Source organism: Amphiprion ocellaris, chromosome 20, assembly GCF_022539595.1.
Source record: "Amphiprion ocellaris isolate individual 3 ecotype Okinawa chromosome 20, ASM2253959v1, whole genome shotgun sequence".
Classification (NCBI taxonomy): domain Eukaryota; kingdom Metazoa; phylum Chordata; class Actinopteri; family Pomacentridae; genus Amphiprion; species Amphiprion ocellaris.
Window position 1 is genome coordinate 14078728 of NC_072785.1, and position 245906 is coordinate 14324633.

At 40.8% G+C, this 245906-nt stretch overlaps 8 protein-coding genes and 2 long non-coding RNA genes across 24 annotated transcripts; 6 read left to right on the forward strand and 4 right to left on the reverse strand.

The window, feature by feature from the left end:
- The first annotated feature begins 20677 nt into the window (after positions 1 to 20677).
- LOC129347753 (uncharacterized) lies at positions 20678 to 22041 on the forward strand. Its single transcript, XR_008600001.1, has 2 exons — positions 20678 to 21417; positions 21500 to 22041. It is a non-coding gene; the product is annotated as an uncharacterized LOC129347753 (long non-coding RNA).
- Positions 22042 to 25597: 3556 nt separating this feature from the next.
- On the forward strand, positions 25598 to 28111 carry id2a (inhibitor of DNA binding 2a). Its single transcript, XM_023266264.3, has 3 exons — positions 25598 to 26070; positions 26414 to 26474; positions 27395 to 28111. Exons 1-2 carry the CDS (start codon positions 25717 to 25719, stop codon positions 26468 to 26470), a joined length of 411 nt encoding a protein of 136 aa, XP_023122032.1. The 5' UTR covers positions 25598 to 25716; the 3' UTR covers positions 26471 to 26474; positions 27395 to 28111.
- A 1434-nt stretch (positions 28112 to 29545) lies between these two features.
- Positions 29546 to 73907, reverse strand: kidins220a (kinase D-interacting substrate 220a). 6 transcript variants are annotated; one of them, XM_055005765.1, is made up of 32 exons: positions 73750 to 73907; positions 69987 to 70145; positions 68560 to 68658; positions 67747 to 67845; positions 66264 to 66362; positions 65856 to 65954; positions 65501 to 65599; positions 64114 to 64311; positions 63864 to 63962; positions 63410 to 63508; positions 62898 to 62996; positions 62570 to 62747; positions 62261 to 62425; positions 61926 to 62105; positions 61122 to 61287; positions 60739 to 60890; positions 59069 to 59169; positions 58527 to 58712; positions 58191 to 58331; positions 56988 to 57225; positions 56731 to 56822; positions 53702 to 53846; positions 53213 to 53375; positions 40635 to 40813; positions 38384 to 38595; positions 37862 to 37975; positions 35247 to 35279; positions 33923 to 34039; positions 33595 to 33693; positions 32580 to 32801; positions 31562 to 31783; positions 29546 to 31150 (listed from the first exon to the last, which is right to left on the reverse strand). In XM_055005765.1, exons 2-32 carry the CDS (start codon positions 70116 to 70118, stop codon positions 30239 to 30241), a joined length of 5139 nt encoding a protein of 1712 aa, XP_054861740.1. In that variant the 5' UTR covers positions 70119 to 70145; positions 73750 to 73907; the 3' UTR covers positions 29546 to 30238. The 6 variants fall into 6 exon arrangements, with proteins under 6 accessions (XP_054861740.1, XP_023122027.2, XP_035802332.2 ...); XM_023266259.3 differs by lacking the exon at positions 35247 to 35279 and adding an exon at positions 37171 to 37230; XM_035946439.2 differs by lacking the exons at positions 35247 to 35279; positions 73750 to 73907 and adding exons at positions 37171 to 37230; positions 72085 to 72224.
- Positions 73908 to 75582: 1675 nt separating this feature from the next.
- Positions 75583 to 121190, reverse strand: mboat2a (membrane bound O-acyltransferase domain containing 2a). The gene is made up of 13 exons (XM_023266269.3): positions 120917 to 121190; positions 98582 to 98727; positions 93676 to 93753; positions 88207 to 88302; positions 87014 to 87069; positions 84741 to 84795; positions 82507 to 82693; positions 81598 to 81790; positions 80754 to 80857; positions 80599 to 80663; positions 80233 to 80365; positions 79289 to 79440; positions 75583 to 78044 (listed from the first exon to the last, which is right to left on the reverse strand). The coding sequence occupies exons 1-13, from the start codon at positions 120998 to 121000 to the stop codon at positions 77864 to 77866; spliced, it is 1530 nt and encodes a 509-aa protein (XP_023122037.1). The 5' UTR covers positions 121001 to 121190; the 3' UTR covers positions 75583 to 77863.
- Positions 121191 to 124536: 3346 nt separating this feature from the next.
- On the forward strand, positions 124537 to 208812 carry asap2a (ArfGAP with SH3 domain, ankyrin repeat and PH domain 2a). Of its 7 annotated transcripts, none has more exons than XR_008600000.1 (30): positions 141084 to 141655; positions 159887 to 159959; positions 169648 to 169793; positions 170645 to 170719; positions 179323 to 179372; positions 179781 to 179807; positions 183017 to 183146; positions 183652 to 183737; positions 183834 to 183909; positions 184011 to 184097; positions 186279 to 186382; positions 187260 to 187329; positions 187784 to 187871; positions 190292 to 190340; positions 190697 to 190863; positions 192641 to 192774; positions 193362 to 193456; positions 194926 to 195115; positions 195251 to 195336; positions 195736 to 195851; positions 197514 to 197581; positions 197701 to 197808; positions 200117 to 200345; positions 201387 to 201539; positions 202100 to 202205; positions 202616 to 202674; positions 202809 to 202888; positions 204018 to 204131; positions 204770 to 204832; positions 206837 to 208812. XR_008600000.1 is itself a non-coding variant. In XM_055005757.1 (29 exons), the coding sequence occupies exons 1-29, from the start codon at positions 124566 to 124568 to the stop codon at positions 206909 to 206911; spliced, it is 2970 nt and encodes a 989-aa protein (XP_054861732.1). In that variant the 5' UTR covers positions 124537 to 124565; the 3' UTR covers positions 206912 to 208812. The 7 variants fall into 7 exon arrangements, 5 of the variants coding, with proteins under 5 accessions (XP_054861732.1, XP_035802327.1, XP_054861733.1 ...); XR_008599999.1 differs by having other exon boundaries at positions 141085 to 141655; positions 204012 to 204131; XM_055005757.1 differs by lacking the exons at positions 141084 to 141655; positions 204770 to 204832 and adding an exon at positions 124537 to 124688 and having other exon boundaries at positions 204012 to 204131.
- Positions 208581 to 213159, reverse strand: itgb1bp1 (integrin beta 1 binding protein 1). Of its 3 annotated transcripts, none has more exons than XM_055005760.1 (7): positions 213135 to 213159; positions 211550 to 211664; positions 211389 to 211467; positions 211170 to 211300; positions 210939 to 211031; positions 210434 to 210583; positions 208581 to 210270 (listed from the first exon to the last, which is right to left on the reverse strand). In XM_055005760.1, the coding sequence occupies exons 2-7, from the start codon at positions 211619 to 211621 to the stop codon at positions 210199 to 210201; spliced, it is 597 nt and encodes a 198-aa protein (XP_054861735.1). In that variant the 5' UTR covers positions 211622 to 211664; positions 213135 to 213159; the 3' UTR covers positions 208581 to 210198. The 3 variants fall into 3 exon arrangements, with proteins under 3 accessions (XP_054861735.1, XP_023122010.1, XP_035802329.1); XM_023266242.3 differs by lacking the exon at positions 213135 to 213159 and adding an exon at positions 212944 to 213075; XM_035946436.2 differs by lacking the exon at positions 213135 to 213159 and adding an exon at positions 212933 to 213004.
- A 161-nt stretch (positions 213160 to 213320) lies between these two features.
- On the forward strand, positions 213321 to 221239 carry LOC111565927 (cleavage and polyadenylation specificity factor subunit 3). The gene is made up of 18 exons (XM_023266241.3): positions 213321 to 213507; positions 213616 to 213679; positions 214005 to 214102; positions 214242 to 214370; positions 214445 to 214622; positions 214734 to 214823; positions 214929 to 215079; positions 215247 to 215422; positions 215516 to 215674; positions 216368 to 216514; positions 216648 to 216800; positions 216920 to 217028; positions 217214 to 217312; positions 218598 to 218692; positions 219080 to 219167; positions 219346 to 219412; positions 219561 to 219657; positions 219754 to 221239. Exons 1-18 carry the CDS (start codon positions 213437 to 213439, stop codon positions 219853 to 219855), a joined length of 2073 nt encoding a protein of 690 aa, XP_023122009.1. The 5' UTR covers positions 213321 to 213436; the 3' UTR covers positions 219856 to 221239.
- On the reverse strand, positions 220492 to 222383 carry LOC111565938 (dnaJ homolog subfamily C member 30, mitochondrial-like). The gene has a single exon (XM_023266265.3). The coding sequence runs from the start codon at positions 222360 to 222362 to the stop codon at positions 221376 to 221378; it is 987 nt and encodes a 328-aa protein (XP_023122033.2). The 5' UTR covers positions 222363 to 222383; the 3' UTR covers positions 220492 to 221375.
- A 1193-nt stretch (positions 222384 to 223576) lies between these two features.
- si:dkey-13p1.4 (transmembrane protein 151B) lies at positions 223577 to 230143 on the forward strand. Of its 2 annotated transcripts, none has more exons than XM_055005519.1 (2): positions 223577 to 224281; positions 226802 to 230143. In XM_055005519.1, exons 1-2 carry the CDS (start codon positions 224168 to 224170, stop codon positions 228404 to 228406), a joined length of 1719 nt encoding a protein of 572 aa, XP_054861494.1. In that variant the 5' UTR covers positions 223577 to 224167; the 3' UTR covers positions 228407 to 230143. The 2 variants fall into 2 exon arrangements, with proteins under 2 accessions (XP_054861494.1, XP_054861493.1); XM_055005518.1 differs by having other exon boundaries at positions 223581 to 224281; positions 226799 to 230143.
- A 6359-nt stretch (positions 230144 to 236502) lies between these two features.
- Positions 236503 to 243146, forward strand: LOC129347711 (uncharacterized). The gene is made up of 3 exons (XR_008599939.1): positions 236503 to 236634; positions 239677 to 239825; positions 241077 to 243146. It is a non-coding gene; the product is annotated as an uncharacterized LOC129347711 (long non-coding RNA).
- The last annotated feature ends 2760 nt before the right edge of the window (positions 243147 to 245906 follow it).

A 245906-nucleotide genomic window follows, 5' to 3' on the forward strand; every position in this document is an offset into this window, starting at 1 on the left:
TCATCTCTGTGAAGCTGCAGTATCCAGAAAATGACTGTGACATAAGAAAAGAACTCAAGAAATCAGTGCGAAACCACAGCTGCATCTTTGAGCGGGATGAGTAAACTGTCACAAAGTCTAGGGACAAAACAGACAAACAAGGTCTCACACCTGCTTAAACTGACGCATCTGGACTAAAATCTGGCAGGCGATAGTGTGCAAATCAGTGTGTATGACATGTGTATAGATGTACTGTTCATTTTGTGGCCAAAAATATATGTAAACAGTGTAGTGTGGGCTAGGATCATTAGGAGAAAAATAAAGTCTCATAATATTTCAAACAACCAAGTGCTTCCAGTTTTGCAGCAACAATCTGATGAAGGTCATTTCTGATTTATCCCATAACAATATCCGCTTGAGCAAATAAGATCATAACCGGGAGCAGATACCAAGCAACCAGTTGGAGACTCAAAAATCCCGCCACTCGGCAGCCATCTTGGTAACACCTTCAGGCAGTTATTTTGGGCTAAAAAGACCCAGCTCCTATCTACATGAAGCTTAAATAGTCACTGGGACACAAAAACTGCATGTATAGATTCATCAGTCAAATCTGATTTTGAAAATTGGTGATTTCAATCGAAATAAAATTTTTCCAAACGCAGCTTGTCTTCTATTCTGCCATATATGTGGACAATTTTACAACACCATGCTTGCATCAGTGAAGCAACATGATTGTTTGGATTAATTCTGGATTGGCTGTTATAAAGCAGACAATTGGCTTTTCGAGGTGTGGAGTGGGGCACGTGTCATATAACTGCCATCTTTAGCATTGCGGAACTCTATTCAGGATCTTTTAAGAGGTGATTCTCTAACTTATGATGTCTCTGACTCCAGAAAGTAACTGGTAAAGACCGAGAAATACAATAATTTTTAACCATGGGTTTCTGTTTGAATTGCACAAGTATGTTAGTGAGCTTTAGAGGTGCAGCTGGGTGTTACGTTTGGATAGAACCAGTTTACCTGTGACTCACTGTTTGAAACATTTATGCTAAACTATACTAACCAGCTGCTGGAGTTAGCTTCAGACAAGAGACCGATATCAATCTCCTCATGCAAGAAAGTGAGTAAATGTTTTCCCAACAGTCTAACTAATCCTTTAACTGTAAGGAACCTTTGGATTGAATTGGCAGCCCTCTGAGCATATCCCTATAACCAGGTCCCAAAATTTGGTGGGAAACCTTCCCAGAAGAGTGGAGGCCAGTAGCCACATATTAATACCCAGGTTTTTGGAGCAAGATGTTAAAGCGCACATATGAGTACAATTTTTTGGGTGTTGACATGTTTTCTCAAGAGTATTATTTTGGCCATGTAGGCTAACTTATGTGGGTTAGAAAGTTTGCGTGCAGACTGATGACTGCCTGACTAAAGCAGGTATGTTGTCTAGTTCTGAACAGGTACAAAATCAGATTCTTTTCTCAAATTCATTGAGAAAACCACCATATAGGGTACAATGTATTCCTTGGGCTTTAAAGTATTCCATTGTGGAGGTTCAAGCCCAGTTTTGTCCGTTTAGTTTCATCAAGAGAGCCATCATCAAAATAATGACTACCAAAATAATAATTTTAGGAAACAGCATCAGGAAATTATGCAATGTTTGTGAATTACCCTCATCTGACATGTGTATCGTCAGATAAAAAAAAAACTGCCTGTAGTGTTTTAAGAATATATGACCCTTCAGATACCTGTCAAGATTCACAACAGCATTTCAACCCATGTTCTTGTGTCAGCAAGCTTCGGTGCTTGTCTTGCCTTGGGCACTTTCCAGCATGGCGTAGCATTTTATCCCAGCCTCACAAGGTCTGATAAGGGAGAAGACATGGTGCATTAGTGTAGCATCTTAGCCACCAATGCTAGTAATTCTTGCTTTGATATGAGTGAACCTGAGGAAGAGGACAGAAATATCTTAGCCGGCCATGCCAGTTAAACAGGCCTTGATATCGCACTGGACGTATGTGGGAGATAGAGGATGAGCAGAGAGAGTCTTCTCCTCATCTCTGGGCAACAGGATTAGAATGTTTACCCACTAATGTCTTTAGCTACGCCGAAGCGGGAAACACACACAAATACGCACACACTCTGATACACATAATGTAGATGCTGTACATGCAAACACAGATGAAAGAACAGACATGTGTTGTGTATGCATGATTTCACATATATACACAAATACACACACTCGTATGGATCCAGTACATTCAGCTGGCCTGGCCTTGTTTTGTGTATTTGTGGGTGCTGAGGTCTGCACCCATCTGCTCCTGTGTGTGTGTAATCTGCCTCAGACAGGCTACAGCGCTTAGAGGGGCCAGACTGCAAACACTGCGCTGGGATGAGACACCTGCCACAGGGCTAAGACCAGAGCCCTGACGCACAAACACACACACACACACACACACACACACACACACACACACACACACACACACAGATGGAGAGGCCACGGTTACCAGGGACAAAGCTGCCCACAGTCCCTCAATTACTGCCCAGGCAGTGTAACACTCAGGTGTTTTGGTGCCGTTTAAAACCCTATTTTATTACTGAGAAGCATGTATTTCCTGCAGTGTGTGGATTTTGTGTCTCTGTGTTGCAACCATCAGTCCTAATTGGTTGGTATTAATCGGAGGCACATTTGACAGTTCCATAACTACAGTGTTCCTAATGCTCCTGGTGAGGAGGGAAAAATCACTACTTATCCTCGTCTTGAAGTCTAGCTTTGAGCATCTGCTGTCAGAGTGTCACGTCTGAATTTAGCAAATGCCCAGGCACGAGGTGGCTGCGTTCTAAACGCCCAATGCTCAAAGGAGTGTCTGTCGTGCCGCGGCTCGGCGTGCCAAATCAGAGCTGGCTAGGAGCTCCCTATAGGCGAACAGATGGCCATTACTATCATTTATAACTTATTAGGGCCTATAATCCTACCTGCGTCAAACACGCCCCAACGCTTAGGCCTGGCTCTCTTTTTTTCTGCTTTTTTTCCCTCTCATTTAAAACATTTCTATGTGCCAGAAAAGTCCTTGTCATGAATTTCTCAGTCTTTTCTATCTCTTTCTGCATTTTTAATCAGGGCTGACACATATGTGCAGGAATAATATGATATAGGGTTATCTTTCCTTTAAATCAACAGTCAACAGATTGCCCCATGATGGTGCAGAGCTGGAAACGGATAGTACTGAATGTAAATGCAGGCACAACATGTGGTGAGTGGTAATTTTGGCCAACTGTAAAGAAGAATCATGCAGCAATATTTATTTCCATAACACTGCACTGTTTTCAGCTGTACATTGTAATCATTGCGCTGATAAACATCTATTCATTTGAGGTCATATGTTTGGCAGTCTATGTTACAGGCTTTGTTAAAGTCTACAGACACTCAGGAGTACATTTCACATTATTATGGTCTCTAATACAGTGCTGGTGGTGTTTTACACTGATAATTTACATTCGGGTTGATAACTGCATCCTAACAAAGTCCTTCCTCCTGCTTTGTCAGTCTCTCAGTTTGGCTCCTCAGAGGCAATCGTCAGTGATGCCTCACATTCACCACCCAAGCAGGTGTGGGCATTGACGTTTCTACTGTGAACAGGCTGCATCTGTCATGTGGCAAAGAAGAAATAGCTCCAATCAATGTCCCCCTCGGACACACACACACACACACACACACACACACACACACACACACACACACACACACACACACACACACACACACACACACACACAACACACACAGGCTCCACTTGCGCACACCCCAGGCACCGCTGTTCTCCAGCAAACAAGGATCTGTGGAACAATCATTGTAAACCGCCCCGGCCAGCAGCGAGGGCGATCGATAAAAAACCATCACGTATAGAAAGTCAACAAGGGCTGCTGCATCCTCCTTGAACTTCAAAATCGTCGCAACCCGGAAAGGCCAGAGAGATCCCGAAACCTTTGACTCGATGTCACACCTCCCATCTGTCGCCATTTTGCAGCAACTACTTTGTTGCAGCCATTTTGTGTCCCTGCCATTTAGCACTCTATTGAGCTTCAGCTGGGGATGCCAAATGGCGCGTGTGGACCCCCCCCACCACCACCACCACCACCACCACCACACACACACCCATACCCCACCCCATCATTTGTGACCATTTGGATGACAGACAAATAGATGGGCAGACACGCAGGCAGACAGAGAGACAGAAGGAAGGCAGATGACTGGCTTTGATGAGCTTTATGGGGATGTGTGCGGAAAGACAGACAGACAATTGTGTGTCGGCAAACAGACAGACAGATAGACAGACAGAAGGTATACGTACATGTGTGTTTGTGCATGCTGGTGTATGTGTGCGTGAGCGGATGTCAGACCAGGTTGTGTGTTCCTGCAGTGGCAGAGATGAGAGGGAGAGAACAGGAAGCTGCTCTCCTGGAGACAGATGGACTGCCATGCTGTGGACACACACACACACACACACACACACACACACACACACACTCACACGCACTCACACACACTCAGAGTGACACACAACAGTACAGCCAACAAGAGAACATATCAGAGCACGACTGCTGAAAACAGAAAAACACACCAACATGCTAGCCTAAACAGGCATCACGGACGCAGACGACGCGCCTTTGAGATGCAACGGATGAAATATGCAAACTACACAAATTCCCTTCGCAAGAAATCACCACTATGCACCGCTGCATCCGTTGTTTCTTCACTTTGCAGAGAACTTTCTTTGGCTCCATCAAAGACAAAGCTCAGCTAAATGCCTCAAATGCAAGATCCAGAGTGATTGCAGTGAGACGCCCGTTGACAAACATACGTGACGCACTCAAGCTCATAACAGGTGTTAATCCTGCCAGCGTCAGGTATGTGGTGACAACCTTCTCACACCCAACTTGAGAGCTCTGGCGGATCTAGGCTACGCCAGGTTGTCACACAGGATGTGTTGTGTGTACAGACACACACACGCACGCACGCACGCATGCACACATTCTGCTTCTTCTCTTCACTGTTTTTCCGCCTTTCTTTTGAACAGCGACACACAGGAAAAGGAAGGAACAAGAGAGCGAGGGAGCGAAGATGAGAGAGTCTTCACAGACATCGACTCCAGCGGCGACAACAGCAGTATCACACCGTGTGTTTGGGTGTTTCTGCGAGTGTGTGTGTGTGTGTGTGTGTGTGTGAGAGCATCTGTGAATGTGTGTGTGTAACCGGGCGCGTGTGTTAGGTGTGTTTCACGGGATTGCCAACACATCTCCTCGCAGCGAGAGCCCTATAGGAACAGAGACATCTGTGGAGTGAAAGGATGCCAGCTTGCATGGCCGTCTCTGGAGGAAGGGAAGGATGGGAGGAGGAAGAGGAGTAGGAGTAGCAGTAGGAGAGGAGAGGAGAGGAGAGGAGAGGAGAGGAGAGGAGAGGAGAGGAGAGGAGAGGAGAGGAGAGGAGAGGAGAGGAGAGGAGAGGAGAGGAGAGGTAGGAGCTCCAAACCTTGTCAGCTGATAATTAGAGGAGAAATTCTGTCTGGTTTAAACAGAGATGAAATTGTTTAATCTGAACAAGTTGCTCAATTGTGTATTGAGTCGTAAAGTAAAACAAATGAACAAATCAGCCATTCAACTTAAAATCTGTGCCTGCTTAGCCTTATCTTTTATGGAAAAACACTAAGTCAAGCAGAGCTTTAGGTTTTTTTTACATTTTACACAGGGTTTTGTTTCATGTTTGCCATGAAAACAAAAGAAATAACTGTAAGTTAGAACCTTAACTGATAAGTTTCTCTCACTTAAATTGAGCTCATGCCATAGGGTTTTGTGGTGATTCCCTTCAGTATGACAGTGTGGAAAACCTTAAACATAATGGCCATAGCTTAAATGTAAGTACAGGTAATTCCACCCTGTAAGAGCCACCGTTTTATGTGCTCAGAATATAAAAAGCACCTTGGATTAAAAAAAATGTACAAGTGCACTCTGTGAATATCAGCAGATCAGCGAAGAGATATTGGAGACGTCGGCCTTCTTCAACAAAACATCCATAACCCTGCAGCCAGGGACTTCCACCGCAAATGGAGTTGATGACAATACAAGCAAATGTCCTCCTTGTGTGTACAAGCAAGTGCACTCAAGCAGATGTGCACTGCAGACCTTGGGAGTATGAGCCAGGGAACAGGACACAGGTGCACCTGCTCTCTGCTCTCGATGAAAGGTCAGCCAAATTCAGAGAGGGATGCAACCTTCCAGTATTTTTGCGCCAGTGAAAAAAATTGTCAGAACTGAGTGAGTTAGAGTGACACAAAAACTATTAGAATGTATTTATAGCCTGATTATGCACAATAAATATCTATTAAGCTTGATTATTTGCAGAATTAGTGCTACACGCCATTCCCTGTTGCTCATCTTTTTTCTAAATTCATTTTCACTAGTTTTTTTTTGGTTTTTTGCTTCTAAATAGCCATTATTGCCACACGTGGCTCCGTGTTGGTTGCCAAAGTGCATTTCCAGCGATCTGAGCAGGTATACAGGAGAAAACATGTGCAACCGGACCAGTGCCAGAAGAGACAGAAGGTCCGCGATGATGTTTCACTACATAGATTATGCAGATACCGCGGTCAGAATGAGGAACAGACAGCGAGAGGGAAACAGAGAGAGAGAGGGAGAAAGGGAACACGAGAAAACGGGCAGAGAGACGGAGAGCAGGCGACAAACGAACACAGACAGAAAGAGGGGACAGAGATGGGCGCGAACACAGACAAAAAAAAAGCAGGAGTAGGCATGAGAGTGAGAACATGAGAGACGGAGAGAGGGAAGTGAAGCAGGGAGGGGTGTGTGCAGGCTACAGCTGGCAGAGGGATTCCCAGAGCCAACTGCCAGTGTAGTGGAGCTCCTTAACAACTTCACAGGCCTCTCAGAAAGGAGCTTTAAAGTGGCCACATGGCCTGGCCAGCACAGCAGAGCAGAGCAGCAGGCTTTACTTGGGCTCTGCTCACACACACACACACACACACACACACACACACACACACACACATTTGTGCGCAAGCCTTCATACACACACAAGCTCAAACAAGACTCAGCCCGCCAGCTGCTGACAGGGACAAGAGTGTCCAGAGCGATAAATCTGTGAGCGTGTGTGTGTGTGTGTGTGTGTGTGTGTGTGTGTGTGTGTGTGTGTGTGTGTGAGATGGAGGGAGGGAGGGGGGGTTAAGCAAGAAATAGCAAAAGAGCAAAAAGCCTCTTCTATCCTTAGATGCTCCACAGAAGTCATTTTAAGTTGCATTTTGTGCATAAAAATTCTGAAACTAGCCCGATACTCTAATCAAAGCTGCCTCATCAATATTTGCCTTGTTCGCACCTGCAAACCTTTTCATCTCTTAGCGAGCAGCCTCTTTGCACAAAACTGAAAAATACTTTCCTACAACTGCTGTCCTCTTCCTCCTCTGCGCCTGCAGAAGTGAAAACATGTGGTACATGCTGTTCAGCAAAGCAGCTTTGCTTCTCGCTGTTTGATTCCTCCGATAACAGTAAGCATGTGGCTGATCATCAAATGTTCTCAACGAGTTAAGCCTCCTAATTTCACAACCGCTGCCTGATCCTTTAAACGCGTGGTGCGGTAGTAGAAATTGGTTCTTTTATTGCTCCATTCATATGCTCGATTATCATTATCCCTCTTTTGAGCTGAACTTTGACGAAGGGATGGAGGAGACAGGGGAGAAAAGGGGGAGGAGGCCAGTGGATGAGATGCCATCACACACACCCGAAACTGTGTGTGGTGAGACAGATATCTCCCGCTCTTGTTTTCTCTTTCTCAAACCTCCACTAGACGCTTGTCTGTCTGGATCAGCAGAGTATATTTTCCAGGGGTGGTTCAGTGACAAAGGTTTTTTCAGTCAGGATCGCGGTCTTCCCTTTTTTTCCCACCATCACTATGCTAGACCACCACTATACTAATGGTGGGGCATTAGCATTTCAAGGAGCCTCCATTAAGGAGGGCAAGAAAAGCTGCTCTCGGCGGGGGGAAATCCATTTTGTCCCAGGCTCCAACATCTGCTGCAGCCGTCCCAGCCAGAAGGACGCTCGGATAAAGCCGAAGAGCCCTCTGATTTACTGTAATGACAGACAGACAGATAGACAGGCAGAACGGATGACCATATGCGGAAGCGAGGGAGAAAAAGGAAAAGACAAAAACAACTTCTGTCTCACTGTCTGTCATTTTCTGGTGCTTTCCATGTGCATGTGTCGGTGGTGGTGGGGAAGGGGGGGTCATGGGAAAGGCAGGTTGCCAGATTAAGCTCTGCTGGGTAAAAGCCTTTATGCCCAAAGTAGATATTTATATATATAAAAAAACAGTATCTTAGAAAGAGAATATCATGGAAATAGCAGAATGATAAGAGTTTGAGAGAAGTGGTAGGAAGACATCTGTAGCCATAATGAGAGAGGCTCACAGGCTGGTTGTCATCTGGCCCCACATAATGGCTAAAAGATCTGAACCAGGAAGAGAAGACGAGTCAAAGAGAGTGGCAGAGGGACAGAGGAACACAGGGCCTTGATCCCTACCCCATCTGTCCTGCTTCTTGCTACTCCCTCTATCTCCTTCATCCCTTCCTCCCTCTATGGTGGTCTCCTGTTTGCTTTGGTCTAAACCTACTAAGTCTCTCACCATCCTAAAGCCTGAGCAGCACGGAGGTGAGCTGAAACACACTCAGGCCAGCTGGGAGTTGAAGCTTTTATCAGATATACAGATAGAGAGAGAGAAATTTCCAAACTAGACATTCAAGGAAAACATCAGCAGCAGCACGAGGTCAAAGCAGGAGAAGAATGTGTTTTTTTATCTTTACAATAAGTCATGTAATATAATGACACCGTGCCCTTTTAATGATAGAGTGTATTGCAATTACATACTTCTTCTCCCCACCCAAACGGAGCATTTTGTGATGTCATGGCGCCACAGCTCAGATATTTTTGTCCATCTGGATAGAGAGCGCTTGATAATGGCACATTCTCGGAGATGAACAATGCAGCATTAGCAGGAGCCATTTAACAACCTCTGGGTTGCTGTGACATAACACAACACCGCTGTTGATGGATACTGACTGTTGCCACGCACCAAAACAAGAAACTCACTCCAGATGATAAACACTGTATTTTGTTAAAATTTATTTTCATGGCAATTTTATCTGTCTCTGTTTCGTACCATCTTCTAGGAGTCGAGATACAGATACAAGGTGTCTGCTGGAGTTTAAACAGATGGAGGGCCTCTACTGGGAAGGGAGGTTTTTTTTTTTTTTTACAAAAAAAGGGGGGAAAAAAAGGCAAAGCAAAAATGTCTTAACAAGGCATTTATTCTTATATTCAGTCTTAAAATATTTATTGTTCTGTCTGTAAATTAAATATTTAGAGCACTGAACAATACTGTCAGGAGGAGGTAATGGATTCCAAGGCAATTTCCCTTCAAAAAAAGGGGGGTGCAAATATGTTCAAGATATTATATGACCTCAGGAAAATCTTGAACCAATTTGAAATGTATTGGAAACAACTGAAATTATCTGCTAATTAGCTTTTGGAAGATCATTGTCATTTCTTCTGAGGAAAAAAACGATTTTAATATTCTCAAAAGTAGATTTAATGGCGCAATTGAGATATTTTTCACACAGACACACACACACACACACACACACACACACAAAGACTGCCTGGTCAGCCCGAAGAAGAAGCCTGCTAAGGAGAAATAGGGCGATGATGTCATCAAGTGGAGCCGCATCATCGGCTGACCCGGTGATGTCGCCTGCGGTGAGCACCTGGCTGCTTTCACCACAAGAGAGCCATTACATGTCAGAAGGGTGTTTAGAGCACACAGTCATTACACACACACACACACACACACACACACACACACACACACACACACACACACACACATAGAGCCAGCAGCTGGTATGCAACTCCAACTGGACAAAACAATAAAACTTGGAACACCACAGCCCATTGGATGGTACAGAAACCTGGCAAATTTGGAAAAGGCTCTTTCTATCTCTATTTGACTGTCTGTCTGTCTGTCTTCGTGGCAGTCTGTGTCTCTGTCTGCGTGCCTGTCTCCCCTCTTTCTCTCTCACTTTGGTGCCACCCAGCCTTGACACCGCAGCTTTTATGCAACACCAGCCTGACTGATGCCTTTTACTCTGTGTGGTCCAGACGTAAGTCATCCAGGCCACTTGCTCGGCTCTGTTTACTAGTGGGTTACTTCTTACGCACACACACATATCATCTCTTGTTCTGTCTCCACAGGTCTGGTTCTGAGCTCCATCACTCCTAACAATTATCTTTGGTGTTAGCTCACAGATTAGGCACCTCGGAGTCTGGGGCTGTTACAGACGAAGCACATGCTGGCTTAGAGAAGTGTTTACAAGAACTGGGGGGTAAAGTGTGCGTGTGTGTGTGTGTGTGTGTGTGTGTGTGTGTGTGTGTGTGTATTTGAGAGAGAAGCAAAATGTATGAGACGTAAGAGCAGAAGGCTAGCTTATAGTGTGCTACAGTCAGCAACACTTTAAAAGGAAGGCTTGTAGTGCTCTTTCCCACTACCGGATCATGTCCAGTGTCTACACACACACACAAACACACATGCACACATGCACATACACAGTTACACAGAGCCAGATGGACAGCAGTGCTGTGCTAAGGCTTAGTTTAATGACAAAAGGACCCTCAATCTGGACATGGATTTATCACTCACTTTAAAGTCCATCTGCGAGAAGTTTGGACTGAAAACACAACTGCTCAGTCCCTCTGCCTTCCTCAGCTTGTGTTTGAACAACTTAGCAACTCTCTCTCTTTTTCCTCCCTCTCAGACCACACTCGCACACTTTCCCACACCATGAGTCCCGGTATCTCTCCCGCATCTGTAGCAAATCTGAATGATAAATGTCTGAAGACGGGGTGGCTGGGGCGACTTCGCTTCTCAAGGCCGGTGGCGACATCATACAGGCATGCAACCATAGGCCTTTATTTCCTGGGTTTAGTAGTGTCCAGGGGCCTGGCAGCATGTGGGGTTGGGTGAGGGGAAGCTGAGAGGCAGATAGACAAGAAGAGTGACAGCACGGAGATAGACTAGCTACCTATTTATAGCCCGGGCCATCTGCAGAGCTCCCTCTTGTCTTTGGTCATCCTGTTCACAAAGGCTTGGAGGCAGATTCCAGCAGCCCAGCGCCCAGCCGCTCCATTCACTATTCATTCCAGAGCCGGCAGCACCATATGGATCCGGCCCCACTGCTGGGCCCTGGCCGGCCTGTTTCTCCCTCTCTATCTCTCTCTCTTCAGATTGACATGGTAATGAAGCCTGGGCGGCTTGCAAAGCGCTCTCCTTTCTTTTTACCCTCTTTCTCCCTGTGTCTTTCCCCTCTTCTCTCTCAAAGACGCTGGGCTTGAGCATGACCGGACACCCCCCCCACTTCTTCCCTCCTGTTCTCTTCCTATTACTCTCCCTCCTCCTCCTTTTGCAGTACTCTCCTTCTGTCTTTCTTTAGAAACAGCCCAGACACTCTCTTCTCCTCCCCGTACCCACTCTCAGACATTCAAATGATCTCATTTGATTCCCTCGCACCTGTGAAGAGCTAATGTGACCTTAAGTGGCCAAGATGTTCTCTTGCCAGTTTTGCTATACGCACGAACATCTCCATCCGAGACCGATGCTTCGCAGTGATGCATTGAAATGAGTCAAAATGTCATTTTTAAGTCACATGTCAGCGGGAAGACTGGATACTCCCAGAGACCACATCCTCTTTTTTCAGCTCACATCCCCTTTCCAGCTTGACCATCTCACTTCAATGAGGCATGAAAGGCAATAAAGCGGAAATGGAATCAGAGGAGGGGATTCCACACGAGGAAACTGTTAATGATGCTACAAAGCGCAGCCTCTTGAGGGAAGTAAGAGGACTGTGAAACTAAACCCAAACAGAGCTTCTGTCAGCCTCCCTCTGTCCCACTTGGTCTTTAGTCACTGGACGAATAGGGAACTGTGCTTGAAGGGCTTTGTTACAGAAATACCCCCTTAATTATCTGAGTCATTGGTACATTCCCATTTATAAAGCCATTCTGGACAAACTACCATCATATCTGCTGGCTGTCAAAGGTGAACAGTAAAATTATGACTCAAACTGCTGTCAGTTTACACACCAACTTCCTGGTCTAACTTTGACCTGCTGCACTTGTTGTACTTTTAGTGTTCTGATTCATTCACAGTTTGGCTGTGCAGATTATCAGCAACACGACAGGTGTGCTCTCCATCTTTCTCTCTCAGCTTTATCTTCTCATAAAGGAGCAGCTAATCTGGCAAATGTGTTAGCTCGTTTACAACCTGTCTGATCTTTTGACCACTCATGTGTTCCAAGATTTCTGCAATTACTTCGGTTGTTACTGACAGAAGAGCTACAAGAGAGCAACAAAAATAAACGAAAGTTTCGGGGCTATTGTAGGCATACATAATGATAGGTCAGTGAATTCTGCTACAAGGAGAAGTCATGATTTATAAAAAAGTTTTAAAACAATGGGAACTGTAACGCTGGGAGACATTTCTCTTGAACTGGACTTTTACCAACTAATTGCAGAGGGCCATGAAAAATAACGGTGGCTGTGGGTATTTGTTGTGGTAATATTTTTAGAAGATAGATAACGTTAAAAGTACATTAGTAGTTAGAGGTATCATTCCTGCTGTAGTGCGGCAGTCACCTTGGGATCTGTGGAGCCTGAGGCCTAGGCCAGCCTAGTTAACCATGCATGCTGTGCTGGGCCTAACCTAATTAGGTGCCATCCCAATGTCAACACCGCTGCGTTCAGAGCCTGATAAAAGACAAGCCTTGTCTTCCACTACTCACACTGTGAAAGGGCTACAAAGAGTCGGGTTAGAGAGACCCTACCATCTGCAAACTCTGTGTGTGTAGTCGTAGGTGTGTGTGTGCGCGGCCGTGTGTGATGCACGCATGCTGTCGTTTGGCTTTCAACTTTAAAACATTTGGGGGCAAAATGTTGGAAATCAAGCATCCACAGGTTCTGTGAGCAAGTTCCCAAAACTGGCAGGGATTGTCGGAGGTTTAAATCAAATTTTAAGCCATTTCTTTGAAAATGAAAAGTGACACCGCCTGACATAATCACTTACATCTTACGTGCCGCAGCTAATGGCAATGTACTTCATACATACATCTACATGCAGCTGTATGTCTTTGAGCTGTGATTTCATGCCACGTGTGTTTTGTGTATCCACTTCAGTGTGTGTGCACTCTGATTTCATACCATTGCCTTCATTTATGTGTTTTTTTTTTTTTTCAATTTTACCTCACATCCTCAGCATCATTAAAGCATAGAAACATTTTGCGTAGAAATCCCAATTAGGGTCGATCAAATATGGCTGTACGAGCGCGGAGACACACACACACACACACACACACACACACACACACACACACATAAATACACACACAGACACACACACACACACACACTCTGTGTTGCCTTTTTAATGTGTCGTCAAACCATCCACTAATTCCATTTATACAGATAAAACACTCTCACAAATAGATTACCTGCTACATACGATCCTCTCTTTCACTGTGAAATTGTGGCACAGAGCCACATCCTCCCACTGCTTCTTAGTCCATTAAAATACAGATGAGAGCGTTTTACAGCCTGGGCCAACAGCAACGCCTCCCAGCTAATCCACCAACAAACACAAACATCAGATGAATTATCTGTAATGGAGAGGACTCTGTTCTGGCACCGCTGACGGAGAAATGAAACAAAACATGAGTTTATTTTGGTAAATATTTGGATTTCATTTTGATTCTGCTTTTCATGTACGTAATTAGCTGGCAAATATAGATCTGTACAGAAACCCGCGCTTTTTTATCGAGGGTGTTGGTGTCTTTAGGTGTGCTTCCAGCAGTTCTTTTCAGAACTGCTTCATGCGTTTACATTCCGAGAACTAGATATGAAGGGGGAAAGTTTCTTTGCTTTCACCATTTGAAGAGTTTGTCAACTTCAGCTTCTAAAAATGCACTTTAAGAAGAGAAATCCGCTCTCTGAATCCCCCATCCATCCATCTATCCGTGGCCAGCAGCACACTTGACAGTTTCACTGGCTCAGGAGCCAAGCAAACAATGCTGCTCTGACAAGCGAATCTCTCCCGTGTCGGAATCTCATCTACTTAAAGCACTATTTATTCAGCACACATCCTTTTAATGCTGAGTCTTGGCAACGGTGCATGAAATCCAGCACCTTAATTCCATTAGCTTGTTACTCCAATAAGTCCCAATAATCTAAACCTAACTGCAACACATACACAGACCCTGGAAATACACAAGCCATAGCTGCTCCCTCTGGGGCGTTTTTAATAACACTAATAGCCTTTAAAGGTTGATTCATTCTGCTGATATCAAAGTAAATGGCCGCATTAACCTGTTGGCTGGGACTAACTGTGGAGGAGCTCGCTATAGAGAGGAAGTAAAAACTGGTGGCAATATGAAACGCAGCAGGTTTTGGAGGATTTAATATAATTACATTACAAAGACGTAAAGATGCCACAGCTGAAGAAAGTTGTTATTCAAGCGCTTTCTCCCTCCTGCTCGCTGCTTAGTTTCCCACCATCCTGAATGAAGCGCCTTATGCTTGATCATAGTCCACACAGAGGGCTGAAGCTATTGTTGATAAGAGACTGAAGCTTCTCTTCAAATGGGGCTTAGCGAGTGTCATTCAAAGACTCTGCTCTTCATTTCAAAAGTGACTCGGCTTTTGTTAGTCAAATAGTAAAGAGGGTCCTTTAAGACCCAGATGCCCTTGGTCGGAAAGAGCAGATAAACTGGTAGAAGTGAAAGAGGCGGAAAAGAAAGATGAAAAATTTAGAGAAAAGAAGGCAGAGAGAACGTTAACGGCCCAGGAAAGATAATCTAGAGAGGCAAGAGAATGGGAAAGTAATAGGGATATTACGAGCACGGCGAAAGAGAAAGGCATGAGAAAGTGTGAGCTGGTAGGTCTGATCTTACATGAGCCGATGAGATGGGTGACGGGTGAGGAGGGGTGAGAGATAAGAGCCAAAGAGGATTAGGGCCGTGAGAACCTTTGTTGTTGTGATCAGTTAAAAGCACTGGCTCTCGACCATCCACCTGACCACTTCAGCGTGCTTACAGCAGCAAATCTGCATGTGAGGGATGAGAAGACACCTTCAGCAGCTCACCGGAGCAGACAGGCCGATGCAAAGCCATGTCCACACTGATTAGATTTCGAAAGGTTTTGACCTGACAATCTGAAAATAAAAGCACTACTTGCACCGTGAACGAAGAAAAGACCAATACTCACTGGCTGACTACTCACCATACTTTAACCCAGTATATGTTTGCCAGTTTGTTTTCCACATGTCTCGCAAGCTTAAATTACTATGTTCACACCTCATGCTCCATAAGTGATGTACAGTTGTGGGCAGACTACATTATGCATTGCAAAGAAAGGGAGAAAAATCTAATATTCATTCTTTACCAATGCAAATATCTGATTCTTTAGCAGCTGAAAACTTGCTGAACTTGTCTGCTACTGGCTGCAAACCAAAACCCTGACGTTAAAGGTGCTAAAATGCTGAGGTTAGCTGCAGAGCCATTATTGCATGTGTCCCCTTTTACATATATACATATAAATTTATTAACTTTTAATATAGAAATATATTATAGCTTTGAGATCGACAATCTTTATGCTAACAAAGCAAATAAAAGATTTGCCATTTCTCTAACAGAATCATATTGATTGCAGCATTTAAGTGGCTTTAAGACCGCAAACAGACCTTTATGTTTGGCAGTTTTCTGGAGGTAGCTATAATTTGTAATGTGTGTCATTTACAGTCGTCAATTTCCTTTAAAGGATTTCTCTATTTAATAAAACTTTAAAATGCATAATACCAGATTGTTCCCTATATCTGACATGCCAGTATTTTCCAACACATTTATTCCACTCTACATCCCGATATATGCACGGATGTTTCCATGTAGTTTCTCCAGCTGGAGAATTGATAGTTACATTGTAATGCCTACTACATTTCATGTTCACATTCATTTAGGCAAAATAAGAAAGCTATTTCAACTTACATGTAAACCATGACTAATTCATTTTTATCTACATTTTTAGCCTGGCAGGCATCAAATGCATGTCATCGTCCAGTGTGGGCTGATGCTGACTTTCCATTTTAATGCCTTTACTGGCCAATACTGATGATGATGCTTTTATAATCCTGCATCCCTGATAAAAAATCACAGAATATAGTTTAAATATATAGTTGCAAATAATGGGTGATTGGTGAAGATCTCCTCAGGTTCCTTTGACCTATGACCTCAGTATGTTGTGGTATTCTCAATACAATGTGTATCAAACGAATGAAGACAACATTAAGTAACGACAGACAGACACAAGTCTGGACATACTTGGTGAACTACATTTTTCACACTTGCTTTTTAAACAGTAAATAAGGCCTTAGAGACAGTAGAAAGCATGTTGGCAGCAACGTTGTTAGGCTGTTGGCTTAGAAATTAATGGATTTAATTGTTTTTCTACCATTTTAGCATTTTAGTATGGATGGAAGATGATTTTTTAGAGATAAATCTAATTTAAAAAATTAGGTTCAGAAGTGACACGGTCCCATTTATCTTTATAGACATTCCTTTACAGATAACAGAAAACAGACACTATAGTTTTTTCTATCATTTAATCTCATTTAAAAATCTTTTCAGGAGGTAAGAATATATACGTGTGTGTGTGTGTGTTCGTGTGTGTATTTTCTAAGAGCCATATTAGACCTGAATATATGTGTAGCTCAAGGTCTACCGGTGCCAGCCTTTTTCCAAACACCAGACACATAATTTACCTCTGCAGAAATAACATGAGTCTGGGTGGTCAAAGATGGCACCGGACAGAGCAATGAATCAGCCGCTGACCTGTTCTCTGCTTTTACAGAAACAAGTGTGTTTCCTACATTAACTCTCTCTTCCTTCTGTGCTGTATAAATAGATAAAGATTGAGTAAGAGCGAGATCACTGTGGCTAGAGGGAAGTGGGCTCTGCTGCAACAAAGAGATACAGCTGAAGGAAACTGAGATCTTGCTGGAGGGAGAACTCAGTCCGAAATGTTTCTTCTTCTGTTCCTGCTCACTTCAGTGTGAACATGTATTAGGCATAGTAAAGCGTGACCTTAAAACAGTCATGCTACATTAAAAAATGAGTAAGAAGGCAAAAAGTACAATTTGTTCCCTGCAAATGCTGTCCTGATTAAATATTGCCTGACGTATAAACCCTTGTCTGATTAGGTATTTCTCTGAAGTAGAAGGCCTCATGGGTTCACTTAACACGCTTAAGAACAAACAACAAGTTTATATCGTGTCTGGTGGTTTGTTCAAAGCACAAAAAGTCTCTGAAGGGTTTTAACTCGACCAAGGCACGCTGAGAAGTCTATTGAAATGCTAGTTTTTCTTCAGATTCATTTAATTAGTAAATTCATACATTCATTTATTAAACTCATCGTGTCAGGTTCTCAGTCCTCAGGTACAGAGACGATGTTTAGAAGTTCTGAAATGGTCTGGAGATAAAAATGAAGAAAATGAAGGTTCTAAATATGCACTGACATCAAGCTGCATCAACATTCTCACCAGCTGCTGATCCCAGTCGAAGATATGGAAATAAAGAAACAGCTTTGTTCCTGTATTACAGATAGTTATTCTTATTTTAAAAACAATAGCAGGCTTTTATTTCGTTCTGACATAACCCCGTTTGTTTTGCAAGAAGTGGTGCTTGAGTGTTAGAAAGGCTTCCATTGTGCTGTCAAAGGGAAGGCTTTGGGAATCAGAACTGTCCTCTGTCTTTGGGAATTTTACCTGTAGCATCACCTCCAGACAAAAGTCCCTCACAGTGCAGAAATATAGCAGTAAATGTTTTAAGGAGGCTTTAAATGTAACATGCAACCCCTCAAACAAATGCAGTTAGTTAATGATGCACCTTTTGGCTTTGGAAATAATGATAAATTACAGTAGGTATAAGCTAGTTCAGTGAAAATGCAAACAACTGCAGCCCAGACAAACAGAATCAGAAACAGAATTCGATTTTTGTGCCTCATACACTCTGCATCAACAAGCATCCAAAGCATGAAAGGCAGCTGTCAGCTCCTAAACCATGATTAGAAAATCACTGTTTGTGGGAGGAGTTTAAAGGGTCAGGTTTTCTCAGCAGTTTTTGCAATTTTCCCCCATGTTGATGTAAAAGTTGATCATCTGACACAGTCGAAAGCTCCAGATCAGCTGTTAAATGTGCCTTAATATTGCTGGGTCATCTTCTGTTGCGACATACTGCTGATGAAGAAAACCGTATTAAACTTTACGGTAAATGTCTGACAGACAGGATATGCAGGGTTGAAATGCAAGATCAGAGTGACCGTTTCCACACACCGTCTTCAAGACACAAGCACACAACCGTGTTACCACAGAATCCAAGAAGTCGACTACGTGGTATCAGAAGCTAGTTTCAGGTCTCGTATACACTTTCTCAATTCCCCTTGGAATAGAGGAACCTGACAAACTGCACCCTGGGATTGAAACAACCCCAACTTCATGAATTCACTCGCCGAAACCTCTGTTAGAGATGACAAGTGAAGACTCTGTGCGATGACAGTACATTGTTGCTGCACCTGTCACATCCAAACAGTAACTGACCCAGTGGTCATTAACGCCGAATGTTACTGTTGATAATATTTTGCAGCATAACTCTGTGACAGATAAGTCATCCCAGCTCCTAATTTACACTCAGACAGCACCTCACCTCTCTTCTCCCTGCTGCATAAAAAAAAATATGATTTCCACAATCATCTTCTAACAGTATGTTCAACTAGAAACCACACTGTCATACTCCCTGTGTGAAAGTGGAGATATGCAGATATCTGATTATGGGGTACAGGCTGCTAGCTGCAGTGACAGCTGTGCCACAGTGATAGGTGGGCGACACAGCAATGTTAACGTGTGATTGTATGCCAACGGGCAATATTGTCCAAAAGTTAAACTGCAGCCAACTTTTCCACACTGCCAAATGGTTGGTGGTTTTCAGGCTGTCCAAAGGATCTGAGTGGTTCAACTCGAACAAAAAATAAGTGGATTTTTCACAACTTGAGATAGTTGTTTAAGTCGTTTACATTAGAGATGCAGTTTATGCCATAATAGACCTTGTACACTGATTTACCACTGACAGGTGAAGTGTAAATTAATCCTAAATGCAAAATTCTGCTGTGAAACCTCAGGTCCTGGCTTTTATGTGGACATTACTTCGACATGTATCACCCACTTCAGTGGCAACAGCACTCCCTAACATCAGCTGACTTCCTGAGCAGGATAATGTGTCCTGCCACACTGCAAAAACTGCTCAGGAACAGCGCGAGAAACACAACAAAGAGCCCAAAGCCTCCAAATTCCATTCTGACTGACCATGTGAGTCATTGGAACAGTTCCAATCCACGAAGCCTCAACCCTGCAACCCACAGGACCCAGAGTATCTGCTGCCACCATCCAGGTGCCAGACACCACCTACAAAGGTCCTGTGTCCATGTCCTAACAGATCAGAGCTGTTTTGGAAGCACTAGCAGTACCGAAACAGTACTAAGCAGGTGGTTGTAATGTTGTGGCGCATCAGTGCATCTCTGTGGTTCAGCTGTCCATCTCCATCCTCCTCCTCCTTCCTCATCTCCTGCAGCCAGCTGTGCAGGAGCAGTGTGTGTGGGGAAGAGGAGGGCCGGCCTCCAGGGAGGCTTGGAGTGGCCACTCCATGACCAGCCTGGAAGGCACTCGGGCAGCCATGGTTGCCTTTGTCTCTCAGTCCAATCTGGCCACCTCGTCTCTCCCATCCACCCATCTCTCCCAGTGCTTCCTGCCTGCCTGTGCTCCTGCTGCCGCCTCTCACGTTACAGTAGAGCCAGGCCTCGATGGCTGTTGCTCAGAGAGCAGAGAGTCCCATCTGGACCGTGAGGGAGAGTGAAAAGAGGCAGGAGGTGGACAGAGGGAGGAAGATAGCAACGGAGCAGATGTATTTCAGACAAGGCCAAAGGCTGGTTAAATCTGAACTACCTTGATGCAGTAGTTTTTCTGTTAGTGAAGAAGAAAATTTCAAATTCAAGTGTGCATGATGTGCAAAAATAGACTATTGCAGGAATTTGTAACTTCAGTCTTTCAAGTTATGATTGTGAACTGAATGCAGGTCAAACAACTTTTTAGCCAGATTACTGTGATCCTATTGCTGTGAGACAAGTAGTGAAGATTTTTTTTGTAATTTCTTTTTGGCAAATATGCAAAAGAGACAGCTTTTCAAATATGAATATTGCCACATTTGAGATTGCAAACTGGATATCTTTAGGTTTTTGACTGTTGGTTGCATAAAACAATGACCCTGAAGATGCTGTTGCCACATGTACATTTTGATTCCTTACATCAGACACCAAGAGACAGTGATTGAAAAGCTACTTTGCAGGTTGATAGATTGCAAATTCATCCCTGGATGCAGACTCCACTGCAAGCCCTGCAGCATCAGTGTGCATCCACCCTGCATTGTTGGCGCTGGTGTTAATTTAGGGGCTGATCGACCCTCTTGTGCATTTCATCAGCACATGGCCGGTGTTTGGGGGGTGTTTAATAGCAAACCCCGCCCCGCAGGGTCGACGCTGCTACGAGAGTCCCTGCGCCACTGTCTGATGTGTACACTCCTCCACGCGACAGACGCGTGGCAACTCCAGACGAAGAAGAGAACCGGAGCGCGACACTGACGTGGGACGGTGGAAGAGTCAAACGTTATTTGGTTGTTATCACGTTATTTGGCTGTTTGCACGTTGATTGGCTGAGGACGCGGACTGGAAGCGCGGAATTCGGTGTTTTCTGTGGTTTTGAAAAAGTGCGCGATGTGTAGGCTCAAATTTGATAAATAAGAGTGCAAACTAAAACCATCTAGCGACTTAAATCGTGTCAGTTTCCCTCCTAAGCGCGTTAAATTACCTTCCTTGTAGGTATTGCGTCGTTTCACTCGTTATTCTAATCATAATTGCGCACAAAGCTCCATTCTGGAAACGTCGTACGCCCATGGGCACGTTTTGTTTCAGTAACCTCCTCCTGCTGCGTCCGGACTTGAACTGTAGGACACAAACAGTTTCCTTCTTCCTCAATACTTGCATTCGTAATTTGGTCATGAGGAGAAAGTGGGTAAATCGTTTTAAATCAGCCTCATATTTGCTGTGAGAGCGGAGCGCAGCTGCAGGGAGGAGGATCAACAAGTTGTCCGGAGCGCAGACAGAGTGACGCCGCGCCGCAGAGCGCACTGCAGCTCCGCTTTGTTTTCTGAACCTTATCTCCTGAACCCAGACTAATAGGTTGGTGACCGGGGAAAGAAGGGGGTTATACAGAGGCTTTTATTTGTTCGCTGGGCCTGAGGAATGTTTTGCTTTTTTGCAGGGGCAAAAAGAAACTTTGCAGAAACTTCAGGAAAAAAAGGCGTGCAGCTCTGATTGAGCCTTGGATGCGTTGGAAAAGTTTTGCTCTTAAAGTTTTAAGTTTCTTGCTCCTATCTTTGCAAGTCATGACCTCTGGCAGGTCTAGGTCACTCATGAACTTTGAAACTGGGTCATCAAAGTGGCACATCTGGAAATAAGTGGCAAACATGTAGAGAAGATCTTTTCCTCTAATGAAAAGTTTGAATGAACAGTAACTTATAATAAACGTCAGCTGCATGACAGTGAAGGTGAAATACACATAAAGGCAACTTTTTGAATTTAGTTTTGCAGTTTTTACTTATTCCCCTAGTTAATTGCAGTTAATTTCGTCCCATAGATTAAGGACATTAAAGATTTCAGTGGTGAGTTTAAATAAAAACAGTAATAATGTAGAAGGACTCAAAAATAACAGTTATGCATTGACAGAAGTGCAGCAGACTGAAAGTCAACTTTTTAAATTTACTTTTGTACTTTACATTCTTAAAATAAACTCATCAGGGTGAACATATGCCTAAAGCTGTTTGCTTTGTCAGTTTGGGTTAAACACAAATAGATTTTATGGGTGTCTCAGAGCAAAAATAAAGAGATGCTGTAAATTAGATCCAAAACATGAACGATTTAGGCAATAATGAGAGGAAGAAATTGTTGCATTACAGTGGTGGAGGATGTATTCAGCTCCCTTTATCAATAAAAGTAGTAGTAATGCAAAGTGAAATGACTCAAAAGTTTCAATCCTGCATTACAAGTAGAGTTGCAATTTACCTAAAGCCAACTTTTGCATTTAGTTCTGTACTTTTCCCTTACTTTTCTCCCTTAAAAATAAACTCATTTAAAATATGCCTAAAGCTGATTGTTCTCTCAATCTGGGTTAAAGACAAATAGCTTTTAAGGGCATTTCAGAAAAAAGGGGGAGATGCAGCAAATTTGTTCCCATACATGAAAGATTATGGCAGTGATTAAAGGAATAAGTTGCTGGATTTCAGTGGTGTAGGATGTATTCAGCTCTTTTACTCATAAAAAAGTAACATTAATGCAAAGTAGAATAACTCGAAAGTACACATTATCAATTACAGGAGTTTCTTTTTTTAGGAAAGAGAAATAAGGAAAAAGTACAAAACTCAATTGTTGGTTTAGTTAAAAAGTTGGTTGGAACCAAAATTACTGTATCCCTTTTTTTTCGTGCCATGCTTGAAAGCTTATGGCGATAAAGGAAGAAATGACAGGATTTGAGTGGTGGATGATGTATTTAGCCCCTTTACTTAGATACAAGTAGCAGGCGTGCAAAGCAAAACTACTCAGAAGTAACAGTCCTGCATTAAATGTGTACCTTAATTAGGTTTGTAATGTACTTAAAAAAACAAAAATCTTTACTATGCATATGCCTATTATTGATAGTTATTTTATATACAGTTGAGCAGCTTAAATCGTCCTAAATCCACACCATATTTTATAAGATCACCTTGTTTTATATGTTACATCTTAACCTGTGAAGTAACTATAGATGTCAGGTAAACACTATGGAGTTAAAAGCAGGCCTGTTTCCCTCTTATCTGTCCTGCAGAATAAAGTAGCATCAAACTGAAACACTCTAGAGGCAGACCTACCCTGCAATTGTGAGTAAATGTTAGTTACATTCCCTCAGTGGTGAGTTTGAACATTCGTCCCTGAAAGCAGCACCGGCATCAGAGTCCCGCAGAGACCCCAAACCGGTCCCCGGTGTTGTCGAGCCTCCCCGGTTCGGCCCCGCGGGTTGATCAGCTGAGAACCACCTCCGACTGACATCCCCGAAACCCCGTCTCCATGGAAACCGCCTCGGCGGCGCCGCGAGGGCTGGCTCAAGGGCTGCTGTGAATGGGGTGACGTCACGGCGCCGGCGCCAGAGAGTCTGCTCCAAGGAGCAGCGCGAGAGAGAAAGAAGGAGGAGAGGAGAGGAGAGGAGAGGAGAGGAGAGGAGAGGAGAGGAGAGGAGAGGAGAGGAGAGGAGAGGAGAGGAGAGGAGAGGAGAGGAGAGGAGAGGAGAGGGTGAGGCTGCTGCCGCCGCCGCCGCCGCCGCCGCCGCTGCTGCTGCCGGTGGTTCGTTCGGCTTTGCACCGACGTGCTCTTGCGCCAATCCATCACCTGTCTGTCAGACATCAGTCAGGGGCGAAAGGTACACATCTGCAGGAGCGAAAGGAAGAAGGGGAGAAAATGGAAAAATCCTATTGCACCAGATGTGGACACAGACTGCAGGAGCTCCAGATTATATTAGAAATGCATAAAAAAAAACACACACACACACAGGATCGTCAGACAGCTGACGGAGAAGCTGCCCGTGAATACGAACCGCGCGTAAAAACAATGGCACAGATGGTGTTTTGCTGGATTTAAAATAAAAAAAGAAAATCCTGCAAAGCATTTTTCTGATAAATTTTACTGACTAGCATTTCCGGACTCAAAAATCATCATTAATTATTACACGTTAGAGCGATTTTCATTCCCAAAGCCTTGAGCTTTTGACGAGGATCCAGTCTGCCTTGAACTGCTTTCCCTCTTGTCCATTGTAGCTTTAGGATTATTTTGGTTTTGGGGATTTCTTTGTTTCGTCATTTCAGCTGAATTGTCCTGCAAATATCTGAATAAACCAAAAACATTAAAAATCATAATCCCTTCCCCGGTTACGTAAAGTCTCAGATCCTCCCCATTTAAGCCAAAGTTTTGTACCGATCTGCTAATTTTCTCTGTTGAGGAAAAACTCACGTTGATTCATTTTCTTCAGTTTAAACCACAAAGCCAAAAATCAAGCACATCACAGCAGTCTCCAAATGCCCCGGGGGGCAATTACTTAGTGCAGTATCAAACAGCCCCCCGTCACCTCCAGCTGAAGAATGAAGCGTGTAATTCCTACAAACAAATGGCTCATTCAGAAAACATTAAAGTGTCAATTGTAGTTAATCACCTCTTCACGTGTTCAGATATGAAAGGACATTTGTAGGCCAACTCGAAATGCACTTTGACATACAATACACCCAGGTGGCGACCATGCAGGGGCGCGCAAAGTTGCTCTTTTGCGCAAAAATACGCATCTACAACGGAGATGCAGTGCGCACAGTAGACGTTAACTTACTATAAGACAACTGTGATCACAGATTCACTGAAGTTACCATCAACTAACCATTTATTCACCTTCTGATCAGCGCTGTTATGCATCATGTCTACTGCAGTTCAAATGTGAAAATACACTTTATAGTGGTGAATTTGGACAACAATTAATCATAGGAATTCTGCATTTCTGCCACTTCATAAAGTCATAAAGATCTCCAAACTTAAGTCCTGCACAGATGCGTATTTTCTCCCCTCAATTGTGCGTAAAAAGCTAATTTTTTCCTGACCATTTTCTTGGTGGAAGCTGTTTTGATTTGCCACTCAAACATCTTCCTGACCGAGGCTCTCTCAGTTTGCTGTTCAGTCTCAGAAACCGGTCCGGGCTGGTGTGAATTAAGAATCATCAGGCGCGCCTGATATGGTTCCCCATCATCACCGCTCCACACCTTCAAAAAACACATCACCTGAATGTGTTGGATGCTTGGCTGATTAGGGATAGAATGCTCTGCCAGTAACTTTTTTTTCAGAAAGGAACTCTTGCACTGTCCCATGCATGTTATATTTTTTATTCAGAATGCTTCTGACTTTTAAATATACATTCCCAAATACACTGATCTTCATTACAGGATTTTAGAATCAGATTTAAAACGTGCAGGCAAAGGTTCAAACGTGGGTTCACGTCTTGCCATTGTCAACTGACATCCATGGAAACCATTAATTTTCTTGATCAGAAACAGGTAAGGGCTTAATTTTCCAAATTGCCCACCGGAGCTGCTGAAGCGCCCTCTGGGTTCCGCCTCCAACATGCGTTGCCACTGGTAACGCGGCGGGAAAGGGGCGGGATCTGAGCGAGAAGAGCTAATAGGAGGGCCGAGAGGCGTTGAGTGACGTTTAACCTGCTTCCAATGAACGCGTTTGACCCGCCCGTGTCGCATGCCCAGCCTGCTGCCTATATAAAGCAACACTGACAGCTAGGTAATCCAGTCTGATCGCCGATCGTCTGGCAGAAATAGGACTTAAAAGAAGCGAGATATCGACACAAGCGTTAAAAAAACCCTCCTCTCGTCGCTTTAACTTAACACTGACAAAAACAACAAAATGAAAGCAATAAGCCCAGTGCGATCCTTCCGGAAAAGCAACGCGAATCTATCAGAGCACTCCTTGGGAATCTCTCGGAGCAAGACCCCGGTGGATGACCCGCTCAGCCTGCTGTACAACATGAACGACTGCTACTCCAAGCTGAAGGAGCTGGTGCCGAGCATCCCCCAGAACAAGAACGTCAGCAAGATGGAAATCCTGCAGCATGTCATCGACTACATCCTGGACCTGCAGATCGCGCTGGACTCCAGTGTCGCACTAACCAGCCTGCATCACCCTACGCGGCCGGGGCAGACTCCATCCAGGACCCCTCTGACCACCCTCAACACAGATATCAGCATCCTGTCATTACAGGTAATTACACCGTAGCTGAGCGCGCATCCGAGCTGGACAACGATCAGTCTGGTGTGTTTGTGAAACATGTTTAGTGGCTTTTTTTGATTATTATTATTGTTTGTCGTGCGCATAAGCAGTGCGCTTTTTGTAGCCTATGCGTAACTCGCACAAAATGGCTTGTTGGAGAAGGAAAATGGCATGTTTTTCTTCTTCTTCTTCTTCTCTTTCTTCCTTTTGTTCAGAATCAAGATGAGGAAGAGATTCGACCTACATACATAACAGTGTTGCAAACTGCCAGACACCTCGATCGGATGCTGCGTAAAAGAATTAACATTTGGTCTGTTTGTTTGTTTGTTTTCAGTCCCCGGAGTTGCCATCAGAGCTGATGACAGATGACAGCCGGACTCTGCATCGTTAAAGCGGTAAGTAGGCTGTCCTCATGTCTGCTGCTGCATTCTGTCCAGGGCTTTTAGGCTCCGCTACAGCCTGTCTCCCAGTCTGCTGGAGCAGAATGGGCTAGAATTACCATTTACCAATCCATTTGTTCCCTCGCTAATGTCGTCTCAACGTCGCCGTAATGGTCCCAATATGTTTTGTGTGTGTGCATGAGAATGCGCTGCGACACTGGGGCGTCAGTTATGACAAGGGGACGGGCCAGTCAATATCTGGATCACATTTATCTCAAATTTAAAAACAAAACAAAACAAAAAAAGATGGGACTTTACTGTGTCAGGCAAAAAAGATGACCCAGATTATTCTCATCTGTGTCCAAAGATGTTCAGGTGCCAGATTTTTATTATGTTTTTTCTGCAGTGGAGTTTAGGATATTCGCTCCAGGCTGCCTTTGGTTTACTGTATATAAGTAGCAGTCGTCAGGGTTGTATTAGACCCTCTTGTGTCTATAATGAAGAGCATCTGCAACAGGAAAATAATGGCTGTTTGGATTACTGCTACTACGATGTCTGCACATAATTGGTACAAGAAGTGGGTAGGCGCCAGCTGAGCGGCAATTACGCTGATTCTTCCCCAGATTGTAGGCTGAAGTTGTGCGAAAAGTGTGTGTGTGTGTGTGTGTGTGTGTGTGTGTGTGTGTGTGTGTGTGTGTGTGTGTGTGTGTGCGTGTGTGTGCGTGTGTGTGCGTGCGCCTCCTCCTCCTCCTCACACCCCTCCTCCCTCCTTTCCCTCTCTATGTGTGTGTACATCTGGAGCGCAGCGTTTGCTTAGTATTGGGAGTGTTTGGTTAAATGTTAAAAACTGCGGCTTCCTCCCTGGCGCCAGTCTGTCCGGATCTCTGCCCTGTTTGCATTTTCTAAACACGCCTCTCTTTCTCAATCTTTTGCAGGTGTTTGGTCAAGAAGCAAAACACACACACACACATACACACGTACAGGACCTGGGGAGCAGGACTTTCCCCCCTTCTCTCTCTCCAAAACCCCTCCAAGCCTCTGTCCTCCAGGCCTGGATTTTTTTTTTCTTTTTTTGACTTTTCTGACGCTGAAATCAAGAGACTTTTTTTTTTTTTTGCTTATAATGGGACAATCTTATGTGATGTGTTTTCTGTTTGGACACTTCATTATTATTTAACTTAAGACTTTTTTATTATTATTTGTGGGTCCTTTCTGGAAAATGGAAGGCGCGTTATATTCCCGACAGCGGGAGGAAAAACGAGATTATTGTCACAAGGATTATTCCCTCCCCCTGTCCTCTCCTCACGCCCCCCCTTGTCTCTCTCTCTCCTCGTTGAAGTCTTCGCTTTTTTGCGGAGGTGGGAACGTGAATAGAACAGACAACTTTGGTTAGTTACTGTAAAAAGTTTAGTCTTGTCTTGTCAGAATTGTTGGCACATGAAGGACTGGACGTTGTTTAAAGAGGAAAAAAAAACGTTGAAATGAAAGAATGAAACCTTGTGAACTCCCAGTCGGGAGTTTATCTTGTATAGTTGCAGGAATTTGACACTTCTGCAAAAGTGTAATGTTGTACTTAATTATGCTGAAACTTTTTATAAAAGTAATGTAAATTGTACCTTTTTATACAAAATAAATCAAAAACGCAAGCTGAACATGTTTCATTTGGGGGAAGAGCCACTACAGATCTGGGGATGTGTGGTTTTGGGGGGGGATGAATGTGTGAATACATTAAACCGGTGCGTAAAAATCAGTTACCCAGCTGTGCGTCCAGCTGACTCTCTCCTGTTATTATGGAGAACATGTGAGGCACTTCACAACAAATCCCACAACAAAGTGTCCTTATCAGACCTGCAGTATGTGACCTATAATGGTGCAAAACACCGCGTCAACATTTCCCCAAGGCAAACACGACCTGGAGGCGCACGGTTGCATAAAAGCGTATTTAGGGCGCACTGACTGACTGCACTTTTACTTTCTCACATGCTATGTAAAGTAAATAGGATTACATGGTTTAAAGTGGCAGTCTGAGTCATTTAAGCACTGTGCAGAGACTATGTAGCTCTAAATGGTTGGCAACTGTGGAAAGTTGAGGTGAAATTGGATGCGTGATGCGTTACTGATTCTATAATGTTAAATTTACTGCTTGGCAGGAATTGTTTTTGTATTAATTTTGGACATTTTTAAATTTGGGAAAGGCCTGTGCTGCTTTTAGTTGTTAAAGGTTGCCAGTTGCATCTCAAATTTGACAGCGCTGGCGCGTAAAATTTGGCATCATCAGCCACATGAAATTGCCGATGAAAAATGAGCAGTTGATATAAAAGTCAGTCAAAAGATGGAGGGATGTACTTACTGATCCAGGTGCCGAGACACCTGAGGGAGTTCAACATCACCAAGCCCAGCGGAAGTCTTGAAGTGCCACCCGGTCAATCCTGTATAGTCGAGAAGGCATCAAAGGGCTAAAGTGACTGAGGGTAAAAAGGGCAGAGGGGGGTTAATATGGGCCGCTGGGTGTCATAATTAGTATCATGCAGTGAAAAGCCATCACCTCCTTTACAGTGCAGCATGGTTTCTCAAATATTGTCATACCACCAACTAATCTGTGGAGCCACATTTGATTACTTTGCCCCGAGGACCACTTTGCTGGAGCTTTCTTGATCAGCTGTGGGGAAACAAATCACTTTTTACATGATACAACACGCAAAAAAAAATAAAAATAAAAATGAGAATATTACATACGATTGTCAGTTAAGACTGTTACAGTTAAATAAAAAAAGTGCCTTAAAATACTCCTTGAAGGTTTCTATACAGATCCCCGAAACCCACTTTGGGGCTGAAGCTGTTAGTCCTCAGTAGTTTATCATAGTGACAGGCAGAGTCCATACAACGAGCCAGCAGCACGTTCGCATGGAGAGTGCGCCATCTATCGGTTAAAATAAATGCTGCCAGTGACTACCTCCCTTTGCCTGTCACCCTTTTAAACTAAAGGATAAAATACGAAGCTGTTGAAAATGTAAAAACAAACAACACACCTTTGGTTAGCACTGCACAAATAGCAGATTTTCCTGCAAGAAAATGCATCAGACTAATTTTAAGGGTCCACACGGCAAGATATTTATTGATTCACGCTTTCACCAGGTACTTTGGAAAAGACAAACACCGCTTTGGAATCTAGTTCATGCACTTCTTCTATCACACAATCTACCAACACCGTACTGCACCACCGTCTACGTAGATTTCATCTATTTGAAGTGTTTTAACTACAAACAGCACTGCATGATACGCTTTGGAGACACAAGACTTCAGTAACGTTGCTAAGATCTTCCAGTCGTGACTACCTTTTCTCAAACACATTATTATGTAAGGATTTCTTCCTTCACTAAACACACAAATTTCACACAACTGCACCACATCCACATGGGAGATAAATTACACTGACTATCCAAACACGAGATGACTAAAGTTTTTGTAACATAAGAGAAATCGACTCTGATTTGACCTGACTGAAATGTTTTTGGTAACATTAACTTTCAAAGTGTAACTATGAATGTATCACACGTCCTTTATACAGAGGTGATTTTTTTTCTTACCTACCTACTATTTTAATCTTTTAGATGCACTACCCTTAAATTACAGCAACACTTTCAACATTTTCAGAACACTGATAGATACTCTAATTCTTTGGAACACATCACAACATCAGCAGTACAACTGTGCTACCAACAACATCAACAACAACAGCCTACATGACCCTTCTTAGAATAACGAACACATATGGCTTCTCAGAGGACACTCTCCCGCTCGTCTCCCAGACTGATGGTGCGCAGGTTCTGGTTGTGGTGGATGGTGGCAGCCGTGGTGTTGGCAGTACTGCTGCCAGGGGTGATGATGACAGCTGGCGAGATGATGCTGGAGGAGGAGGAGGAGGAGGAGGTGGTGGTGGACTCTGTGCCTGTGATGTTAGCCTGGTGCTGATGGCTGTTGTTGGTGTTAGTGTTGGTGTCGGTAGGGCTGCTGGTGTTGTTATTAAGGGTGGTGTTACTGACGGTGCGGTTGAGGTTGCTGACCCCGCTGGACGGCCACCCCTCATCTGGGCTGCTGGCCATTAGGCTGGCTTCGGACGGAGCCTCGGAGCAGATGGACATGCGGGCCACAGGGGCGTCCTGTAGGCTGCTGGGGAGGAGGCCTCTCTTCTTCACCAACCCCTCCAGCTCCAGTTCAATCAGACTGGGCTTCAGGGCTTCTCTCGCTCTGTCGGTGTCTCCTTCGGCCTCCTCCAGGGAGCGGTCTGAGGAACTGTCACTGGAGCGCATCCCTGAATCGGACGAGTCCTTCTTATCCAAGAGGATTTCGGTGAGGAAGCCAGGCTTGGTCAAAAGCCCAGTGGGCTGGGAGCCTCCTTGGGAAGACAGAGCATCAGCTCTTGCCTCTTTGTGGAGGAGAGGTGTGGTGGTGTCAGCTTCTTCTGGGCCTGAGTCTTCATCATTGGGCAGCTTGTGATAGTATGATCCCGCTGCCTTCTTTCTGCAGCCTGGGGTCCTGGAAGATGAGCTGTGGTCTAGCTTCTCATCCTCTTCACTGATGGGGTCTAGAGGCTGAGCATCGGTCCCTGAGGCAAAATCTGTGGCATCGCTACTCTTGGAGCCTCTCTTGGTGAAGGACTTGCGGCTGTCTTGGTCAGCTCCTTCCTTGGCCTGAGGAGAGGGAAGCGGATTCAATGAGGAGAACATAAAAATATGCAGTATCCTGTGCTGTTTGCCTCTGAGAGGCCTCTCAAGAGGGGATTCCTCTTGCTACCTTTAGTGCCAAGAGAAACAAAGGGTAAAGCCAATAATTAAAAAACGCAAGAAGCAGCAATCTCCACTTTCCTAGCTCAGACTAAGATTCTTGCTGTTACACAGGCCGGAGAAATTCAACTTTTAAACACACAAGTTTTAGAACATACAGATTGACCTCAGAACCGCATCTACACAAGTTAATGACAACAGTTAACCACATGGTTCTTTCCTGTAATCTGACTTTGGGGGTTTATTGGACTGAACTCTTTCTGTCATTACTGATATGACGATAAAAACATGACAGTGTACTTGTGACTGTCCACCCACCCCTTTGTCCTCTGAGCTGGCAGCCTGAAGGAACTGTCCAGGGTGGGGCTGTACGGGCCTCTCTCCCCCACTGCCGGACATCTCCAGCTGGGCCATCTGAGCGATGTACTCCCTGTAGGCATCACGATACTCAGCCTGCTGCTTGTCTGTCAGCTTGCAGATGTCATTAGAGGATTCCTGGGAGTTTAGGCTGGACATGCTTGAAGTGCGGTGATTTGCCACCTGACAAGATGAGAAAAAAGTTGGGATGGTGTGCAAAGATGCTCCTGAGTTTGATGAAAAATATGATTATGTCACCAACTTCATAGTGAGCGTGTTATATAGATGTGAGGTGTTAACCCTGAAGGCAAGACACCTAAATATAAAAATAAATATGGCATTTACTAAAATATTGTGCTATAATTACTTCGCGAACAAGGAAATATTCAGCATATGGCAATTGGATAAAGTGAAACAAGTTAGTGGCAAAGAGTGGAGATGGAGTGGCAGTGAGAGCTGTGCTGTATTTTCAGTGTTGAATTTATATTTGAAACAAATCACAAAGTGAGATCATATAAAATAGCAACAGAGCCAGCTGTCTACGTGTGAGTGTTTGCTCGTGTCTCGGAGATTTTGCAAATAGGGAATAAGGAAGGTGGAAATCATGAACATGGGGCCCCTTGACACCTTTAGGTGTTTTGCCTTGTTTGTGTGTATTTTTAATTCTGCCAAATTCAAGAGCACCATAGGCTTCCTCTGCCGTGCACTTTCCTCACTTAAAACCACATTAATGTGAAACTACTGAGACCACCAGCACACTGTTTTGATGCATGTGGACACACGGCTATTTGACAGTTTGGGGTGTGATCTTTCAGTGGCATTTGCAAGTGTTGCATGTTCACACTTAAGCTTCAAGGAGCAACTTTAATAGTTTTTATCTCTTTTGCACATCTGTATGTGTGAACATGATGGGACTGTTTGTCCGATTACATCAGCTGCTGTGGTATATGTAAACCAAGCTCCTGACAGAAAGACTGACCGGCCAGTGCGAGTTGTTGTTGTTGCGTCTCGGTGGCTCCTCCAGCCCCACTCCACTGAGCTCCTCGAAGCTGAGGTTGAGGCTGAAGGTCGCTGCTTCGTGCTGGGCTCCTCCTGAGCGTCTGGTGGGCTCCCCGTGGTGCACGCTGCTGCCCTGCTCGCTAGCAGCTCGAGATTCATCCTGCAGCATGGCCTGGCTTTCAGCATGCCGTTGTTCCATCACCTTATAAAATACACCACAGTTCAATATATTAGATATACTGATACATTTAGCTTTGGCTGAGGGACACTGTTAACTGTAAACATGTTTTCTCAAAGCACGTGACATACTAAACAAGCATGTAAACAGCACCAACAATAAAAGCATGGGCTTATGAAAGGAGAATTGAGAGCCGGTTCTTAAGTAAAGCTATTCAGCTGTGCCATCCTCCCCGACAATAACCTCCCTTCATCCACATATCAGTCAGCCATCTTGAACCAGATGGATGTGCTGGCTGCATCTTGGCAACACAACACTGGTTTTTACATGGAGCCATAAGGCCGCTGCACTTTCCAGCTGCTTCTATGCGAGCTCTGCATCGGATCTCCGGTAAAACACAACCAATCTGGGGCACTGCTTAGGCATTAGGATCACAGACCGACATTTGATGAAGTGGAGCTGGCTACACGTGTAAGTGATTTCAGCCCCGGTTCAGCTGACTGGACTCCTGGCTGACTGACGAGCGGCCTTCTTGTAATACGGATAATAAAATCTCTATCCCAATATCGTAGTGCAGCACAAGATGGCTTATTACGAGATGCTGTCTTGCTTCGTTGTGGAATAAACCAGAGCCGACGTATATCAACAGAAGGGCACTGGCAAAGCTAAGTGTCTGCAAAGTATCACACAGTGAGGAGAACGTATGCTATTGAGAACAGACTGTACTTCAGGTCTTTACTCTAGAGTAGTGTCTTGTAACAAAACAAAAACTTTCCATTCCAGTCCAGTTCTAAAATGATATATTACACAGTCTCACCATTCCCCTGAAGAGCTGCCAGTCGCCAAAGTTCATCTCCATCTCTTTCTTCAGCTCATCCAGGTTGCAATGAGTAAGCACCCGACCATTTATATTAGCCTGCAATTGACAGAAGAGGGACCAACTGGTTTGTTCACAAATTAATTAAATTCATGAATGTACCAAATAAACACATTCAAGTGTAGAGACAGAGTGGAGAAAGCTGTGAGGACAAAAAAGCCACACAAAGACTATGAAGAGAAAATGTTCATTGACTGTCCAAATAACTGGTAGAGCAAAAATTATTGGTATATTCATTTAAATCATTCTGAAAGTTAAACAGTCATACCTTCTTGATAGTGGAAGTGTACTGAGACAGCATGTTGGGGTCGATTCCATCAATCTGTCTGAGACGCTCACACACTGCATCCGTGTTCAGCGAGCTGAGCAGGACTGCAGGACAGATCTACACAATATCACACATTGACATTTAATTAGAATGTAAACAACATATTCAGTGAGTTTTTCATGAGTAAAGGCTACCAGGGTAAACTCACACACACACTCCGTTAGAGCAACTCATCACTCCTAACACATTGATTAGGGCAAATCGAGCAACAATTCCTGGCAAGGAGACGTGCAGGCCTGTTACTGCGAGGCACACAGAGGTGCAAAACCACAATCCTACACAGTAATTCTCCCTATCAGTCACACAGTGTAAGTGTAAAAGTAAACAAAACTGCCAACCTATCCAAATACACTGTTACCTGCTCTTATTCTTTTCTCTCGGTGTATATATAAGCACATGAAGTGTGTGCACAACACTTGAGGGTTGGAGTCTGCGAGCCGCCGCTGAGCCGAGCCGTGATGACGCGGCCGCCGCAGTCGAGCAGCTACGAGGCTTGATGTGACTAATACCAGTTGCCTGTTGATGCTGTCTAAGGCCTCACAGACAGGCAGCATGCCACACGCTGGCACAAGAACCAAACAAACCTCATCCACCCTCCTTTATCCCATTCCCCTCCCTTTTCTCACTCACCCCTCTCACTCTGGCTCTGCTTGTCTTTGAGACAAGCAAAGTTCTCGTTCCTTCCTTCTTTTTCTCCCTGCCTCCCTTCCTTCCTTCCTCTCACATTCCTTCCCACTCAGCCTCCTGCATTGACCTTCTGCTCTCTTTTCCATCACTCTCTTTCTCTCTCCCTCATCTTTTACTTCTGCTCCACCCGGCTATTAACACTATTAAGACATGGCTTCACACTAAGCCCCCCGGCTTTGTTTCTGGTTTCGAGGGAGAGAAGAGCAGAGCTTAGCCGGACTGTGAGTGGTTGTTAGACAAAAAAATAATCAGCTCTTACAATACAGTACACAAGAGCAGGTGCCAACTTTCTGTAATGGAGGAGATGAAGACCAGCGCTCAGGGAGTTTAACTACTGTTCACATCCACACAACTGAGGTGTTACTAAAGGATGAATCTATGTTAGTGAATCTAACAACTACTGCAGGACCTTAAGTTGTGTTTTGCATTGCATTCAACATAATGTGTCTGAAAAATAACTCTTTCTACAGCATGCTGGGTAGTAATGAACCAATGTGTTAGAGGTGAGGTAGGGATAGGTCGATGGAGAAAAAGGCTGAATGTGGAGATGAAGGTAGCCATGAATTCAAAGGAGTACCTGCTTTAATTTGTAAGGCACCGACTTTAAATGCTTGATAAGGAGACAAAAAAAAAGCAGACAGACAAGTAGTCAGACAAAAATACGCACAGACATTTATAACACCATGAATCCAGAACTGTACCTGTAAAAAAAACCACACACAAGGTGGGGAGGTAGAAGTTTACACAGAAGACAAGACGGACTAGCAGAGAGACAGTAGCACACATGTTGAACTCATCATCAGGGGACAAGAGAGACATTGACAACAGCGCAGACATTTATCTATCTCACAGCAGGGGAAGAGACAGCTCCTCAACAGCAGCAACACAGCCAGCCAACGCCATCAGCCTGGAAAAGAAGAGGCTATTGGAAGTAGAATTATTAGACAAGGAGATTTTGTTTTCACTGGAGTCGGCTGGCTTTTTACTGCCATAATCTTTGCAGACAGAAAGGATTGCGGAGGACACAGAGACAGAGAGAAAGACCCACCGAGAGAATGAGACATCTCTCACTCTGCGCAGAAAAAGCAGAAGTTTCAATTCAGGAAAGGCCTTGAATGCAGCTCCTTGATTCAGACAGCAAGCGCGTCTTCTAAGAAAAGTGAGTGAGGGCATGAATATCTGCGGGTGTGTCTGCTTGTGTGTCTGTGTGTTTGTGTGAACCCTCCCAGTGTGTGTGTGATAAGACTGTAATTACAGCTGGGCTGAGCTCAGGGCAGAAGGATGGGGAAGAGGAAACAGAGCTCTGTGAGGGAGGAAGCGTCTTGGTAAGGAGATAAGCTCTACCAGCACTGGGCTCATTGTCAGTGTATGTGTGCGTGTTGCCAGCCCCAACAGTTGCTCTGATGATAATCCCAGCAGCCAGAGGAATCCATACTCGCACTTACATCAGCGAGGCAATTACACCGGGCTAGGCCTGCTTACATATCCAAAGAGTCTCACACAAATGTACACATACACATTTGCAGATTTGGAGGAATACAGTCGTACGTGAGGACTATACAGACGGATTAAGCATGAACCATAAAGAGGATGAAAATGTGAAAATATATACTGACTAGGTAAGAGAAGGAGGATGATATGAAGAACAAAATAGGTATAAAAATTCAAGACAGTGATGAAGGTATAATGGACAGGATTTTTAAATAATTAAAGATGCAAAAATACAGACAGATCAGAGATTGTAGGAAGGAACATTACACTGTAATCTATATTTAAATCTTTCATAAAGCTCCTCTAAATGCTTGCTGGCAGGGCCCTGATAAGTGGCTTTGTGGAGCAGAAATCTCCTGAGTAGTGTTATCATCAAATTGTTCTAATAGTGGCTGCTTTCTCCTGAAATGTGTGAATATCTGGATGTAGAGGTTCAGTTCTTTTCAGTGCAACTTCATGCTTTCTTGATGTAACAGCACTTTTACATCCATTTTTTTGTATAAGAAAACCAAAGCATCACACATGCTGTCCACTAGATAAACTCAGCAAACTCAGATAAAAGTCAGCAGTTTTTGATTGAGCACGTCGCACATGTGCAGGAATCTTTTGAAGTAAAATTAATTTATAAGAGAATGTGAACTTGTACTGTGCCCACACTAAAATCAACTTCCTTCAACATTTAATGCCTACAACTAAATGCCGCTTTTAATCATTAGTGGGGGGTCGCAGTCACACCGGATGCAGCTGAAGTATTTTAGCATTCTGCCGCAGAAGGTGCAGAAGACCAAGTAATAGGTGATATTTATTCTCTTGGTTTTTGTAAACCACAACAACAAAATAAGCTGCCTGTCAAACATACAGACATGCATTTTAGGGATGCAACATAAAAAATGAGGTTTAGGTATCAGGCCAACAGGCAGATGAGGGACTAGTTGCATATTTGCATTAATGCTGTGTTCCACAGCCATGTATAGATGTGCTAATACGTCTACTGATATTAGTTGGGTTACCATGGTGGAGTCAGAGGGACACGAGGGGAGGCCTTCTCTGGCATCCTCTGCAATAACATCCTAATATGGGTGCAGAATGGAGACAGGGATTGCATAGGGAAAAAAGGTTAATAAAGGTTGGGTTCGTGATCATGCGATTTACGGAATAAGCTTTGACTCCGCTGGGGTCAGGAGCTGGACTGTGGCTGAGCACACAGTTGGTAGAAAATGGGAGATATTAAAACACGGGGAGTTGATGAAATAATGTAAAGTTAAAACATATGCCATCAGAATAAAGACAGCGAGACAGAATGATATTGGAAAATAGGTACATGAGAGAAAAGGAAGTGTTGAAAAAGAAAAGGAGGTCAGAGTTTGTGGTTTGTTAACGCAGCAGACTGACACAATGGACTTGTTAGGTTAACCATTGAGTGGTACAAAAGCCCTACATCCTGAACCTGAGACCTTATATGTTTATTTATATTAATTTATAGAATAAGGCCTCCCTTACAGCTAGGAAGCACTGCTCAAATTAATTTAGATGACAGACAAACCATGAGAGCAATAACGACTACTTAAACTGTCAATCAGTCTAAGCACGCAATGTTGTCGCATAAACTTAATACTACTAACACTAGCATATCTGCTGCTGTAATCACCCTGTGTGAGATGAAAGCAAATGTAATGGACCTAGTGCTTCTTTTTTACTTACAAGTCCATTGGTGTCCTGGGGTTGACCGGATGGTTTAACGGAGGGGCGCGAGGATGAGGGGAGATGGTGGGAGTAATGCCGTGGCAGGTGATACACATGATGGGGGAAATAAGGCTATGAGGGGAGAAGGAAAGAATGTGGGGGAGGCAGATGGGGAGAGGAGAGAAGGGGAGGTAAAACAACATACAAATCATAAAATAATATGAGGGAGCTCATGCACACATAAAACAAAATGTTGTGGGGAAAATGTAATTGCTATATTGTACACACGTTTACCTCCTGAGTGGCTCAATTTTTCAATAACATGCGGAGAACTGAGCAGCTAGAACCAGAAAGATCCTTTCTGGTTGTTTGCGGTTGTAGCCACTGTTACGATAGTGGCTGCAAATTCCAGTTTCATTTCATGTAGTGCAGATACTGACCATAAAATACTTTTTTTTTGATTACCAAGAAGATGGCATTTTCACCTGAGGAGTTGGTAGAGGACTGCTTATCTTTACATAAGTCCCTGTTATATCTCACCCGGTTGTAGAAGGGGTGCTGAGGGCCAGTCATTCCACTGAAGTAGGCACTGTGGGGTTGAGGAGGTAGGGATCCGGCAAAGGAACCTGTTGGGGAGCAGGCAGTTGAGTGCTGGCCGTAACCTGACTGGGGACGGGGCACTGCTTCTTGCAGGGGCATTGTGGGATAAGTCACTCCTCCTATGTGCATCTGTTCCCTGGCCGCACGAACATCTAAGAGAGGGCAGAGTCGAGGGAATAAGAACAACAGAAGAAAAGAGAAGGAAGTGTTTATCTGAGATGCTGATGATCTTGTGCTGGCGATGACTATAAAGACCCTTCAGATCCACCCACGCATCAATAATTTAGCTTTATTTCATCTTCTCTTGGGATTTCAGACAGTTGTGAGTCCAAAGAGAAAAAATCATATCAAACAGCTGATGAATACAAGAGCAAAATTCCTTTTGCTCTCAAAACACTGCAGGGAATACAAGAAGAACATTGTTTCTGAACATGTTCTCCTTATCCAAAATAGATGACAATCAAACAACTAAATACTGAGAAAATGGGCGCAGATGTTACGAATACAACGACCTTCAACTGTGAATTCCATTCTCACTTTGATTTCTATTACTCTGTTTACTCACAAACAGCAGGCGTGCTGATATTCTGTTTTCCAAATTATATGTCAGCCACGTGATGATTCTGGCACATGTAGCCCCTTGCTGTCCCTGACAAATAAATTCACCCATGTAAACAAACAAAGCAGACCATGTGAACTCGTAGACATTATCTCACAAGTACTTTGCCACAATTGTTTTCACATAAATCTATTTGACTTCGAGAGAAGTCGAGCAGGAGCTAAGTAAGGAGCTTTGGTAAAACCTCCCAAATTAAAGTTAAATAAGCCCAAAGACAGAACAGAGTGGCTCTGTGTGGCTGGCAAGAAAGTAAGAACCAGAAACAGAAGCAGGCACCAGAATGTCTCCTGGTTATACAAGTGGCTGCTGAATGACACGCTGAGTGAGACCCAATCCAGCCTGTGAACACAATGGGGGCCTTATGATGTGAGTCAGGCTCATGGGCGGGTATCACTGACAGCACTGCCCACTGGCTGGCCACAGGACACTGGGCACCAAGTACCAACTGGTCACAGAGGGAGTGGAGGGAGCGGGATGACTGGGTAGAAGCATTGGTCACCTTCCGCTCCCTGTGGACACGTGTGAAGGTGAAGACGCCTACACACTTTTGAGCGCACACACACAAATAAACACATGCTCAATGGATACGTACAGCGCGCACACCTACACACTTTTAGGAAAGGAGTGCTGTACTTACAGACTGGACGTCTGCTTGTGGAACTTGGTCAGCTGTGGCCTCCATGACTCAAAGTTGGCTCAATGGAACAGACTTTCTGTGTGTGCGAGTGTGTGTTTTCTGTGGTCTCATAACACTATGATGCAGCAGCTTCACACTAGGCGTCATTGACACTCCTGTATGGGCTGAATGGACGCTGACGCATGGTAGCAAAAGTACAGCGCCACTCTGCTGGCTTACAGTTATACTGATGCACTATTACGTCACCGTAACTACAAACTGTGAAATTTGGTACTGTGCTACAGGCAGATTGGTGACAGCGAGTGAAAATATTGTCCTGATTTCACAGTGCTGTAGTGAAAACCTGCTCGACATTTGATTGTATGGAAATGAGAAGCATGCTGTGGGTTATTGAGAGCCCCGGCAGTGGGCGATTTTAGAGCAAACCCTGCTGCAGTGCTATGCGTAATGTCACTGCCAAATGAGCTGGCACTGAATTCAACAAATCAAATAGAGGATAGTTCTCCATTTCTCCATGCTATTGTATACTGTTGCTGATTTGGTAAATTTTTTGTCACATGATACCATACATACGCCAATAGAGCAAGTTTCTTTTGCTGAGGAAGGCCTTAAAGAGGTGGCTGAAAGCTTCAGAGGAAACAACAGAGTTGGATTAATTACTTTTGTGAAGCTGCTGTTTCAAAGTTCAAGAATAAACTTTTTATGCTCCTCATTCACAGTTCTCAAATCTCTACTATATAAAATACATTTTGACATAGCAGACAGGGCTCTTAAACACCATCCTACAACACCAAATGAGGGAAAATCTTTTTGGAAGAATGTTAATCCCTGCAGCAAAGCCCAGAGACTTGTAGAATCCATGCCAAGGAGCACTTTCAGTTGATTTTTCCTTCAATTTTCCAACTATCTGCAAAATATACTGATCATTTATGGACCTGCTATGATCTCCCTGAGTTTGGGGTCCAGGTTGACGGTGCAGGGCAGAAACATCTCCACGTCTCTGGCAGTAAGAACAGGTGTCCGGGAGGAGAGGAACACCTCGAAGCTACGGATGTCTCCATCGATCTCCAGCAGAGGCTCCACATCTTTAGTGGTGGGGATGTTCTTGGAGATTCTTTAGAGCAGAAAGACAAAAAGAAAGAGTTTTTTTTCAGTACACATTTTGTGAGGACACTTATCAAGTTTACTAATCCAAAATATTAATTGTAAAGATTTGGAGATCAATAATATTTATGTGTCAAATCTTCAGATTCTGTAGAAAACGTACAATGAAAATAAGTCACATTTTGATTGGCATTTACAACTCTTCTGGAAACCCAAAGATAATGCAATATTCTGTGATGCCTTATTGACATATGTCGCAAATATCCCGACACGCCAGTTTACCCTTAATTCTGACTTGTGCATTCAAAGCGGAAAACACAAGGTTTTACATTCGGATGAAAAAAGAAAAGAGGAAATAGCAAGCTGCACTGTTAAGATAGAAAAGATATGCCAACGGTCATCATCATCATGAGAGCAGAGAGATAACTGGATTTAGAGAAGGCAAGATAGTCAAAGGGGGGATGTTTGAGGACAGATAGAGTGAGGGATGTTATCTGTTCTCAGCAGAGGAGGAAACCTGAGAAGATGACAATCAGGGTAATTTAGCAAGCAGCAGACGGAAGCACGTCATGATGCGCTGCGACGGTTCGCATGATGTTTGTTATCGCAGGCCCTAAGTAAACACCATGTTTGGAGATTGTTCCATTACTGTGTGATATCGTTTTTCCTGTTTATACTTCAGAAAAAAACACTATGTATCATATTAATAACATCAGGTTAGAATAATTTCTAGACATTGTGTTTAATTAATGGAATACTGTATTTAACCACCCATCACTCCAAAACTGCACAAACTCTGGAACAAACTAATGCTTTAACCGGTAGTTCAGAGGTAGCAACATGCCTGAAATGATGGAAACGGAGTATGAATACTGAAATGCTTTGAGGTGGGAAATCTAATTTCAGCTACACAAGGTTAAAAAGGTTATCGGTTTAATCAAAGACAGGGTAACATGGGGCAAAGGATACAAGGGATGCAAACACCAACAACCCAGAGCAATCAGCGCATCTCGCTGATCCTATCATTCAGACATGAAAATGTGAAACTTGGAGTGACTTATGACACTGGCCATTCATCACGAGAGTGTGCCGCTCTTATCAGATGAATGAGGAGACTCCAGTGGGGAGCAGACATTTTTCTCATCTCTGCCTCCATTTGTCATTTGAGTCCTTCATCATTTTCTCAGTAGATGCTTTTCTCTCCCTGCATCCTGCTTAACCTTCCCTCCTTCCAGATCAGCCCTAGCTCACCCTCCCCCCGATAAATCATCCAGTCTGTGTACTGGTATGCTCTGCTGCGCATCAGGCTGAAAAAGTTGGGTTTTTCCCTAAGACTGATCTGTTTTCAGGAGTGAACAGAGGCAAGTCTTTCTATGACTTGATTGGGTGATTAGTGCCACTGCTGCAGCACGCTAGCTAAGTCAAGATGAGGTCGGCATCTGGAGCTAGCACAACAAAGCACACTGTTCGCTAATAATCCAAACTATCAGCCAAACTAATCCAGTTAGGATACTGGCTGAAAGGCCCCTGTCAGCCCATTTCAATGAGGGTCTCATACCTTATTGATTGATGGTCATAAACAAGGCATTTAAAGGTGTAGAGCACTAAGTTACAAGTTGTGTAATTTCCATTTTTGGCTTTTAACTGACACTCCTGTACAGACTTCTTACAGTGAGTGAACAGGTAGGGGTCCAGTCTTCTGTTCAAGGACATTTTGACAGGACAGATGGCTGGTGATGGACGCATCTGCTGCTACAGAGCTCGAACCTGTGACCTTGTGGTTACAGGATGTCTCCAACCAAATGTACAAGTCTGGCAAGAAAAGCTGAAAAGGGGATTTCCTACAGAGACATTTTGACATGTTTGGAAGTAACAGTGAGTAACTCAGATGTGAAGGTATCACCGTTTTACCACAGAATTTTACTGGAAAACTGTCTCTTTGCTGGCCAGGTGCTAAACACCCCCAGATTACCTGCAGAGCTCTAGGAGGATCTCTATGAAATGAAATCTAAACCGAAAGCAACATTTTGCATCTCTGTTCAACTCTCATTTATCTTCCTAATTTTTTTATGATCCCCAGGTGGGTCACATCAACATACTGTCCCCATCCAACTGCCAGCACAGACTCACATAGACTGAAAGCAGACAGAATAGGCTGTGAGTGGGGAGGACAGAGAGGCACAGCTGGCTCCAGTGGACAAAGCCCTCTCAGTGTTTCTTCCATTAGAACCTTTAACATGACCCAAAAGGTCGAGGAAGCTCCATGTTGGCACACAGATGAACCCCGCTCATGTGACCTCTGTTGCAGAGGATGAGTGGGATTCTAAAGGCATAGATGTTACCTGCGTGCACAGACAAAAACACACACACACACACACACACAAGCAGCACCAGTGATGGTGACAGCACAAGTGCTGATTCACTGACAAAAACAACTGTGTAATGTCCACCGCAGACACCTGGACGGAGGGGAGAATGGGAAATTCAAAGACACAGATGAGGGGTGGAGTGCATGTTTTGAACGTGTGTGCATGTGTGTGTACAGTGTGTGTTTGTGGATGTTTGGTTCCTTTTCTCATGAACTGTATTAACCCGTATACAGACTAAGAGAAGCCTGTGCTTTTCCCCATTTCCAGCTGGCTTACTGCTGTTTATTTGTGGGTCTGCAGACACAGACCAACAGGAGCCAGTGACTCACACATACGCGCACACAGACACACGCACGCACGCACGCACGCACGCACGCACGCACGCACGCACGCACGCACGCACGCACACACACACACACACGCACACAAGGCACTTCCTTTAGCTATACAAAGAACACCCTCCAAAGACTTTCTAAGGAATTTTGCATCTTTTTATAGAACCAACTACAATAACTGTGATCTGTAAACATAGAAAAATTATAAAGCACATACGATGCCATACACTTGTCATGTTTGGCTACTTCAGACTTGTAATGTATAATTAAAATTTTATAAATTAAAATTTAAAACAGTTTAAGAACTCATTCATTTTCCTTTACTATCAATGGCACTCAAGAAACTAACTACAATTGCGCACATTTTTCTGACCTGTGTTTCTGCTCATGCATGCTGTAGTACACTTCAAACAGCAGGATCTGCAGCAAAGAACAAGTAAAGGACATCTATCACGCCCAGATGGAAAGAAATAGGCAGACAGTGAGAGTCAGAGGTGCATTCCTGAGATCCCCAACTGGCTGGTTGGACATGGCTGCAGCAGAGGCAGGCCAGACTATGAGCACAGAACCCATTTTAACTATAGTCTTGTTAGGCCATTATGAGGAACCACCAATGAATAGATGGTAAAACAGCAAAAATTGTAGTAATATAAGAGAAGGAAGTAAAAGAATAAAAGAGATACTAATGAACTGACAGCTGACATCCCGATAGAGTAATTATGGCCAACGTACTCATGGTGTTTAAGAACAAAAAGTACAATAATAAACTGACACACATCAGTTCAGACTTAGCCCTTCCTATCAGTGATCAATTGCAAAATGACAAGATGGATGTTCGGGCTGAAGTGTTCAGGAAGCCGGTGTGCTACTTTCAAGCAGACGAAGGACTGGTAAGATGAAAGCCGTCAGGCATCTCAGCAGCCGTTCTTGGACAATAGGTCCATTGACAGAACCCAGCTTATAGCTGCAGCAGCACAGGCGGTTAGGTCCAACCACTCTCTGTGTGGCGTGGCCAGTGGGAGCTTTCTGAGCTTATCCAAATGCTAATAGGTCCCAAAGCTGACTGGAGCACAGCCTTTCTTCTCCTCTGAACCTCCCACACACTGCAGCTGATGGGAATGGGCAGAATTCACCACTCTATCACTTCCGTACACTCTTTGGGCAGTGAAAGTATGAATGTGCCACTTGACTTTGCTTTACAGCTGGCCTCTGTGCTTACGGACTGCATTCGCACACACGCCACAAAGAGGTGGTCTCTCTGCCAAACATTTCCATAAAGGGGCCCAAAGACAGAGAGATGCCTGCAGAACAGACAAACGCCTGTGCACATTGTGTCTAAGAAGCTGAAGAGTTTCAGTGTCAGACACTGTGTGACCAGCACAACAGTGTGTGGGTGAAGAAGTTAACCAGGCCCGGGTCCGGCGCATTCCTCTCCTGGTCATAGTCATGTCAAAGCCGCTGGCAATGTTTGCCAAGCGCATGGATGAAAACAGCAAGGCCCTCTCTGGGAAACAGTGGACAAGCATGCTGGCGCGTGGACTTGCAGCATCAATGCTGAGGGAGGTTATTGTTACAGTGGAAGCTGCCAAGGCCTCCACCACCCAAAAGGCAGAGGGAGAGAGCAAAAATATGTTTTCACTTTAGATGACGCCATGTTCTTTGTCTCTTTAAAATCCAGACGCATTTCCTTGATTTAAATCAAATGCTTCAAGTATTATGGACACCCTCAGTCTCTGCTTTCCGCTGTGTCTCTAACTTTCTCTCTTTTTTTGCTTCCTTGTCTTGGCAGTGCCAACTGACAACTTGTGGCAGCGTCTGCTTTCCATATACATTTGTGGCAAAGTTTAGTCCAGTAATTGAAACTCTCTTGTACTAAGCTGGACCTGTGCATCCCAAAGCTAACCACAGAGACAAGCAGGCTAATGGGAAACACACCATGCTGATAAAAACCAAGCAGCTTCGGAACGAGCAGTCTCTCGGTGAGACGGGCTCAGGACTTAGTGGTTCCCTGAAATGTTGATTAAACTCATGTGTAGCGCCAAAATGGAGCCTCCTTGTTTCAGACCCCAAAAACCTTAACTGAACCCTCCACTAAGGCCTCATTCTTGACAAAAAGTAAAACAGTAAACCTCAGCTTGGTGATTTATGCACAAGAGGAGAGTTTGGAGAGTCCTAGGGCCATGGCAGAGTTTGTTCATTGTGACACTAATTGCACCATGAAGTTCATATCAGCACATGTGGTTGTTTGATAGCTGTAACGGCCAGTTCATAGGCCATACGATGCCGAGTTAAGTGGGGTGGACTGCTAAAGTGAAGACAAATGTGCAGCAGTAGATTATACATCTGGAATAAGTCTGTTATGGAACTTGAATGCATACAGTGAGTGATGAATGTGACAAATAAAGCTTGGGATTCTCAGGCTGAACGAGTAAATCCTGTATTTAACTTCACTGAAAAGGATGCATCAGAAATGAGATGAGAGAGGGATGGGAGAATGTCAATGAGCACATGAGCATGGGAAAGAAAGTGAACTAGATGAGAAAGAGCACGGAAAGTGTTGTATAATAGAACAAAAGCCTCCACACTCCAATTTGTGTCTAAGAGAGGAGGAAAAGCCTCACCTGATTATTAAGAACTTCATAAGCTGAAAAATCTGATAACCAAATCCTTGAGCTGGCAGCTCGATGTCATGTCAAATTAAAAACTGCTTTTAAAGTAAATGGGGTAGTAAAGGACACGTGATCCTTCTCAGTTTAGGCTGGATGGGCTAAATCGTAAGTTTGCTTCTCTGGGTTGGCTCACTTGCGGAGTCATTCTTTGCCATTTCTGTGTGGCTTCCACACACACGCACACAGACAGACCCTAAGAGGGCCTGACCTCCATTGACTTTTGAAGGGCCAGGATGTTAACGTCAGTTAAGGGCCGGATGTGTGTACATATGTGTGTAACTATCATGAGTGCCCATGGCTCCCTCGGTGGCTGAGTGGTGAATCTCACTGTCCGCTTAAAGGTCAGCGCCGACCCTCTTACAACCCAGTGCTGCTATTTATAATCAGCCCCCCACCTTCCAGCAGTTGCAGCACAAAGAGACAGAAAATCAGGAGAGGGATCAGAGATACTGCTCAACACTACAGAAATACCAAAGTATCAGACAGATGCCCGCTTCTCAGTTCTCCACCTTTTCTCTTCCATCTCACATCACATTAAATGCTAATCCAACCTTGTCGTCACTGACGGACAACTCTATGACTACAGAGCAGGGGTCAGTAAAGGTGTAGTAGACACGTTCATTGCATTAGAAATGATTATTTGTGCTTTGTCGAAAAGGAGAACAGAGCAGTTCTCTGTTTCAGACCAATTAGTCTAATCCTTCAACCTAGGCTTACAGGCAGAAATGAAAAGAGCTTTGCGGATTTTCTGACAAAGAATGCTGCACAACGTTCTTTCCTTTCTCACGTGGTAGCCTCCACACACATACATAACCAAAAAATCCTCTCGTACAGACACACACACACACCTCCTCTCGTGTCACCTGTACATTCTGGACAAGGCTGCCATGATTTTATTTTTTTATTTTTTTTATATTTTAAGCAGCTCAGCAGGGGTTGAGTGGTGTTGAGCTGGCTGAGACTGATTCATGCCTTAGTCGCCACCAGTAAACACCTGAAGGATGGAGAAATGACAATACAGGCCAAACTGAAACACACACATAATCAAGTGGAATCAGCAGAGGACCGGTTTCACTAATACAAACAGCCACGTGGGACCCAAGAGACATGTGCATGTATCTGTGTGTGTCCACCACCTGGACTATCTATCTCACTTGGAGCAGCAGCATCACCTGAGGCTTAGAACACACTTGAGACATTAACACACCAATGGCAAACTTCTCACACAGTAATCCTGCTGGTATCTGGCCTGATCCTCTACAGTATTCACACACTTTGATTTCTTTACCTTGTTTTACCTCCTGAGACTGAACTCTTTCTTCTCACTCTCTCTTAACACCCTTTCTTATCTTTTTCCACCCCTCTCCCTTTTCCATCTTTATCTAGCACCAACCACAGTTTCTTTTTTGTCTCCGTCTATCTTTATCTGCTCGTCAAGTCAGGTGGTCTGTCAGCACACTGGTGTGCAGGCTCAATGCTGCTGTCCTATCAGTGATGGAGCCAGAACTCTTTAGAGACATAGAGCTCCACGCTAGCCTTTACAAATTCACACGTTTTTAGGCCTCTTGGCAAATGGCAGTGCAATAAGTGCTCGAATTACCAGTTTTACTCTGTATTTCACTGAAATAAATCCTAGTGGGGGATTTAGTACAGGGACAATGGGCTCCCTCAGAGGACAGAGTGAAAGAGAAGAAAAACATTTTGAGCATTTGCTGTGCATCTAGATTATAGAATGTATAACAGATGTGACAGAAATTCACGTGAACAATAGGCACCATGGCAAAAAATAAAGACTTTTCATTTGAGGGCAGAAAAAGTTCAGAAGTGTTCATTATAAGAAAAGAAAAAGATTTCACCATTTTTTTAATGGCCAGATATTTAAGAGCTTATTAAAGGACTCCACATAAAGAGAATCACCCACACGAGCTTTGGAATGGCGCTTTTATCCCTGTACATAATTACAACCAAATTACAATAATTGTGCCAATTAAAGTAATCCTGAATGAAGAGAGTGTCATCTTAATGTTTCAGTCCTTGGGATAAGAGTCTCTCTAATTAAGAGTGAATTGCAGGGCTACATGTTCATTCAGACTGTGATTAGCGAAGAAAAAAAGTTTTGAAGTGTCCAAGAAGTGCCTGGCTCTAGTCACGTCTCTGAAAGAGTGATTGTTTGGCGGATGAACGCAGGGTCAGGCCAGCAAAATGGAGGGGAAGAGAGCAGTTGATTAATGGCATGCCTTGACCTAACGATTGAAAAAATAGAGTGCATCGAGATTTGGAGATTTTTTTCCACATACGAAGACGAGGAAACACAGTGACACTGCATTTCTAAACACTACGATTTTACCTGACAACAATTTCTCTGCTGTGTTCTGCTTCCTGCGCTGTGTGAACGAGTGTGTGCATGTGCACGTTTGTTGAACACAGCCTGCATCTCAGGGTCTGATTAATTACACTGATTCTCAGAGGAGTTGGGGGTGACATATGTTCTTGCACTGGTGTCAGAGCTAGCTGTGTGTGTGTGTGTGTGTGTGAGAGAGAGAGTATGTGTGTGAAAATGTGTGACTTTTTTTTGTACCACATGCTCAATGTGTATGTGATTTGATGTGGTGCATACATAGGTTCAATGGCAAAACCTTGTAGGGACAAATGCTGTTTCTGGTACAAGGTGCATGCATTACTACAATTACTAGGTGTGTGTCTATAGGTGTACTGCATGCACTAGTTTGTGTGTATGTATGTGTGGGTGTGTAATGAACAGAAGATTCAGGTGCAGCGCCAGAAACGCACTCCTGAGTGCAGCGGGGGCATCCTGGCACAGACAGGGCACCAGATGTCAAAGCAGTGCAGGAACCTGCTCAGTGGACCAGTGACACTTTTTTTTTCTAGTGCTGAAAACTGGATCTGGGCGTCCAGGAATAAACTCTCTGAGGGTCTGATTTCTGATTGAACCCACCATCATTCATCATTAAATCCAAATATGTTAAACCGACAACCGAAACTACTTCACTTTCAAACAACTCACTTGTGATGTAAAATGTAAACGTGAGCGTATGTCATTTAACAATCCCTAAAGATGTTTTCACACATTCCAGAGTTTATAATAGCCTGTGATCTTGGATTAACTTGGATTTGTACTTGTTCGTCTTTGTGATGGTATGCTTCTAATTTTGTAGTTAACCAACTTTTTACATAATATATATGTAATAAACAAATTCAAATAGTTTATTTTAGTCCAACCAATATTTCAAATCCAAAGACATTCATTGTTATAGAAGGCAAAAAGGTAATAGACAACAAATCTTTACATTTGAGTGGCGGAACCAATAAGTCTTTGCTGAAACAATGACAAAAGATTTCATATTTTGCACAACTCATCAACGGACTAATTATTTAATTTATACAAGTCTCCAGTATGCAGCTTCAAGTCTACATTATGAAGGTACATACATTTTTTTTTGCTAAAGTACTTTTTAAGTCAACTATATGTTGACTATCAGTTTGTTTGTTGTTGTGCCTCCTTTAGTTATGCCTGTGATTAACTTGCATTCTATTCACCTGGAAGCAATTACTGGTAAAACGTATATCAAATGCAAGATAATATATGTACAATATAGTCATTGTTGTTAATGCTAAACTTGCATAATAACTAAACTGCTGATCATGAAAATTAAGGCAAAATTTGCAAAAGAAGAACCCTGGATGATGCCAACCCTTTACAAAAGAAGTGCATTAGAACGACATCCTGAACCTGTACTTGCTCACTCACATAAAGTTACTCTACAGAACAGCTTCCATTAATTGGCAAAATGGAATGTGATGACTCTAAACAACATCAAGATAATAAACATACAAAGGCCCATTAACAGTCTTTGGAAATGGCAGGGCTGCTATAAAGCAATAACCATGAAGCAGGAGACAGCCAGGTTAGCTACAGTCATTAAATCTCTAATGGCAGCTACAACAAGGGACAACTGAGAAGAGAGAATACTGAGAGGGAAGAAATTATATAACTGAAAATAGTAGTCACAAGGCTGCAGGCTTCGAATTCAATTTGCTAGCGATCAACAAAACACCGCTCGAAAGATGGATTTGGGGTTGTTAATTTGACGGCTACAAGTACGAGAATTGGTCCAAAGCACTTTCTATTTTGTTTTCTCTTCAGTTTCTGTCAGTGTGCTGGGCAGGTCACAGTGCTGGCTCACTGCTCGAGGTGTAATTTGTAGTTTTCCCTGCAGAACTTGTGATACAAACATTTTAGCTATGCTCTGTGTGCATGTGTGTGAGTGTAAGCTTGATTGCTTTGAGCCAAAATCTTCTACAGACAGTGCCATTTTTGCTACACAGTTCTGTCCTGCTGCTACCTTGCATTCGTCTGGCCAGGCCCTGGTTGTACCATTAATGATTGAAATCACTGGAGTTATTAACCGATTAGACATTCTCCAACAGATTAGGAAGGCTGTACAAGCCTGCTCCCGCTATGGGAATTAGCACTACACTTTCCTCTTTACGCCGTGTCCTACAATGACACTTCACAGCCCTTCATGGACGCTTGTTATTGCCAAGCAAGTTGCTAAAAAAAGCTTTTCGCTGTTTTGAAAGCCCGTGTGTTTGTGTGAGATAGGAAGGGAAGGTGGGTGAGTGTTTCTATTTTTTTCTGTCTTCTCTAGGAGTTTAAGGTACATGGCAGAGAGTGGCTGTCACCTTCTTCACTGGAAGGCACTGTGCATTTTTAAATAACATTTCCATGTGATTTAGTAGTGTATAAGATAAACTGGTTTTAACTTAACATGTTAGGTAGAAGATACAATCTAAACTGACAAGATATTTTGGCATAGAAGGAAGATACTTTTTAAGGATCTCACAAAAATATCACAAACTTTTACTTTTGTTTTGCTCTGATAATGATGATGACATGCAAACAAAATATTTCTTGTTCCCACCACAGTTGTACAGTTCATTCATCCTGTGATTTACAATGTATAATGTTTCTAATCTGTGCACTGTGGCGTACTAAGCTGTAGCAAGCTTTACAAAGTTGAGGGGAGAGGAAGAGCATGCTGCCTTGTGACTGAGATGCAGCGCGACAGTTGACCTATAAGGGGCTGACTCACCCCCACATTCACTTCACCACTAATATATTCACTTAGTAACGCTCAGGGGATGTGCAGTTCTGCTATGTAAAAATGGCTGAGCACGACAACTTGTACACATTAACGTGTACTAAAACAAAGAACACACGCGAGATGTGAACCACACTGGTTTTGTACGAAGAGAATTAAATAAAAAGATGCTAAACGAAATTGTCGCCCGGTCAAAGTTAAGCTACCAAAAAAGACGCCGGCACATGAACGGTGCATGTGCATATTCATACAGGCTGCTGATAAGGAGAGCAAAGAGAAGTAGCTAGCTATTTCTCAAGCAGACAGAAAAAAGAACCTGAGGTTCTCAGAGGCCAGTCAAGTGCCTGTCCATCGCTAAGGGAAAAAGACAGAATAACTCATCCAGAACAAAAAAGAGACCTAAAGAGCCTCAGATCATAAGAAAGAGGAAGAAAAGAGCAGAGACAGAAAAAGATACACTGACAGAGGCCTGAGTCTTATCAGTGGAAGATTGGTGCTAGAGATAAGGCCTCTAGGCAAGGCGTCGTGTTTAGCCTGTTTGAGGCTTCCTGTCATCATCATTAAGGCAGCTTCTTCGACGGCCACTGCGGAACAGAGCAGCCATTTGGAAAGACACCCAGTGAAGAGGAAGATAAAGCAAGACAGGACCATTGGTCAAAAACAAGATGATGGCTATATTAAGTCTAATGAGTAGCCTGAGTACGATCCCATGCGGTGGTAAGAGCACTTAAATCCAGGCCTTTCGTTAGATGTAGAAACATACCAGAATTTTACAGCTGTCATATAGTATATATTCCTGCTTTATTTTCTGCAACGTTTTTTCCATAAATTAACAAAAGACACAGATAATACTCATAATATCTAGAATTTCTGATTGAAACGCTTAACAGTTATCACTTTACGCTCTGTCTGCTGCTACTTCCCAAGTAATCCTCCTCTTCAATACAAAACATGGAAGGTAATACCTACCGTCCTTTAAAAATCAAACACCAAAGACTTAGTCTAATGAAGCAGCGGTTTGTGTTGAAGATGGGGGATGGAGGGTTGTCTGCTGAATCTAGCTGGCTGACTAGCTGACAGTAACGGTCTGTGACACTTCCCTGCCGCAGGAGTCGTGGGCGCTAGTGTATTGTGACAGAGTGCAACCTTTAAAGGCCAGCGACTGATGCACAGCAGCACCCAAACCCAGCGACTCAGCCTCTGTCGGTCTCCTCCTGTGGTGAGCACGCCTAAAAGCATTTGTGACCTCACAGGCATGAACACTCATACTGTATATTCACAAGGAGATAACACTTTTTCTTTATTGCTCTCTATTCGAGCTTAAGTTGCCTCTTGTATGTTTTTATGTAAAAGTGTCCCTTTGTGAATCTAAAGAAGTCAAGGCAGCAATTCAGTCATCATTTGCCTCGAATATTATGATCAATTACTAAATCTGTCTGTCAGCTGCCAATTTGTGTTGAAGTCACAGCCTTTGGCTCTAAATGTGCAACGGTAACAGCCCCCATGGAAAACAAAATCCTCTACTGCCACCTGCTGGTTGTAGTTACTTACATCAGTATTTCACAGCAACCAAAAAATTATTCTTTATTGACTCCATCTCTGACATTTTGTTCTGGCTTGTTAATCTTTTCAGGGAAGATTCAGTGTTTTATTAACAGCATCTGAGTCACTTGACTAAATTCCTTTGGCCTGATTTCCATTGGGATAATTCAAATTATGCTAATGTTGTCCTCAGTCTGCCAGTGCTGACCTTAACTTAGACTAAGAAGAATGGTAAAATGTTAAAACAAGAAGGAAAGAAAAGTATGAAAGAGAAATAAAGAAAACATGTAGATGGACTAAAGGAGTCCGTAAAACATATGCACGTAAATAAAAAACAAAACAAGAGATGTTATGATTCATATAGTGTATACCTCTCATAGATTGTCTTGAGAGTGACCTGGTCAGACACGCCATCAGCCTCTTCCAAAAAGAGGATGATCCATGACGTCCTGTAAGGCCACTCCTCTGTCAGATTGATCCACGATGCCAGCCGATCCCAGTTGAAGATGATCTGATTGGCCCGCAACAGGCGACCTGACAGCAATGGGGCAGAGAATAAATAGCCTGTTCTGTTACTTTACCCCTTGTAAAATTTATTAAAATATAATCAAAATGTAGTCTTCATAAAAATGTTTGGTTATTAGGCTCTACGGGCTTACAATTAAATCCCATGAGAGCTCTGTTTTGTATTTGTTCATCCTACATCTGCAGCAATATTTCCTCAATGGCTGACTTACATGAACAAACAAGTTCTCCTAAAAAATTGTTAAATCACCTTTATTGATGTAAAAAACGAAATGGTGTTCTTCTTGTAACAATATGAGAGTAATGGTAGTGGCAAATGCTGGTTTGATCTTCACCTGTGATAGAAACAATGTTGAGCAACCTCCTCATGGTCTGTGGGCTGATGTCACAGAACCAGTCCTCAGTCACCAGCAGCTTGGTGAGGTCGAAGGACATCTGTCTGGTGATGGTCCTCTGCATCTGGCGACGTCGGTATGTGTCCTTAACACACAACGGCTCTTATTAGCGTGAGTTTGGTGAACGTTTTTCAATCTTTTTTTCCCCCAAGCTTAACATATCTCCTACATATCACTTTTTTTCCAACATGTACCTTCAGTCATCTCACACTGAGTGATAAAACGTGATTTCAAGAAGAAAAATCAAGAAAACAAATTTTTCTGTGTAACAACATCAAGAAAACGGGTCGTTTCCAAGGCACACATGAAAAACAACACAGACACAGCACACTTAAGAGCCATATGTTGTACTGAGAAGTTTTAAATCTTTCAAGTTAGCTCTCCGAAGACAAAGCACAAGTGAAACACTGAAGACCCTGACAGAAATCCGATAGAAAGCATTACCACTGTCGCACGCTGTGTATCATGAGACAGGAGAAAAGGCATTTCAGGGTCAACATGTGATCTCAGGCAATGTCATCTTAAGATCCGATGCCTGAACAGAGGAATACATGCAAAAGTGAGGATGAGGCCTCAAGTGTTAATTTTCATGATGTCATATGTACTCTATCCACTGATTTATACGCAATCCAGTTAAACATTTGTGGAGTATTTTTCTCCCATTCAAAATTTAATCTGTTTTAGTATATGAGTACCATCAGTCACAAGGAGTGACTGATGGTCAATGAAAATCAAGCAAAAGTTTGCACCTTAATGGGACATGACTGAGTATAAACAGAGCCTTTCCTTCGATACAATCTATCTTTAAATGGGAAAAACACATACAGTATTAAACGTGTGACTGCAAAGATTAAGAAGAAGAAATCAAAGAGCCACTGTCCAAAGCTGAAAAGTCATGACACACAGGCGAGCTATTGACACAGATCTACCGGAGAACATCTGTGATGATATCAGACAGCTGCCATGGTCATGAGCCAAGGCCAGGCTTTTGGTTGACTTTGAAGTTATAACGCCAGTCTCATGACCTCTTTCTCAGAGATGAAACATATGGCCACCACTCAGTCAGAACTGAAAAGGTCTATCATAAGGACACCTCTGTGTGGCTGACTTTCCAACATGTATTGATTTTTACTGTTTTACTGTTTCACTAGGTAATTTAAGTGATTGATTTCGTACTTAAAAGCACTAGAATGCCTATTTCCAAACAATACTTATGTTTCTCATAATGATGATTAGTTTAATTCAAAATCATGTAAATAAGATGTAGCGATACTTATAATGCCTTTCACTTGAGAAGCCACATGAAAATGGAGAGCCACTAATTCATTTTCCCCTCTTGCCCTCATTTTAATCTCCACTTGTAGAAAAATGGCCCTCCTGCCAAGAGCTAGCTAGCGGCGGAGGGCATATAAAAAGAGAATGCTGCCCCGTAATAAAGGGGCCAACACCAATAATTGAGGGTACTAGATAAACCCGAGGTACAAACAAATGTCAAACAAACAAACAAGACAGGAAAGCGGAAAGGAAGGGGGGTAGTGGGAAGGTCTCGCAGGAGGGAGGAAGGCATCAGCGACAGCAGCAGAGTCACTTAGCCTCCTGCCAGCAGACCTGGTGCCAGTGTTTTGTCACAGGGACCCACTGCTGCTAGGCCTTGTCATTAGGCTGTGGCAACCCAGCAGGAAGGATAAACAGCCATTACATCAATTACACCAGGAACCTTGGCCGCACACCGAGAACCTCTCTTTTCGTCTCTGTGTGTCTCCTTCTGTCCTCTGGCCTCTGCACTGCCTGCCAACACCACGCCTGTACTGAACACCCCCTTCAGGGAGGAAACTGAAAAGCAAGAGCAGTGAGGGTTTCTACTGCTGCATTTCTCACCCAAACACAAATGCCTTCTGTTCAGGTTGTGGTCAGCTAACTGCATTTTCATTTTGTCTGATTAAAGATATCAATCATTATTATTATTAGGAACATCTCTGGATAGGGTGAGTTTTGTATGAGTAAGGGTCAAGAAAAAACTAATAAATTTTACCTCACTTAGTATAAATAACTGTCTTCTTTTTGTTAGTGTTTTAAAACCTTCTCCTCAGTTATGTTTTGTCTTTTTGATTTGTTATTAGGGTCCAAGCACCAAAGGTGCGAAGACACTATTGAAACCCATGGGTTTATTATTGGTCTTGGTATACCTAATTTGGATGTAATACTAACAGATAAATAAAATTATTTTAAGGATGACAGTGTTAACATTCTGGACATAGAAGACAGATGGTTTGAGAGAGGAATGAAAGAAATCACCTATTTTAAACTGGAACTATCACCTTAAAATACAGCCTCCTCTATTTTAAAATAGAGGAGGAGGTCTGTGACAAAAGTTAGCAGGTACTTCACGACTATTAGTCTTGAGATCTCTCGTCGAGACTAACAATCTCGAGGAGAGAGCTCCTCAAGATGAGAATGTTTTACCACTATTATCACCTTGAGTCATCCCTGACCTGGCAGTTTCACAGCAATTTTCACCACCAGGCATGTGAGTCTTGGGTCATTAATGGGTCATTTGCAATGGGATATATGAAGATGACAATATATAGCTCCATCAGGCAGTTAGAGCTGAAGATGAAGTTTCTTGGATGAGCGGTGAAACATCTTTAAGAGCCAATACAGAGTAGTTCAGTCATCTTGTACGGAGGCTCTTAGAGCTTATTATAATGCTACTCCTGGATTTCTGTTTCTATTATTGTCTGTCATCCATGTCATTCTTCAACCTACAACTCATACTGCAACCCAAACCATCTTTGTACTGCCACTTCTTAGGTTTCTCCATTTGTTGATGTGCCATGGCTCTTCCTTGTTTTCCTAATTTACAAAGCTTGGCTGGGGCTAAGAACCCTTGATGCAGGCCCGTAAACCACAAAAACATATGGTACATAATACTGCCTGGAACAAATAAACTTGACTTAAATAGCCGTTACCCTGCGACTAAGGGTGCTCTTGCCGCCCAACTTGACTTGGTCTTGGGCCAGGCTGCCCTGAGATACCCTCCTGTCCATGTCTTCATGCCATCCTGAAGAGAAGAAGAAACACAAAGAGACAAAGAGTCATTAGATTAACTAAGACTTAAACCAGCATAGAAACCTATGAGTTTATAAAACGTCTCATAATGTCTTTGTGCAACCCTTGTTGTATTTTCAGATACTACAATGTGATGTGTATCTGGGTTTTTTTTTACCATCAGCAGGGACTGCCTCTCCATTGGTGGGGGTTGCCATGCAAAGTTTTTTGGCTGTACTGAGTCCTCTGCTGTTGAGGAATACTGGCAGGTGGACAATGTTTCGCATGTAGTCATGTCCATTGATATTGGAGTCTCTCAGCACACTGTTGAGGTTTTGGTTGATAGCTTTGATGATAATATGGGGGTCGCTGGCAAAGATGGAGATGAAAGGACCTTTGGAGAAGAGGACCCTGACCTGGAATGAAAAAGGAAAGGACATTTTTTGTTATTTCATAACGTTTCTCAAACTATAAAAAAAACTGTTGCATATGCACAAGTCTTTGAATTTGATCTTGCCCCAGTTGAGTAATATGAAAAACTGAGTTTTCAGCACAGCAGATCACTCTGTAGAGTGAGTACTGCTGTAATGTAAAAATGAGTAGCTCACAATCCATTCAATCCATGACTTGACAACTCAAGGCGACATTCATCTGTAGTATTTAAACTTAATGGCTCCTGTAAGAGCTGACTGTCCACAGCACATGGTGCTGGGGATTTCCACTTTTCTAACTAAGGAACACTGTGTCATAGGACATTGATTTGTGCGACACGCATTCATGGTTTGTTAACCCCTGACCAGTACCCTCGAGCTCGCCCCACAGGATGATGAACTACTGTCCCTGAAGGCACCTTCACATGATGTCTTCATCTTAAATGCGCAATATTTGATTGGAACAGTACAGAGACTGGGGAGGGGGGGGTTATTTAATTTGGTAATTGATAAAGGTCTAATTTATAAAATAGGTGAGTGCTTTTTGAATCTTTCAACAGAAGATGGTTTCAGAGTGACTGGGAGGTGCTTGAAGAGATGAGAAGATTACATTAGTACACAGGAGGTTGCCATCTTCTCTGGGATTACTTCACCAAATAACATTTGGCTAAAGCAAATTAAATTACAGCAGCTGGGAGGAAGAATCTAAACTTGGAGGTGTGCTGAGGCAGCTGGGAACACCAAGGTGGCTTCACTGCAACAGAGATGTGTGGGCTCTGTGTGCATAGGTGAAAGGCCACAGAGCAGCTGCTCTACATCAGTCTATGGTTATACATTTTCTTGAGTGGCAGATGTCGACAAATTTAATTCTGTCATTAGTTTGCGATCGTTCAAGAGGACTCTGATCTCATCATTTATCTGTCCACACTCAAGTGTATGCAAACACACACCGTGTCTAGCATCTGCAGCACTTTGTCTTGTTCACAAGCGTCCAGCCCATCAATGATAACGGCCATGCGTGTCTGGTTCTGGGTAAAGCCATCAATAGTTTTGGCCATTTTTGACATAAGCTCCACTTCGTGCTTCAGAACCTGATGAGAGACATGAAAAAACATCATGACTCAAAGCAATTTAATTTTCAATGTTTATGTACAAAAGAAAATTGATTTAAATAAAAATTACAACTTCATAAGCCAATGGAATGTCCCATTCGCTATGTCAGTAAGATGTCCGAGGAGTTCCACGTATCCTTGATTGAGCATAATTGAAAAAGTGTATTATTCTACCTTCATAAATCCTTCACTCTTGAGCTGGTGCAAGTTGTTGGCAGCACTGTGCAGGCGTTTCCTCTGGGACTTGAATACAGAGTCAGCCACCTGCCACCAGGTCCTACAGTTGAGCAGTAGGGCCAGACCCACCACACTAGCCATGGCTATCAACACAGCATTTACTGTCAGATTCGCTCGGTCCACCTGAGGAAGAGTAAAAAGAGTAAGACTCATAAAAGTAAAACTAATTAAAAGACCAACACGTGTCTACAGATAGTTAATGAGGCAGGTCTCCCTGTAGCTACTTCTGCCCAAATGAATCCATATCACCCTGTCTTCTGACTGCCCTCTCACTTTAAAATAAAAAGTAAGTGAATATAAATAAAGAATCCATGTTGGACAACTTATCACAAGCAGCTAGAGAATTACAGCTGTCAGTGATTGGACAATGATTGGGAGGATTTTTTCAGTAAAAACTAAAATACCAACAACAGTGTCAGCATTTCCATATACCTATGCATCGAAAAAAACCCACATTTTAAAAAATTGGATCAACCCACCTTAAAGATAGCCAACAGTGCCATACCAGTGATTAGGCAGCCTAGTGTCAATGCAAACAGCACAAACGAGGGAACACAACAAGTTTTCTTCCATTTTTGACCTGAGGTGTTGGAGAAAGACAGACAGTAATATTAAACAGATACACAGAGGGCACAAAGCAAACAATGTCTTGGCGTTACCCCTCCATTCACATATTAATACTATATGAGGAAGGATGTAGTTAGTGATGAAAACATTGGCTTAACAGTTTAGTGTATGTCTTTTTTGTCAGCAGTAGTACTATGGTCTGAACGTCCATGAACATGTCCCCTGGAACTTTACTTTCATGCATCAGTAGAGAACAGTTTAAAATAATCTTAAAATTGAGATTATTCACGTTTGTCTGATCATAGTTATGTGTTCATTTACTGGGATTTTGTGACACTTAAACAAGGCCCAGCTAGCTATGGTAATCAATACACTGTGCACAAGACACTAGTTGAGTCCAAGTTTTGTACCTCTTTGAAGATGGCACCCCACAGAGGTGAAGTGGGAATAAAAATCAATCTGACACTTTGATTCTAACTGACACATCAGAACCCAGTCTTATAATTATATTTCACGGTTCCTTTTTGTTCACAACTGCAATAACAAAGCAGCTTCACACTCAAAAATAACCATATCATTTAGCTGGCAGACTACCAAGTATCAAAATTGAATTTGTGTTTCTACTGGACTCACTGTGAGCTGTGGTCATAAATCTTTGTTCCTTCTCAACTATTTGAAGCATATTAATTTTGTTGGATTATAAGTTGCCACACTATTGTGTTTTTTTTTTGTTACTGATGGTTATTTTTGGGTCATATGAAGCAAGTAAAACCAGTCCACTGCAGGCTATCTCAGCGTTACAGAAATGATACATAACAGTAAGCAGGAGGTTGGAGCAGCAAGACAGAATTAAACGTATTTAGCCAGGAGGGAGACAGATGTGATGGAAAGGATGACCACACACAACCATGGTGGGCCAGAGCCTGCTCCAATAGCGCTGTTTAGCATGACAGTTAACTATCTCATTCTTAGTGTCTTTTTTCCTTTCTTGACCCACCAGTTCAATTTGTGCAGTAGACTTCCAGTGAAAGTCCCTGTTCTCCTTATGACCACTTAAACACTGTGTGCGAGTATTGGTTCGTTGGTGTGTGGTTGGGGCCCACTACACGGTGGGACACCACTGCGGAATACATACAAGTGAAATGCTACAGTTGGAACTGGCTATGCTTACAAGAGCTCCATTATGTTTAGTCCCATTCTTAAACAGCATTTCTAACAATCTAATTCTGCTCACATGACAATTACAGCGAAAGACAATTATAACCACCTCATTTAAGGGCGTGGTTTGCGCCTCAACTAAACAGGGAAACATTTTAAGTAAATCTGACTGCATTGGCAGCCCACACTGCACAAAAGACAGTATATTCACACCATCAGAAGAAACAAGCAGCACATATACTAGTACCACCTAGAAACCTCAACCTAAATAAACCTAAATAAGTTGTGAGAAACTGACAAAAAGTGTGTACATTTAATATCCTTTATCATCTCCATAAAAATTTGTTTCATTTTTTGGGGGATTTTATGTGTTGATTAATGGATCATTACACAACTGACATAAAGCTGAAAACAGTGATGTCACCTTGGACCTCGTCATTCTTGAAAACCCTAAAGAGTCTGGTGGCCAGGAAGCCAAATTCCCTCTCGCAGGCATCTGACAGCGTGGCAATCATTTCAGCCATGGAGGTCTCTCCTCCAACACTGGACAGACGATTATAATCCGTGAACAAGAACCTGTATGATGAGCGAAAGAGAAAAAAAATATTTTGTCCTGTTTAATTAATCATGTCAACAATATCAACAATACTGTTCATATCCCTCATATTAATCCAGTGTTTCAATCATAGTAATTGTGAACATGTATGCACATTTTTTGTTAATACTTTTTGTCTAGATTAAAACACTCTGGAAGAAAACTGTAATGACAAGAGATGGTGTTTTTCTGTGTCTGTATGTTACTGTTACCTGACAGGCAGGGCACGAGTGGTCTGTTCAGGAAGTTCAAGAGGATTGACAAACATCAGTTTGAGCAGCAGCTCCAGGTAACCGACCTGGCGAGCCAGACGGGTGCTGATGACCCATGCCCAGTTCCAGCTTTCCCTCTCACGTCGGCTTCCAAAGTACACCAACACTGCGTGCAGGAAAGGACATGTGTGGTGAATATTGCTGCTCCATATGTTATATTTTTGTTCCTAAACAGTAACAGGCTCACCTCTTAAAAGTAAGAATTTCAAGAAAGGGAAAAAAGTGGATATTAGTTGTACTATGGCTCCCTCTAGTGAGCAATGCAGTTACAAGCGCTTTGGTGTGACATCTTACCAAGCCTATGAGTTACAGAGAACTGCAGGACATTTCTATGACATGTGTACTAATATTTATTTACTACATTTTTTTATTGAAGAATTTCTAATATATCAACTGGTCTATTTAATGACTTTGATGCACCCTACAAACGCTCACAACTGAATAACAAATATGCCAGACGGAAATTAACATGGAAACTTGGTGGGGTCAAAATATTTTTGGATATTTTTACAGGTCAGAAATCCTTGAGAAACCCTGCCCTACATTCTTCTCGACAGCAGGATGGCATACTAACAAAGTTCGAGCTGCATTCAGGCCCTGAGCGTCTGTTTTCTTTAAGAGACCCAAACATGTCCAAAGGGAGGCTGCTGCTCAACTGACCTTTCACTCTCATGTAACTATGGAGCAACTCAAACGAAAGCAGAAACTTTCAATATCCAATTTCTAGTTCGTCTGTCCGCTCACCAAAAAAGATGTAGAGCAGTGCGAGGAGGCTGAGGGAGACGGCGATTGCCAACTTGGGATCAACAGTAAAGCCCAGGACAACGGCCACTGAGCCGCAGAGTAGCAGGGTGAGGAAGACCACCAGCCAGGAGAATTGGAACAACGGCTCTATCTGCTGGCCTGCAAATGTCTTCATCTCATCTGATGAACAAGACAAGAGGAGATACCAGGAGAAGCCAAAACAAGAAAACAGAATAAGACACTGAGGAAATGGCTCTAAACAAAGAGCAAATTTGCACATTTCTGTAATTTTTTCTCTCATAAGATGGTTTTTCTGATGCTGTTGGATTACTCACCCTCCAGTTTTTTCAAAAGGAAAGACTTGCCACTACCCCACTGAGCGTACAGGCCAACACAGATTGGTGGCTGCATGGTGGGCTCACTGAGGATGTCTGCTAAAGCGCTGCTATATAGGTCATAACCCAACATGTCTCCATCTGACTCAGAGGGGGACAAGTGCTCTGAGAGAGAAAGACAGAAAGTTTAAAAGTTAAACAATCGAGAAAAACTTTAAGCCGTTTAACTTATTTCAGTTTCTGAACAATAAATCTCAATCTTAATTTTGTTACACTTCTTTCTAAATAGGATGTAAAAATGGGTCATACTGGCTCCAAATATCTGTGTCAGGATGCTCTTCTGGTGGGTGCAGTCTATGTTGTATGGTGTCTCTCCAGCTTTGTTGGGACGGTACAACAGGCGGCCATCTTTAGGGTTCCTCAGCAGCAGCTCGGCCAACTTTCGACTTCGCCCTCGGATGGCAATGTGGAGGGGCGTGTCTCCTTTCTGAGCAAAGAAAAACACAGAACTGAGGAATTGATGTTTATGGAACAAACTGAAAACACACGCCAAAATAGAATCTCCAGATCACTAAAACTAAACAACATGATAAAAGTATTGTTAGAACCAGCTATTTTAGTGTGTTTTAAACAGTACCTTGTCCATTGCAGACACCTTGGCTCCTTTATCCAGCAATAGTTCCACTATCTCTATGCTTCTCATTTTTGTGGCTTTGATAAGTGGGGTCTCTCCCTCCTAAAACACAAACACACACAGCATCTCAATTTAATTCAAGTTCATTTCATCCTGAAACTTATTCAGAACATATAAGGCTATACACGTAACTCTCAATTTTACAATTGATCAACAATACACAAGTGATAAAAGACACCACTCCCTACACATTTCTGTTTTAAAGAAAGAAAGAAATCCCAAGGTAGGTTGTAATAGGTGAATATTCATACTTTTTTCCCTGTAATTTTACAAATTTTCCAAAACAGACGCAAAACAACATTTCTATTCTGCGTATTGTCATTTATTATACAGTGAACAGAAATATGTCAAGATGAAAACTCAAGAGAAATAAAAAGGCACATTTGTTAGATCAGAAGCAGCAATAAACAAAAAGGCAAACTACATGTGACTCTTCTACACCTGACTACACATACCTTGGTGCAGCTCTCGGTGTCGGGATTACACTGCAGGATGTCTCTCACCATGGTAGCGTTGCCTTTCTCCACTGCCCAGTAGAGGGCAGTCTTTCCATCCTGATGTGGAAAAGACAAGGTAATTACTGGCTTGTTTTATCTTAAAATCAATCGTGTCATAAATGCAGAAAACGTATATGGACCGGTTTGCATAGCCGTAAATACAATGTAGAATTTTGTATTGTCCATGGCAGTTATGTGCAATGTGTAGCATCATGCATGAAGTGTTAAGGTGTGTTAACATAACCATAACATATTCCCATGAATGAAAATGTTCACTTGACCAAGAATCAACCAGGATAAATAAACAGTCTTGAGCAGCAGCGTGATATCTTACATTGTGAACACAAGGAGGCCTCCTGCATGCTTTTAAATATCCATATATTTGCAAAGACAGCAAGAGAGGGACTCCTACCTGGCCCCTGACGTCAATATCAGCGTATTTGTTCAGCAGAGCTCGGACTATCTCCACATGCCCTCCTCTCACTGCTCCAATCAGCATCGTCTCCCCACTCTGAAAGACACGAGGTAACAGAAAAATTTGAAAAAATCAGACAGAGAGACATGAATTGTATTTCATTCGTATTGTATTTCATATCAACCACTTTACAACATCAAGTTGGTGTCAAACAGCAGGCTGATAATATTGTGGTAAAGTGTCTCACCCTGTCTGGAATATTGACATAGGTGCCGGCGTCGAGCAAGTCCTGCACAATCTCGGTGTGTCCCTCCTTGGCAGCAATAGCGAGGGCTGTGTTGCCATCCTTGTCTGTCATGTTAACATTTGGGTTTCTCTTCAGCAGCTCCTTGACAACCTCAGTGTAGCCACCTTTCACTGCCACAATCAGCGCCGTCATTGAATTCTGAAAAAAAATGAACAGAGAAGCACTTAGACATTTTGGAGTCCTTCAAGTCCTAACATTTCTCCAATCTTTTTCTCTACATGAACAGATGTAAAAACAACGTGTCTGTCTCAAATGTTCAAATGATAAATGCTCATTAAACAATAAAGATCATTATTTGCAACTACAAACTGTATCTCTCGCATGCTGTCTGTTTATTTCAGCAGCTTTGGGGACACTGCAGGCTTACGACAATTTATTATTGACATCTCATTAACAGAACCAAATAACTCTAATTTTCCAGACACTCTAATCTCCTGATCATATGTAAATTAACTACTATGCAACATTAACTACTGCAGTTCTATCGGATTATTGATGGTACATATGAAACAAACACATAAGTCAGGTTGTCAGGACAGATGTAACATGACTCAAAGGAGCCCAGATGTGCTGCTTCAAAGCTGTAATCAATTATTTACATGTTGTTTATTGTGTTGGTGCCACTTACCGGCACTCAAAAATGTAATAAAAATAAACAATTTTCTATATTTTTCCAGACTTCACATTTTCAAAGGCTTCTTAAACATCCCACACATATCTAAGAAAAATTTCTTCTCATCATTATTAAGAAAAATGGCATGGCGGAATAATAACCCTTTCATTGTGATTGCGACACGTTTGGCAACATACATACACTTAATTTCAAAAACAACACACAAGCTAAAAAAAAAAAGCTTGTTCTAGTCCTTACTTCATCTATGATTGCAATTTTTTCCTGTCATATACTGAGAAGTATATAATGTATGGAGAAACATACAAAAGTCTTCTTGTGAGGATCATTTTGAATGAGAGCTCCTACACTGCAGTGCTCCTGATATGACTGCATCAATCATATATACATTTTGAATTCAACCTTTACTTCGGGCAAAATCACAATAGAAATAAAGATTACATAAAGATGGTGACACTTGTGGCCTTAAAACTATTAAAATATATCCAAGCTGTTCTCCACTTACATAATGCACTTGAATCTTAATCTCAACTAATGCATGCTATGACAGACAGTCTACATGCGATCAATTTTCAGTATTCTCTGGTATATTTACATAAACTACAACTAATCTTACACTTAATTCCAGCTTTTCCAGCATCATGTCTTCCTATATGAAAGCATGACAGTGTTGGATACCTGTTAAATGCTACTTACTGCTCCTTCCTGGTCCACATCAGCTCCATTGGCCAGGAGGTGCATCACACTCTCATAGTGGCCCTTCCTTGCCGCCCAAATCAAAGGAGTGGTGCCATACTGTGAGGGGAAAGAAGGAAATATGATAGAGTGCATGAGGCGTGTGTGGTAAGAGGTGATTCAGTCAGCTACCCAGGAAGTTATAAATTATGAAGGAAGGATAATAGATAAAGGAAGACATGAGAGAGGCTTAGGGAAATCGAAGGTGAATGCGGACCAAGACGCTTGAATTTTTAACGCCGAACCCTGACCACTAACTACATCTTCTGTGTGATTAAAGCAAGTAAATGATGAACATCTGTCAGTATGTAGTTACCTTGTCTGAGCAGTTGACCTTGGCTCCGTGCTGCAGCAGGAGATGGACAATCTCTGCATGGCCTCGACCTGCCGCCCAGATAATGGGGTAGACGCTGTACTGTTGGGGCAGAGGAGAGCGGTGAAGTCATGCTGACAGTAACTAATGATCAGTGTTCGGCCTGCGGTCATACAAATGCTTTAAGCCATCTCACATGACTCAAACAGCAGTTGATAAGGGAGGCATTGCACAGTGCAGGTGAAGAGAACGGTTGTGTGTTTTTGCTCTGCGTTTCTTTGGATTCAACCAAAGTTTAAAACAACCTAACCAAAATCAAAACATCAGTTATCATTTTCAGTTGGGATTTTAGATGGAAAAGATAAGCACACAAATGTAAGTGATGATAAAATGTGTGTTCACTCTCAGTACCTGTCCAGTGATGTTAGGGTTAGCTCCTTTTTCTAACAGCAGCTGGGCCACATCTGTGCGACCTTTATAGGCTGCCCACATGAGAGCAGTCCAGCCTCCCTGAGTAGAAAACACATACACAATACAGTTGAGTTGTTGGAGATTTAATAGTTTAATAAAATATTGTGAGAGGAGACGATTTGTTCATGTCGAGAAGACAGCTCTACATACAATATATGTTATATTCAGAGTATATAATTATAGTCATTCTATTCATGCTTACAGAACTGTTTAAATCTAGGCAGATTTTGTGGTAGGAAAATGTGCTATTTACAGATGGTGTGACACTCTTTCCAGTGAGTGAACAGTATCACACAGAGTGGCTTTTTATAATCCCACTGTGATGACTGGCTGTTATCTCTCCTGTGCAGCTTAGACACACCCTGAAGAGTAATGAGTCAGTTGGTGTCCTGAGTCACTTGCATAAAGTCACAGCGGCCAAGGATTTAAAATCTACATGTCTCATCCATGCTAAAATAGCTAAAGAAATAAAAAAATGGCAACCTTTTAGAGGTAATATATAATTTCTGTAAATCTTTTACACTACGTCACAATGGTTTACTGCGCTATTACTGTCTTTTAGCATTCTAGCCTAGAAACATACATTGCCTCTTGAGCTATTAAGTCCCAGGTAATAAACACACGTATGTCATCTAAGTCTTATACATATACAGAAAAGCTGCTATAGTTACAGACTGTCTGCCGCGAGCGCATCTGGATGAGTTAAGCAAATAATATCCCAGCCCCATGGCAAGACAACCAGAGCTCAATAAATGGAATTACTACCAGAGAGGAGCCATCACACAGAAAGTAATTTCATTTTCTGTCCATTTACAAGCTAATGGATTATCCTTGTCAACCAGCAGTGGGACAGTTGCATTCAACTGAAATAAAGACACAGTTAATTCTGACCAAGCATTTCAAGTACACACAGTAGATGGGCATAGAATCTTATTCTTTTATGTTGTGTAACCATCACTAGTTTTTACCTATAAATATCAATTTTCAAGTTTTTGGGTTTTAGGAATATATTACTAGGCCCTGTTCTTGCACCACTTTATACCTCAATATTCTTTTTCTTAGTTTCATTTGGTAATATATGGTATAAATTGATTAAAAACTATCAGTAAGTGGAAAGAGTGAGAGGGAGAACAAGAAGCAATTGCTGGCCAGTTAACCAGGAGTACTGAAACATGTTTCACCCAGTAAGCTACCAGGATGTCTCTACCCCAATTTTTTTTTATCTAACTTCCTTTAAAACGTAATTATTTTTTTTACCTAAATAATGCAAACAATATATGAACTTAACAAAACATAATATGAGTACTTAGACTGATTTCGGGTGATTGAAGGTTACACTTAAGTTCTCTATTCATGAAACGCAAAATTAGTTTTACCAGCAGATTGTAAGTGAAGAGAAACATTCCTGTGCGTGTTTTCTCACCATGTCTCTGTGTTCCAGGTTGGCATTGTTCTCCAGCAGTTCCCTCACTACCTCAACGTGTCCCTCCTTAGCTGCTGAGATTAACGCTGTCCAGCAGTCCTGTATACAGAGACAACTAGTTACTGTGAGAATTCCCATCAGACTCCAGACGCAGCTGACAAAGGATCCGTCAGAGCAGGACATGGGACACCAGGAATGGTCGAAGCACCCTACCTACCAGCTGGTCATACCAGGTGCTCATGGGAACACGGTGTCGCATTGACAAACTCAGGTGTCAAAGAGTAGAGTACGAAAAACAAGACTTGGTGACTACAGTATGTACTGCTTTCCCTCTCTTCTTCTGTGACAGTAAGCAGAAGTTAGAGGGTGCTACGTGTAATAGCAGGTTACATGTACGTGAGATGTTGATGAGAGGTGTGTGAGCATGCATGCGTGTGCCTAAGTGGGAGGGCGCTTGCATGCATGAGAGTGTGCGTGTGTGGGGGCTGGCTTCTGAAGACACAGGGTGTTGGCTAGCGAGAGGATCCTGTCATTTAGTCGAAAGCGCAAAGGTAAAAGTTTGTAATAAGCTGTCATTATGGCTCATGATGGCTCATAATGGCTGAGGACTAAGCCCTAGTGTGGTGAGTTCAGCAAGATGGAACATCAAGGCCCCTAGTTCTTTCTTCTTTGTCAGGTGGATGATGTGGTTGGAATGACCGCATTGTTTTTCACCTGTGCTTCGACTACGTGTACACCGCATGTACCCCATGTGCAGGGGTGTACTCATATTAGGAAGTTTGAGATGTTATATGTGTACATTTGCTCGCTTACAACATCATCCAAGTTAACGTTGGCTCCTCTCCTAATTAGCTCTTGTAGGATCTCCAGATTGCCCTGCTCTGCTGCCACCATCAGGGGAGTCTGTCCATTCTGAAACAAGGAGACAGGGGATGGAGTGAAACAGCAAAAATGATTTTTAACACACCAAAAAGCCAATTAATTATACTATTTTCTCTTTAGCCCTCAGATAATTCCCTGGAAAAAAAAATGACAAGCAGTGAAATTATTTCTTGATTCAACTCTAATGCTTTACAGCAGGATAATCTGAAAAGCAACCTCTAAATACCGTATGGCTTCTACTCAGTTTTTCTATTGGTCAGATTAAGGGCTTAAAATCGTGTTGTTTCGTGTTGACAACAAATCTCACGAAAAACCGAAAATAAAATGTGTTTTCAGGCTCCACTATGTCTGTGGCCTATACTTTCAATTTTTTTAAAATGGCAAAAAACAATGATACACAGTACTTTTTAGTAAATGCTACCGAAATGCAACTCTTAAGTAGATAATTAAATTGCTAGGGAGCACTTTCAGTTCAGGATTTAGTGCTTTAAGTGAGTATTTACAGCAGCAGAAGGGTGTATGTGGGAAGAATATGACTATATACACAGACACAGAAAATATTTAAATGTCACACACATCAACAGCATAGCTCAGTTATGCATTTTGAAGTTTATAGGCAACAATGGCAATATAAAGCACAGAGCAATAACCTGAATAAGGCTTCAGCTACATAGAGAATGCTTGTTAGTAGAAGTTCACTGTGGGTTTTGGTCTTTTCCTGGAATTTGCTCACAGCATATCATATCACTGGACTTATCCTTGAATTTGTGCAATAACAAATAACATCTATGCATCATATATCACAATGACAGTGTCTACAATGGCACAAAATTCTGTGTGGGTAGTGTGGAGGTGTTGCATTAGGGGTTTTATTGACTTGAGGTTCCAAATGCTGCCCTAAATTCACTCTTTGCTTCTTTCAGTGTACATTGCAACAGTTTCATCTAAGTACCTATGAAAAATATTCACTCTGCTTAGAAGTATTTGTTTTCTTGTCTTGTCTCGCTTCACTGTTTCTATGGAATAATAGCATAAAAAGCTAAAAAAAAAAAAAAAATCTTTTTAAAGAGAATGTTCATGCTTTACTACTTTACAACACTAAAAAAATCTCTTTTTTGCAGTGATCAACAGTAAAAACAACAAAAAACAAAACTTTACAGTCTAAACAAAGACAAAGACACATGAAACATCCAGTTTAAGTGGATTAAATACCTTTTATGAGTACTGTAAGTCTAAATCTAAAATCCTGTTTCCCGCAAAACCCTTGGTACATGATGTTAAAGAACCTTTAATTACTGCGTGGCCTGCCCTGAATGTCTCTAGCGAACAGGAAGGTTGTCGTGATATGGCCGACTTACATCGCTCCTGCTGTCCACATCCTTGAACTTGTCCAAATGTGCTTTGACGGCAGCCAGATTCTCCTCCTCCACGTAGCTGAACAGACTCTGGACAGCCAGAGAGGTCATCTTTAAGGAGGTGGTGGTATCCATGGCTGTCTGCTAAGCACCTGTACACCACTGTAGAGTGAGAGAACAGCAGATTAGTTTTCACAATAAGCAAAGGACAGCAACAATATCTGTCTGGCCTGTGCAGCTAAATGTACGGCACTACAAAGAGACAAACAGAGACGTTAAAATCATGGCCAGGGAGAGGGTGTGGTGTGTCTTTGAAGTGTTGTCCAAACCCAGCTCACATGCAAAAACTCACCCATACAAGCACAAAACAGACTACATGTTTGTTTAGGAAGTAGTTACAGCAAATCTAGAAACAGGGAGACACCCATACAATCAGAGAATAATTTCTTTCAACTGTGTGTTTGTGAGCATTAAAATATGCATTGTTTACATGTAGCAGCTGTAACTTTATTTTCCAAGCACTAAACACGTCCCCAAATGAAAAAGTTTTCAACCAAATCTGCTTTTGTTTCAAAAGAAACTGTACATTTTTTTCAAAGAATGTGTAAGTATGGTTACAGCAGCACAGTGCAGAGAACATGCTCATTAAACAAGAGCTAACAGGGCTCCTTAAAGTCTATTCAGTTTTGCTCAGTCTGTCTGCTCATGCTGAAAACATGAACTGAAGTTTGTCTACTCAGTATAATGAAGGCATCGCAATAACAGTGCTCTGTTCAAGATAGCAAACCAAGTCATCAAAGACCAATGAAGACAGACAATAGTCTTTAAACTCTGACTCTTTGATGTAACAAAGACTCTGACAATCAGTGCACTCGACTGTGTGCTCCAATTATATCAAGGCCATCCTCCGTTTGAGCTTCCTCCACTGCCTGGAATTGAACATTGTGGAAGTTGGGTTAAAAAAAAAAAGACGATTCTGCTTGAAAGTTCGATAGGTGAAAAAGAGTACACTTTTATATAGAAACTGCTTTGCATTGATGGGAAAATAGCAGTAAGACTCGACTAGGTAATTGTCTGAATTGGGCAAATATATGCACAGGGACCGCTTTGGGGAGATAATCTATAACAGCCCTACGCATTTTAAAGCATTATCTTAAAATGTTCCTCAATTTACTGAGTAATTTCTATCCCTTTTACTTCAACTAGTGCATCAACAGTTCTTTTCCTGCCTTACTACTCTTCTTGCCACTAACTTCTTCCTACATTGATATGTGATCTCCTTGGAATAATAATTTAAAATGTCCAAAGTTGCCTTACACCAAATGTATAATACCACTGGAACCGAAAAAAAAGCCCTCATTTAAGGCTGCTTTTACTGTATGAGGGATTCAGCCGATCAATAAAAAGCTCATTAATGATTCATCAAGTTGGGCTCGTCCATCATAGTCAGGCGCACTTCCTGCCAGAGCAACACAGAATTAATCAGCTGCATTCATTGCTTGCAAGTTGCCTTGGCAGTGGGTTTCACATAATAACTACCAAACGCGCTGCTCAATATTTCACCATAATCCTTCAGACAAGCAGCTCAGGCTCAGGTCAATAAACGCTTAAATGTCACATGCCTGTTGGGGCTGTCAGCACAAAGGCTCAACAGTCCAGCCAAATTCAGAGCAGTCAATCAATGCATAGCTACGGGATCTTCATATTTTTTTTTTTTTTTGCTGGATCTGACCCACTTTATTCAGTCTGGGATCACCTGCCAACTGTTCTTCCATATCAGAGCAGAAGTGAGAAAAAAAAATCCTTTGTTTATAGTGATGGCAACAAGAGCCTGTTGACACACCCTCCCCAGCTCCTTGTCTCTCAACACAATGGGTGGACGATTACACCAGGATCAGAACCAATCAGTTCACATTTTGCTCTCTCTCTCTGTTCAGCTGTGATCAGACACATCCTTGGAACAAAACACATGCCCAGTAAAACCCAGCAGACACAACATAGCAGGAAAAATAGTGAAAGCCATTAAATTGTTAAAGGTGAAAAATATTTTGGCATACAGTCCCAAAAGAACACTAAAAAGTAGAACATAAGAAACACTTACCTTGGTGTAGGGTGAAACTTATATTTGTCAGTTCACCACTAATGTTGTACAAACACTACTACAATCCTTGCTCAGTCGCACAGAGTATCAACAAGCACTGCCGGGCTCACGCTCAGCATCCCCCCTTTTACTAACAGCTGAATATTAGATGAGGGGGCTGGCCTACGCCCAGCTTTTCCCAACACAATAGACACACGCGAGCAGATTTCCATTCATTACATGCATTGGCCTCGCACCAAATGATGTAGATAAAAGGATGATGAGGGCAATTAAGATGTTGGGACAAATTTGTGTGGTTTAATTTTATGAGTAATGCAATAAAGTAACATTTGGTTGATAATAACAGGAGCTGTTACTGGCAGATTATCACTGTAATCACAGTGCTTAAATGATTCAAAATCAGCTCCATACTGACATGAATCAAAATAAACACAATATTTCACAGAGAGTTATTAGAGCAGTGAAAAATACATACACACAAACATTTATACAGATGAGCAAGAAAAGAAATTTGGTGAAAGAAATTAGCAGATGGCCGCCGTGGAGCTGAAACAATCAATCAGTTAATCAATTAGTCCGTCAATTATTTCGCTAATTATTTTTTAAGCAAAAACCTGTGAGGATTCGCTGCTTTACTCTGATTGCAAATTGAACTTGTGTTTTAGAGTGTTAGACAAAACCAGACATTTAAAAATTACCTTGGGCTTTAGGATGACTGGCATTTTTCACAATTTGTCTGACACTTGACAGGGCGAAGCTATTTATTAAAGAAATTAACTGTTAATTGCAGCCCAACGCACTGCTTATTCCACACTTTAGCATTAAAACAAACGTGACATAGAAAAGACACCAAGATCTGCTTTTGAGTCAGTTAGTCCAGTGGTCCAGTGTTTCTGTTTAAACACTAGATATCATTGTAAAAATTCAAATAAAGTCCTGGTCAGTTGTGCTGTTATCCGAACACATTCAAATGAGAGGTACTGAACTGAGCAGGCAACACTAGATAGGATCTCTAAATTTAACCAGTCAGCTCTTTATGGCTTGTCATGTGGGTATGAAACTGCTGAGGATTCAGTTCCCACCTCTACATACCACCTTCAAAAAAACAAGTTTGCTGGCTTGTCTGGAAAACTTTAACAAGCAAAAAATGGAAGTGGCGTATTTTCAGTCGGTGTCTTACACTAGAAGGGGGTCTGAGTTTTACTAAACTTTCTGTTTGGGGTCACAGAAGCTGCTGGAGGAAAACTTAAAAGTCTGCAAAACAAGCAAGGACACAGTATCAATATCACGGCAACTGCCTACAGCTGCAACTTTAAATTCAGTTTTTGTTCAGAGACCACCTGACCCTGTTCCTGCCTATTCAGCGCTGTCAGAAAGTTAAACATCTGTATCACGCACACACACCACATGTCCTCAAATGCGACCAGCAAAGAAAAGTCACAAAAAACTATTTTCCTGTTGTCTGACAAACGGTTTTTGACAGTAAAGTCACAAGCAGAGCTACTTCCCGTGTTTACTACTGTCACTAGGAAGCAACAGCAAAACACAAGCTAGCCAAACTCCCAGCGGCTAACAGGCTAACGCTAGCTCTCTCCAACAGGTCCGTGTACTTTTATCACCTTAAAAGGCAAATAAAGTACAATTCACAACTTAAAGTCAGCTTACCTTAACTGGGCCGCTCTGTAATCGTCTGTATTTTGATTCCGGTGCGGGGGAGGAACTTACAAACGTCGTTTTTTTTTAAGTCATAATGTGTTTGCTTCAGTGTTAAACAGCAGCGTTAACCTGCTCCAGCAGCAGCTACAGTAAAGACACAGTGAAGCTCCTCCTACTATCCCGGTTACAGCGGTTTAACATGTGGTCCCCCACAAGATTAAAAAAACTACACAATCTGACAGGATTACGTTGGACACACAGAACAAAACACTAAAATACTGACAGTTCTAACATACTTCCCTTGACAAGTAATAGGCCATGCTGTGTTTGAACTTTACTTTAGTTAATAGTTAATTTGCAGATTCAGATTTTAAAAACCTTGACTGATAGTTTTTCAATACAGTAAACTGTATAACGATGAATAAAGTTGCTAATAATAACCTTTAGGAGGCTACTTATACCTAATAACAGTCTAATATGAATACATAAGTTATACTATCTATACTATTTATACTACTCATACCACTGTTTATCTTTACCTGTTGATTTAGATGATCTATTTATATTGTTTTCACATCTATATATTAATTTATTAGCGTGTTCATAGCCTCTGCCCATTCTGTTTATGCTGTAACACACTGTATATATGATACTATAATGCACTTTACTGGTGTTTTTGCTTTTCTGGTTAGATATGAAACTGCATTTAGTTGTCTTAGTACTTGCATTTTGTCATTGATACACAAAAATGTACTACTTTACTTATTATTAATAATAATTTACTAATTTACTACTATGTGTTCTATTTATTATAGGTCTTTGGTTATTTATTTATTTATTCATTTATTTATCATAGGTTTCGCTTACAATTTACCACAAATGTTATTTATTCTGTACGCTGCTGGACCTGGGTACAAATTTTGCTCCCTCGTACTTTTGACGTGTCTGAATGACAATAAACAGGACTCAACTGAACTGGATGACAATAAAGTCTAACCTAATCTAATAATTCAGGACTAATTGTTCTGTTTCATCATTAACTTTCCATTTGATACATAGGTAATTTTAGCTGGTCAATAAAACTCATATTGCAGAACTTGCAATGTGACTTGTAATGGGATATTTTAATATAATGGAGATACGCTGACATGAGTGGAGGACCAGAGTACCCTTTCATAACTGATTTTTCCCCTATTTCCTCTTACATTCATTGAACTAGATCCAATAGCTTAATGCCAAAGAAAGGCATAGTTTGTAAGAATATAAGGTGCAAAACTAGGGCAAATCCTGTCAAATTTTCTTGTGCTTTTGGTGTTTTTATGCCTTGATGAGTTTTAGTAGCATTAAATACATGCTGGAATTAAATATATTACTAAAACAATAAAATACACTATAAAATGGCATTCTAATAAATATGATTAAATATCACAAATTACCTAGAGTTTACAGGATATATAATAACATTTAAGTAAATATAGGCCATTTTTGCACAGGACGTTTAGATTTTGATGATGGATGTGTTCTAATCAAATGGATGCACAATACCAGGATCCTGAAACTGAAGCAGCCAAATTGAGTTTAGTCAATAATGACTATACATCTGTAATATTCCTATTGTTACATATGTCCCCGATTGAAAGTCCTATTGGTTTACTTTCAGTGTAAATATCAATATGTATACTGCATTCCTTCTAAAGCAATATACACTGACATAGATCACCAGTAACTTTATACTGTAACTGTAACAGTGCAATGACATTGCAGCATAACAATATATGGATATGGTGTGTTGGCTTATTCCCATTTCTACTCTATAAAGAAAGTATTCATAATCAAACATAGTTTTAGTGTTTAAAAATAATTTCTCTTTATTTTGCCACATAAATCAGAATTTTAATGTACTGTTATACAAATCTTTCAATAAATTTCCTTCTGACACAAAAATAACCATTATGTTACACAGGCGCGCACACGCACACAAACACACACGCAGGCACACATGCATACATACGCACAAAAACAAAATGCGCCATTCATGATTTGGCACTTTGGACATATGGAGCAGTTTGCATTTATCTGCTGGTTTGGGTGGCCATGCAGTGCAATAATCGCTATGTTTGTAGAATGACATCCCTTTTCTTTAGGTGGGCCGCGCTCGCCTACACAGGGCCCAGGCTACAAATATAGTTCACTTGAGATCACATCAACATGTACGGATCACATGAATACTGGTACACACACGCACAGTTATGGCAGGAATATGCAAATGTTAGAAAGTCTTAAAAAGAAATGAAACGAGGTGCGCACTTCAAAGCCCACCTCTGCTGCTTTGTTATTACTTTACATTAACACAAATGCACCAAGTCAACTCAAGTTACTGACAGATTTTTAGAGAGAAAGAGAAAAAAAAAGCGTAACTTCTAAATGTCACGATATTGTCGGCTTGTTGCCAGATTATATCTGCTCTAATGGATACACAAACGTGTCATTTTATTTTTAAAACAGTGAGGTGCCTTTGGGTTGCATCTTCTTTGCCAGTTCCATTTAATGAAGTGAAAACTTTCACAAGGATGCATGTTTGAACATCAGTGTGTTGTAAAGAGTAAATTGGATGATTGAAAGGCCTATGGTGAGCCGTGGACCAAAACAACATAAGGAACCAGTGTCTCTTACACCGTACAGTAAATGCTCCCTGAAACATCCTCTACTCTAATATTAAGTGTACACAATATGAAATAATACCATTTAACCACAACAGCTGGTCTATGTCTTTGAGTTTTGTACAATTTTATTATGTCACATACATAAGTAACTGTGTCAGATTTCCTCACAGACAAATGCAAATTGCAAACTTGGAAAAGTTGTAGCCTGAATATGCCAATATGTGCCTTTATGCACTGTGCTTCAATTGGACTCTTCTACATTCAGTTGGATTTTAATAGTTATGGCTATAAAATTGTAACAATTAAGTCAATGTGGTGATCTGATTAGATTTATGTTGCATTTTTAGGGTTGTACACTAATACTTAAACTGTCGAAATAGTTAACAAGGTTGTAAATAATCCATTATCTTTCCTTAACTCTTAATTTGGACTTCTATTAATGGAACTTGTATTTCAGAAGCAATACATCTGAACACAGAGGAAACCTGTTGTGTGAAAAATATGAGTAGATTAAAAAAAAAAAATCACACCTCTGAACTCTAAAAAAACAGAAAAGAAAAAAGTATTGTAAATCACGAGAGGATAAATAAACTCCCTTTGGAACGCACATTTATCTGATGGATCATGTTTGTCAAAAGAGAAGCAGATATGACAAATACAAAAAGAAACAAAAATCCATTTAGTAACTCATGAGTGCCTTTTCTTCTTTTAAACCGTCCACTGCTGGACACGGACGAGATCTGAATTTCACTTTTGGACTCTTGGTCAATTCATCCCAGAAGACAACAAACAAAACCAAAAAAAAGAATGAATTTCAAATAGTGTTGTCACAAACATCTAAATACAAAACACGCACAATGTGAGTTCTTCTTGAATAAAGATTTTTTTAAAAAGACATAGAAATCAAACAATATTTTGAGGATCCTAAGGCCTGTTTGAAATTGGCAGCTGATGATAAAGGTTATGTTTCTTTTACATGTGTACGTTTTCTGTTTCCACCTAACAGAGGCTTGTATCCAGACAATGACAAAAACCCTCCACATACTGCACTTCTTTTCTCTTTATATAACACAACACCCCAATAGAGTCACTGCATTTAGGTTCCTGCAGCGTGCCATCCAAACTGCTGTTTCACCTGCAGAGTACATAGAGGGTTTAAGGCAGCTTGAAAATCTCCATTTTCACTAATGTAAAGTAACCACTAGCACTCATTAGTTTACACCGTGGCCATTGCTTCATGTTGGTCTCTCATCCACGTCAGAAGTGTGATTGCTGTCATCCTTGCTACTGGAAGTTTTGACAGGATGTTGACTTGTGTTTTTTTCTGTTTGATAGGATTCTCAGAGATATTTGGTTCTTTGTCAGGTAAACAGACTCGACACACTCCAGCTCTCAGTGTTTTCGTAGTTCATCTCAGTGTTTCTGCTGCTGATGGGACTGTGCGTCGCTTATCCCGGGCCTCATGTGGCCTTGTCTTTCTGGTTGCAGTTGTTGTCTGTGCTGTTGTGATCTGTCTCGTTGTCCTGTACGCTGTCCTTCTGGAGGATGTCCTGCTGCTCTTTGGGCTGCCGGCGTCTCGATCTGACAGGTAGGGCCAGAACCACCAGCAGACATAGAAGGTGTAAGCAGAAGTACCAACACCTGCAAAGACACCCAGTACAACAGTAGAAATTATGGGAATAGAGTTTACTAATCGAGGGATTTGAAGGATAAAAGATGAAAATAGGTGCAGAACATCAAAGATTTTTTTGTAATTTTGTATTAATACTAAATAGGCTGCCACAATAACAACAAAACAACCTAGTATACAACAACACAAAATATAACAAGGTGTCGACAGTATAGTATCTCAGTTAATCGTTGACTTCCTTATAATGGGGTCTCTGTACCCTAGGCTACAAAACAAACAGGACTCTTCTGTTTCATTCCATATTAATTGCAGATATGCAGGGTGGAAATGCATTTCAAAACCTGATCCCAGCTCATTTCAGAACTACATTTAGTATTATTAATCACATCAGTTATTTGTTCCATTCTAAGGTCAAAAAAACTCAACAAACTAAGTTTGTAAAAGCCAAAAAATATATTATTTTCCTGTCTCTTTTACCATAGCTGTGCAATCCTTTCACTTAACAAGCCAACAACAGGACCATAGATCAATCTTAAGCTGAATTAAAATATAGTCAGATTTGTTGGCACCTTAGTATCATGGGCCTAGATGCACTACTTTGGGCCTGGCTGAAATAGTTCAACAACTATTAGACAGACTGCGTGAAAATTTGTACAAATATTCACGGTCCTGTTTAATCCTACAGACTATAGTGAACTGATCATTCCTCTTGAGCCACAATGAAGTTGACATTTTTGGGCATTTAACAGAATGCCTTAAAATCTGCCACATGAAATGTCATTGAATTTGATGAAGTGTAATGACTTGGTGATCGCTTCATGTTTCATCTCGCGCCATCATCATTTGGTCAAAATTTGTCCAGTACTTTGGTTTAGGAACGAATCCCTGCAAAGTGAGTCTGTTTTATACTGCCTGTCTAGCAGCCACTTGCTGATGATTGGGTCTTTATTTCATGGCCGCAGCTGATGTTGAGGCGGCCCGTTTTATTTCATCATCAATCCTCTCCATCCTTCGCTCGTTAAGCTGTCTTGTTAGCCGTTACAGCCTGACGGGACCCAGGCGAATAAAAAAGCGTTAATTTCTACACCAAGGGCAGCCGCTTCATTTACATTCCTATTATTACAACAATTCCACATAACAAGTCACTCTACTAATTACCCCACAGTAAAGCCGACACTGTAGTATTCTGTCTTGTACTCCTCAGTGTCAAACCTGCAATACTGCATTAATATTAACACACATCTTAATTAAGTACCTGTAGAATTTGAGCGAGGGTCCCACAGCAAGTAAGACGAATGGCACCACTGTGTAACTAATGGCAACCTGAGTCCACGCCCACGTGATGACATCATAGATGCATTTGTACGAGTCAGACACCAGGAAGTATGGTCTGATGTTGTGTCTTATCTGGAAGAGAAGAAAATGACCTTGAAGTTGAACTTTAAACAAAAACAAGCTGTACACCTTAAATTACAATCCTCTCATTTGACCGTTTAGTAAACTAAAGTTGAACTGAGCTGAGTGACCTGGTTCTAGAAATTACTGCCTGATGCTGCTTGTTATCTGTCCAACTCCCATTTTTGCTGCCTCTTTCTGTCTTTTTCTGCCTCACAACCCTTCAGAGACATCTATCTCCATATCGCAGTGGCCAGTAGTAACTGGGTCAGTGACCTCTGTGTCCTCTTTCAGATAAAGACGAATAAAGTCCTGCAGAAACTCACCTGCACAACAAATTTACGGCAATGGCATTTCACTTAAACAACCCAGTGTGCTATCCAGAGTTATGGTGCATTTCAACTGTACTATCACTCCACTGTCTCTACGTAATATCCTCATGTCTTCTTCTTTTACACAACTAGCGTGAGTAAGTCTGGCTTAGCACAGATTAGTGGTAATGGCATCACACTTAAAATGAAGTAGTGGTACATTACATCATCATTATCCACTTACTCTCCATAAAATGGTTTTGTTGTGTGTTTGTTGGTCTGCTAAGTAGCTGTGGTAAATCTAAAGAGCTCTTACACACTAGCACGGAAGAACAGATGCATTTTGTGCTCATTATGTTATGCATCCTAAGTTCCAAAGACAAGTTTCTCCAAATTTAGAGGTACAATTGTATCTATTTTGACTGAATTTGGACGGATAAAGCTATATTCCAGCTAAAGGTAATGCGTAGACAATATAGATGTTTGTACTCACTGCACGTGCAGCCATGGTCATGGCGATTCCAGTGAGGAAGGTAAGGAAGTAGCCTGGGTAGACCCCGTGCCACATGGCTGACAGCAGGAAGGTGGCAGCAGTGGGGTTAATGGCACAGCGCTCGTAGCACACCCTGAAAAGAAAATCATTCAAAAAGAGTAGAAACAATTGAACAAATGACTCATTACAGACTTCCAGCACCTGGAAAAATATACAAGTTCACTGCACCAAAGATAATTGCTTCAAGTTGTGCTTCTAGTCAAATATTATTAATATCAAAACATTCAGTGTGAAATATGCAGATTCTCTACAGAACTCTCTGAGTCTCTTGAGCAACACCCGGTATTAAAACCTGAATGTTTTTACCTTTTGAGCCAAAGAGCTGTTTGAATATTCCAGTTGTCTAGGAACATCTTGAAACTGGTGGCAAACTGAAAGGGAATCCAGAACAACATACTTTTAGGTGTTAAGTGCAAAGGGCCTTTACGAGTGTAAAATGGATCTCATAACATGATCCACACCTCAATATCCAGAATTCTGAGATTGGATATAAGGTCCCACCGTGGGGAGCCATCTATGTTGTATCCATTGAAGCCAAATCCGGCTGCGTTGTTGATGGCGTCAGCTGCAGGAGAAAGGTACAAATGTTCTTAGAGTACGATAACAACAGCAAGGGGCTCCACATCCTTAGAATAGATGAGTTTGTGAGGTGGTGACAGAAACAGATGGACATACGGCATCACGTGTATTTGTTGTTGGTTAAGAAGTTAGAGCTGCAGTTTTCACTTCAGCACTAGATGGCGCTGTTACATCAAGAGACACTGTTGAATAAGAGGATTTTTTTAGGCTGCAACCACACATAGTGTGCTACAGACTACTTCAAAAATCATCAAATTCGCTGATCCCAGAGCAGCTCAGTGCGTTCATACTACTTAAAGGATCAGTGAGATTGAATAAAACCTCCTCAGTTTAGCATTCACATGAGTTTTTTGTGATTCACTCATTTTCACAGTATTGTATCTTGCTGCCAGTCTATGGTACAGGCATTCAAAATAACATATTTGATCTTGCTGCATTAGATCAAATATGTAATTTTGAAGGGCCATACCATCCAGGGCTTTCTCTTACACTCAACAACAGGTTTGCTTCTCTTCATTTTTAGTGCATGCTACACATTAGAAGACTGATCCACATATCGGAACATCTTATTTAGATATAGAAGGTAAAGTTACTGACATCACAAAGTAATTCATTGATTGTTTTAATTTACAAAAATCTAATAAAAACATATTATTCTTGGACTGCATAATAAGTGACTGTGTGATGATGATGTGTGCTCCACAATTACAGTCACATTGAACTCACCAAGTGTCCAGACAAAGTAGTACTTTGGCCTCAGAGCCAGCATTGCCAGGTAAAGGTAGATGACCTGGTGAAGGAAGGGTGTGGAGTTGACAAAGTCATCGTCGATGGAGTGCTCCACTGGCAGCAGCTTGCACAGCGACAGATAGATGGCCAGTGAGATGGCACATGTACACAGCTTGGAGATGACGTCATTCTGGGCAGAGGAGAGAGGAGGGAGTGTGATACAAAGCAGCAATGCAATTAAAACTCATTAAACTGTGTTATATTCAAAAGGGAACATGAGATACTATACTTTTCCTTTTAAACAAGTAGTTAAGTGGATTTGAAGTTATCTCAAGTCCTTGAGCCTTCTATCCTGTTTTATATTTAGTAACATCTGTGTTTCACTGTGTTCTTTTGTCTTGTGGGATGAACACACTCACTTTTGGAGAGTAATTAAATTATTATTGCATAATGCAGCAAGAATATATATATATATATATATATATATATATATATATATAACCTTGAGATTTAGACATGTGCGTCATTAAATTCTTAATAATGTCTGAGTTTTTGTTTCTGTAAAGAGAACTGAACAAATTATAATTACCATGGACATATTAAAACTGCTCCACTCAGGGCCTTTCAAACATTATCCAACATGCACTTACAAGAGAATGGTGTAGCATTAAGTCAATTTTAGTCCAATTCTGTGAGGGTTTATAGCAATTTTGAAAATAGAAGTCTACTTTAACACAGTGTTTGCAGATTTCGATTCATGTGGTAAAAACTGCAGTATTTGTATTTATCGTAAAGCCTGTCTGTGGGACAAATTTCCTTTTGTACCATACTTATTTCTGCAAAAAGAAACTGAAATGAATGGGCCTCACGACTATACAGAATCATCTCCACAGAGGTGTGATGTACCTTTGATGAGGGTTCACTCTGCTTGTACTTTCCATTCTCCTTGCCGTTGGCGTTCTCCTGGTGCCGTGGCTGGTAGCCCGTCCCCTCAATGAAGGCCATGTAGTCATTGTAGGAGCAGGTGGGCCCTGCCAGGATGCCCATGAAGTTACAGTTGTAGCTCAGGTATTCCAGCAAACTGGGCATCCGACTGAAATATGACAAGGTAGAGACAAGGGCAGATTGTTAGGAAAATAAAGAAGAAAAATGGAAATTAGAAAATGTTCATCAGATCATGTTGCAGTCATTACCCAAGTAGCAGGGAACAGTTTTAACCTAATGTCCAAAAAACAGATAATAATTTCTAACAAAGTGCTTATGAGGCTAAATGTGAGCTAAGGCTTTTAGCTGCAGCATTCATTCAATGTTTGGAGGATGATTATGTTCCATGATAACAAAGCAGAAATGTTCTCAAGCAACATTCTAACAGTGTTTTCCAGATATAATCAAAGCCTCAGATGAAGTTTATAAAATGTTCCTGTAATGTGATGTATTAACAAAGGTGGACCATTTAGCTGCTCTACTTGAGTGGATGCTTTGAGGATAACATTCAATCAACACATTATAGAACGTTCTCCTATCAAACATTCTCACAATGTTACACAATAACAAAGAAGGAATGTTCTAAAACAACATTCACAAAGTGTTTTGCAGATGTTATTGAGGCATAAGATGACAAAATGTTTTATAATAGTTGCCTTTTATGAGGAAACACATCGCAGAACGTTCTATTAAACGCTTCCCCAGTGACAGCGACAAAAATATACTTTCCATGCAACATTCAGAAAACGTTTTTAAGGTGTTATTGAGGCCTCAGATGACAGAACATTCTTTATAAGACTTTCCCGTAATGTGATATATAAACGAAGGGGGAACGTTCTGCCAAGAATGTTCTGAAGATGCTTTAAAAATGTTGCTGAGCGAGCCTATTGTTAAATTCATAAAACATTCCAACAATGTTCCATAACAAACATAAATAATAACAAAAGAAGATTGCTTTCAGTGCCACATTCAGTTTAACCAGTATTAGGGCAAAACCGTCAAACAATCACATCGCCAAACACTGTTTGAACATCCAACTTCTAAGGAGAACATTCTGGGAACAAAAAGAAAACCTTCGACTGAAAACATAACTTTTGCAGAACTATCTCAGAACATTTTTTGGAACAAGAAAATTCCAAATGAAGCATCTGACTGAATAAACCCAGTGACTTGGAGCAGTGGTGCTAAATTCTGCAACCTGTCCACTGAGAAACCAGTACGGTTTATTCTGTTGAGCTGTTCAGGAAAAGACGGAGGACCTTGACTGACCCTCTGCTCTTCCCTGTTGAATTTCCTCTGCAGGATGAAGCAGATCTGTCTGAACACGAGTTCTCGTTGCGACTGCTAATTCCCCTCCTTCCCTGTAGCCATCTCAGAGTTAGCAGCTGACTCACAGTAGCCCAGCAAAGGTTTGTGAAGCGAAGCTTTACGTTTTAGGCCTGGAAATTATGCTGTGGCTGTACTTGAAAGTTTTTGTGATGATTAGATTAAAATTTATGTCTTTTATAATGCTTCCAACTTTGTTTTTGTAGCATTATCCAGTTTGACAAAATGTGGCTGCATGAGTGTATTCATGTGTGCATCTAGGTTAGCTTTATATGTAACGTGTATGTTTTTTTTCCAGTTTCTTTCTTTCCCTTATGAAGCATTTCCTAGCTATGGTTTTGATAATTGCTTTATAAATAAACTTCTTGTTATGTCAGTCCTGTTGTCCCACATCGACCCCCTGTTAATTAACAATGGCAACCCATCTCCCTGAGCAAGTCCTACTTGTACATTTTTGCTGCATCTCAGCTGCATTACCAACAGGAGTGGCTGGGAAGAAAAATCTGCAGTTGTAAAGCAGGATAGATGGAGGGCACGGGCATTCCCGCAATACAAGTCACCTGAGAGTAGTATGAGTGTGGTTTCCAAGATACCGAGTGTCTAAAAACTGCTTGACAGCGCCAGTGAGAGACGGAAAGGGTGGAAGAGGAGGGGGTGCAATGTGGTGATTTCCTATGCAGACTGCAATAAAGCCTTTATTAAAATAAACGGCATCATTTCTCTCAGACTGAGCTCATGAATGCCACTTCAAAACCACATCGGCGTTTTAATTCAGCCTAATTGAGTGAACCCATCATCTGACGCAGTAAAAACATACCTGAGTCACATACCTGACAGCTAGGTATTTCTGACTGGGGGTCAGCTGACTTTCTCGCTTGGTCAAACCTACAGACAGATACAGAGAGACACCTCAGTGGTAACATGGGATAAAAGCTTGACAGCATATAATACACACACACACACACACACACACACACAACACATATTCTGACAAAAATCAAAGTAAAGGTTTGCAGGTATTGCAACCAAAGTTAGCCAGAGTCAGAGGTAACTAGCATTGCAACACACCGGCTCAGAGGCCAGTAAAGATGTGGCCCTTTAATGTAAATGGTATCTACTTCTTTTGGATGAGTTTGCAGAGGACAGTGGGTAAGCGAGAGAGGAAGGGAGGGAAGTTTTGGAAGGAAAGGGCAACGCAACAGTGCAAGCATTCCACTGTGTACACAACCTCACAACAACTCAGAGTTCCGCTGTTCCACTGCTCAGTTGGCTCTTTGTTGTGAAGACCTGTGGCTATGCAACTCATTAGACAACAAGAGCAAACGGGTCATTGTGCAAGGCTATGTTTAGTTAAATTCCGCTGCTCCTCTGGCCTAAACTGAATCTCTGATCCCAAAAGAAAAAAAAAAAAACAGGTGAAGAGAAACTCAGAGGCTGATTCATTGTGCTTTAAACCCTCAAATCCCCTAAACACTTCAGTGTGTTTAAAAGACATTGTATCTTTTTTTTTTCTAATCATGGAAATTACAGATTTTTTTTTGAGCCAGAAATTTTAAAAACAGCAAGACTAATTTCTGACATGCTTATTGTATATTATATATAATATTTCATCCATATCACTTTTTTCTACATGTCAAATTTAAAAATCTGACAAAAAATCAACAGCTTGCACTAACCAGACTCTGTAAAAAAAATAAAATTCTGTCCTTCTTAGGGCAACCGTGTAGCCATCAATGACTCCGCTGCAATTAACAGTCACTTGACAAAAATTCTCAAACTTTTTGGCTGGGCTTGGCTGAACTGCAGGCTGTGTTTACACAAAGCAGATAGGAGACAAGTATGGCAACAAATAAAAGATTTCACTTGTAAAATATGTATAGTATGCAGAGTCACCTTTTATACAGTATTGGTAGCACCTGTGGGCACTTGGAAAGGCTTGCACATGTTGACAATTTTTTTATTTTTTAAAAAATTAATAATCAAAGAAATTCAGCTTCTTTTATAATTTATGGCACTACAACCATTTCATAGTGGATTAGAGGACATTTTTGAGTTTTCTCTACATTTAGCCATGGTTTCTGCTGCTCCATAGATTTGCAGGACTTTATATTGCACTGAAAAATGTAGTAAAAAAAGTGACAAAAGCACAACACTCTCCCCTATATGTACTTTTACATTTTAGCAGCAAAAAACTGTGCAGCTAGTATGTGTGTGAGAATACACAGTAGTCAGGTATCAGGGCTGACAGGTCTATGAGGATGGAGATTACGGTCTTGGATTCTCATTAGACGCACAGTTGCAAGGAGAGACAGTGATCTGAGCAGAATTTAAAACACTATACTACCCTACACTGCACACACCAGTATACAAACTGTCATTACTGAACAAATTATGTTCAGTCTAGAACATCTTGATGGGACTTAAGACTCCAAGTGGGAGCTAAAAAGCTGTAAGTGACTCATCACCCTCTTAATCTCTAAGCCTCTCTGATACTTGATCACACTTGCTTATTTGAACCTTGATGTCAATTCTCCATCTTTATTTAGTCCTCATTATCACACATGGTGTCTCAGTTATAGCAGTGAAATCATTCTGTCTCAAAAAGCTGAGAAACTATCAAATCCAGGTCAAGACAAAGTGGACCTTATGCAAGCCCACGAAAGCTGCTCTGCCTTTAAAGTCAGAAAGCTTGCAGTGACTTCACAGGTTTTTAACAATTCCTGCCTCGATTTGTACGTACTCCAATAAATGTTTGCAGTTTTACAATCAGATTTGAACAGTCTACTATCAGTTCATGGCAAAAGTAAGCCACTAAATTGTTACATAGAGAGAGGGAGGAAGGGAGAGAGTGCACACTTGATCATTGCTCCATTACATAACTATGTTTATGCTCTCTTTCTGGTTCACTAGTCAGTTGTCAGAACTGACTACCGGCTCAGAAACGTGGCCATGTGATCTGTTTTTAAACTCCAAAGAGAACTGAACTGACATTTTCACTTCTGTCACGTCTGCCACTTGTTTTTTTTTAGAGGACGTGCACACACACACACACACACACACACTGAAAACACACAGTCTTTGAAGACACTTTAATTTGTCTTACCATCATGTATTTCAAATGCCAAGCTGGTAATCTTCTGTGTTATAACCATCATGGGCCTAATAAATAGAAAACAGAAAAAAAGTTAGAGCACATTCAGCTAACCCATCATACTGTTTTGACTTTTTCTTAACAAGCTGACATTTTCCAGAAAATATTTTTCTCAGATATGGAACCTTTTTTCAAATGGTTAGTCAAACATTGGTTGCTTTTGCTTATTAAAGGCAGGATGGTAGTATAAAGTAATGTTTTTGATGCTATCTTGAACAAATGGGCTTAGATGCCAGTTTATGTGGTCACAGCAGTAACAGTACCAGCTGCTGTAGTCACATCTTTACAATGGGAAGTTTCTGCTGGGATCATTACTGTATTTTTTAAACTTCCTGTAGCAATTCTTTCTGTTCTTCTTCTCAATTCTGTAGACCCCAAAACAGGGCTATGCTGCTCAGCCCTCTTAATCCTGATTTAATGAAATATTTCTCTGTCAAAGCACAATATGAATATCATTGCGAAGTCTGCTCTCATGTGATTTAGCCTACATTTAAAATAAATACAACTCTTCATTGATGCTTGCATCAGCAAGTTCTAGTTCTTGATTCATTTTACACAAGAAAACTGCTGGTGGCAACATCAAGCTAAGCTACAGTGAGGAACAAGGTGCAGGCTGGAGATGATCTGTTTTATAAATAAATCTGCCTCAAAGTTTTCGAAGGAAATTTTTAGATTACAGCACAGCTGGTCATAAGGGTCACACTGACATTTAGAAAAACATGCGAATTTGACATTTTCAAGAAAAACAGAGGGACAGCAGACATAGCCGAAGGAGTGAAATCTCTGCCCTCACAGAGGCAGTATGGGTTTGCATTGGGTTGCTTAGCAACTAGCCACCCCCACCCTGGTGGGAGTACAGGCTGTCTGCTTGAATTGTCAGACAGTCTGGAGGAGTGGGAACCAACCACAAGGAACTATAGTTCCTATCGACGTCCTCCTGCAGACACAGCTGATCAGTGTGACACGCTCTTGTCTTTGTTTAGCTGCTTAAATCAGATCTAAAATTGACCTGATTCTTGCTGATAATTTCTCCTTTTAGCATTATTTGCACTATATTTCACACACAAAATCAAACAAAGAGAGTCTTCAATTCTGAATTTAAAAAACAAAAAATTGAAGAGCTATGTAGTGTGAGAGTAACTTACCCTGTAAAATCTGCAGAGTACATGCCGTAGTCAAACACGTACACTCGTGTGATCTGACACAATATCAGATATCCGAGTGTCACAATGAAGCAGTACCTGCACACAGAAGAAGACAAAGAAAAAAAATCAGGCAAAAAATTACAACAGTGTTTTAACATCTGAAATATAGAAAAGCCACTGTCAAAAGAGCTGAGACAGAAAAACAGCTATGAAATTTGTGGCGTGGAGCTTTTCGGACAGGGCACCTTGAAACACATGATATAAAGATTTAATTTTAGACTTCTTAGGTGAGAACATAGGCTTCTATTTCTTTGTTTGCATATCTGTGGCAGTGTAAGGTTTTTGTTTTTTTAATGCAGCACAAAAGCCAGTGGCATCAGCAACAGGCCAGAACTACAGAATGGGGTGGGGGTCAAAAATCGAACAAAAGGGCAGAGAAGGCTCCAATAATGTGTCACTGTCAGTGGAGGAAGACAGAGGACAACACGACCTTTTAACAGAAGGCCAAAGACAGAGCAGCACTAAAGCCAGTGGGACAAAGCTGCTGCAGAGTCAGCCCAGGTCAAAGCTAGGCGAAATAGCATCCCTCTGCTCCCAACAATAAGAGAATTGTGCTGCTCTGAGAAGGAACACAGCGCACCATCAAGACCGAGGCTGCGTTGGAGATAAGACACGACGGGACCTCTTGATTCTACTGTACGTGACGCAGCCAAGACATCACCTGATCTCTGCTGCCCGGCATTTATAAAGCGAAATAAAATAACAGCACTCAGAGCTTTCTCTCCAAAAACTCATCCTGAGATTAGACACCGCTATTAATCCCCAAAACTCTCAGAGGAGGCAGCGAGAGCACTGTAAACAGGAGATAATTATTACACAGTCCTTTTATGTGCTCTGAGATGTCTGTGTTTGCATACAACCCACACGTGGCATTTTATCAGAGGGCATAACAGTTTACACAATACTCTTCAGCATCCTGCACATATGGGGGACTACGCAGCTCCTCACGATGGCGTTCATATTCCCAGACTAGCCGTGCAGCACCGGTGCTCATTTCAACGTGCTGCATGGATACATTCAGTAATACAATGTTTTTGGAAAAATGCAGTTCCCTGGAGCTTTCTACACTCGAAATCCTACATAGTATTTAGCTAAAACTGTCCATTCAAATATGTCCAGAATCAATGTAGAACACAAACTTTTGATCTGTCTATAAACACAGTAGCTGTGTTCATTATTAGAGGAACGGTCATTATTTCTTTACATAAAGGGGAATTGCAGTGACATAATTGCACATTTTAGCCCGAATGACCCAAAATCTTCTCAGCGTCTTAATAGTTAAAATTCCTCAGACTTCACATTAATTGCTCTCTTTTTTTTTTTTTTTTTTTTTTTATCTTTTTCACATAGCTGTTTCAAATCTTCTAGTGCATTTGTGATTTAATTTGAAAAAAAAAAAAAAAGCGTCTGTTCAAATGTCACAAGGTCCAACCGCGCTTAATTGGATTCTTGGTGGTACATAAAATACAGAAATAAACTGCAGGCTGATTTACCAGAGCAGTAGCATCTGATGCAACTTAGACCTAAAAGTGGACCAATTTGAGTAATACCATCAATGCCAGGATCTGCTTTCAGCACTGACGCACAACGACCATGGAGTCGCCATATGCGACTATACCAGCCTCATTCACAGATGTCTCCTAGTTTGGGTCGGTCTACAAGAGGGAGTCACAATGAAAATAAACTGACTCACTGGGAATTTTGACTGAAAATAACCGAAGGAGGGGTTCGCAAAGACCTCAGTGATCATGCAGGTTTCCACCAGAATTAATGGAGATCTATTTGACTCCCAGACATACACAGAGTTGTGTGGAAATGAGGCATTAGAGGTTTACTATTGTAGCTAACTTTGGTTGAGAGATCGGATACATCCTGGACACGTTACAAATCCATAGCAGGGCTAGACAATGGCAACCATTCCTACTCATATTTACACCAGTTACAAATCACTAATGAACTGTGAGAGGAAGAAATTTCACTTGGATAAAACACAAGGCAACTATGCAGGTAAGTATAATAAGTTTACTAATACACTAAAGTAAGGCACACAATAAGTGACAAAATCCTACTGCAGATCAATCCATCAATTCAGCAAAAACTCCAGCAACATGGTGCATTTAAAAACAACCTCTGGCAAATGTACTTGCATTATCCAAAGACTGGAACAGATGGCATACAACGCACATACTAGCATTACGCGAAAGAGAGGTTTTTCTCTCATCTCAACCAACACTTTCAATCCTTTGCAACAACCCTATTTCACCAGGATCAGTTCTCCGCTCTGGAAGCACAAAGCTGCAGCTATCAGCGAGGACATGAGCTATATGTGCTGCACCAGCTATATTTGCAGTGCGCCCAACGGGGATCTTGTCTTTACCATCATCTGATTTGTGTTTGTGCAATTCACAGCTCAGAGGGGGGTGTTTCATTTCCACTCAAGGCACCGGCTGGAGCTTGGGACTAAAGCAGGCTGGCCTCCCACTGTGGGACAGCAGCAGACAGGTCAGCGTGCAGACGAGGAGACACACAGGAGCCACAGGTATGGATGCACACTGTAGGTGGAGAGGTGAAAACAGGCTATAAATAAACGTCTCCACAGGACCTAAGGTTGTGAACACGTAGTAAATGCCTCGAGGCGCACCTCTTGCATACACAGATGCATAGGAAATTTCCATCTGTTCAGTATGCAACTGTGAGGGAGTAATTTGCAGATATATCACAATCAGGCTCACAGTCATGCTTTCCCACCAGAACTGACACGAATTCTAATTAAATACCATACTTATGTTAGAAAAGGAATTAAATCCTTAACTTTGGTCCTTCTGACAGCAAAGTGGATTGAACTAGAACAGTTTCAGAAACTGAGATCTCTTTATCTCTTTGAGGCAAATAAAACAAACGATAAATCACAGAAAATAAGCGAAAACTAACTCTTTGAATACACTAATTGCCAAAAAACCAACTTGGCATGTTGTATGTTTTCTTTATCAAAATAGATAATCCTCCAGAACAGAAAATACAGTGAATAAAGTACAGCGATTAGTTAAAGAGAGGAAGTTTGATGCCAGATAGACGTGCATCAAGCCTGATAATAATTCTTATCTGATTTCTTCATCAGTATGATTATTTTGTTACAGTTCTTTTTAGCAGCTGTATCAACTAAAGTCTGTAACAGCCATACACTGTATCTTCATGGTTCTCTGTCTCTCTGCTGAACCAGCAGGCAGTGCTGTGTTCCCACTTGACTTGAGTAGCATCTAAAATGTTCCTGCTCTGCTCACCACGTCCAACAGGTGAGCTGTCAATAAAAAGAGCGAGGGACTGGGAGGGGCATAGGAGTGAATGCTATGAAATATGATGCCTACCCACTGAACAAAGAGCTTCTCGTCGGTCTGCAGCTAGACCTAAGCCGGGTCCACATTCACAGCCATTCCCATTGCTTTTTGCAGCTCCATAAAGCTGTCACACTGCACTCACTTTACCCCAAGGGCGGAGCGTCTGATTGGAAGAACCGAAATAGGGAACACAAGTCCCGCCAAAGTGCACTGACTTTTGGAAGTGGTGGATTGTATGGAGTTTGTTTCCAAAGTTTGCCCAAACCTAACCGGCAATCAACAGCCACATTGAGAAAGGAGCAACATGGAAGTGCTACTGCAGCATTTGATCTGTTCAGTCCACGACTCCACCATCTGTCTGGCGTCTGCTCTAGAACCAGCTGTAGGGCAGCCAGACAAACTGTGTACACATACGCTTGACAGGGATAAATCAGTAATGTTTTTATGTATGGATGCATTAGTTACATTGATTTCTCCCCGCCAACAGAGGACAGGAAAGCAGTAATGAAACTAGAAAGCTCACAGTGACACCATGAGCCTGATCAATCATTACAGACGCTATCACAAAGTTCACAACCAATAGACGAGATTGTGTGATTTAAACAGCTGTCTGTGAAGATAACACATCAATAAGCATGACAGAGAAGAAAAAATATTACTTTAAGACTAAAGAAAATGCAAGTGATTTGAGTTTTATGTGTGTGCCATTGGGGATATATACATTGGAATTGAAAACACTTTCTGTGTGGATCAGATAGTTTCAGCAAGTTTCCAAACAGAAGATTTTATTGGAAGTAAATTTATATATATATATATATATATATATATATATATATATATATATATATATATATATATATATATATATATATATATATATATAATCTTATTTCATATCTCCATTCAGAAGCATTATCTTTTATAAGGATTATGGTGATAAATGCAATAAATTACATATACAAAAAAATTTAATTCAAAGGAAATGACAAGAAATAAGTAGAATGAAAAGAAAATGACAGCTTAATTTCAGAGATTTTCCTAATTACAGAGTCGAAGGACCATGCCATGTTGAAAAATGAGGCAAGGCGGAACTTGTACGTAATTAAATAATCAAAAGACTATCTATGTAACAAAGTTAAGGGTAGTTGTTCAGGGTAGTTTAAAGAGCAAAGGCCATGAGGCAAACACTGGGTGTAAAACCACTGAGGTGGAGTTAAATCCCACCCTGTTGCGGTGATAATACCTCATTTGTTATGCAAAAATCTGAGGCAGTAGGTTCAACGGCCTCAGCAAACATGAACATGTCAGTGCAGTTCTCCTCCTCCCCTGCCCTCCAGCTGTACCTTCATCTGAGAGCTGGGTGAACTTTAACTTTGAATGTAATGAGGGTGTGTTCTATTGGTTTGCCTGACGTGACAGCCGCAGTTTTTGATTTCAGTAAGATGGAGGGGATGTTACTCATGTACCTACGTATAACCAGAGACAGCATACCAGCCTCAAGGACAATAACGCTGTTTTAAGAGTTTTTAAACTTCTAGGAAATATGACCGAAGACACAGCTGGATGTAAAAATGTCACATCCATCTAGTTAACCAAAGCTGTCATTTTCAGTCTGTCACTGAGAGCTGAGTCCTTCCCTTCTGAGAGCAGTTGCTGTTATGATGAATGTTTTCTTAGCATCTATTTAGAGTTCTCTCCCCAGAGGGAACCCAACACACCTGCACTCATAACCTTGAATTCTGGCAAAAATAACATCTAAAGACAATGTGAGAATGGATGTGTGCGTCTGTATGCGTGGTTGTGTTGATGAGCTACGGTCACAGATGGAAGCCTGGGGGCAGAATCACTGTCACCGTGACCCGGCCTTGCATGCCTCAGAAATACAGACAACCAAATGAAGCCACACACCGCAGATGAATAAAAAGTTGACTACCATGAAGCGTCAACACAATCCAACATCTAATCGAACATGGCTGACGGGATTTTGGGTTACTGGATTTATGAAAAGTCTGCCGTCAAACGATGATTCATGTAAGAAAGCTCATAAATATTTAAAAATGAGTTTTGCTCTTACTTGTGCATGTGCTCCAGGCCAGCAAAGACCATCACACTGTAGGACAGACCACTCTGTACCAAGAAATGGAGGGAATACCTGTGAAGAGACACATAAAGGATAAGAAATTCCACTGTTCTTGTAAATGCAGCCATCTTTGTTGTCATAGTTTCAGGGTTTAAAGAGCCCATATTATGTCTTTTACTATTAGAATATATTTACATCCTGTAAAGACACTCTACATGGAAAACAAAGGTTTGTACCTTTTTACATGCTTTTTATATGCTAGAAGACATATAAGTGCAATATTAAGTCAACATCACGGCTGAGCATTTCCACTGCAGTGTACTAAGAGCAATCTCAAAAACACAGAATCATAATTCCAGAGTTTCATATGTAACAAACCTAAGGAACCAATCCTGTCAACTTGCAGGATGGGGCTTTCTGCGTCTATATAACATGTATCAAACATGTACGGCTGAATAATTCCAATATTACTACTTCCCACACAAAGTATTTTTACAGTGTTTGTGCAGAGCTGTAGGTGAGCTGGTGTGCTCGGGCTGCCACATGGAGGTGATATCATAGAATTACATCTAAGTAATTTTAATGCAGTAAAGGATAAATTTCATGGATTGTAAGAGATACATTTTTAGGGGATAAATCACAGTTTCATACAATTTTTCTCACATTCTACACTGCTGCAGCACTTCTTGCTACCATCTCTCTGAAATTTTAGTTCCTGTCTCTTTAAAATCCCCCTCCTGAAATGGTCAGTCTGCTCTGATTGGTTAGCTGGCTCAATGGAAGTGAGGCATCAATGGTGACATACTGCAAGTCCAGATCTATGAGTATAGGAATACACCTCTAACAGAAACAGCGCAGACTGAGGTAGCTGGTAATTCTTCGTTTGAGGGTCCACTAGGTCATGCAAATGTGTTACACTGTGACATCAATAAGTAACGGAGGAAAAACCTGGACCCCAAGTAGGTCATTACAGGCGGGTGAGAAGCATGTGCTCGTGTTTTTCTGGTGAAGGGAATAACTCCCATAACTCCCTTTGCCATAGATTTTGTAAGCTTACACAAAAAAGTGGCATATCACACTAAACGAAAGGGAAAAAGCCAAAAACCATAATATGGACCCTTTAATATTTACTGGAAAATGTTTTCTTTTCTGAGATAAATGTCCTTCCTCATACTAGACTATATCTGTTCTTGGTATTACCATCCACATCCTGCTTTGTCATCCCATACTTTTATTTGTAAGAGAAAATTACAGCATTATGAAACCACAGTCACATTATCAGCCATGTGATTTCCCATCTCCAGTCACAGGGCAAGATAATGACAATCACAATGTTCTTAATTGATTCCTATGCCTTCCAGCTGCAGGATTAGTAATATCGCTCCATCACAATAAATTTGTGTGTGTGTGTTAATCAAACTCGGCCATATAACCACCCCACCTCCTACATACAGGGCACAAACACACGGTTCAACAGCAGCAGAAGCTACAGAATGGGTCTTTGAAGGGCGCTGTGTGCGATCTTACCGACGTCAAACCCTCCAGGAGAGGAAAGATGCCACACTGTGTTAGCAGTGAGTCAACAAAGAGGACAAGGGCATCAAGTGTTGGCAGGAAACATGGGAGCATAAGGGTGGGTGAATGAAATTAACTGTCCAGCAAAGAAGAGTTAAGATTGCTGATGGGAGGAGGGAAAATGTGTTATAAAATTCCTGCACAAAGAGACATTGTAACTTCTAACCCGTTTGCCTGGAACGCATTAAACACACATAAAAATTTGAGTGAACTCTCCAACTGTTTTCTCCATTGACATTCAGAAACAAGCTTGTGTGTCTGGCAGATAGGGGATACATCCTAAAATAAACCACCACTCGGCAGCATCTGGAGGGAAGCTCCTCCAGGACCGACAGCCAGGTGTCCTCTAAGAATAGTGTGTGTGTACAACATTTAAAATCATTATGTGTGTATGCATGTACATAAAAGTGCATGCACAGATGCATTCATGCAGTAGACGAGTTTTTGTGGCCTAAATCAATCTGACAAGTTGATCAAATAATCTCACTTGTTCCTCTGCATTATTAAATAGCATTGTATTGTAAAATCAGAAATTTAAGTGAAAGGAGCACTTTCAATCCTGTAATTCCTGCATAATTCAGACTGTGCACCATAAAATGCTTAACATGGAGTAGTGAGCCTTGTACAATAAACATTATACATTGCCTCTGTAAAATGTATCTACTTAGAGACATTTACGTGGGCTTATGGTCTTTTAATTACTTACTAATTACTGCAGAAAATAAAATGCTTCGGTGGGCTGTCACAGAGGCAAACTTCACATATTGATCGTTTGGCCCATTTGAACAAAAACAGACCGTTGGCCAAAAGGAGAGAACAAAGTCTGACATCATCTTGACTCATTTCGCATTTCTTACACTGTCCTATTTTTTTTTTCCCTTTTCGTCTCGGTGTTTTGCTTTTGTTCCGTTCTGATGCACAGAAATCTTTTACAGTACTTGTTTTGTTGCCCAATATACTCACTCACGGCTCGGCAGAGTCATTGCACATGTGCTGTGTGAGTAATTCACTGTGTCATTTCCTTATTTTCTGTGCATATACAGTACATTCACTGATCTGCCAAGTTGCGGCGATGATGTGGTGACCTGTTCTGCAGAAATTAGCCTCTCATAAGCTTGCTTATCCAATTGGGCTCATGTATGCTGGTATATTCAACAGCTTGTCAGACCACTTTTATATATCTTTATACATGTTAACTGAAGTTTCAGAAAACCGGGGATAAGAAGGAAAAAGAAACATCTGAACCTAAATATTCAGAAATTAGCAACATAAGATTCCATGTCACGTTTTTGAAGATTATCTGAATAAAGTAAAACATATCAGACATATAAAAAAAAACAATGGTGACATCTATTCACATGAAGCCCAACACTAAACTCCTTTTAAACGATGACAGCTTTGCTTAAATTATCAGTGCATGCTTTGGTTTAGCAATATAAGCCACTGTTTGGCGACACTGAGAAGAGGAGAATCCTGGGTCTGATTCACGAATCAACTACACTACCTCTCCTACGTATACACAACAAATGATACTGTCCACTAGCTGAGTCGTGCAACATGAATTGTGTGTTGATGAGGCGAAATAAGGCCGAATCAGCCTCTGCGATGACCAGGTAAGAATTCATCTGGATAGCATTTCCCTAGTAGCCCGGCCGGCTGAATTTCTGGCCAATGTTCCTATGTTTGCTCTTCTATGCACATACACAAACACACAGCGACACTTTGAGAGGCACCGTGCCAGAGGTACAGCGGGTTGTCTATTACAGGGCAATCGCTTTCTAATTGGATATCAGTTACTATCTGATCGACCCATTTGCTTTGGCAAGGATGAAGAGAATGAGGCTGGGGTGAAGAGGGGAAGGGCTGAGAGGGGGAGTGACGGGAGCGAGAGGATGATGGTGGACAGGAAGCAGTCAAGCAAAAAGATGTAGAATGATAACAACAGAGAGAGTGAGACGAATGACAAGCAGCAAACTCAGTGAGGTGTTTCAGGAATAAAAAAGCAAGATAATGAATGAAGAACTCTATAAATATAAATAACTAGTGTTGAAACAGCTCGTGTCACTGAGGTCCTTCAGAGGAAAATCCACCCTTACACTAAAACTGAAACATCTGACAGAAAATTAACTCTCAGCTATTTTGAAAAACACATGGAGGGATCTACTATGGTAACAAGCCAGCATAATAATCTGGGCTCTATGGGGAACACTTTACCACTCCGGCAGATCAAGCTAAGTAACAATATTTCATTTATTATTCAGTTTCTTTGTCTTTAGTCTATTTTTTGTGATCATGTATGTGGCATTTATACAGTGCAGTAACACACCTGTTGTTTAGATCAAAGATTTTTCACTCTTCTTAAAAATAAACCTACACGTAAAAAATATAATTAAAAAACTATGCACGGGCTACCAATACACTACACTTTATCTGCTTGATAAAATATTCAGTTGAACTAATATCGAGTACATCCCTCTGGGGTTTATGAGGAAGCATTCTGGGAAATGCAAGAAAATAAATGAAGTAGAAATGAATGCCGCAGGGATGGACATTTAATTACATCACATCCTGGTATTACATAACATTTCATATGTCTGTTTCAAGTAGTGTGTCCTGATCAAGGATTTTGTAGGACCTGATCCCATTTGAGTCATTTCATATTTACTATTGGAATATACCAAATACCATATTCAGAGATAATTCACAATTCAAGTGTTGTAGATTAGCTGTAGTACCTGCTTGTACTATCAGGTGCATCCTCTTACTGTTCAATAATGAGCATTGTTGAGGGTTATCTAGTAACCATGACAAAGTCTTCTGTGAGGCTTAATGACATCTGGTCAGTGCTCTTATATTATAACACATCAGGATCATTTAAATCATTGCTCCCATATCCCAATGACATGGATAATTGCTGCGTCGCACTTTCTATTTAGCGTGTGCAGTTTTGCTAACAATATCAAGGCATGACCAATAGGAAGTGTGCTGTACATGTCATCAATTAATCACCTATTGATTGACATTACTGCACACATTAAGCAGTTTAAATTTTCAACACGTGACATTGGGCATAAACACAAGTTCAGGCTGAAACCGATGAGTTCCTAATTGCCTTGATCAGCCCTCCTGCTTTGAAACAATCCAGAAGCAAACAGTAATCTATTCATGATATTATCATATTGGGACAGGGCCACAGTTTGCAGGAAAACAAAGTCACAAACATAGTATTGGAGAAAGAAATTGTGAAAAAGGACGGAAGGAGTTGAGGATAAAAGGACAGCAATGACAAGAACAGAACAGTGGAATAAGTAGAGAGGTGACTCACCAGCCAAAACAGAAGAGAGCCAAGTAGAAGCCCAGCAGAGTGGCCACCACATGTCTGATGAAGGGGCTGGTCTTACTGGGGTGGAGGTAGAGCCGAAACCACACAGCCATCAGCAGGGCGAACAACTGAGATGCCACAAAGTTAACCTAGAGAAGTGCAAAAATGAGTAAGAACACTGTCATCTATTAATTTTTTGGGCTTCATTTACATGTGAAGGATTTGTAGTAAATGAGTGAAAGCATGAAACAAAAGGCATGGTCCACAAAGCAATACTAAATTGCTTCTTAAAGTAAAAAATAATGCAAAAGTCACGCATCTTTGAAAAGCAAAATGTATGCGAGCAAGTATTTTTGTGCATACATTCATTTGGGATACCACATTCTGTTTGACATTTCATAGTCACGGTGGGTTAGAGGGCTTAGAGTGGGTGTTCGAGACTGCATTTCATCTCTTAATGTCTCTAAATGGCACTGCAAAGAGGCTTTACTCCTGTCAATAGTGAGATTGACTGAATCAGGAAGAGAACAATGGAAACCTCTCTGACTGGATTTTGTTTTCCCAAGGCTTTCTGACACCGTAATGACAACAGCCTGCCAAACCTTGCACAATAATGCTTGATTGGCGTCGTTTGACATTATTGTATGTAATATACGGTGCTGTGTTTGTGTCGGCATCTGTGCTTTCAACATAAACAGCGATGACTCAAGGATGATGTCTGGTGTGTCTTACTATTAAAGATCTATGTGTCCCGTGCTGCTGGGCTGTTTGTCACTCTCATTGCACTACACACTTGCACACATAAGTAAACAATCTCAGATTTATTCCTCTATTTCCTCTCCAAGTCATCCCTCTCTGCCTTCAGTTTTTCTTTCCAAATGCAAATGCAGGAAACGCACAGCAGACACAAAACTAAATCAATACATCATTAAGTATATAAGTAAAAAAAAAAAGGTAATATGGACGCTCAGCCACTAAGGCCCCTTCGTGTTTGTTTGATGTCACATTAAGTGATGCATGTCTGAAAACACAATGACCTGCCAATGTATATAGGTCATGTTAACAGATCCGTCTGGCCGGTAAGCAGTGAAAAGCTAGAGACACCATGCGCACCATCCATTATCTATGGATCCTGCATGATTAATGAGAGAGAAAGGGAGAGGGACAGATATAGCCCTAAGTAGATAGGCCCTCTCGTCTGGCCGGCTAAGAGATGTAGCCACAAATCATCCGCAACATTAGCTTGAGTGTCTGATTTCAGATGGTATTTGGCAGCAAATATTGAGGCTTTTTGTTTCTCCAAGTACACATGAATACACAAACACACACAACCTCGACAACAGGAGCTGGCCTCTTTTGTTCTTTTATTGTTATGGGTGGTATTGTTAATGGGGAGGAATTCAATTGGGACTGAAATGAATATAATTAACAAATAATCCAGAAGGAGAAGCCGAAACAAAGAGCGGGTCCTGATGTTGCTGTCTGAGCTTAACCCAGATGCAAACAGAAAGCAAACAAAATCAAAGTAAACCATTTGCATTTTTTACCAAGGTGTTCCTGCAGAAAGGATTTCAACTGTATCTGAAAGCCAACTGCAAGTCATCTGTCTGTCAGTTATTGATCTAAGGCAAACAACCCAACCCAGCTATACGGCAATAAAGATAAGTTTTTATCATCACTGTCTGCTTTTTCCATCATTCAGCCATGAATAATACTGCCATCAAGTCTAGTTTCAAACTGAATCATTCCCTGACTGATGTGAGTAACTAACTGCAGTTCTCATATATTCTTGCCAAACTCTAGTGTAGCCAGTCTGGCAAAAACCAGGCCTCAGTTCAACTGCAAATAACACCTCCTCCTTTGAATCTAAAGTGCTAAAAATACAATAAAATGTCCCGGTAATGACAATGAATCACATCTCTTAAGACTCTGCCGTCTCATGCAACTAAGCTGTTTGCTGTTTTTGTTTTTTTAAATAAAAAAACAGCGATTTCCAAAATCCACAGCTTTGGATGTCATTTCACGCTTTGATTACTTCGAGCTGCTCTCTTAGTGAAAAAGCCATTGCTGGTTGGTTGAATGAAAAGCTGACTTGTGAGCTTGTGTGCCTGCCCACAGGATGACTGACTGGCTCATTTGCAAACCAGCAAACAGCCCAAACTCATTGCTGTTACTGAGGCAAAATATCAGCAAGAATCAAAGCAGCTTTTCTGGTGCGTTTATAACACAGCATAGAAATATAATACACAAACGTACCACACATAGCAACAAAGGTATTTTACACAGCGGGTAGTCTACAGCTGTTAAACTGCTTGTAATGACAAACTCCAAGTTGAACTTGGGAAACTATAACATCCGTCTCTGTAATAGCCTGAGAGTAAAAGAGTGTGAAATCAGGCCCTCCCTGGATATCCACCACATTGCTTTGTAAGGAAGGAATTTGATGTAGGAGAGTGGAAGGGCGTGACAGAGGAACTGTATTGTTCAAGGCAGCAGCAAAGCGAAGCTGTTTGCGACTACTTGAGAGCTCTGACTGAACAGCTGATCGTTTATCTTCATACATTTTTCACGTAACATGAAATTGACACTGCAGCAGTGAACTTTTTACACTAGCAGCCACTTCATTATGAAGCATGAATAATTAATATGGAACTTCATAATAACAGCAGATAACTTTATGAAAAACCTGAAGCATTATGACAAAATGTAGGCACATTATTTCATTTTAGGGACTTCTCATAACTGACAAGTGAAAGAAGCAGCGGGACACAATACTGCCAGAACAAACAGATTAGATCAGCATTACTTTAAAATGCTTCTTACCAAACATTAATTATAGCCTGTATTGGATTTTCATAGCCAGTGCCAATACCAATTTTTAAGGAGCAAAAAATTTTTATATTAATGTATTGGGCAATATTTTTTATAAACGTATGTACACATTGAGCACTTTAGAGTTCTATTTAAAAGGGGAAATGAGGGCATTATTCATTTTTAACTTTTCTCGTAATAGATTTCTCAAACTAGTTAGCAGCTTATGATAAAGACACAGCTTGACTCCGCAGCACTGTTTAACTCAGCTGTGATACATACTCTGCTACATGTGCTGCAAGCAGTGGTGAAAGTAGTAAGCAATGCAACTGGAACTGTTGTGGAGGACAAATGGCAAAAAAGCTATCCCAATCATCATTTCTGCATTTGGTTCCTTTTAAAAAAGATAGAACAGTCACATAAGTGCAAAATGAACAACGTATATGCAAATACTGATGGATCACTACAGTATATAACTGCGGGACTTTTTGTAACATAGTCGACAGGTATCATAGTTTTTGCTGTTTTCAGGCCTAAAATCAACATGGCTGCCTATAACTAAACACCACATGGCATTTTTAGAGAAGACTCTTCTAAAATATTATATATACAGCTGAGTAAAATTGAAATATAAAGTAATTTATAAAGATATTGCATTAAACCTGTTGACATGCGATAAAACCACACTTGACTCACACACTACTTTATATTAAATAACTCAGAAAGCCTCGGAGTCTTGGCTGACATCATATGGAGCAGGTCATGTGATTTTAAATTAACACATTGTTTTTGTAACGGGTAACTTAGTTGAAAGTGATTTCTCAGACACAGATACAATTTGTTATTTTCCATGTAAAAGTTGATATATTGCCAAAAAAAGAAATATCTGTCTTGATTATCTCAACTTAATAAAAAGAACACAATCAAAACAGTTTTTGAATAAGCAGTTAACATTTTAGTGATATCCAGTCATTTTTCATTTATGAGTGATTGTTTACATCATAAAAAATTATGAAATTTGTAAAGACATGATCATAATAAACATAAAAAACATTATTTGTTTTACTTTAATTTAAAAAGGAAGGCAAGTTATATACCATGGACTTCAAAAGTCCCTCAATTACATATTGACCCTGATATATCTGGAATAAGACTATATCGCCGCTGAACTATTGTTTGGGCTCGACTCTCAATATTCATACCCAGTCTATGAATATTGATAAGATGATTTAAGGTTGCTTTTCAAACTGTTGTCATCAGCGGTGATCCATGGAACCTGTGATGTCCGACTGAAACGCCCTGCTGCTGTACCTTTATGCAGACTTGTAATTGGAGTGTTGATTAGTGGCTGGTTTATCAAAGATCGCAGTTGCCCTTAAGCTACACTCACTCCCAAACCATCAGCCAGAAAATTCAGGTGATTAATTAAGATCTGCATTTAGGAACATTTCTATTCAATGCAACATAATGTTTGTGCACCATATGTCAGTTAATAGGAATCATTTACCTTGAAAACCAAAGTCACACCGTGCAGTATTTCTCACCACCTTGTGCTATGTGCTCAGCTCAGCAGGAAGCTGGCAGATCATTGTTTATGGAAAGACTACATGAGGGATTCAAATTATTTACAGCCCATCTTTAGCTATTGATGCACAAGATCAGTAAAATCCAAAGCAGGAGCAGTGGAATTAATGCCAGCAGTTGAGAAATAAACTGTCAATGTAAACACAACCATTTTAAAGCAGTTCTTTCACCTGAGCAACACTTACATAATGAGACCACATGCCAGTTGACTTGCTACATTTCACGTACAGATGTGATTTTCACACTGTGAAGTGACAACATAGCATTCTAGCTGTGATTTTGGTCTTGCATAAAAGATGCCTTACACATAAATCCGAAGAACTGTGGGAAATGTAGCAACTATTCTTACCTCCTGAGCAAAGTTACGGTATCACTGAAATGTTAGATAATGCACCGCATGTCAAAAACAATAAGATCAAGGCCAAAGAAACAATATCAGTCTTGATAGTCACAGGATTTGTCGAAAGATGAGGCTAAATGTGTTTTCTCTCAGCCCGTCGCCAGTGTTGGGATAGTTGTTTATTGAATAAACACTTTGCAATAGACAAGCGCCAGTGCCAGGGTACGTTGTTTCTTCATTCATAATACATGGATCTCCTCTTCTATTATTGATTCACTGTGAAGTCAAACTTACCCTGGGGTACAGCCAGCACTCTTATTGTTTCAGAATGTACGGCAGAGGATCTGTGCTGCAGAACGGTTTGAGATTCAAAGGGAGCCACAGAAAGAGGAAAACCGCTATTTTGGATAAATGCACTGCAGCAAACCCACTGAAATATGTTCCTCGGAAGAAAGACTAAATATAGTGGGAAGAAGGCTAACTTGGGGAAGGATTTAAGATCAGAAACACTGAAAGAACTTTAGTTGTGACTGTTGTTTAAATCACAAATTCATGCAATTACTAGCAAACTAGGGTCGATTTTGGAAGCCTGCCATTCTAACCCATTACAAACTCCACCAAAGTTTCTGAGAGTAGGACAGAGACCATTATTCCTTTATTTTTTCTTTCTTCAAACCTGTTTAACAAACCCCTCTGACATAGTATTTACTCGCAGAGCTGATATACAGCTCCAACTCTTTGTCTTCAGTATGCTCCCACTTTATCCCAATACAGGACAATAACGTCTGAGCAGATTAAGCACATATAACTGCAGTTTGTATGGATCAGAGAGACGCTGGGAGAAAGACTGACAACATGCAGATGTTCTGATGGGTAGCAGGCGCCAGTGAGCGATTAGGGACAATAAGCTGTCAGGCAGTTCTTCCTGGCAGCTGTGGCACAGGGCTCAGCTCAGCTCGGCTTTAAGGAGCTACATTATAGACCGACACAGACTGGCAGAGGGAAAGGAGCTGAAGGGGAGGGAGGAAGTCATTGTGAATGCAGTGGAAGACAGAGATAAGGCAGCATCCTGAAGCTCATTATTGAGTGAAATACAGTGTGCATGTCTGTGCCTGTGTACGTGTGAGGGAGAGAAACATAAATGCCCTCAGGGCTGGAGCATTGCGCTACAGTTCACCTCATTCGCACATCACTTTGCCTATTTTTACATTTTCTCTCGATTACCGAAAGAATGCCTTCACCTGCAATCATGATTTGAATACAAAGGCACTTTCCATATAACTTGCCTCCTTCTCCCCATGCTCTTGTTTTAGTCGTACTCATGAGCTAGAGAAGTGTGAAGAAAGAAAGGAGGAATGGCACAGGAATTAATAGACGGATGTCCAGTCATTTTTACACAGGGCAAAGATTTTCCTCTATCCTTTCTATAAGAAAAGAGCAAGAGACGACAGCTATGGCAGTAACTCCGTCAGACTGTCTTTAAGCTCAGTTATGCTTTGAGCTAAATACTAACCGACTGCTATTGTATATTGTTTACCATGTTTATTGCTTTAGATTAATGAGTTACTAACATTTGCAAGGTAGCATAAAACACAAAGTCCAGCTGAGGCTCAAAGGAAGGTCATTACTGTATTATTGTTTGCAGGTATTTGTTAATAACCCAAAGTAAAATTTTAAAATAATGTTAATCAATTTCAACGTTAACAGATCACAAGAGTTATTTGAATTAATCCTGAAGGAACTTGAAATATCTGATTTTAAACTCACAGTAATCCAATACTTTTGAAGATATTTCACTTCAAACTAGGCGGGCCCTAAACTGATTTCAAAAATTGGCATCAGGGCCTATCAACGCGCTTTTTAACTGAATGGTATCGGCATAAATCCAAGCCCAATTCTGTATTTACGTTTGCTGTCATACAGTTGTATGTGGAATTATTTGTATAATGGTCTGAGGCATCATTAATCAATAACTGATTCATTGATAGAACAATTTGAGCACAGCAGACACATGTCTTGTCCTGGTATTATTGTTTTAGTCTACATTCATGTGATATGGGTCACAAAGAGAGCGCTGTTACATATTCTATTGGGATATGGAAACACTCCCTCAGTAAATCCCAGCTTTTTTCAAACACATAAGCAATGTCCATAGGTCCTTAAGGGCCACTGAAGACTTTGTCATGGTGGCCCATTGCTAGCTAAACCCCAACAATGCTCTCTTCCTACCAACACACAACTGTTAGAGGCCCCCGGTGTTGCAACTAGGTACTACAGAAAATTTTACAATATATGAAGTGCATACTAACTTAGGGCATTGTTACTTCAAGTCAAAAATGCCACCCTCATGTAATTCATCCAATAGGTGTTGAAATATTTCAGACTGGACCAAAGGAGTATTACACTTGACTGCCAGAGTGACACTGACGTACATCGAACCATGGTGCTAGTGTGGCTAATAACCAACAAACCGCAGGTGGCATGAATGGCAGTGTTTGTGTGGAAATCTATGTCAGGCCTCTGAAGAAAAATGTAAGGGAGAGAAATTTCATTAGAGTACAACTGACACATTGGTGAGCCAATCGTATCGACCAATATCAGCCTACCACAGATACATTGGTATCGCCGTATATGCTGTCCAATATACGCAGATTGTCTTTTTCTTCATTCGCAGAGCATAATGTAGAAAATACTTACTTGGGGGTAATTTAGTAATGCTGTTATGACATACTTTGTCCAACAGACTGAGATCTGACTCTGCTGTCTACTTTCAGCACTCTGTCACGCCTAAGCAGTGTCAAGCAGTGTCTCCCTGTAACTATCTAACTAGTTTGTAACACGTAAGACTAAAAATAAATCAAAAATACAGCACTGTTTGGGCTGAATGACCTTTCCAGCGACATATTTATTTGCCTGTCAGTGTTTGACTGTGTATGATGACAAGGTGGGAGAAAATGCAGTGCATAAGGTTCCCGTGTGTCACGAGTACAGATAAAGATCTTAATAAAACTGGCTTGTTGAGTCTAACCTGCTCTCTGTAGGTGCCGGACATCTTTCCCATGGGAGAGCTTTTTGCTTGGGTAATGACCTTCACTCCTTCAATGAGCCTAAGTAGCATCTCTGTCGCAAACACACAAACACACAGACACACACACACACACAGGGTAATATCCCCTTTCATAAAGAGTATTTCACTCTCCCCTCCCTGTGCACAGTCCACATTTAGCACCCAGAGACGAAAATAGTTCCTTTCTGCAAAGAGCAGCATGCCTCCCTATCTAAGCCTTACTCACTGTGACTGGTGGGCTCCTGTCTGTGCATGTGTGTGCGTGCACTTGTTTGCGTGTGTCTACACAAAGTGAGAGATAAATTTAGACAGTCATTAGCATAAAACCCTTTTTTCCACGTCATTAAGTCAACCCCCCAACACTCCTCCACTCATACAGCCTCTGTGACGCTCAGCACAGTCTCATTTTATTTCCATCAGCTGTAGCCCACACTGACTCATGCAAAGTCGTGCCGCTGCTGCCAGAGGGATGGCAGGAGAATCAAAGCTTTGAAGTTAAACTCAACTAGTGTCACAGTCTGTAGTCTTACGCAAAAAGTGTCTATGGAGCATATATGCTACGCTACGCATATAGTGGCCTTATCCTCTTTAGAGACTACTATACTGCACAACAGCAGCTGGCAGCAGATCTCGTGTGAAGTGAGAGCTGAAAAGAGCACTGATGTCTAATTCCCAGAGGATTAAAAACAGCTGATGATAAGAGTAAATGGTATAAATGGTGTGGATGAAGCAGTGAAGAGCAGGAAACAAAGAGCTGGTAAATTGTCTATCAGAAAATGTAGGAAAAGTGTAAAATACTACACAAGGACAAACTTCTACTTGCGCCAGTTGTGAGTAAATTTCATCAGATGCATGGACAAAACAATTTTGTGGGAAAAGGCAACTGCAGAATGTAATGCTGCTCCATCCTCTGCTCTTCAGCCTTCTCCTTGTCTGGTGGAAAATGACAGTGGTGAAATGTGTGCCAGTGTTCTCCCACATGCAAACACACATTTGCAAACAAACACATGTGCGTGTACACACACTCCCTGCCAAACAGAGAGACAGGCAATGGCATGACTAGTTTAGTCTTAGCCAAAAAATGTGGCACAAATGGTTATGACGCCTAGAGACAAGCTAACTTTTGTGTATATGTATGTGTGTGTCTCTGTGTGTGTGAGCACTTGGTGCAGCTAGATCATGCTGACAGTATGGGAACAACAGGATTCTTGTTTTTTCCAGCAGTACAACAAAGCCTTGACTTGTTTTGTGCCAGTGGCAGTGCCCCTTTTCCCCACACAAACACACACACAAATCTAAGAAACAAAAGTTTGACACTTTGACAAGTCTTCAACCTAAAGTCAAGTCACAAGGCTGGCAGCTGAGTAAAAAGGCAAATGAAAAGAATGTAATACAGGCCTCAATTTTGCCCACTTTTTTAGATGAACTGTGTTACCAAAGGCTGAATTAGCAGATGTGAGGATGTTGGAAACAATGACAAAGGTGCTGTGTGTGGAAGAACATCCCAAAGGAAGTATGAACTTAGATGTACACACACACACAGAGACACACACAGAGGAGTGTTAGAGCCTGCAGAGTGGCACTATTCTCTCTGAGCTGATCCACAGATCCCAGTCAGGCTCTACGGTCAGGCCGGCTATTAATAGCCAAACAATCAGCCATTCCTCACAAGGCAACCAGCAGTGCTGGGCCAGAACCATGCTTACAATATGTATGTGTCTGTGTGTGTGAGTGTGTGTGTGAGTGTATGTGTAGCGCTTAAACCCAGCCCATGCAAACACTGCATGGCTGCCTTCAGTCAGAAACGTCATCTATGACCTTAGAAGTCATGCTGGTGCACAATGGTAGTGAGGAAGTCTTGTTACCACGGGGAGATGCATTAACCTTGAGTGACCTTGATTTCAAGCACCTAGGCTTATGTGCATATTGTGTGTTACCACGTCAGCGCATAAGTCAGCACAGCAACAAGAGAACAGAATGGAGGAAAGAAGAAATCTTGTATATATAAGTAGGAACGCTCTCTGTAGGAAAAGTCCTGGGTGGGTCTCGCAAACTTGGAGTGCCGAACATTGTCTGCACGCCCATGAGCTCACGCATTTCTTTTTTTACTCTGTACTCTCCTACTGCTCCTTTACATTTCTCTATGAAGTTTGATGATAATGCTTAGTCTGTTTTGATGTGTGCAACTTCTAGCAAACAGCTTCCAGCCAATGTAGTTATAAAAGAGTTTTACTGGCATCATTACAGAGTGAGACGCAGAGACGGACGGGCACAGCAACATTTTTAAGACATGCACAATCTGCAAATGCAAATTACAGCATGCTCCAAAATGCCAACGTACACTGTAACCACACAGATGACCAGAAAATACGAATATGATCATTCATTCTCAATCTTATATATTCAATAAATTAAAGCAGATTTTACAACTACATTTCCCCCAAAGCATTTTTCAACTAAGTCCAAATACAACTAAACTGAGAAATGATCTCAAGCCAAATTGAGATTTTATTGTGCTGTGGGGCTAACCTTTTAACTGAGGATTTCTCCCTGTAAAATTGTTCAAACACTGGTATTAAGTCTTCAGAGATGCTGTTGCTTCCTATCTGAAGAACTCCAAAGTAGATTTTTTTTCCAGCTGGTGTTTTACACACGTGCCAGCTGAGCCGTACATTCAAGGCACTTGTCAACAATAATCTGAACTCAATTAAAAATGATTTTTGGCAGAAGGGATGTTGTGTGACAGGCCATTCTAACGCAGCTAAAAGACAGTGAGTCAGGGTGGAGTGCTGTCTCAAACTTTTGACCGAAGGCTAAAAACACTGGGCGACTGCTTACTCGGCTCACCCCGTTTCATTAACGCTCAGCTGCTGAGAGAGTTACTCATGCAGAACTGCCAGTTATATCTCTGGTTTCTCACCAAAGTTTAATCTATACCTTTGTGTTGTTTGGACGTGGGCCACAGCTGTGCACACAGAATGTATAAAGACATGAGGGCGGGTATGTTGCCATGCGTGACCGGTCTTGCTTCAGTAATGCCTTTTAAGACTATTCAGCATCACACAATGAATTAGCACAACTTGATTTAGTCTCAAAGACATCATATTTCTGTAACTGAAATCAAAGGTCGCCTTCTCTTCCCTGACTCATGCTTGTCTTATTGTGTGTACATTTTTAGCTAATAGTCTGCATGTTTCTGAAATTACATGATGTTACTAGATTGTAAAGGCCTGGTGGAATAAAATGCCGTCTTTGAACTCCTTACATAAGAATGGAAACAATGATCATCATAGAACATTTTGTTTCCTCATGAGTGTACTCCGTTCCTGTTGCTATGAGGGTCCACACCCAGAGGGAAGAGCTCCCTAAAAAAATATGAACCACCATCAGGGTTTTTTATTCGGTTTTAAGGGGGCTCAGGTGCTGTCTGGGTTTCTAGGGGTGGTGGTGGTAGGTGAGGTGGTTTAAGTTATCGTTTTCACATGGATGTCGATCATCCTTATCATATTTGTGAAAGAAAGCTGGCGGTACTTAATGTGCATATGGTGAAAAGTCTATTTATTGTACGAAATAACATGTTTGAGGTTTAATAGGAAGTATATGTGGATTACCTTAACTTAAGCATTTCAGAAGAATAAATATGTCATCGGTGCCAAAATTCATCTAAAGAGTAAAACTGAGAGCTTCTGGAGAGATATCTTGCTTATTTTAGTTACCAAATATTAACCAAACATTAGTATTGCATAGGGATAGACCGATCATCTGCATGGCTGATTATTGTTGCCAATATTTGGCATTTTTCAGATTATCCATATCGGTACATTATTGGCAGATTATTGATAAATTAGATGTGCTACTTCAGGTCAAATGCAGCCAACTCTCCACAAACTGAGCAGGAAACACAAACCGTTGCCACAAACCCAGTGATCGGCTACTCTCACAGTGTCTAAGGCTATGCTAACAGCTAGCGGCAAAATTAGAAGGCAGCCACAGATTAACCTGAAGTCAGAATAATGCTTTAAGATCTGGACCATTGTGGGAGATAAAAGTGATAGAACAGTAAAAAATTCAGAAAATACAGAAGAACAGCAGACATAACTGCAGGGAACAAACTGATCAATCTCAGTCGATCCCACATAAACAGAGGAGAGCATCCTAATATAATCACTCCTCTTTCTATTGTACATATTCAGTTATCTTCACACTTATTAATGAAGATGCCTAGTTATGTATGACAGGTTTTCTGCTATCGCATGATGGTAAAGCATTATATGAAATGTATAATATCGGTTCCAAAATATCAATTGTCTGCCTTTTCCTGATCACCAATAATCGGCACCGGCCCTGAAAACCCATATCGACTGATTCCTAGTATTTATAGTCAAAATTTGATTTATTTTACCAAATAACATGTTTGAGATTTAATAAAAAGCATATAAATTACTTTAACTTGAACATACAGGAAGAAAAATATGTCATTGGTGCCAAAATGTATGTGTAGAATAAAACTGGAAGGATCCTAAGAGTTTCTGGAGGGTTTTCTTGTTTAATTCAGTTACCAAACATTTGTATGAAGTTGGGTTGCGAGTGTGTGATCTTACCAGCATAAAGCCGCAGCCACTGAAGGGCATGGTGATCACGTTACTGTAATTAGCCATACAGTTTCTCGAAAGGCCCAAGTTTCAATGTAAAAGTTATCCAAATGTTGTGCACAGTATTCGCTATGCGAGATAAGGAAAGAAAGTCCATGTTCAACTTTACTATGCTGTTTTTCTGTCTCTTCTCATCCTTACAGAGTTGCTGTAGACAGTAAACTCTAGATAGTAGCTATGAGCCAAGCAGTAAAGACAGTAAACCAGAGCTACCATGCTTAAAAGCTGTGGATCAAGAAAGACAACACTAGTGGTTCATCAAAACTCTCACATCTTGCAGAATTTGAGCATCTGTGACACACCAAGTCACGCAAAGGTTCAGGAAAAGACAGGTTGCTGATAGGCTGGTCATTCCTGTTTACCGCTTACCTTTCTGTTTGACAAAGATGTTCCGCAAACACACTTTGGCACTGCGTCTAAGCTTCTGTATTGTAGAGAAAACCCTGCATCATTAATGAATACTGAGCCCCATGAGATGTATTATAGTACATTCAATTACATCCAGGAGATCTTGACAACTTTGGCAGACAGACCTCAGGCTCGCAAGTAATGACACATGAGAAATTTAACAAATATGCCGCACAGGACACCTGTCTGATTCAGAACCCCCTAATTCTAAAATGTACAAATGTGCCATATCCTTTTGGAAGCCTTATTTCTGCCTTTTGTCACCGAAAAGGTCAGCATTACCGGTGTTGCACAAGGCATTTTGTCTGCTCATTATTTCAGTAGAAGAAGATCAGTGTGAAGAGTCTACCCAGCCACAAGTTAAAGACAGTAAATTTGACTTGTGCTGTCAGTTGTATGCTCAAGTAATTACAACCTTTTAGTAATAGTTGTAGAGTGTGAGTAAGGGGGGCGACTGGCATTGGTTCCAGGAAAGAAACACAATATTTCTAGCTTTGGCAACCACCAGCAAGATTAAAAAAGAAAGCAAACCGTTGCTACGATACAGCACCGTAAATGCAAAAGCTCTCAATGGTGTGCAAAGCGTGAGCAGACAACCTTTCAGTAACAAATGACTTGGCTTTTGTGGCAAGTGTCGCCACACCTACAGCAGAGTGCGCAGGCTCTCGTAAGACGGCAATTCACAAACAAAATCCACTTGAAATCGCAAACCTCACAAATAATTCCGGAGTATTAGAACTAAACACAGCACAAAAGGCAGGTTTTCCTGTAAAGTTACAAAAGACTGTAAAAGCTAGGCTAACGTTACATAAGCATGTTAAGTAACTGACATTTGCTGGCTGGGTGACTGCTCTGAGATTGTTCTACTATGGTAATGCTCAGCTATTCCACTACAGACATCAACTTCCCTGATGGCCACTGGAAGATGTTTCATCCGCAGCCACGTCCCATTTTATGAGTGTAGCATGAAGCACTTGGGAAGCACAGTTTGTTTGTAGGTGCATGTACTCGTACGATAATCATGCACGGTAAGGTTTTGATCTCTCTCATTTCACACCTCACAAGTGAGAGCAAGATTTACGGTCAACCTGAAAAGAAACTGAGACAACCTTGCTCAAGCATTTCTTCATTGTGGTCACTTTCTATTTTAAAAACAGAAGTCGGTGTGCTCACACAGATGATGGAAACTGAATTTTCACTGAATGAAGGAGCACAACAAGACAGCAGAACTTTTTGCAGTTGGATGATTAAATTAAACATTTACAGGAATCAGACCCTTAATTGGCCCTTCCAGCTTTTTTGCTTCCATTACGTTGTAGGATCAGACAGCTATGACCGCGACTTCAACTCCAGTGGTACTAAACAGCGACAAATGGTAGCTACTGGATGTAACTTTGATTCTATAAGCATTTAGGAAATGTGACAGTTTGTTATGTTAAATTATAAGATGAATTTTTTTATTGTTTAGAGCAGAGAAGACTGATTCGTGATGAGGACATCTAGAGGGAAGAAAAAAAATGGAACTGAGGGTCCCTCAGAAATACCAATCCAGGAGTAGTTGTTTAGTTCTGACATGAAAACAGGCCTGAAAGAGGTTCTACAGGGCCAGTTCTCATGGCCAAAACATGCAATGTAATTTGGGCTGCCCTAAAACGGCTCACAGGGTTCCTCAGTGGAAATGGCGGAACTGATACAGATGGATCTCGCAGTTGGAAGCAACAAGGTCCTGGTATATACATAAAGTCCAGATTATTCCCATTTTATGTCTGGGTTGAGTTAATTCTGTTTTTAAATAAGCACTGGATCAAGTATTCACTTCAAGAGCTATAGAATCAGCCACTTTTTTCCATGTTATTCTGTTCTAATTGAGTTTTATTTCCTTTCAATGTATGCAAAGCTGTTCTGTTGTCTTAAACAAAACACTATGATTTTCCTCTTAGTCTGAAAGGTGCTACATAATTAATTTCCTGTTACTTTGCATTTTTTGTAGTCTAACTGAAAGCAACTATTATCACTAAAGCTATAGAGAGAACTCGTGTAAAGCATTAGATGAGTGGCATACCTCTTGAAGCACGGATAGTATAGCTGTCTTTGGCACAGGTGATCAGGTTCAAAGGAATCAATGGCAGAAGGTTCTGAAGAGTGAACACTTTGAATCAATTCCGTGTTTAGCACCTGAACTTTTCAGATGACAGCGCAACTTGCACTTTAAGAATGATCAATATTCGCATTGACTACTTATTGGAGTGTGGAGCCACTTAGAAGTAAGGTGACTGAGCCTTAGTGAATGTGACAATGTCTGTCTGTTCCTGTGAAGGTGAATCCGCTGAATGCCCTCAGTAACTTACCTCAATGGAGTAACAAGTGGCAGAGCAAAGTCACACTAATAAATATTCATGTCTTCTCATTTATATTGGATGCATCTACTTCATCCCATTGGACTCCTGGCCAGGAAACGCTGAATAAACCAGAAATGAACAGCTGCTGCTCATAACCGTAGTGAAATTATAGGCCTCGGCTCCGGACGAAGTCGCTGCTTGCCTGACATGAAACTGAATGCAAAGGCTGAAACATTTCAAACCATCACACGCTTTAGAAACGGATTAACGCCTATCAAAGATGAACACTTCAACTGTGACAGCACCATCAGAACCAGAGGCAAATCTTCTCAGCTGAGGCTTGCTTGTTGGCATTGATTTGCAGTCGACATCAAATATGTCGAGATGCTTGGCCTGTAATTTGAAGCAGCTGAAGTGATTCTCTGAAAATATGTTGTCTGTGTCGACTAGGTGCACGCATTAAACTGGCACTTCAGGCCGGAGAGCGGAGGCTTTTTTAGCAGAGAAACCCAATCCACCCTCACAACACCACACCATTACCGACGGAACTAATAAGCTAGCAAAGCTGACTCATGTGGACGTCCACTTTTGCGGCCACTGTGAGCTCTTCAGATTGAAGAGCGATGACAGCTGCACAGGTTTCCCTGCCTCACTGTGTCTACAGTCAGACACACAACCTATAGCACGTGTGTTTTACAGCCACTGAAACAACAAAACTGGTAACAAGCATCAAAGAGGCAAAGTGCTGCAGTAGATAAAGAAATCAGGTTTTTTTTTCCTTCACTCTAATAACATAACACAGGTCTTGTATGACATTTGATAGCTTTTAGTCTAATGGCTTTGCAATACCACAGCTACATTTCTGGTTAGAGGGAAACATGCCGGACACCCAGGGCAGTCATCACCATGCCTCAAACCTAACAATTAAGGCTGCAGCTAATGATCCTTTTCACTGTCAGTTATTCTGTTGGTTATTTTCTTCATTAACTTATTAGTTGTTCGGTATATAAAATGTCAAAAAGTGGTAAAAAAAAAAATGGCCATCAGTGTTTCCAAAAGGCCAAAATTATGTTTCTAAATGTCATATTTGTCCACATCCCAATGATATTCAGTTTACTGTCACAGAGATGTATAGGAACAAGAAAACATTCAAATTTACACAAGTGAAATGAGAGAATTTTGACTTTTTTTTGGAAAATGCCTTAATCAATTTATTTAGTTGCTGTTCTACTAACAGTAGACAGGGAGAAAATAAGGATATGATAAATACAGAGAGCTGAAGGAGAGCTTCCAAGTCCAATGTGAATGAAACCTCATTCAAACTCCCATTTACGTGTAGAACTATTTAGAACTAAATATCCAAGTTTGAAACAGAGATTTGACAAAAGACGACAGGGACTAAGAGGAGACATTGGAGTAAATGTTTTAATCAGGAGTAATTATAGCTAAAAAAGTTGATTTAAAATAAAGGGGTTTATTAATTTGTGGATAAGTGGACAATGCAAAGTTAGAATGAAGTCTCAGAAACTTAATGGAACAGAAGCTGATGACCATAGACTGTATAATAAGGACTTTAATTTTACAGTCTATGCTGATGACATGATGTTTGCTCTCTAAAAGGCAATAAATCTAGTGAGGAAAAAGATTAGGAAATATTATACAACAATGTTAACAATATTTGCAAAAACAACAACATTTTTCTGGCTTATTTGTCACACTTGCAACAAGCAAGCAAGCTCCATTAAACCCATAATCATCAAGTCTAACCACGTTTATGAAGGACTGCCTGTTTGTTACCATTAATGTGTTGCCTGTTATCAACCACCCGGCACTGTAGCCAAGCCGTCCCATGTTCCCCAGGAGGAATCGCACATGCTTGATTGTGCACCATAATAACGGCAGCAGCCAGTAGTACTGCATGACACAGAGCCGAGGAAAGGGAAATCAATTGGAGGGATAAAACTCCCCAGAGGGCAGCCAATTAAAGGCAAAGGGGAGGTAGGGAAACTCTGACAAGACTCAAGGGCTTAGAAAAGGAAGACCAGCAGTCCCAAGCCTGGGGATTTGGGGACTCAGTCAGTGGCAGGAGACCTCAGCGGGAAACCAACATGAGAGCCTTCAGGCAAAGATCCCCAAAACACTTAAAAAATACACTGACAGAAGCAAATGTTAGTATTACGGCTAATAAGATTAACACTGAGATTGTTTGATAAGGAATCAGAGATGAGAGGAATATAGAAAGTGACATTTCAGCATCCTGATTTCTATCTATGAAGCCTCCAAACTTCAGTAAAAGCCGTTTTAACCCTCCATTTGTTCTATTAGACTGACTTGTGTCACTGATTGCAGGGGATTGTCAGCAGATAAAAGAAGATAGCTGGGAGTCTCCTCACTGTACGAGGCTCGCAGGCCTACAGCACAATCGCCTGGTGGGAAATTCAGCAGCAGCAGCAACAAAGGAAGCCTTGTTATCATGATAACAGACGTGGCCGTTGACTGTGACAAACTGCAATCCAATATGTCGCATAAACAGAAGAGCGATTGTACAGCTGGGCCTGTTGTGACCACAGGACACACAGCAGCACCGAATGCACACTAAAAGACAGCATCTTTACGTCCCACGTTGGCGATACACCGGAATGACTGATGAGCCGCAAAGCCCCGTGTGTTTGCTGCATATTCCTCAACAGAAGCACGAATGTCCTGCTGTTCTCTGATGAAAACTGGAAAAATTACATTTTCGCTGGCTGTGCCATTAAATCATCGGGCACGAGAGAGAGAGGAATGTGTCAGCAATCGGACATCATTTCTTCGCATCCAGAGGCAGAAATGAATTTGTCTAAGAGAGTCAGCGCGCTACACTAACACACCGTCAACAACCATCACCTGACAAGATGCCTCAGCTTTATCTTATATGATGCACGCTGCTGCCGTCCTGCTTTTAAGGTCACTGCTGAGACCAAAAACATTAACTCATCCAGTATCTCCAGTGACGCAAATACTAAATATTTACAATTTCTGAACAGGTCAAAGACATATGCATTGCAAAGACGTGTACACGCATTATAGTGCAGGTGGAAATTTCCACTTTGTTCTCATCCACGAGACCATCGGTTTGATAAAACACATTCACCCTTTAGTTTCAACAAACAGTGGGACCAGCAGGTGCAATAAATACTGTATGCTACAATGCAATACAATGAAGAGCTGCACAAACAAATAGTAAGATGCACCAGGAGTCCAGCTGTTATTGAAACAGCTGCAGCTGTAAAAGGAGCTTCACAGCTGATGCTATAATCTATTGCATTGCAAAAGTCCCTTCTCAGAGGGGAACCATACTTTCAGGGTCATTAAAACAATACAATACTTTAATTTACTTTTTATTTTTTGTTGCTAAGTTGCAGGATGTACATATAAAACCACCACGACCTGATGATCATGTTTCTAAATTCCACACTGGAACTAAATATCGTGCGATGTGACGCCACGGGATGCATTACTGAGGAAAAAACCAAGGCGGACCTGCAAACATTCCACCCAAGAGACTGGACCTGATTCATTGACCCAGATAATGCCAGCTGATCAGCAATTGAGCTCAACTCAATTGTGTAAACAACACGTATAATATCAAAAGCTGCGTCCCAAAGGGAATGAAAAAGAGCAGCACCAACCCAGCATCTGCTTTAAAAAAAAACGAGACATACATACGTGCTGTGTGGTGATCTGAAACTAGAAATTTGTTGCTTCTTGACAGAAATGGTGGCTCTTAATCAGTTTCTGGAGTCCGGTTGATGTGAACATCTGAGGCAAAGTGGGTTTTTTCAGCTTCAGATAAGGGGAGGAGGGTGAAATGCCAAAACTGTCAGGTCAATATCTTCAAGAGTCTCACTTCATACTGGATGTGGCCTTCACTGCTCAACGTTTTAACGGCGAGTGATAAAATCAACCCCGAGGCAGACACAGCCTGGGGTCAGGATGTGTAATTGTGAGCGTATGAAAAAGAAAGAAAGAAAGAAAGAAAAACTGAGTGTCAGTTCAGATTTCACAGCTCCATTCTCTGCTACAGTGTATGATGCATACAGTCCCAATAACATACAGCGAGGTGCCACAGTAATAAGAGCGGCATCTAAATGAGCGCCGATGTCCGCGGGCCACACAGCTCATACTGTATGTGAGCGGCCTGTATTGATTTCTGTGGCACTGACAGCGACCCTGGCAGGCCAGGGCACCCAGCTGGCAGCAGGCTAACAGCCACCCTGTCACAAGGGTTGACACCTGTCCAACAAAGTAGCATGGGCCATGATAGCTCCTGACTGTTTGTACGACGCATTTCTCTCTTGCTCAGCTAGTATTTATTCAAGAGCTAAACAACTAAAGCACAGCCAGGGGCACCCAGCGCCAACAGTCACTAGCAATATTTCAATAAGCAAACACGACTTGGGTGACTCCTCATTGCCACCGAGATAAAGGGTCCTTCAAGTTGTGAAATACGCTGCACAACTACTGTTTTTATGGATAATTACAGGTCAAGCGTCAAACTGATAATCAGATTAGCAATATAGCTGAGAAACTGCAGAGATCCGAAAAGTTCTTAAGTAGTAGCACAGGCGCCAGAAGAGTAAAATCCTGTTTATGCCTTTATATTAGGGCTAGATGACATGGTTCATATTTTTGTGGCAATAAAGTTTTCATTTCAGTCAATATTGATAATTACTGATCATTTTAATATCTGTTTGTAAATGCAGAGAGAGGTTTAATCTTACTGTGAATTCAACCACTTTAGCCTATTGATCAAGGTGCACTGTTTAACACGAATAAATACAGTTACACACAATTAAAAACATGAGAGGATAAAAGAATAACTTCAATTTGATACACATTAAATAAATAAAGCAACGGAGGGTGATCAGGTCGCAAATTCTGCATGTTAAAGTTCTAAGTGAATGGCCACTAGAACCCTGAACCCGCAGTCAAGTCTGTCAGATTTCGAAGGGCAAAGTTTATGTGGAGGTTTGTGGACTGCAAAGTTGTAATGCACCAATAATGATTGTTGGCTGCAAAGGGAGAGCGAAAGAGCCCAATTATCAAGAAATATGACATGATATTTATGAGCCATGAGGTTTGCAGCCAGACTGTACATTTTAGTCACGTGCTTTCATGATCTAATGCTTTTAAGTGAAACTTTTACACACCTTTCTGAACAATTTTCCATTGCTGAAGTGTCATATTGCCATCATTTTATTGTCCAGACCTACTTTATGGTACGACAAAAGGCACCTCACAAACTTCAGGAAGGTTCCCCATCAGGCGTTAACGCAACACGTACGTGTGACTCCTGCCCACTGCAAAACTTTAAGGTCGACTCAAGCTAAATACTGCAGGATACGAGGCAGTAAAATCACAACAGTTGCTCTTAAAGTCACCATGTTGCATTAGGCAGTGGTATGCACAGCAGCTAAATCAAAACACAATGGCTTTCGATCAAATTTTGTCACTAGAACAATCCAAAAAGTTATGTAGGATAAATATTTGCTGTGATGACAGATTACAAAAGGGCATGCTGGGGGTGGCATAGATGTGAACTCGATGTTTCCATAGTTCTCACCATGCAACATTCCTCACAAGTGGCTGGAACATTTTAGGGTGAAGAGAAAGGACACATTCTTCTCTGCACACGCAGGTCGGACGGAGGATGAAAGATCTCTGAGGGGTTTTATAGCTCAAACCACAAGGCATGAAGTTAAACATGTGCATAGTGTGCCGATGGAGAAGATAACTTTGCATCGTTTCACTCACTAAGCACACAAGCTATGACTTTGGGCATGAAACGTGAACTAAATAGTATTTAAACCACTTTCTTGATGGAACTTTAATTATGAAATCTGCACAAGACCTCAGCTAAGGGAGTAAACTTCCTCCCAGACAAAAAGTCATGAGTTTGCGTGTAAAAACGCTCGGCATGTGGAGGAAATCGCCTCATCTGTATGTGACCCTGTGCTGATAAGAACTAAAAAGCAAAGCTAAAAAACAAGTGATCCAGCAGCTGATAACACTGGGCCACTGAGAATAAGAAGAAAAAATACTTCAGGAGACTTTTTTTGTGGCTTGAGGAAGTCTTGTGCTCAGATGCTTTCAGATTTTAACGGGAATAATATAGAAATTACAAAGTTTGCTTGTGATGATCCTACAACAAAAACAGCATCTGTGACTTTGATGTTAAACCAGAAGGTAGCGAGGTGGTTATTTGAACCTGAGACACCTCCACGTCCATGTAAAAACAACGACATCACAGTGTATTTGAAACAGCTGCGGTTAAAGCGGGATATTTCCAGCTTTCTTTAACAGAAGCCGCTCATGAGCTCTGGAGGGTGTGGTGCCCGTGATTGTTCAAGTGTAAATGTTTGCATTGCACATACTGCAATGACTTCCACTCCAGCAAAACTATCTCCAGCATGATCCCATAATTCCACGCAAGCCACACCTAAGGCAGTAACTCGATCCATTCCCACCACACCGAGGAGGTGTGGTGCCCACTATCCTCTAGAAAAGACCACATGCTTTTTCAGCAAACTCCACGAGCTCCAGTTACGAAATGTGTGGGAAATAAAGTCTGATCTCATCCTAACACACTACACATGACTGTCTCCACATTAGAAAGTGCTGAAGGAGATCAGATCCAAATCCAAAACCCTGGTTTCATAGATCCAACTTCATCTTCTCAACCTCTTCCTTGGCTTTTTGCTAGATTCCGCCTGTTTCTGAGCTGTGTGATCACCGCTGCTTACAGACGGACACGCTGTTCATTTAACCCCCTGATTGTACTGGAGAGCAGATCAAAGAGATCCCCAGTTTGGGAAACCACTGGATTAAGCTATGGGCACGGAAAGGGAGAGACAAAGGGCATTAGCTCCAGCGTAGCCTGACAGGAGACTAGGTGGTGATAGTGAACCACCACCAGCAGTGATTTCTATGCGATCACTAAATCCGCAAGGCTAAAGCTAGCGGTTTTTGGTTAGATCGGTGCGCATCACTAACTTCTGCTGACGCTATAGCCCCAGATGTTTGCTAATGCTGCTTTAAAACACACGTCCGGTTCGTGGATGTGTTTTTTTTTTTCCTCCATCCAAAACAACGTACCTGGTCGAGAGGGAGGTTGATAATCTCGCTGATGGGCTGCAACAGAGTGGATCCAGTGCATGATGCTGTCGTTTGGGGAGCCATGCTTGGACGGTAAATCCTTTTTTTTCCTCCCCCTTTCTCTCTGCTGCCGCTGCTGTCCTCCGGTTCGCTTCACTCCCCCCCTCGGCTGCCGTGGTGATGAATCCTCCGTCGCCGCTGCTGCTGTTGTTGCGACGAGCTGGACGGTTGTCATCCACAGCACACATCAGCGGAGAGCAGCGACCGGGCCGAGAGGATTCACGCCTGCGCACTTTCGCTTTCGTCAGGCGGCCGTTAGGGACGCACGACTTCGAGTTTTTCGCTTTTTATTCATTAATTTATTAATTTGTTTAGCTTTAAGCAACACTAAACATTAAACCGCGTGCTTTTTGTTCCGTTTTTAAATAAGTTTCACATCAAAATATCAACTATACGAGATACAGATGTTCACAGTGCCAACAAGTACGCCTTTTAAATGGTTTATTGACGTTTTGTGACATTTTGAACAGGCATCGGCGCAGTCACCCCTACCGCCTCCAACAGTCAACTAGGGCTGCCAATAGTAATTATTCTTTATCGGTTAAAATTTCGACAATTTGTTTTTACGATTAATTAATTATTTTCCTAAAACCACAAGAACGACAACAGAAAAACATAAATAAATATATTTTTCATTTCAATTCATTTGTGATTCAGTGGAGCAGCAATGTAAACAAAGTTGCAAAGTTTTACATATGAAAGTGGAAACTCCAACATGATGAAAATAAATAAATTAGTCAAAAAAGAAATAAGAGGACTTTTTATTTAAGGCAGTTGTGCAACTCCAAAATAAAATAAAAAATATCCAACAAAGCGAAAAATCACAGACAATTGTTGTGTAATTGAATTATTTCATGTCAAATCATCACTGACCCGCCCTGATTTGTTTGCAACTTTTAATCATAAGCTATGGATATGACATCTGTAAAATTTTACATTGATGTATCAACTATTTTCCGAGATTTGAAAAAAATAAAGCAAGTCAATGCACACTGAAATTTGAGGCCATGTTTAGATAACAATATCTCAGAACTATTAGAGTTTATAGCCAGATGTTTTTACTGTTACTTCTCATAATGCCATTGATTCAGAATCTGCAACACTGGAAAACTAGATTAAATAGACTCTGATAATGGCTGAGTTGAAACAAAAAAAAATGCAGCCTGAATGCTGAAAGTGGGTCTTTCAGTGGTTTTATCTTGGAAAGTAGTTGATATATCAAAGGAAAACTTCACAGTTATCTTTATATACATCCATATTTTTGTGTGATTAAAATTCCATGCAATTAGAAATTGTTCTAAATATTAGATGATTTGAGAAGTAATGACTTAATTGTTCTCTGACTTTGGTTATAGCTTCAGTTTTATGTAAATGTTGCAGAATTCACAGCACATCCTCTACTTTAACTCCTGTGTAAAAAAAAAAAGATTTTTCAGACATTTCATTGATAAATTCATGATTTAAGTACTGCGGAGCAGCAGTTTAGAAGTGACTGCTGGTTAACATGCTGTTTTTCCATCGCAATTTCATACTCAATCTGCTGTCTAACATCAGAAACAGAAAAATGTGTCAATAAGAACCACTTTATTGGGAGTTCATCTGTATTTAAATACATTAAATGTGAGCACAGAGGAGAGGTGAGAAGCAAACAGACATAAAGTGTCTCTGTACTGAATAGCACCTGTGTGTTTCTCTGCAGGTGTTTGTGCGTTGTGCTGTGCTGCTGTGGTTTGCCATTGAAACTCTGCACAGTTTGCAAACAGAATTTTTGTTCTGACAATTTTAAGTGCCTCCATAGTCTCGAAGTCACGGAAACTTTTACTCCAAAATGAGTTGGACTGTGCTGCAGCCGCCATTGTTTAAAAATGTAGTGTTGACTGCAGCAGACTAATGACTGGATCATGCTTACAGATACTGATATCTCCAGTCCATGTTGTAAACATAACAAGCACAATGTGGAGTTTGAAATATTCCAAAAGTTTGGACACACAGCTTTATTCAGAACACATCCACAGCTGACATTTTCAGGAGTTTCAGTCTGCACAGCCAAACAAGCATTTATATTTTCGGTTGCATTACAATCAGTTATGTCCTGCTTAATGCCTTCGTGTTGACTTTCTAGTATTCCTGTTCTTCCTTCTCTCTCTCTCATCTTTAATAAAGCCGATTCTATCCTCCTCACAATCCTTCTCCAGAACTGCAATTTTCTCTCTGGCCTCAGAGAACTCTCCCTCCTCCATACCCTCACCTACATACCAATAAACAAAGGCACGTTTGGTGAACATCAGATCACACTGTGGTGCAAAAGTGATAGAAAGTGAATGAAGAGATGCAAACCTACTAAAATCAGATGTAAAACCACTACAAGCAACATAAAATGACTAAAAAGAAACACAAATCAACTAAAAACATGTGTGAAAATGTAAAAAGAGACATTAAATTGCAAAAAAGTGACACATATGACTCAAGAACCAACCAAGACATGTAAAAACTTAAATACAAGATGATTAAAATTAGATGTAAAATCACGAAAACAAATAAACACAAACCAACTAAAAAGAGATGTGGAAACTTAAAAACAGACTTTAAATAAAAAGTGAAATGACAAAAGCGACCAAAAAACATGAATTGATAAAAGGAGATGCAAAGTTATAAAAAGAATCAAAAAGGATATTAAGTTAATAAAAAGAGATGTTAAACCACTGCCTAAAAGGAGATGTGAAAACATGAAAGAAGACTTCAAAAGGCTAAATGTGACATAAAATAAAAAGAAAAAATGATGCAAACCTACTTTAAAGGGATGTAATACCATTTAAAAAAGAGATGCAAAAATAAGTAAAGTGACTATTGCTGAGAATCAGGGCTTTAAATGTGACTCCTAACACATTTTTACGAGTTTAACTGTGGAAAATTTATATATATACATACATATATACACCACCAGTCAAAAGTTTGGACACACCTTCTCATTCATTGGTTTTTATTTAATTATTTTATACATTGTAGATTAATACTGAAGACATCAAACAAAAAAGTGTTAGTATTAATCTAAAATATAGAAAATAATACAAATAAATCAAAAGCATTGAATGATGTAATGTATCTATATATATCTATATACACACGTGTACCTAAATTTAAATTTAAATTGAACATTTACATATGAAGTCATTCACAATCTCAGTGCATTTATTTTCAAATGAATCCTGAAGTGGCGTCTGAAGAACTTTCCTGGCGCTCCTCTTGTGAGCATGCGTGGTGTAGCTGGTCTCAAAAAAGTGTATTTCCTCGCTGTTTTCGACATAACAAGAGAAAATGAGTTTCGACCTGCTCCCACTGAACGTGCCTGCTCATGCCACTTTCACTATCTGCTGCCACCCACGAAGAAAACGCTGTTTGCTAGTTTGGAGTTGCTGGAGGTGAACTATCTTGTTGAGCAGATGCTCTCCGACGGCAGCAAAGATGGTGACAGTGTGGGTGGGGAGATTGCGGTCCACCCCTCCGTAATAACCCGCTGCTCTGACCTAAAGTATGCATGTAGTGGAATCTAGCAGCAAGTCCTGTCTTTGTAGAAGGTTTCTGGATTTTGATGTGCAGTCTGGGAGGCGAACTGGATCCGAAGGGACCAATGTTTCCTGCGGCCCCTCCAGCAGAACCCCCCCGTCCTCCTCTCACTTCCAGCAGTCCACACGTGAAGGGGGAGAAAGATGACGTAAGTGGGGCATTTGGTGGGACTCATTACAGAAAAGAGTGAGATCAGCGGTGCTTGTCTGAAAGTGAACGGCCAGGCCTGCATCTGCACTGGAATCCATGAAAAATACATCATCACTTTGTAAATAAGAAGCACATGGTTATAGGTTATATCCACAAAACTAACTGGATGATTCCATTAGAACACCGCACACCCATAATACACTCTATCTCTAGTGTCAGAATTAAAGTGTTGCTCACGTTGCTGGATTTTTTGCGCTTTTATATCACTACATGTAGAGTTTTTAATCTCTTGTAACACACTGTATTTGAGTTTTATTCAATTAAGCACTTTTTAAAAATGAATTTCATTTGGCTTTCTTTGGGGATGGCGGTCAACTTTCCTGGATTCTATCGATTTAAAATGACCTTTAAATGGCCAATTTCAGTAAAAGTGCAAAAATGAGGTTTACTACCCCTTTAGCTTTGTAGCATAAAGGGAAGAAAGATAAATGTAATAACAAAATCATGTTTTACACTTTATGTTTGAGTTCAAAAAATACGTAAGTTGCAAAAACTGGAAACTAACATTTCAACAATGTAATTAGTAATAAATCAAATGATTTTATTACACCAGACTTAAATCACTGGCATTACTGATACTTCTTACTTTACTTTGTATTACCCTTATTCAATTATGTGTTGTCAAGTGAAGCAATTCTTTTAAGTTGGTCCAATAATTCATTTTTTCAGTGCAGAAAAAGCAAAAGAAACTTTTACTCCTGTGCCAGAATTTTGTGTTTTACTTTACATAAATGAAGACATTTTGAGTGATGCAAATGCAGAAACTAACAGCAGGTACTTAAGGAACAAAAAGTGACCTTTATTCAAAAAGTTGACACAAAAAAAAAAACACAAAGAAGGAAAAGGCAGGGAAGAATCACAAAAGTAAACTAACCCAGAAACTGTGACGATTTCTGCAATAAAATGATGCAGAAAAGGCACAAATCGGTGCAAAAAAATTCACCAGGATGCAAATTTTACATGATTGATTGTTAAAAGGTCCTGCTGAGGATGCATCAGACCCCTGCTTAATGTTTCCAATGTTCAAACAAAATCTTTACACATGTGGCAGAATGTTGCTCTTCCCTGCACGATACTGACTTCACCAAATCATGCAGCTGCAATGAAAATATGTCTAAAAGTAAAAGGAAAGCATTCGTTTGAACAACATGAGAGTGTGTGAAGCTGCATAATACAGAAAAAAGTTTACACTTTATCTACAGTCTTCTGCAAAGACATGACTGTCCTTATTAGTTGTTGAATCATTATGCAATAACATCAGGGAGTTACGCTTCCAGCAGTTTTTTTTTATTCTTTATTCCATCAACACCATCTAGTGGTTTACATCAAGTTTTCCTTGCATCTATTTAGGTGCAATTTATTAAATGAATATAGTGTATATACTCAATAAAACCATGGATGTTGTCATACCACTGAATAGGAATTATCACTGTGCATCATTCCAACATAAATGGGCCTGAAGAGTCATGTTTAATGGGCTTATAGCATCTAAATAGGGTGATTGAATCTATTAAGGCAATATTTCCCTGCTAAAAAATAAAAAAATAGTAAAAATAAGGGAAATACATGCCATTTGAAGTTGTGATCATATTTTGCAAAATGTTTTTTTCTCTTTTTTAAATTAAAAAAAAGTTTTTTGTTTGCAGCAGTTTTTATTTGCACCTTTTCTCAGCAGCCAATAGGGGGCAGCACTTACAAACCAAGAGCAGCTCATCTAAGTTGGCTGAATTTACTGAGTTCATGCATCATAGTCAAACCTGAGGACTTTGAGAAAGAATGGAAATCTGTAATAATCATAAAATTTAGAACAAGAAGGGTTTACAACATGAACTCTTCTGTCTCTCAGTCATTATTGGTGTGGATTTGTTTCCCTCAGTAGCAGAATTAACTTTATAAACATACAGATTTGCCAAGTCACAGTGCTACAAGGTCAGGAAACATTTTTTTAGCCAAATTTTAAAAAAAAATTGATGAGATTTCACACTCACAAAGGTACACAAAATAAGTAATTTTAACCAATTACACTATTAAAATTCTCATGAAGATCATCAAGTCAGTTTTGAGGATGCACAAAACGGTTGAAAAATGTTTAAAAATGTTAAAAATCAAGCACATCATTGATCAGACCATCATGGCGCTACTTCAGCAAATACAGGCTGACGTGTAAACAGCTCTCTGATCTTTTGCTACATGCAGAATAAACTAGTTTTGTACACACAATGCTCAGAGACAGGAAGGACAAGCGAGAATAACGGATGAAAAATTAGGCAATATGCAGTAAAGACCTTCATTTACCCTGGTAGGCAGATTCTAGTTATTACGTCAGCACTTCTTATGTCTTGGCAGGACGAGGAGAGGAAAAATGGAGTATGAGAGGAAATATGTGGATCATCAGATGAGTCTTAGCAGGGCTGAGCGTTATGAAACTCAAGCTACTGGAAAGTGATTCTGTGAAGGTGACTTTGCCTGAGCTCTTGAATTACGTTCTGTGACTTTTATTATTATTTAAATGTGTGCTCAGTGAGCATAAATAGACATGAACAGGTACCGACCTTGTCTAAAGTGTCTGATAATTTGTTTTAGGCTCCTAAAATATCTGAACATGGGCAGGACTGGATTTAAAGCATCGCAGTTTATCAGAGGTTTTTGCAGCAGTGAGGAATGCAAATAGTGAGGTGGGAGTTTCTTGTTTGATTTACTTTTTCATACTGAGCTGTTTGTGAAGCAAAACTCTGTTCAAAGCCTGTTTTATATGCAGTTGATCCCCAAATTAATCATACGCATGCCAAGTTTTGATTTATAGTGTGTTTTTATTTGAGCTGTAACATCATTTTGGCTGGAACTAGTATAAACAAGGCACAAAAAATGCCAAGACATTGTGTTGGAGATGATCATAAGCAATGTTGACTATTTCTAAAGTAAACATCCCTTTTTCGGCAGTCTGTATAAAAATAAAAATAGAAAACTTTGTTTGCCGCCACAGTAATCAGAGCTTTCTGCACGTCTTCACTGGGATTTTGTTCCACTCATCTTTTGTGATGATTTCCAGGTGGTTTATTGTTTCCTCCGCAGATTCTCGTTTGGATCCAGGTCTGGGTTGGACTCTAAGATATTCATACTGTTTTCTGTTAATCTTGTCTTCACCACTTCGGCTGTATCTTTTGGATTATTGTTTCATCACATGATCCAAGGTGAAGCTTTTCTGCATTTTCTTCTCATGTTTTCCTGAAGAATCTTAATGCTATTTGTACTTTTGCTAGATTTTTTAGACTACTGGCTAAAAAACACCACCCATTCCATTCCCACCACCATGGTTGATGGTGTTGTTGGGCTCGAATGCGTCACCTTTCATTCATCAAACAAAACCTGCCCCATTTTGAACTGATGGCCAGTAGTGTTCTTCTTTGTCCAGGTGAGGTTTTGCAAAGGCAGTGCAAGGTTTTGTGTGTATGTCTTGGAGAAGTGGAGTCCTCCTCGGTCCGTGTCCGTAGAGACCGGCCTTGTTCAGTGTCTACTTGAGTGTCTGCTCTGAGATTTTGGTAACAGAATTGCTCTGAATCGTCAGGGTGGCCTTGGTGGTGAACCTTGGATTCTTCTTGGCCTCTCATACTAACCTTCCCACCAGTGCAATGGTCACTTTTTACTTCCTACCACTGAGATTTTTTTTACAGTGTGTAACTTCTTGCTCTTGTTGACTATGCCTTGCACTTTGGCCACTTAAAAACACAGCTGTTACGGCCTCTTCCTTCCTTGCAAGCAGCCACAATGCACAGCCGCAGGGCCTCACTAAGCTGTATGACTCTGGCCACAACTTGCAATTGATGAGTAATTGATTAAAAAAACTACTGCATTGGCTGTTCTCATTTTATACCATAATAGAACTCTGTAGAAATGACCCAGACCATTTGGAACAGTATAGAAACTGGCATTTTTTCACAATTTCAAGGGGTATGAATTGTTTTGGACATGGTATTTATAGCAAAATTCTAAAAATGCATTACAATAATCTAGCATTATCACCTTTAGCTCAATTATTTACTATATTTTGCCACTTTTTTATGTCACTTCTAGCTAGAATTAAAACTATCCATCAAACAGCACTGTACTGTTTTGGGCTTTATTGTATGAATCCAACATAAACTTATCTTAAACCAGGCAGCATAATAGTGTAAAGCAAACTTCTGCACAGTTATTAATATTTATTTTACGATGTATTTGTGTGTCTCTCAGGAATGTTTCAGACTCTCCTGTATTCTAGCATTAGTATGCCTCACAGTTGCTTCTTACAGTTGCACACGTTTTTAGTGCTTGCAGTCCCAGCGGTAAAGAAACCTCACTTTATTCGACTCGTACTTTGCTTCCTCTGTTGTTTTTAAAAGACACCGAGTCACACTTTGAATTTTAAAGTTGTGTGAACCTGATCTCGGATCCCTCTCTCGTAGAAGAGTGACTCAGCGCATTTTGTGTGTGCGTCTGCCAGTGAGGAATGGGCATTTTCAATTATTTAGCAATCACTGGCATATCATAAGGTTGTTTTTTCAGGCTGCACATCATCTTAAATGCGCAAGGATCCCATCAAACAGCAGAGAAGAGCTGGATGTGCAAAAAAGAGAACAGCTTACATAAGATTACATTTGGGACCGGGGAGCAAAAGTGCATGAGTACAAAGACGGATTACCTCTTCACAGGAATGACCTGTCAATAAATACATGAAACACTTAATTCACTTAAGAGCATGTGAAGCAGGATGATATAAATGCTGTTATTATTACAGGATATTTATTTATGCTGAGGACCTCTGGAAATCGGTGGAGTACATCACTACACTACGCTCTCCTGAAACATTTACCATGCACTTCATGTACAACGGCTCTTATATAATCACCATTAATCATTCATAACTACACAAAGACAGCGAGAGCACGACAGTGAGACAGGCAGGCAGACGGCCAGACAGACAGACGGGGATTCATTGCATTCATGCCACTACACTCAACTGCCTTTTTTTGTTCGTCCTGAATGATATCCAATTAAAACCACCATCAAGAAGAGAGACACAGTTCGTTAAGTTGGCATCGTCATGGCAACCCCATCCCCTTCCTCTCTCGCAGACTGGTGCTCCACCTAAAAAGCATGCAGAATAGAGACGGTAAGAAAGAGGAGCAAGAGAAAGGGCCTTCAGTAATCTAATTAGAAGGATACTGGAGCTGCAGCATGTGAATGGTGGATGAGTTAGTGGAGGTTCCCACTTACTTATTATAAAGGCCCAAGTGGTAATAATCTTAGCATTGAGTCTTCTGTTTCTTTCACTTGTTTCTTTCTGTGTATCCAAGAAAACCGTACACGTGACTGACATTTGTGTACAAACTAAACTGTGTGGCTGATCTGTTGTGTGAAGTCCAGAAGCTCCTTATATAGTCAATAAGATCATGTTTTGCACACAGTCTTGCTCCTCCGGGGACACGCTGCCTTTCTTTTCACAGATCAGAAAGGAAGTGTCTTTGTGTTTGGGGGTCAGGCCAGAGTTCTCCCTCTGGACGCGGCTTCTCCAAATAGAACTAGTCCGCTGAGGTGGACATGTGCTGTTTATTTACCACCACGGCCCTCTATGTCTGAAGATCACGTTCTTCTTCCCTCTCCTCCTCCTCCTCCTTCTCTTCCATTTCGGTTTAGCCATGCCTGCAGACATAGAAAGCTTACTTGGCAAGCAGAGTGTCCGTCATTTTAATGGTTCTTCTGTCCCAGTGGGGATTTTCTGGTTGCACATTATCATCACCACTCAAAATAGTACAGCAGTAAAACCTGCGGGAATCACTGAGATGTTTTGCTTAAGACCAGGATCATGTTTTTCCAATCAATAAATAGTGTTAGATGATCAATAAGCTTGTTCTCACTGACAAAACCGGCTTTGGGAAAATGAGTGTAAAAAAAAAAAAAAAAAAAAAAAAACTTCCTGGATGTCAAAGACACAACACATAATGTGAATGAGCCTTACTATAAAATATCCAGGAACTGATGAATGTATTACTCTATAATAACAATAAATGAGACATTAACATTATTGCTGGCTGGTATCATCTGCTTTTTTCCCCCAGTATTTTCTTGGAAAAAGAGAATCAAAGAGTAGAAAAGAGAGTTGCATGAGATCCCCCAGCTAGACTGCTGAGTGCAGAAACACACACCCATCCTTTTCCCCACATCAACAATACATTTGGAAAGTGTGGAGTCAAATCCGTAACCACCATCTATTTCAGTGTGAGAAACACGAGCTCTCTCAGCTCATTGTTTCATTTTCTGCCCACAGTTAGCTGATGGGTGGGGCGATCGTCCATCTTTCCCTCTCACTTACAGTCTGACCTCATGGAGTGTCCCAGTGTCTCTCTTTCCTCCATTCTATCACCTTATAGCCATTTTAATTTAAGGAGATAATCTGATGGACTTTCTCAAGTCGTTTGAAGAAGATGTTAAGCTCACTTAGATGTCAGGTGATTACACTCATACATAGAGAAAAATCATTTATTTTCAGAACAATATTATCTTTCAGTGTCATTTCTGGTAATGAATGAATAAAATACGTTTTTATTTTTAAACATCAGAGAAAATCTTGGTGAATTATTTTCTTTTTTCCCCCCAGACCAGGATTAACAAGGTAATCACTCCATGGCCAGCACTCCAAAGTTCAGCAGCACTGCACAAACCAATGCAGCATGCAAAGCAGACGCACAATAGAGGCTTCATGGGAGGGGGAAGAGTGGGAGTGAAGCTGAGAGTGAGCAGAAAAGAATTTAAGGAGGCCTGCTAGGGTTCACACATTTTCTTATCCTCACATTTCAATGTCAAAAATAGATTTTTATTGATTTTTATATGGAGATATGACATTTGGGGCCATCAGAAACACTCACTTTACAATAGAAATACTGCAAATTGATATGTTTCATTTTAAAAATTTGCAAGAAGGATCGATACAACTCTGATGTATGTACAGTAATGTGAAACTATTGCCAGCAGCTGGTTAGTTTTGCCTGTAGCACAAAGACTGGAAGCACTGGGAAAAGGCCAAGCTAGTTCACTCTGAAGACAACAAAATCTGACAAATTAATCCTTTAAATCTCATTTCAATCCAGGCAGATGATAGCTCTGGTGATGCTTCATTCCAATGAGATGATTAGAATCAGGGTAATGAAAAATATCAGCTTTTGTTCCCTGTGACTTTCTTCAATAAAATCAATACTCCATAAAGACAATAACTCTGCTAATTGCGATTATTGTCAGACCAAATAAAATAAGATGGACATAAATGTGATATGCTCGCATTCTCTCATGGTGGAGATGATTTGCAGTAGCGTCGGTCTGGTTTACAGCACAGGAGTCTGAAAATGTGGCCATCAGGCAGGTGAAATAAGTAGGTCAACTGTAGCAGGTACTCTGTCTGCTAGAAGCTCACATCCAGACATCATGAGGGAATTTACAGCAGCCGCCCCCACAGGAGCCTAGCTGGTGTGCCGGGAAGCAGAATTCCTACAGTGCTGTCAAGGCGGCAGTGAGGTTAATGGGATAAGCCATGCAAATGTTTTGGTGTGGATTTGGCAACGAGTCTATCTGGACTTGGGCGGACCGTTCTTTCCCACAAGGCCACTGGGTACAGGGTGGTAGAGGATCCAAAATGAGGACTATAGTGATATTTTACAGGTTGTCTGTCACAATTTCCCATTTGTGTTGTGACTGCAAAATAGAAAATACTGGAATAAGATTATTACCAGAACTGATCCACTAGGATTTGGTGCTAACTTCATGGCCTCAGAGATGGAAGTGACTTGTGACGATGTGGACTCATGCTGCACATAAAGCAGCATGTTGGGAACGACTAGATCTAGGTTTGCTACATCCGAGGAGGTATATCCCAATGGCTTTGAACTAAGGTTTCTTTTAGCCTCTATCAGGACAGCGCTAACAACATTCTTGGACGTTAGCACTGTCTGATCAATGCAGCTGCTTGGTAGCCAACTGCGTTCTTCGCTGATGGTGCAACAAGACTGGGAACTTGAAAGATCAAACTTATAAGTGACTTGGTAGGCATTAAGTTTCACCTTTAGTTCTGGTTCCGTTGCACAAAATGCTTCTTGGTGGTCTCTTTCAGCACCAAGTGAGACTGCATCCCTGGCAGAAAGCAGCTCTATAGGTTTCCTCTGGTGGGAAATGAACCCCCTGAGAGCTAGAAGAAGCATGTTAGAGGTGAGAAATTCAATTGTACCCTTTTGGTTTTCAGGTTTCTCAATATTAAACCCCCACTTTTATCAGTATGTCATTCAATTTCAACCACAAAAGTGTCAAACTGGTCTACTTTTGTGGAAAAGAATGAAGCACTTAATAGTCTAAGACGTGCGGGTGCAAGATCGGCCATAACGGGAACTTTAAGTGTTGCTTGCCATTGAGGTTATGGTGATTGATGACGCTTTACTGCCTGCCTCCCACAAAAGGATCCAGTGATCTCACTTAGTTCTGAAAAGAAATTAAATGAGCCATCATGGATAATTTAATATCCAAATTGCAGTAGATGTAAAATGTCCACAGCAGACCTGAATATTGATGTGACACAGAAACAATATCAAGCTCCCATTTCTTCCTCACGTTGCTCCAGTGTTTTTACCTGCTGCTGCATTATGGAGGATAGGTTTTTCTATGATTAGGTTTTCCATGTGGCTAAAATTTTGTCTAGTCAGGAAGCCTGATGATGGATGTTGAGGCTCTATTCAGTGGACAGTCTGTCTGAACTGTTCACTCTGGGCAGGGCACATTCATTAACTGAACTTGCTGCCCCTCCATTAGCATTCCCCAGGGGATACCGACAGATTCGCTCCACACAAGCGTCTCCTTTTCCATCCTGTGCTTCATCATACTGTAACACCGACTCCTCATTCTCTCTGAACTCGCCAGGCACTTAAAATTGGAATGCAAGATTGTGAAATGAATCTCGTAATTGATGCAACACAGATCAGAAAGCAAACCCTTCTGACGTGTTCCACGAGAGCGATTCCTTTTTTACTGTCTCCCACCGTGACTCCATCACTGTGGATCTTTAATGCAGCTGCTTCAAATGCCCGAGATGCTCCCGCCTCATTTGTTATGGTGTCAGAACAAATGCAATGCAGCCCGGGAATTTGCGCCATGACAGTAGTCGCTTGGGGGCCTTGCAGGACTGTCAGTGAGGCTGATTGGAATTCATGGTGCTGCAGCATCGTTGATTCAGTCAGAACCTGCAGCCCGGTGAAATGTTTACCCTGGGTTGAATCACATTAGTGTGGATGAGATGGAGAGATGCAGCTCAGAGGCTTTACAGTGTCCCAAAGCCGTGATCTCACTACTGTCAACTGGTCTTGGTGCAGGGAAATGGTTTTAGAGCAAATGGAGCACTACTGGACTGGGTGTCATATGTTTATGGGTGTGAAAGTGTTCGTATATAAAGGAGGGAGAATATTATTATAGTGAGTGTGCCTGATGAGAGGCCAAGAGTGTTACTGTCAGTACTGCAGCCAAAGATATTCACCTTCTGCCCTCCGTTTACCAATGCACACAACCACTGAATCCACTGTACTGTGTTCAGTGGAAATTAAGATGAACAGTGAATATTTAATCGTGAAAATGGTCAGTAGACATGCAAATATCAGCACTGACCAAGAGAAGAAGATTCCAAACAGCATGTTGTGATTTTGCTTTGGATTTTCTATGCAGTATTCCTTGACTGGTTACTTCACATTACACAGCAGATCTTGTAAAACCCAGACATACAGGGAATAAATTGCAAAGATTTCAGAGATCATTATCGCTTTTGTGTGTGTTTGTTTAATCATCCTCTGGTTTAACAGCTAATATTGTGTGGTTTACATTACTTTGAAACAAGAGGAGACGATCAGCAATATACACAGCTGCCTATTATTAATCCAGGAGCCTCATGCTGGCTCAGGGGATACTGAATAAAATGAGATGCTATATCATACTATATATGAAACAATGGGACTATTTTAGCTGCGGCATACACGAGAAAAATATACTTTTCCCTCAGAGTGGAGATTTTTCTAGTTGCAAAGTGAAACGGTTGATTAATGGTCTTGGGTGACGGTAACCAGAAAACCAAGAGAAGGTGGAGGCAGGTTGACATGCTGCCTGTCAGGATATAATGAAGTACAGGGACACCAGATATGTTCAGGCTCATGGGGGCCAAATCCTAAGAGGACTCATAATTACTGTAAAAGCCACTCGCTCCTAATGATGATAGTGAAGCAACTGCAAAGCTCCAGCTCTTTGCGATCATCACTCAGATGAATGTGTGTGTGTGTGTGTGTGTGTGTGTGTGGGCGCTGGCTAAAAATGTCATGCAATTATTTTGCAGAACATTACTTCTCGGGTGTCCTTCAGGGTGGCAAGATTAAATGAAAAATCATGAGCCGGGGCATTCCTCGGCTTGGATTTGGGTATTAATGGAAAATCTGGCGCTTTAGCTCAGGGGAGTGTAAAAACTGTGCAGGTGGTTTCAGTTTTTGTCTCTATATTTAATGATTGAATGACCTTATTTGTGTGCTCAAGAAAAAATCAAGCATTGCAGGGAGCAGGTCATATATTCCAGTCAGAATTGGTCATCTCCACCAGCTAATTGATTTCCATTTTGTTGACTGAAAAATGGGCAATTGCCTCCTGCACTGGCTTTTGACCTTACTGAGATTTTCAGCTGACTTGAAGATGATGAACTGTACTGCACATGCTACAGCCTATCATCAGTTCTGAGAGTAGTGTCTTAAACAAGAGGACTGCAAATATGGTTTAAATAGCATCTCAGTCATTGAAATCTAATGCACACTTCTGTTTCTTCTGTATCTGTGCAGAGTATCCATTCATATAAAAGCTCTGGGTCCAAATCTTTCCTGAACTCGTTACCGAACTTCCTCTTTGAGAAAAGACCGGATTCGTTACAGCTGACTGCTCCCCCTCCCTCGTGCTCCTTCGCCCTTCCCCTCCTCTCTTCTGTTCATCCCTTTCCTATAAGTATGTGCAGCTACCGCTCAGGTTCTCCACGCACCGCTCGGCCAGGTCCTGCCTACAAGCTGCTGCCTCATTTGTGTAACAAGCTCTTCTTTAATGTGGTCTATAATGCGTTTTGCGATGTAGGAAAAAGTTCCCCACATTGCAGTGATGGACACGAGCCTCGCTTAGAATGTGCAGTTTCATCCACGTGTGTTTTGGAAAAGCTTCAGCGCAAAAATGATTACAACTATTTCAAACAAAGAAGTCATTCATTCCACTCAAGAAGCTGGATTGTGAAGTTGTCCCACCTGTTACACAATCATGATGTCATGGTAGCGCAATTAGGAAAAAGTGACTCCCGCTCAAACACGAATCCCTCTTTATGACTGCAACATATTGTCTGTTCCAGCCAACACTGAAAGGCCAAATCAGTAAAACTATATTGGGTGTTTGTGGCTCATTTTGACCAAAGAATAGGCGTACGGACACACCCTGTAGTTTCCTGCTCACAATACAAATTACAAACATCTTTTCCAAGAGGGTCTCTGTGTACGCTATGACATCTGCTTTGGCTATTGTTCCGTCTGCAGCTGCTGTCAAGTTGGTTTTCAGTTTCTCCTTTTCACCAAAGTAACACATTTCACAACAAAGCAGTGATTAATATGGGCATTTTCGTTTTTTTACTCAATCAGTTGAAGATGTTCAAATACAGCAGCCGTGACCGGAGCACATCCAACGGCCGCATTGCTGACTTGTTACTCGGGGCGGCGAGTTGCTTGCATGCAAACAAGCTCTGAACTGAGGATGTGCTCTCCTGGTGAAAGAGGCTTCTGTTCGGTTTAATGAAGCTACTGACAGCCTTTGGTTTGGCACATTTTTCACTGGGCTGCGACAAATATTAAATGTTACCAAATGTATGTATTTATGATGATAGGATACAGTTAAAGCAGATTATGGGTTATTCTTGAGGCTACTTTCACCCGTGACACAGTAAATTTTAACAGTGCTTCCTTCAGCTGCAGTTTATTACACCTAAGATGCCTGGTTGTGCTTTTCATAGGTCCCATAAAAGATGAAACAATGTGCTTTTTCATGTGTTCCCAACATGTACCTGCTGGATGACCCTATCCGCCTGGTTCTTTATCTACAGATCAAACTGATGCAGCACTCACAGTTTAGATGTTTTTCACTTTGGTCTGATATTGATTTAAAGAGTAAAACCTGCTTTTAGAAAGACAGACGGTGCTGAAATGATAAAGTCATGTCAGCGGTGAAGAGGAGGGCTGGTGTTGTTTGGTTCTGCTGACCTCACTGACAGTCTCTGGACAGCAGATGTTCACCGGGACTGCATGTGTTCATTTCATAAGGGAGCTGAGGGCTGCTAGCCGCTCAGGGTCAGCCTGGGTCTCGGGCTCTTCATTTAGCAGCTTGCCAGGAGACGCTGCAGGGCTGAAAGAATGTGTGAACACTGCCCAGTTTGTGATTTAAAGGCTGCCCAGGGTTTTGCCTCCGCTGCCGCCAGACTATTTATACCAGCGGCCGTCCTGCCAGGCCTGAATGAGCTGGGAAACATCAGCAGATTTTTCATCCCAAAGCCCTGGAAAAACGCAAGTGCTCAGGGAGCAAAGGCTATTGTTTTTCCAAGCTCCTGTTGACAAAAACTCAGGCATGGGAGAAAGTCTTCACAATTTCAGGAGGCGCCTAATGATAGAATGTTTTCTTTCTCCTCTGACTTTTTCCCAAAAAGACTTAGGAAGATACAGACGTCCCCTTTCCCCTTTATTCTCTTGGCGGTGGCCTTAAAATGCGGTAAAATATTTACATATGCATGGGGTCCAACATGCACTTTAATGTACTCTGAAGTATAAGATCCAAAGTCTATCTACTGGTAAACCTTTATACGTGTTACATTGTGACAGCACACCAGATCTTATCATCAGCATGAACACTGATCCTGCATCCTTCTCTTTTCTTTTCTGAGATGTAACTAAAATTGAATGCAGTCAGCTGCAGAGACCAATGCAAACACAAATCTGTTCACAATATGGCAAAATTACTCTTCGTGATACAAAAGGTTACATTACATATGGAGGTTTCAGTAATTTATACATTATAATTATGCAGTAGGTTTGCATATTTGCTATCTCTGTACTGATACATGTAATTTAAACAAAGGGGAAAAAAAGAATCCTGGAGACACAGATAAAGAATTCTTTAAACAGCTGACATTATCAAAGGCACAACTGTAGAGGGGGAAAAAGCGTATTTCCTATTTAATAGTATCTAGACATGAAAAAGATTTAACAGCTGCTCACGGCATCTGAAGATCTTTAAAACACAAATCCAAAGGTTTGTTTGATATCACAGTCAAAGAAAGGCGACTTTTCAAGTTCTTTTTTTTTTTTTTTTTTTTTTACCATTTCTTCTGTAGAGCGATGCTTTTAACAATGCTGGTTCTGAAACATTAGATACTACAATCCTCCCCCATTACTACTACATGTAATCCATGGTAATCACACTTAATCTGGTTATTTGACCAGTTTGCATTTTATTTTCTTCTCGATTCTTTCCCCCTCCTGATTAGATTAAGCTGCTGCCAAATCTTGACTAAATCCTTGAAAGTTTAATCTGCGGTTACATTGAATTTTGTTATTGTTATGTTTACAATCAACATCTGAACAACAACCGAGTGCTACAAAATTAAAATATTAATGTGCTCATACAGTTGTGAATGTTTTTAATAGGGTTTTGATCACAAATAAACTGGATTTAGAGCTTATCATTGTAGACCTAACACTATTTCTACCTGATTTCATGGTTAACACGATAGAAAAATCTATAATTACAGACATTTACACAAAAACACACACTAAGCCACATATTTCCGATGATAATGTGTCATTTCCCTACAGCTGGCTGCTTCTTCTATCTCCACCTTAAGAAAGAAACTACAGTGACTCTGTAGCCAGATGCTGCTTTAAAGTGCCGTCGGAAATATTAGAATCACACACTGCCTCTCAATTAACTAGTATACTGCAGAATGGAAAACAGACTAGCAAACTTATTTGAAATCTGAGCAAAGAAATTTGGATTACTAGAGTATGGAGAGGATGGGTGAGTTGGGCCATAAAATAATATTTTGACTAATATGTGTTTTTTTTTTTTTTTAATCATTTTGTATTATATATATAGCATATGTATTTGTTTTATTTAACAAGTACTTTCCCAATGTGACATTTATGCAGAGATTGTCTATGGGCACAAGAACTGTTACAAATTATTGCACATATCGGTGCTTACAGACATCATCATATCAGCAAATCCTAGTTGCTGACACCTCTAATGACTATAACTGAATTAAAGTCTTATACAAACTAAACACAGACTCAGTCCTTCCCTCTCTGGGAGCCACACATACAGTGATAGTCTGTATTTACATGTACACAAGTGGCAAATATTCCTTATGTGCCCTGCGATGGTTTGATAATTATAGAATCCTAGTTTACATGCAATGTTTTTAGTCATGTAAACCAAAAATATACCCTCTTCAGTAAGCAGACTATGAGACTGAATATTCAGATGCAAAGTTTATATCAAAACAGTGACTGATGTTTTTATACTAATTGAAAAATACTGTTGGTCTAATGATGCAGGAAGCTGATAATTTCCAATGTTACTAGCTGCATATGTAAGTTTTTTTTAGTACTTCAGATAAAGTTTTATATATTAACGGAACATTTTAAACATTTAAACCCTTGAACATAATATGGCTTTGGAATGTTATTTTATTGTTCATAAAAGTCTGATCTGTTCACTAAAGTCAAAAATATTAACAGGATTTTACAGCAGTGGCAATATTATGTGTATTTAATGTTTCTTCATAACTACATATAGAACATATAGAGCTCTGTAATCATTAAGACAACAAACAAAATATGGCAACAGGTAGCTGAATAGCAATGAAAACACATTTTCTTGGTAAGTGGCTGCAGTTATTATTAGGCTGTGGACATATTTGTTTTTGGCAGGTGCACAGACTGGGGATTTGTTGTAATTATTAGTATTATTAGTTATTTAATTGGGGTATTGTGTTATGAGGGTTTATGGGTGAACTTGCTCTCCTCACTAGCACCTGCTTCTTTTCTCTTGGACTATTTAAAGGATTGGTCACACAAATTACTATTAAATTTCAAGACACATCTTTACATATGATTATAGCTTTAAATCAACTTAAAAAGACTAATTCCAAGGTACATAAATGGAGAACCATTGTTTTAGTTTGCCTGGACTCACTGTAGAATTAACACAAAATACGGGTTACACATAGAAACAAAGTGTTACACATTTTTCATTCATTTAACCCTTAGATGCATAAGTGGCTCAAAACTGACACAGTGAGATCGTCTTCTTGCAATATCTTTGTGATGAAGAGTTTTTATCATTTCTATTCCACAAAAACATATTTTTGATATAATTCCATTTAAATTTTTAACTTTCCTTTAATACTTTTAAAGAAATTATAACATTTTTAATACTATCCCAAGCACTTTATCACTGATAATATCACACAGGAGGTGATGCAGTGCACGAACCTGGAGGGACGGAGAGTATCAGCAGTTGGAGAAGTTGGAAAAGAGTGGGAAAATGTCAACAAAATGAATGTGGACACTCTTCTATTGCTTGTTCTGTGTAATATTCTTCTTTGTCAACTAGCAGAATGTTCAAGATCTTTTATGAATTGAAAAATAAACATATTTGAAACATGAAATCCTTCTTGTGTGCGTAAAAATATAACACAAACAATAACAAAGTACTATTCTTAACCAAAATGACAAAAATGGTATAAAAACACAAATTCTTATCACAATCTGAAGACTGTCGACCTTCTACTTGCATTTTACTTGAATCAGACACTTTAAAGCAGACGTCGCACCTCATCTCAGTACTACACTTTTACACTTTTTTAAATACTTGCTCTATTCACTTGCATATATATATATATATATATATATATATGTTTAATAATTGTTTTATACAGCTGTTTGTTATACTATATTTTTTTTGTTTTTTTCCAGCAAAGTTTCGATGCAGAAATGCAATGACAATAATTATCCTTGAATCTTTGAAATCCTTGAATCCTCTGCATGTCACAGAAACTGCACTACTTCAAGGACTTGCTCAGTTCCCGAGGTGCATTTGAAGGCATCACGGGTTCACGCCTTCCATGAATCCTGGTTGGCTCCCGGTTTCCATCTGCGGCTCTCCATTGGCTGCTGCTCCTCCATTGAATCTCCTCCTCTACCTTTGTCAATTCCTTGCGCTCCCGTTGAAGCGGCGGCTCGTTGTTTCCCGGGACCTCGGAAGGGCGAGAAGTTACCTCTGGTCTGTTGCAGGGTTGGGACGAACAGAGAGGACCCCAGGATCCACTCGGGAAGCTGGGATTTGATCTGTGACTGAGTGGAAGTGGATGGAGAGGGAGTAGCGGGGATATAAAGGCAGGAGGGGGATATAACCTTATCCATCACCTTGTAGCGCAGCGCGGTGAGACGCGACGCTGCAACTCCGGAGGGCAGCGTGCAACACACCGCTGCTCTGGATCCGACGAGGGAATGACATAAACACACCCGGAGATGCTTTCCTGCCCTTCAGTGACATTAATACTGCTGCTGCTCTGAACTTTTCTGTCCTCAACACACGAGAAGAGTGTCAAGAAAAGAGTTCTTCTTCTTCTGCTTCTTCTTCTTATCTGCAAAGGGAGTAATCATGCCGGACCAAATCACAGTTTCGGAGTTTGTGGCAGAGACCAATGAAGATTACAAGTCACCGACTGCCTCAAACTTCACCACCAGGATGTCCCACTGTAGGAACACAGTGGCTGCTCTGGAGGAGGTAAATCTGCTGGGAGTGGGATAGTAGCCTCCCATTCCCGTGATGATGAGTCAATAAGGCAGACATCCAGTAATATCAGATTTAATGACGTAATTTTGCTTTATTCGGGCATCAGAGCTGATATAATCTTAATTCCTGCCACACACATCCCTTATTGTGCTCCATTTTCAAGCTCAGCCATCATTCATCTTCATTTTTGTGGATCTATAATGTACCACTGCACAGCTATTCCAATCAAGAAGTTGAATTTGGTACTTCAGAATCACAAATTTGCCTGCACAGTACAGCAAAGGAGCATTTATATATGATGAGCTCAGATATAGAAAAGGAAAACTCTCCACAAAAGGAAGAAATGTGAAGAACTATGCATGGGTCTTTGCTCCTGAGAGGACACGCATGCAGTAAATGTGGCAGGAGTGCAGACAGAAGGACAATCAACTAAAAGGACACTTTTTGTTAAATTGTAATCCCTGCAGCGATGCAAGAGGAATCATATGCCCTTGCTGCATTGCACTTCATGTGCACAGAGAGCACTTTGTGTTCCTCCTGTAACTCGCAGGTCATCAGGAGGAAGGACACTTCCGCTTTGTTCCCTGATAGCCATCCTCCGCCTCCCTCCCTCCCTTGTTATGGTTTCCCTACTTTGTGTACAGTACGGCCGAGCCTCGCCCTGCCTGACAGTAAAAATAGAATTTCCCACATGAGTGCCTCGGTGTGTTATGTGTGTTAGTGTGTCTCGGCTCGGCAAATGAGGCTTTCAGGACGTTTGGTGTGGGAGGAACGGCTTCACTGAGGGGGGGAGGTTTTTAGTTGTCACCAAAAGTGGAGCCATGAGAGACAGTTTTGTGCCTTTCCATTGCGAGAACAGACGTCTGGATGCATGATTTATGTGGAGGTGAGATAAGTCGTTGGCATGTGATGTCAGTTTTACTCACACAGAAGCACATCTGGGCTCAGTGTCAGCTCTGCCTTAAGCTCCCTGATCCTCCACACCTCGGCGAGGGCTGTGGCTTTATTTTTAACCTGTGTTTGTTGGATGACTGAGCCAGGCAGACAGCCGTACACCTGCACAGGCTGACAGGTGCTTCACTTCAGCGTCACACACCTCAGCACACACGGGTTCCCCTCAAACCTCTGCTGCTGCTTGCTTTACAATGGCAAACAACCCAGCTTACTGTTGTGCGTGGACTGTTTAACTAGCAGGTCAGGAGTAATTGCCAACTTGTGGGGTTGAATGGTCGGGTTGAGAATCTAATTGTTTCGCTGCCGGATTGTTGTTGCAGAGACGTTGGAGTAGCATGTTGTTGTTTCATGTTGACCTCCCCAACGCTCAGGCTGCAGGCCTGACCGGCATGTCAAACGCATGGACACATTCACACACAAATGCATTTACATACAAGTTTCGAAGCCTGTTTTTGTATTTTCCTGGCGTTTTAAAGACATTTGACAGCCGTGACACCTTCACCCTTCGGTCTAACAACACATCCACATGGTTTATATTCATGAATGCCGAATGAAAATGAAAATATTCCACTGCTGCTTTCAGCATTCTTCTGAGTTTCAGACATTGTGCTGATTCCGGCTTTCTCCAGAGCAGCAGTTTGCTATATGAATGCTCACTTCTTAGTTTTTGCCCTTCAGCTGACAGTCGAGGACAGTCTGCAGGGAGCAGCGCAGTGCTCTGCAGTGCTGCGCTCAGTGGGCTGCTATATAATTTCAGAAGATGTTTTGTGAATTGGCACCTGTGAGTTATGATAATAAGCTGTCGGTTTGTTGCTGACTTTTTTTTCCTGTTGGCATACACAGCAGATATCCAGAACATGTAGCAGTGGATGGTCTAGATTGTTCAAAAAGATGCTTGAGAAAGCTTTTAATATTCCGTGCTACTTTTTGCATGAAAACACTCTCTTAGAAATGGCAGCGATGGTGCTGCAATTGTGCTTTTCGTTCCACTGAATCACTAGTACATCTGTTCTGTTTTGACACGTGTTTCTGTTATCAAGGGAGATTCTTTTGTTAGGAAAACGGTGTGATTATTAGTGTGGAAATCTGCTGTTCCACATGATTTAAGTCCTGCTTGCTGCTAGGGACAAATTGCAACACATTCTGCTCCTTAATCCTGTTACCAGCGAGAACAGAGCAGGAACCTGCTAAGAGAAATGATTTTTGGGATATAAACCAATTTATCCACCTGCGTATCTATAGATACAGTACACATATCAATGAGTTTGTTGTGTGACACCAATCTGGTAGATGTAAACTCATTAATCTTGCTCAAATATATGAAATAAAGTGCATCTGGTGAGCTGTGTTTTTAAAAAAATGGCTCATATACTTAGTCGTCTCACCTTCTACATCAACAGACCTTTAAAACCGACCCTTGGGTCTGCCTGTTTATATGGAGCCTTTAAACACTTTACCATCAGAGGCAGCTGCACCACTTTTTGGGCGCACAATGTTGTGTAATTATTTCTTTTCTTAATGCTTAATTGCATCTGACATAATCTTAATTAGGCTAGTAGTTTTTGAAACGGCCCCGCTGTTAAGAGGCCGCTCAGAGAGCTCGTGTGCATGTGTGTACGTGCAATGTTTTCATTTGTGAAACCGCAGCAATAAAAACCTGTTTATCCAGTAAGAGGATATTGGGCCGTGTGTCATGACCCCACGTTCCACCCCCCTTCCCTCTTTGTACTCCTGCAAAACACTTGTGCTGACTTTTCCTCCGTGCACACTTTCCAGCAATAAGAGCTCTCGACTCTCGTTTCCTTTCAAAGTTTCATTCAAGTTTTTCTTCTTCTCTAGCTACTTCTTTTCTTACGTTTTTCTCCATGTTTAGACTTGTGCTCAGCTTCCTTTGTCAAAAACAAAACCCCACAAGTTCCTTTCTCCCTCAGGCCCGAGTTGACCTCTCTGTTAAGCGTTGACCTTCCTAGTAGAGATGCTCCCTGTTCTTGTGTCTCGCTCAGAGGGGAAAAAAACCTCACAAGGATGTCTGTGCACCGCCATAAACTGGCAAACTTCGTACTAATGTTGTGTCTATTTTTGCATCTGTGACTGTTATTTCCTGCCAGACGCTCCTAAACTGCTCCAATCAATAGAGTTGTCTCCTTGAACAGATCTCAAGTGCATCGTCGTCTCGCTCAGGTGCGAAGACGTTGCGCTTTCGTCTGGCTGAGCTGCAGTGGCAGGCGTTTAAAGCATTAGGGCCGTATTAATTTTGCGGTAGAGTGGATCAGTTATTGTTTAACTGTGTATGACTTCAACAGGCCTCTCAAAGTGCCCATTTAATACAGTGGGTGAGAAATGAATCTTACTCGCACTGTAGAAGGCTGTAAAGTATTTTGATTCGCGCATTTAAACCAGCCATCCCTACTTGATATTCAAGACGAGCTTTGGTCTTCTCAGCAGCGCAGCCCTTTGATCAGCCCCTTGCAAGCACAATATTTCTCATGACATTACAGCTGCTTTGTGATTTAAAGTTGCTTGACAGGTGGAGTGCTCACTTGTCATGCAGTCCTTGACATTCTTTGTAATTATGACACAAATACAAATATCCACAAGTTGTTCCCTCCAGGCCGTCTTGGCACGAAAGCAAAGTCCTGCACTCGAGGCACTCAATATGTCGTTCTTTCTATCTCTGCAGTGGTTTTTTTTTTTTTTTTCACAGCGGCTAGCACATCAACTGTGATCATAGCTTTGGTAGTTCGGAGCATTCATACAAAAATGCACCAAAAAAAACAGTGACTCAATACAAAGCACCAGAAAGTCATTCAACTCTTCAAAAGCGGGTTCATTGTGAGTTTTAAGCCATCTAGTTCATGAAATCCTTCTCTTTTGAGATCAAAGAGACAAATATGTGTCTCCTCAGGGTATTAATTGAATAAAAGCCATTCAGATTCCTTTAGATGTACTTAGAAAGTTGAATTCTCCACAACATGGAATACTCAGTGGTGATGTTTGGAACTAAAAAATGGCTTTAAAGTTTGACACGAGCAAATGTAATGAAATAATGAAACCAAAGATACAGTTTCTTGACATAATGGCAATGTTAAATCAGATTTGTTGCTTTCCTACCCAGAAATTTAATTGCAAAGCAGAGCTGCTGCTGTCCTTCCTTATATAGTGTCGGAAACCCGCTCACCCACTCAGCCTCTCCCTCCGTCTTGTATCTCTTTGTCCAGTTTATTCATTTTTCGACAATGAATAACGGTTATTTATAGCCAAGTCAGCTTTTCATGGGTCTGCTCTGGCATTGAGGGCGGTTGGGGGTAACACAGTCTTAAAGGCCAGCGTCATTAGTCTTCCCTCTGGCTATTAATTCATGCAATGGAGGTCCATCACGCTGGTATGCCAGCTATGCATTGTAAGGCACGCTGGATTGCTGCTTGATTTTGTGTTGAGGTTATTGGCAAGTACCTCTGGGAATGGAAATGGTATTCACAGCATGCACAGGCAACTGTTGGTGGTGGCTGTGGAAGCCCATAGCAGCCTTCAGTCTGGTTCTCACAGGCTGTTTCGAGCTTGTTTGGTGTGAAACAAAGTAATAGAGCTTGTGAAATGAACTCATGAGTGTTAAAAAAGCCGCTGATGAGTGCCTGCTGTGAGACTTTAGCCTCTCATCTCTTTATAGCACCTCTAAGCCTAATCTCGGGCCACCAGTTGTTTTGGATACACACTCTAACTTGATATTAACCCTTACCGTCTGTTACCTCAAGATGATGTCTCATTTATTAACCACACCGCTCTGTCTTTGCATAACTGGTTGTGGAAGATGAAAACATTAGTTCCTATACTACTCACTGTGTTGAAATGTGTCATTTAAAGGGCAATGATTTATGGTGGATGTGTTAACATCTGAAGGCAAGTGTGCTCTCGTAACTCTTTTCCATGTGTCAGTCTGTTGGCTTGTGTTAATGCTTGAGTAGTTCCTGGGTGAAGGCAGGACCCGCAATGATTCCCACCTCTATATTCCAGGAATGGTTGACGTTAGCGGCTGTGGCCTGGTGAGAGACAACAGCTGCCCCCCTGAGAACAGGTGGCCCGGAGGAAAGTTTTAACAAGCCCTCAGACAGCAGGATTATCAATGCAGAGACAATCTACAGCTAATAGCTTTAGAGCTACACGGGCGGATCCAAGAGATCTTACGCACACTTGCCTAAATGTGCTGTCTGGCCCAAGTGAGCAGCCCAAACCCCCAGCCACCCTGGCCAGTCTTCAATATACCACCTAAGAAGCTTAATGCTTCCTATAATTGAAATGGGATTTCTGGCTGGATCACTGCAGCCGTGTCTCCTCGGTTCACCCTCACACTACATCCGCTGTCCCTTGACTTTGCCTTACTGTAGTTAATGCTCCAGAGTAGGCCAAGTATGTTGAATCACAGCCAACTGCGTTCATTCTTCCAGATCCTGATCTGATCCTGAGTGGGTTGTGAACAGAGAGGCAACAGACCATTATAGCTGGACTTGGGCACTCCTTGAATTCGTCTGTGAGTGTGGTTTGGGAAACAGTAGTTGTCCCAGATGGGCGAAATGGGAACCCCATTTCCCCCCAGGAGGTGATTTAATCAGACTAATGTGGTAGTCAACAACCGGATTAAAATGACTAAAAGCTTCATGCACCTTGTACTTTTTGGGGGATATGTTTAGTATTGATTGGGTGAGTTTTAGACTTCTTGGTTTCTGCTTGTGACTCTCAATTATTTTCTCAATTATGTTTTGAAGGGAACATAGTTTATTTATTCAATATGTGGTGGGAAAGATCCACTTTACAGGAATAGGATGGAGGTTATAAACCAGTGACCAGACACTTACCTGGAAGACCAGGGTTCACATCTCGTAATGGATGAGAGATCATTGGTGTCAGAATTAAGATTTGTTGTTTGTTGTTGTTCACTTTCAGTTTCCATATACTTTCTGGTTAGGTTGAGCCACAAAAACTTGGTGGTTAGATTTAAGAAAATATCTTGCTTTGTCAGACACTTTTACATGTTAGAAACCTGGCTCTAGGCACCAAACGTACTTGGTTTGGGTTACGTAAAATATCATATCATGGTCTGGGATTTGAAGCGTCTTCTCCATTTTTTTGGGTTACCAGGGTAACAAGTTCAACTCTGTCTAATGTATGATTGATTGGCTGATAAGAATCGACAGTGATGCAGTGAAATCAATGGCAGATATCTGTTGATTAGAAATGTATTTGTGGTATGTTACGGGCAAATATATGTTGCCCTCAAAATGTAATTGAGAATGCAGTTTAGTTACATAGGAAGAAATTTTGTGGAGACTTGGTTGCACTCAAACTGTGGTCAAAGCAAAGTCCCTTTTTATTGTCTATGTGGGGCTGCGATCTCAATTCCCAAGGGACTTTTGTTTGAATTGAGAGGTGTCTGTCCGGCCTCCAGGGCCTAATAATGCAGTGTTCATGTTATCATCCAGACGCAGGCTTTGGCCAGACCTCATTATGATGCAGCAGCCCTCCCCATGGATCTACCAGGGGAGAAGGTCACGGTCCTGTCCCAATCGATTCAAAGCCATGATCTCTCTTATCCCCCGATGGGCTTTGACTGTCAGGATGTGGTTTGATTTTACTCACTTTTGTTTTCAGTCTAGCTTCGTCTGTGCTCGTATCAAGACGTGCTGGTGAATTTTTTTACACTTCATTGGAGCCCGTTGTTCACTGTTTCGTCTGATGAGTCTGTGTTATTTGGAGAAGGGATATGATGGTGAAAACGATTCTGAAAACTCAGTCCAGTGTGGTGAAAAGTAATGAGGTTAAAGTATAGACTGGCTGCTCTTAGTCCTACACAGAGGTTATAGGGGGCCAGACATTAGAGCCGCTATGGGAAGACGGGACCTTTAAGCTCATCTCATCCATCAGAGTGTCTTGGCCCAGATTGTCTGAGACGGCTGCTGTTGATGGCCGTTGTTCCCTGACAGGCCCTGCCTCTTCATTAATGAACTCCACCATTGATTTGTAGTCCTGGCCACTCCATGCTGCTGGCGGCCAGGGTGCGGTGGGGAGGCCTGGATCCTCACAGTTGTGTTGTCCTGCTGTCACTTTCACTCAGAGAACTCACCCAGACTACTTCTCTGTTAGGGAACATGTACTAACATTAGTCTGATTTGCTCGGAAGGTGCTTCTTTTCAGCCATTTTGCTCCTTTATAGAATTTGTCTACTTCTTTGTTACATGCAATGATCTATTGAGTTTTCCTAAACCACTGATAATGATTATGATAGATTGGTTATAAATGAAACTTTAATATGGTTTAATATTGCCCATCTCACTGTTCAGATATGAGATTTGAAACATCAGTCTGCTGAATTAATGATATTCTGGTTTATTTCACAGTTTGATTCAGGAATATTCACAACACTTACTGAGAGGCCGGCTACACACATGATATTTGTCCATATACATAAGATTGGACAGTATATCAAGGTTAAAACATCGATGCTCTGGGTAAAAAGGAGCTACTATTAAAGAAAAAACAAAACCTAAAGTAATAGCAAGTTTATCAGCATTGAGAATAGGATTGATCTGGATCTAACAGAAAATGACTGTGTACTTTTCATCACTTCAGACAAGGGAGCTGTCACCCACTGAGTCTCATTTTATGAACTATTTGAGATAACAACAGTCCTCAGATTAAGTTCGGAACTCCATCACAGCTGCCAGGATATTATTTTTCGGGTAAAGTCGGACCCATTTTCTAAAGTCAAAGTATTTTTCAGTTGTATTATTGTTATTTTTTTTTTACAAGAAAAGTTTTGGTTTAAGTTTCATAAGAGGGTATTATCAGCAGTAGCCTTTTTAATATTATTATTATTATTGTTAAGATGGGAATGAATGGATGCATTCCCATCACTATATATAGAACGTAACCTGGCTAATCGTTATATTAAACCACATTGCCCGTCAAACCTGTATGACTGTGTGAATGCAACTGCATGCAGTTCCAATTTGTGACATGAAAATAATAGGTCTGAGCTATTAAGACTGTCGTTGTGACTTCTACAGAAAAGTGAACAGGGTGCTTATTCAGACACGTAGCCAACATGTTCAAATACATGTAGATTAATGGAAAGGAGTGCATATCTAAAAGGGACTTACAGGTTCATTTTTTTTTTACCTTAAATTTGGTGGCAGTGTATTTTCTCTGTAGCTAGCTGTAATTTCTGTTGCAGAATTCTTTGAAATAGTCCCTTTTTCTCTTTAAACATTAATGCTGCAGCTCTGAAAATAATGTTGCCCATTCTTATTTTACCTGCACAGCAACTTTTATTTGTAGAGACCGTTTGAGTCTGAGACCCTTCACATCGTCTCTGTTTGCAGAGAGGCTGGGTTTATGTCAATCGAAAGTCTTTTCAAGTTGCTCCCAGCGGCGCTCAAAGGGGCTCGTATGAAATCTTTTTTTCTCTGTGCGTCTGAAGTGCGCTTTTTAAGCCCACAATAGCTCACACACACACACAAACACACACAGTCGTGCTCTCTGTAGTGTTTTACTGCGGTGTTGTCCAGGAGAAAGCAGGTCATTTTCCCCTCATCTCTCCCAGGCGTCATCATCCTCCACGGGACTGTGTGGTAACCGTTGGGCACTTTGCCTCTGGCACAAGCATCTGTGTGAAAAGAGCCAAAGAGAAACTCCAAGGTGAAGTCAGAGGAGTGTTTTTTTTTTTCCCCTCTGCTTATAGCGCAGCACATTTGGCCCTTATTTCCCAACCCTCTCCTTCAAGCTCGGTTTTATCAGCCTCCTGCTAGTTTATAAACTTCATTAAATACTCCCCTCAAAGTTAGGCAGAGCATTTTTAGCAGGTTTAAATATGGTGCCATCTGGTCTCCGCGGTGATTTTTTGTAACTTTATTCATCATTCAGAACATGTTCTTGGGCTTGCTCCTTATGTAACCCTTCTTTTAAAGTTTTTTTTTCACTTAAGAAGTGTGATACTGCTAATTAGAACACTGACAAAACAAAGAAGTGGGCTTGAAACAAACCGGTATCATCACCACGAGGGAGTGCAGCCGACTGGAAGAAAATGCACGGAAACAAAAGCCCTGCCTGGATCTGTCACCTTGTAAAATGTAAAACACCCCGAAAAAGGCCTCGGCAGTTAACATGAAAGTTTGTTTTCTCTAACACTGGAAGTGCGGCAGTTGATGCTGTCATCCCGGTGTGATTTCTGGCAGCTGCTGGTGAAGGCTGCGGTCCAACAGCGGTCTTTGTAGTGCTCGCTGAGGAGCTGTAAAGCAGCAAGTGTGCTGGTGCTAAAATACCAGAGGACTCGTAGGTGGATAAGATGTTCCAATAACTTGCAGTCAGGGAGAAAAACCTCAACAGAACCAAAACTTCCGAACGCAACTACTTGCTCGCAGTCAGTGTTGAAGTATTTTTATTTTCCCCTGAATGAAATGAAGGAATATCTGGCAGATATTGACTCACAGTAAAAGTCATCACTCCTGCAGCCTTTTAACTTCGTGCTGCAGTGTACATCGTCTCAAAAGGCCCAAAATACATATGTGTTTATGTTAATGAACTCATGCCTTAGGACAGTAAAATGCACCCTCCTCCTTCTTTTTTCTCTCTGCCCCACTGTCCTCGCTGCTGCCTGGACTTTTCCACCCTGACTGCTCACATCTCAGCTGTCTGAGAGAACAGAGAAACCCTGCACCCATGGCCTGTTCGCAGTCAGCTCGATGGAACCCACTTCTGTCCAAATATTGACTTTTCTCACTCAGCATGGTTGTGAATGAAACACTTGAAAGGGTGTTTTAGGATTTTATACAGTGAATTCATAGCAAAATCAAGACTGCAGGAAAAAAAATCTCTCGCTTTTTTTGAAAAACGGGTCGACTGGATAGCAGCCTTCTTAGGGACATGCCTTCTCTTTAACGTCTGTAGGCCTGAACTGTATATTTGACATATGTCTCGAATGAGTCACAGCTTTTCCATCAGTGCTGAGGTACAAAGAGAGAATGCCCTTCCTGTGTTTACCCCGACTGCAACACATGTGGAGCTGCAGACAGCAACTCTGTCTGGTTGAAGGCCGGCCAGCTCCAAGTACGCTCGGCCGTGCAACCGCTTTGACAGCACACCTGCAGAAAAGCTGACGCGTCCTTTTTTTGTAACGTAGTAGACAAGACCGCCTACGCATGATGTCGTGTTTTAGTCATGTCTCTGCAGGACACTGTAGAATACCTTTGCATGTTGTTTGAACCGTACCAATGCTTTAACAGTCAAATAATTGTAAAACAGAGTTGACCTCGCATATGACCACATGTCATCCTTTTAGACGCTGCCGGTCTCTGGACCTGTCAACAGTTTTTACACAGCGGCCATCAGCATGTGAGAATATCGCAGCTCGTTTGTGGTATTGCGGAGAAGCGTTTAGTGTCCGAGGGACAGATATGTCGCGTGTGCCTCCGACAGCTTCTGATCTGCAGACTGAACAAACCAAGAGATCCTGTTTCAGTTTTTCCTGCTTCTCCAAACAGTGCGGGCTGACCACACCACAGTGGTGAAATGAACATGATAAACGTGATGTCAAGTCTCGCCCGTGGCTTTCACATCAAAACCAGGGCTTTTTATTTACGCCTGTTTCAGTTGTATCCTTTTAACACGCTCTTTCTATGTTTTTCTCTCTGAGGAGAAAAATTTGTTTGGTTTAATCTTGTAACATCTGGTCCCTCGATGAAAGATGGATTACAAGCCGCCATCGCAGATACTGCACCCGCACATCCAGCCAATAAATTGGATAATTGCATCCTAGTCTGCTGCTTTCTTATTCCCTGATTTCCACATTATGTCTCGGGCCGCTTCCTTGCATGACTGTTGCAGAATGGGGGCTTAAAGGGAAACACAAGGTTCCAGAGGCATGCAGACGGAGCCGTGATGTGTGTAGAGATGGTGACAGTAATACCTCAGACGGGGAGGATTGCTTGGATTGGCTTTTGTTAAAGTTGTGTGCTGCGTTGGTGACGGGGCCTCCGAGAAAAGCCGTGCAGACATGTTGTCATCAGCAGATAGTTAGCTGGCAGGAACAATGGGGCTGGATCTCTGTCTTGTCTGTCAGTCACTCCAGCATGCAATCATCCAGGAATGTCTTTCTTTTTCAGACGGAGGAGAGAGAAGTGGAAACCGCCAAAATAAAACCGGCTTGTTAGCTGGACTCTTTCCCTCCTCCTCGTCCCATTGTTTTCTCATGATGTGAAGTCTGTGCTCTCACTGCCGTCTCAAGATCCACAGTGGATGAAACGTTCTTTTGGTAGTTAAAAGGGCCAAAACGCTGTGTTATTGAAGTGAGAAAAATACACAATAGTACACAATACAATAATAAAATCCAAATGCTTATGTCTCTCGCACACAATGATTTTTGCATTTGTCATGTCTTTTATCACCCACAGATATTCAGTTTATCATTTTGCAAAAAAAAATGCAAAAAATGTGCCTAATTTGCTGCTTTTGCTTGTCTTATATCAAACTCAATATCTTTGTGTTTTTTGTAATTAGATTGCATTAAAAGGACTGAAATGTTTCATGTAAAAGACTCAAAAAGTCAAAATTTCCTACGTTAAAAGAACGCTGTGTAGTTGTAGCTACTAAGATAAATGTTAGGCCAGCTGGATTTTTTTTTATTTGTGATTTAGGCTGTATTCATGTTAATGCAATGCAGAATTTTGACTCTGGTAATCTGACATTGTGCTTGCATACTTTCATCAAGACTCCAATCAAAATAGAAAATGTATACTTACATTAGTCGACTATGTGGGGCTGTTGTCCATCAACACTTTTAGTCAGTTTTAGGAAGCAAAGTGGTTGTGAAGAAGAAACTCCCCTTAAGATCTTTTGAAAAATTTCATGGAAAAAAGGACAAGCTGCATAGTCAATGGATGTATCTTAACCTAAATTCATACTGTAACAGAACTGAAAATCCTCAACATTAATCAAGTTTACCGGAACTTCTTTCCTCCTATATCACATATTAGATATTATCTGACTATCCTGAGCTCACGGACATCAGTAACCCGACACATAACACCCAACAATTCAGGAAATGCACGAACATAAGTGAATGGATCACCGTGACAACGACCCCGGTGACCCTGCCGTGTTGTGATGGTCGGTGTAGATTGGCTGCAGCAGATGGTGCTCGATTGTAATCACAAAGATGATGATGATGACAGAGATGATGATGTCATGCCTTAAGACGGGGATTAATTCGATTCAGTTTGGGCATCTCCTCCTGGTCAGAGACTGGACGGGAGAAAAGAGCCGCTCTGTGAGCTGCTAAAAGGGAAGAAAAATGCTGACACTGCAGTCTTGTCATACGAAGTGTGCTTGTGCAGCAGCTCCAGGCTCTGAGACTGAATCTGTTGTACCAGGATTCAGCTCTGATCCGGCGCTGCTGAAACGCTACATGCCAGGGGAATTCCCCTCTCCGTCTCCAAACAGTGTTTTTGGGGTTAAATACGTCTAATTTTAGAGAGACGGGCTTCGAACGTAAAGCCTCGAACAAAAAGTTGGCCTCAACAGCAGAGAGAGCATCAGAGTGGAAATGTGTGAAAGTGATTGAGTGTAGAGAGTGTGTGTGTGCATGTGAGAGTGATTTAGAGCAGTGTGTTTGCTGCGTTCAGCTGGTTTATTACCCCGCATGTCTGTCGTCCCGTCAGACCACTCAGTGCAGATTGAAAGGGGCTGCTGGAGCGTGATGCTGCCTGACTGTTGGTGTGTTTGTGTTTGTGTGAGAGTGAAGGAAACCTCGGGTCGATGGGGGCTGAGACGTTCATGCCAATATGCATGTAAGGCTTCGGCTGGTCAGGGTGATTCACAGGCTCATTACTGACGTTTTGTGGGGGGTCAACCCAGGGTTTAGACGTGGCAGTTTCCTAGAATAATGTAGGCGCAGTAAGAAAGTTTATTAGCATTTATGGTTATTTTTTACTCTTAAGAAATGATGCCAGCATGTGCACAGATGGATGTCAGGCTAATTGCAGTTTTGGAATCAAATTTCACCAAGATAAAGCACCATATTCAGCATGTTTGAGATCTTTTTTCTCTGTTTTTTTGCATCCTCTATTATGTTCTCACAGTGTGGTCAAGAATACCCCAGACTCAAGCAGATTTAGTTTGCATGTGACACTTTTTTTAATTAGTTGATTACTTGCCTGGCCCATAAAAATGTCCTATTATAGTAGAAAAGAAAAAAAAAATCAGTTTACTGTCACAAAATAGTAAAAAAAAAAAAAAAAAAAAGGAAATCTATTCAATTTTAAGGAGTTTAAATCACAGAACTCTGACTTTTACTCTAAAAAAGTCTAATCAAACCAGTCAATTGATTGGCAAAATAATGATTAAAAACTAACAATTAATTGATTAGTTGTTGCAGCTCTACAGGTTGGGCCATAAGTTTCCATACATAGGAAAAATAAACATTTTATGATGGACAACCATTGTTATTTATATAATGTCCTCTATATGATTACCACTGTTTTGAAAGCACATATTAATACGTGTTTTCCACTGCTGATGAACTTGCATTAGCACAGTTGAAGTTAAGCTTGTAATGGTGTTGGTGATGCGTTCCTTGAGATGATTTATGTCTCGTTTCTTCAACCTGATACACCATGACCTTCAAGTGCCCCCAAAGATAGTGTCAAACGCATCTTCTAGGGTATCTGAAACATAAAAAAATATACATTATACATTTTCCTATGTATGGATACTTATGGCCCACCTGTACTTACAGTTAGTATGTAGTGTGGAATTGGAGTGCAGGTTTTTGCTCTCAGAGCTGCAAAAATTTGCATTTCTATCTTGTTTTACGCGTTGTAGATGCAAATAACATTGTGACAGGCTCTTTTGTAACACAAACCTTCCTCATGATTGCCTGCTTTTATCACAGTCCAGCACATTATTATCCAGGCGCTGCCCAGCAGAACTTAATTCACCACAGTTTTCAAAACCTGCCACGAAACATAAAGCTGATGCATTTTGAGTCGCGGCGCTGCTGATGATTATGATATGGTGAGGTCAAATTGAAAGGAAGTTCATCCGAGTGTGAATTTCGCCCAGTTGCAGTGTACTTTGCGAATTAGCTGACAAAGAGCCTCTAATACCGACGCAGTTACATGACACCAGAGCAGAACACATAGCTGCCATCTGACTGTGCTGATGCAGCATATGCAGCCAAAGCTTTAGTCACAGAATGAACAGATTGCTGTAAATCTCTTGTCCATTTGGCATGTCTTCCTCCACAAAAACATTCATGCTGCTGCCAGATCGCCCAGCTGAGTCGGCCACAGCGCTGTGCTGCTGATCGCCTCCTCTTTTGTCATATTTTTCATAGTTAATAACCTCAACGCTTCAGTTAATTGGAGCAATCAGGGCTTTGACCCAACACGTCTTTAAACACATCGTCCGAACAGGCATTTTTGTTTTAATGTATTGTGGTAAATGTATTGTGGTAAACAGAATTAAGCATACACCCATAATGGATTCTGTGCTCCACTCAGCTGTTAAACACGGTGCTTTGACTTCAGTACCTCACATCTTCCACGCTCAAAGACAATCAATACATGGAGGATTCAAGTACGGTTTGCAGGCTGGTTTTGAAATTGCTTGCTACATTCATGAATTCTGTGAAGGATTAGTCTGTTTTTTTATGAAAAGCAGAGATTTCCTCTGCATATGCTATGTGGTCAAACTGTTAAAATGTGCATCATATTGCCTGAAGCATGAATCCCTTGCTCAGTTTGTTGCCCAAAACGGGTTCTGCTTTTCCCATCAATACATTTTGGCCATAAAATCATGTGCTCCAGGTCTCATGTTGAGCAGGAAATCAATGAAGATTCTCTATGAAGTCTTTTTTCACTCTCACATAAGCTCAGACAGCAGCAGAAATGCCCTTACGGTTTCATTCTTGGTACTTGGAGTAGATGTTCTGCACAAAGCAGAGCCGAGGTGAGATCAACTCTGCTTAAAAAAAAAAAAAAAAAAAAAAAACACTCTCAGAGATGGTGCTTTTTTTCTCAGCTTGCTTTGAAACTACCTGATTAACAGTATGCAGACTCGTGTGGCTGTGTGGGGTCTAAGCTACAGCTGGGGAGCCTGAGCCAGACAGAACTAATGAGATAATAGCAGATGTAGCAGATGAATCATTTACAGGAGCTGAAGGAAGTAAAACCGCAGCACTGTAAGTCCCACTTTTACTCAGAGGCTTCTTTTAATTTGCTCAGTTCCCTGGTTTGAAGACGTCAAATTTTATTTTTAGCGTGTGTTGCTTTTACAAGGCACTTGCTGTCTGGAAGTTTACTTGTGCAAACACCGGCGCTGTATTCAATCAAAGAAAACTTGGTCGACTGAAATCCAGCCTACTCAACCAATTCATCACTGGAAAAAAATCTGCACATTATGTCAAATTTATCTAAACTTTAACACCCCCCCACTTACACACACAACACACAGCTTTGTAAATAGGATTATTATTAATATTCTTTCCAACTATCAAGCTGTTTACACCTCATACTTTGTAAGTTTGCACATTTTCAGGTGACTCATTTGCACATTCCGGCACACTGTCAATATTTCTTATTGACTGTAAAAAATCTGTATATTCTTGTATGTAAAAACCCACTGATTCTGATTATAAAGAAATGTAAAAAGCATTTTAACCGACTGAAATGTAAACGCACGTGCACAAGCTCATTGATGTATGATTTTGAAAATAGAGCTGCATTAACTCGTGTACAGCCTTAAGAGCTATTATTATAAGGTACATAATGTAAACAAGTTTGCCTTGTCAAGTTAGATGATCTATCATGTTGGTTGTTAAGCTGTGATATGCTAAATGCACTGTTCAAAATTTACACTCAACTTTTTAGCTTCTGTTTTAAAAAATACAGCCACACCGCTGTCTTCTTCGACATGGTGTCAATGAGTTTGGAACCAGCAAGTTCAGTTGATGTTAAATATATAGACCGATCAGTCTCCTTTAGGATGGACGAGTTTAAAGTTGTGAAAACGCCGAGAATTTCAAGAGTATTCTATTGCACATGTCACCAAAAATGGTGCTTTATTCCAAGTAGGCTACTGCTTTTCCCTTCATAAAATTTACACTGGCAGTTGTCTGATGGATGAGAATTTGTCCTGATGAGAGCATGTTAGCCAATCGGTCGACTAGTTGACCTGGGGACCACAATCCCAGTTAACACATGCTGATACATCAACCTTGCACAAATATTTAGACATTTGAATGATCACTTTTGTCTTTATGTGTCAATGCTGTGCAAAAAAAAGTAAATTTAATGTCGAGAATGTGCCCTCAAAGACAACACTAAGTAAATGTTGAGAGGGATGATGATGCCATGCCACGCTGCTCTCCACAGGCTGTCACTGACTGGCTGATTTCAACTCTGTGAACGTGACTTTTCTAGTTTTAATCGCAATGATCCTCATCAAAGGTAGTAGTATGCTGCAGGTATTTACTGCTGGTTAAACCTCATTCATACTGTTGAATTCAGTTCCGTTTCAGTCCACACAAACCAGACTGTGACCAGTGGGACCTATCACTGAACTGATGGAGTAAAGTATCATTGCAAGGAAGAGAGATAGTTGCTGGGTTTTTTGATATTGTGGTATTTAATGGAGTAGATGGATGGCGTATCAAAGAGATTCATCAAAGAGATTCTGTATGACAGACACTCATTAAAATGCAATTAAAATATAAATAGATAAATGTGGTCTTGATTCGATCTGATCATTCTTTCATTAAGCCTGCATTATCTTTCCTCTTCACTGAGCCCATCCAGTGTAACTGTATACCCCAGCAGACTGACTGGGTCCCCCCCTCACTCTTTAGAGGTACCCCCTATTGACAGGGCAGTGAAAGAGGACATTGTCAATGTTCTTGTCTTTCCTCTGTGTTCTGTGTTCTCCTCATATTCCGCCCGTCCCTTAGATAGTGACACTTAATTTATCTGTCACTCTCCCTTCAAAGTCTCTTGTGTCTTTGTGTTCTCTCTGTTCCTTTTGTGTTTGTGAAATATGACCCTGGGGAGAACTAAGTGCTGAGCAGTTTCTCCGTTGGGAAACATCAAACCGCTGATGGCTTGGATATTAAAACGACACCAATTTATGGATTTAATAAGTTTTGTCTTCACATTTAAGTGCTGTTGCAAAGAGGACAGTGTGCGCATGGTACACCGTACTTTGTGTGTGTGTGTGTGTGTGTGTGTGTGTGTGTGTGTGTGTGTGTGGTGCTGAATGGGTGCTATTGTGTGTTTCTGTTTTCAGGGGATCTGATATGTGTCCGTCAGAAGGGGAGCAGGGCAGGGGAAAGTGGCGCCAGCTTTGGCCCGGTCGAGCGGACATACTTAATAAAGTCCCTAAAAAACTCATTTCCTAAAATCCCCCTTCATCCCAAAAAGACTCCTTCACTCATCACTGGTACAGTGGAGCATTGTCTGGGCTGCACTCGCGCTGTTTGTTCTGCTTTATTGTGAGGCTAGCCTTAGTGCACTGTAGGGGAAGTGTGTGTGTGATTGTGGGTCTTCACAGGTTTATGTGTGTGCAGGCACACTGCCCTTCATGTAATGGACCTGAGATACTCACTGCTCTTGTCCTACAAGCTGTTATACTGATAAATACGCTACACACTCACCATAACTAATGAGGTAGCTCAGGTCTGTTCTTGGCTTTGCCTTCAATAATGCATTGCTTGTAGCCACACACACGCACACACTTCAATGAAGTACAGCATCAACTCAAACTGCTGCATCAAAAATGACCGTAGAGTTTAATTGCAACCCCTCCTATAGTTTCTGGACATAAAGTCTGTATATTGTTTCACTGCAGTGCTGCTGTATCAGAGTTACTCCACTAAATTGCAGCTCCAATCTCTTCAGAGAGATTCAAACAGATGCAGTAGCGGAGCATCCCAAACATGCAGCCAGTTAGTGTTTTTAATAATGGGAGTGTCATCTTCTGGCATTGTTACCTAGCAACAAAATGGCAATTCAGAGTGCGCTATTAAGTCAGGTGTTGCTGTCAGTCTGTTGTACACTTTGTTTCTAAGATGCTCAGCTTGCGGTGGAATGACTGATAAATACCACAGAACAGTATCTCATAGTTTCACATATTAACTGCAAAATACTTCCAGGTTAAAGTCATTAGTCTCCACTAACTCGAGTATTGACTGCTTCATGTCTTCTTCTCTTTGTGTGTGTGTCTCTGCAGGCTCTGGATGTGGATCGCAGCGTTCTGTACAAGATGAAAAAGTCAGTGAAGGCCATCTACACGTCTGGCCTGGGTGAGTCCTCCTGTCTGGCTCGGGTTTTTCATTTCCTTATCTCATCACTCTCATTTTAGACACAGCGTAAGCCTTTTCTGGAACTCAAAGCCTCCAGATTCACATAGTTTAACCCACTAATAGATGCCAGTAGCACAGCAAAAGCAGTTTGCGACTTCATAATAAAAGTGCACACACAGCAAAAGTGTAATTCGTAGAGGCAAATACTTGTTGAATCATTATGTGCTGCGCTTTTCTTTTGCTGTCAAACAAATGAAATGCTGGCAAGCTTTTAGTCTTTTATACTGAATATTAAGCAGTCGAATGATCTGTCGGTTAAGTGGTTCTTTGATAGAAAATAAGATTTGAATGTAAGATGTTGAGTATTTTATTCGCGGCAGACAGACTAAGAAGCATTTTTTGATGTTTAGCATTTTTTTACACTCAATTTAATTGATTCAATCTAAGTGTGCATGAATACAAGTAATTTAAATGTCATCCCCAATGCCTTTGTTCCACTGCCTTTGAGGCTGAGGCAGGAAGGGGCAGTGTTTTTAGCCAGTGTGTGTGTGTGTGTGTGTGTGTGTGTGTGTGTGTGTGTGTGTGTGTGTGTGTGTGTGTGTGTGTGTGTGTGTGTGTGTGTGTGTGTGTGTGTGCGTTATTACCAGGCTCATTGTGGCTGTCTGTGCCAGTGTTGGGTGTTTTCAGTGTCTTTTGTTTGGCCTGCCTGACAGAACCCCGCTGAGAGAGAGAGAGAGACCTGTGAACAATGTGCTGAGCATGTCTTTTTCAGAACACTGTGGCTCTGTTCAGACCAGAGGGACAGCTGTCTGATCCAGTCCCCAAAACGAACAGCTGGGGAGGGGTGCACACTGTGTTTGTGTGTGGCTGCTGAGGCGTGGACGCGCTCATGTTCGCCATTCACTACGCTGCTAAACATCCACATGCCGTCCGTTTGTGGCCCGACTAAACAACATTTCTGTGCAGGTGTACATGTAGAAGACTGAGCTGCTGAGCGCCCCTATTACTCATAAATGCCTTCATTTGAATCTGTGCACGTTGGGCAGGTTACACATGTCTGAGAATTGCACGTGAAATAGGTTTTTATTATGAGCAAAAGTATCTGCAGCACGAGGAACTGGGAGCATACAAATCCGCCGTTTTGCCTTATAGCAGTGTTTCTACTGTAAACACTGATCAAAATCTAGACGAGCTTCATACGTGAAGCTTCGTCTGTAGAAATGCCACTGGGAATGCTGTTGTTTACACTTCTTCCAAGGGAAGGTTGTATTAACCTTTTGTTATCGACAGTCATCAGGGAAACGCTGCCCAGACACTGATCTGTTTTGAATACAACCAAGAGGCCTTGATTTAATGGCTTTATGTCAAGCTTGTGTCTCTTGAACATGGGATTTGTACCTGGATTACAAAAAACGGATGATGTATGCTCCAAATATAGATTCTGCTTTCTTGGCTCACTTACTACAAATGCAGAGTAGTTAAAGATGTATTTATCATTGTTTTCTACTAACAATGCACCATTTAACTGTACTGTGACTGTGTTAACAGAAAATTATTACCTGACCCTGCAGATCATTTCTGCTCTTTATGGTCTTTCAGCTTACTGGTTTGTGGCTCGCAGCTTTAATATTTAGTTTATTCTCGCTGCATGCTGGTTTTGGGCAGGCAGGAAAGTACTAATAAGCCCTACTGTGTCCTACCTGCCCAGCAGCAAACGGTGGATAGACACATTTAACAACTACCTGGAGATGAATACAGTGAAGTGTGCACTGGATCCAGATATGTACCTTAGGAGATGGTGGAGACCAAAATAATGGAATAAGGAGTGAAAATTGGACTTAGATTTGTCAGGTGATCAGACACAGGATAACCAGATGTGGAACATTGTTGTGCTACCCCAAAGTGGGAAAACATTGAGGCTTGTCGGGTCAATTGCTGAAGAAACAAGACTTAAAAATGGTTTGTAAAAATGTAAAATATGTGTGGATGATTTACAGTTGAGGGGTTAAAACTAAGAACCTCACAGGCAACAAATATACACTGGCTGGCCAAAAAAAAAAATCCTGGATTTAAATAAGCAAATAGGTAAGCGCTTCCCATTGGATAATTACTGCATGGGTGATTATGTTTCAGCTGGCAACAAGTTATTTAGCCCTAACTGATGCAGTGAGGAGCTTCTCGTCTCTGAAACAACCATATCGGAAGACATATCATGTGGTCATGGAAAGGTTGTTAATCAGTTTCAGAAGGGTCAAATTATTGGCCTGCATCAAGCAAACCAAACTTCTAAGATTTCTGAAACTACTAAAATTGGGTTAAGAACTGTACAACAGCACAACTTAGGGCAATGTTCAATAGTGGAAGTAAGAGTATTTCCACACGCACAATGTGAAGGGAACTCAAAGGATTGGGACTAAACAGGTGTGTAGCACTAAGAAAACCACTGATCAGTGAGGCTAATCAGAAAAAAAAGGCTTCAATTTGCTAGGTAGCATAAAGGTTGGACTCTGGAGCAATGAAAGAAGGTCATGTGGTCTGATGAGTCCAGATTCACCCTGTTCCAAAGTGATGGGGGCATCAGGGTAAGAAGAGAAGCAGATGAAGTGATGCACTCATCATAGCTAGTGTCTACCAGCCTGTGGGGGTTATGGTTATGATCTGGGGTTGGTCAGGTTCAGCAAAGTTATGTTCCCAAAGGATGAGGTCAGCTGACTACCTGAATATACTGAATGACCAGGTCTTTACATCAATGAGTTTTTCTTCCCTGATTTCATGGACATGTTCCAAGATGATGATGCCAGGATTCATGGGGTTCACATTTAGAATGAGTGGTTCAGGGAGCATGAGACATCATTTTCACACATAGATTGGCCTCTACAGAGTCCAGACCTCAACTTCATTGAGAATCTTTGGGATGTGCTGGGGAAAACTTCACGCAGAATTCCAACTCTCCCATCATCAATACAAGATCTTGGTGAAAAAATAATGCAACTCTGAACAGGAATAAATGTTGTGACATTGCAGAACCTTATCGAAACGATGCCACAGCGGATGTGTGCCATAATCAAAGCTAAGGGCAATCCAACGAAATATTAGTGTGACTTTTTTTTGGGGGGGCCGGCCAGCGTATCTCCAGTATAAAGGCCACAACTTGGTTAAATAAGCAGTGAATACTCATACATGAACTGTTATTGTGCTACAGTGTCTAAAAATAATCTTTCCCATCTGTATGTTTATAGAAAGAGGAAAAAAAACATTGAGTTTTCTTCATTTTCTCCTGAGAGGATGTTGAGAGAAAAAGTGTGAATAATGAGACGCACAGCAGGGTGCCTCCACACTGGCTCCTTTAATACTCAGAGAAGCTGCCTGGTTTGACTGCAGAGTCCAAAACCCTGCAAGGATATTTTCGGCTATGACATGAGGAATAGTAATGACGAGGAAGAGAAGCTGGAGAAGGAATGCTGGAGGTTTGGTTACAACAGCAAGAGGAAAATAAACAATAGAACAAGAGTTACTACACAAGGGAAAAGCAGAGAAACTGAGTAAGCAGTATAAGCTTGTGGCGGAGACAAAGAAAAAGATGGGAAAGTCAGATTGAAAGAGGTGAGAAAGAGAGTTACAGGGAAAGCTTATAAATGAGCAGGAGAGTCCTGCTTGCTGCAGGGACCTGTCAGAGTGTCAGCTTGTGGGTTTTGATGAATAAACCAGCAGCAGCGTTTCAAACCTCTGAAAAAGCTGGAGCTGATCGAGCAGAGCTGCCTGGATGGGCCTGCAAAAGCTGCTGAACAGATAATGACTAGAGGCAGCTGATGAACACCGTGTTCCAGCCGCAGCACCTATAGGTGGGCAGGACATTTAGCTGCTAAATAATGCAGAACTCGGCTCATGCTGCATCAGAAAAGCGCAGAATTTGATCATATTTCGACTGACTTTGTCCTTCAATTCACTGCTGTACGCTCACATAAATTTCTCTCTTGGTTGCTAGGTAACCAAGTAAAAGACTCTCCCATAAAGTCTAATATAATCGCACTGGACTGGTGTATGAGGAAAAAGATTATTCTAAAATAAAAGGACAAAGAAAGCTCATAAGAAAGTGTAGTGAAACTAAAGGACAGAATAACATCTGACATTTTGGACTTTTTACTTTTCATTCCAAGAATTAGATGAGACAGTTGACATCACTTTCATGTCTGTGTGGTAAATGTGAAGCTAAACCAGTAGCGTCTTAGCTTAGCTTAGCATAAAGATTGGAAACAAAAGTTAGCATGAGTCTGTCCCAGATAAAAGAATCCACTTACCAGCATGTTTTTAATGATGCAAATTAAGAGGTGTCTTATTGGTTTTAATGTGTAGAAAAAGTGCAAAAACAAAAAGTTTTTTTTCATTTCTGTCGACTCTGAGCTGGATATGTGGCTTAATACTGAGCTTTAGAAATGCTAGTAGATGTATTTTTAAGCTTTGGACTGTGTCAGGAAAGCAGATTTTCCTTGTCTCCATTCTTTATGCTAACTTAAGCTTCCTGGCTCCTGCCTCCAACTTCATTTTCACAGATATGACACTGTTTCCAGTATTCCAGTGTACTATAACTATTGGCAAAAAAGCAAATATGTATAATCCCCAAAATGTTTCTGTAATACTTTCTTGATTGTCTTTCTCACGGCCCATAATTCTTTGTCTCTTCTCTGGGGATGAAACTTCGGCTCAGTGCTGGTTGCCGTATTTTTAAGTGGACATGGAGTCCAGCGTTGTTTTCACAGAGTCCGTAGAGAAAGATATGAAATTGATCTGAGGTCGCCGGCACATTGTGTTATTGAGCGTCGGAGCGCCAGCCAACCAGGCCTGATGGAGCCGAGTGTGACAGAATGAATGTGGGAGAGAGGAAGCAGAGGCCGGCCTGCTATCTGCTGATTAAACCCAGTGTGTGCATGAAGGACGGAGAGAGATAAAGATGGAAGAAGCTGCAGAACAAGCCTTTGGGATGTTAGATAATCCTCAGCAGAAGCCTGGGGCTCGTACTATGAAGCAAGTTCAACATACCCAGGATACCCTTTCTTTATCTGCCTTCACTTAACCTAACAACTGCGGTCAGGTTAAGCGGTCACACAAACTTGTTATCAACTTGATATGTCAAAACAGGGTTTCTGAATCTAGCTGTGAGCACATTCGGACGAAAGTAAAACAATATGAGGGGATTTAAAATGAGTACAGGCTATAAGCAACACCGCTGCTGCTGCCAAAGACAACAAAGAAAGCTGCAAAAGACTGCAGACTCTGTGAATGTGTAATTAATGGGATTATCAATATCACCGTTCCCTTGTGTACAAGTTCCTGAAATGTAAGTTCCTTAGTCAATATTTAGTTTATTACAAGGTAGTGCAACAAAGTTACAGCTGTAGTCCCTTTATGCTACTCAAAAAAGGCCCATTATTCAAAGGACAAATAACCAAGTAATAAAAATAAAGCATGATGAAGTTTCTTATTCTCATGCCACATAAAGCAATTCGATCTGATTCTTTTAACTGCATCCTTGGTGGTGTTAAGTGGTTTTGGGAGCAAATAAAGAACAAATACAGAAACATAATTCATACTGGAGAGTAGGCTTAATTCAAAGCTTGTAAAGTTAACACGCAGGCTTTAAGCCTTAAGTGTTTTAATCAGTTTATGCTCTATGGTTGTGTCGTTCTGCAAAAGGCACATAGAATAATAAATCGGTTTCTAAATTGCTTGCAGATCTGAAAACTCTTGCCTTCACCTCTCACCATATGCGCTCAGAGCTCTGCAGGATCTTCCAGAATTGGGGATGCTATTTGCTGATTGGTCAGTGGGCGGTACTTTAAAGGGAATTACTCTGTTATCTGGAACATAAGCTGCTCAAGGACAGGTTAGGTGTTTCACTTTAATTCCCGTGGTAAGAAGTGAACCACTGTTGTCCCAGAGTTAAACCTGAGGTAACCTCAGCGACCTCAAATCCTGCTTCACAGTTCAAGCCTCTGGAAGCTGTAGATGCTTTTTTGGTGCGTTTGTGTGCATCTATGTTTAACAGAGAAGATACAGTGAAGGATGTTGGACATGACTGTGTATTAGTAGAGCACTGATGAGTTTTAAAAGTGTGTTTATGTGTGTGGTTAACATCGTTACAGTCTCTGTCTTACAATGAATTCATAGTTAAATTGTTCCGAGGTCTAACGCTCTCAGGGAGAAGTCACCAGTTTTTGAACATGAAACTAAGTTTAAGTGAATGATGGAGACCTCTCATTAAGTTTGGTTTCAAAAATAAAATATCTAAAATTTGAATTAATATAGTGAGTTGCAGTAGTAGTATGTTTCACCAAGTAAATGTGGATGATGTTTTTTTTCTTTTGTTTTTTTTTGAAGCGGCTTGCTCCAAAGAAGCTTGAAATGCTGCAGTTTATTAAGCAAGAATAAAACCTTTTACTGCGTTTTGCAATTGGTCTACATTTGAAAGTGGCTCCAGATTGTGATCACTTGCCAATAGCAGCCTGCATACCTGCTCGGTTGTAGCCCAAAAGACTTGCAGTAGCTTTCACTAGCTGTAGTTTTTAAAGCATTTTATGCTACTTTGCATCATAGTGTGGGACAATTTCATTCCTCAGAGTGAGTGAAATAAGCACCCGCAGCCAGAGATTCAGATTTCCAGGGTCTTTTAATATTTTCTGGTCTTCTGTCATATTGTGAGATGGTCTCATTGCTCAGATTAATAACAATAATAATTCAATTTTTCTGTGGTGGTGAGCTGATGTGCTTCTCACAAGAACAGCTCCATGTTCACTAGAAAACAAAATACTTTTAAGTCAAGCTCTCAAATGCAGCTGTGGAGAGTAACTAAGTACATTTACTCAAGCACTGTACTTAAGTACAATTTTGAGTTACTTGTACTTTGCTGGAGTATTTCTATTTTATGCTATTTCTGTACTTTCATCTCCACTGCGTTTATCTGACAGCTTTTTTAGGATGAAGATTTTTAACAGAATGAATATTTTAACCAGCTTTTAAAAAGTTGAAGATTAAACCACTGTTTTCCAACCTTTATGACTCCTGATACCTTATAAAAAACAGCGTGCGGTCGGTTACGTTTCAAATGTCGGAGTTCCGAACAGCTTCATGAATTAATAATTTTCCCTTTTAAACCTTCTCACATGATTTCAATTCAGTAAGTGTTAAAATGATCCAGTATCTCACTATTAATCAAAGAAAATAAAGTTTTGTGGAAAAGAACTTTAATTTTACTTCTTTCCTTTCACAAGAATCATCCGACATCCCCTCAGGGTTTATCTGCTAGCTGCTGTATATAAAACTAGATGTAAAGTAATTCAAACCTGCAGCAGCTACAGCAGTAACATGCTGCTGAAACACTGATGATTCAGTATTAAAACTCTTACTGTGTCAAATATAGAATTATAAATCAATCATAGAGACCAAACCAGTGCTTTTACTTTATTACTTTGACTGCATTTTCCTGCAAATACTCACATGCTTTTGATAAGCAGGATTTTTCATGCAGTACTTTAAGTTGTAATGGAGCATTTTTATATTGCCGTATTTGTACATTTTCTTTAGTACAGGATCTGAAAACATCTTCCACCCCTCCTCAGTGGAACTCTTTATACATCAGACATCCTTAGAGGGTCAAATAAGTCAAACGTGTGTCAGATAAGTAAGCAATACAGCAGTACCAGTAGCTGTTTTTACTGATTACAGCAATATAAGAATCATTTAGTCTTTTCAACTCTATGTTCAACCAGAAAATAAAGGCACAATGGCCAAAAAAAATTTCCAGAAAAAAACAAGATGTTAATAAAGAGGAGAGACATGTGAGATAGAGTGATTGTCCCATACCTGAAGTCTGACATCGTGATTTGTTTTCAGGCCATTTGTCTTTAAGAGAGCCCCTGATAGCCAGCTTAATGTGTTTAGGCAACATTGAATTAGCAGATAGTGTGTACAGTGTAAACTATAAACAAAAATGTCGCCTCTCTCCTGCTTTTGGTTCCTTTTCCTGCCACGTAAACTGGCTCAGCGTGTCATTCAGCCCCTGTGAGCTTCAAAGCTGCCCTGCACTGTGAGCTGCATGTGTGATGTGTTTAGGTCGTGTTACAACAAATACACATGTACTTACCAAGCGGCCCGAGGGGGGGTTTCTGCTATTTGTCAGCTCCGAATAGCTGAGCTCAGAGCTCTCGTGTGCCACTTCAAAAAACAACAACAGGCCACCGCCCTGTTGGCTCGCAGCCTGGCAGAACCGCAGCCAAACAGCTGGAGCTGATGTGTAAACAGTAGGCTGTGGATGGTGGTCGGCGTCTGACACATGACAGTGACTGAAGTTAATTACATCTCTGTAAGACACACGTCCCACTGCAAGGCTTCTTTTTGATGTGCGGGGAGTTTATGCTTGAAAAATGTCAAATACTTGTGGAATCAGTGAAGTCATTTGTCAGGGGAAGTTCAAAGTGTTTGATCATATGTGAAGATTTGTGGACTGTTGGTTTGATTAAATTAATTTGTGATGCCATAAAAAAGGCACTTTTTTTATTATCGAGGAAGGCAGCAAACAAAGTCTACTCACTTTACACTACAAACTGTCATTTCGCCACTTGTACAGTGGGTCTCACAGGATCTTATCGTCCGGCTTCACCCACTGCAGCGGATGGTAAGTCGTGTCTCAAATTGAATTTGTCTCATGTGAGGATGCCTGCAGGTAGTGACTCAGAGGCTTTCAGCTTTTCCCTTTTAATAACACGATGGATATCTCGGCGGCCCGAGACGTGCACTTATTTAGCTGAATCCATAAACCTGCCACATCTGTAAACCGGCTGCTCTTTTATCTGCCTTTGTGTCTACGCGAGTGTCTCAGTCTTTATAGCTGAGTCATGATGTGACTGCAGGTGCCTTTCAGAGTTCATCCTCACATCTTTACACACCCCCTTTCCCCTCCTTTGAGTTCTCTCTTCTGCACCACCTCGCCCCTCCATCTCTTCTTTTCTGTAAGCGTCGTCATGGCAACAGCCCCCCTCGGCGCTCCATCCCTTGCTCCGCCGCCCGTCCCGGTGGCATTAGTTGTTATCAGCTGCCTAGTCTGGCATGAAGTGTATTAAGTGGAGTCACCGAGACACACGATGACACTTTGCTCCTGGGACAGCGAGCAGCTTTAAATGAGAGAGGCTTTTTGTTTAATGTGCCACATAGTAACTACACTGATAATGGGATGACGACATTGTTAAGATGATCCGAACTTCAATGCCTTATTTTGTAGTTTCAATCAGATCTACTCCAGAATCTAATAAGTGTCTCCTGCTGCACTTCTCCCAACCAGTTACATGAGATTCCGCTTGGTAGTTTTTTGCATAATCTTGCCGACAGATGGACAGACACACGGCTCACGCCTTGGCAGAGGAAAAAAGAAAACCCTCTGAGATTTTACAAGGTACGAAGCTAGCAACAAAAACAACTCAGTCGGTGGTGTTCCATGCTTACCGCCTCCTCTAACTAGTTTCCAGGGAAAACAATAATGGAAGAAAAATGGATCATTGTGCACTAAAAGACTCCCATCCATTATTGATAACCAGTGATTGATTTTTGACTTGTAATGATCAGAGACGGGAAAAACCTTGGTGTTATTCCCAGCACATGTCCAAGCTCATCTCTGTGTATTTGTGTGTTTATTTTGTAGCCCACGTGGAGAACGAGGAGCAGTACACTCAGGCCCTGGAGAAGTTTGGAGAAAACTGCGTGTACAGAGACGATCCTGATCTGGGTTCGGCCTTCCTCAAGTTCTCCGTCTTCACCAAGGAGCTCACTGCGCTTTTCAAAAACCTTGTAAGTCTGAAACCCTCAAGGGGACAAAGAAAGATTTCCATGCTGTCCTTAATTGTATCGATCCCCCTGAGTCACTGTGTGTGTTCTAACATACATACTCTGAGCGCATACTGAGTCCAGCTGGAACTTAAAGCCCCCGAGGAGGCAGCTCTAGTTTTCCATGGAGGCGGCCAAAGAGAAGCCAGTGCAGCACTAAGTATCTGCTGGATCTAATTCAGCTTGATCCCGCTTTGTTAAAGCCTCGTTTTATATGGAGGCCGAGGCTTTATTAAACAAAACTTGGACACCATCATGTGAGGTCTCCCTTCAGTCACTGTATGAACTCACAGTGAGAACAGGAGCTTGAGATTTTGTATTAGTCTTATCTCAGTGCCTTATATTAAAGAAATACGAGCTCCTGCCTGACCTGAATATGAAGATGTAATCTCCAAAAGCTTTTGTAAATCTCTGGGTTTGTAGATTACATTTGCAGCTTGACACACAGAGACTGGTTTTTAGAGCAACCTGCGACCAGGGGACAGACAAAGAGGAGATTAGATTTATTAGCAATTAGAAGATGCAAATGGTAGCAATCATGGTGGAAGTTTTACACCTAAACTGTGTATAATGAACAATGATTTTATTATTATTTAGCTCATTTATCACCATCATTTACTGAAGTCTTCCTTTGTTGTTGAACTCTTTTCTATTTGACTCATTGCATGCACACACTTGCACAAACAACACACAGGACACTGAGAGGATTACCTGTCAGTGGCGATTGGTGTCCCCGACTTTCAGTCTCCTGGAGCTTTAAATCCTCTGATGTAACCTTTCAACTCTTGTTTGTGTCTCTCCTCACCTTCCTCCAGTTCCAAAACATGAACAACATCATCACCTTTCCCCTGGACAGCCTGCTGAAAGGAGACCTGAAGGGTGTCAAAGGGGTAAGACAATGAACCAGTGTGACTCTGTGTTATATCAGCCGATGAACTGGGTTGAGAGTTCTGCTGTTTCATCCTTAAAGACTTAAAAGAATTAAGTATGTTTTTTTGGAAAGAGTGGACCAGGCACACACATTTTTTGTACGCCCTTTATGCCATGCAGGTGAAGACTTTTGCATTATCTCACAAGCAAAAAAATAATAACAAACTGGCAAGTAATTTAATTTTATAATCAACCCTTATTTTTGGATGAACCTCTACTGTGTAAAGAAATTAGAAACACAGCTGATTGACACTAAATGGTGTTTTTTCCCTGGAAGGATTAACCCATCTGAACCATAAAACCTGCCAGGGGGTTTGAAAAGTATGGTATTTCTTCAAAAAATCACCAAAATTACACCATTTATCCAAGCCAGAAACTACAGAAAAACAAAAACTATCTTAAAATTTTCAACTTTTCAACAGTTCTCGACCTACTCATCTATGATGTGCTGTTCCAGTAGTCAAGATGATCCAAAAACTCACCCAAAATAAACCATTTGAAAAATCCTGTGCTCCTCTGCACCGAGTGACTCATCTGTGATTGACAGTCACAGAGGAAAAATTTACAGACTTATGAGCTGAACTGCAGGCTGTGTTTACACAGAGCAGATATGAGACAAGTATGGAAACAAATTCACCACACAAGTAGTAAAATATGTAGAGTATGCTCAGTCACCTTTTTTAACTCCAGTCGTAACACCTGTGGGCGCTTGGAAAAATGTTGATTCTTGGTTTTCTCTCTTTTTGTAAACTAAATAATCAGAGAAATTGAATTTCTTTCTTATGATTCAAATGTCTAGTTCTATTGGATCAATGTATTAGTACACAAGAAGCCTAAAAAATATACCAGAAAAAATATGTTTTATTATCCTTTTAATCACGTTGTGACCCATTTGATTTGTTTTCTGAAATTTCCAAGTTGTTGTGACATCCATGCTGGGACTTCACAAGCTAAACCAAAACTTGAATTTATCTAAAAATAACGCTACTAGGATTGAATAGGATTTTTATTTTGGACACAAGTATCCAATGTCTTGCCATGGTAGTATTTTTTTGACACTTTGAGAATATTAAGTAAATTTCTTCTCCTATATAATTTTCTTCATCAAAAGAAAAGATTTTTAGATGTGAAAAGTCATCAGAACACAGGCAGTCATGCACTAATTTAGCCTAAACGTCCAGAAATTTAAATTTTGTCAGTGTTTTTTAAAGCATTTTATGTCAGTTAGTGAGTTGACAGTTGGGACGAGATCAAAGGTAAGTAGAAAATGACCAGACATTTAATGCCAAACAAACTAGTTGTTTGCAGTTTTTAATTACTTGATGCTACAGATTGAGAAACATATTGAGATTCAGGTCACATCCCTACCTGTGGTGTGTTGATGCAACACTCAGTCAACCACTAGTCGGTCATGTGTGTCCACCAACCAGACGAGACGCAGACACTTAGATCTGTAATCCAATCAGGACTCGTTACTGTCCACGGTGGTCTGTGACCTTTAACTCTCCAGCCACATGATTGGTTTTGGGTTCCACCGAGGTATGATGCGATTAAGTGAGCTCTCTAATGAGGCCGGTTGCCATGGAGACGCCACTTGTCCCCCGTGACCCTCGGCCACTCGGCTTCATCTCGACCTCTGACTGCCGTCGTCCTCTTTTGTGCCTCTCTCAAGTGCGGTGTTTTCTTTTCAGCTTCTCCTCTGTGATTTCCTTTCTTTGTCCTCTTGTCTCTGTTTTAACTCTACTGCTATCTTTGTCCTCCCCCACTTTGACTCCCCCACTCTCCAGCCGTCCCCAAACCCGCTCGCTCTCCAGTCACATCTGTAATGCTTACCCACTTATTGCTCATTAGCCCTCGGATGATTCTCATTACCCCGCTGACATGGAGCTAATGAGCTGCCGGCTATTTTATACCTCAGGACACACACACATTTACACACACGTATAAATGTCGCCGCTGATGTAATGTCACTAAACCGAGGGATTAAGCCGTCAGTGTCAGGAAAAGTAAAGTAAGGACGAAATCGGAGACAAAGTCATCAATAAGTAAAGTGATGGGTGAGGTTTTGTCTTGGCTACACCTTCCTCTAACCTGTTGCTCACCTCTGCAGCCCAAAGGCTTTCCCTCATCCCTCTCTCTTCCTTCATCATCTTCCTCATCCTCTATCGTTATCCTGCTCCCTCACTCGTGTCCCAGGGGAAGTACCTGTTAGGAAAGGGGGAAGCAGGAAGGAGCCCAGAGCTGCCTAACAGGCTGCTTAGACTGCAGGGAGAGGAGGGAGGAAAGTACCATGTAGTAATGGGTTGATATGGATGGCATAAAAGAGTAATGTATTTAAAAGATCACAGAAGTCTGTGGAGAGAAATTAGCTTTAATGCCAGTGAGAAATAGGTATTTCACGATCCACAAATAGCAACAGGATTTGCAGATATGTCTCATGATGTATGAATAATTTATAGTGTGTCTGATTGTCTCTAAAATGTCTACATTAAGTGTAGAAAATTTTATTTGTCTTTTTGGGTCGGGAAAAGGGCACAGCGTCTGCATGCTGACAAAAACTGTCTTAATGTAGCCAAATATATAGTCATATAATAGTACTACTTAATGTTAAATATTGTACAATTAAAGTGCGATGTGACATCATGTGTTTCTGTAAAGCTGTTTTTTTACCTCGATAATGCATATAGTGCATTGAAAAGACAGACATTCGATTTTTCCTCGAGTCCTTAACGGCAAGATGCATTTGCAGATCAAAGGATGTGAAAGAGTTCCTTTAAAAATCAACACATAAATTCAATGTAATAAAGAACAAAACTGACAGGAAAACAAGAAAATTACCTTGAAGAAAGAGTATGTGGGACATTGCCCTCAAAATGTAATTCCTAATTTTCATTCAGTGCAGATAAATGTTAAAATGCCTCCATATTTACACCCCTGTTTGGCAGCTTTAATAGTTGCCAGTTCTTAGGTTTGATTTAATTCAGGACTTAATGGCTTTCTGGCGGCCATTGTTCCATCGGAGCTTGTTAATATTCTGCCAATGGCAATGAGTGCAGTGAACTGACCCCGAGGGAAGCAGCCGCTAATGGCTCTGTGATTAGAGGGCTACCACCTAGCAACCTGTCACCCCTGTTACTCAGCGAAAAACCCACCATTTTCCACCTCATCTACCTCCATGACCATCTTACCACAGAGGACAATTGGGATTTTATGTGTAAATGTAAGTCATATTTTAGTTGCTGTTAATTCTCATTTTTTACTTTGTGTTAGATGAAGTGAAAGACACACGAATGCAGGCAGGCGATTTGGAAATTGCTCTGAATTCCTGTAATGCTTCACTGAAATAGTCTCAACTCAGGATATACAGTGACTTCATAAAGTACTCACTCACCTTGGAAAATTTCCTCTTTTTTATTTTCAACAGCAAATCATGGTCAATGTAGTTTTCCTTATTATGACAAGAATTTACAAAAAAACTTCTCTACAAGATAATGCCAATTATATAAAAACTAAAAAATGTCAAATAATTGATTGCTTGTATTTACCCTCTTTACAGTCAGTTACCCAGTTCAACAGAGGTGCTAGAAGTCACGCAATTAGTGAAATGCAGATCATCTAAATGCAGTGAATGTGTTTTAGCTGATTGTAGGATCAAGTCATCTGTATCTGGAAGGTCTAATCACTGATGAATCAGTACTCTGGCTGTAACTACTCCAAGAAAATTAAAGAACAAGCAACTAGCTGAAAAGGTTATTTGAAAGCATAAGCCAGGGGGTGGATGCAAGAAAATTTGCAAGTCACTGAATATCCCTTGGAGTGCAGTTAAATCCGTCATTAAGATATGCAGGGACTATGACACATGGATAAATCTGCCTAGAGCAGACCATCCTCAAAAACTGAACAACTGTGCAAAACCACCTAGTGCCACCAAGACACCTTTGACTCCTCTGAACTGTTGCCTCCCAGTCAAAGCTTTATGGCAGAGTGGAAAAGAGGAAGCCTCAGTTGAAAAAAAGCTCATTAAATCTCAACAAAAAATTGCCAGAAGGCATGTGGGAGACACTGAAGTCAACTAGAAAAGGGTTCTTTGGTCTGATGAGTCCAAAATTCAGTTTGTTTGCCATCAGACTAGACACTATATTTGAGACACCAAACAGTGCACATCAACACAAACACACCATTCCTACCATGAAGCATGGTGGTGGCAGCATCATGATGTGGGGGTGTTTCTCAGCAGGAGACCCTGGAAGGCTTGTAAAGGTGGAGGGTAAAATAAATGCAGCTAAGTATAAGGACATCCTGGAGGACAACTTGATGCAGTCTGCAAGACAACTGCAACGTGAGAGAAGATTTGTTTTCCAGCAAGACGATGATCCAAAGGATACAGTCAAAGCTACACAGGAATGGTTCAAAGAAAACAAAGTGGATGTTTGACCAAGTCAAATCCAATGGAGAATTTGTGGCTGCACTTGAAAATGGCTCTCCCTGCAACCTGACAGAGCTTGAGCAGTTTTGCTAAGAAAAATGTGGTAAATTTGGTCAAGATCTACAAGGCTGATTGAAACTTAGCCACTCGGACTCAATGCTATAATTGCGGCAAAGGTGCCTCTCCTGAATAATGACTTGAATGGGATGAAAACTTCAGCAATACTTCATTTTACATTATGTATTCTTAATTGAATTGCATTGCTTTGCAGAAGTCTGTTTTCACTTTGACACGAAAGATTTTTTTTTTTTGTAAATTCTTGTCTTGTACTCTTAACATACTGTACCTCAGTCACTGTAGTACCAGCAAACACATGAGCGACAGGGTCAGTGGAAGATCCAGTTGTGGGTTTTTTTTGTTTGTTTGGTTTTTTTTGCTGAAGATAAGCTCACTCCCACTCAGGGGAAATTGGGAAAGTGCTGAGTCCACCAGAGTGTTCTGCTAGCGGTGGACTTTCAGTGTGGATGCCGGCATGATGTCATGCCTGTAGCCGAGCCTCTTATCCTCTGCTTATTGACCAGTCTGTGTTTCTAACACACTCGTCTATCATATCAGCTCATCACTATTCAGTCACAGTGTCTGGATAGTTGGTGTAGAATCTACTGTGTTTGTTTGGCACTGAGGAGCGGAGCGAGGCCCCAAATGTGGACTAATGCATTTAGATTGAGAGATGCGAGTCCAGCTGTGCCCCGCCTCATTGTGGTTCAGTGGGACGTGAACGACTGAAACTGCCCATGCGTGGTAGCTGTTTGAGATTTAGATAAAAGCTGATCCTTGTTCACTGATAACTGTTTTTTTTTTCCTCATTTATTTGCACACTTTGCGATGAAGACAAACATAAGCAGCTAAAGGTTGCAGAACCAGGAATTTCTAAAATCAGAAGTGGTAGATTAACAAAAAGAACACATTTCTACACTTACTTCTATCTTGTCATGCAGATATTAATGATCTAGTAGTTTGTCCAGATTTTAGATATCTCTGAGTTTCCTGCCTCCATGTTACTGATAAACCTGAAAATTATACTGAATTACAGCCAGTTTTAGTTTCACCTTCACTTTTTCCTGCCAGTCTGTAAAACAACAACTGGAATCAGTAAAATGATGTCCATTCCTGATAGCAACACCTGGTCACCAAAGCCTGGCATTGCTGAAGAAGATGATCTGCTGACCCCTACATAGAGACTCCCAACACATGTTTAACACTGTTTTGGTCTAAATAGGGTATAAAAGTGCAGCAGTAGTTCTAGACCAAAGTAAATTTTCCTTTTTTGCATCTGGCCAGGTTGCACATTCAGTAGAGCCGTGGGAAAAGGTGTGAGGAATGTGTGACAGGAACTGCTATTTCTGGACTTGGATGGTCGTAGGTAGTAGGAGGTGATAGGTCTGCTAATAGAGGCCGCTGTCAAGGGCATGACATTCCTCCTCCTCCTCATCCGTCCTTCAGATTCTGCCAGACATGGAAACAGGGCGCTAAGAACTGGCTGCTCTCTGAGGGAGTATTTTGCCCCGTGCCTTGGCCTATTCTGATCTGCCCTTCCCTGCCCAGCGATGCCTGTGTCTGGTATTTTTAGCTATTGTTACCATTTTTCTCCTCTCTCTGGCGCTGACATTTCCTTCCCTCACCCTTTTTTCTTTTCTCTCACTGGCTCTCACTTGGCCTGAAGTTCATTCTTTTAGCAGCTTCCTCCTTTTTTTCTCTCTTGTTATGGCAGCTTTCTTCACCGTCTCGTTCTTTCACTTTGGGTTCCAGATTTTTTTCCCTATATTTTACAGCCTTTTATACTCTCTTTTACCCTGGTGGTTTCTGCCCTTGAGCTGGTTGAGTGAATGGCTGAGTGCTCCTTGACATGGCCCGATGAACCACACTGTGATCCTTGTGGGTTGACGGGTTGAACCTGCCACTCGTCTCCTGTTGGAGTGGAGGTCAACAGAGGGATCGGTCCTCTGTGGAGCTCTAACAATGAAGCCTGAGTCATAAGCTGAAACAGAAAAAAATGGTCTAACTGCTGAAGCTTTTAGGACCAAAACATGGTTTGAGTTTCTTTCGAGGGCTAAAAATCTCACTTTACTGCAATAATACAGCGGGTGCACAGTGTAGTTTTCTTTTATTACAGCAATTAAAGGCATCAAATGCTATATAATTCCTCTGATTATTTTTTTGCTGCGTGCCACTGAGCAGATTTTCCTGGCATCCGCGCTCTGTAGGCAACAATTTATTTAGTTGAATTGTGCTTTTTACGGAATGACATGGACAATTGCACCCGGTAATGTCTGCTTTTGTTTGTCCTAATCGCTGTTTAATCAGCTCCGCAGCAGCAAGGATGTTGTTTAATCAAGCGTCTTTGCTGAAGCAGCTGCCGAAAGCACACCCATGACAATGAGAAATCAGCGTTGCCCGTCGTCGCCGTGACCAGAGGAATTGCGTTACGAATGCCAAAAACAACCGCAACGTGCTCCCGCTCTCCTCCCCCCCAAAAAACCTCCACGGTAGCCTCGGCTCGGCTCCCAGCTGAGACAGCTGTGGGCTGCTCTGCTTCTGCAAGAAGGATGATTCAGCTCACTGATCCGCATTGTGGTGAAGCATGCAACCTTTGTTCATTAGTGAGTGAGAAAGAAAGCATTTTTCTGAGCATTTGATGGTTAGTAAGCAGTGACCGCTGGCATGACGGCGACCTCGGCCTCTTTCCTGGTTGCTGCATGGATGGGTGTGTGTTTGCATTGTTGGGCGTGCAGCCTTTGACATAGTTTCTTGCTTTCAGTTGTAGTTTTTAGCGCCTAACCACACTTTGCTTTACTGCAGTGATTGTGCACATGTAGGGCTGACTTTAATAGTTTTAGGCAATGCATGTATTTGCTTTATTTTTTTAAGATTGGTACTATTCATGTGCCTGTAATGTTGTGTAAAGACTTCAAACTAGAAGAAACTGCTAATTTGCAGCAACTAGTAGCACATCTGAGGCTCCCTGGGTGTCTGAAGCCAGCCAAGAAGTAGTTTCTAGCACACAGGTTCTCATAAATCCACTAACTGTAGGTTTTATCCTTGGAGTTTTTGAAACTTAGCAGGCATACTGTGTTAATTAATGAGCGTCGGAGGTGATGCTGTGTGGATTTTATTACTTCTGGACAGCGGTTTCCTCCTGTTTCCAGGTTTAATGCTGAGTTCAGCTCATTGGCTGCTGTCTGCACCTTAATATTTACTGTGAAAATGGTAGAATGCCCTCATCCAACTACAACTGCAACAATCAATCACTTACTCTGCTAGTTGCCAAAAGTGTTGATAGTTCTTCAGTTGGAGTCATTTTTAAAGGGAAAAAAAGTCTAAATCCTCTCATTCAAGCTTCTTAAATTTGAATATTTTCTCTTTTTTTTGCTCCCCTATAACAGTTAATTGGACAGGACGTTCAAGGATGTCATCTTTGGCTTTGGGAAACACTGTTAAGGATTTTTATACATTTTCCGATATTTTAGATACCAAACAACCAGTAAATTAATCAAGAAATAATCAAAATTTTAATTGTGACTCTTCACAACTTGGTGAACCAACATGTGTTCAAATTTTCTTCAGCTTTTCAGTCTGAATTCCTGTCAAAAGTTCCCAAAACCCACAGGGACACCTTCAAAACCCAACAGTATCTACGCTACAGTGACATAAAACACAGAAAAGCAGCCAACCGTCACATTTGTGAAGATATCTCAACAAAGTTATCAAACTGCTGACATTGAGAGTTCATTCGAGATCCCTGAAGCCTTAAAAAAAAAACCCACCATGAGTTCCATTTAGTAGCTTATCTGGGGCTTTAAATGATATTGCATGGTCTTCCTCCGCAGATTAAATGTGCTTGGAGTCGTCTTGTGCATTTACAAGTTGAAACTGAAAGTTTATTCTTGACGGTAGGAACAGCAGCTGTAAAAAACAGTGACATCTCAAGGCTGATTTCCAAGCAGACCTGAAATTTTCTATCACACTAAATTATGTTAAGTAATTTTCTCTTGATTAACTCAGCTGATTAACTGATTATTTTAGAAACATATTCCTGAGTGTGGCTTGTAATTTTGCTTTCTTCTTTGTTTTTCATAGGATTTGAAAAAGCCATTCGACAAAGCCTGGAAGGACTACGAGACAAAAGTGTAAGAAACTAAATGTGTTTATTTAATGAAACTGTAAGTTTCCATAAATAGAACATTTGATGGTTTGTTAATAAATTTGTTACATTTTGGCACCTTTTGCTAATCCAGTGCTCAGTAGTTTATTAGTGTAACAGTTCAGACAAGTCTTGTTTTGTTGGTTTCTGACTGTGTGTTAAATTGAACTGTGCAGTTTGTGTTTTGTGTCTGTCTGACTTGTCTCGACTAACCATGCTCCCCCTCTAATCTCCCCGTGATGAATATGTCAACACTTCCCTGATAATGTGAATAACCCGCCTGCCCTGTCACCTTTCCACCTCCACACTGTGACTCCGTTCTCACCGACACTCCTCTGTGACTGTGCATGCAACGAACACGAGTTTTTTATAGCACTTTCATATATTTTACAAGCTGCAAAGGACATTCTTTACTGAAAGGGTAATCCATCTTCTCTTCAAACCGTTTGGATCGAGCAGTTCTGACATCGAGAGCTCATCTGGATGCTGTCTGACTGTTCCTGACTTATTATTTGACTCTATTAATGGCAAACAGATTCCATCAATAGAGTCCAGTTGTCTGCCTGATTGGAAAAACCTCCCAAACGTGTCCTGCCGTGCTTCTTTATCAGTGATCTTCTGGTCGTCTCTGATCTCTGTGCTGTCTGCTGTTATAATAAGCTGTTTTATACTCACAGACACAGAGAGATTGAATGATTTGGTCTCAACACAGCTTTGATTTCTGATTCCCTAATTTGGTTTGCAAGCTCTTCGCATCTGACTTGAGTTTGAATTGTTTTCAGTCTCCACACTGGGAATCGTCTCATATTGAATGCTGTTTATTCAAGAAGTGATTAATCTTTTTTTTTTTTCAAATTAAAATCAGACGTCAGAAGTGCAGAAAAACCCAAAGTCTAGTATCTTTTTTGGTGCGTCACTTCTTGAATTGACAGTACTGAAAGTGGAGGGATTCTCAGTCCCATCATCAGTTGAGCAACTGTCAGTTTGGCTGGCGGCCAAACAGCCTGGCGAACATGTGTCTCTCTATTAGTCGCAGCCCTGATTATGCTGTAATGCTGTCGGGGCTGAAGATTCATGTGCTGACAAAGGCCGGCAGTGTTCTCCGAGTGAAATTTTGCACGTTCGCCAAATGGCAAGTTTGTGACAAAATCTAAAGCTGTTGAAACTCGGTGTATTTTATTCTGTACATGTCTGGTTTTCTAACCACGTTTTTTTTTTTTTTTTTTTTTTTGGAGCATCATCTTTGAGACTATTGTGTCACATTTGGTTTGAGTTCTTGTATTCTGCCTGAATTTATGAATATAGCAGTTCCACCATAGTTTGGTGTGACTGCAGACTTTGGTTTGAAACCCAGACAAGGTCAAGGTGTGAGGTCAGAATTTGTAGGACAATACGAACAGCTTTATAGGAATTAAACTTTCCGTTTCTTTTCAAAGTTGTGTCACAATTCAAAGGGAACAACGGGGAGGAGTAGTGTGACATTTTGGAAAATACACTTCCTGCTTATTTCACAAGAGTTCGATAAGAACATTTCTACTACTGTCACGCCTATCTGCTAAATAGGAAGCTACACTTCGGATATGGTTAGTTTAGCTTTTCATAATGGCGAGTAACAGGGTCAAAAAGCTGGTTTGGCTCTGCCTAAACTGAACAAAATCTATCAATCAACACATTTTAAGCTCACTGTTTAACACATCATTTCCCTTTTTGTTTCATCTGTACATAATGTATAACACATTTCATGGCCAGTTCTTCCTTTTTCTTCTTCTTCTTCTTAAAGTTTGTCGTCATTATGAGGTTGCCAAGCAACCAACACAGACTCGTATGCAATGGACAAAAGCGCGTGACGAACCGCAATTCCCAAAATGTTGAACTACTCCTTTAAGATTAGTTGTTCAATCATAACATTTTCAAACCTTTTAAAACTGCCTCATTCCTAATGTTGGATTTTGAAATTAATTTACATAGATAACACAGTTAAACCAGAGAGAGTAAAGTCTGTCTTGATGCACATGAACCAGGCTGAGCAGCTTTTAAACACCGACACTCTCCCCCCGTCTTCCTGAGGGACAACAAACTGCTGCATTGTTTTTGTAGGGAATATGCTGTCAGTAAACACAGCATATGGAAAAGAATGACCTGTTGCATGGAATGGTGCCTCCCCTCCTTTGTGTGGTGTGTTTTCCTGATTGCCTGTGGGAGATGCAGAATTTCTGTGAAAAATCAGCCCTGATTAGCGACTGTCAGGCAACCTGCCAGCATGTAAAAGTAATCAAAAAATCACTAATCTCATTGGCTTGTGGCCTCTTGGATCCTATCATGACCTTTTAATGCTCTAAACCCATACCTAACCTTAATCATCTCTGACATAATAACACTTACATTTAAACTAAAATGTGCACTAATTGTGTATAGGAATAGATCCTTCTTGTGGGATTTTAATCTAAAAGTCAGTGGATCGCTCAGTTAAATTGCTCTCAATGGCTGACATATGCTTTCTGATTTCTTCTGCTTTATGTGCTCATCTCAATTGTCGTCATCGGCGAGAAATAAGTGTTTGATTTCACAAACAACCTTTCTGCTAATTATGGAAACCCTCCAAAAGCACTGATGAGCTTAGTGCTGCTTAACTCTTTTTTTTCTGGCAATTTTAGTTTAAGCAACACTGATTATTTTTTTAATCTTACTGAAATCAGCGCATTGAGCCAGACAGTTCTCTTGTGCTGACACAGTTGCTGTGTTTAGTTCACTGCATTGTACATCTGACTGTAATGCAAGGTAATTAAATAGGTGCAATCTGTTTTCTTCAGTTCTGTCGTCTGGTGGATTTTTAACTCAACATATTTCAGGCATCTTCATAACTTCATTATTTCTGGACAGGGTTGATGTTTGCTTACAACACTGTAAAGTAAAGTGAGGATTTTTAACAATAATGCTGTGAGTAAATTGTATTCACACAAAGTTTAGTAAAGAGATAAGGCCTAAACAATTCAACATATATGGATTTGTCTTAAAAACAAGGTAGATTGGTTCTGAGTTTATCAAGGTGTTTGTCAGCGTCTTAGAGAGATATTTCAGTGCCCTTTGTCTCTTCATGTAACTTCAGACTAACTGGATGATGCGAAGAAAAAACACACACTGTTACAGGACTCCTTGCTCTTCATGACACTGAAAATAGTTCTTTATGTCTCTGCCTGTATTTTGTGATCTTTGTCATGCTTCATAATGAATTTGGGTGCACTTAAACCTCTTTTGCCAATGGTTTGAGTGTGAAAAGGTACGTTTTTGTCATCTTTTTAAGTGACTGATGTGTTAAATGTCAGCTTTTCCTTGCCCATCAACAGGACTATAGAAAAAAAAAATCTTGGCTCATGATTCAGGTAAACTACAGTTCCAGTTTTACTTAAACACCAACCAAAAATCTTATTACATCTAACCTTATAAGTACCTTAACCAACTCCAACCCAAAACCATTCATTTGTAAAACCACGGGTGCCTGGAGCCGCCTGCTCTCCTGGACAGCTTTGCTTTAGGGCTGATTTTACACTACACGATGCCTTCTGTGCATTTGTGTTTCTGCTATGGGTGTGCAATCTGCTCTCTGACCCCAGTGCTGTCACTTCTTCCCAGCACCAAGATAGAGAAGGAGAAGAAGGAGCACGCGAGACAACACGGGATGATTCGGACAGAAATCAGCGGGGCGGAAATCGCCGAAGAGATGGAGAAGGAGAGGAGATTCTTCCAGCTGCAGATGTGTGAGGTTAGTCAGACTGATGCTGGAGACGCAGAACCCACTCATTGTTTCTAATTAGTTTTTAAAATGATACTAAATAGGTAATGGAATGAAATATTTGCACCATAAAACATTAAAATGCTGAAATGACTGCACACTCTTCATGGTTCAAATAACAGCTTATAATGGTTTGGGGGCAAGAAATTACACAAGGGATTCTACAAGCATCTGTCTGTGTCAAACTAAGGTGAAGAATGAATATTTTAAAATGACAGCAAAGCCTGCTGGAATACAGATATCACATCACATTTTAGCGTGTTGGCCTAGTCAGAGGCTTTTTTGTGATGCTTTACTTTAATGATGCTTTACTTGAAAAATGAACATTTTTGCTTTGAAGTGTCTAGATATGAGATGAAAGGGATGTGTATGTTTGAGATGCACGACTAAAGTTCACAGACTTGTGAGTTGCCTTTCCCTCTGAATGAACCTGCCCTGACCCCTCTGCCTGGATCTGCGTTCCATCTGTTTACAGTACCTCCTCAAAGTCAATGAGATCAAAATCAAGAAGGGGGTGGATCTGCTGCAGAACCTCATCAAGTACTTCCACGCACAGTGCAAGTAAGACATGCACATAATATTTCTGATATAAATTAGATCACTCGGATACCATGTTTGTGCCACAATGAGAGATAAATTCATGTGTTTCCTGTTCAGTTTCTTTCAGGATGGTCTAAAAGCTGTGGACAACCTGAAACCTTCCATAGAGAAACTGGCCACAGATCTGCACACGGTGGGAACACCAGCAGCACCCTTGTTTATTTATTTAACCCCTAAACCTTTCCTTTTTGAGTTACACCTTACTTCTCACCTGTTTTTCCCCCTTTGCAACAGATAAAGCAGGTGCAGGACGAGGAGAGGAAGCAGCTGACTCAGTTACGAGACGTCCTGAAGTCAGCACTACAGGTGGAGCAGAAGGAGGTAACACACACACAAAACACACAAGTACCCGCATGCAGCCCTGAAAGTCCTCTGTGACCTTTCAGTGTCTTAACAACATGTCAGTCAAATATCAGATGTTAATCTTCTTACTCTCTGTAAATCAGATTATATACGATGCACTGGACACAATCCCAAACCTCACTATTTACCTTCAACATGCTGCAGTGATGACATTGACTGGAAGGACACACTATTGTAAATACCATGCATACAGAACAATCAAGATCTTACAATAAAAGACTCTTTCATATCAACATTTACACCGAGTTTTACAAAGTGATGTCGGTTAATTAAAAATATAAAATGTGAAATAAGTAATTGCAGATGTATTTACCCCCTTTGTAGTGACTCACCTAAGGTCATATTAAATCTCAATTAGAGTTTGCCAGAAGGCATGTAGGACACTGTCAAGTGACCCAGAAGAATGTTCTTTAGTCTGATGAGACCAGAATTTGGCTTTTTTGGCCATCAGACTTAACACTACATTTGGAGGACACCTAACACTGCACACCAACACTGACACCTCATCCCCACTGTAAAGCACGGTGGTGGCAGCATCATGGATGCTACTGGGCAGCAAGCCCTGTAAGACTTGTAACGATAGAGGGTAAAATACCTGCAGCAAAGTATAAGGAAATCCTGGCGGACAACCTGAGGCCGTCTGCAAGACAACTGCAACTTGGGGGAAAATTTGTTTTCAGGACCTGAAACATACAGCCAAAGCTACACAGAAATGTTTTTAAGACAACAAGGTGAAAGTTCTGGAGTGGCCAAGTCTGAACCCAGACCTGCAGTTGCATGCAACCTGACAGAGTTTGAGCAGTTATCCAAAACAGAAAGGGGGTTAAATTACAGTGTCCTGATTGAGACCTATCCACACAGACTCAGTGCTGTAATCGTACATCTACTAATACTGACCTGAAGGGGGTGGATACTTATGCAATCACTTATTTTATGTTTTAGATTCTTTTTTTTTATTTTTTTTTTACATTTTTGATTATTTGACATTACTTTGTAGAATTCAGTTCTCGTTTTGACATGAAAGAATTTTTTCAAATTCTTGTCAAAAAAGCCAAATCATATTGATCATGATTCAGTGTTGAAAAACAATGAAATAGGGAAACTTCCATGGAGGATATAAACTTGTTACTAACACATCACTACCACATAATACAATCATTGGGTTCTACACCACATTTCAGCAAATTTTTCTGCAGAAACTTGCCAAATCTGTTGTGGTTCGTGCTTGCGTTGCTATTTCTCTGTTTACGCCACCAGCTCCGTAAACTGAGGTGATTTTTGTCCACTCACCAGCACTATGCTTAGTGAACTGTTAAATATGCTGCAAACGTCAGCAGCTTCTGGGCTCACCTTAAGATTGTTTTCTTCTCTCCTCCGCTGCCTCCGTCTTTTGTGAAACAAGTCTAGGAGAGTAAGTGGATTTTTTTGAAACATGTTTACTGTGGCTGTTTGTAACCTGTTTTCTCTGTTGTGGTGTCCAGTGCTAGATCAGTAGTCTGTTTTTGTTCTTTTACAGCAGCAGATACTCTGTGTGGTTCTTCTTAGTGCTTTAGTTGATTTTTAGTTGTGCTGTGAGGAAAATGTTTGAGCTGGAGCTGCTGTCCCGTTCTTCACAGACCATCCTGTTGGTTGTGTGGGTCTGCTGATAAGAGCACACATAAAGTCCCTGCAGCCTTCAGAAGTCATCCTCTCTGTTTCCTGAAGTGTTCCCAGAAAGGAAATAACATCGTTCACACAAAAATCTGGCTTTTGTTTGGTCCTTATTCGAGGTAGTTGCTGTTACAATGTAAAGATAAAAATCCAATGGACAAAAAAAGTTTTAATGTGATGTGTTTTTTGATTTCTTTTGGAATTAATCTTGAGACTAAATAACTAATGCTAAAATTTGACTAGCTACTGTTGCAGACTTCAGAAGTGTAAAGGCGCCTCTTACTTCATTTGTACCAAATCCTTCTGGCTACCAGCAGAAATCTTGATATTGCTGATATTTGCCTTTAAATTCTGAGAGAAGCAGGAGACCTAGAAGAGCAATTAAATACATCTGTAGCTCCCTGTTGACTTCATATTGTTTCGCAAATCTAACGTGGAGCTCCTGCCTTTTGTGCATTTTTAACTCCTCTGGTTTGTGTGTTTTCCCAGGATTCCCAGGTGCGGCAGAGCACCACCTACAGCCTGCACCAGCCGCAGGGCAACAAGGAGCACGGCACCGAGCGCAGCGGCTGCCTTTATAAGAAAAGTGATGGGTGAGGTTTTTTTTAAATAGTGCACAAAGATCAGATGTAGTGCTGTAGCTGTGCATAAAAATGCATTAAAATTAATTGAAATCGAGCTCGGAATTTTTATTATTATACAGCAATCTGCAGCTTGTTTTCTGGAACAATTATTTACAACATAGTGAAAATAGACGTCACAATTTCACAACGTTGAAAATTAAATGATATGAAACAGGAAAGTAATTAATGTTTACTTGTGTGCTTGTTTTTCTTTATTTTTTTCAACATATTTTTATGAAAAGGTCAAGATATACAGTGCAGTTGGGATGCAGTCAGTATTTTTCTTTTTTCCCCCGGAAACATTCAAAAACCCAGTATAGCTTCTCTCTATACACAACCCTCCCAGACCAACAAACAGACCTCTTAGTTTAAAGACAAGAATCAAAGTGCAAGAGTGGAAAACTCACAAAGATAAAATACAGTATCTAAATAAAAATAAATAGATAAGGGTGAAAATACAAAAATACATTGAGAGTAGTATCAAAATAATAATATAATAACAGTAGTAATAATAATAGTAATGATAATAATAGTACAAAATGACAAGACAAAAAAAACAATAGCAGGAATGAATGTTGTTATGTGTGTAGTACACAAGTACAAAGGAAAAACAGTATAACCTGTAAAAGAGACAGAATCAGTCGAGTTGATTAACTTGTCGGTTACTCGACTAATTGCTTCAGCTTTAAAGACAGTGTTGTTTTATTAAAGACATGAACACACTGTGTCATAACTCATGCATGTGACTCCCACTTGTACCATGTGGTCATAGTAAATATTTAATGTCTGCTTTATGAATTCACCGCACATATGTGACAAACTAATCACCTTCCTGTGTGTGTCGCAGGTTGAGGAAAGTGTGGCAGAAGAGGAAGTGTACAGCGAAGAATGGATACCTCACTATCTCACACGGCACAGTAAGCAAACTGTTTTTGGAGTGTGTTCTGTTAGTTCTGCTGAAAACGTGTGCACATTTGGATGCACACACACACACACACACACACACACATGTGACCAGCCTGCACACACATTACTGTTTCAGGGTTTTGGCTGCAGGCCTTCTCCCTGGCGGGTCATTATAGTCACCCATTAACCACGAATACATTAACAGCAATCTACAGAGATCACAGGCCAAGTTTGCGAGTTAACATTCCTCTCACATCGCTGCCTCAGCTGGAGTCTCACTTAACTCTGCTCTCTCCCATATAAAGGTTTAGCTCAGGCCTGGTCAGCTTCCCTCACTAACACAGTTCATCTCACACAGAGCAGCTTAGCAGATGTTTCATTTGGCTCCACCAGAGGTCCGATACGGTTAAACACAACTATCTCGCTCACTTAGGTTGTTGTTTGTAATGTGTCTCTCTCTGGCAGGCTAACCGGCCGCCAGCTAAGCTCAACCTGCTCACCTGTCAGGTGAAACACAATCCTGAAGAAAAGCGGAGTTTTGACCTCATATCACGTACGTTCAGCTTTCTCTTTGTGCTTTCTGCCACATTCCTTTGGATTCTGTGTCGCCTGTCCTTAGCTTTTTGCCTGTGCTCACCTCTTTTCCTTTTTCCCCTCTCTCTCGTCTGTGGTCATTACAGTCAAATGCCTCGTTTTAATTAGCTCCAGGCAGCAGCAGGCCAAGATTTGTTCAGCAGCACTGTGGGTTTCAATTGTCTCTCCATTTCCCAGAAGCAGCAAAGCAGAGATGAACTGATTTAAACTGAAAAGATAATACAGTGCATTCAGCATACCTTCACATGGAATTTAGTCTCAACACTGGAATCAGTTAACTACAAACAAAAAGGCAGCTGAGATGACAGGTTGAACAATCGACTTCACAAGTTACTAAATTTATATACAGACTCAGTCTTTGTAAAATTGTGGCAGAGATTATTCACAACTGACATTTTATTTTCTGAATGATTAAGTGTGAATTCAGCAGCTGAAATGGTAGATATTGTGCATGCAGCTGTTGCCTGGGTTTTTCACCTGTCAAAATTTTTATGGGAGAGTGACAAAGAGAAAACTACTCTTGGAAAAAGCTCATGTTAAATCTTGACTAGAAGGCATATTGGGACACTCTCACCTGGAAGAAGGTTCTGTAGTCTGAAACTAAGCTTTTTTTGTAATCAGATTTAACGCTGTTGTTTAGTGGACACCAAACACTGCACATCATCATGAACCTCCCATCCCAACAGTGAAGCATGGTGGTGGCAGCATCATGATGTCATGGTGCCTCTTGGCAGTCGGCCCTGGAAGGCTTGTAAAAGTAAAGTGTAGAGACTATTCTGGAGTGCCCAAGTCAGAGCCCAGACCTCAATCTCATTGAAAATTTGAGGCTGGAATTGGAATGCACTGTTCACTAAGGATCCCTGTGTAAACTGACTGAACTTGAGCAGTTTTATAAAGAATCATTCACACCTCCTTCAAGTCAGTATTTGCATCTGCTTAATGCTGACTTGAAGGAGGTGAATATTTCTGCAATCACTTTTGGCATGTTTTATATTTTCAGTTGATTTACATAGGTTTGTAGAAATTTCTTTTCACTTTGGTGTGAAAGAATCTTTTTTTTGTAAATACTAGTTTTAAAAAAAGGCAAATTATTTTGACCATGATACAGTGGTGAAAAGCAACAAAAGAGGAAAACTTCCAAATCGGATGAATACTTTTTGTAGTGTCTAAATGTTAATCAGTCATGAAAACAATTGCTTGTTGTAACTTAAAACGTCTTTGTTCTACCCTTGTTGGACTATTTTTGTCAGACAAATGAATCAAATAACCCTTCTGAAGCTGGGCACACTGACAAACACTTCTCCACAACAAACATTTTTCATTTGGAATCAATAGCCCATTTCAGACTTCCTTTCCATTCCTTTCTGGCTAGATTGTGTCGTTAATAATGGATCTTCTGGGGGTTTCAAGTGTGTTTATTACTACATTTAAAGTAGAGAGATGATGGGAAATGACATGCAATAAACATTTCAAGTCATGTAGGATTTAAGGCCAGCTCCTCTGCTTACTCAGTAGATTTGACTTTAAGATGGTGACTGGAGAGGCAACATATTTTAGGTTTCTTTGGATGCGCTTGAACAAAAATAGATGTCTGGTTATGAAGCGGGTTCTTATCTGATGTGAGAAACAAGTTTTTGTGGTGCTGTGTTGCAGTTTGCTCTCGGTTTGACCTTTCAGGAGAACACTTTAACCCTTGTGTTGTCTTTGGGTCATTTTTGACCCGAAAACATGTTTAATAGCATAGAAAACCCCCTAAATGACCTTTTTTCAACTTTTTTTCCTAAAGTGACCCCAACATTTAAAAAAAAAAAAGAGAAACATTGTTTTTGTTTATATTTTCATCAAAGCTGTATATCAACAGTGATGGTCTTCGGGTCATTTTTGACCCGGCAGTTAAAAATCACAGTCACAGTGAACTAAAGCACACACTCACACCACACACGTCTAAAACCACACCGACACACACATGCACATCCTCCACTACACACACACACACACACACACACACACACACACACACACACACACACACACAGTTCAGATGGTAAAAGGTCAACACTGAGGCATTAAATACAGTCTTTCTGCCTTCTGAAGAGCAAAAAACTCACAAAGTGTGTGATGCATGACAGGTTGTTTCTTCATGTACAATAGATTTTTGGTTGAAAGTTCAATTAAGCTGCTCTATTTTAGAGGCTCAGTGGAGGCGGGTCATTTTTGACCCTGAGGACAAGGGAAGTGCACAGGATCTGAAGACAACACAAGGGTTAATGCCCTCTGGAGGGAATTGCTCAAAGCTTTTACTGTGTAGCTCCGGCTCCTTGACTGTTTTCCCTCCTGCGCCTCTTCTGTGTTCTGTCATTCATTTCTTTTTTGTTTTAGATGACAGAACGTATCACTTCCAGGCCGAGGACGACCAGGACTGTCAGATGTAAGTGCCTGCTCCTTCCTTCCCTTTGTATCCGTGCGTCCAGACTTGTTTAAGTGCATCCTGTTTACCACCTCGACTACTTTGCTCACACTTCCTACCTCACACCCAGTCAGACGCTTGGCCTCGTCTTTACCTCCCACCCTCCTGCCTATTATTAAGTGCCTTTTACTCCAGTTTCACTTCCATTTTTCTTCTCATTCCTGTCTGCTTTGGCTGCTCCCATTCTTCCAGTACGCCTCAACCTACTTTCTCCCTCTCCTCCCTCTGCTTCTCCTTTTCCTCTGTCATTATTCTCACTTTCATCTACCCGACTCACGTCTCCTGGACGCCCTTTTTCTGTCCTCTTCTCCCTCCAGCTGGATCTCGGTGCTACAGAACAGTAAGGAGGAGGCGTTAAATCAGGCTTTCAAAGGGGATCATCATGTTGGGGAGAACAACATTGTTCAGGAGCTGACCAAGGCAATCCTGGGAGAAGTCAAGAGGATGACAGGAAATGACGTGTGCTGCGACTGCGGAGCCCCCAGTGAGTGGAAAAGATGGAGGGGAAAACCCTCTCTGCAGAAAAACTGCACAGCACTGGATTAAGACAAATTGAATAACCACAAAAATCCAGCAGCTCTGCACTTTGAATATTACTGCACATTTACTTGACCAAACCACACGTTTTACACCTGCAAGGAAGCATCTGTTTACTTTTTATATCCCAATTGTGTGAGAATCAATGTGGATAAATGTTAGAGACAAACTAACTGTCACCATGAACATTTCATTATCTTTTTTATTGTCCCAATTATATGATTATTATTTAATAATGGTCTTACCATCAGAGACCGTTCAGGGGATTTTCAGAGTTGTTTCAGAAATAACCAAATACTCTTTGTTTTCAAAGATCTACTTGTTGTTCATGTTTGTAGTTTGATAACTGACAATATACTGATGTATTTTGCCCATAATGCCACATAGGTTTTCATTCATATGCCACATAGTACACTTTAATAAATGGTCCAAACTTGGGTTGAATGCCAGGAATTGAGATCTCAGGATTTCCTGGGATTTTTCTCCAATATCGGCTTCCATTTCCCTCCTGAAATACTTGCCAGAGCTTCGGATCATTAGTATTTGTGTGTGTGTATAAATACATACAATGTAGTAAAGACAATGTACTGAAACAACACTATTGCATAACACTGTACAGACCTTAAAACACAATAATTAGGAAATCATAAGGCAGAACTATATTCACTTTTACAGTTTTTCCAATTTTCTTTAAACAGCTACAGATCAAAACCTTTATTAAAAACAGTTATTAATGTTTTAAATGTGCATACTAATGAAGTCTGAATTTTAACTGTAATGTTTTATAAATTAGTGCAGCATAGGGTTTGGCAGAAATGTTTTTATGCTGTCTTCATTAAATACCTGCAGCCATCACACTGGAGCCTAAACATGGATTTCCAAATGAAAAGCGATGCTGTGCACGTTTTACACATGGAAGCACAGCAGCAGATAAGTTCATTAATTATTTAAACCTCCTGACACAGGGACAGGATCAGTCAGGATCAACCCCTGATTATCCACGGCTCTGTGGTCACAATAAAATGTCATGTATGATAAGAAATCCCACAAATCCTGGGAAGACAATGACATATTCATGAGCTGTAATGACTTTAAAATCACAGGAGATCCCTCGGTCTTTGTCGTTTATTCCTGACAGCAAGGTTTGTAAGATCATTTGAGGCCAAGTCAAAATAATGCACAATGCTTTGTGAATGCATGTGAAAGGTATCAGTAGTATAATGTATGCAAAACCACTGGTACCAGGCTCGAAGTCTCTGATGTAGAAAATGCTAAAACTCTTACAGTGAGGATACTCTGTGGAGATTCTGTCACAAATTTGAAATTATCCTCCAAATATTTCCTCGAGTCCCATGACATTTCCACTTGCATACATGTATACTTTAACGTAGTATACAGTATATGCAGGCACATATACCCACACATGAGCAGAGGATGTAGGCCAGACTTAGTTACAGTGCTGCTTGGTCACTTTCCTCTGACATTGTGCGCTGTGCGATAGTAAAAAGACCTTCAGGCAGCTATTAAATTTCCAGAGCCCTCAGCTTTCCACAAGGACACATCAAAGTTGGCTCACAAGCTGCAAGAAATGACTTCTTTGCTTCACTACTTTTCGCCCAGCGGCAGTTTATCACCCATATTTCTCCCCTTGTTCCCCTCTCTTGTGTTGTTTATTCCCTCTTCTGTGCATTTTCTTTACGATCGCCTTCCCTTTTCTTTCTCAGACCCAACGTGGCTGTCCACCAACCTGGGCATCCTCACCTGTATTGAATGTTCGGGGATCCACAGGGAGCTGGGAGTCCACTACTCCCGCATCCAGTCCCTCACTTTGGATGTACTCAGCACCTCGGAGCTCTTGGTAAATCACCTCTTCCCACCTGAATCACCCTACGTCTACTGTTACTGTCAAAATGTGACTCATTCAATTGTGTTGACTCTCCATTTGGATCTCTAGAGATTTTTAGGCAGGATGAAATTGGGACGTAAAAGAGGAGAAAGGTTGGTTAGAATGGGCAATAAATAATGAGGACAGTAAATCAAGACAGGAGGTGAACATGAGGAGAATGACGCCTGTTTCTTCTTTTCTACTGGAAGATCTCTGGAAGCCTCCACACTTAGAATAGCTGAGATTTTGTTTGGCTTTCCTAATCACCGTTGGTGAAGAGATTTACTGCCTGTGGGACGGTCAGGATTAAATGCTTCCAGCCATGATTGCTTTCCTCGGTGTTCAGACGCCAGTCGTGTTGGCCACAGTCAGGCAGGCGTTGTGCAGTCTGTGAGGCTCCACGCTTCCAGTTGGGGATGTCTGCCGCTTCCCAGTGGGTGTGTGAGCTGAACCGATGACTTTTGAATTTATCAATGTGGCACAGAAAATGACACAGAACTGGTTTTAATTTATGTGCGTTTGTGTGTCTGTCCGTGTGTGTGTTTGTGTGTGCTCCACAGCTGGCCAAGAATGTGGGGAATGCTGGCTTTAATGAAATCATGGAGGCTTGTTTAAGTGCTGAAAATGTGGTGAAACCCAACCCAGCCAGTGACATGTAAGTCACCCCTCCAACTTCATTCTTCCACACTCTCTGCATCCCCTCCTATCACCTCCATACCCTTTCTCCCTGCTCTTTTCCAGCCTTCTCACTTGTCTCACTTCCTGTGATCCTTTGACATGATTTAGCCAACAATGTGCTGATCATGTTTTCTAAATTGTATTGATTGCTTATTCTTATTTATATGACACCAATCCAATCAGCATCTAAAATTAAACCTTCCACCCGACTTTCTATTTATACTGACATGGTCAGTCAGGAAGAAAACATTACTGATTTCATGTAGGGAAGTTGCTTTGTTGCAGCTGCTCAACACACATTCGGTAGAAGAGAAAATATTAATTAATAATAGAGCCTTAAATGTAGTAATAATAATAATGTGCAAATGCTTTTTACTAATTTCCAGATGTAAAACATGATTTCTTGACTACCATTGTGTGCACAGCTGTTCAAATCACATTCATGCCCCCTAATAAAGTGTTTGAAAGTTTAAAGTTGTAAACAAGTTGTAGGAGTAACATTGTGCAGACTATCACTGACACATGTTCCTGGTTTTCATTTCCTTAAACAAGTGAAAATCAATTTTGTAGAGAAGTTGTCTCAAGGATGTGTACCTCCATATGCACAGGTAACCAACTGATACTATTACCAAATAGTCATTCATATGTTTCACATTGTCTAAATGCTGAAAAATATACTATTGTAGTATAAAAATCCCTCAAACTCAAGTTTAGGTGGAGTCAACTTAAATATTTTTTCTAATTTATTGCAATTCAAGATGTTCACAGTTGGAAGTTATGTATTGTCAGCATATTGTAAAGTAACACAATTTAATAACAAACATTATATCATACCTTATGTGGCTTTTATGCACCTGCTTCTCCTTGCAAATTAAACTCGTTATGAAACTAAATCATGCAATTAGGTGGCTGATCACACAATCCAGTCTAGAATGTTCATTGAGTATTTCTGATCTGCAGCTGTTGATTGGTGCACAATCTCACACACACATTCGTATAAAGTAGGGATGCATTTTGGATTAGATTTTTGCTGATATCCAACTCATTTTGGCTGACTTCTGATGCAGATATCTGCACACATTTTTCACACCTAACCGTGGAAAACATCATGTCCGTCCAGTAGTGGATACATGTATTATTCCTACTCTTATCATAATGTTCCAAGCTTGGACATTTACTAGACAATTTTATTTTTTTAACTGGAACTTATGTGTAAAACATATTTCTTGTTATATAAAAAATTCAAACTAAACTGTTGACTGTCAGTCTGGCTGAATCATCTTCCTGTCAGTCTTAAATTTGGGTCGATGTCGATATCTTAATGTTAAAGCTTTTAACAGCCAGTATTGAGATATATCATCATTCATCTCCGCTATAAAGTCCATAAACTGTTCAAAAGAGCTAGCAGCTGAAACGAGACATCTGCGTGTTTGTGTTCTCCACCAGGCAGGCGAGGAAAGACTTCATCACAGCCAAATACACGGAGAAACGCTTCGCCAGGAAGAAGTGTCCTGATCCGACATCGAGGCTCCACACACTGTGCGACGCAGTAAAAGCTCGAGACATCTTCTCTCTAATCCAGGTCTACGCCGAGGGAGTCGACCTCATGGAGCCGATACCTCTGGCCAACGGACATGTCAGTGCACAAAGTATTTCACCTGTGACTTTAAAAATTCATATGTTAGATCGTCTGTTGCATGTTTACCTTCTCCCGTGAAAATACCTCATGTTTTTAAGTGTTTTATGCAGATGTTCTATGTTTCTCTTTCAGGAACAAGGGGAGACAGCTCTTCATCTAGCGGTCAGGCTGGTGGACAGAACGTCTCTGCACATCGTGGACTTCCTCACCCAGAACAGGTGAATACGGCAGGAGAACAGAAGTCAATATTCTGTAATGGGTTTCGTCAGCCAATGTGATTATGCAGCAAACATTAAATAGACCATAAAAAGACAAATAATGCCTCTTTGTGGATTTATTGGCTTACTGACAAGGGTTTTTGACATCCATTTACTTCTCCGTTTTCTTCCTTCCCTCTTTAGATCTAAGCTATTTGCATAATTGTGTATTCATTTGACTTTCTGTCAGTATCACTTCCTATGTTGCTCATTATAACCACAATGAAATTAGCATTAGAGAAAACCTGTTGTTTGTTAGAGGGTCTACTGGAGCACTGAGGCTGGACAGAAAAAAGAAAGGTTTCATTTTATATCCTCAGGGTTTAAAGTTTTCCTCTCTCTGTCTGTGTCCTCTTGAAGTTTAAATTTGGACAAGCAGACGGCCAAAGGCAGCACAGCGCTGCACTACTGCTGCCTGACCGACAACAGTGAATGTTTGAAGCTGCTGCTGAGGGGGAAGGCCTCCATAGAGATCGGTGAGGAGACACACCAGCAGCAAACGGCACAACCATGATGCATTTAGTGTCCATCTTTGCCCTTGTGTTTCTTTGTTTTTCATTGTCTTACACCAGTCCACAACTAATTTATGTATTGTTGTTACACTTCTGTGGTAATTGTACTTTTTTTTAAATTTTCACAAATATTTTCACTTTCTGCTACATTTCAGAGGAATATGCCATACTTTTTATTCCCTTGCATTTTATTTGACAGCTTTAGGTGCTGGTTACTTTGCATATTTTGCAGATCATTTTCACACAAGTGATATGCAATATGACAGTGAAAGTTGCACCTTGAGTCAAGTCATTGAAGTTTTATCTTCTTGTAAAAAGCTTTTCATAATACTAGTAGCAATTCTGTCTTCTTCACAAAACAGTTACTCAATTCTAGAACAGAGTAAAATATTCAGACTGCAGTGGAAGTAAAGCTTTTAACCCTCCTGTTGTCCTCGTTTATGGACACCGAAAAATTTTGTTTCCTTGTCTGAAAAAAATTCTAAAATTCAGCAAAAAAATTCCCCAAATTTCTGAAAATTTGCAAAAACTTCAGGAAGAAGACGCCAATAATTCCTTGAACGTTTCACTTAAAAGTTTGATTTTAAAAAATCCCCCAAATTTTGCAAGAAAATTGTTGTAAATATTTTCAAAAAATGAGTAAAAATCTTCCCAAAAAAATCCTAAAAATATCTAAAGTGATTACATGTATATCAGTAAAACTTCTAGTATTTTCTTTAAGAACATTCACAAAAAAATCAACCAAAATCCAGCGATTTTTTGCTGGATTTTGGTTGATTTTTTTGTGAATGTTCTTAAGAAACATTTTAAACATTTATTTTTTTCCACCAAAAAAAATGTTCAAAGATTTCCCAATAAATGTTGAAACTGTGGACATCAGAAGTTTCACTGTGAAAATATTTTTTTTCCCCACATTTTCAAACTTTAAAATGGGTCAATTTTGACCCGCAGGACGACACGAGGGTTAAGATTGTAGCGAACATTAATAAGCTAAGAGATTTTGCGGATTGAATTTCTGCTGTGCAATATGCGCTACGAAGCCTAACTCCTGCAGAAATGTTGCTCATGTGTTCATGCATCAGTATTGTAATTGTAAAATATAAAAAATATTCTCTATAATGATTACTTTTATGTTTATTATTGTGTCCATTTGGTTATTCGTACTTAATGTGTATACGTTTCCTACAGTATTATTTTATTTCACCAGCATTTTGACATTGATACAGTATTACTTTAAACATGCATACTTGTTCTCACCGTGTCTCACACACATTTTTTTGTCTGGCCGCCTCTCATCGTCTCGCTCTCACACACACAAGCAACCCTTGTTCCCAGTCCTCCAGGTTCAGTTCCCAGAATTGTGGCCCTTGAAAACAGACGGTGGCGACTTTTTCTCACAACGCTAATCTGTCTGCTCCTCTCTGAAATCAACAACACAGACCAGATAACAAACGCAAAGAAAAGGAGGACAGAGGGGAAACCAGAGAGTTGCTCAGTGTGGGAAACGGTTTAATTACACATTTCTCATGTCACAGTGAAAGAAAGCAAAGAAAATAGGCTGTGTGTTTGTCCTCGTGGCATGTGGATACAACAGTGATTACATGTTTGTGTTGTTTTCCCTTCCAGCTAATGAGGCCGGGGAGACGCCGCTGGATATCGCTCGGAGGCTCAAACACCTACAGTGTGAGGAGCTGGTGAGCTGTGCTATGTTTAGACCCGGCTTATGCCTGCAAGCACAATGCTTTCTGCAACCATGTGAGAGCCGACAGTCTTTTGTGTTTGCATGTGTGTGTGGATTTGTTTGTGTTTGCAGTTGAATCAAGCGTTGGCAGGAAAATTCAACGCCCATGTCCATGTTGAGTATGAATGGTGCCTCCAGCACGAAGACCTGGACGAGAGTGACGAAGATCTGGACGAGAAGGTGAGTGATGGTGGTTTTGTGAAAATGAAATTAATAATATTGTCTTTGTGAAGATTTCATGAAACACCTGAGAGTAGAAAGTGTTATACAGACAGGTGAGAAAACAGGAATAAAAAAATGTGAAAAGAATTTCAGAAAAGAAAATTTGTCATGTTGAGGCTTTTGAGATGTGAAGAACACTGAAATATTTCTTGTCCTCTCAAAGTAAGAAGCTCAATTAATTTTTCATTTTGTATATGGAGTCTGATGCTGTCCAACTGCACTCAGTGTGTTTTTGTTGTTATTCCTTGACATGAAGTGCCTTCCAAGTTTGTTTGTGTGCAGTACAATTATAAAAAAGTGTGGAAGAGCACAATTTAATAAGATCTCTGTTTGACAGTGAGCATTATCTGAAAGGCTCAGCTGAGTGCGAGAAAGTGTTTTGAGTGTTGTTTATACAGTCGTTTTAAGGCAGTGGGTGGTTTGAGTGCTTCCATTTGACCTGAACTTAAAAGTTATAGTTCTGGAATGGATTGCAGGGGAGCTATAATTAGTGAATACATCCCAGTATAGTCACAGTGATTTGACAGATGTGCAACTTTGTGCTGTAATGCACTGATGTTTCTTTATTGGTATACTATTGGGGCATTACGTAGCTTGATTTGAAAGTGGGCAGTAGAAAGATGACAGGAAAGGAAATGAGAGAGAAGAGAATGACATCAAACGTGTCTGGCTGGAATCAGAGCAGGGATGTTGCGATCACAGTGTGTGATATGAGACTTCACCACCAGGCCCCTGGGATGCCACAGATTGTTTGGTTTATTTAGATCAAACACAGAAGGCCAAAGTGTGAGGAATCAGTAGTTATAAGAAGCCAGTAAGACCTAAGAAGCCTACATAAACCCTGAACAATTATGCACAATTCTATTTTCTTTTATTTTTTCACTAATAAAGTAAAGTTGGCATAAGTTTGTATAGCTGACCATGTTATCTGAGAGTGAGTGGTCGCTGGCTAAATTTTCCAGAATATTCTGCTTTTAAAGTGAGTTCAAATGTTGCAGCCATATGACAAATTTGCAAAAATTCAAAAATACTGTTAGCATGAGGTGAGGTTACATTGTGTATTCTGTGCAACTACAAAATAGTTACACACTGCAAAAACTCAAAATCTGACCAAGTCTATTTGTCTTATTTATAGTCAAAATGTCTCATCCCACTTGATTTAAGATAAATTCACTTAACAAGTGACATTTCAGCAGATGGAGGGACTTGTTTTAACCCTCGTGTCATCCTGTGGGTCAAAATTGACCTGTTTTAAAGTTTGAAAATGTGGGGGAAAAAATATTTTCACAGGGAAACTTCTGATGTCCACATTTTCAACATTTTTGGGAAATCTTTGAACATTTTTTGGTGGAAAAAAGAAATGTTAAAAATGTTGCTTAAGAACATTTTAAAAAAAAATCAACCAAAATCCAGCAAAATTCACTGGATTTTGGTTGATTTTTTTTGTCAATGTTCTTAAAGAAAATACAAGTTTTACTGATATATATGTAATCACTTTTGATATTTTTAGGATTTTTTTGGAAGATTTTTACTCATTTTTTAAAAATATTTACAAGAATTTTCTTGCAAAATTTGGGGTATTTAAAAAAAAACTTTTAAGGGAAACTTTTAAGGAATTACTGGAATTTTCTTCCTGAAGGTTTTGCAAATTTTCAGAAAATTGGGGAATTTTTTTGCTGAATTTTTGGATTTTTTTCAGACAAGGAAACAATATTTTTTGGTGTCCGTAAATGAGGATAACAGGAGGGTTAATACATCTCAAATTAGGACGTTATATGAAAGCGAAAATCTATTTTTGAGGGAAAAACTGCTTCTTTTTTTTAAGCATATCTGGCTTATTTTAAGACACCTAAGCTTGACAATCCTGGTAAAATATAGCTTAAAAGAAGTTTTCCCAGCTAATTTTAAGATCTCAATATTTTAAATATCATATCTTATTTCAAGAAATCTTACCAAGCCATTTTTCACTTGTTCTATTGGCAGATTTTTTCACTTATTTCAAGGTAAAAGTTCCTTGAAATAAGTTTTTTTTCTTGTTTTGTGAGGGGCATTTTTTCCAGTGCAGAAGAGACACATGTAGAGTGATGACAAGTAAGAGACAAAATCTTGTTCTTATGGTTGAAGAATTAAATGTCACAAGTCTGAACAGAAGGAAAAATGAAAAGCAAGACCAAAGCCGCAGAAGTTTTGCACGACAGACTGATAACCACAACCCTCACACCCTGACATGCATGACCCACCCTCTGACTCCTCGCTGCCCCTCCAGCCGAGTCCTCACCGGAGAGACGAGCGTCCGGTCAGCTGTTACACTCCGGGCAGCAACTCCCACCTCCAGTCCGGCTCAGCGGGCCGCGACGCCGCCGGCCTCTCCAAGGACAAGCAGCGGCCCTACATGCCCAACCTGGTCAACAACGAGACGTACGGCACCATCCTGAACGCCAACCCTCCACAACCCGCCACCACCTCTGCGCCGCCCCTGCCCCCGAGGAACCTGGGTAAGCTCACACAGCAGCATCACCAACAGAAGACTGTTAGGCAGATGCTGTGGTAGGGAAACATTAGCAATTATCAGCCAGACCGATTATCCGGGCCGACATTTGGCATTTTTTTTCCCGAGTAACGGTGTTGTTTTTCTCATTTACTAATTATTGCTAATTTAAATGCACTACTTTGGGTTGGATACAGCTGGTAGAAAAGATTAAAAAAAAAAACAGAAGAACAGTGGACTGAACTGCAGGAGACCAACTATTCAATCTGAAATCAATCAATTGATCAATCAGTAAACAGAAGAGAACGTAGAGCATCCTGTGCTTTTCTGACGCCATTGTTCCCATATCTAGGAGCCGCCTTAATACTGAAGGAGCCTAATTATGAATGACAAGTTCCCTGCTATCAAATGCTGTTAAAGTATAACATTTAATGTATATCAGTTCAAAATATTGGTTATTTATTTACTTTGTTGATGACCAATAGAAGGCCATACCGGTTGATCCCTAGTGGACAAATTGCAGCATTTCTCTGTGTCATTTACTGAATATGTTTTTAGTCTGGATGCTAAACTTCCTGACTTGTAGCTGAAGTTATATTTCTAAAAGATGACCTCGAGGAACAGTTTCATCAACTCTGCAGGTCTGAGTGACTTTTTGACCCGTTTATACGCCGCAGATGTTTCTGAGATAGAGGAAAGTCACATTGGAGACAGATGGATGGGATGCGTTGTCGTTTTTTAAGTTAACCGACAAGTGACACGTTCACCACAGTCTGTCTTTATTACCCTTAGTGGCTGTCTGGAGAGCTGCCAGCAGAGCAGAGCAGAACCAACCAGCTGTGTTGCCCACCTCTCCTCACCGCAGCCCCCACCAGCCTCAGCATTTTGCACATTCCCTCTCCCCATTAACTGTCGCTCTCAGTTACACTCCGGCAGAAACGACTCGACTTTTATAGTGAATGCTGGTTCTGGCAAAGAGCGCTGCATTCTCTCTGACTCCCTTTTTTTTTCATTTTAATAATCCCTTCTCCTCTTCTGTCTCCTTTAGTCCAGTTAGCCGGTCTGGGAGGGATCAGTCAGTCCTCAGCGTCCAGCAGCTGGAAGCCTGGTTCTTTAGACCTGGTCGGTCGGCAGAGATCATCCTCAGACCCCCCCAACATGCACCCACCTGTACCCCCCATGAGGCTCACTTCAACTGGAGGTATAATGTGCACTTTGTTCTTTTTCCGTGTGCCCCGTCAATTAATGCCTTTTCAGTTAAATAGCTGAACTCTTGGGTCCTTCATGAATTCCCGGAGACATTTTCACTGTTTTCAAACTTGACCACTGCCACAGTAAAGCCATGTTAACATAGCACAATGTTTCTAAGTGTCTGTGGATCCCAGTTCAGTTAATTGTGCGATTGATTTTATGGACAAAAATCTGTCCTACATCTTAACCCAAGCATTTGAGTAGTTTGTGTGATTTTCCACTTCAGTTTGTTGATTTAAAAGTTTTCCTCCGGTTCTCACAGTAAATGAATACATGAACAAGAATAAGAAAACGGATGAAAAGATTGTATTAATTATTGAGAACAAACAAAGCCATTACTGTGAGACGTGCAGCCTCTTGCCAAGGGCAACAAGTATTGATCGTTTTTGAGATTAAAAGTTCATTTTTGACCTTGAAAGCGACAGTTTGCAAAACATCACAAGCGTATGTTCAGATTGCAAAGATGTGAAACAGACCAAAGCGAGCGTGTTACTTTACTGTGTGTTCCAGGTTTGGGTCTTGCTCCTGTGGCGAAGATGGAAGCGATGAGCATCCAGTCCAAGTCTAGCCAGGGGCCACTGGGGTCCAGATCAGCGCCACCTAAATCTCCTGCAGGGTAAGATTATAAAAACACACTTACGTATTAGTAAATGACATGTCATGCTGTCTTTCCAGCCATTGGATAATTCACTACGCATACTCAGGAGCATCTTGCTTTACCCCAGGGTTGTGTCTCGCTGTTCTTGTAATGTGCTGTTTGTTTCCAAAGAGCGATGAGAATACATGGCTGCTGTTTAGCCGCTTCATTAGCTTCCAGGCTAAAGCTCTGCATCGAGCCAGACAAGCAATAACTCTCCTCCGCAGTCGTCCTTTTGTCTTTTTATCTCCCACAGGGCTAGTAGTGCTGCAATAAATCTGTTACCGAGGTGCTGAGAGCTTTAGAGAGCCGACAGCGTTCTGTATCTTTATATGACTATTACTCTGTTGATGGGAGTACATTTAAAAAAAATTTTTTCGTCTTTTCAGCAATGATAAAAGCTTCAACAGAGGGCCTCTAAATCGAACAGAATCTATTGAAAGAGCGGGTGAGTAAATGGGTGTTTAAACTCTACAGAAAGTTGCAGATAAGTGGTTTCAGTATCTGTCAGATCCTGTTTCTTCTCTGGAAACGTGGAAAGTTTTGTTGTCGTTGTGATATAATTTCCTTTTCCTGTTCCAGCTAAGGAAGTGCCAGGATGCCCCCAGAACTCCATAGGTCAGTCTCTGCCTCCAGCCCCCATGCCGAGGAAGGCCTACCCCGTGAGTCCCTCATTCTTCCTCTCCTTATCATCCAGATTGGACTTATTCATTCATTCTGTTGTACACACTCATTTTCCAAGTAACAGTTTATTCCCTGTTTCGTGTCGTGTAATTCCGTCCTCTATTGTTTCAGTGTTTCCAGTGTCTACTTGTGCAGTAAATGTCTTTCCTGTAGTGTGAGCCTGTGCTTTGGCCAGGACTCTTATTTCTCACTTTGAGTGGAGAAACTGGTTTGCTCTGTTTTAACTCGTCCTTTACTTCTGTGGAAACAGTACAACCATGGCTGGAAGTAGAGCGAAATCAAAAATGTCCTCTACGCGGAATGGCACAGCTATAATGCCACATATTATTTTAAGAAGTATTTCCAAGTGCCCATAGATATTACCAGTACTTTAAAAAAATGATGACTGTACATACTATAAATATTTAACTATTTACATTTTTCATTTGTTTCTGTACTATCCTATTAGCTCTGTGTAAGCACAGCCTGCAGTTCATCCTGGTTCTACAGAGAAGTTCCTGAATTTCTGTCATGTGACCGTTGGACTCACTAATGACTTCTTGTTTGTCTAGGAGTGAAAAAATTCATGTTTTTTTTTTAACAGAATCTGGTTAGAGCCAACTGATTTTTGACACATTTAAATGAGATATTTTAAGTAAAGTTTAAAGCTGATTGTCTATTTTTCCTGATCAAACTGCACATCACAGGTTAGTAATTCGATAAATGGTGTCATTTTGGCCATTTTTTTAAAGATAACATGGATTGCGTCCATTTACAAAAGAAGTTACTTTATTTACAGAAGACAAAATGTTGATGACGATTCATATGTTCAAAGCACAAAATGGTAAAGGGATTTACAATAAACTGCATACAGTACAGTATACAACACTCTCTGACCTTAGAATCTTAATCCAGAAAAATCTTTTGAGAATGACTTTCACGGGTTGAAGACAGGAACACTACCAGAAGACACCGTAGACAATGTCTTGAGTTGTGGTGTTCTGTACGTAGCTGCACACATTTTTTAAATATTCGCCAAAGTTTAGCACAAACACACTCAACTATTCTTTGTCTTCTGCACAAACTTCATAAAACCTGTTGGTGTCCTTGTTCTTGTCTCAGAAACAGAGGCCAAAGCGAGTGAAAGCCATCTACAACTGTGTAGCCGACAACCCCGATGAGTTGACCTTCTCTGAGGGCGAGGTGATCGTGGTGGACGGAGAAGAGGACCAGGAGTGGTGGGTGAGTATCTCCCGGGTGTGTGGGGTTTTTTTTGGCATTTTTGGATCCATGCATATGTTTTCAGATTAAAGCACAAAGCGATCCCAGTCCAAGCAACGCACTCGAGTTCTGCCATGTGGATGTCAGTGTGCTCCGTAACCATGGCGGCTAAAAGCAAAAAGCCATGACCTCATTCTGGCCGATGTCCCCCCTCCTCCTCCTCTTTTTCCGCCTGCTGGTGCTTCCTCTGTGGAGCCCCTTGTGTGGACGTCCACCAGCTGCAACTTGTTTTCCTCTGAGCCACCCCTGCAGATATGACCGTATTTAGTCAGTATTTCTGTCCCTGCATGGACCCGAAGTCCTCCGAGGTCCTCGCCTTGCTTCCTCTCTGTCCAGCGTCCAGGAGCGTTATCACTTTTTTTATGTCTGAAAAATTCAGATCACAGTGCATTAGTGAAGCCTCACAAATAAATGGTTATTTTGCTGGAAAACAGGCCTATTATGTGATACAAAGCTTCCAAGTTTCTTTCCTATAGTAAGACTCACTAAGAGATTATTTAAATTTTTAACTGATGTCTCTTCTTGTCATGTTTCACTTGTAGCTTTGTATAAAAATTGTCCAAGCATGCAAGAAACATGTCCTAGCTTTTTATTTTCAGGTATAGACGACGATTAAAATGACTTAAATGGAGATAATAAGTACTGTCTGCTTTATACCCAAGGTAATATAAAAGAGGAAAGTCATTTTAAATGCACAGTTTTTGAACAAAAGTTCACATGCACCTGTAAAGAACATGCATGGTAGCCTTGAGTTTTCAGTCACTTGCAGAATTCTTAAGTGTCTGTGATGGAATGATTAAAGCCCACGAGTTTTGTCACAAAATACAATCATGCATTTTGGTTTCTTTATAAATTTATTTTAGATTTTCTAGAAATAAGACAAAATTTGTTGGGTCAAAAGTATTAAAACAACAATGCTAACGTTTGGTTATATGTCCTTTGGCCATTTTCATGTGAATTAAGCACTTTTTATGGCTGTCTGCAAGCTTCTGGTTGTATCTTTGACTACTCCTTTAGACAGAAATTGTGCAGTTCAACTAAATATTAAATTTAACGTATAGTCAATGCTTTGGGGAGACAAATCTAAAACTTTGTTTCTATCATGATTTTTCTTTTTTTTTTTTTTTTTTTTTTTTTTACCACTTTTGATGTGTGTTTGGGGTTATTGTCTTGTTGGAACACCCAACTGAGTCCAAGAACAACCTTCTGGATGATTTTAGGTTTTCCTGAAGAATGTGGATGTAATCCTCCTTCTTCATTATTCCATTTACTCTGTGTAAAAACAGCTCCAGAGCATAATACTAGCACCACCATGCTTGGTGGTAGGTTTGGTGATCTCGGGGTTAAAAGCCTCACCTTCTTCTTCATCCAAACATATTTCTGGTCACTGTGGCCAAATAGCTCGATTTTTGTTTCATCTGACCACAGAAATTTCCTCCAGAACACCTTTTATTTGTTCAAGTGATCAACAGCCAACTTCAGTCGAGTCTTAAGATGCTACTTAAGGGCTTCCTTCTTGCATGGCAGCCGCTCAGCTCATGACAATATAAAACCCACTTTGTTCCAGCAGTTTCTAATTTATTGCAGATCTGCTTTTTGCTGATTCCTGGTTGACTCTTGACCATCCTGACCATTTGTCTCTTGGCATCAGGTGATAGCTTGTGTTCTCTTCCTGGTTGTGGCAGTGACACAACTCTACCAAATGCTTTATACTTACAACTATTTGCACAGTTGATTTTGTGATCTGTTGCTACTTTGAAATGTCTACAAATTATTTTCCTGACTTGTTCATGTCAGTGACTTGCTTTTTCAGATCTGTGCTGAGCTCCTTAAACTTTCCCATTGTAAGGTTTGTGTCAGGGTCTAATGAGTCTGTCAGATAGGTCCTATTTAAATTGGGTCAGAGGAGTCAGCAGTTGTAATCAACTGTAATCACTCACAAGAAGTTAGGAGGCCTGATCATTAAGAAAATTTGATGAACACAAGTTTCTACATCACCCAAAATGATAATTCAAGTTGCTTTTTGTATATTTTTGACCCAGCAGATTGAGTCCTATGATAGATTTATGATATAACCAAAATGCATGATTGTTTTTTTTTTTTTGTGACAAAGACCCATGGGTTTTAATGATTCCATCATAGAAAATTTAGAGGTATAGGTGGGGTTATAGGAAACTCAAGACTGCCATGATATACAAGGTCCTTACAAGTGTATGCAAACTTTTGTTCACAACTTGAGATATTTGTCATGACGTAGCCTCTTATTACTCCATGTGCACCATTAGATGGTGTGTAGTAGGGATGAATGTCGTCATTGATGTCTCACTTCGATTCAATTTTGTTTCCAAAAATCCTGATTTGACTCATGTTCATTGGCTTATATTAGATTACGTAATAACAGTCCACACATGAAATCGAAAAGTCACAATTGAAACAATAATCTTAGGATTTTATGAATCAATATTGGATCATATGGGTGAAAACTGTAATTCATGAATAAAACCGTTTTGCCTTTTGTCCTATTTGTGTGTTTTAGAGGTGTTGTAGTATTGTGTATGTGCTTTAGATGGCTAATTTTGTTAAAAGTGATCAAATTGCTTTATTGTAATATTTGTTTACCTAATCTTGCTTAAAAATTCCTAACCCTCTGTCTTTCTTCTTCACAGCTGGGCCACATTGAAGGCGATCCGATGAGAAGAGGGGCCTTCCCCGTTACGTTTGTACACTTCATCGCTGACTGAAAGGTCACTCTGGGTCTCAGGAAGTGTTGCGGGATGCAGCGTCCCACTTTCACCCGTCTCTGTCTGCCATCGTCCCAGTGTTGGTCGTCAACATCGTCATCTTCATCTTCTTCACTGGCATCTCGAGTGAGTTCCTTTAAGTGTCACTGCTGCATCACCACCTCAGCGTTGTATGGGTGTCGTCACGGCAACCGTTGCAGACGTGCAAGTCTGGGTGTCACAGGGGACTCGTGGGACTGTATGTGGTTTTTATGCTTCCTGTTAATGTTCCTGACACAGGCTTGAAAATTCTAAAAAGAAAAAAAAATCAATGATTGTCGTGAATGACCTCTCGCAATGAATGCACTTTCCTTGACTTTATCTGTGTTACAACATAAGATGACATAATGAAGGTTGTATGTACAGTATTCATTTCATCCGTTTTGTGTTCAGCTGCATTGTACAGACAGTCCTTGAAGTGGTAGTAGTGGGAAGATCACAGCAATGTATCTTAACTTGCTAACAACTGTAAATGTGAACGTGCTTACATTCCACATCTGTGCATGAGCGATTTTTAAATGTTCTGCTTGGTAGCTGCAACTTTCCACATCTGTAGTAGCCCTCCTGCGTGGAGGTTTTTCTAAAGGTGCTAAGTTAACCCGGGAACATGCTGAAAGCTGCACTCGAGGGAGCGTTTCCCTGTCCCCGTTTCAATGACGGATTGGTGTTGCAAAGGGGATGCTGCATTTCTAAATAGCCTCCTACTTGTCACGCCTGGAAGAGCCCACTTTCTCAGGTGTGTGTCAAATAATAGAGCTGCAAGTGAATTCAATGTCGTGCATCTTCTGCGAATGCTTTCACACACACACTGCCTGTAGCATTTTATCATTTGGCAAGAGTGGAGTCATTTTCAGCAGCAGGACTCCATTTCTTCCTCCTCCTTCCTTCTTCTGGATCTGTTTTAGGTCAAATGGTGACACTGACTGGAGCTGCAGCAGCCAGTAATTACCCTTATGCTGAGTCTGACACCTCAGGCTGTCGTCGCCTGTCATCTGCCTTATTAGAGGAATAGAAAGTGTGTGTTTGTGTTTGTGTGAGCGCATGTATCGTCTGCACAGAATAAGCTGCGAATGAAAGGATATTAAAATAAGAGGAAATTAAAAAATGAGAGTGTGGGAATGAGATGAAAAGCAGGAGTTAGCTCTGTGACTTATTTTGTTTCCACTTGCCTTTGAGAACCCTCACTCTGGCAGGCTGAGTTTCTTTTTTTTTTGTACACAAATGAGCTAAATTGAGTCTCTGTCTTTGATTCTCTACACAACCTGACAGAAAGGAACATCCTTCCTTTAGCTTAAGCCTCATATCAGTACATCTGCGGGGTCCTGTGATGTAGAAACAGGTTTATCTAATGTGTTGCGTAATGAATATAAAACATACAGTGTAATTAACTTCGGTTTAGTTGCAGAGCAACTTTCTTTCTGTTCATATTGTTGATATTTAGGCATTTAACCTGAAACCAGAGCCTTCCATGGATTGTGAATGACAAGAAGAGAAGCATGTGAATCGTAGCCGACACGCTCTCTTCATCTTGTTTAATATTAACTCACTGGAAACAGGAAGATTTAATAATCTATTCGTGTAAATATGTTTGGTTTTGTTTGTGGATATTTAAATGTAAAAAAGAGCAGAGTTAACCTTGGCAGTAAATGTCTTTTAATGCACTGTGGTGATGAGCAGTTACAAATACGACCTCAGCTGGACCTGTGTGTGTGCGTGCTGTAAACACAACACTCATGCGCACACAAGTGGGAACATAATTCATTCTCATTAACCATCTGTGGATCACTACATCGACTCTTTAACTCTATTGTGAAAGTAAATGGGAAAATGAAACTGGAATAATAAAATATGAAATAATACAAGGCTTTGGTCTGTTTGTTCTGAGTAATAAGGTCTGTCTTTTACTAGATAGTTTCGGGCAGCGAATGTTTTGGGGATATTTTAGTCCTTCATGCACAAAACTGAGTTTTTAAAATACCATTTGACTGGTATATTACCACTCAGACTAAAAGCCAGGTGATGTGTCAAGAGCTCCCTGTGATGGGCGCATTCAAAATGCACTGCAGTGTAAAAATATACACTGGACTACAGGAAAAATATTTTAAAAAATCGTATTTCTTCAGCATTGTTCGTGTAAAAACAGAATTCATAACTAAAAGGAAAATGCAAAAAACACACTGAAAATTAAACAATAATGACATTAATCAAAAGGATCATTTCTTAAAATAACTCCTGTATTGTACCAAATCAAAAATCTCACATTTCCTTATTGCAAAGTGTTTTCAACTGAACCAAAATGAAAAGAAACAGGAAGAGGCCGTGTGTTATTATTGTACAAGGTGAAGTCAAGTTAGTACCACAACTCCAAAAAAATCTTCTACATGTGACTACCAGCTTATTAGAACTGACATAGTATCAACTAATCTAATCTAACCTAATGCAGATGTAATCACTACATTACAAAAAATACATCTAACTTTTGGTACCAAGAAATTCACTGGACATCTGTAGTAAAAAGAAGTGAAAAACAAACTCAAAGAGGTCATTAAAAATAGATATATCCCACAAATAAAGAAAAAAGTGACAATATATAGGATGTGGGGCACAGTTAAAGCCTGTTTGTACCGTTCCTTCCAGTCAAAAAGTGACTTATATGGTATCAATACTGATAGAAAACAAAACACACAAAAAAAAGACTTAAAAATCTGATAAGGTATCTGAGTGGAAGAGAAGCATCAGTCAGATATGTGTAACTTCTCAACTGATTAATGTCTCCCATAAATTACCATATGGGCAGAGATGGTTTACATTTTGTACCATTTTGTACCATGTTTTACATTTAATACAACTAAAATTGCACTGCTAAAAGCTGCACAATGTGCTCCAAAGCTTTTCTTGAATGCAACATTTCCCCTCTTGTCTAAATTTTACTGTTTAACTGGTTTTGAAAGGGCAAATGTGCAAGTGAGGTAAAGGAAACAAATTCCCAGGAAATGATTCAGACAAATTCACAGTAGTTCTGTCTCAGCTGGAGGATGATGGGAAGGAAACAGCACCGAACACATACTGGACTTTGCCATCAGTCATGTTTTGCCCTTTTGATGACCTCTCCTGAAGTTAAGAAAGCAAAGTTGGAGAAGGGGGAAATGGTCACAATCACAATGGTGGTTTTCTAACGAACTGTTGCTGGTTTTGCAGTTGTTTCACTTCTTCACTCTTCTAGACGGATGCCACCTGTTCCTCTGGCCTCAGGACTTGTCTGATGTCAGAGCGCAGTCAAAAGAAGCCGACAGCACCTTACAGATGGACTGAGCCTGCTCCTGTTCAGACAGACAACACATACGAGCAGAGGACGAAAACAAAGCAGTATTCAGTGGCAGCATAGATGACCCCAGACAGGTAGCATGTAAATGTTTTACTACTCCTGATCTTGATTTTTTAATTTTTAATACCCTACATCCAACTCTTTCACTTCACACTCACTGAGCTGCTGCACTGGTAGACCCAGATGCTGCACTCCTCTTGCTTTGTGTCAGTGGTTTTCAGAGCCAGGAGGTTCTTCCCTGCACCCAGACCATCATCATAGCACAGCATACGGACTATCAGGTAGAGAGGGTGGCGATGCAGCACATCCTGTCCAGATGATACAATGAAAAACACCTGATTAATAACTATTTAGCATGAGACAGATAATCCTCCTACACTGATGTTCAATAGCAAATCTCTATTAAAAGTAAAATGCTTGAACAAATTCGGCTCACACTGCATCGCATAATAAAATGTGTAATTTGGAAGACACTTTGCAGGGATAACTAAAATATCTGAGTCAGCAGCTTTGTGCAGAACTGTGTCAAAAATATAAACAGATGCTGAATTCATAAACCAGGCTGTTGGGCTGTATTGATGACCCAGCAATGCTGCAGAGTCTAATCAATAACTATTCACTCTCAGCTACAGTATATCACTTTTCTATTGCTTTGCTACTCACACACTGGTCCAGTGAGGCCACTTTGACTCCATATTTGGACACTCCCAGAACCATCTCCTCCTCCCCAGGAACAAAGGGCAGCTTTCCATCTTGCTACGAAAATAAATGTAATATTTATAGCATCTTCTGCGTGATATCATAAATTTATGTTACACTGATTTCTGTAAACCTGAGGATACTGGTGAAGCAGTCACTCCTACTTAAACCTCCTATCTTTCTCTAGTGTCTTACCTGAGCAGCATCAATGTAATTGATGAGGTCCAGAGGTTCCTGGAGGGTCTTGCTCATGTCAAACTGTAACTTCTCAATGGATCCCACGTATTTTACCCGGAACTCAGCACATGTCTCAGACGTGCTGTTCCCTACAGAGAACATACACACAATCCATTAGAGAAGGAAATGGAAGAGAAACACTGAGGTTTAGACCAGTTTAACAGGAGTCACACTGACCTGAGCTCTTGGTGGAATCTGTATCAAGGCTGGCGACGGTGCTCGATCTGGAAAGTCCTCCCAAACTGGAGTCAACAGACTGCAAACAGACAGAAACATTACTGTATTGTCTGAATTGTAAAAAACAGGAGACGGTGGTTTCCGTATGTGTGCTACTGTACCTTGCTTTTGGTGCTGATCTCACTGCTTTGCGAGCTGCTGCTGCTGTGGCGCTTTTTGACTTTCCGAAACATCCTTCACCATGACGACCGCATCCAGCCCTCCAGCCGTGCCGACCTGAATCATCACAGTAGTAAACACACAGCAGGACTGCCTTCTCAGGTTTCAACAGAGAGGATGAATAATTGAAATAAGACATATCATTGCATAACTATTGAATAATGAATGCTTTAGCTGTTACCGTCACAGCTGCACAGGAATTCACATGAAATTTTATAACAGTTAGAAAAGATGTACTTATTAGGGAAGTGGATAATATATATGTATATTATATATGTGTGTGTGTGTGTGTGTGTGTGTGTAGAAACATGAGAATAACTTGCATTATAAAATTAGAGCTTGACAATTCAGTCACACAGAGCTATCAGCATACACACAAACAATCTAATTAAAGTGAACATTAAAATGACTTAAAATATAGAGTAGGGGTTTAAATGAAGTCCCTCGGAAAAGTTAGTGTTTCTAATTTCTTTTTTTTTTTTTATTCCAGTAAGAAGAGTTTTAGAGTAGGCCTCCCCAGTTGGTTCTTTGCAGTGATCTACTGCCATGTTTATTAAATTTAAACTTCCATTAACTGTTGTTTTACTTTTAATCCCAATTCTTACATTTTTTAAGACTAAGATTTGTATTTTTTAAATGGTATATGTTTAATTCAGGATTTATCACTTCATTATACTTTTCTATATAAATGTTTTCAACACTATTTGGTGTTGAATAAAACATTTATTTATTCATTTTAATAGAATACAACAGTGCAATAAACATTATAACACTATAAAAAAGCATCTCATTTACTACTGCCTTATAACAGTCTGCTGATAAGTAAAAAATGTTTTTGTCATTCAAATATTGGTAATATATTAGGTTACCATAGCAACCGCGAGTATCCGCTAACAAACTGAAAACAGGGGCGGCACCAGTTAAACAGGAAACCAAATTATCCGATACACCTGCTACTGTGACAGCAGCAACCAACTGCATAATGTCAGAGCAGAGTATCACTGCAGATGTTACTGAAGGAGTTTGAGTATATTTGGAGGATAAAAAGTAAAGGGGCCATTAAAAATACAAAGGAGCACACATAATACACCAGAATCAACAGGTTTCGTTTAACTCGACACCCAGTTATTGAACTACGGGTAGCTAACCTACGTGCTCAGTGGAAAATACATGCTGAAAGGAAAGCAAACGTCTACATATAAGTCATCCTGCTCCACCTTAAACGTCCCGCACCGCATTCATTTTCAAAGTTGAAAATCGAGGACTTTGGCGGGGGGGTTGGTAAACAGAGACGTAAATAAATTTAGTAATGCTAGCAAACTTACATACAGCATACCTGTTTGTACCGTGACCGCCTCAATGTACCGCTTACAGTTAATTTTCTTCGCTTTCTATTTACGTACAGTTTGACTCTTCGGCTTCCCTTTGAGTTTAGCAGCCTACACCCAAGCCCACTTAAAGGGGCCGTACCGGAGTACTCGCCCTAAAAAGTAACCGCAAAGTTGAATATTACGCCGACAAGCTTACCTTCAGTACTTTTTATGAATTGGATTCACTGCCTGCTGTTAGACATATAAGTAAAATGCACATATTTATTTATATGAAGTACCCTTTTTACATGTAGCTGTTTGAAACATTTTACGGAAAAACCTCACTAACGTTTGACTCGGAACCTTTGTTGCCGCTCTAGATTCTACTCGGCGGTATTTTGCACAAGCCGCCGGAAGTGTGCCGCTCCGAGAGGCCGCCCCTCTCCGTTCATTCAGCAATTTCAAGTGCAATATGACGGGATTTAATTTTTACATTTTCAAATTGAAAAATTAAAAAACATGGCTACAAAACGAAAAGTAGACATGATTGTCCCCGCCGAGGAAAGCGACCAGCTGCTAATTCGTCCACTGTGCGTTTATTTTTATTTTTTATGACAAGATTGTGTTTGTCCGTTTGTCCCTATAATAAAAATAATTACATATAACCTTGGTCTAAATGCTATTCTCTCATGTTTCAGGGGTGCTGGTCAGGAGGTTGGGCGGTCATGTATTATCCTGGAGTTCAAAGGAAGGAAAATTATGGTAAATATGAATCGTAACTCCGTGTTAATGTGTGATATACTGATAAAATCTATTTGTTCCTTTCCATGGACAAAGAATTCTAAAAAATATACTTAGACCCAGTAGCTTTCCTGTAAATGTTATTTATTATAATTAATGGCGCGTCAATAATTTTTGCTATGGTGGTCTATTTGAATGGAATGCACCATATGAATGAACAGGTGTCTTGCCAAAAACTGATTATAGTTTAAGTTAAGTTTTTATTCTGTCGCATACATGTGGCATACAGAGCATGATACAGAGTGGATTGTCCTGAATAAAATAAAGTCACATTTGTGTTTTACAGCTGGACTGTGGCATTCACCCTGGCTTGGAGGGAATGGATGCTCTCCCTTACATAGACTTGATCGACCCAGCTGAGATAGACCTGCTGCTCATCAGCCAGTGAGTGTCTTTTTCTCTTTTATTTGCTGCAGTGTCTGTCCTAAACTAATAGATTTTCTAAATTTTCCTGTACGAATATGACCAAGATAAGTCCTGCTTGTAATCTTCTCATCATTTGATGCATGTGCACTGTTATCAGTTTCCACCTGGATCACTGCGGAGCTCTGCCTTGGTTCCTCCAGAAGACCAGCTTTAAAGGGAGGACATTCATGACCCACGCCACTAAGGCCATTTACCGCTGGCTGCTATCAGATTACGTCAAAGTCAGGTAAGTACAGCTGTGCTTGACTTATGAGAAAACACTCTCTCTTGAGTTACATTTTAATCATTTTTTCTTTACAGCAACATCTCTGCAGACGACATGTTGTACACTGAGACTGACCTGGAGGAGAGCATGGACAAGATTGAGACCATCAACTTCCACGAGGTCAAGGAAGTGGCTGGGATCAAATTTTGGTGCTACCACGCTGGTCATGTGCTGGGAGCTGCCATGTTCATGATCGAAATAGCTGGAGTGAAAGTAATTTCTGTTTTTTTGAAGTATAATAACCTATTGTTATTCAGAGAGGTTGCTTTATAGAAACAAAATGTACTCACATGTGCATTGTCTGTGTTTTTCCCCATTCCAAAGCTGCTGTACACAGGAGACTTCTCCCGACAAGAAGACAGACATCTCATGGCTGCTGAGATCCCCAGTGTCAAACCTGACATCTTAATCATAGTATGACAAAAACAAACATGTTCATTTTAATTATATTACACCTCACATTGAACACTATTTTAAACAACTTTAAGGTGATCAACACTGTCATTTTTCTTTCTGCAGGAGTCAACCTATGGTACTCATATCCATGAAAAGAGGGAGGAGCGTGAAGCTCGGTTCTGTAATACAGTCCATGACATTGTCAACAGAGAGGGCCGCTGTTTAATCCCTGTGTTCGCTTTGGGACGGGCCCAGGAACTGTTGCTTATTTTAGGTTAGAAGTCACATTTGATTCGTTGATTCGGATGCTGTCATTAATTATTATCACAATATATCTCATGACAGTTATGATTCTCTATTTGCGTTGTATTTGAGTTGATTTTAAAGACAGTTTTCTCTCTTGCATCTTTATTCCATTATGTGTTTCCTGTTCTCTTGTAGATGAGTACTGGCAGAACCACCCAGAGCTCCATGACATCCCCATTTATTATGCTTCATCCCTGGCCAAGAAGTGCATGGCTGTGTACCAGACTTATGTCAACGCAATGAATGACAAGATCCGCAAGGCCATAAACATCAACAATCCTTTTGTCTTCAAACACATCAGCAACCTAAAGGTGGACAGTGACAGATACAGACATCCAGACTGTCAATTACCGCTTATCATGTTATAGCTGAATATCTATAACTGTGGTGTCTGTTCTTTCCAGAGCATGGATCACTTTGATGACATCGGCCCCAGTGTGGTGATGGCGTCTCCAGGTATGATGCAGAGCGGCTTGTCCAGAGAGCTCTTTGAGAGCTGGTGCACTGATAAGAGGAATGGAGTTATCATCGCTGGATACTGTGTGGAGGGGACACTGGCCAAGGTCAGAGCAAGACAGGACAGTAGACAGTGTATCTTAGCAAAAGCAGAGAGTTAATTTGAGACAAGGACAGATTAATTTGCTGTCCTGGACAAGAGTGCAGGTATTTGTGCAATTTTAGGTCATTTAAATTCAAATTCAATGTGTGTTGAAACAGTGAATGTGCAGAAGAAGTATCACTACAAAGAGCAACTCATTGGGATTGGAACAGCTATGATTACTTAGTTAACTGATTAATCGGTCAACAGATTCATCCAGCACCAGAAGAACATCAGCAGCAGCAAAATGATTAAAACTGAGATAATTTTTTCACCAGTTTTGTGAAATTTGATTCTTCAAATCAAATGATCAGAAACAACCAGAAAATATATACATTTCTGTCAAATAAGGTAACACCTACTAAATCCTTAACTGTGTGGCCCATTCTAGCAGCAAAAAAACTTCCATTTTCAACTGTTTTGATAATTGACTATGAGGCTTTTCTCTTTTTCTTTCTTGTATGTAAATTAACTGTCCTATGCTTTTGGACTGTTAGTCCGACCAAACCATCAAACTGAAGGCCTCCCATGGTGTCAGATTAAATGTAATGCCAGACTAAATGATTAATTGTGAACATAATGGGAAGGTTACTTGTTAATGAAAATAATCATTTAGAAAGTTACAGCCTTGTTTGTAATTATTGTTTACATTCGGCAGCACATCATGTCTGAGCCTGAGGAGATCACCACCATGTCCGGACAGAAGCTGCAGCTGAAGATGTCGGTGGACTACATCTCCTTTTCTGCTCACACTGACTACCAGCAGACCAGCGAGTTCATCAGGGCTCTCAAACCACCGCATGTGGTAGGAGAGGGAAAACAATCGTCATTTGCTTTTGTGTAAAATTATCTGATTTCTGTACTCTTCGTTTACCGGATTGTAAAGAATAACATGTTTTTGCTTTCTTTATTAAAAAGAGCTTCATATTTTTTGTCAGATCTTGGTACACGGGGAGCAGAATGAGATGGCCCGTCTGAAGGCTGCGCTGATCAGGGAATATGAGGATAATGATCAGGTTCATATCGAAGTCCACAACCCTCGCAACACAGAGGCTGTCACACTGAACTTCAGAGGAGAGAAACTGGCCAAGGTCAGACCACAGTCTTCCTCATTTTTGTCATCTACTATTTTTTGTTTTGCTGTCACCGCATGCTCCTTCTGACTGCAGACTGAAAGCTGAATGCAGTTACTGAACACGTCTCTTCACAGGTGATGGGCTCACTGGCTGATAAGAAATGCATTCAGGGTCAGAGAGTGTCAGGAATACTAGTGAAGAAGAACTTCAACTACCACATTCTCAACCCCTCTGACCTGTCCAGTAAGTAACTTAATTTCCCCAGTATTCTTCCACTGGAAGCACAGGACAACCTGAGCATTTTAAGAAATGGTTTTAGTTTGGTCATACTCCAAGCTCTGGTTCCTTCATCTGAGCTGATGATTGACTGAAATTAATGACTGGTATGACAAAAGAATCTATAATGACTTAATGTGTCTGTTCTGCAGCCTACACAGAGCTGGCCATGAGCACAGTGAAACAGACCCAGGCCATCCCCTTCACTGGACCTTACTCGCTACTCGTCTGCCATCTGAGGAACCTCACTGGTAAGACCTCCTTATATAATCATGTGCTCTGGGTGACTAGTGTAGTGGAAATCTCCAAAACCACCACTGGATGCATCAATAAACTAGAAAAACACTCAGACAGCGCAGTATTCCACCAAGGCTGTTCATCCCCCCATATGGCATTGTCAGAAATGCAGCATTTTTTTTTTTTTTTTTAAAGAAATTCAGCATTTGTTTATTAGTTACTGACGACCAGAAATCACAACAACATAGAATGTGGCCATTTAATATAGATGTACCCACAAACAAAATGACCTTGCGCTGAGCACAGGCGTGTGTTATGCATGTGTACGTTGTGTATGGATACCGAATCACGTGACCTAAATATGTAGCGGGAAGTGATGGGACTCGGAAACACCCCCACAATTTAATCAATTGTTCCTTGTATTATTTCCAACAGATAACTCCCGAGAAGTCCACAGCAGTTGATTTGTAGTAGGATCACAATCATGTGATCATCAGCAGGAAGCTGACGTAGTGTTCACTTGTTGTCATAGTTACAGTGACCCTGTGCCGCTATCTCACAATGATACAGAAATCTTTAAGAAATCCGTGAATCCAGACTATAAGCTGCATCGCTGCCAAAATCTAATCACTTGGTCCTTGTGTCATTTCTGACCTTCCCTGAAAATTTCATCCAAATCCATAGGTCTGTTTTTGAGTAATGTTGCAAACAGACAGACAGACAGACAAACCAACACCGATCATCACATAGGGAACCCCACCAGGGGCTTATTGTTACTCCACCATGTTCCTTGGCGGAGTAACAAAGTGAGTCAATCAAAAACTCTTGAGAACTTCTTATGTTAAAGGTCAAAGGTGTGGGATTTAGTGACATCTAGTGGTGATGTTGCAGATTGCAGCCTGTTGTCTCATGGGTTGCAAACTGCAACATCACTACAAGATGCCAACTGAAGACTTGCCTCACTTTCCCCTTGTAGGAGAACATTACCAGGAATTCAGTGTCTCTCATTGGCAGACATTTATGCACACATGCAAAGACATGGTTTGTTCATTATAAGCCCCAACTGTCCTCCTCCTGCAGTACAGCACAACAGTTTCTCACAGACTTCAGTCACTATCTGTTACGTTAGTCCTGAAAATACTGGTAGTAACTTTGTAAAATGACAGATTACTTTGTTTGGATTACTACTTCAAGGAAAAGGGAAGTTTCAATTTGTACATGCCGTATAATCATTTATGTAGAGTACAACTGTTTGGATTTTCCCTGAATCTGAGTTTACTAAACCTTGACTGTGATCAGGTGATGTGGAAGAGCTGGATGGAACCGAGAAGAACACTTTAAAGATCTTTAAAAACATCACTCTGATCCATGAGGCTGGCATGGTGCTGCTGGAGGTGAGACCACATTAACTGTGCTATACTGCTTTGTGTGATTCATATATTGACTGGCTTACCCTCTACTTTTGGTCCTGTCCAACATTTATTCATTTTTGTAGAAACTTATTCTTGCTCTTGACCACTTTTGTTCACTATGGATGCTCATTTCATGCAGCTGCTGTATATAGCGCTTCTAACCTACTGGCTTTTTAAGAGCTAAACCTCCAGTGAGGCTAAGACACATGGTGAGAACACAATGCTAGAAATGAAATGCTGCCAGATTATTGCTGCAGAGATGCAGATACAAGGTTTACAATTTAGATTTAGGCCCAGAGATGTAACTTCAGTGTTTTATCACTAGATGCAACTCATCCAACTAATATTTCTCTTGATCTCCTGTTTCAGTGGATAGCTAACCCTCTCAATGACATGTATGCCGATGCTGTCACCACTGTGGTACTGGAAGTCCAGTCAAACCCAAAGGCTCAAAAAGGTCAGTTTGGCCAGAAACTGTGTGCTTTCTTTATCTGCGTCATTCATTTTTTATAAACAGTACATATGTTTTATATAAGCCAATATCCTTTTCTAATATACTTACTAAAGAATACTCAGATGCACTGATTCTGGTTAATGCAGTGAATTAAGTGATCCGCTTTGTGTTTCATTAACAGTCATGGAGACTCAGAGCGCCATTATGGACATGGATGTCTTCCAAACCCGGCTAGAAGTCATGTTGCAGTAAGTTCTACAATATTCTATACTAATAACAAAATCATGTAAATGCATCACTATGAATAACATAAAAACTGTTACCGAAACCGTTCTTCTCAGACAAACACTTCAGTTGTCGCTGAATTATATTTCTGTGTCCTCCCTCTGTTTTCAGGGACATGTTTGGAGGAGAATGTGTGGACTTCAGTGATGGTAAAAACATCTGTGTGACAGTAGATGGGAAGACAGTTCACATTTGCTTGGAAACAAGGGTAAGAGGCTTTGAACCTGTCAAACTAACACAGAGAACAATACATTTGATAATATAATATAGGATTTAGTGACTAACTTCCTCTCCGCTTCACCAGTTGGTGTCCTACGAGGATGAATGCACAGAGGATGACTCGCTGAGAGAGATGGTAGAACTGGCGGTGCAGCGGCTCTATGATGCCCTGAACCCAGTTATCTGAGAACGGAGACGTGTTTGGTACCAGTTTGATTTTTAATGAAGAAGTCTCTCAGGCTTTATCATCACTGATTACTACGGAAAGACAATTTTTTACATATTTCGACAAGAATCAATGTGACTTCTATCAATGTAAAAGAATTATTGTGCTCTCTTACTAATTAGAGACAAAAAAAGCAGATTTGTAAGAGTGCGACTACTTTGTAAGCAAAGAAAATAAGCTATGTAGAGCGGTTTTCATAGATGTTAGTGTTTTTTAATGTAAGCACTTTTAATGTTGTTAATAAGTCCATTGTATTCGTGTGTAGATGTGCTGTAAGTTTGTTTGGAGTTTATTACTAATATGCACTGATTTAACCGACTGTGACGTGAACTGTGAATTTTTAAATGCACTTAATCTATGTGTTCATTGAATAATATATAAATGAGACTTCCAAAAAATATGTGCAGTAGTTTAATTTAATCAGTGGGTCCTTCTTTGGTAATTTATTTCCCTTTATTTGACACTTTAAGACCCATTTTTTGATATGCAACAATAGGCAATAGGAATTATGTGGCATAACAATTAACCATATGGCTGGGCTACAGTTATTTTCAGGTTTTAAATCAGTGCTAATAAAAATTAAACACCCAAGCAACATTTGTTTGGCTGTGCTCTGATAAGCACTGCTCATAAGTAATTTATTTATTATGCGTCTGGTCAATATAACCAGTGACTTTTACAATAAATATCATTAAAGGCACATTCTTTACAACAACCATCTGAGCACAACATTGCAGTTCTCCTAATGCTTTCAAGACATGACTCATCCCTTTCTGTCATTGCTATAAATATTTCATAAATAGCAATACATTAAAATGTCATTAAAACTTGCTTCACCGTTACAAATAATAAAATCTACCTGACACAGGGACTTTATGAAAGCCAAAGTAGTTGAACTGAGGTACTGAACGGTTGTAAATCAACCACTGAAGCCTCCTCTGTTGGCAGGAGATGACATGCTGACAACTTGTTGGCACAGTGGGGAGTTAAGAACTACAAATAAAGTGATAGAGACTGGACCACCAAGTGAAAGCCGGAAGAGGAAGAACTGTAAGGAGTGAGTTGCATTTCATTTTTAACAATTATTTAAGTAGTGTATTCATAGAGTGAGACAAAAATCATTGCTTTGTAAGTATGGCTGCTCACATGCACATTCAGGGCCACAACACACAATCATTTCCCTGCCAGGTAACAGGGATAAATGGAGATTACATTTTGTGAAACTGGAAGTGACATCTTCAGACTGCTTGTTTTGTTTGTCTACAGCCTTGATGTCAAATATATCAACGTTACAATCACATAAAACAAATAAAACCATTGGTTCTTGAACATGCCGATTTACCAATCAAGTGAGTGACTGATTATTGCAGCTCTATGAGTGTGTTTTATCAGGTGGTGAAGATTCAAAGGATCCGCAGCAGATTCGTGTTAGTGTTCAGCACCACCACATCCTCCAGCTTTTCCCCTGCACATCAGCTTCATCACTGTCTTAAGCTCAGTATGATATAGATGGCTGTCACCATCAGCAACCCAACTCCGACCTCCGTCATCTTGCCCAGCTTCTTGTCTCCGGCTGTCTCCTGCTGCTTCCTCAGCATCTCCTCTTTGCGGACTCGGATGTCTCTCTGTCTCTGCAGCTGCTCGCTGTAGTGAGACCTGAAAAACTCGTCGAAATCAAACATACCTCCCTGGCTCTCTCTGCCCACCACAGAGCGCCTGCTCTCGGCTTGTGGCTTCCCTGAGGCCTTGGCGGAGGGTCTGGCTGTTCCAGTGAGGTCGGACGCAGTCAGCAGTCCTCGGTCGTATTTCTTGCGGAGGCCCTTGTTCCCCAGAACCGTGTAGGCCTCGCTGATCTCGGAGAAGCGGATTGTGGCCTGGTCGCTTCCGGCGTTTCTGTCCGGATGGTAGATGAACGACTGCTTGTAGTAGGCTGTTTTTATCTGGGCTTGAGTGGAGGTAGGTGACACCTCCAGGATTTCATAGTAGCCTGTTTTGGTTTTGTAAAGAGGCTCGGATCTGGTTCCGTTACCGCTATAAGCTCTGGTAAACAAAAATTGCCCACAATACAAACTACAGGTGCTCTGCTGGCTGGGGAAAGTCCGCCAAAACTTCACACAGCTCCGGGTTCTTTCTGTAATTTCTACCCGTGTGCTGCTAGAAAGTGAATACTGTTTGAGTTGGACATAGGAGTAGTTTTCAACATTTCGGCGTCCCTTTCCAGCACCCAGCTGTGGTTGTACCCTTGTGTAAGTGTCCTGTGAGGCTCCAACAGTCTCTCTGTCAGCAGCATTTTCAGCCCCACAAAGTCCGGCGGTTTGGATGTCACCCAACAGAAACCCCGCTGATAAAGAAGAGGCCTGTACTGCACTTTTCCTCTGTTTGCTGTGGGTCTCCGGGAGGTAGCGGTTGTATATTTTGTGTGCAAAGTGGTGTACTCCTCTTCCAAACCGCTGCCTGACCTCGGCCATTATTCCAGAGACACACACTGGTTTCCGTGTAGCTGAAAGAGGCTCGTCAGGCTGCAGCGCCCCCAGCGGCGAAGAGGAGAAACTACAACCAAAGAGGACTGCAGAGGACAACACCAGACAGTTTTTACATTTAACAAAAGATTTATGCACATGCGTATTTTGCTTGAAAAATCCTCTGACCACATGTTTTGGTAACACTTTATTTCGTTGGTCTGTTTGCTTCTCATCATTTTCTAATAGTTTCTGAGGTGGTTTCCTTGGGAATACTGTTATTTAATACTATAAATAAATCATTTTTTAAATGAGCATTTAACTGTTTTAACCGTATATTTTAAACAGTTTGCTGTTATTTTATTCTACTTGATTTTTTCCTATTTTGTCGAATTGCAGATAATAACTCGTGAAGTCACAGTAATAAAGATGTAAATAATGTCATAAAAATAGTTTTTTACATATTTCTTAATTAATAATTTGTGCGTTTGCAATGTTTAATCATAAAATTACACCGTTTTTGCTGTATTTAATATAGCAAAAAAAATTGCATTGCTTAAAATATATGTATATTGTGGATTGGGGAAAAATGGTTAAAATCTAATATTATATGTAATATCAAGTTAAATCACAGATAAAAACATCTATCTATCTAGCAATATACTTGTGGTACAACTTGTCATACCTGCTATGTTTTTTGTTTGTTTTATTGTAACTTGCAACTACATTATTTGCATTTACATTTTTTTTAATTAGTTGCTACTGTGTGCTTAAAGATGGGATTTTTCATGATAGCTTAATTTTTTTCATATTTCAGCTCATCCATGATCAGAGACTATTTTATCTACTTGCCAGATATTGCAGTTGCTGAATCGATGAAATAATAATAACAATGACTGTGAAAAATTCTAGCTTTATCTGCAATATTTCTTGAAATATTGTAGTTCAAACATATTTTTCAATTTCAATGTGGGAAAAGATGCATTGAATTGGACAACGTAAAATGTTTCTTTCGAAAAGTATAGCAAGCTACATTTTCAGAGAAATCTTTATCAATATCTGTATTTTGTATTGCAAAAAATTCAGGCAAATCAGAGATGGTCAAGTAGAAACTGTTCAGAAAAATGGATTATTTGAGATGACCTTATAAGATATCCCATGCATGTAGCATGTAAAAAGTCACAGCTTTTATTGTGAAGAACAGTGAAGTGTTGTGTGTTAACCGGATCTGCAGTGTTCAAGTGCTACAGCCAAACAGGTCCTACCGACGTTTCGGAGCCAGTGTCCACGTTTGTAAGTGCTATGGTGGTTTTTCTGATATTTTTTCGACTTTAATGCACAGAGAGAGTTAAAAAAAGATGTGGGGAACAAAGAGGGGGGACATGCAGTAAATCTGTAACCACGATGTGGAATCGATCCAGGGACCGCTGCGGTGGGGGATTTTGAACCCAGTACATGGTTCAAAACAGAGGTGATTTTAGGTGATAAAGGGTCGCATTGGGTAACTGCAAATGCTGATTACTGGCGTGTAAAAAAAACAAAAAAACAAAAGCTCCTCGGACTCCATCATGGTGAACCTCTGCTGCCTCTGCTGCGGTGAACTCCCTCAGCTCCGCCCCCCTCCGCCCAGCCAGCCGGGAGCACCGCGGGACCCCCGCTCTGCACAGCAGCAGCAGCCTGCTGGCTCCGGCCCAGACGCTGTGGGGCTGCTGGGGGCGCAGACAGGGGGAGCAAACGGAGGGATATCCAGACCGAAGCAGGTGAAGAAAAAGGAGTGAGCTCGGCATCTCTCTCTGACATGCGAGAAGTGCAGCATGCTCTCTTCCGATCAGGACTCTGCGGAGGACACGGCGACCAGCGGTCCTAATGATGCTGAGGGAGAGGAGCTGGAGGAGGACTCACCTGCTGAGAGTGATGCCCCGGAGGAGGTAGGTGCAGACATGACACAATTTTTCATTTATTTGTTTTTGTCTGTTTGCATTAGATAAAAACACAAATGATAAGCAATAATTAGTTGTGAGCCATACATTTATTGTTCCTCTTATGCAACACAGAAGGATGCAAGTTTCCTTATCGCTACTTACAATTAATATTTAGTACAAGTCAATGCTGATGTCACTGTATTTAGATTTCTGTGCCGTTGGCTCACATGAATTCTCTTACATCCTCTCAATGCCATCACAGTGCAGCGGCTTCCACCTGCAGCCAAACAGCATCTCTGTTTGCTGAAATGTCACAATGGTGAATTTCACAGAGTGGCAGTAGACTCCAATGATGTGGAAAGGTACTCTAAGGAATAGATTCGGCACTCGGAAAGAGTTGCACGGACCAGAAATCATGTCTAGCTAAACAATTTAGTTTTGCAAAGCCCTACTTTTGTGTAAGTCAGTCACAAGTTTGCTTGCTTGTGTCTGCATTTGTTTCACCACGCCCTGTGTAGTTATTGTCATCAAGTAATCACTGCGAATCCCTCTGGGGGAATATGCAGTTTGCAGCCAGACGTGTACAGATAGTAAGACTACACGGGCCACTTGTGCAGGGGATTGTGCCTTCTTCTTCTGTGCATTATATTTCCTATTTAAATTCAACCATTACATTTAGTTCTGCTACATAAAAAACTATTCAGGTAAGACCAAGGATGCACAATGAGGATTTATTGCCATCCCATCTGATGCTTTTATTTATGAATGGGGTAACCTTGACCAGAGGAGGTATTTCAAAGCGGACATTACCAGAAAAGTACTGTAAATAACTGTTTTAATTTTATTTGCACCTTGCATATTGTATTATCACAATATCATTTTGAAAAAAGCATCATTGAATAGATGTTTTTCAGGTAAATGAGTTCAATCTGCACGTTAAGTCTGCAATCACGAGTCCTGGACTACAGAAAAGTCTGTTCTCTCTGGTGCACAAGAATTGCATCCCTGTTTCCTCCATAAATAACTGAGGTAGAACCGGCAGTGTGTGACATCCCCACTCCTGTGTCAGTGCAGTAATGGATGGCTGGTTGTCAGCATAAATCCTTTCACTCCATAAAACACTGGAGGTAGTCAACAACAGAGGATGTCATGTGGAAGAATGTCACCACAAGAACCAGACAAAAAAACATGGTTTTTAAAAATACGACTCAGAAATCTTGATAAATCCCCCGACAGGATGTCGTCAAATTAATCACAATAAAATGCTGCTGCCCTGGTTTGGTCTCTTTATGCATGAAGGGACACGCGCTGGAGCTTCTTTTACTGTTAGCGCCACTAATGAAATAGCCTTCAGCCAGTGTCTTTGCTGAATGGGACCATTTGACTGCTGGTTGGTATTGCGAATGTGAGCACTTTCTGCTTCTGTGTGTCTGCCCTGAGCTGACCAGCCAGTCCTCAGCAGATAGAGCAGAGTAGTAACGGGAAGAGAATTCACAGAGTTTACTCAGGTAAAAGCTGCAATACTACAGTATAAAAAATTTTCCATAGCAAGTCAAAATCCTACATGCAAAATATCACATCAGGAAAAACAATAAAATGTGCTTAAAGTATCTCAAATAAAAGGGCAACTGTGCAGTACAATAAGGTTAAAGTACTGTTAAGTGGTTTAATCAATAGCAATTTGTCATTTTAATCAATTGATGGTATGGTTCAAATCAATTCTTCCAAGTAACTAACAGCTATAAGGGACATAAATTAGAGTTAAAAGTGCAAAACTGTATTGTGAAATGTAGTGAAAGTCAAGTGTGAGTAGCTTAAAATGGAAATGTTCGAGTGAGGCACAGATTCTTCAAAACTGCGCTGAAGTTAATGTATCTAGTTATGTTCTTTCACTATGTGTCATATCAGAAAAGGCAAAAAATTCCATTTGAACGCTAATGTCATGTTTTATTCTGCATGGATTCTGTTCAAGGTACATATTGTATTCTATGTAAAGTTAGGCATCATCGTAAACTCATACATTGTGTTGTTAAAGTGTCTCCATTACATGTTTTTTGTATTAACTGGCTTATTTCTCACGATAAAATCTGCTCTCAGTGCAGTTCTATATGAACAATCAAACAGTACATATTTTTAAAAATGTTTTCAGTGTTTTTTCAGTAAAGCATCAGCACTTGGATTTTAAAATCTACAGTTTGAAGGTGTCTATTAGTGTGATGTTAATGTGATAACTTTAAGCTCATGTAACATAAGTGAATTTAATTCCAGAGACAGATGTTTGAAAACACCTCTAATATCTATCTGATGCTTTGACGCAGCCTCACGGGGACACCATGCGATTTAATTGAATTCCACCGAGCTTTCTTTAGTTTGATTTACTTTGTGCTTAGGTATGGGAAAGCTCTGCAATTTATAGCGCTGCCACATTCATTTGCATTTCTGCTGCAAGTCATGAAATCACCGGCATGTTCAAGGGGTTCATTGCTCTAAGTGCTTTTTTCTCATTACTCTCTCTCTCTGCAGCAGCGTCCAGTCCAGCAGTCCCTCGGTGCTTGTGTCTGCAGGGAGTCCCATTGGCGCTGCCTGCTGCTCTCCCTGCTCATGTACAGCTGCTTGGGTGTGGTTGCCTGGTGTCAGCTGACCCGTGTCACCAAGATCAGCTTCAACTCGGCCCTCACTTCCTCCTTCACGGCCTCCTTCACCTCCTCGCTGCGTGGGGCCTCCGGGATGGGCGTTGGGGGACACTCAATGATCTACCATGACAGCCCCTGCTCCGACGGCTACATCTACATCCCCTTGGCCTTCCTGCTAATGCTCTACGTGCTGTACATGGTGGAGTGCTGGCACTGCAGAGCCCGGAGTGAGCTGCAGTGCAAAGCAGACGTGGACAGCGTGTACGAGCGGGTGCTGCGGATGCGGCAGGCCCAGCCTTGCATATGGTGGAAGGCGATCAGCTACCATTTTGTGCGACGGACTCGGCAAGTCACTCGGTACCGTAACGGGGACGCCTACACCACCACACAGGTGTACCACGACCGAGTCAACACCCACGTGGCGGAGGGCGAGTTTGACTTCAGCCACTGCGGAATGAAAGATGTATCTCGTGACCTCAGAGGCCTAGAGGGGCATCCGGCAACTCGCCTGCGCTTCACTAAGTGTTTCAGCTTCACCGAGGCAGGTCCAGAAAATGAATACCTCAACCAGAGAGCCAGGTTCTTCTCTGAAATCGAAGGCTTGGATGATTACATGGAGGCCCGGGAGGGGATGCAGCTGAAGAATGTGGACTTCAGAGAAAACCTGATTGCCTATGTGGACCCGGACAGGATGCCTTGGTACACTTCCCAGGTTGCCTTCTGGCTGGCAGCTCTGCTCATGCTGTCCTGGCCTCTTAGAGTGCTCATCGAGTACCGCACTGCTTATGTGCACTACCGCATAGAGAAACTGTTTGGGTTGGAGTACATCCACAGCAGCCCCTCTCCTCTAGATGAAGACAGGAATAATACTACTTGTGTTATTCCAAGAGTGGACACGCTGGACAGCACTGAGATGGAGTGGCACATACGCTGCAACCGCCAGGTGATTCCCAGCTACTCGGAGGCCATGCTGATAAACATGAGCACAGCAGACTCTACCTCCTTACAGGACACCTCGTCCTCCAACTGCGTCCTGCTGGACGGCAGTCAGACGGCTCAGAGCTACGGAGCTCTCCAGAGCCAGGACGACTGCGAGCAGTGCAGCGATCAGAACGGACGAGGAGCCGGAGGAGGCAGGAGGAGGACCATCACCAGCTCCAGCTGCTCCTCCATCTTCTCCTGCCGAGGAGCGCTCCTCCACTCCCACCTCTCCTCGGACACGTCTCGCTTCTCCCTCTGCCGCATGTACGGCTCCCATCGCACCGTGGCTCTGTGGAGGAGCCGCAGCAGCAACCTGACGGACCCCTGCTGCGCTGATGAGCAGTGCTGCCGCTCCGACTCCAGCCAGCTGGCTCTCAGCGACAGTCCGCCAACCTACAGAGACGCCCGCTTCTTCCCTGTTCTCATTGTGCATCGGTCTGAGGGCAGCGAGGACGGGAGGGAAGTGAGGCGGTATTACGTACGGAGAGGGTCGTCGTGTGTGGAGACGGCTCTGTGAAGGACTAGAAATAAGACTAAGATCATGCCACTGAAAACTGAGGGTGTCGCTGGGTTGGTCACTATGGAGATTTATGGGTGAAATGTACTTTTTCAGGAAATTTCCATTGTAAATAAAAAATAAAACAAACTTAAATAGAGTCTTTTTTATCAGACTTTCTATTTTTGAACACAGTTTCAAAGAGTCATGGTGTTGAATTGTGCATATATATGGGTTATTCCATCTCAGATCGCCAGGAGCCTGTAGCTCAACCATCTCTGATTTGCTTAAAACTTTTTTTTAATCATAAACTATAGCTCTTTAACATATTGACTGTGAAACTTTAGATTGATCTACCAAGTAATTTCTAAGATACGTTTAAAAAATGGCTCCCATTTTCAGCAAGTTTTTTCCCATATTGGAATTTAATGCTACGTTTTAACCATAATATCTCAGGAACTTATTCACGATAAACGCCTAAAAAAATTCACTGTTATTTCTAACTATGCCACTAATTCAGAATCTGGCTGGACAAGCAGATCAAATAGAGTGCGATTATGTCTGAGTAGAATTATGAAAAAAATGAAAGCTGTCATGAAAAGTCTTGTCTTTGACTAGGCAAAAACAGAAGAATTGATAATGCACAAGTCAACTGGTGATATATTCTGAACAATATGCAGCTACAAGTCACAATTATGCAAAACAAAACAGAATTCTTTTTAATATGAAATACTTGGACACAGAAATGGGAAAAAGGCATTTTAATTTCTGAATCAATGGTATGATGAGAAATAACAGTTAATGTTTTAGACTTTTCTCTTTAATAGTTCCTTATGCCAGACATTGCCTTTCAAATATAGCCTCAGATTCTGAACTGAACCGAACTGAACTGAAATGAACTGAAGATTTAAATGCAGCAAAGCGTGTGCTGAAAGCTGACATAACTATCTCAAGAAGTGTTTGATATTTGAAGTTCAAATTTCAACAATATCTTTATAAATATCCATATTTTATGCTCTAAATTTTTCAGGCAAATCAGACATGACAGAGGCAAAAATTGTTCTAAAACTTTAATGATTTCAGATGGAATAATCCAGATGTAGTTTCACCAGAGTGTCTCATGTAAACATCTGTGACTGTGCCTCATCACATTTTGTCATAGTCTCCTCACTGCATGATCTGAAGAATTCCTACTGTTTTCATCACCTGTATTCACCAGAAATGTTTCATCACAGGAGTCAGGACTTGACCAGTTTGTACACACTGGTCCTGTATGTGTGTGATTCAGCTGTATGGATAAAACTGATCCCGTTAGAGGCATTTATAAGAGGAACACATGAAATATGAAAAGCTGCATGTGGTTACCAAATATATTTTCTATTAGTTGATTAACAGACTTCAAGTGAAGACCAAAGACATGAGTATTTTATTTTTGTATTTTTTTTTTTTTTAAACATACAAAAGAAAATAAATGATGACGGGTCTGTGAACTGGAGAGCATGGGTGAATGTCAAAAAAAAAGCAATAAATGCATATCTGAAGGATCACTGCATAATTTAAAATCATTATAAAGTGACCTGCAAGCTGTATGAATCAGTTTACTCATAGGGGTTGAAATGCATAAAAAGAAAACAAACAAGAAAGCTACATGGCAGAGAGTGGATCTGTTCTCTCAAAATATGTGATTAAATCTGGGAAATCGTAAAGAATCGTCTCACTGACACAATTCATTTTTTTAAATAAAATGTGACAAGCAGATGTGCGGTACGTTGTTAAAGTTCATTATATGGGCTGCTTGGGTCCTCACAGTAGAAGATGAGAAGGAAGGGAGACCATCAGAGTAAAGTTTTTGCTGTGATCACGCTGATGCAAGGCGACAATGTCACACACTCTCAGTCTCACAGCTCACTGGTACGTCTGCTGTCCTCAAGTGCAAGTGCAAGCGAGGAAACGCTAAAGATAGTTTCAGGATTTCGCTACCAATATCACCAGAGGGAAGAGTGGTACGAACAAATAGATAAGCCGGTCATGCCACTTAAACTGCTGTGTTCCTTTGTAAATACCAAGCTGAGGGGAAGTTTTTGATTTAACTCATCTTTTATTGTGTCCCCAGTTATTAATGTCAGAGACTCCAAAAGACGTGATCTGCCATTTTTAGATAAAGCTATAGCTAGATATAAAAGGAGAATTGGGTATTTTAGAGCATGAATCCCATTTTAGTGTATTTCTTAGTTTTGAAATGGCAAAAGTGTTTATGTTGTGGCAGTGACAAGTGCAAAGGAGAGAAAAGACAGAAAATTATCCTTAAAAAATGTTCAACCTGTTTGACTCTCTGTAATGGAATTAGTCAAATTATTTATATGTAGTGCCAATAGTGTGCAAGAGTAAACACAAAAAAGAGCGCAATTTCAAATTCCAGAACCTGAAACAGATGTTACAAGGCAGAAATTGGTTGGCGTTATAGGGTGATATATTGATTTATTGAATAGCCCCAATCAGTGTAATATTACAGGGTTATTGATGCATTAATCCCTTAGCAGCGCTTCATTGTTGTAAGTTGAGGTAGTTTATAACACTGAATCCTTATTATAAACACTTATGTATTGTTGAGCGTGTTCATTATTTGAGATAGAAGACAAAATACTTCTCTCCAATTAAGCTGTTTATTTTGTAAATATCAGTGTCTCAAAAGAATCTTGTACAAGGATCTTTTCTGTTTGGAACAGCCTCCCAGAAAAGGATAAAGTCTGGTATGAACAGAGCATTTTATTCAGTGTGGTGAAATGTGATTGGTTATAGAACACAAACATATAATTCAAATATTGAAATGTGATTGGCTAAAGATGGGGATAAACCGTGGTTTAGACTTAGTTCTCCTATTAGTTGGTGCACAGATATGTCCATATCTCTTTGCACACGATTCAGTCCCACGAACTGCACCCTGTAAGAAGAGCCCTCCTGCAAATTTTTTCCTGCTTTCTACCAGTTAGTATTAATCCATTGTTAGCTGAGATGTGATGCAGCCATTAGTGGTATCACGTAGAGAGGATGCAGGTGTCCCCTAGGGAGGATTATTATGGTTTTCGCCCTCAAACAACCTTGAGTTAGCAGTTTCAGTAAAATTACTGGTTACATTATAAGAAGATAAGAATGTGCTGTGTATCAAGGCCAAAACTCTATCTTTGTTAGTGTGTGTGCATGTGTAGCAGAAGCTGTAACTTTCCGGTCTGACCTGTCTGTGTCCATCATGTATTTAACCCTTCAGAACCTGGGGTTAATAATGCTCTCTCTCTATTCAGGTCAGCACAACTCATACATTAATTACACAACAAATGGTTATTAATATCAATATTGTAATACTCATAGGTGATATCAATTTCAGTGTTCAGTTAGTAGTACCTTAAAAAATAAGTCCTAACAGTATGCAAATATGATGTTCAAATTATTAACTTTTTCACCATCAGGAAAATAGTAGTTCTTTCTTTCTGCCGTCCACTAGATGGCCCTATTCCAAAGGACTAGTTCTCATGTTTATCTGCTATGAGCTTCGACTCATAGACTTTGTAGAGTCTGTACATAGACTGTAAACATGCCTTTGGTTACAAGAGAATTTTGAATTTTAAACAAGCTTTGCATTGAAATTAGTCAGTCACTGAATAAAAACTACATGACAATGTTGTCATTGTAATGTAATCCACTGGATTGCAAAAATTAAATGTAAGCTAAATACTATTAATTCAGAGTCGCACATCAAAAATGTTGCACCTTTAAAACAATTGAGACACATAATTGTGATGTTTGATAATACATATATTTTTCTCTCATAACATCTGAAAAACATTTTGAATGCAAGTAAATTTTATTTCATCTTTTATGGTAGGTTGAATTTAATTTCCCTAACAAAAGCAGCGTGAGCACAAAATACATGATCGTGTGTATTCAATAGCATTTTAATCAAAACCCACATGGACACTTCCTCAGAATGTTCAATACAAAGACATAAAAACTCCACCAACCATGAATCATCTTTAAAAATTAAAATAAATAAATAAATAAAATTTTACTCAAGTCACTATGAACAAAACTGGCAGCTTGGTAGCCAAAGAGGACTAATTAACTGTAGTATACAGTATCATGTAAGCTGCCTCAGAATTATAAAAAATCCCCACATTTTAAAAATGTCATCAAAATGTAATCAAGTAACTCTTGACAGTGTATCTATAATCTATCTAATTTATTTAATTTTATTTTTCCCTTTTCTTTTTCAAATGTATTGTGGCCTGATTAGAGTTACTGCTACAGCCCCTAGTGGCTGGGGGCCTTCTTGTTCTGTGGTGGATCCTTGTAGCCTTAGTTTGAGGAGATGGTTGTGCTGACTTTTGTCTACATCTGTCTGAGGAGCAGCTCCAGAGCTCACCTGTTCTCAATTAGGGATGGTTGATCTGGAGTTCCTGACCTTCCCTGAAGCCCTCATTCTCCTCCCCGCCTCCTGTTGTGCCTGATTGGACCACCACTCAGTTCCCTCCACCTTCATCCAATCCAGCTGCAGCAATCACCACACCTGGGGTTTAGACCTGCAGCCTGTGATGACCCTGTGGTCATCTTGGGGGTGGCTCTAGTAGTTTGTGTCTATTGGTTGCTACTTAATGTAATCAGGAGAACCTGTGACGTCCAGGGTGTTCCAGGGTTACTGAAGAGCTCTCTCTCTGTAGGTAACACACACCCTGGTTTGGTCGTGGAGTTTTAATTTTTCCTTTGGGATTTGGTTTGCGTTTACAACACCTGCACAGACATGATTCACGCATTCATCACACACACCACTGGCTCTCATAAAATGTTAGTTTGATTTTAATTTGATTTAAGTTAATAAAACAAGCTTTAATTGTTATACTCTTCTGAGGCAGGTCACAATAAATGGGGGCTTGTTTGGGATTTGAACTGGGGACGTCATCGCACCCAAAGCATGAATCAAACCGCAGCACTTGGTATGACCTGACTCAGAATTAAATGGCCCCAGCAGATGAGCAGAAACACCTAGAATAACAAATCTTCCTTTATTAATTTAAATCATAGCCAAAACCACATGGGGGTTATGAGAGTCAGTTGTGTGTGTGTCTGTCTGTCTGTCTGTGTGTCACATGCCCAGCTCACAGTCTGGACCAGCGGTGTCAAACATGCAGCTCACGGACCAAAACTGGCCCGCCAGAGGGTCCAATCCGGCCCGCGGGGCAACTTTGCAAAGTGTAAAAATTACAGAGAAGACCTTAACTATAAATCGTAAATTTATAAAACTATAAATTTAAGATAATTTCTAAACCATGACAAGTTGTTTTGATCATAAGGTGAGATACGAGATTGCTCGTTATTGTTTTGTCATTGTGTCTCATTTTTGTAATATTTTGTCTTCTTTTAGTAGTTTTTAAATTTTTTTTTGTCTGGCTTTTGTTGTTTGTCTCATGTTTTGTTGTTTTTGTTGTTTTGTTTGCTTTTTGTCTTATTTTTGTCATTTTGTGTTTTGCTTTATTCACTTTTTTTGGAATCATTTTTGTCGTTTTGTGTTTTTTTTGTCTCAGTCTATTTTTTTGCCGTTTCGTTTCTCACTTTTGTCATTTTTTTGTCAATTTTTTTTGTCTCTTGTTTTGTTTATTGTTGTCTCATTTTTTGTCATTTTTGAGTCTCATTTTTTTAATATGTTGTCTTTTTTGGGGTTTTTTTTTGTCTTTTTTTGTCTGATTTTTGTCATTTTGATCATAAAGTAAAATGCTATATTATTCAGTTCCAGATACCTGTGACTGAAAGTTTTGTGCTTTTGTAGATAAACTATGATCTGTAAGTTGTATTGTGTAAATGATAAACTGAAGCATAATATTGTTGAATTTGAATTTATTTTTCATAAGAAATTTCAGGTTGTTCATATTGTTTTGTAAAAAGATATTTTATTAAATATGAACATTTTCAGAACGTACTTTTTTGCACTAAAACAACGGAAAAATTTGGAGTTGTAGTTATTTATAGGCTATTATGCTCTGATTTTACTGGTGTGGCACACTTGAGATCAACTATGATTCATATGTATTTGGAATTCTGAAGCTGGCATCATCCAATATTTAGATCTGTGGTCTGGATTTTCGTGTAAATTAAGCATTTTCAGACAAATAATACTCAATTTGCATATTTAAACATGGATTTTAAGAAGACCTGTGGTGTCTCAACAAGTGACTAAAGGGCCACTTATTCATTAACACTAAGAGACATCTGACAGTCTTCATCAGTGAACTGAGTTTTCTCCGCAGTATTGGAGATAAATGGAAGGGCATGAGAGACACTGATTTAAGATTTTTTTTCTCTCTCTCTCTCTCTGTGTCTCTCTCTCTCTCTCTCTCTCTCTCTGTCTCTCTCTGTCTCTCTCTCTCTCTCTCTCTCTCTCTCTCTCTCTCGAGCATTTAAAGTGGAGCCATGCCAAGCTGTCACTGATTGTCCCCTGAGTGAGGCCCTTAACCCTTTTTGCTCCAGGGGCACGTTATCATGGTTGACCCGGCACTCTGACCCCAACTGATTTTGTGAAAAGGGAATTCCACAGTGACACATAAAGGCTTCTTGTTCTTCTTTTAAGGCAGCAGCATTTGGGTCAAAGTTTAAATATTGAGGTTAAAATCCTACAGTGTTATTAATGGACTGAATTTATCTGAGTAATTTAAATGTTCTGTAAAATACAACTTTACTTGACTGTAGTAAACATTAACTATAAGACCCTGCAGTATTATTAAGTCAAACCCGACTAATTTAGAAATCAGGAGGATGCTACAAAAAGTGACATAAAATTTATCAAATCTTAGGACTACCTGGATTCCTTGGGATAAGTGTTTACTTTCAGGCTTATGTGTGATATGCTGTGTTTTGTATTTTTCATTAGTTTTTGTTATGTTTGTCACTGTTATTATTTTTTTCTTATTTATGTTAGCGACGGTAGAGAAAAACAATCGTAATCAGAAGAGACCTCCAGCTGAATGTCCTTTCTAATGTTGTGTTGTCTTTTTTTGGTAAATTTACATTTTAGAATTGCTTAAAAAAAATATATATATATATATATAGTTTATTTATATATATATATATATATATATATATATATATATATATATATATATATATATATATATATATATATATATATATATATATATATATATATATAAAAATATATAAATAATGTATTTATATATATAAACGGTCCTGCCACTGTAGCTCCTGCTTGTAAGGTAATACAGAAAAAAAGTTAATTATTGTCATCATGATGATGATGATTTTTATTATTTTTAGAATCAGTTTTATTGCCAAGTAAGTTTTCATACATGAGGAATTTGACTGAGTTCATTATGTATGATTATTATTATTATGTATTATTATTAATTTAAATATTAAAACCTTACAGTATTCTTAATTATGGAGATTAACAATACAAATTTAGAATTAAATTACACCAGTTTTAATTATATTTTATATGATTTGCATTTTGCTTTTATTAATGTTAATTTATTTACTTATTTGTTTATTTATTTGATAAATTCCATATTTTGTTTTTGTAAGGGTGGAGAGGATCAACTTGGTCATGAGACCTCCAGCAGATCGGTCCGTGTACGGATCTGGTAATTGGATTTTCCGTTCTGAAACAGGTATTGAAAAACAAAAAACGAGTGGTTATTTGATTTTCGTTTTAAAATACAAAAATTAAAATTGAAATACAAGGCGTTTTTCCGTTTCATGATCAAAAAGGGATATACGATTTTTTTTAAATGCTTTGATTTTCGTTTTATATTTAGAATAACAAGAAAGTAAAATCAGTAAGAGACAAACGAAAAAAGGTCTGTTTTTTCATTTTCTGAGACCGGAAGTGGTCATCAGCAAGCGTGGAGCCAAGCAGAGTACGGTGCATAGACTGTATATAAATTTTTTTTCGTGAGTTTTCATGGTCAAAATGAGAGATCAGGTGGCCGATCTTAAAATAAATCAATATTGATTTTTTTATAGAGCGTTAAAGTTTTGCGAAGCTAGGGGGCGGGACTACTTGATTGACAGTCCGATTCTGTTCTCCTCCTTTGGATTAATTCTGATATAATAACTGTTGGTTTATTTATCGGTGGAGCAGCAGAACATTTTCCACAGACAGTTTTCCTGCCCGTTGGCTTGTTTTGACAAGTTTTCTACCTTCGGCTGATTCTACCAGCAGACACTGAAAGGACTCTGATAGTTCGGTAAGTAAATGTTTATTTTCGTATCGGTGCCGCTTTTAATGCACTTTATATGCAGCTTTAGGCCTTGACCACACGTAGCCGGGTTTTTGTAAAACCGAATATCCTGCCCCCTCCGTCTAGAAAAAAACTTACGTACACACCACCTCGTTTTTAGAAAAAAACTTCATCCACACCTAACCGCATAAGTGCGTTTTTCAGCACATTCATAAGCATGCCGGACCTTTAGGTGGCAGTAGTTCCCCAAATCCTAGCAAGGTGGTGGCGAATAACCGTCCTTAACGTCGTCCTTCGCCTGTGTTGTTGAATGTGGAGCAGTATCTGGGCTTGTAAAAACAAGTAAGTAAAAAGCGCCTGTACAAGAAACAGCGCCCAAAACCTTGTGAGAGCATCCATACTGTTACCGAATGTAAACACAGGTCGCATATGTGATGTAAGAACATATTTTGTCGCAGGCGGTGACGTTTCGAAACGTAAAACCCCGGTTACTGATGTCCACATGCAGACGCATAAAACGGAGAATTCGCAAATCTTCACTTTGGTCGGAGTTTTTAAAAAGAATCGTTTTTGATGACGTAAATCTGCGTTTTCGTGTGGATGATAGGCCGAATTGTAGAAAAATATCTTCGTTTTGTGAGATACCCGGCTACCTGTGGACAAGGCCTTAGTCTCAGATGTAATGTGTGCCATGCACTCCAGATGTTGGTGGAGTTTGTTTCAGTATGTGTTGACCAGAGAAGAAAGTTAGCATAGTAAATATTGGCTTTAATGTTAGCGATGCTAACCGAGCTAGCTGCTCAGTTGTAGCCTGATTAAAGCTAACGTAGCATCAAGCTAATGTGTTGAGTTTCATGTAAACAGCTGAAATGTGTTGTGTTCCTGTAGCGTGGTTCATTAAGTTCATAAAACTGTGGCTGGTTGACATTAATGTAACGTTCAGGAAACTTAAATGTGATTAAAACAGTAACGTTAATGTTCTAGTTGTCAGTAATCAGCTTTAATTTGACACTAAAACAGACTCTGATAGTTTTAAATGGCATCAGTTTCATGAATTTGTTGAAAATTGTTTCATTTGTTGTTGTGATGTTGCTGCTGATTCATTAAAAGCAGATGATCCATGTTGAAGATGCGTTTAGTTCTAGTATCAGAAGTACAAGAAGGAAAATGGAAGTTTAGTTCTGCTACATCAAAGATTTCAGGAATAAAATAACTAAATGAGTCTTTATGCCTCAAACTTTATTTTTACAATAAAGAAATAATGAAATAATCACAGATAATAAAAATATAAATAGCAGAGAAAACCTGAGAGAATAATTTCCTGAAAAGTCTGTGAAGGAAAAGCAGCTTTTTTATCCTGAAAGATCAGAATCAGCTCCAACATCTGCATCTAACAGCATCAAGTCAACCAGAAAGAAAAGAAAACAGAAAATGACTTCTTTCTGATCACATCTGTTCCACTGCTCACAGTCTGCTGCTGCAAACATCTTAGAGAATTGCTTTCAAAGCATATAGTTACTCTGGATGGCATTACATTGGCCTCCAGTACTACTGTGAGGAACCTCGGTGTTATCTTTGACCAGGACATGTCCTTTAACTCGCACATAAAACAAATCTGTAGGACTTCCTTTTTCCACCTGAGAAATATTGTGAAAATCAGGAACATCCTGTCTCAGAGTGATGCAGAAAAACTAGTCCATGCATTTGTTACTTCTAGGCTTGACTACTGTAATTCCTTATTATCAGGTTGTCCCAATAGCTCTCTGAAACATCTACAGCTGATCCAAAACGCTGCAGCCAGAGTACTGACGGGAGTCAGCAAGAGAGATCATATTTCTCCTATATTGGTTTCTCTTCATTGGCTCCCTGTTAAATCTAGAATAGAATTCAAAATCCTTCTTCTGACATATAAAGCTCTTAACAACCAATCTCCATCATATCTTAAAGATCTGATAGTACCATATTACCCTAGCAGAACTCTTCGCTCTCAGACTGCAGGCTTACTTGTTGTTCCTAGAATCTCTAAAAGTAGAATGGGAGGCAGAGCCTTCAGTTATCAGGCACCTCTCCTGTGGAACCAGCTCCCAGTTTGGGTTCGGGAGGCGGACACCCTCTCTATCTTTAAGACCAGGCTTAAAACCTTCCTTTTCGACAAAGCTTATAGTTAGGGCTGACTGGGTGACCCTGACGGGGTGAGCTGGTGTTTTCATTTGCACAACTGACTTCCCCTCTTGACGTCCCTTTAGTTTGCCCCTAGTTATGCTGCTATAGGCCTAGGCTGCTGGGGAACCTCTCTTGATGCACTGAGCCCTTCTCTAACTACCTATGTATTTACTATATATACCATTATTGCATTACATTCACTCTGTTTCTTTCTGTGTCCTTTCTCCGAGTGTCCCTGGTCCCAGAGCTGGATGCTGGATGCTTCAGATGTGTGGCTGTGTTTTATGGTCCTTGTGTCCCACCCCCCACCTCTCTATCTCTACCCCTCTATCTGTATCCCTCTATCTCTACCTCTACCCCTCTATCTCTACCTCTCTACTTCTTCTGTCCCTCTCAACCCGCCCGGCCAGCAGGCAGATGGGTCCCCCCACATTAGAGCCGGGTTCTGCTCGAGGTTTTTTTCCCTGTTAAAAGGGTGTTTTCCTTGCCACTGTCGCCTTTTGGCTTGCTCTGGGGGTCAGGCATATGGGTTCTGTAAAGCGTCTCGAGACAATTTGACTGTAATTGGCGCTATATAAATAAAATTGAATTGAATTGAATTGAATTGAATTGAATTGCTCACATTCTTCACATTTATAGTCCACTTTTAAAAGTTCAGCAGACAGGTGCTCTGCTTTGGAGTGTGACGATGTCGTTGGTGATGTGGAGAGTGAAGTTTCTGTTTCACCCACAGCGTGCTTTAGGGCAGCCGGGTCGGACTTGATGTTTGAAATACTGACCGACAGCTCAGATTTAACTGTCTGTAGTTCCGTTTTGATGGATGTTAAATTTTCACTCAAAGCCACCAGGAGCTGGGTCTTTAAAATAACTGCCGTCTCGTTACAGAGTGAAAGTAGCAGTTCCTCCTGAAGGTCAGAGATTGCAGCATCTGAGGGCCTCTTCAAAAGAAGACGTAGTTGATGAAGGCGTTCTGGAGCAGGACCAGAAAGACCACGACCAAGCAGCCTTGAGATCTTAGGCAGCGTCTCCCTCAGGTGGGTGTCAACGGTGTTCACGGTCAGGTCTGTGGTAATCCTGTCAAAAAACAGAACAGAAAAAAATCGAGATTATAAATCAACATGTAACCAAAGCACTCTGTGTATAAGACCATAGTATAGGATGTAGTTCAGAAAATGTCAAAGTATAGTATACTTTTCAAGAATAACATAGTATGGCCTGTAGTTCATAGTATAGCATGTCGGCAAAAAACCCAACTGATTATTATGTGGTTCAAAAAGTGCAAAATGATAGGATGTTGCCTAAAATTGTCATGTATGATATGTGGTTCAAAAAATGTCATAGTGCAGTATATTGTCAAAATAGTATGTTTTTCAAGAAAACATCAGAGTATGTCATCTAAAAAATGCCATAGAATAATATTTCATTGCACAAGTAAAAGTATAGTAATCTTTAAAACTCTTCTAATTCTTATATGTTGGTAAAAAACAAAAAAAAAAGAAACAAAAAAAATGTCATAGTAATACGTCAATTTAAAAAGCCTATAGTATAGAGTGTCGCCCAACAAACGTCATAGTACAGCATGTCGCTCTAAAAACGTCATAGTATGGCCTTTGGTTCAAAAAATGGCATAGTAAAGCATGTCGCTCTAAAAATGTCATAGAATAGCATGTCACTCTAAAAACGTCATAGTATGGAAGTTGCTCTAAAAACGTCATAGTATAGGATGTCGCTCTAAAAACTTCATAGTATAGCATGTTGCCCAAAAAACGTCATAGTATAGCATGTTGCCCAAAAAAGTCATAGTATTGTGTGTCGCTCTTAAAAACGTCATAGTATAGCCTTTGGTCCAAAAAATGTCATAGTATAGAATGTCGTCCAAAGAACAGCATAGCATGTCGCTCTAAAAACATCATAGTATAGCCTTTGGTCCACAAAACGTTGTTTTGTCCTTGCTGTCTGAAGTAGGTGAGGAGCAACACAAAAACAGTCCAAACGCTGGTTTCCAGAGGGTTAGACGAGTATTTATTTGAACGAGTAAGTTTACAACAACACAACATGTGAGGGGGTTAAAAGCAAATGGGTGTTAGTAAAATAAAAATAAATAAACAGAACTAAAAGTGAACTTCATGTTGGCATTGATGGGCATTCCAACCAGGAACAAAGTAAAAGATAATCAATACGAAAAAAACATCTTCCTGTTCACCTCTTCAAGCCCAAAAACACACCGCTGTAGCACCCTAAACTAAAACTACCAATGGGTTTCCTGTTTTCCTTTCTGAACAAAGGTCCCTCTCTATCTCCCCACACATCCACCAACCACTGGAACACATCTCCAAAATTCTGCCGGGCCAGCTCAGCTTCCCTTCAGAAGAAGTTCCGCCAGATGAAGGAGCCTTTTGAGAGGCAGCTGGCATCGTGACTGGACTATACTTTGGTCTGTTCCAATCCAGCTTCAGCTCCAGAGACGGCAGGCGGGACGAGTCAACGGAGGCCGGGTGGATGAAGGCATGCAGCTGAGTACAATCCAGAAAACAACAGAGGAGGAGTGCAGTGGCCCAGGGCCAGAACAAGCAGAGTAGCATGGTATGTCTCTCAGAAAACATCATAGTATAGCCTTTGGTATGAAAAAACGCCATCATATACATCGTATATTGTACAAATAACAAGTCAAAGGAAAGAGACATACATTGTAGAATTGTAGTAATTGTGGGCTGACTGATTTACTGATTTACGGTAATAAATACATTTAAAAATGGCGCTACTTTGGCTCTGAACCTTAATCTACCTGTGGTCCCTCTGTCTTCTGGAGTGATTTGATTGGTTATACGTCATGAATAAAACTCCTTTAACTTAACATCTGTAAACAAAACAAAAACGTATCAACAAAGTTTTCTGTTAAAGTTTGTGTTCTTGTAAGTTTAACTCCAAGATTTTAAATACTTTCATTTACTGCAAATGAATATCCAAATGAATATACTCCAAATGTCTCACTAATAATCATTATCAGCCTTAAAAACCCACAAAACACCCCTCTATAGTCGACCACACTTAGTACAGTCCGGTTCCCCCTTCTATAAATCTGCTTGGAATCTTCCACTTCCTGTTTGTCAAAGTGGCCTTCTACCTGGACAGGTTTTGTTGGAGCTCATGCAACAAACATTTTGGGTAACTGCACTTTTAATATGGATGGATGACACTGAATTAGAGTCTGTTTTCATGAGACTGAGTTAAGATGTGTAGCTCTGTCATTAAATAGGAAATTATTTCTCAGAATTCACAGAGAAAAGTCTGAAATGTTTGCTCGGTTAGCGTCCCACATGTTCTTTGGCTCAGCTAAAGCTAACTCTCTCCAACTTCTGGATCTCTTGAGTTGCTTGTTGTTAAAATATCTTGCTGTAGGTGCTGAAGCTCAGAAAGTCTGAGATGTTTGTTCAAAATAAGCTCATTCTCAAATCTTATCTGAACTGTCCTCTTTTGTTTGAACTTTCCCTTAACTTAGGAGTTAATGACAGAGCAGCACATCCAGACTCAGTCTCATTTATGTAGAGATTAAACTTCAGTGTCATTCATTGATGTGCAGTTTTTCAAATGTTTGTTGCACATGCTCCCGACCAAACCAGTCCAGGTGGAAGACGATGTGAAGAGAAAGCTCCAGTGGATGAATATCACACATTTACGTTGGAAATAAATGTCCTTTAATTTGACATTGTCATGCAAATGATGTTCAAATCTTTGAGTACTTTGCTGATGTTTGTTTCTAAATGTTTTTTGACACTCGGCCCCAAAGATTAAAACCTTCTACGGCTCACAAGCTGCAACAATTTACACATTATCAACTATCTTTCTGACTAAACTAAGATAAAAAGTGAAAAACTGCCTGATTCCTGCATCATGAATGTAAATCTTTTTGGTTTTTATGACAGTAAACTGAATATATTTGGGTTTTACATTTTATAAACCAAAACAAGAAATGAATTACTGGAGAAAACAATCAACAGATTAATGGACAAAGAAAATGTGTTTTCCAACATATATGGCTGAATTACTCCAACATTACAAGATACATACAATTTGAATTCAATTTTATTTATATAACGCCAAATACAGGTCAAATTGTCTCAAGACACTTTATATTTTTTGTCGTATTTAAGATATGACAAAGTAAGAAATTTTAACCTCTTGACTAATCCAATTTATTATTTGGTTTTTAAGAGACTAATCGACAACTAAAATAACTTTCTCCACTAAAACTAATAAACATGAGGTCAAATAGAGGGAACAGTTTTAAATACTGCAGTCCCACGATGACAAGAATAAAGTTTGTCAAAAAAAACTAAATCTGCTGGTGGATTCCATTAAAGTCCTAATAAATGATAATAAAGTGTGATACTAAAGGTTTGTGGTGCTAAAAATGTCAAAGTAAAGATAACAAGTTGAACATGTGGAGGTTGATAAAAGTTGACCTTCTTTCATTTCTCTGGAGTCAGTTCCATGGATTTTATGGATGGTGGTTAAAGACCTGCTCTTCGAGTCGTCGTCCTTCCAGTCGCTGTAAAAAGTCAGTCCATCCTGGCCGACTTCAACACCTCTTCATGACAACTTGTTCTGCCTCCGACCTCGTGGAAACTCCAGAAACTCGGGAAAACCCATGGCGACTCGAAGAACTCGTGGAGACTCGAAGAACTCGTCGGGCGGGGGAAGGTGTGGTGGGCGGTGGGGGAGTAGAGGGGGGAGGCCGCCACCCACCTCCCCGCCTACTCTCCGCCCTGACTCCACCCAGACTCCGCCTTGGCTCCACCCATGTGGTCACTTCAGGAACTACGATGCCAAAGGGACGACGAAATTATTTCTTTTTATCTGATCTGTAGCTCAGTGAGTTAAGGATTTGCCTATGGAGCTGCAGGTCGCTGGTTCAAGACCAGACCCTTCTTAAGTTTTATCAAAATCCTGACAAAGACAAACAAAGAAAACTGCCGGTGGCGGGTCTTGAACCAGCTACCTTCTGCTTGGTAGTCTGTCTTCTTTTCCCCTGAGCTATTCGCTCAGATACTAATTCTTCTTTTTTTTGCGCATTTATCATCTATTTTTTGTCGTTTTTCGAGTTTTTTTTAACTCGGGTCTCGACTCGACCGTTTTTCTCAGGAGGTTGGACTTCGGCCTTTGTGCTGGAGGGTTGAACCCTCAGTTCCAAGACTTTCCAAGCCTCCAGACCTCCCGAGTCCTCAGGACCTGAGCTTTCACACAGTCTGAGGGCTGAAATTTTCTAAGTCCCACAGTAGTTCTCTGTTAGATTTAACTTTCAGACAGTCCAAGGACTGATATCTTCTAAGTCCCTGAGTAGTTCTCTGTTAGTTTGAACCTTTCGACAGTCTGAGGACTGAAATCTTAGAAGTTCTTGAGTAGTTCTCTGTTAGTTTGAACTTTCTGGTTAACAGAAGCCTTAAAACTTGTGACCATGAGTCTTGATTTCACATTTAGACCATCCATCTGAGTTCTTCTCAGACCTTCACCTGTAGGTTTTTTAGAAATCCTCAACAAACTTTGATTCTCTTCACTGAACAGTAAAGTTTGTGGAGATCAGAAGGTAACATTAGTTTGATAAATGCCTTCAACTACTAGTAGACTTTATCTGGAAAGCAGTTTTCTTAAATGAGTTCTTAGTAAATCTATCCACAATCAAACCAAGAACATAGAAAGAGGAAATGTTTGAAGAAACAACTTGATGTTTTCGTTTCAGCCTAGAAAGACCTTTATCTGTTTTTGCTCTTTTTGATCGTTTTATTGTCTCTTCTGTTGAATTTGATCTTCTAAAGTCTAACTGGTGTCTTTTCAAATGTTTTGTCTTTAGTTTGATACTTCTTAAACGTTTAGTTTTGCTCTTTTCTCACCTTTTATTCTTTTCTAATGTGATTTGATTTCGAAATGTTTTGTCTTTTTAATGTTTAATTGTTTTTTCAAATGTTTTATCGGCTTGTTTGAATTTTTTTTTCTTTCCCAATATTTAATTTTTCGATTAAATCTTTAAGATTTTTCTTTTTAAATGCTTCATTGTATTTTCTGTTTAATTCCTATTTGAAGTTTTATTGTCTTTAAGATGTAATTTTCTAATTAAACATTTAATTTTTGAATTCAATGTTTTGCCTTTTTAAAGGTTTAATAATCTAATTAAATGTTTTGTATTTTTTTAAATGTTTAATATTCTTCTTGTTTAATTATATTTTTTAAATGTTTAATTATCGAAAATATTTTATCTGTAATTTTTAATATTTGTATTTTAAAAATTTTGTTCAATTTCATAATTACATGTATTCTATCTTGTTTAATTATCTAATTCAATATTTTGTCTGTTTAATATAATGTAATTGTATTTAATGTTTAACTATATTAAATAGACAAAATATTGAATTAGATAATTAAACAAGATAGAATACATGTAATTATGAAATTGAACAAAATTTTTAAAATACAAATATTAAAAATTACAGATAAAATATTTTCGATAATTAAACATTTAAAAAATATAATTAAACAAGAAGAATATTAAACATTTAAAAAAATACAAAACATTTAATTAGATTATTAAACCTTTAAAAAGGCAAAACATTGAATTCAAAAATTAAATGTTTAATTAGAAAATTACATCTTAAAGACAATAAAACTTCAAATAGGAATTAAACAGAAAATACAATGAAGCATTTAAAAAGAAAAATCTTAAAGATTTAATCGAAAAATTAAATATTGGGAAAGAAAAAAAAATTCAAACAAGCCGATAAAACATTTGAAAAAACAATTAAACATTAAAAAGACAAAACATTTCGAAATCAAATCACATTAGAAAAGAATAAAAGGTGAGAAAAGAGCAAAACTAAACGTTTAAGAAGTATCAAACTAAAGACAAAACATTTGAAAAGACACCAGTTAGACTTTAGAAGATCAAATTCAACAGAAGAGACAATAAAACGATCAAAAAGAGCAAAAACAGATAAAGGTCTTTCTAGGCTGAAACGAAAACATCAAGTTGTTTCTTCAAACATTTCCTCTTTCTATGTTCTTGGTTTGATTGTGGATAGATTTACTAAGAACTCATTTAAGAAAACTGCTTTCCAGATAAAGTC

Excerpts from the sequence above, each read along its gene's own strand:
- kidins220a (XM_023266259.3), bottom strand. The coding sequence starts at position 70,118 with ATGGATACCACCACCTCCTTAAAGATGACCTCTCTGGCTGTCCAGAGT. Across the intron at positions 68,659-69,986 it reads ATGTGGACAGCAGGAGCGAT|AATGGACAGACTCCCCTGAT; the intron begins GTAAGTCGGCCA and ends TCCTTGTTTCAG. Across the intron at positions 59,170-60,738 it reads CAAGAATGACGAGGTCCAAG|GTCAAAAATGGAAGAAAACT; the intron begins GTGACATCACTG and ends CCAACACCTCAG.
- LOC111565938 (XM_023266265.3), bottom strand. The coding sequence starts at position 222,362 with ATGGCCGAGGTCAGGCAGCGGTTTGGAAGAGGAGTACACCACTTTGCA.
- LOC111565927 (XM_023266241.3), top strand. The coding sequence starts at position 213,437 with ATGGCTACAAAACGAAAAGTAGACATGATTGTCCCCGCCGAGGAAAGC. Across the intron at positions 213,508-213,615 it reads CAGCTGCTAATTCGTCCACT|GGGTGCTGGTCAGGAGGTTG; the intron begins GTGCGTTTATTT and ends CTCATGTTTCAG. Across the intron at positions 219,168-219,345 it reads AAACCCAAAGGCTCAAAAAG|TCATGGAGACTCAGAGCGCC; the intron begins GTCAGTTTGGCC and ends TTTCATTAACAG.
- si:dkey-13p1.4 (XM_055005518.1), top strand. The coding sequence starts at position 224,168 with ATGCTCTCTTCCGATCAGGACTCTGCGGAGGACACGGCGACCAGCGGT. Across the intron at positions 224,282-226,798 it reads AGAGTGATGCCCCGGAGGAG|CAGCGTCCAGTCCAGCAGTC; the intron begins GTAGGTGCAGAC and ends CTCTCTCTGCAG.
- asap2a (XM_035946434.2), top strand. The coding sequence starts at position 141,530 with ATGCCGGACCAAATCACAGTTTCGGAGTTTGTGGCAGAGACCAATGAA. Across the intron at positions 190,864-192,640 it reads CTGCGACTGCGGAGCCCCCA|ACCCAACGTGGCTGTCCACC; the intron begins GTGAGTGGAAAA and ends TTTCTTTCTCAG. Across the intron at positions 195,852-197,513 it reads GAAGGCCTCCATAGAGATCG|CTAATGAGGCCGGGGAGACG; the intron begins GTGAGGAGACAC and ends TTTCCCTTCCAG.
- itgb1bp1 (XM_055005760.1), bottom strand. The coding sequence starts at position 211,621 with ATGTTTCGGAAAGTCAAAAAGCGCCACAGCAGCAGCAGCTCGCAAAGC. Across the intron at positions 211,032-211,169 it reads ATTACATTGATGCTGCTCAG|CAAGATGGAAAGCTGCCCTT; the intron begins GTAAGACACTAG and ends TTATTTTCGTAG. Across the intron at positions 210,271-210,433 it reads TCTACCAGTGCAGCAGCTCA|GAGCAGGCTCAGTCCATCTG; the intron begins GTGAGTGTGAAG and ends CTGTCTGAACAG.
- id2a (XM_023266264.3), top strand. The coding sequence starts at position 25,717 with ATGAAAGCAATAAGCCCAGTGCGATCCTTCCGGAAAAGCAACGCGAAT. Across the intron at positions 26,071-26,413 it reads TCAGCATCCTGTCATTACAG|TCCCCGGAGTTGCCATCAGA; the intron begins GTAATTACACCG and ends GTTTGTTTTCAG.
- mboat2a (XM_023266269.3), bottom strand. The coding sequence starts at position 121,000 with ATGGCTCCCCAAACGACAGCATCATGCACTGGATCCACTCTGTTGCAG. Across the intron at positions 98,728-120,916 it reads TCAACCTCCCTCTCGACCAG|GTTAACTTTGTGGCATCTCA; the intron begins GTACGTTGTTTT and ends GCACTTCTCTAG. Across the intron at positions 81,791-82,506 it reads AGAGTGAACCCTCATCAAAG|AATGACGTCATCTCCAAGCT; the intron begins GTACATCACACC and ends TCCTCTGCCCAG.